General features: G+C 44.3%; 1 long non-coding RNA gene across 2 annotated transcripts; it reads left to right on the forward strand.

Annotated features, from left to right (window-relative positions):
- Nucleotides 1-67,415: 67,415 nt before the first annotated feature.
- On the forward strand, nucleotides 67,416-227,971 carry LOC142829067 (uncharacterized). 2 transcript variants are annotated; one of them, XR_012903276.1, is made up of 5 exons: nucleotides 67,416-67,950; nucleotides 83,381-83,503; nucleotides 209,003-209,112; nucleotides 221,454-221,589; nucleotides 227,839-227,971. It is a non-coding gene; the product is annotated as an uncharacterized LOC142829067 (long non-coding RNA). The 2 variants fall into 2 exon arrangements; XR_012903277.1 differs by lacking the exons at nucleotides 67,416-67,950; nucleotides 83,381-83,503 and adding an exon at nucleotides 194,448-194,787.
- Nucleotides 227,972-235,830: the final 7,859 nt, after the last annotated feature.

The following is a 235,830-nucleotide window of genomic DNA, read 5'->3' on the forward strand; positions in this document are numbered from 1 at the left end:
CTATTGTGCCTACCAGAGGTAAAAATTGCTATTGTTTTTAAACCGCTTCATAAGGGTAGGGTTATCTTTGGAGTGTGCAAAGTGAAAGCATATTGGTGCCAAAACACTAGAGTATTTTGTGTGTAAGCAAATGATTATGAAGAATGAAACCAATGAGGTGAGAGAATTACAAGACAACTTCCCATATACCCCAAAACGTATTAATCAAGCATTTTGTAGGTTCTATTTATCAATGAGAGACTGTCCAGAGTGATAGCTACAACCTAATATTAATTGAAAGATCGGACTTTTCCTAGAAAAGCTTCACTCTGGGTATTCTTCAAAAGGCCAATGTGACCCATTACACCTGTGTGCCAATTTTTTCTAGGCGGTCTCATAAAAATATTGGTATAGACTATTGGTGTTGCTATTCATCTTGTTCCAGGAATACTTCTGTTTGGGTATACTTCTGAAATCCTGCAGCAAAACAAAATTGTGCCATGCTACACCTGAGGCATTCCCTACTATATAAATGGCATTGTTCCATGATACTTGCGTGTGGTGACAAGACCAGATTACTTGGGATGAGGCACCTGGACAGAAAGGAAGAGGAAAAGCTTTTAATTTTTATTGACATTAAAACAAATTTTAAATATAAACCATAGAAAATTTTATGGTTTCCAAATTTTAAATGGCTGTCACTTCTAAACTCTGTCATCTGTATTGTCTCCTTGGATTTTAATCTTTCACATACATTTGTGGCACTTTGCAGAAGTTTGTTTGCTACCACAATTTCTTTAACATTGTGTCATAACACAGTATTTTTGGTAAAATTGCCAAGGGTAGACATGTTTTTAGTCTAAGTCAGTGACCTATCTGTATCATCAGGATCTTTTTACTGCATGACTTAATATGTAGCCTTTCATATATAGTTATAGAGATGCCTTGTATGCATTCCTTTTTGGGGTTTTCTGAAAGTAATTTCACTTTTGTGCTACCAACTTGGTTGCTTGTGGTTCTTTTAGCCATTTGCTGTCTGCTGTTTGTTTTGTTCTTCAACGTGCCAGCTAATTAATCCCCTTGAGTTCAAATTGTGCTTGAGTGAAAAGTTGATTGTAGCAAAATAACTTGATGTTGCCTTTTATTACATTAATGAACCTCATGTAATTTAGGGAAGAGTTTTTCACAGTAAAAGCTCATAGCTCAGTGGGCGCTGAGGCAGACTTATTTATATCTTTATGTGCATCCTGGAAGGGCAGCATAGAATCTCTGCAAACAATGGATAGCTTTCTCATTTACTCCCTTGATTGCTAATTGCCCATGGCATAAGAGTCCATGAGTGAGCTGCTTCAAGCTACCCAGAGTTAGAACTCATAATAAAATAGATGCTGGTTGTGATCTAATATACCTTTTTTGGGGGGGAGGGAGGGGACCTTATGTTCTGAGGTTTTTGGAAGGAAGGGGGTCTTGTTTCCACCGTTCAGTCACTTCTCAAAGGTGAATTGGCAGAAGTGAGGTGTAATTTGATTGTTTTTGGATATCCCTTAGCATTAAGAATAAATACAGAACACTTTTTAAACATCCATATGTTCTTGTTAAACTTCATTTGTATGTATTTGTTATTTTAGAGCACAGAATAAAGAAGCAGATAGTAAAATAGTTAAAGAATAAACCAGGATACTGTCTGAAGGGTTTTACTAATTTTGAAAATACCTTTTACAACTACCTCACTTGCATAGTTCCTATCTTTTTTTTAAGTTTCTTTTGCAGTAATGAGTCATTATCAAGTAAATTTAAAATCTCTTATTTTGTCCTTCCCTTGGGTCCTCTAAAAGGCATTTAGTGCAGCAGAGTATGTATGAGTATATGAATATTTGGTGAGTATGTATTGTCTTCCTAAATGGTAATAAATGTCAGGGCTTACAGCTCAGCTGTTTGTGGGAAAAGACATCTGTGTTGCAAACTCAGGCTATTTTCTTAGTGTCACTTCCTATATAAAATCATATATAGACCAGTCCTGGTACAGAGCTAGTCACAAATAGCATTGCAAGCAATTACCAGTGCCTGGCAGTATAGGATCAACTCTGCCCTAAAAATTGACTCTGCCTAACTAGATTAAAAACAGAGGAAATGCCCATATTGCAACAGCTCCCCCAAACCATCTATTTGAAAACTGACAATGTAACATTTTTCATATTTACAGTTTTGCAAGTTATTTTAACAATTCCGTCTGACTTCTGCCATAACAGTATAATAGGTTTTACAGTTAAGCTTTAGCTTAACACCTAAAGCAGGGATTCAAGTACTTTGTTATGTATGAAGAATATAGTGCATCTTCCCATAATTTTCATCTTTACTCCTTGAGTAAAGAACACATCTTTACAGAATTTTTCAGGTGAATTAGAGTAAAAGTTGATTTGGGTCATTTTAAGAAATTACCACTTAGTATTGGATATCTTTTCTCCAAAATGATCTTAGCAACAGAATAACAACGCCACTTCAAACTTCCCTTACAGTTAAAACTCATTGAAAGTTTCTGCATAGGCTGTATTTGGAAAGGATTTGTGTTGTGGGTTAGTGGCAATTACTTTCACATGAGTCTTCATAACTGCAAGTCCTACAGAGGCACAAGAGAAAAGAAAAAGATAGTATTTGATTTTTATTTTCTAAAAATCCATTTAGTTTAGTATGGGACCATAAGTGCAACACTATACTGCCTCGACCATGATCACGTTGTTTGGTGTCACTACAGAAAATAGTTAATAAGTGTCCTAACTGGATTTCCACCCCTTGAAAGACATCCCAAGCATGTTACATTTCAACTTGAACTCTGAATTTCATAGGTTTATAATGCATGATTTTGGAATAATTACAATATGCTTAGTGTGTATTATCCTAAATTATTTATAAAGACTCTCAATGTTAACTCTATTTTAAAGTAGGTTTTGTCTGGAAACATACAGTTAAAGGTATGGGGACACAGGTATTGGTGTGCAAAACTTTGTCAGCATGAATTTTGGATGGTTACATTACTTACACATTCTGAAGCCAAAAGGACATTATGTAGATCCCCTCCTACAAGTGCCAGTAAAATTTACTTTCATAATCACACTATACCATCAGATGTTCTTTATATACCATATTAGTAGGAGTTGATAATCTCCATTTCACAGCCTATGCAGGGCTGTGAGTTAGCACAGGTACAAAACATAAAGAACTCAATCTTGCCTCTACCATGCCCCAGGCAGGTATAATGTGGAGGAAATGTGTGCGTGCGTGGCTTTAAAATAGGCAGCTGTCTGACTCTGGTTGGTGGTGGAATGTTGGAATGAATCCTGGGGTAAGGCAGTAGGGGGAACAGAACAGGTGAGGCGTTCAAAAGACGCTTGTTAAATTAGTGTATTGCATGAACATAAGCTCCACAGATCTAATCTCCGATGCGTGGGTGTGTATATTTGTTTATATATGAGAGAGGTGGGCCCAACTCCAAATGTTTGGGTCTGTAGATCAACTTCTTTTGTTTAACCGAATTCAGAAATTTGGAATCCGGTTAAAGTGACTGTTGTGATTACTGAATGGCTCCAAATAGTGCACACATTAGGTCTGTGCTGAAGTGTTCTATTTATTCCTGTTACCCTCTCCTACTTCCCTTCACTCCCCTGCCTGCTTGTTTACATTGTCCACCAGGTATGTTTTACCATCATTGTCATATAGTGGTTGTGACCAGGACCACTGCTCACTCCAGGTTTGTAGAGCGCTTACTACAGCGGAGTTCCAAGTTGGTCAAGTCCTCTAGGTTCTGCTGCTGCTTGTCATGTCCTCCTGCTGCTTCTTGCCACATTTGTGCCCTTGTGATTGCCAGCCAGTCAATTTTAAGGCAATCAGATATAGTGCAGGGCTGATCTGCACTGGATATATGAGATCAACTGATGGGAGCTGAAGCACGTGGGCTAAAGGATCATTCTCCATGCATTTGCTGTATCTAAACCCTTACCTGTTTGGGTGGCAATGAGAGGAGACTAGCAGGTCCAGAAAACTTTGTTGTGTCTTCCAATTGACTCACCTAGATAAAGTCTTGGATCTGCACATTGTCTTATGAGCTCTATCTAACAACTTCCCAGCACGTATCAGGAGGAGAAATGCTGCAAGGATATACCATAAGCCTAGCTGCATTATTGATGTGGCTGGGCTTAAGGTATCCTATAATATATCAGCAAACAGTGTAAAATACAAGGTCCAGCTTCTTTGCGTGAGGGGATTTTGCCCACACGGCACAAGCATAGTCCGCAGAGGGGTAGCAAAATTCCAGTGCTGCTGTTCAGAGTGAATGGGTCTGCCATCCATTTAGATGCAACCAGTTTATTGAGACTGTCTCACATGCTTATCTTAGCTTTTGTTTTCTTTCTAGTGTGAGAACTAAAAAGTATGTCTGGTCTAACGTTGAGGTAGATGAGATTTATGGAGTGAGTAAATTTCACCCCCAAACTAGACTGATGATGAGTTGGCATTTGGGCTTTTTGGTTTTGAGATGGAATGCACTGACTTCTGTCTTTGCAGCCAACCCACTGCATACTCACCCAACATAGTACTTGTCTAGGATGTTAAGTACTTTCACCAGAGTACTCTGTAGTCTACCCAACCCCTTGTGTTGGGTGGTGACCCACGGGTCTTCTGTGTAGGTAAAGGTCCTTGTGGTGGGTAGCTTGGGTGCTCCTTTTATAGATATTAAATAATGTAGGTGCTAAGACTGTTCCTCCTGGGATAGAATTCTTCTGATCAGTTGGCTACAAAAGTTCACAAAGAATCTTCTTTACTTCCAGTATGGTCTGTATTGGCTTTGTGGTGGTTCTTTGTTACACTTAGTATCTTGGCAAGGAGTCCATGATGGTTGGCTCTATTGTTAGGCAGCTGAGAGATGATCAAAACCTGCTCCCATAATCAATCCTCTTTCATGTCCGTTTTTGATCTGTTGTATCAAGTTCAGAAGCTGTCAAACATGATTGATCTGGAGGAAAGCCTGTTCACTGATACAAACTTGTATCAGTGAACAGGTGTGATAGCTGCTGGAAGGTGATCTAATAGTAGTTACTCAATTTTAAAATATCATACAGGCATGAGGCCAAAAGACGTGTGATGAGATGATTCTTTTCAAGGCTTCAAGAGGGCCTCTACCTTGGCTTTTCAGATTTGGGGTATCCGGAGTTGGTTGAGAGAGGTTTTGAAGATTCTCAGGAGCCGCTGATAAAGGAGAGGCTGAAATTCTCAATATAGGTGCTACTGAATTATAAAGACTTTCAGATTAAGATTAGGGTTGTTAAAATGTGTGTATTCAGGTAAATGTGTAACTGCTGAAAAGTTCAGCAATTACAAGTTTACACGGGGAAGGGGGTGGCAGTTCCTTGGGAGTCAGCTTAAAAGCTGGCTTCCTGCATGCACTGTCTCCCTGTGCATAACACTCCCATGGAGCCACCTGCCCCTCCTCCCCCCGTACTGCTGCCTCTGATACAGAGGCAGCAGTGCAGGGGGGAGGGGCTGTGTGTAACCATGAAAGTTAACTGATGAGCCTTTTAACCTTTTTATATATGTACACTATCACATCCTTAATTCAGATCTGAAGCATAATAATGTTCAGATCTGGGCTAGGGCTCAGGTCCTTGTATAAAACAGTCACCTTACTGACTTTAACTGGGGTCTGTGATTATCCTGCTTTGTTCAGACTATTTTTAGACTATTTGAAATACTGTAAACGAAAAGAAGAAAATATTGGCATAAGGATGCTGTCCCGGGTACAACTGACGCAATGTCATTCCCTCTCTTCCTGCAGAGGTCCTGAGCACATACACCTCTTAAAGTGAATGGGAGCCATGGGTACTCCAGCCCCTCTGACATTCAAGTCTCAGCAGTCTCTTTCAAGTGGAGATGATGCTGTGTGAGAGTCATGCAAATACTGAACCTACCTTGAGTTTGCCCTATGGGGTTCTGAGACGTTGGGGCTCAAGAATGGTTTTCAGTGAGAGTTTTGACTGTCGCCCTTGCTGGGAATTCTTGTGAGCAGGTGCCATGTAGCATTTTGAAGCCAAGAAAGGCTGGCTTCCTCTTTTAATGAAGCATTGCTGCCATTTCCATCTGATGCTGAATGTTTCTATCAGTTATACAAGACTCTGCAAGATTGTAGGGATCTCTTCCGGGTTGCATTTATTTATGTACCTACCTGGATAGGTACATCTATTATGACTGGCCATTTGTTAAGGCAGAATAAGTGGAGGGGAGGGAATGAGCTCAGCCATGGTTTACCCCATTGTTCCTCTACCTTGCAGGAGTGAAATTCAGCAGACAAGTACCTAAGATCTCCTGCAGGCTACAGCAACTGGCTGGAGGCTCAGTGTGTCATTGTTTGCCTTGGGGAAATTTCTGCTCAAGTCCTGTGCTCCTAACAAAGCCTTGTGTGAGGGGGGAAATCCATCACCATGTCCAGGCTCTGACCTCCATTTTGGACAGTTTTACAAACAAAGGTTGCGGTGCAGTCAGTATTGAGAAGCAGGTAAGAGAACAGGAGAAATACAGACTGAGGCAGGGGTGATGGTTAAAAAGGGGTACCACCAAGTTACCGCAGGCTGGAGATGAGGGAGAAGTGAAGGGAAGCACTGGTTGGCCATGGGGGTAGGAGGGTAAATGCAGGGATCATGGTGTATGTACTTCTTGTCTGGCTTCTCCATTCTCAGTGGAAAAAGGAAAACAGCCCCAACTTCCATCCCTTGGAGGTCTCTGGATTGTGGGACTGGCTGAGGGCATTTCCAAGTTCATGTCAGATTTATTGCTCTCCATAACTTAAGTAACACACGCTACACGGGAAAGTTTTGAACCCTATTTCCAATCAGGAGAGAAAGAGAGCCAAAAAACTTGCATTGCTCACAGTCCCAATAAAATCAGATTGAGCCCTGTTTCAGAGAGAAAAGTGACCAACTTTGGAACTGCCGTTGGAACCATTTCCATGTGTAAATATGGATCACACACCAAGAAAACCTTTGGCTAAAAGGTTCTGTAGGGTCGGCATTTTGAAATTCTTTTAGCTCACTGCAATCCAAAGAGAAAGATAATGTGCAGGAACCATTCACCACCTCAAACACAAACATATGCTGGCCCCTCACCTGCCTTTTTTGGACAACCTTTTCTTTTGAAGTGCCAATTTTGACAAGTGCCTCATTATTTTACTTTAACAACATGCTCAGGAATGTAGGTGTGAACCAGGTTGTGGCAGTGTGATTTGAGGGTCAGATTAACTCTATAATCAGATACTCTTTTTGTGTAAAACACTGCTAGAAGTCAGCCTATCCACTCCTCACGATGCTAGGATAATATCGGGTTTAAACAGTCATCTATTGTTTAATTAACTAGCATGTAAAGAACCTCATGGGATTTCACTTTGGAAGGAAGGAAGCCCAGTAATTAGGGCCATAGTCTGAGACTGGAGATACCTGGGTTTAATTCCTGATTCTACCATAACTTCCTCTGTGACTTTGGACCAGCTGTTCAGTATCACTGTCTCTCAAACACGCATCTGTAAGATGAGGATCCTAGCACTGTCCCACTTCACAGGTGTGTTATGTGAGGGTAAATGATGATCAAATTGTGGGGTGGCCATATAAACACCTAAGAGATGTATAGAAAATGCTGAACTTCCAATTCCTACATCCTGCTGATTTTTTTTTTCAACTGTTTTCTTCAAAAGTACAGCTGCTATGCTGCTTAGTAGTTTGGCTTCATATTATTTTAAGCTACTGCATAAGCAGTCCTAATCAGTCTGTCTCCATTTTTCCTGCCTTGTAAATCAACTATAAAACAAGCAGTCATGCTATCATGTTTTCTAATATGAATGTGGTCACTACAGTGTTAGTAGTAGTGGCATATTTGCCTTATACGACTTTTAGCAGAACCTCCCCATTTGACTGAATATTCTTGCAAGTGTTTGTGTTTTACTTGCCAGTGTATTTTAAAGCAATAGGCTCAAGGAACAGCAAAATCCATACATCTGTCAGAAAAGTATCTGTGCACATCTCCCAGTGTTCAAGTGATGTGCCCTGCTCTCCTGGTCTGATCTGATTGAATTCAACCATTAACATACCTGCTCCTTAGTAATAAAAAATTGATGCCAAAAAGTTCTTTGAGACTCAATGCTAAATAACCTGTGTTCTCTTATGGCTTTTCAAAACCCAACAAGGGAGCTCTGCTGCTCTTTGGGCTTTTATACCAGAGTTTAGCTGGAGAGCACGCTGGGGCATGATATGCCTTGACGTGGATAAATACAGTTGATTTCAATGTGAATGACTATGGGGTTTGGTGAATGCTGCAGAAAAATATCTGAGGAACCATCTGTCTTAAGTTTTCTGAAGGCCCCTGTAACTATGTTGTTGAAGCCTTCTATGATGTTGCAGTCGTCCCATCAAGAATTGGAAGTAGTATGTGTCCTATAACTGGCCACTCATCGAGTTTGAATTAAAAATAAAAACAAGAAATAATGAGTCAGTGACCGCTGTCTGAATGAGCAGTAGGCAGAAAGAGAATGGTCTGTAAAATTCATATAGGGAATTTGAAAGTGGAAAAAATTAAACTGTATTACATGAATATATTGCACATAGTGGAAAGCTTGATCAGCTGCAGCTACTACTACAGTTGGATTTTATTCTGTTGCTGTATGATGGAGGTAATAAGGCTTGTGTAGTTATGAGCACTCAACCCAGGTCAGATGGATATTGGGTGGTCCAGCAGGCATGTGTTTTAGATGGAATGCATTACATGCTTGAATGGTGCACACCTCACACCAAAGAGGCAAGCTGATTACCAAAGTCAGAAATACTCTGTAGGATTCAAGCCACAGATTGTGAAAAAGGAGCTGGAAATGGCAAACTCACACGATCTGCCATCTGCAGGGTAACTTCTTTTAATTTTTATTTTTTATACAGTCTAAATATGGTGGAGATGGACAGTGCTGCAATTAAACACTTAAGTAGCTGAGAGCAAATTAAAAGCTGAGAATAAATCAGTGAGCTCTTCTTCCTTAAAGAACAGCTAAATACTGGGGGAGAAATGACAGAATAGACTGGAGGCTGCCTCATGTACACACTTTGATGTGTCTGCCTCTTTACTCTTGCTTGGATTGCCAATTTGCTTCTGAAGGAAGATATGAAGCCAGCCTCTTCCTTGAAAGAGGCCCGTTAAACAGCTGTAAAATGACAAACCTCCCCCATTTAGGCATTCCTAGCCTCAGTGCAGAAGATGACACCAGCTCAGCTGATTTGAGGGAGGTGTTCTGACAGCCTGCTGACATAACCTCCTAAGATTATCTGTACTGAAAGTAATCTCAAGTGTGGTGATATCGTTTAAAAAAGTGAGGAGGAGAATCTACTTTGCACCCTGTCACCATGGATAAAAGCCTTTTAATGAGTGACAGCCCAGGTTAGTGAGCTCCAAGATCCAACGCCTTCTAAGGACATCTGAGCATGAGAGGAGCAGCCAGATACAAACAACAGTTGGTGAAGCAGACACAGTATATGACCAACATTTTCAAGCTTGGGTGACTAAATTTAGGCACCTACAACTATCTTTAGGCACCTAAATTAGCAGCCTGATTGTGAACCCCTTCCATTGACTAAAATGAAATTCATGGGTGCCTTCCATTCTAAATGCCATGTCAATACTAAATGTAAGTATTTGGCTTGGAAAAATATTGGTTATTTTATGTGGTCTCTTGTGAGCTTTTACTATTGGATGTATGTTGCTAAACTTGGATTCCTGGGAAAACTCTTCTAAAACATGGAGAGTTTTGATTTTCTAGTGCTCTTCTTCAGGCTCATTGCTAGTCAGTTGGGATTGCTCCTTAGAACCAAGAATTGTTAACCTTGCTTACAAATAAACAAGATGTAGCTAGCAAAATGAGTTGAGCCTAAGTGCAGGGATTTATAGAATCTCAGGTCAAGCAGTTAGCCAAATCTCTCTGAGTGATGTCATTTAATGGTTTGTTCCTTCCACCAGCAAAACTATGGGAATTCTGGGTGCCTAAGGAATAAAAGATCTGGTCCACCAATGTAGCCATTCCTGGAGTAATCCTGTTGATTGTGACCTCCATGACATAAACCAATGCTGATTGGCCCACACTGAGACCTCAGTCCTGGAATATCGCCTTTAAAAGCAACACATACTGGGGAATGCCATAAAAAGATTATTTTCTCTTCCTGCTCCTTTTCAGTATGTGGAATCATGGTATGTAATTTATGGATGTAGGTAAGTGCTGGCAGCCCACTCCATACTTCTGCTATGTTATCATATCCTGTTGTTTCTTTTCAGTGCAAAATACCAGCAGACATTCAAGGTTATTTCCGTTTTGTAGTATACTGGGTTTGCAGCCTGATTACATCTACACCACTTAGAGATTTCCTGATGTGCTCTTGCTTTACTGTGCTTGCATCATGAGTTTCTCTATCGAGACAATACAGCATGAAGACTGCAAAGTATGGTTGAAATCACCCTGTGTTGTCTGACCAGGCTTTGACTTTGGTCCAGCTTAGTTTTGGATTTGCTCTCTTCTGGCTAATTCTTAAACTGAATTGCCCCAGACGGCTCCTCAGATGTTTAAATTCATGTAGCTGACAGACATTTGTAATTAAATGGAATCAAACTCTTTATCAAGAACAATATTTAAAAATGGTACCTGCTGTTTATAGGAACAAGGATACAAGGATTCTAAGGGTGCCTCTACAATGCAGGGCTTAACTCAAAATAAGCTACACAAATTGAGCTACATCTATTGCGTAGCTTATTTTGAAATAAGTGATTTCAAAATAGGGAGCATCTACACAGCACTAATTTCAAAATAGAGCACTCTTCCTCCAGGTTCCCTTACTCCTCCTACAATGAGGGTTACAGGAGTTGGAGTAAGAAGTCCTTCAGCTTGACAGTATTTTGACACTATTTCAAAATAACTGCTTGCTGTGTAGACGTGGACTAAGTTATTTTCGGAATAGTGCTAGTTATTTTGAAATAGTGTTGCAATAAAGACGTACCCTAGCCCACCATGTGCCCATGTGCTTTGGAAGTGTTACAAAACTCTCCTGTTTCAGGGTGTAAGCCAATCTATATCTAAAGTAGGATAGAAAGGAAGTTTTCCCTTGGGCTGGCTATTTCATATCTGTTTCTGCAGAATTTCTTGCATTTCTCTAAGAAGCATCTGGCTTAGATAGAGCTTGAATCTGGTTTGGACATAGGATACACAGTTCTGACTAGGTTTGACTGTTCTTAATTCTTTTTATATTCTGGATTATAAATGGTATGAATTGAAGCTTTGGATATCCTGTTCTTCTGTGTCTTAAGATGTATGAAATGGACTAGGAATCAAACTGTTCTCAATTCTGAATACTTTTTCTTCAACTGCATGTAATACCCACCATGGTCATTCTTACTATTAACTGAGTAAGACCAATGGTCCATCTATCTCAGTTGTCCTGCCTTCTGACTAGATGGCCAGTGGCCAGTACTAGGTGCTTGAGAAAGAATAAACAGCACAGGGAATTGAGTGATCCACGCATTTCCAGCTTCTGGCAGTCAGAGGCTTAGGAACACCTGAAAGTGTGGGGTTCTGTCCCTGACCATTTTAGCTGATAGCCATTGATGGACCTGTTCTACGTGAACTTACTTCTTTTTTTAATCCAATTATGCTTTTGGCCTCCCCAACGTCCCATTACAACGAGTGTTTGTTTTAAACTTGCTGCCTATTAATGTCATCAGGTGACCTCTAGTTCTTGTGTTATGTACAGAGGTAAATAATAAATCCTCATGAATTTTCTTCACTCACCTCATGGTATTATAGACCTCTATCATATCCCCCATTCATTGTCTCTTCTAAGATGAGCAATCCTTTTAATCTCCTCTCAGATGGGAGCTGTTCCATACCCTGAGTAATTTTGGTTGTCCACCTCTAAACCTTTTTAAATTCCAAGGTATCTTCTTTGAGGTGAGGTGTCAGAACTGCGTGCAGTGTTCAAGTTGTGGTGTACCATGGATTTACCTAGTGGTATTATGAATTTTTTTGTCTTATTCCTTTCCTAATGGTTCCTAACACAGTTAGCTTTTTTTTTTTAAAATTAACTTCTGCTGCATGTTGAATGGACATTTTCAGAGAACTAGCCATGATGATGTTGAGACTTTTCTTGAGTGGTAAGAGCTAATTTAGACCCCATCATTTTGTATGTTTTCCAAAGTGCATTACTTTTCATTTATCAACACTGAATTTCATCTGCAATTTTGTTGCCCACTCTCAAGTTTTGTGAGTTTCCTTTACAGCTCTTCACAGCTTGTTTTGGACTTAATTATCTTGAATAATTTCGTATCATCAGCAAATTTTGCCACCTCATCATTTATCCTTTTTCCAGATTATTTATGAACAGGACAGGTTCCAGTGCAGATCACTGTGGGACCATGCTCTTTACCTCACTCCACTGTGTAAAATTGACCATTTCCTCCTATCATTTTGTTTTCTAACTTCTAACCAGTTAGATCACTGAGAGGACCTTCCCTTGTATTCCAGGGCTGCTTCCTCTGCTTATGAGCATTAAGAAGCCTAATAGACTGGTGACTTCCATTTATAAAAGCCATGTTGAATCTTCCCCAACAAATCGTGTTCTTCTATGTGTCTGGTTAGTCTATTCTTTATTCTAGTTTCAACCAGTTTCTCAGAAATTGAGCTTACCAGTCTGTAACAGCCAGTGGGACAGGTAAGCTGGCTTTTAAGGGAACTGGCATTCAGCCTTTTTTGTAACTAGTTTACCGCTCAGAGCAGCGGTCGGGTGATAGAAGGAAGCGTGTGACTAGGATTCAGATTTGCCAGGTGGAAACCATGTGACTAGGTCCTCATCTGGGAGAGGACTAAGAACCTTGCACCTGGAGGGTCTAATTCTCTGAGACACCATTTTGGGCACAAGTGCCATCTTGAGCATCCAAACAACAATTAGGACTCCATTTTGGCTGCCCTTCTTCTCCCTCCTTTTCCTGCCCTTTTCTGTGCTTTGGTGGGAAACCCGGTGTCAGGGGACGTAAGTTTGTCCAGTGACAGCAGATATGTGATTCTAGTCTGCCCTGCAACAGCGCATTATTTAAGGCCTACCTTTGGCTTTGCCCGAGACTGCCCATCTGAGTGGCAGAGTACAGGAGTCATTCAGACAGGTACGCCAGGTCCACGCATTGTAGTCTAGGGTTGTGGGAGGTGACACACTCGCACACAAGGAGTTAACATTTACCTGTCACTTCTCTATGGTCGGGACTCACTTACACCCACAATGGTGCAGGGGAAGGGGTTTGCTAGGCCGAGCAGACCTAGCAGAAGGAGGATTGACACAACTGTTCTGATCCAGCTGTTCCAGACATCTAAGATAGAGTCTGGAATCCAGGCACTGCCGTGAGGGTCCCAAGCTGTGAGACACGGTACAGTCCCTGTAACGCTCCTCCAGGTTACCTGGGTTCTTACCTTTCATTTACTTGGATTCACAATCCAGCTACCTTTGTTCTATTTCCTGTAGTGGGGTCCTATTTCATTTTGTTCATAGTTATACTTAACCTTGTTAGTTTAACAGTAAACAAGGTTATTAATCTCAACTGTCTGTCTTAGTCTTTGGGGACGGCCTAATAGCTCCCGACGACAGATGAGGGATTGGGGACAGGCCTGAAAGCCAGTTCAGTTTAAGACCAATAGTTTTCTGGCTAACAGCACCATGGAGTAGAATGTGACAGGAAATATGCTATGCTTGAATGATCTGTTAACCTAGATTCTCAGGACAGGTGAGGTATAGTGAAAACACCTGCAATGTGGGGTTTGATTCACTTGGGGAGAAAAAAACATATCTGAGGCCAGTGAAGCCAGATTGAGTAAGCCCTGCTACAGACAGTAACCCAAAGGCATTCTCCACTGCTTCTCGCAATTATAACTAATCGATAAATATGTTTTAGACAGTGTGTGCATCTGTCTGTGAGTCTGTCCCTCCATCTGTGAGCGCATTTGTTCAAGAACTCCTCCTAAAAGGTAAGAGCTGGGACCCCCAAATTTCGTATGACATTTCCTCTTTTCCTAACTTAAAGCAAGGTCAGGGTTTGGCTGTGCCAGGATAATGGGATGTGCCTAGAATGGAGTTGTTTTCCATGACACAGAAAGGAAGGGGGATGGTAGGAGGGATAGTTATACTACAGAGTGACCACTGGGGATACTGAGCATGGGAGATGGCTACACTGCAGAGTAACCAAAGGAGGGTGGCCTCACCAGGAAAAGAATGGCCAGTAGAGCCAGGGTTCTCCATGTTGATGGCCACCTGTCCAAGTAAGTGCTCCCCTTCTCCCAAACCCCTTCCCCAGCACTTGGCTACAGCACTAGACAGGGGGCCTGTCGGCCAGCCCTGCTCACCCCTGGAGGAGCCCCCTTTTGGCTGGGCAATGATTTAAATGAATAAAAACAAAACCAAAAATTAATTCTTTTCTTCCTTTACATAAGTATTGAAGACTCTTGAGAGAGATGTTCAAACTTCGCCAGAGCCCTTATCTATCAGTGTACCAAACTGAAGGTGTGAAACGCCAGCCTACTACAGGGTGACAAGATAAACCTTCCCCCTGGGAAAATAAACTGACCTGCTGGAATTCCAGATAGGAGGGTCCAGATCCTTAAGTGATAAATCAGTGTTGCTCTGGTGCGGTCCGGGATGCCAGCCTGTTTTACCCTGTCTGAAATCCAGCCCTTTGACTGAGAACCTTGACACACATATTACTTTGAATTTTGACAGCAGGTTTTTCAAGATAGGACAGTAATCTTAAAGCCGCCGACTGAAATCCAAGTGAAGGGCTTGTATGTTTGCTATTTTTCTCTGCTGCTATTCAAATCTTAATGGAGGTTGAAGATTTGCCTCTGAACCCCAATGTTCTCTGAGAAAAATGAGAAAAATCAACGAGAAACATCTTCACTCTTTTTTTTTTCTTTCCTAACACTGCTAATTATTAGAGATGTGATTGGGAAGCCTAATCTACTTCTGTAAGAGCTTTCAACAGTAACTTTGGGTGCATTGTTGTATCTTCTGTACTATTTCCAGCTGCAGCGCATTTCCTTTCTCTAGAGAGACAGTGGTTCGGAGTAACACTCAGCAGTAGATAACAAGGTGGTGGAGAGTGAAGAAAGGAATGGTGTTTTCTACAGCTCACTCCCATGAATAGCCCTGGAAAAACAGCGACAGACGGAGATGCCAATACACATTGATAAAGAGGGTTGCCAGTTGATCCTGTTCTCCTGGACGTTGGTAAAACTCCCTTTGACTTCCATTTATTATTTTTCTACATGTGCATCTTGGAGACTTTTATGTCCAATGGGGCGAGCTCAGGAGGAGTAAAGAAAGTTAAAGCACACAATGCCTCGCCAAGGGCTGAAGCAAAATACAGGACTATGTAGCACTTTAAAGACTAACAAGATGGTTTATTAGATGCTTGTTAGTCTTTAAAGTGCTACATAGTCCTGTATTTTGCTTCAGCTACACCAGACTAATACAGCTACATTTCTATCACTATTCACCAAGGGCTGTCACTCAAGAAATAAATGTAAAGCCCCTTTCACATGGGAAGAGATGCTACAGCAAAGGAGTTAAAAACGATCTACTGGGCTGTGGTCCAGCACAAACCAGCTGGTAGCAAGACTGGATTTGGTAAAGACAAAGCATAGCCCCTGTCTCACCACTTAGATAGGGAGTTCCCAGATGGGTAGCATTGTGGCTGGAACACTGTTGCACTCAAGTAAGCCCTGCTGAAGTCCGTTGCGTGAATTCTTGGGGCTAGAGTCTGCCAGGTAGTTCAGAGTTGCCCTAAACAATGCTCGGAGAAACTGGCCCCTGGATGGCATAAAGTCACCCACCCTACAATATGAGCTGCACCCATAGGATGCTGGTCACAGCTGATGTCTGCTTGTTTATGTGCATAAATAGCCCCATTTCTGGTGCCATCTTAAAAACAAACAAATGCCAATAGACTATACGTAACTGTCTATTCAAAATCATCTATCTTCCACTGGTAATAGAGAAGGCTAAGTAGCCCCTAAACATGCTTCCATGTTTGCCTGTGTGTCCTTTCCAGGTGACAGAAGAATTAGAAATTGCATTTAAATAGCTCCGTGGTTTTGTATTGCCCCTCTGGATCACCTTGGAGTATATGACATCTAATGGTCCCAGTAATGTGGCTGGCTTATTGCCCTGTCACCTAGACTGTTTGTAAAGCACTGTGTGTAAATTAAGCAGAGAGAGAGGAAACATTTTGTTTTGGCGCCTCTAGGGAGGCCCAGGGAATAGTTCAATAGAAACAGAATAATAGACTTTGGGGGACAAAGTAACAATTCAGCTGAAAGTGCTTGGGGAAGTGTTGTTCCAGAAATGAGGACTGCGACACTGAGTAACAATGGCTTCAGTTTATGTTGAGCTTCACACGCTTTATGATCTGTTGCCAAGATCAACCCGGGAGAGAGGAACTGAAAAATAACACGAATAGTGTGGCAGCCGAGATACCCGGCAGCATATCCTGCTCCAAGTAAATATGCCTTGGAGTTAAGAGAGAAATATTGGCGCTATTGTGATGAAGCTGGATTTAAAAATAGAAGGAGGATTGTCGTTTTGGGGGAAGATAAGAACTGTGCTCCAGTTGTGCTGCTTTGCAATACAGATCTTGAAAGAAAATGCGTTGTGGGTTTGTAAGTTCATCTGAAAGCATTTTGCTCATCATTTCTAGCACGAGGGCTCTGGCTTTTCTCCATTTGCATTGTGATAATGCTGATCTGGTTACTCAGAGAGGTATAGATGGATTTTGTGTGTAGTGTTTTACATAAATGACTGCAGCACTCCACTAGCTTCTCTATTGATATATATTCAGGGGACGGCTAGCTAGGGCCCCAATCCTGCAAAAATGGGCACATGTTGCTTGGCATTATGCCCAGTGAGCAGTTCCAGTGACATGAGTGAAGCATGAGTGAAGTTCAGGGCATGCCCAGGTCCTGAGTAGGCTGGAAGCTGGGCAGTTTTCAAAGAGCTTGCCTAGTATTGAAGTCCAGGCAAATTGCCTCCGGAAATGCTTTGCCCAGGGAAGGTGAGCTGTTGGGATCTGATTTCAGCTAAGTTTACTATTAGCTCTGTTCTTGAGGGCTGTGGTTTTGATGCAGTGAGGTTCAGCAGTGTATCTGGTGGAGCCCACGTGTTTAATTCTGGTAATTGAATTAGCCCCATGGGCAGGTTTTGTGAATAAAGAGAAATGAATTACATACAAGAGTGATCTTGAGATGCAGACATCTTGCTGCACTGAGGGTCCAGGGTGGTCGCCGTCTCTCTGAGTCTGGGTCAGTTCACTCCAAGAGAATTTGGGAAAGGAGGGCTCTGGGGGGCGCTAATGAGGCTGTGAACTCCAGGAGCAGCTCAGAGTATTACTGGCATGCTCTGCACTGCAAAGTGCTAGCGCACTCTGCATACAGCAGCATGTTCAGGATGACAGGTGGGACCAGAGGGACATTTCAGAGCCTGAAAAAAAATTGCCGAGGGCTCCCAGGTCATTCTTAAGGAAGCGGTCTGGGATGTGCAGGAATTCCTGCAAATAAATGGGGACTTTTTCCTTGTAAGAGGAATATTTCCAAATTGGTATTAGCTATGAGAATTCAAAGTGACTTGGGAAATGCTGTTACAGGAGCTAGCAAGCCCTGAGATCAGGTGAATTAATATGTCAGGATATGTCTACACTACAAAGTTAGTTCGGACTAACGGATGTTAGTTCGAACTAACTTTCATAGGCGCTACACTAGCGCTCCGCTAGTTCGAATTTAATTCGAACTAACGGAGCGCTTAGTTCGAACTAGGAAAACCTCATTTTACGAGGATTAAGCCTAGTTTGAACTAGCTAGTTCGAATTAAGGGGTGTGTAGCCCCTTAATTCGAACTAGTGGGAGGCTAGTCCTCCCCAGGTTTCCCTGGTGGCCACTCTGGCCAACACCAGGGAAACTCGTCTGCCCGCCTCCCGGCCCCGGACCCCTTAAAGGGGCACGGGGTGGCTACGGTGCCAGTGCCAGGTGCAAGCCTGCCAGCACCCAGCCAGCAGACCCTGCACCTGGCACGGATCGAGCCACCCACCCGATGCCCCCCAGCCCTCCCCCTCTTCCCGGGACCAGGCTGGCAGCTCCCGGGAGCTTGCCCGGGACCACAAGAGGCGGGCACCCGCCTGGTCTAGTGCGGACATCGTGGACCTCGTCCACGATCTCCGCACTAGGCACAGGAAAGTGGCCGACTAGGGCAGGAGAGCTGCCAGCCTGGCCAACCAGGAGCAGGTGTGCATGAAAATCAAGGGGGTCCACTGAGACCCCCGACCCTGAGCCCTGAGCTTACAATGGCCGTCCTGGGTCAGACCAAAGGTCCATCTAGCCCAGTAGCCTGTCTGCCGACAGTGGCCAACCCTAGGAACCCTGGAGGGGATGTACCGAAGACAGTGACCAAGCCATTTTTCTCGTGCAATCCCTCTCCAGCCTTCCACGAACCTTGGGCAGGGACACCACTCCTACCCCCTGGATAATAGCACTCCATGGACCCAACCTCCATGACTTGATCTCACTTCCCTTTAAACTCTGTTCTAGTTCTAGCCTTCACAGCCTCCTGCAGCAAGGAGTTCCACAGGTTGACTCTTTGCTTTGTGAAGAACAACTTTCTGTTACTAGTTTGAAGCCTGCTACCCATTCCTTTCCTTTGGTATCCTCTAGTCCTTCTTTATGGGAACTAATGAAGAACTTTTCTGGATGCACCCTCTCCACCCAACTCCTGCTTTTAGAGACCTCTATCCTGTCCCCCCTCCGTCTCCTCTTTTCTAAGCTGAAAAGTTCCAGTCTCTTTAGCCTCTCTTCATATGGGACCTGTTCCAAACCCCTGATCATTTTAGTTGCCCTCCCCTCTCCCACTCTCTCTCTTCCCCTCTCCCACCTCCTTTTCCCAGTCTCCCCCAGTTTTGTTCAATAAAGACAGATTCCATTTTTGAACACAATTGTCCTTTATTTTGTAAATCAAGAAGAGGGGCTAGGGAAGGGTAAGTGGAAGGAGGTGAGGGAGGAATGGGGTACGTGCCCCCGATGGGGAGGACTGGGCTGGCTCTGCAGGCTTCTGGGGGTGGAAGCTCTCCTGCAGCCCCCCAATTGGCCCCTCTCCCCAGATGGCAGCCTGCGGCAAGTGCAGCCGGTCTGATGGCCGAGTGCTGTGATATGCCCAGTGTGGGTACTCCAGGCAATCCAAGCCAGGACTGCTTTGCAAGCGGGGCACCCCTGAGAACTGTCTGTCCGGGGTGGGGGTCAGGACCCTTTAAGCACAGCCCTTGGCTAGCCTGAGACAGCATCTCCACGCTCTAAGTCCTCATCTGATGCCCTGCCGGCACTGCTTCCGGTCATCCTTAACCCCGCTTCAGGGTCCACTTAATGTGGACATGCTAGTTTGAATTAGCAAAACGCTAATTCGAACTAGTTTTTTAGTCTGGATCCGTTAGTTCGAATTAGCTTAGTTCAAATTAACTAATTCGAACTAAGTTAGTTCGAATTAACATTGTAGTGTAGACGTACCCTCAGAAACAAGAGACCTTTGTTTAGCTTTTTCTTTAATGGGCTAATGCTTCCTGGGACATGTGGGGGAAGGAGCTTGTTTCATCATCTCCTCCTCCCTTCTGGATTGTCAAGCAGATATATTGGGGGAAGGGGAAGATGGACGGCAAGTGTGCTCTTCTACCTTGGAATTCTTTGTGGTTTGGCTTTGCATCATCCCAACACAGGGCAAGAGGTGAGCCTTGGGACCAGGCTCCAGAAGGGGCAGGGTCTTGAGCATAAGGGGCGGTGAAAAAGCCACGAGAGACTCTCTGTGCCATGGGGGTGAATTGAATTAATCCTCTCCCAAAAGGTATTGGGAAGACTCCACCTCTGATTCCAGCCACCGTCTCAAGACAAGCACCTAACTGTCTCAATAGGAGAAAGAGGAAAAACTTGATCTCATACAAGTACATGGCTGTTCCGGGAGCTTGTAAGCAGGACCCTGTTCCAAAGCCCTGCTTCTCTAGAAGATTAAATCAGCTAAAGGAAGTGGGCAAAGAACAAGCAACAGATTTTAGAAGAACCAACGAGCTTGTGTGAACACACGGCTTGACAGTGTACCCAGCTGCTGTGAGAGATGGAAACATTTGATAAAGGAGATGAAAACACAACATGGGGGCAGTGAAACAGCTCAGGGGCCTTGTACTGATACTGGACATGCTTGTTAGCATTCCAGGAAACTATTCTACCCGTGATACCAGGGGGAGGCCAGACAGGACATGTTTGACTCTCCCGTAGGAAAGAATGCTGTGAGATGGTGACATCCTGAGTCTTTTGCATGTCTCTGTGCCCAGGAGAAAGGACATAGACTTGGAAGGTGAGACGAGAGCAGACATGATTGATTAAATTTGCACCATTTAGAATGTCCTTGGGGGAGGATTTTGGACTGGAGCAAGACACTGCCCACGATGACAATTGGATTGTTTCATGGCTTTCAGCAAAGCAGTTACCTGTGGGCTTATGTCCGTCCCTAGTCAGCAAAGCACTTACATAGGCACATGCTGGGCTCTAAGCTTATGGGAGTTAAACACTTTTCAAAAGCTGTGCATGCGTCCAAGTGCTTTGCTGAGGACGGATGGAGGGCTGAATTAAAAGCTAAAGCATGGCAAAATAATACACACTGTAATTTCTCTTGGCTTCTGTGGGTAAACTCCAGAGCTAGACAGACTTTCTGCTCCCTTCCAGGTGCAAAGCCAGCTAGAGCCAGATTCATTTACAATAATTATAAAGTTGCTCACCCACCGTTCCGCATTGTGTGTGATGATGCTTTATCTAGAATTTGTGTCTGTTCTGTTTGTTACTGCGACTGTACTGGCAAAAGGGCATGGGAACTGTGCAAGATAGAGTGATTCTATACCAGTGATGACTGAGTTTGTTTTCTTTCAGGTTGTTCATAAAAATGCTAAATAGTGTAGGGCCAAAATCCAATCCCTGAGGGACCTCACTAGAAATCAGCATGTTTAATGGTGATTCATTTCCCCAGTTAAAATTACACGTTGAGACCTGTTAGCCAGATTTTATCCATGTACTGTGTGTCTTGTTAATTGTATGCAGTCCTAGGTTTTTAAATCAAAATGTCATGTGGTACCAAGTCAAATACCTTACAAAAGTCTAAAGACATTCCATCCACACTGTTACCTTTGCATTCTAAAGCTGTAGTCTCATAAAAACAAATCAAGTCAGTTTCCCAGGATCGATTTGTCCATAAACCCATCTTGATTGGCATTAATAACATTACTCTCCATTCATTCTCTATTACTCAAGTCCCATATCAGCCTCTCCCATTATCTTGCCCCTGCCCGATGTCAGCACAACTTCAGCTTTCTTCAAGGCTTCTGAAACTTCTCCAGTGTTCCAAGACTTATTGAAAATCAAAATGAGTGGTTCAGAGAACTCTTTAGCCTTCAGAGAGTCTGTCCAAGGGTTGTATTTTGCTCTGGGTTTCCCAGCTGGGGACTCTGACCCTAGTGGGAAGAGATTTGGGGAGGACTGGACAGGACCAGACCAAACTGTCAGTGGCAGCAGCAGCAGCAGCAGCAGCACAGAATTCGCTTTGCAGCATGGCCCGTGATAGGATGTCCTATGTTCCTTAAAGGAAAAGTCTGGGGCTCACAACAGTTTGGATCAAGGAGCCCATGCAATCAAGGAGCCCTGCCTTGCCCTGAGCTATAGAAACAAGAAGAGGAAGCTAGGTGAAGCTGGGAATAAGAAACAAAGCTGGCGTGTACTGATTGCAAGCCCTAGGCCTTTAGCATGATCTGGGCCCAGCGATGGGGTTGCCAGCAGTGTTCCCTGCAAGCTGAGGGCTTAGGAGAGATACTAATGCCTCCCAGCTGGTTAGGTTTTTTTTCTTTCTACTGGTGTTCGGCCCATTCACACACGCCTTGGTGCACATCAAAAATTTATTCTGCACATGAATGGAATAGAATAGAGCAGGCATGTCAAACCCGAAGCCTACTGAGAGCCACACAAATGAAAACTGATAGCTTTCAGGGCCACAGAGTTTGACTAAAAAAGAAAAAAAATGTAGGTGCTGGGCAGAAGGCACCAATACTGGACACCTGGCAACCCTAGAGCCTTTGACAGAACGTTGTAGTTATTTATTATTATAGATTATGTTTTAGTTATTGTATAATATTGCAATAATTTGATGTAACATTATTTGATCATATTAAATAGTTTTAAAATTAATTTTACATAATTTTTAATTTAAATATAAATTTAAGGTACTTTTAAATTTTGTATACGATACATAACTTGTTTTGTTGAATAAAAACAAGTATAGACCACGGTTAATCAAATAGAACAGGCTCCTGTGAGAATTACAGATACTTTGTACGTTTTTGAGATTTTGCATAGAGATAAAATTTTTCATGCAAAAAATTGACATTTATTGATATACAATTAATATATATATTGTGATTTTATTTGGGAATAAATAAATAAAAAACAAAATATTAATAAAGTAACTCCTTCCTCTCCCACAGAGCCAGGCACTCCCATACCCCCCTTGCAACCCAATTCTCCTCTGCTCCCCCGGAACCAGGCTCCCACAACCTAATGCCTTCCTCCTCCCCCAAAGCCAGCCCCCCCAACTGAATGCCTTTCCCCTCCCCGAGAGCCAGGCCCCTCCCAACCTAATGCCTCACCCAGAGCCAGGCACTCCCAGCTCCCCCCTGCACCTAATACCTGGGTCCCAGAGTCGACATTGCTGCCTGAGGCGCTAGGGCGGCGTAAGCACAGCAATCAGCTGTGCGTGCCCGCTGGAGCGCCCAGCACAGAGCACCCAGCCGGACGTGAGTGCACGCACGGAGCAGCCTGGCCCGCCATGAGCAGTAGCTGCGGCGCAGAGCGTCCCGGCTGGCTGTGAGCAGGCACTCGGCCATGTGTTCTGAGTGGCCAGCAGGTCGCACTTCATTCTTTTATAAAAATGTTCTGGCGGGCTGCAAAAAATTTAAATCGGGCCGTATGTGGCCCCCCAAATGCCGGTTTGACATGCCTGGATTAGAGGGACCATTGGTTGTCAAGTGTCTGGTTTTCGACTGGAACGCTCAGTTGAAAATGGACCTTGGCAGCTCCTGTCAGCACTGCTGAGGAAGCCATTCAAAGTCTGGTCAGGGGCACAGCGACGGTAAGGCAGTCCCCATGCTTGCTCTGGCTGCATGCCCTGGAAGTGGCTCCTATGTCCAGTTCTGAGGTGCAGGAGTGGGCAGGGGGCTACACACACTGCTCCCAGTCTGAGCGCTAACTCCACAGTGCCCATTGGCCAGGAACCACAGCCAATGGGAGCGGTTGGGGAAGCACCTGCGGGTGCTGGCAGTGTGCAGAATCCTCTGGTCCCTCCACCTCGGAACTGGACTTGCTGGTTGCTTCCAGGAGTCACGTGGAGTCAGGGCAGGCAGGGAGCTTGCCTTGGCCCTGCTGTTCCATGGACTGGGAGCCACCTGAGGTAAGTACCGCCTGGCTGCAGCCCTGGGCCCCTTTCCATCATCTCCCTCCCTCCCAGAACCTGCACCCCCTGCAATCTCCAACCTCTGCCCAGCCCTGAGCCTCTTCTGCACCCAAAACCCCACACCCCCAGCCCCATCCTAGAGCCTGCATCCCCAGCCATAGCCCTCACCCCCTTCCACACCCCATTCCCTATCAGGCACCCCCTCCCTCCCTCTGAACCCCTCATGCTTGGCCCCACCCTGGAGCCCACGTCTGTTCTCATATCCCTACCCCAGCCAGATGAAAGGGAGGGTGGGAGGGGGAAGTGAGCAATGGAGGTAGGTGATAGAGCGGGTGAGTGAGGACGGGGCCTCAGCAAAGGGGTGGGGCAAGGTTTTGGGGCAAAATAAAGTTGGCACCCCTACCAAGAAACTTGCTGCTTCTTATATAAGCTTGGTTGCGCTGTCTGGAGATTCTGAGGAAAGGGCCTTTTTTGAATTTGGGGAAGCAGCTGCTCGCCTGACCTGGTCCTGAGGAAAAGGGAGAAAACCTGTTTCCCCCGTGGAATATATAGAGGAAATTAGCTCTGCTAGCCAGGATGTGGGCAGAGGCCTTCTTAAAGGGGACATGTTCATTAGTTTGGTGTTGGCCTCCCCCTTCTCAGCTCCTGCACTGGGCCAGTTGTGATGGCACAAAGCCGACTGTGCGGTGTCCTGACAGTTAACTTTGGGGGTGAGGCATGGCCAAACCAGCAGTGACAGAGCTGCCATCACAAAGCTGGACAGGGAAGCCACACATCCGAGTGGGATCTGGTGCTGTGGACTCCTCTGAACTAGAGTGGGTAGGCTGAGAACCCATGGCGACCAGTGAGTCTGAGTGGAAAATCATAGGAGACATTTTAGACGGATGAATTGTTGTAGGACTAAGAGGTCTGGATCTCAACTAGGCAGAGAGTTCATACATTGGAACTAAGGGGTTAGTCACACTCCTGACACTTGGATGAGATTTTGCTCATTGTATTACATGTATTACATTTGATGGCTATGTTTCTCCTTTTCCCTAAAAAAACCCAACAACAACAAAAAACAAGTGTTTGTGGTTCCTTGTTCCTAACGGCTTCAGGGTGTCTAAGAGCAGAAAAGAACAACTTGCAAAGATGACCAGGGAGGTTATATTTTAATTTCCCCCAGAGCTAGAAGTAAGAATCCAGCTCGAGGTAGGAGCTGAAGCCATAGTAATTATTGTATAAAAGAATCTCTAGGCTCACAGAACCAGCATCTTTTGCTACCATTGGCACCTGGAGGAAGAGATACACATGATGATCTGGAGTAATATCTGATAAATACATATATAGTGGTTCTATTATTGGGTATATCTGCTATACCACATGGGTTCCAAAATGACCAATTCTCACTTCTGAGAATAAGACCAAAGTAGTAAATTATTTACTCCTGGATCCAATTTTGCAACCTATGTTGATGCTGAGTAGCACTTTCACCAGGGCTGTGTCTAGACTGCATCCCTTTTCCATAAAAGGGATGCAAATTAGACACATCGCAATTGCAAATGAAGTGGGGATTTAAATCCCCCTGCTTCATTTGCATAAACATGGCTGCCGCTTTTTACCGGCTCGGAGCTTTGCCGGAAAAAAGCGCCAGTCTAGACGGGGATCTTTCGGAAAATAAAGCCTTTTCTGAAAGATCCCTTATTCCTCTTTAAAAAAAGGAAAGATCCCCGTGTAGACTGGCGCTTTTTTCCGGCAAAGCTCCGAGCCAGAAAAAAGCGGCAGCTATGTTTATGCAAATGAAGCGGGGGGGATTTAAATCCCCGCTTCATTTGCAATTGCGATGTGTCTAATTTGCATCCCTTTTACGGAAAAGGGATGCAGTCTAGACACAGCCCAGCAGTCTATTGAAGTAGAGCCTGCATGCCAAGAGTTACACTTACCTGTTAGTGGCCATGTGGCCTATGTTTCCAAGCAAAACTAACCAACACCGCTAGAGTTTTGCATATAGTAAATGAGCAACAGATTAGGAATGATTTGTCTCAATCAGTTGGTGAAGAACTTCAAATGACTCTCAGACAATGCATAAACAAAAATGGAGATTACATTCATCAGATAAATTAAATGTCTTGGCATAAAATTATTCACCCAGTTGTAGTAAGTATTTTTTTACAGGGAATGAAGTATTGCATTTCGGCCTACAATTTAAGAATCATTTGTCCACAGATGATGGCCTCCAAAGGATGAGCATCAACCCATCTAAAAAGTAACAGACATCAGAGGAGGGATCCATTTTCCAAGTTTGAGAAGTCATTTTTTCCCTCTTCAATTTAAAACCTTTGCTCTCAGCTGGACTGCACTCATTTTCTGTTACATTGTTGTAAATCTTCTGTAGCTCATTCTCAAAAGGAGGAATATTTCAAATGCTTCTGATTTAATCAGGGCAGGTAGCAGTGTGACTACTCTCTTATCTTGCAAAGCAAAGCAATGAAACATCTACAAGGCACTCCATGGCTTGCAGACTTTAGAAACCTGCCTTAGCTTTTTTTTTTTTTAAATGAGTCAGTGATCCCAGACAGTGCCATGAGTCAGTAAATGTTCAGTCAATACACTAGGTGAAATTAATCAGCTCTTGTGTCTGCTCTGAATGTTTTACATCATGTTGTCTTGCAAACCCATTTCTCTAAAGTCTGCATGAAAAAAGAAATGGAATGCCTGATGACGGCAGCCTGGAGCGTCAACTTCAATTTCTAACACATTAGGCACCAAATTTTCCAGTGACCTCAAGACAGCCTCCAAAGTGAAACATTTACAGCCACACTTCCGGAGGCAAAGTACCAGGTGCGGCTATAACCCTGACCAAAAATGACACCCAAAGTAGCTTTCAAACATGAGGTCATACCAACTGTATGACTCTAATGGAGAGAACCCTACATAAAATGATTTAAAACATCTTTTACAAATGTCCTTCTTCAGTACAATTTATTAATGCACTTTTCCCTCAGTACAATGGAAGTACACTTGCTGACATGACTCTGTCAAGCTACCTCACTGGTTGCAACCAGTGTTTTCAGAGGACTATTGGTGGGTTGATTGGGGTTGGTTTTTTTTGTTTTTTTTTTTCAAGGTCCCTTCCTTGTCGGCTCTGGTCCCATAGTCATGTGGGCAGACTGCTACATGTGAACTGGGTCCCACTGGTGTAACAGGTGGTAAAGAGGCCCAGCAGTGAGCTTGCATGCAATGCGGAATTGGTATTCAATGGGAAGCAAAAGGCTCAGAGGCCAATCTGAGTCAACAGCAACACATATGGATTTGAAACCATTGGGCCACATATCTGTAAAAGAGGAGTGAGTGCACTTGAGACTATCAATATTTTGTTTAGACTCACCCATCAACTTTTTAAATGTTTTATATACACTTCTTAGTGCAGCCATCATACCTGTCTAAACGAAGAGGACCATTTTGTGGTTTCAAAATGTTAATGAGGTCTCTGGATGGAAACCACGATAGAAATGCAAAGTATTAGCATATTCCAGGCAATCAACAAACTTGAATGTTTATGGTGCAGACGGAAGAATGGGTCAAAAGTGGGGGATCCGTGATTTTGGATTTCAGTTCTGCTGATTACATGGAGCATTTTCTCCACCGCCCACTCCCTACTCTACTGGCTTTCTTATTGGGTTATGGTAACATCTCTTCAGTTGTTTTGTGGTTTTGCACATAGATTGTGCAATTTAGTGTTCCTTGCCTGCCGGGAACTCCAATTTGAGGAAATTTTCTGAAAATCCCTTATATACATGCGCGCGCTCTCTCTCTCTCTCTCTCTCTCTTTATATCAATCTATATTTTCTCTTACAGTATATTGCTTTTTGTCTGAACATTCTCTGATGGTTGCAATTTGGTGGGATAGTCTATTTTAGCGGTTGCAATAAGTACTTTGTTTTCTAGGGAAGTAAGGAAAAGTTTCGTTTGCCCAATTCATTTTCTACCTGCAGCTAGTCAAGAAAGGTCTGATACAGTTCTGGACTTTCTGCTTTGTGTTCTAAAAGGTAGAACATTGCAGGGAGCATCCATGATTTTTTAAAAAATCACTATTTCTAGAGAGTTGTTTACTTTATTCCCTTGTCTCACTCATTTTAGACCCAATTTTATCTCTCTCACACAAAGTAACTGAGATTGGCGACCTACTGTTATAAATGACTAAAGCTGCGTAAGAGTTAGACTTTCGATTTTATGCTTCTGTTTTGAAATTGGAAATAGAATCAAAATTTCCCTTTAAATGGAAATTTTGAAAGACTATCATTTCTGGTTGACTAGAATACTCAGTTTTGATGAACTTGAAACGGTTTATTCAGATTTCAACTCTTTACAATTTATATTTCATTATTTATAATATAAAATCATTTGAATTGGAAAAAATCAAAATATTCTGTACTCAAAAAGTCAAATTAGAATGGCTTGACTTTGTTGTTTTTGATATTTTCCTCTCAAAATGAATTTTCATCACAATTGACAGAGTCCCACACAAAAGTTTTAACTGAGACAAAATATCGTTTTCTGTTGCAGAAAAGAAATTAATGTGAATATTTCCAACCACCTCTGTAAATGACTTGTATCAGAAACACTGAATCCTTATGCTGAGATTGAAGACAAAATTATTTAAGCTATCAAACTGATACCAACTAATAAACTTAGTAAAACAAAGATGAACAGTTCCCGCCTTCTTAATCTCTCTTTGTATGGATGGTGTTCCATATCCCTAATTAATTTTATTGTCCTTCTCTGTATTTCTTCCAATTCTAATCTATATTTTGGGGATGGGATGACCAGAACCACATGCAGTATTCAAGGTGTAGGTGTACATGGAGTTAGTGTCATATTTTCTTACTTTCCTAATGGTTGCTAACTTTATTAGCTTTTTAGACTACCACTGTACATTGAACACATGTTTTTGGAAAAATACCCACAAAAACTGTGAGGTCTTTGAGCAGTAATTGCTAATTTAGACCATTATTTTGTAGGTGTATTTGGAATTTTGTTTTTCACTGTTCATTGCTTTTGCATTTAGCAACATCTGCCATTTTGTAGCTCAGGCATCCAATTTTGTGAAATCCTTTTGCAAGACTTCACAGTCTGCTTTGGACTGAACTTACTTGAGTAGTTTTGTCTGCAAACTTTACCACCTCAGTACTTACTCTCTTTTCCAGGTCATTTATAAATATGTTGAGTAGAAATGCTTCTAGTATAGTCCCTTCCAGAATCGTGCTATTTACTTCTCTATTGTGAAAACTAACCATTTAGTCCTAGCCTTTTCTTCCTAGTCATTTCTTCCTAGCCTTTGTTTCCTATCATAATCAGGTACTGATCCATTGAAGGACAGTTGCTCTTATCCCATGACAGCTTAGTTTACTTAAAAGCCATTGGTGAGGGACCCAGTCAAAGGCTTTCTGAAAGTCTAAGCATAACCTGTCCATATATTGCTGATCCCCTCAGATCATTCTAATAGGTTGGTGAGGCATGATTTCCCTTTACAAAAGCTGCATTGGCTCTTTCCCAACAAGTCATGTTCATGCGTGTATCTAATATTTCTGTTCTTTATTGTTGTTTCACACAATGGGTCTACTATTAAAGTTAGGTTTTGGTGGGTGCAGGCATATATGTATCCCTTTGGTTTGATAGTTAATATCCTTTAGCTTAGCTTCTTGGTTCTGGAGGCTGTGGATTGAATCTCTGTTGAAGGCCAAGGTGACCCTTATTGCATTTACAAAGTATTATGGAGCCAAATGAATAAAAGTCTGATCATAAAGTTACTCCTGCCAATATGATCCATGGTTGTGTGCTGACTGAGGCCATATGGCTCTTTTCACCAACTGCATTCATATGAACTCAGCAGAGGGCGAGAGACAGGAATTTGAAGGGCTTTTCAAATTTTTTGCTGCAGTTTGGCTTGCACACTCCGTAAGAGCATCTCCACCAGTGTTCCCTGTAAGCTGTGTGCTTGTGCAGCCATTCAGGAAAGATTCAAATGCCGCCCCTTTGATTAGCAGAGCACCCACATCTAGGTGTTGGTTCTACTGGCGGTGCACGTTTACACATGCCTTGGTGCACATAAAAGTTTATTCTGCACATGGATGGAAAATTGATCTCTGCTGGAGAATCTTAGTTGGATTTTGTTTTGAATGTAACGTAACCAAATGCAAGCAGCCTCCTAGGCAGTTTGCATGGTTTAGATGTCAGACACAGCCACGTGCAAGGTAATTTTCAGATAAGCTGCAAATCTGAAATTGCAGGAAAACCTGATGGGAAAATGGGAGGAAGGCTATGCTTTCCATAATCTTTTTTTTAAGACAGGTTATGGAGAAGGGAGAGTTTGACCATCACATGCAAAACATTTTATCTTGTTGAGAAAAAGCTCAGCTGAAACTAAGCTGAGACAGATGGAAAATCCTGCATTAATTTCCAAAGATATTGCACATATGGTAGCTAAATGCCATAAGCTCTGCTTTTGCTACAGGAAGTTCCCCTTCTATCTATGCAAATAGCTTTTCACTCACCCCACTATTCCGACATGACTTGGTTGTGATTACACAGCCCTGGAATTACTTCTCCTGAGTGAATAACTCTATACACAAGCTCACAGAAAAGGGAGTTGAAATGGAGTTCAGCTCTCTCAACCCAGTACATTTTAGTTAATGAGTCTAAGTATTAGAGATTCAGGGTCAACAGTCCATCAGTCGCTGGAGTGACATGGTCTCAGCTGTATAGAGGAGGTAATGCACTACATATCAAGCAAATTGGGTCCTTGCCTTTCCACACCTCATCAAAAGAAACAAACAAAACACAACACACATACACCCCCCCCCCCCCATCAAGAACAAACAGATTGTTTCCATCATTGAAGATTTGTATTGTGACTTGCTGCTGTATGAAAGGCAAAAAATTCTGCGTAAGGAACTGTACTTTCTTCGAATGTATATTAACTCGTGGACTATTGAGCTGTCTTTGCTGAAGTTCTTTTCAGTGGATAGGAGAGACAATGAGTCATTGGCCTTTCCCCAGAACAAGGCTCTTAATCCTTTTATTTACAATGTACTTAATTATACTGGACCACATCCTGAGAGCTGTCTGCGTTTGCTGCAGTATTTACACTTTGCATGGGGTACAGCCTGCTCATGTCTTGTCATCTCACAGCACCTGGGCTCCTTGTTGTTCATTATTTGTGTCCTGCTGCCGCCCATGTAATTGTGGCCCCGCCATGCAAGGTGATGCATAAACACATCGGCACAGTCTTTGCACGGAAGAGCTTACCATCAAAATAGAGCAGCAAAGACGTATTCTCCCCATTTGACAGCTAGAGAACTGAAGCACGGGGTATAATTTCAAAAGCAACTTGTGTTCTCTCTGAAAATCAGGATCCCAACCATTCATGTGCCTATAGGTTAAAACCAGCATCTTTCACTCTACTGGGAAGATACTGGAATCTAATGCAGACCCTGGAACATGGGTGCAATATACCGTATATACATAATCATAAGCTGATTTTTTTGGGGGGGAGGGTAAAAAATAACAGTAAAGAGTGGGGGTTGCTTTATGCCTGGGTCATTGCATTTTACCCATTTTTTTTTTTAACTGGGGGAGGAGGGGTTGGCCAACTTCAGTTTCCAATCCAGCAGGACAAAGCACAGTATGCTGGGACATTTTATGTACCCGAAGTGTCTCAGGCATGGAGTCCCTCGGCTCCCAGTGGCTGCTGTTCACCATTCTGGGTCAATAGCAGTGGCGGGAAGTGGTGGTCAGCATGTCCCTGGGCCCGTGCTGCTTCCCACAGCTCCCATTGGCTGGGACTGGCAAACAGCCAATGGGAGCTGAGAGTTTGCGTGCCTGCAGATGCTCCAGGTAAACAAAACATGCCAGCAGTTTATGCTGATTAGCTGGGACTAGAAGTTTGCAAACTACCAATACAAAGTCGGCTTATGAATGGGTCATTGCGATTTTTTACAAATGTTTTAAACTAATTGGGATCCGTTTATGAACAAATGGGCATATAATCGAGTATATACGGTAATCCTTTTGTGAAACGCCACTTAATAAGCAGGCCATGGCAGTGTGCGCTAGTTTCCATTTCTGAGCTCCAATCTGATCTCAGGGATATTTGTGATAAGGCCTGAAGCAAAGAGAAAATGGTGCACTCTTCCTGCCAGGCACACATGAGAAAATGTGTTCTGAGTCATAGCTTCCAGGAATGCATACTGAATGATTGGCTTGAATACACTCTGACATCCCTCCAAAGAAACAATATCACACTAACCCTTCTTCCCCCTACTTTCAACCTCAGGCAAATTTTTCTGGGGCTTGTGTCTGTTAGCATTTCTCTGGTCTTGAATGCCATACAGGGCTTGAGATCAAGTGCCAAAATATTGCTAGAAAGCAGGGCAACACATGAGTTCCAGTTTTGCAGACATAAGAGGTTCAGAGAGTTTGGGACCTCTTCAAATGAAAACTCAGACTTCTGAATGCATCACTCCACCTGATCTCAAAAGCTCCAGAGCAGTAGTACTCCATCGGGTACACAGTGGTCTTGCAGAGGGAACGTCAACGCATCTAGATATTTGCCTAGTTTTACAATAGGCTACATAAAAGCACTAGCAAAGTCAGTACAAACTAAAATTGTTTATTCTGCTCTATAGAGCTACCAAATGTAAGCACAATATTTATATTCCAATCTATTTATTTTATATGAGAAAGTAAGCAATTTTTTAGTAACAGTGGATTGTGACATGTGGTAGTCTGACTTTTTAAAGCAAGTACTTTTTAAGTGAGGTGAAATTTGGGGATACACAAGATGAAGCAGTCTCCTGAAAGGAGTACAGTAGTCTGGAAGGGCTGGAGCCAATGGCAGAGACCAATCCATTACTCCTTCAGAAATAAGTCATCAAATTCCCAAGAAAAAAAACTCATTAAGTTTTCCATCCTGGTTATTTTATTGCCATGTGCTAGTGTGGAAAAAAAAAGATGGGCGATCACTCCAAAGCAGCTCTGTGCTGGAGAGTCCGGGTAGTATGAAGACACTTGTAAAGTTTCTGATTTGTCACATTTTGCCACAGTGAGTTCTTTCTGTCACAGTAATGCTCCCAGAAGGAATACAAATGTCACCTAACTATAGCAAGAATGACAGTGGGGTCTTATATTGCCCTTCATGGCAGAGTGTAAAATGCAGCAAAATGAGAATAGGCATTGTACATTGACCAGTCAAGCACACCTACGCATTGGACGTAGGAGCAACCTAATGAACACCCTTGGTTTGTCGCCTCCTGGGACCGTGTACACTTGGCACAGTGTTAATCCTCAGCCCCAGCTGCTGCTCTTGTTCGTGTGCTCTCAGAACCTGATGCTCCTTCCCAGCTAACCACAATGGGAGGAAAGATTGGACTATGTGAGTGGCTGGTAGTATGGACCAACACTTCAGCTTGTGTAAATCAGCCTACTGGCACCGAAGCGGAGGAAATTACCCCAATGGAGACCAGGGCTGGGCCCAGCTCAAGTACTTTCTTGAACAGCATGCTGTGTTGCCCTGCCCTGCAAAGCCTGCACCTCTGAAAGCCTGCACCTCTCATGCTTACCAGTCTCTTGTGTTGAGGTGCTGCCATGCCACCCATCCCCGGAGTATTAAAGCTCCCCCTTCACAACAACTGACATTTGTTTTCTTCTCTTTCAGTGAAGAGAGTGCTGGGAAAACCCCCTCTCACCCGGCCCACGGCCACCTCCGACTGGCCAGCATTATGGCATTTGGTAGCATGATAAGATTCAATGCAGGTTTGAGTACAGTGCTTTCCTGTCCAGCATGCCTGCAAACCAGGGTCTGTTATCAAGCCTTTCTGCCTGGGGAATCTCGACTTATTTGTAGACTTTCATTTTCCTAGTTAGTCACATACTACACCCTGGGCCTGATTGTGAGCGGAGAGAAGCAAAGAGTACGGAGCTGGCAAGCTGGGGGCTAAGTCAGTGCTGAATAGAAGAGGAGCCATTTCTGGATTGGCTTGCGTGTGGGCAGGACAAAAAGAGCAGCACATTGCTAGTCAAGTGGGAGAGTTTAAGAAATGGCACCTGCTCCTGAAGAGGATGCTCGGAGTAGTAAGAAGGCTCCTGTGTGGCTTGCAGGCTACAGGCGGAAGGCGCCCGCTAAGAGTTTGTAGAGCAGGTCAAACGCCAAGCCAGGGGATGCCAGTAAGCAGCCAAACAGGTCCTCAGGGAGGCCCAGCCGTACTCCACGGAAACTGGGATTAAGGCTGTGGGACTGCTGGTGGGGATTGTTTGTTTCAATTAGCTTTGAACGGTGAGGCCTTGAAGGGGCTTTGGAGAGAGAGAGAAAACTGGCAGGCTGCTGTAAAGGCTCCTCTTACCTGAAGGCGGCACTCAGCTGATAGCCATGATACTACATGAAACCAAACGGGAGTTGCTGATCCCCCTCAACAAGAATGTAACACCAGCTTAGTCTCACTCACATAGTGGTAGTATGTGTCTGGTTTTCAAGCAGGTGTCTGGTTTTCAACTGGGAAACTCGGTCAAAAATAACCCTGGCTGTTTCGGACAGTACCATCCACTGGGCAAGTAAAATTCTGGTTGGTGGTGCAGGCAGGGCCCCAACCCAGCTCTGCATGGCTCCCAGGAAGCTGCACTATGATCCTCTAGCTCCTATATAGAGATGGCCACAGGGGCTCTGCACACTGCCTCTATCCCAAGTGCCAATGCCACAGCTCCCATTGGCCAGGCATTCTGGCCAATGGGATCTGTGGGGCGGTGCCTGTGGGTGAGGGCAGCTTCCAGAGCCAGCAAGACATGTCACTGCTTCCCAGGAACTGCCTGAGGAAAGCACAACCCAGAGCCCACATCCCTCACCTGCTTCTGCACCCCAACACCCTGCCCTGCCCCCTCCCACATCCTGAAGCCCTCATTTCTAGATCCACCCAGAGCCTGCTCCCTTAGCTGGAACCCTCAACCCCCCTGCACACACATACACTCCAATCCCTGCCCCAACCTGGTGAAAATGGTGAGCGATAGTGTGGGAGACCAAGCAATGGAAGGAGAGGGGATGGAATGAGTGGGGGATGGGGCCTTGGAGGAGAAGTGGCAGAGCAGAGGCGGGGGAGGATGTTTGGTTTTCTGCCATTAGAGAGATGGCAGCCCTAAGAGGTGGTGTGGGTGCTAGTAGGGACTTGTCTTTGCACACCAGCATAGCTGCTGCGGTGGTGCAAGCCTTAGAGTAAATGCACTGAGCTGGTAGGAACCGTGCCTTGAATCAGTGCAGCTCACCTGGGTTGCAAACTGGGGTGTGGTGTAGTGGCTAAACCACTGGAAAAGCTGCCATCAGTGCTCAAACCCGGAGTATCTCCCATCCCATGCATTGTGTAGTCTCTGGGGAAACAGTCAGCACTTTGCATCCCTAGCGAGCTGGTGCTATTTCATGCATGCAGCACTGTGCACAGGGCGGCGGGGAGGGGCTCGGCTAGTGGAGCACATTGTGGAAGGCAGGCTGAAGCACTGAATGTTTAGAGGAGATAAGTGTTCTTTCTCTGAGCAGGACATGATCGGGCAGGTTTCCTGATCCCTCGCCTACACAGGCCCCTTCTTGAGACAATACGCTTATCCAGGGAAGAAACGTACAGACAAGCAGGAGCAAATCACAGCTGCAAGCCCGCTTGTGTGACCTGAACAAACAGCATCACTATGTACAATCCACAGTACCCTAACACTGGTGCAGCCCTGGACAGGGAGTCATGAAAGGGGAGACTTCCCAAGGCAACAGCACAGCCAGGCACAATATCTGAACCACATAAAACAAGGAGGACAGCTAAAAGAATGGGCATCTTTTGATGTCATATTAATAAGGCTTAATAGGGAAAAGAGTATGTGAAAGAGAAGATGGTGCTTAAAAAGAGGTAGAAGTTAGCTAGCTTGGGGATTAGAGCCTACCCCTGCATTTGTGTATTGGGGCTATCTACCTATGTTCCACATACGCAAAAGTTAAGCCCCAGGCAAAATGCAAAGAGCTACAAAGAGATCTCCCAAAACTGGATGCCTGGGCAACAAAGTGGCAGATGAAATTCAGTGTTGGTAAGTGCAAAGCAATTCACATTGGAAAACATAATCCCAATTATAGATATAAAATGATGGGGTCTAAATTGTTACCACTCAAGAAAGATTTTGGAGTTGTGGGAAGTTCTCTGAAAATAGCCCTTTAATGTCCAGCAGCCGTCAAAAACAGAATGTTGGGAATCCTTAGGAAAGAGATTAATAATAAGACAGAAAATATCATATTGCCACTATATAACTCCATCGTACTCTCACATCTTGAATACTGCATGTAAGACGAGGTTGCCCTAATTAAAAAAAAGATACATTAGAATTGGAAAAGATTCAGAAAAGGGCAGCAAAAATGATTACAGGTATGGAACGGCTTCCGTATGAGGAGAAATTACTAAGCAATTACTAAGAGATTATTAAGATTGGGTCTTTTCATCTCGGAAAGGAAGTGACTAGAGGAGTTGGGGGAATGATAGAGGTCTATAAAATCATGATTATGTGGAAAAAGTAAATAAGGAAGTATTGTTTACTTCACATAACACAAGAATTAGGGGTCACCAAATGAAATGAATAGGCAACAGATTTAAAACAAACAAAAGGAAGTACTTCTTCACACAGAGCTTAGTCAACCTGTGGAACTTTTTGCCAGAGCGTGTTGTGAAGGCCAAAACTATAACTGTCTTTTTGGAAGCTGTTCTAAAAATGGAGAATTATTGAACTTGGTTATAAGATTGTGGTAAGGAAATGGATACTGGAGAGCTCATGTCTGGCGGTTTGGGTCAGGTTTCATTATCACTGTTTCCTTCTGATAGTATTTTATGAACTTGCTAATGAAGTCAAAGAATGACTTGGCTCACCCTTTTCTTGCATAGACACCAGGTCAGGAAAGAACTTAAGTATGCCATTTTATACAGGACAGTACTTATGCACGTTCATGGCTCTGTTCCCATTTTTAAAGCCAAATAGTATATTTGCCCTTCTCCAGTCCTCTGGGACCTCAACTATCTTTCCATGATTTTTTAAAGATCATTGCTAATGGTTCCAAGATTATGTCTGCGAGTTCCTTTAGTACACTAGGATGAATTTCATCAAGCGCTGCCAACCTGAATACATCTTACTTATCTAAATATTCTCTGAGGGTGCGTCAACACAGCACCCTAAACTTGAAATAAGATATGCAATTTACGCATCTGCACAATGCCAAATTTTGAAATAATGCGCTATTTCGAGACATCCCTTAACCCTCATGGAACAAGGGTTACAGGGATGCCGAAATAGCACGTCTGCTATTTCAAGATCTATCTTGAAATAGTGGGCATGTTCAAAAGATGCGAGGTAGCTATTTCAGGATACTTTCAGTATCCCAAAATAGCCCTGCTGTGTAGACATACCCTAACTTATTGTTTCCTTATTTTGGTGTATGTTCCTTCCCTCTTGTTAAAATTAAGCATGTTGAGAATCTGGTCACCGTTAACTTTTTAAATAAAAGCTGAAGCAAAGTAGACATTAAGCACCTTAGTCTCTTTAGTTATTAGCTCCTCTTCTCCACTAAGTAGAGGACTTACATTTTTTAAATCTTTTTTTTGCAGCTAATGTAATTAAAGAACATCATCTTGTTCCCTTTTATGTCCCTTGTTAGATGTAACACATTCTGTGCCTTAGCCTGTCTGATTTTGTCCCTATGGCTGCGTCTAGACTGGCATGATTTTGCGGAAATACTTTTAACGGAAAAGTTTTTCCGTTAAAAGTATTTCCACAAAAGATCGTCTAGATTGGCACGGATGCTTTTTCGCAAAAAGGGCTTTTGTGCAAAAGCATCCGTGCCCCAGTATAGACGTGCTTTTGCACAAGAAAGCTCCGATGGCCATTTTAGCCATCGGACTTTCTTGCGCAAAAAATTAAGGTGCTTGTCTACACTGGCCCTCTTGCGCAAGTATTCTTGTATACGAGGGCTTATCCCTGAGCGGGAGTGTCAATGTATTTGCGCAAGAAGCACTGAATTCTTACATTAGAACATCAGTGCTCTTGTGCAAATTCAAGCGGCCAGTGTAGACAGCTGGCAAGTTTTTGCGCAAAAGCAGCTGCTTTTGTGCAAAATCTTGCCAGTCTAGATGCACCCTATGTGTATATACTATTGTGTTGTATTCTTCCTTAGCAATTCATCCACATTTCCACATGTTATAGGATTTCCTTTGATATTCAGAACATTAAAGAGGTCCTGATGGAGCTCTTTCACTCTTCATGTCATCACAGAGAACCAGATTCTTATACTCTTACTTACCATGAGTGGTACCTTACTTCTCAGTTAATTCCATTCACTTAATTGGAGCCACTTGTAGAGTGGAATACCTATGCTTGTGTTGTGTTGGAATCTGACTCTACTCATAAGCCCTTTAAGAGAAATAGTGTATACGATGGTGTGCAAAATCATTTAAAAACCAACAAATGGGTGGGAGTGTGTGGAAGGGGACTGACTTACACCACAATGATATTTTAGTGTGTTTTCTTTTTTTAATGCTTGGGGGTGGGAGTAAGCAAGTTGCATCCAGTCTTATCATTTATAGCAAATGAAGGAGTTAGAATTAAATCCAGCCTTATAATTTTGCTAGTGTATGCTGTGTTGCATTGTGGAACATTGTATTTACATGACAAGACATAGCCTATTGCTCTTGCAGCCATGTCAATATACCATAGGTGGTGGTGTAGTTCAGATCATCATTCCAGTATTCCCGTGTAATTTTAAGGCATGTAATAGACATACAAGAAACTCCTGTGTTGATAAATGTGGGTACTTGATTTCTCCCCATGACTAAGATGAACACAAAAAGTGCAATCATAAATCAGGTGCTTCCAGCACCTAATTAGGCTTTGGGTTTTGTTTTGTTTTTTGGTTTTTGTTTGTTTGTTTGTTTGTTTTAATGTCTGTTCTTTGAAGAGCTTCAAGGGAGAAGCTATAATTGGGTAAAAAGTCATATGCCCAAGCTGACTTATGAAGCCTAGACTTACTTCATGAGGCATGGTTCTTATTGTTGCAGCTGGTCCTTTTTTTGGGAAAAAAAAACAGGCAAGAGATTTGAGGCTTCTGTGGCACAGAATTAACACAGAATTAGCTGAGCTCATGTAGTTCCTGAAGGCGGCTTTATATTAGCAGAGTAGGTGAGACTAAATGAAAGTGCTTGCATACTCCAAACAAGTCATGGCAACCCGGTTCCAAAACTGACAGCATGCTGGCTTAGAAATCAGGAGAGAGCTTGGTTCAAAGACCTGTCTTCCATCAGTTTCCTTTTTGACCTTGAGAAATATCATTGAAATCTCTCTGTGCCTCACTGACTCATCTGTAAAATGGGAACAGTAGCACTTCCTTACCTCAAAGTGGCATTGTGAAGCTAAATGCATTTAAGATTGTGTGGTGCTCAGATACTGTGGTAGAGAGAGCCATGTAAATACCTAAGTTAAACTCTAAGGGTGTGTCTAGACTACAGAGTTTTGTCGACAAAAAGGACTTTTGTCGACAAAACTATACCTGCGTCTACACTACCGCTGAGTTCTGTCGACATAACGTCGACAGAACTCAGGAGTTTTGTCAACGCTGGTAAACCTCATTTTACGAGGCATAACGCCTTCTGTCGACAGAGTTCTGTCGACAGAAGGTGTTATTGCATGTAAACTGTCCTTGCGTCTACACTGCCATGTCGACAAAGCAGCTTGCTTTTTCAACAGAACTGAATGTAGTGTAGACACTCTTTGTCGACAGAAGCTTTGTCGACAGTATCTGTCGACAAAACTTCTGTCGATAAAACCCTGTAGTCTAGACATACCCTAACACAGAAAACAGACTTTAGGTCAACCCAATAAGAAGTTGCTCAGAAATTCTGTGGAAAAAGAGCTGTTTTAGGGTAGGAAACCTCTCATCAGACCCTGCAATGACAGTGAAAACTTAATTCAAAACTTCTAACATTCTGCATGATGAGGAAATGCAGCATTAGCTGTACAGAAATTGCTTCCCTTGTACTGGGAAGCTCAGTTCCTTTGTATTTCATACTCTGTACTGTGTAGACCATTTTTTCCAGAGAAATCTGCTGTTGTGCTCCACTGTTTTGTTAATGGCCACTTACATCGGTGCTAGGGTCAAGCTGCTAGTTCAGCAAGAGAAAAAAAAATGTAACAGAGTCTCAGAGATGCTCCCATTCCTTCACAATATTCTGGTGAATGACTGTGCCCACAATGGGTAAATAACGAATATTTTAAATATCACAGAGACGAGGCAATGCTAACAACCCCTAACGACCTTGAAGAATAGGTTGGGAAGTTGTGGAAAGTGTACTGCAGAATAACAATTTGCTGCAAAGGCAGTGACTTACTTTTAATGCATAGAACCAAAAGGCAACATAGACCTCCCATTATAGATAGTGCAACATTGGGGTTAGACAGGGTAGGACAGTGTGACAGGGTGCATTAACCCCACACTGGAGCTGATAGAGTTACCTTGGCCCAGCTGGCTGAGAGGGCCCCACCCCCCGCAGCCCTTCTGGGCATGCTCCAGCAGGAGACAGACTATGAAGGCTTTTGGAGCAGCTCAGTCTGGACTGGCTGCTGAAGGGGAAGGAGGCACGAAGGGAGCTCCAGGGGAGGAAGTGCAGCTGGACCAAACAGTGGCAGCTGGGCTGAGAGCAGCTACAAGAGAAGCTGCGGGACTTGAGTGTGAGGATAGAGGGGACTTCTGACAAGATCTGGTAGGAAGCAGCCCAGGACGGAGAATTGTTTCCCGAGCTCTCAGCGTGTTGCGGCAGGATTCCTTGAACCACATCACGCCCCCTAGCCCTCAGCACCATCCAGAGCATATCACCCAAGGCTCTGGAGCCTTCCACGTGGGGCTCCAGTGGTGATTTAAAAGGCCTGGGGCTCTGGCCACCACCACACTAGTGCCAGTGGCGGTCAGGAGCTCTGGGCCCTTTTGAATCACTTGTCTCCAGGGCAGTTGTCCCCTTTGTTTCCAGGTGCTATGAATAATCCTGTTATGGGATTGTGTTTTTTCCCTTTGGAGACCATACCCCTCCTTTTGTAGTAGATCTGCCCATTGAAAATGATGTTTTCCTGATCTTAGTCTACTTTTTTCTTTTGCTTCATTTCAGCCTATTCCCCTTAATGACGCCCCTTTTACAATTTCATGAACAGTTCTTGAACCTCACTGATATTTACACCCTTTAAAGACTTTTAAGCAGGTATTGTATTTTTTTTCCGTGGACAGTTAGCCAAGGGGTTCATTGTTGCTGTGATAAATGGGAGGAGTACTACCCTTTTCTGGATATCCCAGCTATTCAGTTAACTAAATTGTCCGTAAGGGTTAAATCTAGAGGCTGGGTCCTTGAGAGTCTCCAGGAAGTGTTGGCAGGGAGCCAGAAGAGCCAATGAAAACAGAATGTAGTTTTTTAATTGAAAAGCAGGACCTTCTTGTTGTAGTCTTTTGAGTCCGGAACAAGGCACGGGATTTCCAGTAATATCCATGCCTAGGGAAAGACTAAACCTGGAACAACAGAGATGTAGAACAGGGAATGTTTAGTTAGACCCAGTCAGGTTATTTTCTTTAATTTAAGGTTTAGCTGAACTTCTCTGTGCTTAGCCCATGTACTCTCCCCTCTGTACACTGTTACATTTAACTGAATCCCAGGGAGGCAATTCTCTGTGATTTTTAATCTGCTTTTTTTTCAGTTGCTCTGTAACACTTAGCAACCAAGTATGCTTTACCAAGTACGTCTCCTTTTGTTTTGTTAATAAAATCACTTTTTTAAGACTATGATCTGATTCCTGTGTCCTAGAAGGCAGGAGGTTCTGTGTGCATGTGCCTGAGACAGAAAGGCCAGCTTTTAAGAAATTACAATCTGTTTTCAAGCTCTCTCCAGAGGGAAGGTTAAAGAGCTTGGGGGTGCCCCACAGGAAGAAATTCCCAAGTGCTTTTTCTTGGGTTTTCAAAGGGGGGTTGCATTTGGGTGGTGGTGTAGTATACCACCAGGGAATCTGTGATCTTGGGAAGCTTTTAAGCAGAAGCCTGTAGTGACAGGGTATTGTAAAATCTCTTGTGGGTCCCCACCTTCTGCACTCAAAGTACCAGAGTGGGGAACAGCTTTGACAGTTGCTCTTTCCAAGTGTCATTCCCTCCACTTCTTCATCTTAGCAACTTTGTTCTGAAAATTCTGTATAACTTTTAGTCTTCATGCTGGCTAGCAGCATTCTTGGTTAGATGTAGTATTCCCAGTTCCGTAGAGCTGTATTCCCAATGCCATATCACTTATCTGGTCCAGGACATTATGCCTCTGTGACTGTAGCCCATAACTGCATGGACAGTTTCACTTGGTTATCAAGCTAATATCTCAAGATGGGTCAGACTTTCAAATTTCCAGGGCATGTTTTTTTCCCCTCACATAAGAGACTTGGAAAGTTTGGGTGTGTGGTTTTGTTTTATCCCATTAGATAACAGCCAGCTTTGAAATCTAGCTCCAAGTTTGGATTCTGAATTCTTCTAAGTATGGGGACTGGAAATGATCCTCTCTTTGATTTGTTGCACACTCTGTTATCCCTAAGTCTAGTCTGACTTCTCTCATAGCATCAACCTCCCATCAAGCACCTGTTTTCCCAGCACTATCAGAAGGATTGCTGCTACAGTATGTAGCTGCTAATTAATATCCCTCTGCAGCTGGTCCCTAGAGTCATTGACAGCCTGACTCCACTCCATTGAAGTCAGTGGGCATCTTTCCCTTCATTTCGATGGGGGTTGGTTGCCCCAGCTCCTCTAACATTTTGGTGCATTACAATTGGTGCACTCTGTTTTCCTCCCTTGCTCTGCCTAGAAACCTTTGCCAACCATGATGCGATGTTGGTTTAAGCCCATCACTCAGTTAAAACAGTCTGCCCTAGTTTGCATCGTCTGTTTTCAGTGTTTCCAGTTTTACGGAGATGTTCTCTCTTCACCAGGCTGGTGAAATGTCATGCTGAAGCAGACTGCACCTTGGAATTCTACTCATGCATATGCGCTTGCACCACAACTGCCAATTTATCTCCAGTTTTAATAGAGGATAATATGATCGCTTTGCAGGGCACTGTTATAGTAATCCCACAAGTGAACAAGACTATATAATCCTCACATTCCATGCTAGGGAAGAAGCTCCATAGAGCTAAACATAAATGAGCAATGGTGGGTTATTTTAGGTTTGAAAGCTTGGAGGCAGGGTTTAAAGGCCAGCCTAATGGCATTTTTTTCATGAGCTGTCTTAAGTCCCCTTGTCTCTTGCTAGTATTGCATCAGACAGCAGTGACATAGTTTGGTGCAGTGTCTGTAACATCTTCTGCTCTCTCTGCATTTTAAGCCTTTGTATGTGGCTGAGCTAAGCAAACTGGAGACGTGAAGCAACTGCTGACTCTGATCTCAATTTCTTTTGATCCCAGGACTGCTGCAAACCATAAAACAGCCCCAGATATGGACGGAGTCAGATTGTATGCCTGCCTCCTGATGCTTCATGCTATTCCACTTTGCATGCATTCTCTCTCCCCCCGGGAACTGGGAGATGGGCTAGTAATGCAAGAGAAAGATTTCACTGCCAGGTAGCCCTTCCTTCTACTGTGGACAAGCTCAGCTTTAGTGTAAATTAGAGAAGCCTTAGGCCAGGTCTACACTACACAAGAAATATGACTTAAGATATACATCTCCAGCTATGAGAACTGTGTAGCTGGAGTCGACATACCAAAAGTCACATTTCTGCAGTGTTCCCACAGCAAGAGGTCAATGGGAGAAACTCTTCCCTTGACTTCCCTTCCTCCTCACAACCCTGTGGAGTTTCAGAGTCGACAGGGGCACCCTCCGCTGTCATTTAGTGGGTCCTTGCTAGAGCCCCTAAATTGAACCCTGGAAGATCAATCTCCAGGTAAGTGTAGACAAGCCCTCAGGCTGACGCACACAGCACTGCATCCTGGTTAGCAACTGAGCACAGCCAGAACACAGCTGGCTTAAGGCCCAGATGCCTTCCCCTGAAACCCTGTGCACAAGGGCAGGTGAGTGTGGAGCCGTTGTAGTAGCACCATACCCTTATGTTAGGGGGGACGGGACAGGTGTGTTCCATGAAATCTGTTTCTGCTCATTTACACCATGTTTCCATCATTGATAAAGCTGAATGTTTGTCACAACTGTGACAAAATCTGGGATTTGGGGGGTTGTTTCCCAAAATGTCAGAATCTTTGCCACCTCATTTCCGTGTGTGTGTGTGTGTGTGTGTGTGTCTGCGCTCGTGTTTGTGTTTAAAGATGAAGTGAAAGCTGTACAACTATGAGCTAGATCCTTGGCAAGTTGCATCATTGAAATTAGTTAAACGACCACAAACAAAGAGTCACTATGAATGGAGTGATGTTGGACTGGTGGGAGGTCTCAAGTGGAGTTCCCCAGGGATTTGTTCTGGGTCTGGTGTTATTAAATATCTTTATTAATGACCTGTATGTAAGTACAGGGCAGGGGCGGGCAATAAGTGGCCAATGGGCCGGACACAGTTTGATGCTTTGTTTATCTGAGCATCCACAAGTACATCTGCTTGCAGCTTACCTTGGCTACGGTTTGTCGTTCCTAGCCAATGGGAGTTGGAGGAAGCATTGTGGGCCAGGCCACCTCTTCCTGCAGCTCCCATTGGCTGGGAATGGCAAACTGTGGCCACTGGGAACTGTGAGCGGCCATGTCTGTGGATGCTCAGGCCAATAACATATGTGGCAGCCTGCTAGGGGCTAATCCTGGTGAACCATGTCTGGCCTGCAGGCTGCTTATTGCCCACTCCTGAGATAGGGCATACGTCACAAATTTGCTTATGGGGGGCAGTTGCCAAGATTTTGGAGGAAAAAGCTAAAATTCAGAGGAATCTTGATAAATTAGAGAACTGGGCTCGAGATGATCAAATGAAATTCAACAAAGACATATGTAAGGTGCTAGGCATTTGGTTTTACTTCCGTAAGTGTAAGGACAACATGGAGGATAACTGGCTTGGCCACAGCTCTGCGGAAAAGGATCTGGGAGCTGTGGTGGATCGCAGCCTCAGTGTGAGTCTATGATTCTAAGTTAATGTCCATACAGCGCCTGAGGATTTGGTCCTCTGTAGTTCAAGGAGGCAAACCATGCTTTATCACGGCTTGATATACTAGTCAGTGCTCTATGAAATGTTCTGGGCCAGATTCTTTGCTGCTGTAAATCAGCCTGGACTTGTAATCAGTGGCATAGCGGGGGGGAGTTGCCTCTGGGCAGTTGCCTCTGGGAGCCACACTAAGGGGCACCAATTTAGTCTCCTCCTCTCCCCCTGTCATCCTTCGGCTCGCCTGCTCCTCCTCCGCCCACCGTTGCCAGCTGGAGCCTCCTCCCCACCTCTCTGCCCCCAGCCCGACCCGCCTCCATCTCCACTAGCAGGTTAGTGTGTGTGGGGGCCTGGCCCCAAACTGAAGGGGGCGGAGGAGGACATGGTACAAGCTCCGCCCCCTCCTCCCAGGGTTGGGCTCAGCCGTGCGCCGGGTTCGGGGCCGCACAGCATGGCGGCAGCAGGGAGAGGGTGCAAATTTTTCCTTTGCCCCCAGGCGCATAACATGCCTCTGCTTCTAATACAGCTATGATGTACTACACCAGCTTGAAGGTCTAGTCCCTTATCTGTATTTTCTTCCACTCATTGTATATGCTTTTAAACTAGTAATTAGAGCTGTTTTCAAAACTTCACCGCCATTTAATATGTCAGCTTCATTTTTGGGTAACTTTTGCTAGCAATTATGTTTGAATGAAAGTGTAGTTTGTCAAAATTTTCCAACTGACTGCTACTAATTTAAAATATTGAGAGCCATGGTGCCACAGGGCAGGTACACCAGCCCCCTGTGGGGCAGGGTCTGAAGCCTATCAGCAGAGCTCTTTGGCGGCCATATAGTCCTCTGTCAAGGAGATGGCCTCAGCGAGTGTCAGTGCCGCTGAACCCATTCTTTCCCGCTCATAGGCAAGACCTGCACAAACTGCTCCAGGGCTACCAGTTTGGCTACCTACATTGCCATCCGCTGGTCCGGTTCTAGTCCCTGCCAACAATGGTATTGCTGGGCCACCTCTCTGGGCCTGGCTCCCAGTGGGTACCGTTCCTGTTGCGGCTGCCAGCAGTATGTCTCAGGGCTGACCCCAGCTTGATCTAATATGGCTGTCTTGACCCGGGGGTACTCCAGTGCCTTGTGGGGCTCCAGGGACCTGTAGGCTCTCTGGGCTGGGCACATCAGGTAAGGTGCTAGTAGCATGGCCACCTGCATCTTCCAGGCTGGGCATTGCCCTAGCTGGTGTCTGCTGGCTGGCCTCTGCGGCAGTGTCTGTCTGTTGTGCTTCCTCTGGACTGGGAGCTTCCCCGGCTGGTCTCTGCTGGTTGGCCTCTGCTGCAGCATCAGTCTGCTGCACCTTCTCCTCCCAGGCTCTGATGGCAGCTCTTTCCCCAGCGGTGGTCAGTCCTGACTGAGCAGCTCCACTGGCCTTTATACTAGTCCTCCAGTTGGAGCATGCCTAGCAGGGCTGTGGGGGAGGGGCTGCTTCAGCCAGGCAGGCTTGGTTACTCCTTACAGGCCCAGTGCAGGTTTTTCCGTTTTTAGAAAACCAAAAATTATCCCTTGCAAGTTCGCTATAGGTCTTGTAACAAGCAACCGGCCTGAATTGTCATTAAATCAGGAAGACAGCAGGTCTTTTCTGCTTATTTAGAAAGATGGCAGACTACATAGAACAGATATACTGGACTTTTTAAATAGAATGTAATGGGCTATCTCTGCAAATACTCGCTCTGTCCAGCATCTCTGAAAATCAGACCACTTACATGGATGCAGGAAGCCCCAGTCCTGCAAAGATTTCCACACATGCATAATGTTACATTCTGCCGATAAGCTCATAGAAGTCAAATAAACTACTCATAGGAGCAAAAAAAATTAAGTGTGCATCAGTCATAAGAATGATTATACTGGGTCAGACAAAAGGTCCATCTAGCCCAGTATTCTATCTTCCTCAGGTGCCCCAGAGGAAATGAACAGAACAAGTAATCATGAAGTGATCCATCCCCTGTCACTTATTCCCAGGTTCTGACAAACAGAGGCTAGGGACACCATTCCTACCCATTGATGGACCTATCCTCCATGAATTTATCTAGCTCTTTTTCAAACTCTGTTATAGTCTTGGTCTTCACAACATCCTCTGGCAAGGAGTTCCACAGGTTGATTGTGTGGTGTGTAAAGTACTTCCTTTAGTGTGTTTTAAACCTGCTACCTATTTTCATTTGGTGACAGTCCTACTCCTCCTAGTTCTTGGGTTATGGGAAGCATAAATAACTCTTCTATATTCACTTTTTCCATCCCAGTCATGATTTTATAGACCTCCATCATATCCCCCATTAGCTGTCTCCTTTCCAAGTTGAAAAGTCCAAGTATTAATTTCTCCTCATATGGCAGCAGTTCCATACCCTTAATCATTCTTATATGAATAGTGGTAACAGTGAATTTAGTCACCATCATTTTATACATGTAGTTGGCGTTACGTTTTCCAATATGCATTACTGTGCATTTTTCATCATTATGAGGTCCTATTGAAGCTCTTCACATTCTTCTTTGGACTTAACTACAGGCAGTCCCCGGGTTACATGGATCAGACTTACATCAGATCCCTACTTACAAACGGGGTGAGGCAACCCCGCACTAGCTGCTTCCCCCCAGCAGACCAGGGAGACGCGGAGCGGCTTTTCTCAGCAGACACCTCAGCTTGAGAATAAAGGACTGAGGGAAGTGAGGTGTGGGAGAATAAAACTGAGCTCTGGAGAAATGTTTGGCTAGAGTTTCCCCTATAATATGTACCAGTTCCGACTTACATACAAATTCAACTTAAGAACAAACCTACAGTTCTTATCTTGTACGTAACCCAGGGACTGCCTGTATCTTGAGCAGTTTTGTATCGTCTGCAAATTTTGCAGCCTCACTATTTACCCATTTGTCTAGATCATTTATGACTATGTTGAAAAGGATTGGTCCCAGTACGGACCCATGGAGGGCACAACTAGTTGTGTCTCTCCATTCTGAAAACTGACCATTTTTTTCCTTCCCTTTATTTCTTATCTTTTAACCAATTATCAGTCCATGAGTCCAATTATCAGTCCTTACGACAGCTTCTTTTCTTAAGAGCCTTTGGTGAGGGACGTTGTCCTTTTCTGGAAATCTAAGTATACGATGTCCATTGTCCACATACCTGTTGATCACCTCAGAGAATTCGAGTAGATTGGTGAGGCATGACTTCCCCTTATAAAAACCATGTTGACTGTTTCCCAACAATTATGTTCATTTATGTGTCTGACAATTCTGTTCTTTACTATAGATTGTACCAATTTGCCTGGTATTGAAGTAAGACTTACTGATCTGTAATTACTAGGATCACCTCTAGAGCCCTTTTAAAAGATTGCCGTCACATTAGCTCTTCACCAGTCATTTGGTACAGAAGCTGATTTAAAGGATAGGTTACAAACCACAGTTAGTAGTTCTGCAATTTCTCATTTCAGTTCTTGGGTGAATGCCATCTGGTCCCGGTGACTTATTACTGTTTAGTTTATCAGTTTGTTCCAAAACCTCCTCCACAAGCCTCTCAATTTAGGACAGTCCCTCAGATTTGTCACTTTAAAAAAGTCTTCACAAGATTATGGTCTAATTATGGATTTAAATACTTAACTCTAGCCATTAAGAATTTTATCTTGATCATCTGTTTTTAAAGTCATTTTCATTGTTTTTGATAAATACACCACTACATACTTTGGAAAAATTACTAGAGTGTGTTTGTTTTAGTAAAGCTTCAGGGGGTAGCCAAGTTAGTCTGTACAGGATAAACTTCAAAAACAACAAATGGTCTGGTAGCACTTTATAGCATCTACCTGTTTTGTTAGTCTATAAAGAGCTACCAGACCATTTGTTGTTTTTTATGTTTTAATAAAGTGATCCAGTTGAACTGCTGGTTCCTTCTTTCTTTATACAGCATTGCTTTTCTCCTCTTGAGTTACCCCATCCACCTCTTTCCTCCACATAGTTCATGCTCGTTTGCCATTGTTGCTCTTCTTTGGAAAATACTTCCCTAGTTATAATTCTCAAAAGCAGTGGAGGTAGGAAAACATAAACGAGAAAGATAGATCATTTCTCCATGATGATGCTGGCTTACTTTGCCTCAGAGGATTCTGCGAGCAGACGTAATTTTCCTTTCCTACTGTGATGATCTGGGTTACTATCCAAGAGCCGTCTGATACAAATTGGAATGATTTATACCATTTAATTCCTTTGGAAAGGACGACAAAAAGAGGAGGTGCTTTTTGGTCTGTTTCAGGCAAGGACTGAAAAAATCTATTTAGCATTCGAAAGGGACTTTGGCATAAAGGGTGTCTGCTCACAGTGTGGATACCTGTAGGGGTATGCAAATAGGATTGTGGGTATTTTGAACATCTCCCCAGGTTCAAAGGGACCTTTGAGGTGATCCATTGTAGGTAGTGAAAGGAGATACAGATTTGTTCACTGCGGAGTGAGCTGGGACACACAATGGAAGATGGCCCAGCAGACTCAATGCTCATTGTGTCCCTTAGAGAATCTTAGAAACTGAGGCTGCACCAGCCTTTTTTTTTCTCTCTAAAATGTCTCTGTACAGGCATGCAGCTCTGTGTGTAGTGGTGGGCGGGGGAGGTAACAGGTGGGAACAGTAGTGGAAAGCATTAATGAGCTGCCAGTATTTTAACCACCATGTCCAGTGACTAGGGCAGTAGAATGACAGACTGTAGCTCTGGGCGAATTTGGGCAGGCTTCCTCACTGACCTCTGGCTCTTTTTCCTCCTGTCGTTTATCTCTCTTGGCTGTTTAGGTAACCAGCTATTCAGGGCAAGGACTCTTTTTTGTGTGTGGATGTACCATCTCTTGCACAGTGGGACCCTGGTCACAGCTGGGAATTCTGGGCATTCCCATAATAAATATAAAAGGTTCTAGGTGATATGGAGGGACAGGAGACCCTCGGAGTTACAGATACCAAAGTTACAAACTGATCAGCCAATCACACACCTCATAAGAAACCAGAAGTACGCAGTCAGAGACCGAACAAAACAAAGCAAAAATGCAAATACAGCCTGGTGTGTTACATGTGCATTTCTTTAAAAATAATAATAATAAAGGGAAAGCAGTACTTATGTTCTGCAAAGTTAACTCCCAGAACTGTGTTAAGTCAATGTTCAGTTCTAAACTTTTGAAAGAACAGTCATCACATTTTGTTCAGTTACAAACATTACCGAGTTACGAACATCCACCCTTCCCGAGCTGTTCATAACTCTGAGATTCTACTGTACGAACACTGGAGGCTGCAAATATCTTAATGACAATACAGCTCCTCACCAGTGCATCCACAGGTTGAGCTGTAGAAGCAGTGGTGGGAAGTCCTAGGGGGAAAAGGCTAATGGAGACAAAGCCTCTGAGAGGACAGACGCCTGAATTCTAGAAAGTGAGTGCTTGGGTCATGGCACTGTAACTCCAAGGCTTTTCCTCTTCTCCTGATGCTGTTACATACACTTTGGATTTGACCAGCTTGTATTTCCTTTCACATGCTCCCCTTGAGATTTTTTTGATTCAGGCTGATGGAGCAATCTTGTGGGTCGTGGGGTTGGGAGATGAACTTCTGCTCTTTGGGGAGAGTGAACAAGGAGAAAATTTAGAGTTAGGCCCACCAATGGGGGTGGGGTGGGGGAAGGGACATCTGGCTTGGGGCCTGGCAATTCAAAAGGGTGTGGCCTCCTGGCCCTTTAAATAGCCACTGAAGGCCTGCATGGCACACTCCAGAGCCCCAGGTGGTGCATTCCGGATGGCACTGAAGATTGACGGGGAAGGGAGGGGTGAACCTAGCCGCAGTCCTCCCCCTTCTGCCCCTTCCACAATTGTGGCGCTGGGCTCTCACCCCCTCCAGGACCAGGTGCCCAGCTACTTAGAGTGAACCAGGTCTAGAAAGTAGGGCAAAGGTATCCAGGTGCCTAACTCCCATTTATTTCAGTGGGAATTAAATACTTCAATATCTCGCTACTTACATTTCCAAAGGCTGTAGCTGAAATGTATTGTGTTTCTGGCTTCTTTGTAGCACAGAATTTTTCTCGATTGCTTCAGGAATATTAGAAAAAAATCCCCATGCCGCCTTGTGAACAAAGAAGAAATAAATGTCTGGGCATCTTGATGAGCTACCACGAGTCACACTGAATAAAATGAAGAACTCTGAAGAGAAATTAATGAGTAATGTGCAGGGGACATGTCTGGCTTTTTATGTAGCTAGCTGGGAGAAGGTGATGGGGGAAAAAAAACCAATGTCATTTATTTTAGAAATAAAAAAGTGTTTTGAAAAGAAGTGAGATTGCAAATGCAGTTAGACAGTGACTTGCAGCTTAGAGTAAACTTTAACATCATCGGTAGCAGATCCTCAGAACAGTGACTTATGTTTCTCCCCGCCCCCAGTGCTGGCACCCATATTGGGATATGCCATGTTTGTAATCTTCTACTATACTGGGAGCCCTCCAAAGCAGAAGTGACATGGAAAGAATCCCAGAGTTTCCATCTGTTGAATTCCCAAATGACAGTAACTTGATGCTGAATACAGAGGATACACGCCATGTGATTACTGATGTCGCAGAACAAACTGCCTTAGCTCCTAGTCATGCATTATTAAGTGAGCTCAGAGAGCGAAATGGATGATTGCTGAAAGGGGACTCAGTGAATTTGAAAAGGGAAAATGTACAATTTGGTTGTGTTAAAAGCAGACTTCAGTATAACCTGTGAACAAGACGGGTTGACGGCAGGAATTGAAAGGACAGTAGAGCACCTTTCAAGGGCAAAGATACTACCAGTCAGGGTGAGTTCCTTAGGCCAACAAGAAAGACCTGTTACAATCCTGTGTAAGAGATACCCAGCAGATGGAAGAGGAAGAGATGTATGAGGGAATCAATAGTAAAATATAAAGTATAGAGAGTGTTTGCTTCAGCTGTAACTGGCACAAGTATCTGGGAAGAGGAATACTCTGTATTTGTGTGAGTTGCCACAGTGCCAAATCCTGTGAAGATTGTGAAACCGTATACTGTATGCAGAAGCATTGTGAAGCCCCAGGTTTGCCTGCCACCCAAGCAGAGGTGGAGGAAGCCCGTGGCTCATAAAAATCAGCTCCCAGGCCTGAATTAGCTCTCTGTGTTTCATAGCCCTCCCACTCCTTCCTGGAGTGAATGCAGATCTTACTGCGGAGCGAGGGTTGCCGTGACTCTGCAGGTTGTGCTGGGGAGGGGGAGGACAAAAAAGAGAGCACCCCCACACCCACACTCTCTCAAGCAAAACAACCTGCACAATTGTCTAGACTGTCGCATGGCAAATCATAGAACATGAAGTGTAACCTGTACTCTCACACACAGAAGCAGTGGGACTTAGCATTACCTCTGGTCCCCACTGACTTCTCCCAGCCCACCTTTATGGATGACCAGCCAATCACAATCCCAAGCCAGTCACAGAGGCACTAACATTGACCAATAGCAGTGACCTCACAAAGGAGAGTCATCCAGTGGGTGTGACCCCCATCCCTGTCCTCCAATCCAGAGGCTGCTTGGAGAATTGTCACCCTCATTAGTTTTTTTTGAGTGTGGATTGTAATTCAATGCATAGGTGGTCTTGCTGGTGCTTTCCCCTCCCATTTTTGCCTGCTTCACATCTCTGTGGCAGCCACTAGGACATATTTAATGAATTTCTAGCTGTTTTAATGCAATTTAGCAACTGCAAAACAGCAAGAGGGACTGACCCCATATGACCAGCTGGGTCTCTGAGGCTATGTCTACGCTGCAGCGTTATTTCAATAACTGACATTATTTTGAAATAACATAATGCACGTCTACACGGCAAACCTCTATTTTGAAATAATGTCGAGCTGGAGGACTTCTAATTCTGACTCCTGTAACCCTCATTTCATGAGGAGTAAGGGAAGTTGAAGGAAGAGTGCTCTTCCTCCCACTTCCTGCTGTGCAGACAGCTCCAAAAAGCCGAATTAAGCTATTTCGAATTCAGCCACGCAATTGACATAGCTGAAGTTACGTATTTAATTTGACTGTTGCCCTGCTGTGTAGACGTGCCCAGAGCAGTGAGTGTCTTGTGGCCCACCAGTGGCTACAGATCCTGGGCTGAATACCTCTGGCTTGGGAGGAGGGGAAAAGGCAATTGCTGGTATTTGCAGAGGCGGCATAAGCACAGAGTGACAGATATTACGAAATGATAAGCTTTGTGGGAGGTTTGGCAGATATGATTTACAATTACTTTGCCACTGTGTGCTAGCACCCTGGAATTCGGATATGAACAATGACCTCAATGATACATGCCTTGTGACATTATGAGCCATATTTTTGGCTAGTCCCAACCTGACCTCCCGAAGTGTCCCACACTTAACTTAGAAATGTGAGCGTATATAGCCAAAGAGCATTGGGGATGCAAATCAGGGAGCCAGGTGACCCTGCCCAAGGTGCTACACAAACAGTATTGTCTTGTTTCAGGCTGTGGTGTAAATACACTGGGCCAGATCCTGATCTAGTGTCAGTTAGCATCTCCCCATTTACACCCACGGAGGACCTGTGATAATAGCTTTTCCTAGAGCTTTTTTGTTCCTTCTCTGATCCTGGATGAAAGTGCAAGCAAAATAATGAACAAATATGATCCTCGGAGAAGGTTCTGTCTGGCTCAGCTAAAGCTCTGGGTCAGTTTTTATGTAGGGTTTCAATGTCTTATTATATGTTCCTCTCCCCCTTTTCTGTTGATAAATAGTTATAAAGAGTAATAGTTTCCAAATGTTGGAACTTTAGCATAATTCGAATGAATACATCTATTACCCTCCCCCCCCAACTTATCCTCTTTGGAGAAATGCAAACTTCCGATCTTGGCTTTCTTGTTGCAACATATTCTGGAAAAGATCACCTTAAGCAATTAGTTTTAATGAGCATTCAGATATCCGCATGGCTTCAGTATTTGTTTAGCGCTGGAGTACATATCTCTATTGAGGGAAAGCAAATTTAATGTGTAAATTTAAAAGACAGACTTTTTTTAAGGCTTTGTGCTCTTTTAGCTTCTGATCCTGCTCCCAGTGAAGTTGGTGGCAAAACTTTCATTGACTTCAGCAGGAGTAGAATCATCCTTCTAAACAGACACAGAACTGGTGAATGCAAGTGTGCATTTGTCATATGTTTTTGCTTCTCCTCTGTTTTCCTCTTCCCCTTTATCTCCTTTATCAAAGAAATGGAGCTGATCATACTGGGTGTTTACACAGGGAGTGTAATTGAAGCTGCAAAGTGAATTGTTTTTGGCAGAAGCATCTAGGTATTGCTTGTTGTTTCAGCTGACCTCTTCCATGTCTTCTCCACTGGACTCTCGAATGTCTGGAGGGTGACTGCGGTAAGTCTAATGCAAATTCTTCCTTGGGTTCAGTTTTTCTGTTGTAATTTTCTTTTGCCTCACCCGTGTGTCTGAGCTACTCACTTTTTCTTTTGTATAGGGTATGAATAAGCTAACGTTGGAGCACTCCTAGGTGCAAATTTACTTTGGAGATAATTTTAAACCCCAAAGGCATAGGGGCTGGAAATACAGGTACAAGCGATGCTGCAGCACCCCTGGCTTAAAGTGGTTTCCATTTTATCCAGAGTTTACAGTTTAATTTATGGTTCTCAGCATCCCTCGGCCCCACTATACACAATGTTCCAGCACCCTTGCCTATAGGCCAAATTCTACAACATTTACTCACTTTGAATGAGTAGCTCTTAGTCATCTGAGTAGTTTCCACAGGGATGCCATAAAGGGGTATTGCAGGAGCTCATTGGTTCTTTTGGTAGTACCTGCACCTCCGAGTCACCTTTTCATACCCATTCTGGGCTGCTAAGGTTCTTATACCATATACACCACCATTGATGTCATTGTGTCTTCACAAAGATCCAGTTCATGTTCTGAACAAGTCCTGCATGTGCTTCACCATAAACCCATCCTTTGAAAATATGGTTCTTGATGTCAAGAAAGGTATACAAATTATTCTGTGCATTGGCAGCACTAGTCTGGATGGCCTTTGTAAGGACCTGATCCAAAGCCTGCTGAGGTGAATGAGCATCTTTCCAGTGACTTCAGTGAGCTTTGGACTGGCTCCAAATCAGGCTGGACTATCTGGTGTGTGTGACATACCAAGTTCTCTGTTATATTTTTCTCATGGCTACAGCGCTAGAATGGAGAAGAGTCCGTTCAAAGATTGACAACCCCTCCTGAGACACATACTTTTTGAATATGCCATTTAAAAGAAATAAACAGGAGGGTGTGTAAAATATTTGAGCCCCGAGCATTTCCAATATATGTTCCAACAAGAGAGTATGTGTGGGCCGTATACAGTTATTTACTCTGATTAATAACAAAATATAGTAACTATAGCAACTGCCATATCTCGTGTCCCTCTAATATGCAGATCATCTTCGTAAAGAAAGAGACATACCCAAAATATTGGAGTAAGTTTTGTCTTTTTTATAAGAACAGGATGAAATAAACTACATAGGGCCAGATCCTCTTCTGGTGTAAATCCAGATAGCTCTATTTAAATGGGTGGTGCTCTCTTGAATTACAGTAGCTGGGAAACTGGGCTATATAATTTAATGATTTCATATAATGTCGCTTTTCATGACTTTCAGGACATATCTTCCACTCTCCCTTGTTGTGCTGGGGAGGGGGGAGGAGGTGCATTTTACATTTTGGAGGTGCTGCACATGCAAGCAAATACACACTCTGTTCCAGAATCATTTTTACTGTAACCAAAATCTCTTTAGAATGTGCTTTTATTCTGGTTGTTGAAATAGTTAGATTCCATTCTGTTCCATTTAGGATCAAATGATTTGCCCATCACTGTGGTATCTCAACTGTGAAAATAAGGTTCTGTGAACGTATCACTCTCTAGTAAGACTTTGCTTTGAAATGAATGGAGAAAGCTGGTCAGCCTCCATAGTATGTACCCGGTGTTACCAGAGACCAGACAATATAAGCAAAGTCCTCTCCAAATTCAGTGTTGATCTGTATAGTCCTTTATGAACTACACTCAGGCTTACAGTTAGTACATTCAGGTGGGGAAAAATGTGTTGGACAGATTCCATTGTAGTTACTACTCTACTTGCTGAGTTCTGGGTCAAGTGGCTCATCAGTTGCCCTAGTTCTCTGGAGATGTTGCTCCAGCTAATAGTTAAGGACTATTTGTAAAGAGAAGAACAGAGGCAGGCAGGAAAGGGTGAGGAGTCAAGTAGCCAATGTTCTGGCAAGGACAGATGACTGATTAGGGAGGAGCATCACATCTAGGGACAGAAGCTTCTTCTCTTAGCCCAGACTCATCCCAGATCCCTCACATAGTTGGCTCAACAGGTGCGTAGTGGCATTCTGTAGACTCATTATTATTGTGTACCAGAAGATTTAATCAGCATTGCCCGGCTAGCTTTTCCCTGGGGCTGGCCTGGATGGGGAGGGCATGGAGGCCGTCTGTTGGCTTCTCCATGGGGCCATCTGGAGTCATGTGATGGTATCCCAGAGCAGTTCTCTGGGGCGCTTGCTGGTCCCCGTGGTCATTCATTCATCTCACACCCTTCCCTTTCCGTTTGATGTGAACAATCCCATTCCAGGCACATCCCATTGTCCTGGCACAACCAAATACTGACCTTACTTTAAGTTATGATAAGAGGAAGCTACATACCAAATTTGGTGGTCCTAGCTCTGACCGTTTCGGAGGTGTTCTTGAACAAACAGACTTACAGACAGATGGACCAACACACAAATGCCCTAAAATATACAGCAGATTTACTTATGTGTATTACCAAAGCTCCTAGAAGCTCTAGACTTGGACCAGGATCCTTGTGTGGTAAGTGCTGTATAAACTCAATCATTCCCTTGTACAGATTTCCCACTGTACCCAGGAAAAACTCTCTTGTGCAAATGCATCCCATTTGGACCTATAGTTGAGATAACCCCAGTCTAATATCACTGAATATCATACACACGTCTCTGCCACGTTGCTCCTTTCCTTTGCCCTATATCCCCCTGAAGCGGGCTAGATTCCACCCCCTGGCTGGGTGATGCTATATAATTTCCTATCACTTGGGTTACTTCCTAGCCTCACTGTTAGTTTTCTACAGCAATGGGGTATTGATTTGCTTCGAGATGGCTATCTTCATCAAAAGGCTGAGTGATTCATAATTTATTGAATGGAAGCCTAAGATTTTTGCTGAGTACCACTGCTTATGCTACTTGGTTTAACAGTAGTCTGGTGCAGGCAAGGAGACTGTACATTTGTGATTGTTCTTTCTGGTACCTTTTTCGGGGGAAAAACATATGCAGGAAGAATTCCTCATGAGACATCAAGAGCTTTCCCTCTATTCTCTCCCTTCCCCCGCTCCAATGCCCTGCCTCTAAGGTGCATCATTACTAGCATCAGATTTCCTTATGTACAGACCATTAAGTACTTAAGGCTTTCTACGCACTTAGCCAAGAGTATTGCCAAAAAAAACCCTAGAATTTCTATGCTTTGAAGGCACAAAGTCTTCCATTTGTTTCTTAATTACAGGGTTGAAAACACAATTAAAGTGCAGCTATGTCCCTACACGCATGGAATGTAACACCACTTCAATTTGTCTCACATGAAAGACAACTTGTAAAAGCCATAGATGAGTAATAAAACTGTAAGGACACTAATGAAAAAGGAGAGAACCTCTTTTAAATAAAAAATAAAACATGTTCCGTAAATCATTGGTCTTTTTAGGATTACGTTCCTGCGGATAAAAGACCAAAATCTCTTTGTCAGGAAGTGACTTTGTCTGAGAACGTTACTTCCGGTAAATGTGGGTTTTGTGGTTGAGCCCATCTGCTCATAACCACAAAGAGGGTGGGGTCCTTAATATATTATATCCAGCCAGGATGTCAAATAATGCTGACTTGCACACAGTAAATCAGGTAAATCCAGTGTTAAGACCCACTAAGCCTGTTTCAGTTTAGGTTGCAGTAGTGGCAGATACTGGAAGCTTGCATGTTTTAAAGAATGATAAAACATTTAGCTGCAGCACCATATTATAGGTGATTTTATAGGGGCTGACTTGCACCATTGCAGGGAATGGTAATTTTTCCACTGACTCCTACGAAAGCATGACTGAGGTCATAATAACATATCCTACAGCTAGCTGCAGATCTATTCTAACTTACACTACTGCGGCACTTGGGGCAGGGACCAGGGCAGGGGACAAAGATGGCTTTGAGTCACATTTCTGCTTCCATATGCTGAGTCCATGTAGGAGCCAAACTGGATTGCAATCCATTTAGAGCAACTTTGGGGCTTCTCTTTATTTACTCTCTACTTCTTGTGGCCTCCTATGAGTGCAAGGAAGGGGAGGACAGCTGTTGTACAGTGTCTCTGCCCATGTGCCTCTCCCCTGATCCTTCCCCTGTTCTGTGGGCTGGGAGTAATGCCAATGTAGACCCATTTCACCAGAGCTGCACCAACTGGGGCACCTGCTTCTGCCCATTGAAGGTTTTTTTTAATGCTGCCAGAACAACATAAGAGTCTTAGCATGACAGAGACTCAGTCCTTGTGTATGCACATGAAGAGGTGTATTAGGAAAGAAACAAGCTTATACACCCAAAAAATGACTGACCGCAATCAAATAAAGATTTGGGCTTTTGTACATACAGTAGATAAATAGAGGCAATAATACAGTGCCTATAATAAATGCATTGTTCCTCTTGTTGTTACTTTAAAAGAAATGTACCCTCTGTTTCTTAGCGGAATCATCATCAAAGCATGCAAGAAGCATCGGGAAAGAGATGCCTTCTTCACACGGCACATATAATCTTCATTTTAACCTGTGATTATTTTCCACTGAAAGATCAAATTAGCTGCTTCAGATACATACCTAATTAAATGTTTTCTTTCACCCCCTCTTCCAGTGCCAAATTCCTGCATAATACAACAAGTTTTATCACCCAGCAGAACTATTTTTTTAGTCAGAACATGCCTGTCATTCCAAACAAATTAGATCAAAAGGGTGAGTTTAGCATATCTGCATGCTAATAAAACAAAATGGTTAACAATCATCACTGGGCTAAAAATGCTGTTTTGAACACTGCAGAGACCAATCCAGGGAGTGCTACCTCACTATGAAATGAAATGCAAATACGCGTTGCATTGCATACCAGTCACAGCCTATTGTGGGTTTATGAAGCTGAAGTTTAGTGACCTTGTAAAGGAAACATGTATGCTGTGCTTTTGCATTTTTAAGAAAACATAATAAGGCTTTTGTTTTCTATCGTTTTTTTTTCCCTGTGTGACATGTTACAGCTGGTTTTCAAGCCTCTGTTAATGTGCACTTTTTATTTCTGGACAGCTCTCTTGACAATTCTGCACTTTCTCTTTTTCCTTACCTGAGTGTCAGCAGATAGCTAACTTTGCTAATTTGTGTGTGTATGTGTATGCACATGCGGGTGTTTGCAGAATCATAGCTTTAGTGTTCATTGGACATCCGCATGATGAGAGCACAAACCAACTCAATGGTAATGCCTCCAGCACCATTCTAAAGCCCATTCTCAATGCTCTCTCCAGCACCATTAGGGTATGTCTACACTACAGCACTAATTCGAACTAACTTAATTTGAATTAGTTAATTCGAACTAAGCTAATTCGAACTAGTGCATCTAGACCTAAAAACTAGCATGTCCACATTGAGTGGACCCTGAACCAAGGTTAAGGCTGGCCGGAAGCAGTGCCGGCAGGGCATCAGATTAGGACTTAAGAGTGTGGAGCTGCTGTCTCAGGCTAGCCGTGGGCTGTGCTTAAAGGGACCCGACCCCAACCCCAGACAGACAGTTCTCAGGGGTTCCCCGCTCGCTTGTCTAACTCAATGAGGGACAGCAAAGCAGTCCTGGCTTGGAGTGTCCTGAATTCCCACACTCGGCACATCACAGCACTCGGCCATCAGCCCGGCTGCACTTGCCGCAGGCTGCCATCCGGGGGGTGAGGTGGTCAATTGGGGGGCTGCAGGAGAGCTTCCACCCCGAGGAGCCTGCAGAGCCACCCCAGTCCTCCCCATTGGGGGCTCGTACCCCATTCCTCCCTCACCTCCTTCCACTTACCCCTCCCTAGCCCCCCTTCCTGATGTACAAAATAAAGGACACGTGTGTTCAAAAATAGAAACTCTCTTTATTGAACAAAACTCGGGGAGACTGGGAAAAGGAGGTGGGAGAGGGGAAGAGAGAGGGTGGGAGAGGGGAGGAGGAAACCTGGGAGGAGGGAGCTGGAAGGGGGAAGCCAGGGGAAGAAGGAGGAGGGGAAGTATCAAACTATGGTACGCCATATCTTCAGTACTGTGTATAGATGTGATCTCCTCGCCCCAGAAAAGATATTTTGGCCTTGGAAAAGGTTCAGAAAAGGGCAACTAAAATGATCAAGGGTTTGGAACAGGTCCCATATGAAGAGAGGCTAAAGAGACTGGGACTTTTCAGCTTAGGAAAGAGGAGACTGGGGGGGGATATGATAGAGGTCTATAAAAGCACGAGTGATGTGGAGAGGGTGCATAAAGAAAAGTTCTTCATTAGTTCCCATAATAGAAGGACTAGAGGACACCAAATGAAATGAATGGGTAGCAGGCTTCAAACTAATAACAGAAAGTTCTTCTTCACAAAGCAAATAGTCAACCTGTGGAACTCCTTGCCGCAGGAGGCTGTGAAGGCTGGAACTATAACAGAGTTTAAAGAGAAGTTAGATAAATTCATGGAGGTTGGGTCCATGGAGTGCTATTAGCCAGGGGGTAGAAATGGTGTCTCTGGCCTCTGTTTGTGGAAGGCTGGAGATGGATGGCACAAGACAAATGGCTTGGTCATTGTCTCGGTCCATCCCCTCCAGGGTACCTAGTGTTGGCCGCTGTCGGCAGACAAGCTACTGGGCTAGATGGACCTTTGTTCTGACCCAGTACGGCCATTCTTATGTTCTAAGCTCAGGGCTCATGGTCGGGGGTCTCACTGGACTACCTTGATTTTCATGCAAACCTGCTCCTGGGTGGCCAGGCTGGCAGCTATCCTGCCCTAAACGGCCACTTTCCTGTGCCTAGTGCTGAGGTCGTGGATGAGGTCCACGATCTCCGCACCAGACCAGGCAGGCGCCCGCCTCTTGCGGCCCCGGGCAGGCTCCTGGGAGCCGCCAGCCTGGTCCCAGGAAGAGGCGGAGGGCTGGGTGGCAGCAGGTGGCTGGCTCGTGCCCTTCACCTCTTTGTTCCCTTCACTCCCTGGTCACCACACAAACACAGGGTAAGAAATAATTCCTGCCCTGGGGAGCTTATGACCTAAATAGACAAGACAGCCAACAGATGGTAGCACACAAGCAGAAGGGTGATTTGTACATAATGTGTATTTTAAATATCTTCCACTCCTGCTTGATGGTGCAAAAGAAATTAGTTTTTAACTATTATTTCTTAGCTGTGTTGCGATAGCACCTGGGAGCCCAGTCATCCAGTATGACTCCATCAGGGCTGGCCTTACCACGAGGCGAACTGAGGCGGCCGCCTCAGGTGCCAGACTGTGGGAGGGGCGCCACTTGGACCCAGAGGGTAGAAAATTGTGCCTGCTGCTGGTGCAGCGAGCGGGCATGGGGGCATCATTTGAGCTCCCCACCTCAGGTGCCAAAATGTTGTGGGCCAGCCCTGGACTCCATTGTGCTACGTGCAGTAGAAACACAGACCAAAAAATGGCCTCTGCCCTTAATGAGCTTACAGTTTCAGTGTGAGCTAACAGCTAGACACAGATGGGTGAAGAAAGAAGGAAATGAGACAAAATGTATACATTTTAAAATCGTAAACTATGTTTTCTTAGTCTGAGAGTGCAGTGTTCCATTCCTACCAAAGTAACTTAATACTTCTCCATTTTAATTAAGAGATGCACATGCTTCACCATGGGATGTGAGACTATGATCCAGATACTAGTGGAGTTAAAAATGGAAGAGCTATATAAGCATACGTTCTATAATAAACAAATGCTGGCAATTCAAAGGAGCTCATGTCCTATACAGGAGTTCCCAAATTAGATATTTTTGTTTAAATGACACTGCTGCCCTTACAGCTTTTTTCACCAGCTGTTCTATGGAGTAATATGTTCTATATTCGTTTGTTTACCTTGTCTGCTGTAGGAACGGTTCCCATGACTGTTTCTATTAGGGAGAAGAGAACACCTGCAAGAAGAGTTTGAACCTCATAATTTTCAATTCAGAAATTACTTGTTCTTAAGCATCAGTGTGACTCATGCAATGCTTTAAAAGGAAATTAAGAGCTGCTTGCAGGGAGTAGTACCGGGGACATCAGAAATTGGTATGATGTCCTTCAAAATTCCACCTCACATGAGTAATAACACTGAGTACTTTGAAACAAAGTAAGTGCTCCAGAGTTGTCTCCTTTTGTTAATCTTAGAAGCTGGGCATGAACCTTCCGATGTAAGCTGGCCAGCTAAGGTACTGACACAGGTTCTGCTCCTCAGACTGAGGACTGGAGCTTGGGGAGAGCTACAGGACATTACTGTGGGGTTTGGGATAGGCCTGGTTGGACAGCATATCCTAGAAAGGAGGACAGTGTAGGTGGCTTGGCCAGAGAACTGAGTTGCTAAGACATGCTAAGAGATCTGAAACAGGGTGCTTGTGAGAGACAGATGCCAAGCCCTTTACACTTTCCCTGCCTCTGAAATTCAACAGAGCTCCGATTTGAATGTCCAGTTCTGGTGCATCTCAAGTAAAGTGTTAGAAGCGAAACACCTGTTGTATTTGAGACAGGCACCTAGAAGGTAATTAAAGATTTCCACACCACATAGATCCTTATCTGGTTGGATCCAATAGTTTTAATGCCCTATGGGCTAACAAAGTAATACGTAGAGAGTGGATCCTGAAGGAAAATCTTGCTCATAGAATCTAAAGCTGGAAAAGACCTGCCTCGCCCTTCTACCAGCCAGTGTAGGATTGTTCATAAATATGTTTGCTAAAAGTATGTTTCTAGCCTAGCCCTGGTCATTTTCATCACTTCTCTAGTGTGACTATTCTGCAACCTACAAGATTGCACATATAGGAAACATTTTTAAACCATTTTTACTTTATCTCAATTCCATCTCCTAAGCAACTTTGCTCCTGGAGCACATGACAGGAGTTTAATGAAACCATCCTCCTCCTCTTTCTTCCCTTTGGGTTCCATCCTGTTCTTCAATAAGCAGGTATCATTTATGGTGTGTTGTTCAATTGGCTACTATCTTTGCACACTCACCTCCAAAAACCTCTTAGCACAAACTGTTCTAACTTAATTAGAAGGTTAATTAATTCATAGTAAGGCTCTTAAAATATAAGTGGCTTGTTTTACAGAGTTGCTGGACACCCAGAAAGAGATATGTGTCCCTAGCCTCTGTTTGTCAGAAGCTGGGTATGGGCGACAGGAGATGGATCATTAAATATTGACATAACATTAAATTTGATTCCAGTATTCTGGAACTTCCCCTGTGTTTCATAGCACACTGAAAATCAGCATTCATGGCTCAGCAAGCACCTCACCAACTCTTACAAAACTCTGAATGCAAGTTATCCAGCCATACTGATTTTAAACTGTCTGTCTTTGGTAGATGGTGTGTAGTAGCCTCCTGAGATACTAGTGGAACAGAAAGAGTATGTCATATGATTTCTCCCATATGCAGAACAGAAATATTTATTGAATACTTCTGCCTGTTCTGAATTTTAGCTAATAATGTTACTATTTCTATCTATGAATGGACCAATATCATTGTCAGGATTCCTTTTGTTTATAATACAATTTAAAAACTGCTTTTAGTCTGTTACTCTGCTGGCCTCAGATTTTTCATTTTATCCCTTTGCTTCCCTTATCAGTTTTCTACCGTTCTTTGCTTCTGATTTAAATTCATTATTATCAACATCTCTTTTCTTAAGGTTTTTATTTGTATAGATGCTTTCATTTCCTCTATAAAACAGATTGTGTTTTTAACCAATATGGCCTTCTTCCTCAGTTGTGGGATTTTGACTTCTTGGGTATCTAGTAGTGTTAGTTAAAAAATTCCCAATTGCCACTCGCATTTTTCTGTTTAAATTCTTCCTCTAAGCTTATCTGAGTTTTGTGAAACTGGCTCCTTTACTGGTTTGGACTTTATTCTGTTTGCACTTTAGAAATGTGATCAAGTGACCATTTGTACCTAAGTTACCATTAATTTTTAGTTCATAGAATTGTAAGTGGGAGGGATTATGAGAAGTCGCCAAGTTGAGCCCCCTGCACTGTGGCAGAACCAAATTAACCTAAACCATCCCTGAAAAATGTTTGTCCAACTTGTTTTTAAAAGCTTCCAATGATGGGAATTCCATATTCACCCTTGGAAGTCTATTCCAGAATTTAACTATCTTTATAAGTCTTTGAGGGGTAGCCATGTTAGTTGGTATGTGCAAAAATGAAGAGTCCTGTGGCACTAACAGATTTATTTGAGCATAGGCTTTTGTGAGTAATAATCACTTTGTCAGATGCATGAAGTGGAGATCATGAAAAGCTTATGCCCAAAAAAATCTGTTAGTCTTTAAGGCTATGTCTACACAGCAGTGTTATTTTGAAATAATGTCGAGCTGGAGGACTTCTTACTCCAACTCCTGTAACCCTCATTTCATGAGGAGTATGGGAAGTCAAAGGGAGAGTGTTGTCCCTTCGACTTCCTGCAGTATGGACAGCACCAAAAGTTGAGTTAAGCTACTTAAACTTCAGCTATGCAATTAATGTAGCTGAAGTTGTATATCTTAATTCGACCTTGTCCTGTAGTGTAGACATACCCTAAGGTACTACAGGACTATATTTACAGCTGTTTTTTCCCCTGTGTCTAACCTAAATCTCCCTTGATGCAGATGGACCTTAGTATTTCTTGTTCTACTTTCAGAGGACATGAAGAACAGTTGCTCCCCCTGCTTTTCACATATTTGAAGATGGTTATCAGGTACCTCATTAGTTGTCTCTTGTCAAGACTAAATGCTCAGGTTTTTTAACCTTTTTAACCTTTCCTCATAGGTCAGGAAAGATGGCCACATCTTTCCTAAACTGTGGTGCCCAGAATTGGACACAGTACTCCAGCTGGGGTCTCACCAGTGCTGAATAGAGTGGGATAGTTGTTTCCTGTGTCTTAGATGCAACACACCTGTTAATACATCCCAGGATTGTATTGGCCTTTTTTAAAGAGTCACATCACATTGACGCATATTCAGTTTCTGGTTTGCTATAACCCAAGTTTCTTTTCAGCACTACTATCATCTAAACAGTTAGTCCTTGTTTGGTAATTGTGCATTTTTTCCCTTCCTACTTTGCATTTGTCTTTATTGAATTTAGTCTACTCCATTATCCAAGTCATGAATAAAAATATTGATTAGTACCAGACTCATGACTGACCCCTTTGGGGCCTCACAATACACACTCCTCATTTGACAGCAAACTACTGATAACTATGCTTTTGAGTACAGTCTTTCCACCAGTTGTATAGCAACCTTACATTAATTCATGTACCCCACATTTCCATAGTTTGCTTGAATGTCACTTGGAACTGTGTCAAAACCTTGCTAAAATCAAGGTGTGTCATATCTACTTGTTCCCCCATCTCTGTTAGGCCAGTAATACTGTCAGAAGGAGATTAAATTGGTTTGGCATGATTTGTTCTTAACAAACCCATGCTGGCTAAGCTTTATAATCCTATTTTCCTCAAGGGTCTTACAAATTGATTATTGAATAATTTGTTCCGGGATCTTTCCACATGCTGAAATTATGCTAAGTGGTCTATAATTCCACAAGTCCTCTTTCTTCCCTTTTTTAAAAAGACTGGCAGGTTTACCAGGAGGTGCCCGGTAGTGCCAAAACAGTGCACTACTCCACTTTTCTGCATTTTATCTCTTTTCTGTAAGGTTTATTGAGAATCAAGCCTATTCTAGGTTCATCCTATTTTTCTGGCTCATCTTGGTTTAAGCAAAATGCAGGACAATGTAGCACTTTTGCTCAGTTATGTAAATTGTGAGGACTATGTTTTCTTTGGTGATTGTCTCTTTTCTCTTTGGTTCTATGAGAAGTGATCCCATTCCAGGGACATCCCATTTTCCTGACACAGCAAAACTCTTTAAGTCAAGGATGGGGAACCTCAGGCCTGGGGGCTGGGTGTGGCCCTGTCTTGCCTGGATCTGGCCCCTGAGGCTCAGGGCCCCCTTCCCCCGTGCATTGGGGAGCCTGTGCTAGCATTCCAGCCCCCTGCTGCCCCACCATAGGGCTGGAGCACACAAGATCTACTATGTTGCTCCTCCCCTCTCCCCTCCCCCCGACTCTGGTGTGCAAGGGGAACGTGGGAAGTGTTTTTCTCCTTCTCAGTCGGGTGCCACGTCAGTGAGGATTTTTTGTATATGGCCTCCGCTGGATTCTTCTGTAGTCAGTGGCCCCCGACCCAAAAATGGTTCCCCACCCTGGCTTAAGTTATGATAAGCTGTATACAGAATTTGGTGGTCTGGAGTTCTTGAACAGACAGACGGCTGGACAAAGTCTCTCTACTATATAGTAGATAAGTATTAGGTCCGCCCTTCTCCAATCTTCTGGGAACTTTCCCATCCTCCAGGAGTTCTCAAATACTATTGCTAATGACTCTGAAATTACACTGGTCCCAGTACAGATCCTTAGTAGACACCATTGTTTACTTTTCTCCGTTCTGAAAACTGGCCATTTATTCCTACCCTTTGTTTCCTGTCATTTAACCAGGTAGTGATCCATGAGAGGACATTCCCTCTTATCCTATGACAGCTTATTTTGCTTTAAAAGTGAGGACCCTCGTCAAAGACTTTCTGAAAGTCCAAGTACACTATATTCACTAGATCACCCGTGTCCCTCTCAGAGAATTCTAACAGGTTGGTGTAATATGATTTCCCATTACAAAAGCCATGCTGCCTCTTCCTCAATGTGCTGTGTTCATCTATGAGTCTGATCATTCTGTTCTTTACTACAGTTTCAACCAATGTGACTGGTACTAAAATTAAGCTTACTGGACTTCAGTTGCCAGGATCACCTCTGGACTGAAGCCTTTTTTTTTTTACAAATTGGTGTCAGAGTAGCTCTCCTCCAGTCATCTGGTACAGAAGCAGTTTTAAATTATAGATTACATACCACAGTTAATAGTTTTCCAGTTTCATATTTGAGTTCCTTCAGAACTTTAGGGTCCTGGTGACTTCTTACTGTATCAGTTTGTTCCAAAACCGTTTCTCAGATTTTTCAGGTACAATGAATGGCTCAGATGTGGGAATCTCCCTTACTTCCTATATAATGAACACCAATGGAAAGAATTTAGCTTCTCAAAGTCCCTATATTCCTTTGAGTGCTTCTTTTGTACCTGGATCACCCTGTGGCCTCACTGATTGTTTGGCAGGCTTCCTGCTTCTGAGGTGCTTACTTTTTTTGCAGTTAGTTTTTGAGTCTTTGGCTAGGTGCTTGTCAAATACTTTTTTGGCCTGCCTAATTATGCCTTTCTACTTGACTTGCTGGAGTGTGTTCATTTTTATTTTCCTTGTGATTTCAGAAGGGAGCATGAACTCTGGTTAATGAGCTGTGTGATACGCTCCCCACATTAGTCTGCAAGAGCTACAGTAAGCCAGATGGGCCAAATCAGCCAATTAGGCTGCAGGAAAGGTAGATTTAGGCTTAAGGCAGCTAATTAAGAACATGCTCACTTTTGCAGGAAGAGGCCTGGCCTGCATAAAGCCAGCTAGCATGGGAAAGGTTGTAGGGAAGTAGGCTGTCATTATTCCCTGAGTAGATGGAGTTGGAGGCTATGAAATCTGGGGCTGGGGGTTAGGGAGGAAGCTAGATATGTAGAAAGAAGCCCAGGGAAACAGTAGCAGAAGGGACTGTAGCAGCTTGTGATAGGATCCATAGGCTGGAACCTAGTGTAGCGGCTGGGCCTGGATTCCCCTACCAGGCACTGGGAAGTAGCAGGGGTATGAGGATGTCCCAGCCACCCATGGGCCTGGAAACACTTTGAATTTCCCCCTGAAAGACAGCATTTAGTGACCTGGCTGAAAGGCCAAGCCAGAGCAAAGAAGCTGCAAAGCAGAAGACTGAGACAAGTGGGAGAATTCAACACTGGAGGGAGAAAACAAGCTGGCAGAGCTGGCCATCCTGGGGAATAGCTGGAGGCACCACTTATGGTGAGTTGGACACTGTGACACTTTTGATTGTCACATATTTTTCCTCTCTGATCCTTTCTAAATAGGTTAAACCAGTGATTTTTAACATTCCAGTCCCGTGAATCGCTCCCCCAAGTTTCAATAATACCAACTACATTGAATGTATGCTTATAAATGAGGAACTCTAATTTATCTTGTTTGTTACTCAGGTTCTACTATTGGCGTATAGGAAAAGACTTTCTTCTCTTCTTATCCTCTGCTTCCTGGATTAATTGTTGTTCTTGGCATCTTGATTCTGTGCTAAATGAGAGCATGTCTCTTCCCTCTTTTAATCCTTCCCTTTTGTGTTTAACACCCTCCTGCCTACTTTACTGAGCCTGTTCCCAAGGAGACCGATTTCCCCTTTAATAAGGAGGTCACTCACACGGTTCAATCCCTTCTTTCCATAGAAGGTAGAGTCACCTTCCACAAAACCAAAACACTCCACCCCATGCCTACCCAGAGCTTCACTTCCAGAGTCTTCTGTCTTCCTTCGCTAGTGGGAGAGGATTGCTTAGACCTTCTTGTTCCTCAGTGTGCTTCTAAGTTCCCCAAAGTCCTCTACTATCTGCAACATTTACTGTGATGCAGCCATTAGTGTCAATGTGAGCCAGCACCAATGGAGTCCTTGCCTGTTCAATCTTAGTGACATTATAGATACATAACTTGATTATCCAAGGATCTTATAGATTCTGCTGGTAAATTCAGTTCAGGTTTTAAGTGCAGGTTTTTTCTGGTGAAAATCCCATTTATTTTTTTTAATTTCAGTTGTATTCCACTGCTCTGATTCACACTGCAAGTAGCCTTTGTGTTGTAAGATTTTGCTCCACAAGAGTAAAGGCAACAGAATGTAGCTCAAAATGTCATTGGTTTATAATAAGGGTCAATTATCCCGCAATCTAACTGATTCGTGTGTGTCTAACTTTCGAAGCAACAAGGCTGAAAATAATCTCAAAGCACAAGGGCTGTAGTTGCAGTGAAAAGATCAGAGAGGTCGTATATACGTAAGTTACGGGTAACTGTCCATCTTCAGCCTTTCACAGCCTGCCACCTCACTGGGGTTAAATTTAGCTGAGGCATCTGTGGTAACAGTCACTTTTTCAGTATTTAGGAAATGCTAGTGCTGTCTTCTGGTTGGCTGCCAGGTGCTACTGGGAAACATTTGCTGGGATTATTTTCGGCACTCCCACAACCCAAGTGCCCATCAATCACTTCTGTGGAACCAGTTCAATTCTGTCTGGGCTACATCAGCCTTACAAAGTCCTACTGCATGTCGGGGTGGGGGTAGTGGGGCAGGTGGGGAAGGAAGAATAGGAGAAGGCTCAAATGAGGCATTCAGATTTTTTTTAACTGTAAATCCAGCTAGAATTAGCAGAACTGAACTAGGGCCTACTCCGAAGCCCACTGAAGTCAGTGGCAAGACTCCCATTGTGGATCATGCCCTAAAAACACACTGGCAGACTGTGATCCTCCAGTACAGTAGTTAAGTCTAGCAAACCAACTAACCATATGTTTTCTGGACTCCATGTCGAAAATCTGCCGGTACTCTTTCATAATGCTTCCCAGAAAGAGGAAACCAAATGGATGAGCTAACCCTCTGCCTTTATCGTGTGTTCAGCATTATCTGATGCATGATAATTTTTAGCAGGAGGGTTATTGTTTCATTCAATATTGATTTCTTCTGGAAACGGTTCCAGCGTTGATTTTTATATTGGTCTCCCTTCTTATTTAAGAAGCAGAACACACTAAATAATAAATCAGCATTAAGTGAAGGGACAGAGGTTAGCAGACAGCAAAGTGCTTTCTGAACATCATCACTACTGTGGATTTGCAGTGTCTGTTAAGCTCTTTAATTTTTATGTACCAGACAATGGCATTTTTAATATGTAATTCAGCAACAGCTGCATTATGCCTCCCCTCCCCACCCCCGGCCTCCCTACAGGGCTGGAGCACACACAATCTACAAGCCTCCCACCCTGCTGCTAGGCTCTGGTGTGGGTCGGGAATGTGGGGCGTGTCTTTCTCCTTTTTGGTCAGGGGACAGGTCAGTGAGGGGTTTTGTTTTGTTTCTCATGTGTGTGCAGCCCCTGACTGATTTTTCTGTAGGTGGATGGCCCCCGACACAAAAAGGCTTCCCACCCCGAAACTGTACGGCAATGCAGCTTACCACTAAGCCTTGGCAGGGGCTCAGGGCTGCAACAGGGCAAGATCTTTTCCCCAAGCCCTGGAGCTGCTGTGGCTGGGGGAGGGGTGCCTCTCATTGCTCGCCCGAGCAGGGAGCCACCCAGGTAAGACCAATCCCCTGTCCCGCCTTGAGCCCCCAACCATTAGTTCTCTCCTGCACCCCAAAGCCCACATCTCCAGCCCAGAGCCCGTTACTCCTCCTGCGCACCAACCCAGAGTCCCTCCTCTCCTGTATCCCAAACTCTTTATCCTCATCCCCACTCCAGAGCCTGCACCCCAAGCCAGAGTCCTTGCCTTCCAACCCTCTGTCCTCATCCCAGACCCACCCTACAACCTGCATCCCCAGATGGATTGATCTAATTTGGAAATAGGTACTTTTCATTTTCTGGACTAAGGGATTTCTGTACAGGGAAATTAATATGGATTAAGGTCAAATGTGTATTTAGAGACACAGCTATTCCTGAATAACTCTATCTATAGATAAACCGACAGTGACAATCTGTTTTCTCATGTGCTAGCTGAGATATGTATCACTTTCCTTTAAGAATTGGTCTGAGCCCATCAAACTCTTTCATTCACCATATAGCGGAGTATGTTGTAGTTACTTCCAATCACTAGCTACTTGATCAGGAGTTAGATGAGTGTTTTGCCGTGAAAGATTCCAAATCCCATTACAAATTCACAATCTACCAACTCCCCTTTAATACAAAAGCATTTATCAATACCTCATGATCATTCCACCTTCTAAACTTAAAACAAAAAAAAAGAAAGCAACAAAGCTATTGTTATCTAAGTGAACTTGGAAGTTACTGTCTCTCATTTTGTGTTTGTACAGTGCCTTGTGCAGCAAGGTTTCTGGTTGGCCTGAAGGCAGTACCATTATAGAAGTTATGATAAAGGTGTTATGCTGGAATTTGGGAATAAAATACAACTGCCTAAGCTGGATGGATTTTAAACGGAGGCCCTGCAGCTCTTAGTGCTGTGAATTGCTTCCGTTGCTATCAGTGAGAGCTTTTGTTTCAGTAACATCAAAAGAATCACGTCTCTAGAGCCAGAAGAGTTTAACCGGCTTTATGAGCTAAGCTTGAGCTCATGGAACAAATCAGAGGTCTTAAATTCAGAGGTAAAGGCAAACAACCATCTTTAGGTACCCTGATCAGCCTAGGTATTGCTGCATATTTGGTGCGTACAAGGGCTTCACTGATCTCTGCAATATATTGATATGTGAGGATGGGATAGATGACTGTCAAGGTTTTAAATTCAAAATTTGATCTATCTACTAGTAATGTTAAAAATTAAACAATTAACTGGCATGCCTATTGGGTAACTGGTTAACCACAGGGCCTTGCCTGTGGGAAAAGTCCAGCCAGCAGGACTCTGGGACAGCCTATATACCCACACCCCTAGGGGGAAGTCCCCTAACCTGTCTGCTTTCTAGGGGGAAGTCTCCTAACCTGTCTCTGCTTCTGCTTCCAAGACTCCTGAGGGAAGGCTGTGCAGGTGGATTCAAAGCACTTTGCAAGCAGTAAGGTGAAAAGTGCTAGATGGCCACATCATTGGGGCCCAATCCTTTTGACTTTTATCTAGCAAGGAGGGGGGAAAGGCTGGTTCAGTGGTGAGGAGACTAGCTTGGGGGCTTGGAATACCTGAGATCTGCCACAGACTTCCTGGGTACCTTAGTCTCTCTGTACCTCAATCCCCTGTCCCTTTAAAAATGAGAGGAGGAGATAATAGTACATCCCCACCTTGGAGAGGTGGTGGGAGGGTGAATATTTGCATGGTGTTCAGATACTATGGCAATGGGAGCCATAGAAGTACCCAAAATAGGAAACTCCCATGGGTTGCCGTGGGAGACTTGGCCATGAAAGAAAGACTTGCTGCAGAAAATCCACAAATGGTCCCAGTTGAGGAGAAAAACGATATGAGGTTCCCCTCACTCAGTTCATAGATTCCAAGGCTAGAAGGGACCATTATGATCATTTCTTCTGACCTCCGGCATAACACAGGCCACAGAACAGACCCAAAACAATGCCTAGAGAAGATCCTGTAGGAAAAACCTCCAGTCTGGCTTTAAAAATTGTCAGCGATGGCGTTTCCACCATGATCTTTGTCAAAGTTTTCCAAAACGCCATAAAAAATGTTATGCCTTCTTCCCCGTCTGAATATGTCTAACTTCTGATTACAGCTGGTGGATTGGGTTATACCTTTCTCTGGTAGACTGAAGAGCCCATTGTCAAATATTTATTTCCCATGTAGATAATTAGACTGTGCCCAAGTCCTTCCTTATCCTTCCCTTTGTTAAGCTAAATAAATTGAGCTCCTTGAGCCTTTCACTTTCTAATCCTTTAATCGTTCTCATGGCTCTTCTTTGAACCTTCTTTGAACTCTCTCCAATTTATCAGCCTCCACAGTTTCCACTAGTGGGCCTATACTTCTGCCAGGGGCTTCCCAACCTACAGTCCTGTGCCCAGGCCAGTCTGAAAAAAGAGTCCCCAGCACAGAAAGGGCTCCAATAAAAAGTTAGTGCACTTTTCGTTTAATTGTTCAGGGTCGGAATGATTCATGTCCAGGGTGGGGGTGGATCTCCAAGCACACAGAAGATTCTGCTGTGGGGGATACACTGACATGAAGATGGCTCCCTACTCACAAAAACCCACGAGCACAGCTCCTACTTGTAGTTGGAAAAACATTAGTGCAGATTTTACCCAGAGTGGAATTTTGCAGGTAAATGCAACTTCCCTCAACATCGAGGTCAGTATTGAAATTGCTATGCTAGAACAGGACTTTGGCAGGAGTTTTGCTGTCTTCCCACGTGCATCCCTTTCTGCTGTGCAGTGCTGCATACATGCACCGTGCTTAGTAATAACAAACGGCTCAGTGGTATCTTTTTACTTAGGGAAAACTTCCCATTAACTTCAATGAGGGGTTTCTGGGTTTTTTTGCATGAGTAGGAATGCAAGATTTGGTCCCCACTAGGCGCTCTTGCTCTGCGTTCTGTAGAATTAATAAAGGAGGGTATGAATCCGAATTACTTTGGAGAGTGAGTTTTTTACTTGAGTTCAGAACGCTCTAACTTTAGGAAAAACTGTGTGTAACCTTGGTGACTGTACTGGATCCTATACATATGAGGGCTTAAATCAAGATTAGTTAAAATGTAATAAATCTAGGTAGGCAGACAGGGTCTGTCCTGACTATTAATAGTAGGAGTAGGGAGTCTCAGCAACTGCTTGTTGCTCAAAGGGCTTAAATGGATAAAATGAGACAGAAGGTACATTTTAATATGGAGTGTTACAGTGTTGTCATCCTTGCCATGAATATCACTGCACTAAATTTCGTATGCCGTCTGAATGAAGAGACGTTTATTTCCAGTCTCTCTTTTGCTGTTGCACATTTGGTTTGGAAAACACTGTTCAAAGAAAAGTCTTAGGCGTTGGCACTTGATTAAGTAACGCCCCACTGTGGTACATGGAAGAACCCATTGAATGGATAGCACACATGGAGCACGGTTCTCCGCTGGGGTCAACTGCTGTTCTACTCTTTTCAAAGGAAGGAAGATGTGGACACGGGTGTATTTGGCAGCCCACTGTTACCACATGTAATATCCAGATTAGTCACTGGGACAACAGGGCCCGTACCTAGGGGCCCTGGAAGAATGAGCATCCAAGTGCCCTGACCTGATTCACCTTCACCCAGTGTTCCTGCTCCACACATCCACGGCTCCTGCCGGGGAGCAGAGGACACCCTCATGCTCCAGCCCTGCTCCCAGGCAGGAGCACTGGGGGGACAGGGTGCAGAGGGGATTTCAGGTGGAAGGGATGGGGAAGGGGCCATACTTGCTCTGGATCAATGTCCTACACAACTAATCTATCTGCATATCAGCAGGCAGCTTAGTCTAGTGGGAGCCTGCCTGAGGGTCCCACTGAGCTGTTGGCCGGGAGACCCCTAAGGTAAGCATCTTCCAGCCAGAGTCTACACCTGGCACTCCCCACAACCCTCTGCACCCATGCCATCTCCAGGCCCTGCACCCTAATCCACTGTCCCTGGTTACAACCCCTTCCTGCCCTTGGTGACAACTGAAACCCCTGTACTCCCTCCTGCACCTTAGTCTCCTACCCCAGGTCACAATCTCCTCCCAGATCTTGCATTTCCTCCTACACCCCTCTCTCTGGTCAGAATCTTCTCCTGCACCCATAGACCCTCCTAGACCCTACACCTCCTCCATTATTATTATGGAAGAGTGCACCCCTTGACTACTTACAAATTCTTGGAGTGAACTCCCATCCAAAAATATTGCCCACCCCTGTGCTACAGCCTTCCACAGGATATAGCATCCTTCCTGAAAGCCCAGCCAGCTCTAACATGGTTCTGTCTCTCCATCACTCTTGCTCAGATGTGGTCAAGTCTGAGGCTTGAGGTTATCACTGTCCTCCGTACAGCTGAGTTGGGCCAATCTGATGTGGCTATTCAGGGGATGTTTATGGCTTTATTGTAGGCATGGCTGTATTAGAGCTGACGGTAATCTAGTCCTAAAAAGACTGCTGGGATCCAGAGCCTGGATCTCTGAACACCAGCACTTCGTGAACAGAGATCCAGAATCTAGAGATAGGGTGTTGCAAGACCTTCCCTCCCATGGTGAAACTCCTGAACGTACAACTCTATTGCAGCAGAAAGCCTATTGTATGCTTCTCACATTCTATTGTTTTGCTTCCAAGGAAACCAAAGTTCAGTGGTGGACTTTGGATCAGGAGGTTGTGCAAACCATTTGAATGATGCATTCCATCTCTGGATGTTTCCTGACTAGTACCAATCCCAGAAAGTGAGATGACCTCTGGGTTTACAGATGGTTAAAATATCTAGGGGGACAACCAGGTGTAAAGAGCCATTGTGGCCCATGTCTACTAAGAGCAGGGAAATAGAATACAATAGATAGCAATAGTAAGAATAACCGTAAAAAGTCTATTAGCAGAATAATCTTATTTTACCTAACAGTGCAGTATCATTTGACAAAAAATGTCTGAAAATGCTGATCAAAATGTTATGGACATTTCCATGGGGAGTTTTCCTCAGATCCAGGACGCATAAGTTTTTGAGAGACCAGAATAGCCAATAGTTGAATAGATAAGGCATAATTTTGAGAAATCTTTTTGTACTGTGTTTGATTGAACCTTGACACTTGTCATGAAACAATTCTTATTTTCTGGCCAGTTCTCCTGTATAAAGAAAATTTCAGTTTGATTGACTCTGTTCTTGTATTCTGAGCCATTGAAACTGGTATATAAAATATGTAAAGAAAGAAGATGACAGTGAAAAGAAGTAACAATGAGAAAGAAGCAGATAAAAAATCCCTTTCCTGTATTTTTAAGTGCTTCTAAAATTAGTCTGCTACTATCAAGGGGTATGTCTACACTACAGCACTAATTCGAACTAACTTAATTCGAATTAGTTCATTCGAACTAAGCTAATTCGAACTAGTGCATCTAGACCTAAAAACTAGTTAGAATTAGCATTTTGCTAATTCGAACTAGCATGTCCACATTGAGTGGACCCTGAACCGGGGTTAAGGATGGCCGGAAGAAGTGCCGGCAGGGCATCAGATTAGGACTTAGAGCATGGAGCTGCTGTCTCAGGCTAGCCGAGGGCTGTGCTTAAAGGGACCCGACCCCCACCCCAGACAGACAGTTCTCAGGGGTTCCCCGCTCGCTTGTCTAACTCGATGAGGGACAGCAAAGCAGTCCTGGCTTGGAGTGCCCTGAATGCCCACACTTGGCCCACATCAGCCCGGCTGCACTGGCCGCAGGCTGCCATCCGGGGGGTGAGGTGGTCAATCGGGGGGCTGCAGGAGAGCTTCCACCCCGAGGAGCCCGCAGAGCCACCCCAGTCCTCCCCATCGGGGGCTCGTACCCCATTCCTCCCTCAGCTCCTTCCACTTACCCCTCCCTAGCCCCCCTTCCTGATGTAAAAAATAAAGGGCACGTGTGTTCAAAAATAGAAACTCTCTTTATTTAACAAAACTGGGGGGGGGGGGGATTAACCTCTGGGGAGACTGGGAAAAGGAGGTGGGAGAGGGGAAGGGAGAGGGTGGGAGAGGGGAAGGGGAAACCTGGGAGGAGGGAGCTAGAAGGGGGAAGCCAGGGGAAGGAGGAGGAGGGGAAGTATCAAACTATGGTACGCCATATCTTCAGTACTGTGTACAGATGTGGTCTCCTTACCCCAGAAAAGATGTTTTGGCCTTGGAAAAGGTTCAGAAAAGGGCAACTAAAATGATCAGGGGTTTGGAACAGGTCCCATATGAAGAGAGGCTAAAGAGACTGGAACTTTTCAGCTTAGAAAAGAGGAGACTGAGGGGGGATATGAGAGAGGTCTATAAAATCATGAGTGGTGTGGAGAGGGTGCATAAAGAAGAGTTCTTCATTAGTTCCCATAATAGAAGGACTAGAGGACACCAAATGAAATGAATGGGTAGCAGGCTTCAAACTAATAACAGAAAGTTCTTCTTCACAAAGCAAATAGTCAACCTGTGGAACTCCTTGCCGCAGGAGGCTGTGAAGGCTAGAACTAGAACAGAGTTTAAAGAGAAGTTAGATAAAGTCATGGAGGTTGGGTCCATGGAGTGCTATTATCCAGGGGGTAGAAATGGTGTCCCTGGCCTCTGTTTGCGGAAGGCTGGAGATGGATGGCACGAGACAAATGGCTTGGTCATTGTCTTCGGTCCATCCCCTCCAGGGTACCTAGTGTGGGCCGCTGTTGGCAGACAGGCTACTGGGCTAGATGGACCTTTGGTCTGACCCAGTACGGCCGTTTTTATGTTTTTGTGTTCTAAGCTCAGGGCTCAGGGTTGGGGGTCTCACTGGACCACCTTGATTTTCATGCAAACCTACTCCTGGGTGGCCAGGCTAGCAGCTATCCTGCCCTAGATGGCCACTTTCCTGTGCCTAGTGCGGAGGTCGTGGATGAGGTCCACGATGTCCGCACTAGACCAGGCAGACGCCCGCCTCTTGCGGCCCCGGGCAGGCTCTTGGGAGCCGCCAGCCTGGTCCTGGGAAGAGATGGAGGGCTGAGTGGCAGCGGGTGGCTGGCTCATGCCATGCCAGGTGCAGGTTCTGCTGGCTGAGTGCTGACAGGCTTGCACCTGGCACGGGCACCGTAGCCAGACCGTGCCCCTTTAAGGGGTCCGGGGCCGGGAGGGGGGCATACGACTTTCCCTGGTGTTGGCCAGAGTGGCCACCAGGGCAAGCTGGGAAGGGCTAGCCTCCCACTAGTTCGAATTTAGTGGCTACACAGCCCTTAATTCGAACTACTTAATTCAAACTAGGCGTTAGTCCTCGTAGAATGAGGTTTACCTAGTTCGAATTAAGCGCTCCGCTAGTTCGAATTAAGTTCGAACTAGCGGTTTGTATGTGTAGCGCCTATCAAAGTTAATTAACTTTGTAGTGTAGACATACCGAAGGATATCATTTATTTAATAAAATGATGAGGACTGGTGAAAACAAAATAGTTTTGTCAAACATTTTACATTTGTTTGCATTCCAAAATGAGTTTTGAAAAACTTCAAATGAGAAAAATCAAATTTGAAATTGATATTTTGAAAGTTCATTTTCATCTTTTACTCTCCCTTTCTACTATTAAATGAACAAGTGAATCATACCAACAGATGAAATATCATTCTTGGTGCTTCTTCCCCTTTGCTTACCCCTTTTTTCCCCCTTCTCCTCTTTAAAGTACAGAGTTAAGTAGCAAAAGGGAGAATGAAATGCTATAATTCAGCTGCTCAGTAACTTTAAAATGGGAAAATTTGGGAAATAATGAAAAATTTCTAGTTGTTTCCAGGTTTCGGGGAAAGTGCTTGTTCCCAAAAGTTTTGGGGGTAAACAAATTCATCAGCTCTAGTAACATTATTGAAAGTCACTTGTCTAAAATGTATTTTGAATAGGTCATGAAATACAGATGATTTTTAGAATAACTTCTAAATAGTTAAGTGAGCTTGTTGTAGACTACAAAACGGATGTGTTCTATAATAAGACCGATATGCTATCACAAAGACTGTGTTAACTGCAATAACAACATGAGAACCTGACATATGTATCACAAACACATTTTATCTAGGAACCAGGAGTGGCTGTTATAATACCAATACAACCAAACCAGTTCAGATACTCAAGTCTTACTGTGAAGCTTTCCACAAGTAAGAGAAGAAAATTCCAATGCCCTTCACTTCAGTATAGTTCCACATGTGGGTGTTTTGGGGTTATCTTATATCTTTGTTTCACTATGAACTTAACACCCTCCTTTATTGTCTCTTTAATTTCCTGTATTTGTCTCAACCTAGAGATCAAATACATTCCACTAGCTGTTTTCCCTTTTCCTGACTTTTTTCTTCTCCAAAGTTTTCAAATATTCATATTTAGGTTCTCAGTTCAGAATCTTTTTTGCTTTCCTCTAAAAGTTGTTCCATGCTGATCCCCAAAATATGGACAGACATCAGTGGGGTCTGCACAGCATTGTAACAGTAGCTCTCAGATGGTAACTTGTCTCTAATCTCAGATTTTTATTTATTTATACAAAATATGAATGGGAGTGGATTTATTCTTCCAATTTCTTAATGAGCAATTTGTTTGTTCTGGTATAACTGAGGCTGGAAAAAGATCTGTATGCTACTGATTCACAATCCCTGTGGCGATATGAATGTGTAGACCCTGATCACAATTGCAGGATGGGAAGAAGAGAAAGTAAAGTGGTGATTTATCTATCTGCAACGGAATATTTATAAGAACTGTTTTTAGATGTAGCTGAAAAAGGTGACAAATGATTCTTTCTTTGAGACATAAGCCATAATTTACTTCCATATTGATTTACTTATAAATCACACATGCTTTCAGCCTTGTGTAGCTCTAATGCTGCAAATTATATGCAGTTTTAATTATTCCAGTATCATTTAATTATGCTGAAGTAATCCTTTCAGAGCAGAAACTAATATTTTAATTACAGTATAATTCAACTGCAGAAAATGGGGCGGCAGGGCGGGGGATATTTATCATCTGTTACTCAGTTTCAGCAGATGAACTGAGCCTGCAGGCTTTAAACCTTAAGAAAACATCCCTGTTTGATTTTTCATTCCTAGATTGCTTCTACCATCTAGGAGATGGATACCACTCTGTCAAATAACTCCTGGGTAATTTGACCTTCACTACAAGATTAATAAGACTTTTTTTTAGAGGCCAACCTGATGGAAAGAGCTGCAGTTAGCAGGTGGGCTTGTGGCAAAGAAAAGAAAGAGCAAGGATCAAATATAGCCTTGAACATGGCTGCTCAACAATGTATCAGATAACCACCAATTCCCTTAAAATCTGTCACTACGCAGCAGTTGTTATGCAAGGCTGAATATGAGGCTGTTTAGTCCAGGATCATAATTAGGCCAGGTGGGAAAACGCCTTTTAAGGAAGAGTGGGAACAGGAATGCCCTAGTCCCTAATATTAACACCAAGTCATCTACATGGGGAATAAAAGATACCTGATGGAGCAGATGACACAGCTGTAGTTTTGTCAACGGGAATTTTCATAGGAAGAACATAAAGTGTCAGGGTCCCATCTGTTGGTCTGTGAGCAGATCTGGGGCATCATTGTTCCAGTAACTATTTGCAGGGTTTCTGTTTTAAAATGTATTCTAGAGCTAAGCCTGAATCATACGTTCCCAAATTTTAGGAGAGGGGGGGTTTGAAATCTTGACCCAGATCGCAGATTTGCAGCTATTGCTGACTTCTATCCTGGTTCAAACTGGAAATCCCTCTGAGTGTGCTGTTTCATATGTTTGTGCATTTGCTTTGTAGGCTGAGACTTTTGGCACATTAGGGTTGTAGCCTCTGATATAGTATCTGAGTCTATACCGCAGCTGGAGGTATGAATGGCCACGCCATGTGGACAGGCCCTCACTAGCTGGATTTCCACCTGTGGTCTGTGGCCCCTCCTTGTCTAAGATTTCCAAAATGGTCCCCACTGCCTAAATTTTTTTAGGGATCTGCAAATTTAAAAAAAGGGGGGGGGAACTCCCGCTGTTCTAGCTCCCTCACTAAAAATAGAAGTGAGGCTGCCATGGGTCAGGCTACAGTCCTGGCTACACAAGCAACTATGAACTGGACTGATGTCTACCCTACAGCACCCTCATTGCTATTTATAGTGCATTAACTGGAGTACAGCAAGCATAGGTATGTCCTCATACGTTGGGAATCACACCCGCAGCTGGACAATAGACATTCTCTGGCCAAATTTAACCTATAGGGGGAAAAAACCACATACCTCTGAGTGGCACAGTTATACTGACCTAACCCACCAGGTAGACAGCACCGTGTCAATGGGATGGCTTCTCCCATCAACACAGCTACTGCCTCTGATTAATTACACTGAAAGGAGATGCTAGCCCATCAGCATGGGAGTGTCTTAAATGCTGGCGGTGCAGCTGCACATGAAGCTGGGCTCTCAAGGGAGGTGACAAACATACAAGTCCCCAATCATGTTTATTAAAATCAGCTGAAAATAACACCATGCAGTACTTAAAACTGCTGATCTACCAGTGTAAACATACTGAGGATTTTGTTTTTATCACCAATAAGGGACAAGACCTGCTCTGTCTGCAGTGGATTCAGGGCCAGCCACTATGGGCTGGAAATGCATATGCTAGGAACCCATGCGAGAGTTGATTGTATCCAGTGTGACTCAGAGCTGAGGGCTGGGGAGACACCTTCTGATGGTATTAAAGCGGGGATTGCGATGAGTGAGGAGTGTGCTCTTCATAGAGGTGTACAACTAGATCTGCAGCTGCCTTAGCAGACTCAGCCAGGGATGAAGAATTCCTACCCCTTTCAGAGGCCCCTGTATTCGGGCTAGTAGTGAAACCTTTTGAAAGCCTAGCTCATTAAGGCTACATACTTTTAGAAAAGTGAAAAATACAACCCATAAACACATGAGTAATTCCAGCCTCTTGTTTATCTAATCCGTTGTCTTGTATTGTACCTGTTGCCGTAGCGTCTGAGGTAATCCTCTCTTCACGCTGCACAGGTAGGCCAGGGAAATGGATATTTGAAAATACAGGTCCAGTGACAGCAGCCTTCTCCCTTATGTGCCATGACAACCAGCCCCCTTCGTTTCCCTTAACAAGACACAAGCTGATGCCACTTCAGGGGTTCATCCACTTCCAGGGCATTTCAGAGCCAGCCACTTCCACAGTCATTTGAAGGGAAAGTTAAGAGGGAAATCATTCACTCCTGAAGTCCAGCTCCAGTCAGGGAACAGATACCCAGCATCCAAATAGGGGTCCAGAAATTGAACTTTGAAAGTCAAATGGTGAGCCAGCCACAGCTTGATAGCGATTCTGCTGAAGAGTTATCTGAAATGATTCAGCAAATCTTGGATCATAAACCAGCGAAAAGATGAATAAATTATTTGATGCTAATTATTTGCTCAGGGATAAATATTTCCAAAGCTCCCAAATGACTGAGGCAGCAAAGTCCCATTTTCAAAACTGACCCGAAGCCTACAATCAATGGGATTTGGGTACCTGGACTGAGGTCCACATCCTCAAAAGGTATTTAGATGCCTAATTCCCATTGAGTTCGATGGCATTAGGTGCTTAGCTGTCATTGAGAATCTGGGCTGTAGATACCTGAATTACTTAGCCCTTTAGGAAAGTTTCACCCTTGATTTACTAAGACTCATAAATTGAATTACAGGTCAATATTTCACATTTAATTTTTTTTAGATCTTAAACACTTTTTATATTCTTCAGATCTCTTTAAGGGTGTGCAATACTTAGAATCCGGTCATTTATATTAGCTTGGCACCTACCAGCTTCAACTATGGTTGTAGCCTCATTGTGCTTAAGCCTGTATAAAGGTATATGAAGAAGCAAGTTGGTCCCGGTCCCAAAGAGCTGGCAATCTCAAGGGAACTAGACAAAGTGCAAGAGGAGAAGCCGAGCCAGAGAGAGAATGAAGAAATGTGCTCAAGATCACACAGACCAGTACCTGATACTGATTCTAGTTCATACTGTGAGACGTAGGAGCCCTCTATGCCACCTTGCAGAGGTCCTCCCATACAGTAAATACATCTGGCTTGACACACACATTGCCCCAACACATTGTTATAATCACATAAACCCCCACAGGATTTATGTAAGTTCTCCTATATAAACTGGAGATGCACCAATCCTGGAAACCATTGTGTGATGTATGTATGGGCTGTGCATAGTGAGTTGTTATGTGTGTGCTGGAAATACGTTCTTCAGATATGTTTGGGAGACACCTGCCCTAGACAAATTACCTGTCAGACTGGCTTGGTTACTGGCAGAGATCAATGTAAGTAAATGTACATATGAGGTAAACAAAGCAAACAAGCTAAATGAGCAGGGCGGGGGGCAAGACCATTCAGCAATTACACCAGGGGACAAAATCCACATTCCGGGAAGCCTTCCTGGCTCTTGAGGCAGAAACCATGGATGTTGAATAATACAAGGAGAGCAAAAAAGGCATTATGGGACATAAGGGGACAGCATCCTTTGAGCCCATGAAAGCTGGATCCTCTTGGCCTAAAAGGCAAGAGCTGACCAAACCTTGATGTAAGTGAGAAATTGCTTAGATTGAGATTGCAACTTCTTAACCTTACATTTTAGACACTTTAAAATGTTTTGTTTTTTATTTGTAACATACCTGTGTCATTGATTCTCTCTGGGTATGTCTACACTACCCCGCTAGTTCGAACTAGCGGGGTAATGTATGCATACCGCACTTGCTAATGAAGCCCGGGATTTGAATTTCCCGGGCTTCATTAGCATAAGCGGGGAGCCGCCATTTTTAAATCCCCGCTGCTTCGAACCCCGTGTAGCGCGGCTACACGGGGCTCGAACTAGGTAGTTCGGACTAGGGTCCTATTCCGAACTACCGTTACTCCTCGTGAAACGAGGTGTACCGGTAGTTCGGAATAGGCACCCTAGTCCGAACTACCTAGTTCGAGCCCCGTGTAGCCGCGCTACACGGGGTTCGAAGCAGCGGGGATTTAAAAATGGCGGCTCCCCGCTTATGCTAATGAAGCCCGGGAAATTCAAATCCCGGGCTTCATTAGCAAGTGCGGTATGCATACATTACCCTCCTAGTTCGAACTAGGAGGGTAGTGTAGACATACCCTCTTAGCGTTACTTAAATCTTTGCTCTTTATCAACAAATTCATTCTTGTTTATCCTCAGGTAGCCTAGCAGGCTGGTGTGTACGCTGTCTTTTTGAAGCGAGTGAGCTTTACTTCAGTGAGAAGGACTGGACGCTGCTGAGAGCCATCACTGGAGAACTGGGATTCGCTGATTACCTGCAAGGTAAGATTTGGCCTGGCACAGTCCTGAGAGGTTTGGTGCCAAGGCAGACAAGCTGGTTTGTCAGAAACAACCCATCTTAGCCACAACAAAACTCACTTGTGCTGAGGCAGAGCGGTAATGCAATGGCTCACAGTTTTGGGTGTCGGAAGCAAGATGTCACATTGTTTCCTGATAGAACCAGTTAACTGAAAAGTGTGTTATCACAGAATATTGCCAATGAAATTACAGAATATAGGTTATTTTTGGTAAATCTGATTTTATTTTCTCACTTCTTTCAGTTAGAAATATTATTATACTTCTATGAGATTTGAGATCCTTTTTTGTTGGCATGCTGATTGATTCGAATGCTACTTCACAATAAACAGCAGAAGTTAACTTGAAGTGCAGCACAAATGTGGATAATTTACACAGCTGCTGTTTGATGGAGAAACTATCATGTTATTACAGTGTGCACTAGTGGTTTGGAGGCAAAGTCGTTGACAAAAGTCAGCTTCTCTATATATCTCTATTTAATCCTTCTGCGGGAATGTTTGCTGAGCTTTAATAGGGAATTTCTTTATTTTAGGTGTTGAACAGTTAATTAAACACTGTGAGACCAGTTTAATAAATGAGATCAATTTTAATGTGGCATGTTTAATATAGGCATCTGCCCTCTTTTGAAACTGGAGCACATGTTGAAATTAAAAACATGTTTACTCAGTGGGCTGTGTGTGTTGGTACAGCAAGCCATAGATGAAGTGATATTTTGTTCAATCTTGTATTTTGTCCTATATAGAGAAGTGATCTATTTCAATATTTGTCTTACTGATGGTACAGTGGTGACTGAAGTTGTAAAGAATATTCTTTAGTGGTTAGAGTAGAGGATTAGGGGTAGTAATTCTGGCGCATTGCAACTCTAGGATTCTATTATTAATTCAGCCAGTGATTGGTTTTCAGAAATGCTGGGCACCTGCAGCTCCTAGTGAGTTCAGGTAAAGTAACTGGTGCTGAGCACTTCTGAAAAGCAGACTCTATACATCTCCATTTCCCCCCTCACATTTAACGAGGTTAATACTTCTCTGCTTGAAGGTGTTGTGAGGCTTAATCTGTGCATATTTTCAAAATGCTTTGAGTTTTGTAGATAGAAGGTTAAATGCAAAGTATTATTGCTCCCTAGAAACCACATTGATGGATACATTAGAAATACTATCCTTAGTCAGCTAAATTCTCAGAGCTGCCCTCTAAACATCTTTTCTATAAATGGAATAAGTCCTCAAACCATTCTCTAAGACTCCAAATTTTAGAACCCTAGGACAGGGTATTCAACTATGCTACTAAGAACAAAGACTATTGGGAATATCTTAATGCATTGAAAGTACCAGCAGGTGCCAGGAATTTAAATTAACAATCATAAACTTCTGCATCTGTGGCATTTAATGTCACTTAGACTAAAAATTATATGATTGGACAATTGACAGAAGCTGGAAAGACAAAAGGAAGGTGGCCACTTATCATTTAAGAGGAATGGCAAAGAAATCAAATGTACAATGATCAATGGTAATGACCAATGATAATGGACCAATGTCCATTACAAAGCACATAATTACTGTGTGAATTTATTATTTATCTAATGTGATGTGTGTGCAAGACTCTTCACAAGCAAATAAGATGGGGGGGAGGTCCCTACCTCAGTGAAGGCACCTGTGATGGGGTGTGCTTTCTACACTAGTCAGCAACAGCTGAATTATACCTGCAGGGCCCAAACAGATACTTAGGCTGCATATAGAGGCATTTTTGGGTGAAAGAACCTAATTAGACAGACGGTCACTTAAGAGGGACAAGTGGGGCTTCTTCAAAGGACAGAAAATGGGGGAAAAATAGAGACCTTGAAATTTTGGCCCTACAGGGACTGTTCACATAGGCAGAGAGAAATCCAGAACTGAGCAAACTGGAAGGAAGACCCGTAGGCTGCGACTGGTGTGATGACCTACAAATCTGAGGTAAGAGACAGGAAGAGCTAGGGGCCTGTAAAGAGCTCATAAGAATGGCGGAAAAGCCAAGAAGGAAAGCAAAGAATAATGCAGTGAAACGGGGGAAGGAAAATAATTAATGCAGAGATAAGTTTCCTAAAGAGGGAAGTGAAGCAACTGGCAACCTGAGGAGTAGGGAGGGCTAGGAGATATGGAAGTGACTCAAGGTGCATTGCATGGACTTTCTCTACTGTGTAGAGGGTCCCTGAGCTGGGATCCAGAGTAGAGGGATGCTTGAGTTCCCTTGTCAACCACTGCTGGTGTGGCACTGTGGGACGGGACATTGCTGGAGAGCAGGAACTTGAATATCCTCAGAAGTAGAAACCGCAATCGTGATCTAGCTGAAGGGTGAGTCACAAGGATGACGAGCTGTCATGAAGAGACAGCTGCAGCTCCTGAGAGTGAGGAGCTGAAGAGGAGAAACTGATGGGGTGTAATGGTTAGAAGGGGTGTTGGCCTGATCAAGATAGCACCACCTCTGCCTCCTGGCAGTTCTGGGGGGTGTCCAGGGGCGAGTAGAGCAACCCTATCACCATACCAGATTTGCTGGTCACCAGGGGCTGATGGGCCTCAAGCCCACCAGTAGTATCGCCACTGCTACAAGTTGGGGTGTGATTTGCTACCACTAGGGGAACCCTAACAGGACTGTAGCTGGCTGCAGGCAGCAAAGGGAGGAGAGAGAGAACTGAAAATACACGTTTTTGTGGCACTATTTGAATCACGTGCTCCTCTTGCCTTCGCTCCTACTTTTTCAAACCCACCAACCAGTATGGGGGGAACAGGGCGCTTAGCCTAGTAGTGGTGGTTCTGTTAGGAGTCGGCAGAGGTCAGAACTTGGACTGGTTTGCTGAGCATGGTGGGGTGTGTGTGTGTAGAAGTGTTATGAGCCTGGGAATGCAGGTCGGGGGAGACTTCAGAGCTGGCAGAGTGGATTGGAGCTGTGGAGGACGAATGAGTGGTGTTCCCAGCTGGATGAATAGTGTGGAGGGAGGGAGTTTGGAGGAGGTATGGTTAAGATGGAAGGAAATGCTAGGGATGGAGGCATTTCTGTTTGAGGAGAAATGGAATCAACTGAAGAGTAAAGATGTTGGTGGATTAGTGGTGTGCAGTGCACAATGGCTGAGGTAGATAAATAGCCTCTAACGTGAGGGAGGGGGACAGTGCATCAGAAGTGAAAGAGGGATTAAAACTATGTTTCCCCCTTCACACTCTTGTACTTAGCTCTCCCAGGTTTTTTTAGTCTGGAAGGGGTTTCAGAGGGAAGATGGTTCAGCTTCTTCACCAGCATCCTTTATACCCCAACAAAACACTCTCCTGTAATGCTCCTCCCTCCACTACCATGTCCTACCTGTTTGTTTTTAAAATATAAACATCTTGGAGGATGAGTAATATCGCTACCTGCAGAGTGGTCAGTTATCTTGGCCACAATGAAGACTGCCCTGAGCTTAATTACTGGACTGAACAGCTTAGTGAAGAAGAATCAGGAGGAAAGGTTTCAAGATTCTTTATTTTTTTTCAAACAATTCTGGGTGAATTATTTCAGCTGCTTACACAGTAGAGGCATTTTAACGTCTGTGCCTTATAAAGTCACTTGCAATAGGTTTTATTATCACTGATTGAAAAGCGATGGCACATGCATAATGCTGACTTTCTGGCTTCATGCTAATGTCGCTTAACTACAAGACACAAAACAAATAACACTCCAGTCAATATCGTTCTGGTGTGTGCCAATGGACTTGTCTGGCCTTGTGTGTTCTTATTTCAATTAAGCTCTGAAAACCCTAAGACAGTATTTCAAGATTCATGCCTTTGGTATTTACTCTTGGCTCCCATGTGAATATTCTTCTCCCATTGCATGTTTTTGGGGAAAGGGGAGGTGCGCACACTTCTGGGCACTGGGTGTGACAGGATCTTCCCTTCAGTGTCCCACAGAGCTGATTCTGCAACAGTTACTCACTGATAGTGCGTATGTGAGTGGTCCCCCTAAATGCCTAGGAACTACTCATGCGAGTAAGGGATGACTAATCACTGATTCTGAATCAGGCCTGTAGGGCACAGATTTAACTCATTTGAATGGACTCCAAGCAACACGGTCACTTATTGTTCACATTGCAACCCTGTCCTTTATGAAATCTGCCTGTGTGGAGGCCTCCGTTAGGAATACAGGTGTCTGGAAAGTAATGGCCACTGCATCTTTTATGTTCATCACAGCTCTCCTGACCCCTGCACTCTGGTTTGAGGTCAAAACTAAACTCTGGTAACTGGACATAAAATTGGGATTTGTGTAAACAAGATGTAGCAGTATTGAAATCAGTGGAGCTGCTGCCAGTTACCCAGGCTGGGACTCTTGACTTTCGGGGAAAGCACAATTAGCACTATATACTGGATTCCTGAAATAGCATTTTCAATGCAAATCTTATTTAACCTAGACCAATAAGAACTAGCTTTAGAGCTCACTGAGTGGTAAAAAGAAGGGACAAGTTGGAATAAAATGAGCAATGAAAAGAAACTGAAACAAAGGAAGGAAGGCTTGGTCTAGTCCATGCAATTAAGCACGTTTTGTTGGTCATGTTTTGACTACTGTAGTTTATAAATATGGCATCACTTCTGCCAATTATGCCTTCAGATGTGCCTGAATAACTCACATTTGGATAAGATTCTTGGTGGGTGTAGATGAGTGCAGTTTCATTCACTGCACCCACTTACAAGAGATTGCCCACTGACTAATGAAGCTTGCATGGGTGTACACGAAAGCAGAGTTGAGTTCAACAACTTGGATGAAATCCTGACTCCACTTAGGTCAATAGCAAATTGCAGCAACAATTTCATCCCAGATGTATGCCTGATTTATCTCTGAGATAAATCAGGCAGTTCCTGTGTGTATATATAATCAACATTACAAAATAGTGATTTTGGAGGAGGTGAGTTGTTCCTGGCAGACTATGGGCTAAATTACATAGGGGTTTGTAACAAGGAAGCATGTGTCTTCAGGGCCTAAAGATCCTGCATCAGTCAGCCCTGCCCAACTACATCTGTTGGGTGTGGGACTTGAAAGGAACTTGAGTGGTACCACTCCAGGCTGGAAGAGCTAAGATTGCCCGGCATGACAAAAGCCTGAGAGAGGTACTGAGAGGAGACCATAGAAGTTTAATCTTCTAAGTAGGGCTGAGAGCATCAGGAAGGAAAGAAACTTTGGAAGCTCTAGCATGAGTGTTTCAAAAAAGTGAGACTGGCTCCTTCAGGTAGAAAGAAGCTGACCCCAGCTCGGGGGGGCGGGGGACGGAGGGGCAGGAGGGAAGGAACTGAGGACTCAAGATGAGATACCCAACTGGGACTGCAGCATGCACAGCCAACGTGGGTAGGGACTAAATAAATTGGACCTCCAAAGGACAATGTCTTAATTAAAAGCTCAACATCACAGTCCAACAGTAAAGAGCCGTGAGCAGAAGGGCAAACTGAGGCAGAACATGGCAGCTTTTAAGCCAGCATGTGCTTTCATTTGTATCAGAGTAAAATGAACCAACTTCAGAGATGTTACTCCAGTGTTACAACTGAGAATAGAATCTCTCCCATTCTGTGCTGCATCTTCACTTCACAGAACAAAGATTTTTGTGTGTGTTTATTTTACTACTTTTGAACAAAGATTTTTAGCTTCACAAATATATAAATCTAGTAGCTTGAATAGGTTTTGAATATGCAGGATTACATAAGCTTATGAACACAATCACAACTATGAACATTTTATTGCGCCTTCCTTTTTATTCCTTAGTTCTTAAACTGCAGCATGTCACTTATTACTCAATATGCACCATTGCAGGGGAAATGCACGCACACACATTTACTGAGCACATTCGTATATGATGGACAAACCTCTTATCACTGTGCCTGTGAAAATTAGTAGTAGCTTTTTGCAGCTGAACATAATGGAGTTGCTCCAGATTTCAAATCAGAATTGAGCCCAGTATGTCTCTAAATAGCTGTTGCAGAAAAATGTTAAAATAAAGTTTAAACTCTTATTTTTAAAGTGTGACGACAGCATAGCCTGTCTGAGGGGTCTGGGATATCATTTGATTTATTTTTAATGTTTTAGTGAATGATTTAAATTGTTTCACATGCTGTGTTGTTTGTTTAGCTTTTCAATTGTTCTCTCTAGGAAAATGACTTCCATCTTTCTCTTAGTTGTTTGAAAAGTTGTGATCTATTTTTTTCCCCATTGTGCTTCCTCCCTTCACTAACAATGATGGAATTTGTAACATTCTTGCAGACAGAAAACAGATACAAGTTTTGTCTCATTTGTTCTTGTGTGTTCTTTTGTTTTAAAAAAAAAGCAGATTGTGTGGTCTGTTGCTGAGTGTTCCAACATTTCCATGTCAGCAGTTGATGTAATCATGAGGAAATGTGCATGGGGGCAATTTAAATACAGAATAATGACTGTATGTCACGTGTTTTGTTCATTTGTTTTTTTGTTTTTTTGTTTTTTTTTTGAGCAATGGCTGCATAAAATACTATCCAGAGAAGGAGAATCAACCGTATGAAACAAAATGTTCTTGACACTTTGACATAAGGCATTATGGACTCAATCCTTTATCTGCTCCATGAATAATACCAGCTCTTAGTGCTTTTCCCCAGATCTTAAAACATTCTGTAAAGTAAGTACCATTATTCCCATTGTATAGATGGGAAAACAGAGTCACTGATGAAACTGCAGAAACAAGACTAGAACCCAGATGTTCTGCATCAGTCTCTTGCTGTATATGCTAGTCACTCTCAGGTTGCTGATATGGGGATGGGGGCGGAGGGGTTGCAAAGAGGGGCACCTGCCCTGGGGACCAGTGCTTCAAAGGGGCCCTGGATTCCCAGCCACTGCTACTGTGGCAGTGGTGTCAGCCAGAGTCTCAGGACCTTTAAAATCATTGCCTTAGACAGTGTGGTCCAAGTGGTGCTGAGGGTGGCATGGTTCCCAGTGGCACTGAGGCCTGGCTGTCATAGCCCTGCCCCTTCTGCCTGAGGCCCGGCCCCTTCCAGGTGCGCAGATCCAGCCCCCTCCTTCATGGTACTCAGGATCCCAGCGAGTCTGATGGCTTCCCTAGGTACACTACTCTTTCACTTAATTCATGTGCATCGAACCTACATTCTAGGATCTGATCCTGCAGCCAATCTCAAAGGGGGGAGGGGTTCTCAAATACCTTTTAAAAAAAAACTTTAGAAGATGTAAAATAGATCATCTGTTCCTGGAAAATGGGAATCCCACTTCTGGGTAGAAAATGACATAGAAAGTCCTACATTTATTTCCCATGGCTCGTGTACTCTACTACCGGGGCAGAGGGGGGTGGGTAACAGCTTTGTGTGTGATTGGGGTTGGGGGCTGAGTTTGGCCCAGTCTGTTCCATTTAGATCTGGGTAAACCATGATCTGACAATAGGTAATTTCTTAGTGCAGGATTTTTTTTTTAAATAAGAAAATTCTCTAGGAACCAGCCCATTTTTATACATGCCAACCCTCTGTTGTAGCTGGAGGCATTCCAGACTCATTGTAAGAAGTTCCCGATTGTGTTTTAAAATGGGTTCAAAGGGGAGTTAGTTTTCTTTAACTGCACGTCCTAGTTACAAACAACATTACCGGATGATGTTTGCTACTTACAGTAGTTTGCAAAACACGGTGGCAGCTATTTATAGCCTCTCCCTGCACGCATGGAGATTGAATTTCAGGCAAGAACTGAGTGTCTCCAGCAGCAGTTAACCCCCCCTTGTGGAGGTGTTGTGTTTCACTGTCAGGGGAGAACATTAAAGAGTTAAATCGGTCAGTGAGCCCTCTGAAGGGGGGTTGCTTACCACTGTGACTGGAGAGAGGAAAGACATCCTTGCTCTCTTATAACAAGGAGGCAGGAAGACTAATGAGAAATCATGCTCATATTGGCTATTAATGGACCAGATTCTCAGCTGGTCCATATTGGCGCAGCTCCACTGAAGTCAAACTGTGCCAGTTTACCGCAGCTAAGGGGAGTATTTAGTTTAAATGTCACCATTTAACCAATAAACATCCAAATAAGTCACTGTGCTCCTTTGTAGGCAATAAGCCTCATCTTTAAATAGACCAAAAACCCATCCGTGGGCCTAGGTGGCAAGAGAGGAGGGATATGTTTCAGTTAGGAGACACTTATATGGATGTGTGTAAATGTAATGAGCTTTGCACAGATTGAAGGGGGACATCATATATCCCGATTGCATCACTAGGGCTATTGGCAACTATACCAGGTAGGACCACCAATTTGTCATCTCCAGCTCAGGTGTTGCCTCTTGCCTGCAGAGAAGTATGCTGCACTGCTGTAACCCATCTCTGTTCTCAAGGCCACCAGGTAAAGCAGAGCTGCCTTGATCTAGCTCAGCAGCTGGTTACGCTTAAGATTAATGTAGAAAAGTGCAAAAGGGGTAGGATCATTCAGGAACCCCCATGGTTCATCCAAAGGACCCAAAGTCTGATTCAGTCCTTTGAACTGACCACGTGAAATTCACGGCTCCCCTCTCTGAATCTTCCAAAGTGGCTTGGTGAATGTGACTAGTTTTGCTGGTTTTACCTAGCTAGGGTGAAGGGCCAGGTGGTGCCTTTCAGACTTATGCATGGAGGGGACCCTCTGTGTGTAGATTTACCACTGCCTCACTCCATGGGCCTAGCCATCTGTCAGTAGAGAGGGGATGGAGAGCGACTAAGGGTATGAAGGATGAGTTTCATCTCCTTTTTGCTGCACAGCAACAAGACGAGAGCCTCTGGCTTGAACAACTTACCCATGCAGCATCCTCTGTGCTGGAGAATTCCCTTAAAAGGAGACACTGCAGTAACTGGGCAACAGCTGGCTGCACAGCTTCAGTGGAGAGCAACACCTCTTGTGAGATTGCCGCTAGCTGAGGCCCAAATCTTGAGCTTGCAATGGTTCAGTGCTGTTGCTTCCAAGTCTGCTTGGCTGTTTGTTCTATCCTTTCATAGCCAACTGTGAACCAGGGTGGCCTGTAGTGATTTATGGAGGTAGGGTGTCTGTGGGAGTGCCTGCCAGTGGTGGTTGTGATGACAGACCTTCAGGTGGTGTGTTGGAGATGGAGATGTTCAGACTCCCACTGAGCACCAGTGGGAAGTAGGCACCTAATGGCCATTTGTGCACGTGAAAATCTTCCCCTGATGCCTCTGAGTACTGAGATCCACTAGTATGATACAGTGCAATATGGTGGCTGTGAATCTCACTAGTTCTCTCAAGTCCGTTCTTGTGAACAGGAGGTAGAGGAGGGGCTTTCTGGCATCTCCACTAGATGCGACGTCATGGCCACTCTTCCTCCTGTGCCTTCTCTAGACTCGGACAGTGCTGAGTAACTGGCAGGAATAAACTTGAATGGGCAACCATCTCATGAACCCTTATGTAACACTGGCAGGTGGAACTAAACCTGGGACCTCTGGAGCTTAGTGCATGAGCCTGTACAGCCTGAGCTAAAAGCCAGCTGGCTCTCAGCTACAGTCCTAGAGCAAACTCATTCTTTCTCTCTGAAAGTCGCCTAAGTGTCACTACACAGGACAGTGAGCCATACCCAACAGGTGTGTGTGTTATACTCATTTTAGTCACTGAGTATAAAATAGGGATGTGAATGACTAGTCGACTATCTGAAAGGAAATGCTTATTGGATATTTGACTGGCTAGTCAACCAGTCACTTCCCCTCCCCTTGCTGCCTCTATCAGAAAGAGGGGGAAATAGAAGGGGATATTTCAAAGTGGCAGCACTGGGTGGAGCTTGGGGTCAGACCCTGGGCTCCACGTGGTATTGCCGCTTTGAAACGCCATGTGCAGCCTCAGGCCAGCGAGGTTGTCCCAGGCTCCATGGGGTGCTGCTGCCTTGAAATGCTGGGGATCTGACACCGGGCTCCCCATGGCCTTTCAAAACTCCCCTTGGGCTACTGTTACACTTCTAAGGCGGAGGCACCCTATCAACTAATCAAATAGTTGATACAAAATGCACTGACTATTGGATTAGTCAGTTACTCGATATTTCACATCCCTAGTATAAAATCTCTTTTTGCATCAGATAAGAGGTATCTAAAGAACAAGTGAGTATTGGAGTGCGTAGTAGTAAATACAGTAGTGGACTGGTAGTTGCTTCAAAGAATGAAAACATTTGTACTTGTATCTCATGCAGCTAAAAGATCAGGCATGTGAACAGTAATGGTTGGTGTGGAGGGTAAGGTAGAGGTGGTGGTGGTGGACTGTGTCAACAGAAAAGGATGGGAGCAGCTTGTCAAAAAGACCATATTATAGAAATCTCTAAGGTCGCCATGTAGGCTTCAGACCCCAGTGTGCACATGCCATTTGGCAATCCAGACTGTGCCAGAAAGATGATGATTTATGACCACTGCTTCTGGTGCTAGCTCATGCAAAGGGGCAATGGCTACATTGCACCCTATCCTTACCCGAGGCACATCAGCAGAACTGAGCAAGTGGAAAAGGGAAGGCACATTCCAATATCCCCTGCTCCTCTATAAAGGCATTAACCCTTCTTACATTTGGAAACAATTTTGCCTTCCCGATGAAGAGCATGAGTGCTGAGTTTGTCTTAGAATGGATGATGCCTTTATTTGCCTTTATAAAAGTGATGGTGCGGGGGAGGAGGGTGGCACTTGAAGCTGCTGGAGTAACCACACCTAATGGCCTACTTATTTCTGCTCTCCTCTTCTAGTTCATTTCATTAGCATTGTGTCTATCCGTCACCCCTGTTTGCAATGTTCTATAACCCACAACATGCCAACTGGAGATGTGCCCATGTCACAGTTTTTGGAATAGGAAGGGGATCCACATCTGAACGGGATTAACTGGCTCTGGTATCTGTACTAAGCCACATTTTAAAATAAATAGTGTGCAGCAGGAAAAAGGAACTAAACCGCTGTACTCTGAAAAGTCTACTCTCGTTTAGGACTGGGCAAGAGCATGTGGACTGACCATTATTTCAAGACAAATACTGCAAAATGCCAACATATTGAATACTGTTGATGGCTTCTAGAAGGGCTGAACCTCCCCCCCCCCCCCCATAGCATATTTATTTTTAATGCAGGCCACATTAAAAGCTCAGCACAACAGACGTTAAACAATAAGTGATGAAATTAAGTTCCATGTCTGTTGAGAGGCTGATAACATTCATGGCTGCCCTGTTACTCCCTTTGGTGTGTGCATTTTAAAATAATCGTGTTTGAAACAGATGCCATGCAAGAGCATGACAATAATGTAGCCATTGAGTGAAACTGAGCTCTTTTGTGTTCTAAAAAAAAAGCCTATGTGATATGGATATATTGCTGTTTGTGGAAGAAACGGACAGAATAATTCCAGGCCCAAAATCCCTAACTAAGTGGAATTCTCCTTGATCACAGATATTGCACTATAAACCTTGACTGGAAGAGACCATTGAACTGGGAGTGATGGGTGTGGGAAGACTTTCTAAGGTGCAAATGGCCAGTAAGTGGCCAACTGGGGCTGGGGATATTTGTGCCTCCACAGATTTCTCCCTCGGTGAAATTACACTCTCCATTTCCCTTGCCAAAGTGTAGTCATTTGCTCTAGGAAAGCATATGCAAATATTACCATTCCCTTAGCAATATTTTCAGAAGCCCAGGTGCAGATGTTTGGCATCAAGCACAACACCTGAAGCAGTTTCTAGCACATAAATCTTGTCCCTAGTTGATCAATCTGCATTAGAATGTACCAAAGAACCTTTGCATATGCTAATGAGCTGCTCCTCCTCTTCCATCTTCATTAAGGGCTTCTCCCTTTTCTCAGATGATATTTTATTTTTAAAATGAATTTAATGCTAGGGAAGATGGTTGGTTGATGCACTGGAAACCAAAACCCTGCATACTGTCCTTTGCCCAGAGTCATTCCAGTACTGCCTCTGCCCATCACAGGTTCTGTCACCGCTACAGTCCCTAACTGAACGAGTAAGTAGGTAGTGGCAGTACTGCCCCATTTTTGGCGGATACTGAGCTTTGTGTGGAGGAGAGGGGGAACAATTCTGCTCTGACCTTGATCACTCTGGCATGAGGTGATAGACGCCCATATTTTCCTAGAATGCACTGATCTGGCCACGTTTAGGTGGTATGTTAAGTGCAAACCATGGTGCTGATAGCAGAAACATTGTTGCCTGGTCACATACTGAGCCATGTAGCATGTAAATGATTGAGATGAATGTGCTTCCAACCCATTGGTTACAAAACGAGGCTTACGAGTTGCAAGGATGGAACCCATAGAGGTTAGTTCAGTGTCTAGGACCTATTGGCATTAGGGTGACCAGAGAATAAATGTGGAAAAAAAATCAGGATGGGGTAACACATATTGGGACATTTGTTCACCAGTTGAAATCCTTAGTTTCTCCTTTAATAGCATTAACCTATTTTTTCCATCTTCTATCACAGGTTATGTATTCTAGACCTCGAATCATTTTTTGGTTCTTCTCTGGACTTTCTCCAATTTGTTCGCATATTTCCTGAAACATGGAGCCCAGAACTGGACGATACTCTCATTGAGAACAAAACAGCAGGGATTACAGCAGAATGATTTCTCATGTCTTGCTTACAACACTCCTGCTAGTATCCCAAAATGTGCTGTGTGTTTGGTTGGTTGGTTAGTTGGTGTGTATTTTGTAAGTGTCCCCCTCATTTCTCACAATGACTCCCAGATCTCTTTCTGCAGTGCTCCTTCCTAAGCATTCACTTACCACTTTGTAAGTGTGCAACTGATTTTTTTTCCTTCCCAAGTAGAGTACTTGAAATTCAGTAAGGAGAATTGCAATCCTGTGTAGTTCAGACCATATCTCCAGTTTGTTCAGGTCATTTTGATTTATAGTCCTATCCTCCAAAGCACTTGCAACCCTAGCGAGGTACCATCTGCAAACTTGATAAGGGTACTCTCTCTGCCATTATCTAAATCTCTGATGTAAGTCCATAATTTCAATAAACAAACAATGATACTTCTGCATCTGGCTTTACTGGCAGGAAAAGAAGACATCAAATTTGGAATCTGATAAAGCTCTGACATCTAAATCCTGGATCTGAAATGTTGCCAGTTCCGCTCTTTTAGACAACATTTACTATTCCTCTTAGGGTTCAATTGAAATTAAGATCTCTTGTGTAAAACCTGTCTCCTAGACACTGTAAAACCACCATATTTAATCATGAATACTTGGGAACATCTTTGGGTTTCTAAATGCTAACAGTAGCTCTTAAAAACCAATTCAATCACTCACCACTTTCTCCTGCCTGCCATGGAGTCACACACTGTATATACTTTTAAACTGTTTTACTGTATTCCAAATGCCTTTGGCTTCTTGTCGAAGCTGAAGGTAAAGTAAACACCGATCAATTGTGGATATTTATACATCTGTTTTATTTTGTTACCAATTAGGATGTACAACCTTCGGAGCAAGTTATTGTCCTAGGGCCCAGGTAATCTCTATCCAATTCCTTGTTCTGCCATAATGTTCCTGTGCGACTTTGGGCAGGTCATTTCCAGTGCCTCAGTTTCCCATCTGTGCAATGAGGGATATTCTTTTCTTCATTCCTTTTGTCTTGCTTATATAAGGTTGTAAGCTTTTGGAGGCAGGAAATGCCCCTCTGCCTCTCCACTGCCTAGCTCAATAGGACCCCAATCTTGGTTGAACTTCTAGGTGACATTGCAATAGCATTTGTTTATCAATATGAGTTCTGATCACTAAGTCAGCTCAACAAAGAATCTTTACCCCACCCTCCTTTGGTACCTAATAAAAATATGATGTGCACCTGTTCTGCTCATCTAAATATTTCCAGATACCTGATGCATATTTTTATGTACTGCAAAAAGCATTCCAGTGGCACGTAAATGGTAGAGGAGTTACAGTGAAAATTTGTCGTCATTATCCTTGTGAATTTTACAGGTAAAGCTTAGGCGAATGTTGAAAACACAGTTGGCAATAAGGGAAAAAACATTTCAACCAAAAGTGGACTCCGCTCAGTGGCTAAAATAGGCACTCTTCTGCTAAAGAGAGTGTGAAAGCTTTCGACTTGGTTCAGTGCACTCAGCTGCAGTACGGTGGAGTGAAATGTCTGGTCCCTTATTTAGAAACTTAGAAATGTACACCATGCCTTCACACTCATTGGCAGCAGTGCAAGTGACCCATTACAGGCCAACATGCCTGTCCTATAATAGCTCTGTATGAGAGCCCTATCATGTTGCTATCATATTATGTTAGTGATCTATTGTTTTTCGGGTTTTTTTTTTCTCTACTAACCTATTGGTTGTTGTCATTTAAAATTACTTCATGCAGAAGAATGTTGCAAGTGGACATCTACAATAGCGTGGGTGGGTGGTGTCCCAGGCTGAGGGTTAAGTTCCTGGTCCTGAAAGGTACTCTGAACAATTCCTCAGAGGTGCTAACTGCTATCAACATTCATTGACTTCAGTGGGTCCTGAGGGAACTTAATATGCCATAGGAGGCATTCAGTAACTAGCAAATTCAGTCCTTCATAGAAATAATATCACACCCCTCCAAACTAGTGTAGAGATCATTTGTGTCGCTCAAGGAATGGACTATGAAAGTCTACTCTGTAGGGAGGTTTTACCTGATTTTAAATTGTACCAGAAGTAATTTTATGAAATGAGTAAAATGTGGATTGGAACACAGACTTTATGCATAGGAGATTACCTAATTTTGCCTCGTGTACCATATGTGCATGCAACATTATAGAGAAAACTATCAGTTAAAACACATTACAATGCTTCTGAGAACCCTTGTGATTTAAACTGTTCACTTACCTAGATGTAGCCCCTGCAGCCTTCCCCAGAAGGGCCAGATCTGTCTTTTGAAGGACTGGCTCACATAAGTGTGGAATTTCATGACTATCGGTATGGCAAAAGTGACATGTGACTTATTTGGTATGTAGTCTGAAGCGCTATTCCATCCATCCAATTCCACCCTATGGTATCTTTACTGGAAGATTAGGCTGTTTGTTAGTTTCTTGCCTCTGTTTTATTTCAGTCGTATCGTGTTTGGTTTTTATGCATTTATTTGTATTACAGTAGCATTTCATGGTCCCAATAGTGTAAGATGCTATACAAACACAGACTCAAAGGAAAGTTCTGTTTTGGAAAGCTTAGTAGCCAACTGAGATGCAACGCAGTAACAAACAAGGGTGGAAGGAAGGACGAGGGATGTAGTGACAAGAACAAACATCCTGATATGCTAGGTGGGGTGCAACCAAACACTTGCAAGTTGGGTAGGCGTTTTTAATTAAAACCATGATAGAATTTAGGTAAACAAGTGTCTGAAGCCCCTTCTAGTCCTCTAGATAGTGATCAGCAGTCTCCGATAGGCATCCTGGGGAGAACATAATATTGGCTTTATGGAGTGTTCCATTCCAAAGGGATAACAGAATAATGAGTAATGCTGCTTGTGGAAGACACCCTCAACTGGTCAATGGAGAATGGCATAGTTGATGGTGCAACACAATAAAACACAGATGGATCAGAAGAGAGAGAATAACTTGTGATGGGGCCTTAACAGTAAGAACAAGAAGTATGCCACTGATGCTGTGGAGAAGGAGGGACTCAAAAGCAGCTGAGACTGTCAAAATAACAGGCCAGGACAATGATCTTAGCAGCAGATTTTCTGATGGGAATGAGGTAGATGTTAGGAAATCTAGAAAAAAGGAGGCTACAGTATTACAGGTAGGATGTAATGAGGGCCTGGGTGAGTGTTTTTTAACACCATGGGCTAGATCTTGGCCGATGGTGCCAAGAAAAAAATGGCAAGTTTGGGACAAATTTTAGAGAGAAATCTGGCAGAGAACTCCAGGTCATAGACTTAAGTGCCAGTGAAGACAGTAGTTTTGTGAGGCTATGCCTAGACTGCAGGCTTCTTTCAGAAGATTTCCAGAAGAGATCTTCCGAAAGAGAGTGTCTACACAGCAAAAGTGCATCAAAACGATCTGCTTTTTCAAAAGATAGCATCCATTCAGCGTGGACGCTATATCTCGCATTTAAGCTGTGATTACTACCGACGGAATGGCAACCAGGGCACCTGTGCTTTTTCCTCTTTCATCTTCTTTCGAAAACTCGCTCTTCCCTGGCCACACATGCCTTTTTCTGAAAGAGCTCTTTCGGAAAAGGCTTCTTCCTTGTAAAAAGAGGTTTACCAATGTCGTAAAAACCCCTCTGTTCTTTCTTTTTTTTTTTTTTTTTTTCATAAGAACACGATTGCAGTGTGGACATAAGTGAATTTTTTTTTTGGAAAAATGCCTGTTTTTTCCGAAAAAACCCCCAACCCTCTGCAGTGTAGACATACCCTGAATGGTGACGGAAAGCAGGTAATGGAGTGGTCGGGAAGAGAAGACACAAGATGAGCTATGGCAATGTCAAGTTTATGCTCTTGAGGGAGAATGTGGGGAGATACAAAAATGGCTGATGTGTGGAAAGCTTCTGTGACCCTCACAAATTTAATTTGAAATGAAACCCAAATATATGCGATGTGAATCTGTTTGCACAATTCTCATTCATCTAGATTTTAAAAAGTTTTTATAGGAAACTCACTTTCATCCTTGCTCATTAAGAAAGAAGCCAGTGGAAAGAATATTCCATACTGTGTTTTGCAACAGAATACTTTTATGAACTAGTTGGACAAACATCTGTCAGGGATGGTCTAAGGTTACTTGGGCCCACTTCAGTACAGATGGTTGGACTTTGACTTCTCAAGGTTGCTTCCTGCTCTACATTTCTATGACTTGCTGGTTAAACAGCCAGAGAGATAGTGTATTGACAATAAAGAAATTCAGTGCTCAAATTGGTAGACTCCATACCATGTGTGTAAAATTCAGCATATATGTGATGGACTTATATGAAATTATATTAAACACCATGGATAATCTATTTAAGCACATGAAATTATATGTTTAACTGGTTTAACCATACAAAGTGGAAACATGCATGTGATATATCTAAGGAATGTGTTGTCTAAGGATTAAAATGTCACCAGAAGTGATGTGGAAAAAGAATGTCTGATAACACTGACACAAGCAAAGCTGTGACTACTTAATGGCTTATCTTTGCTTAAGTGTCCTCTTACACACGCACACACCAATTCACAAATGTGAATATATAGAACTGAGATATGAAAGAAACTTGGTCTGAGTTCTTTTCAGCTTTTGGCCATTGCAGATAATGGACCAGGTTCTGTTCTCACTACACCCACTTATGTGCATAGATCTCCATGGGTGTGTAAAGACAAATCTTGCCTTATTATGATTAAATGTTGCCAACGCACCCAGTATTTTTTTTTTCGTATGGCTAAACATCCTGCACATCTATTTTCATTTTTAGCCTTGGTCAGAATATGGAATTCAGCCCCTGTCCTCTGCAACACATTTCTGATGTCCATCAATGCATGGTTAGGCAACAGTAAATGAAAGTTTAATAAGAAAACACGTGGTCTACCTGTATATAGCTCAGGGATGTCGGGCAAAATTTTTCTATCAGTCATGTGCATACAAATCTGTATCGTATGTGTCTTGCATATTCTGTTCTCATTGTGCTTGAAGAAGGCCCATTGATGTCAATGGGATTTGTGTTCACGATAGAATGAGTTCAGACTATGTAGTAGGTATCTGCAGTGTAAACCGGGTTGCCAACTCTCCCGACTGGACAGAACTGACACCACAGTCTAGGCAAGTCAGACACCCTAAGAGTGGAAAATGTGAAATTTTATTTTTCTGGGGAATGTACAAAGTGAAATTTTCATATGGAACTTACCACATGTGGTATGAAAATTTCACTTTATAAGAACTTCTTTTAGAACTATTCAGTTTTTTCAAAACAAAGTTTGTTTTATCCAACAAAAAATGTTGGGTGGGGGAGGGAGTGTTGGAGCAAACTAAAACCTAATACCAACAAAATTAAATTTTTATTAGAATCTAACCTGTTTTGAATCAAATCAATGACTTTGTCATTTTAGTTTATGAAACTTACATATACATATTTTAAATGGAAAGTTCATATTAAAAATCCATTTTTCTGGGGGGGGGGGAGGGCGGTATATTTGTTGGCTGAAATAATTTGCTATCTTCCACAAAGACCTTTTATCTGCAACATGGCTCAGAAGAGGAGTTTAGCCATAAATATAACCACTTGCCAACCATCAGGAGAAATAGTGGTACATAGTTATCAGTGGGAAAAGATGAAGAAAACATTACAAAATTGAATTGGCTTCAGGGAATTATTTGCATCTAACTGCACCAAGATAATGCAGAAGCCTTAGCTGATTGTAAAACCTGTGACCTATGCTATAGAAATGTCCCCAAAAGTTCAGTCCAGAAATAAATGTCTGGTCATTAACTAGTCCCCTACCTTTTGCTTTAAAGTGTGGTTACAGTGAATATTCCAAACCTATAGGAAACAATATTCTGATAATTGCTAATATTCTCAGATTTTGTAATTAAAAGTAGACTATTTGGCATGTTACATTAGGAGTTTTCTGATCAAAACTAATAACTTGTGCATCTCTACTGTTTATTACTTGAAAATCTCAGACCCCTGGACAGTCACTAAGGAAACAACCCTTGAAACTCTGCTGTGAAGTATTATTCCTATTTTGCAGATGGGAAACAGAGAGAGAGAAAAGAGAAATTACTTGCCCTAGGTCATGAAGGAAGCCTGGGAGAGAGTAAGGAAGAGAATACATGTCACTTTCTTCCTGGTCCTGTACTTTAATCAGACAGAAGATGTTCCACTTCTCCTTGAAAATAAAATATTTCCTGAGTTTTACATAGAAACTCATCTCTAGCTGATATATTTATTACTCAGTAGTCGTCATTTAAAAGCTACTGTGCTGATAATTGAATAAAACTGGTTATAAAATCCTACAAAAACATCAATATTGCGATTCACACACTTTAGGATATTCTTCAGGGAAATGAAATGCTAGGAGGTCCGTTAATATGAAAAGATAAACAGGTAAGATAGTGCTTCTAGGAATTACCTGGCCCCTGACTTTCTGGCAGAGATGAGCTTCATTCTTAAAAAGAGCATGGTCAATCCATGCATGTGCAACTAGGGAAGCCAACTTTCTCATTTGTGAAGAATTGGTCACTAAGTGCCAGAACCTCCCTTGCTTTGCCTCTTCCCCCAAGGTATTACCCTTTGCTCTGTCTCTTTCTCTCAAGGCCCTACCTCTCTATCCCTCTTCCTTCCTGCACCATCACACTCCTGGGGCCGGGGATGAGCTGCCAGTAGTGCTCTGTACCAAAGCTGATCCTGGGTGCTCTACTGCTTCTCCAGTCTTCAGCAGCAGCTGCTGCTGCTCTTCCACCTTACCCCCCGGGGGCAGAAGCCCATTACTGCAGGTAACCAGATTATATGCTCGTTCGCTTTTCGGTCACTTTCAGGTTGAAAACTGGATACCTGGCAACTTTGTGCAACCCATTCTCCCCAACTGCAAGGGCCATTCCAGACCCAGATCTCTTGACCCAGAGAGCACCTGGGAAACTTCCATGCTGGGGTTGTGGTGGTTGTAATTTTTTATCTGTATTGCCATAGCCCCAAAAGAGTCCACCACAATGGGTTCTGGTCCTTGACCAGGCACTGTACAGAAAGCACCTACCTTGGAGAGCATATAGTCCTCTGTGACCATGCTAAAACTGTGGGATTATATTCGAGGTTCTGACATCTTGATTTGACCCATTAGAGCCGACAATAAGTTGTGAGCTCCAACACCAGCTTGGCAAAATCTCAAAGAGCTCAGCCGGGGAATACAGCCTGAACACCACAATTGCCATTAATCCCATTCGTGGATACACTCAGCTACATGAAGCAAGTCTTTGGATGGGGCACCTGCTCTTTGAGGTCAGATTTAACCATCCTAATAACTCCCTCCTCCACCACTAGGAGATATTTCATCAGAGAAGGGTGCAGACAGTGGTGTGCTGTGAAGGAGGCTGGCACCAGCTATGCAAGAATTCTTTGTACACTGCTTAAACTTGCATGCCCGTGACTTCCTGTGTGATTACTGGAATTGTGGTCGGTAGGGGTGGCAGCACTCCCAGATGGTGCAGGCATAGATTGCTGAAAAGGTGCTCCTGCTTCTCAACAAAATCCTGCAGGCACAGTCTCCCATGTTTCCAGCTCATTGCTTTCTGCTCATCTCATGTTCCTTTACCTTTCGCCAGCATTGACTATTGATGAGACCATCCCTTGGCAATTCCTTCTGAGGCTGCTTTCCCATCCCCCCTTGCACCCAAGTACTGTACCATGGTTAACATTTGTAGTTATCATTCATGATTTTGGAGGCCCTAACTCCTGTCTTGCAAATGTGAAGCCAAAGACACTGGTCATCTGTGGGCAGAACCTAACCTGGGACCTCTGGAGCTTAGTGCATGAGCCTCTATCACGTGATCTAAAAACTACCTGTAGAGCAGATGCATTTTTCTCTCTAATTGGTCTCGGAGCCACTAGATGGGGGAGTGCACCCCACCCAGAACATGTGTGTGTGTATTACATAGAGACTGAAGGCTTCTGAAAGTGCTGAGTACCTCCCTACTAAAAAAATCAAACCTCTATAAGTTGTCTCAGGTGGGGCCTTCAAGCCTTTAATCAATTTATAAAATATTAGGCCACATGTCCAGTCATTTTTTAAAAGATGGAGACTGTGTGTTTGGTCTGAGTGTATTCTTGAACATTCTAATGGTATCTGCACTGCAGTTACTTTATAGCTAGTATTTCAATACTTGCCTGTCTATTTTAAAGGGTTAATTAGGACTTGAGATGTATGTATGTGGTGATGGATATTGAATTTCCAATCCCTCATTATAAAAACAAGCCCACAATTTTAATTCTGTGCTACTTGGCTTCCTGCTAAACGTTGAATTTAGGAAGACACAGAATTTGAAACACTTTCCTCTTGTTTGCAGAACACTCCGGACATGAAGTTACATGTCAATTTTTTAAATTGCCTAAAGAAGAAGGTGAACTTTCTGAACCTAAGGACAATTTTTAGGAAGTTGGGTTTTTTTTATATTAAAGTATATGTTGGCTTAGCATATTAGAAAAAGAACAGCACAACTATTGAAAGAAAGATGTGATTAGAAAAGGAACATGTCATTGGGGCTCACTCACCAATAGTAGAACCACCTGCTGAGGAGTACAAAAGACTAGAACAACCATGTAGGGACTTAAGAAATACGGAGCAAAGGAACATAAAGAGCGGTAAGAAAAGGTTCTATAAATGCATTAGATGCAAGAGAAGGACTAAGGAGAACGTAGGTTCTCCATTCAGGAGGGCAGGTAGATACATTAGAGGGCAGGGATAGGATCCGGAGTGACCACGCCAGATTAGAAGATTGGGACAAAAGAAATCTGATAAGGTTCAATGAGGACAAATGCAAAGTCCTGCACTTTGGATAGAAGAATCCCAAGCATTATTACAGGCTGGGGACAGACTGGCTAAGTAGAAGTTTGGCAGAAAAGGACCTGGGGATTACAGTAGATGAGAAGCTGGATATGAGTCAATAGTGTGCCCTTGTAGCCAAGAAGGCGAATGGAATATTAGGTTGCATTAGGAGGAGCATTGCCAGCAGATCTAGAGAAGTGATTATTCCCCTTTATTCCCCTTTATTCGGCACTGATGAGGCCACATCTCAAGTATTGTGTCCATTTCTGGGCTCCCCACTACAGAAAGTATGTGGACACATTGGAAGAGGGCAACCAAAGTGATTAGGGTGCTGTGTAGCCAGACGGAGACCCCCCCCCCCCATCACATCCATCTTGCTTGCCCCTCTGAGGTGCCTGGAGCACACAGGACACAGAGAGCAATAAAATCAGCATAGTCTGTGATGCCTTGACAGAGGCCCGGCTATGCTGGCTCATCTGACCCTGGATAAATGTAAACACAGATACAAGAGGGTGATCAAGCCAATAAGCTGACCTAGAGGCTGCGAGAACTGCCCTTGGCTGGCACCTATATTGATACGATCACACAGTCGTCCCTGGAAGAGGAATCTCCTGCTGAGAAAAGAATGCCCAGTATTCCTAATTTAGTTCTCTCTCTTACAAGTGTAAATTAAGTTCACAACTCCCTTGTAAGAACTGGCATCACAAAGACGAACCAGCACCATAGATAAGAAAGAGAATACATGACCCCACGGGTATAAAGATGGGTCCAGCAGCACACTCATGCTGAGCGTCAATCTACCATCTACCTGCTGGTCGGGTTAGGTGATTGCCTCCCGAGGTCCACGGGGATGCCCACCTCGTATTCGTCTTTCAGAGGAATTGAGGGACCTATCCTGGCCTGACCCGCTGGAATCGAGAGACGCAGAAGGGGGTAAAAATTGTACCTGTATGTGTCCTTTGGTTTTAGTGCATGCATAGGATAGAGCTCTTTAAAGATTAAGCTGTCACTTGGTACCATTATTTTTCCATCTTCCTTTTTCCTTTGTAACCATTTTAAGATCTGTATTTGCTAGCAGTTAAGAAGTAGAACAATAGCCATTGTAACCACATGCTTTATAAGCCTTTTAATAAACCTACGGCTACGTCTAGACTGGCATGATTTTCCGGAAATGCTTTTAATGGAAAAGTTTTCCGTTAAAAGCATTTTCAGAACAGAGAGTCTAGAATGGCACGGACGCTTTTCCGCAAAAGCACTTTTTGCGGAAAAGTGTCCGTGCCAATCTAGACGCACTTTTCCGCAAAAAAAGTCCCGATCGCCATTTTCGCGATTGGGGCTTTTTTGCGGAAAACAAAGCTGAGCTGTCTACACTGGCCCTTTTGCGCAAAAGTTGTGCGCAAAAGGACTTTTGCCCGAACGGGAGCAGCATAGTATTTCCACAAGAATACTGACAATCTTACATGAGATCATCAGTGCTTTTGCGGAAATTCAAGCGGCCAGTGTAGACAGCTGGCAAGTTTTTCCGGAAAAGTGGCTGATTCCGGAAAAACTGGCCAGTCTAGACACAGCCTAACTGTTTAAGCTATAAACTGACTCCTCCTGTTGCTGTAACAGAACCAGACACAATCAAAAGAACTCCAGCCGGTCGTAGGGGCAGACTCAGGCAGAGCTGGTACGTTTGGGTTCTGTTGCCTCCCCGGGACAGACTTTTGGGGCACCCGTCGGCCTTCCCTAGGCCGCCCACTGTGAAGGGACGTTGTGTCCTAGCAGCCAAAGACTCGGGTGTAATAAGTGCTCCCTGCAGACTTTTGCAGCGCCCATCGGCCTTCTCCAGGCTGCCTGCTGTGAAGGGACCCTGTCCTAGCAGTTGAAGATTCTGGTGTATAACACACACACACACACACACACCACGCATTGCCCCGACCTTCGACTGACATGCTGGAGCACATGACGTAGGAGGAGAGGCTGAGGAATTTGGGCTTATTTAGTTTGCATGTGACAGGGCGCCTGCCCTGCACTGGGCCTTTAAGCCCAAGGCTCAGGCCCCGAGCCTGAGGGAAGCTGGAAGACCAGCTGAGATGGTTAGGCTAATGAGCCCAGCTGCCAGCTATAAAAGGAGAGGCCCAGTTGCTGGAAGAGAGGGCAGGGCTGACTGCAGAGGCAGCAAGAGCTCCTGGGAGGGAGACAGCTGCAGGAGAGGGACTGGAGAGGGAAGCTCTCCCTCAGCAGTTGCCGGGGACTCCAGGAGAGGCCTGGAGGAAAGCAGAGGCGAGTTGGTGTCACCTGGAGACTACCTGTTGAGGGGACGCCGGCCTGGAGATCGCAGCCAGCTGGGCAAGGCCAGGTAGGAAGTGGCCCAGAGCAGGAGCAGGAGGCGCCCCTCTTTGCCCGAGAGCCTCGGTGGGTTTCGGCTAGCTAGCCCCACCGAGGGAGTGACCCTATACCCGGTTGCTCACAGGGCCCTGGGCCGGGACCCGGTGGAGTAGGGTGGGCCCGGGTCCCCCTACCGGGGGTGCCCAGCTATGACGAGAACCTGTTTGTGGACTCGGCCTGTTTAAAGTGCCAGTATAAACTGCGGTGAAGCCGATGATGAGCAACCCATACAGACTGTAGCTCGCCCTGAGATGGGCCATGTGAAGACAGTCAGGGGGCACTGAGGCTACTGGGGGGCGTGCGCCCCATGACATTGCAGAAGAGAAGAATGAGGGGGGATTTGATAGCAGCCTTCAGCTTCCTGAAGGGAGATTCCAAAAAGGATGGAGAGAGGCTGTTCCCAGTAATGATGGATGGCAGAACAAGGAGCAATGGTCCCAAGTTACAGTGGGGTAGGTCTAGGTTGGATATTAGGGAAAACAATTTCACTAGGAGGGTGGTGAAGCACTGGAATGGGTTACCTAGGGAGGTGGTGGAATCTCTATCCCTAGAGGTTTTTAAGTCTCGGCTTGATAAAGCCCTGGCTGGGTTGATTTAGTTGGGATTGGTCCTGCTTTGGGCAAGGGGCTGGACTCAATGACCTCCTGAGGTCTCTTCCAGTCTCTTCCAGCCCTAGGATTCTATGATTCTGGGGAGAAGGAAAATTGATAACCAATGAACATCAAGGCAGCTGAGTTTAATGATGATTTTGTTTATCTTCATTAAAATGGTTAATGGTGACCAGATACGCAACACAGTTAATATTAACATGAAAGAGCAGAATAAAAGCCAAAATAGGAAGAGAATAGTTTAAGGTATATTTAGATAAGTTAGATGTATTCGGGTGGTAAGGACCTAATGAAATTCATCCTTGGATACTTAAGGAAGTAGTTGAAACAATCTCAGAACCATTTGCCCAGAACCCAGAGGACTGAGAAAGGTACTATGTTTGCTCCCCCAGCATTTAAAAAGTTGGGCAAAGACAACTAAGGGAACTGGAGACCAGTCAGTCTAATTTCAATACATGGGAAAAAAACTGGAACAAATTATTAAAAAATCACTCTGTAAACACCCAGCGGATAATAGGATTATGAAGACAAGAACAAATCATGTCAGACCAACTTTGTTTTCTAATTTGAGAGGTTTACTGATATAGTAGATATGGGGAAAACTAGTAGATGTGATATATCTTGATTTTTAGTAAGGCTTTGACACAGCCCCATGTGACACTCTCATAAGCAAAGCAAGGAAATGTGCAACCACTTTAAAGAAATTTCATCTACTTCACAACTGGTTGAAGGACCGTACTTAAAGAGCAGTTATCAACAGTTCACTAGCAAGATATATTTAGTAGGGTCTTTCAGGAGTTAATCTGAGTCTGCTACTAATCAATATTTTCATTAATCACTAGGATAATGGAGGGGAGAAATAATGGGCTTGGTAGTGTGGGCGCTTGCCTTGTTATTTCGAAATAAGAGAAGTTATTCTATCATGAGTTTTTGTGGGTAAAACCCACTTAGGGTGTTACCCACGGAAGCTCGTGATCCACTATATTTATATTTTATTTCGAACAGGACCACTGACTAAATGGTGGCTCTAGGAAGCATAAGAAGCCTACCAGAAATCACTGACTGGGGTGAGTGGCTAGAACATTCACTGAGTTCAACGAAGGAAATGTTTGTTTGCATAATTTGTATGCACATAGGCATAGAGTAGCTGCATTTTGTTAGCTTTTCAATGAACACTGAATTGGTTGGGCAGTTAAAAAATAGTTATGTGTAGTTTCAGTCTCTTTCACAGAGCGGAAATAAAGAATTATTAAAATTTGTTCTTTTCTAACTAATGAGGGTGTCACAATAGTCCTTCACTCTCACCACTCTCATCCTCTCTTGTGTTTGATTCCTTGACCTCTCTTGCATTGTCTAAGGATCTCTGTACTGCTTGGATTCTCGGCTTGACAAAGCCCTGGCTGGGTTGATTTAGTTGGGATTGGTCCTGCTTTGGGCAGAGGGCTGGACTTGATGAACTCCTGAGGTCTTTTCCAGCCTTATGATTCTGAGTGGACAAGATGTTTCTAGGCATAAGCAAGAGATCCCTAGATGCTTAGCCCAAAAGGTTGACCAGAGCTAGCACATTATAGAACCCTGTATCAACGTATATCGCCTTTTGAAACCTAAGACTGTATCTTGTTTGTGTGTCAGTCTGCCTGCTTTAACCTTGTAAATAATTTAATTTAAATTAAATAATCTATTTAATAGATCTTCATGTCATTCTCCATAGGATTGGCTACATGTGTTTTCTTTGGTATGAAACCTAAAGCACAATTGACCTGGATTAGTTACTGGTCCTTTTGATTTAGGATGATTGTGAATATTGCTGTAAGTCTTGATATAAAGGAATCTCTTTCAGAGATATGCTCACCTGGCCCACTCAGGGCTGTCTGTGAAGGCTGAGAGAATGCCTAAGGAGTTTGCACTTGGTGAAGTTGCTTGATGAAATCTAAGTTTGGGCAACAAAAATTATTAGGAGTTTGGATCGGGTGCCATATGAAGAGATATGAAAAAGACTGGGACTTTTCAGCTTAGAAAAGAGGAGACTAAGGGGATATGAAAGAGGTCTATAAAATCATGAGAGGTATGGAAAAAGTGAATAAGGAAAAGTTGTTTACCTGTTTCCATAACATAACTAGGGGTCACCAAATGAAATTAATAGGTAGCAGGTTTAAAACAAACATAAGGAAGTTTTTCTTCATGCAGAGCACAGTCAACTTATGGAACTCCCTGCCAGAAGATATTGTGAAGATCAGGACTTGAATGTGATTTAAAAAAGAAATAGATAAACTCATGAAGGCTAGGTCTATCAATACTTATGAGCCAGGAGAGGCAGGGTTGGTATCTCTAGACTCTGTTTGTCAGAGGCTGAGTATCGATGACAGGAGATGGATCACTAGGGATAGGTCTAAACAGCAGGGGTAAAGTCAAATAACGCTACGCAACTTGAGCTACATCAATTGCGTAGCTTAAGTTGAAATAGCTTAATTCAGCTTTTGGCACAATCTACACAGCAGGAAGTCGAAGGAAGAACACTCTTCCTTCGACTTCTCTTACTCCTTGTAAAATGAAGGTTACTATGAGTCAGAGTAAAGAAGTGCTCCAGACCAACATTATGTCAAAATAATGGCTTGCAGAGTAAACACACGCTTTGTTATTTTAGAATGTCAGTTATTCTGAAATAACGCTGCTGCATAGACATAGCCTTAATGATTACCTATTCTGTTCCTTTCCTATGGGGCACCTGGTATTGGCCACTGTTGGAGGACAGGATACTGAGCTAGATGAACTTTTGTTCTTGCCCAGTATGGCCGTTCTTATGTTCCTATGTCCTTGCTGTGTGGTTAGACTTGTCATCATTGGGCATGAAGTGTTCTTATCTCACCAATTGGACTTTTTAATTTTATCTTTCAAACCTGACATTTCCACAGTGTGATCATTTTGACTTTGGATGTATCTTTTACCTAAGAACCCTTTTCCGGAGTTATGATCCAATAGTACATACAGAATGCAAAAACTATAAGTTACTTTTCCTGTCAATGCACTCCCATTCCCCTCCAAAAAGGATCTCAAAGCCTTAGACCAGGATAAAACAATGAGAAATGAATCTGCACTGTTTCCATATAAAAGAGAAAAAGTAAAATTTAGATTTCTGCGGCATTAAGCAACATCATTTGTATTTAGTTTCCTCCAAAAGGCAGTTAACTGATTGTTGCATTCTGATCTTTCAAAACTGGATATAGACGTAATTTTCCTCGATGCTACTGAAGTTTAATATAACAAATAATGCATGGTTTGGATCTGATTCACTAAAAATGTTACTGACATGTAACCTGATTTTCATGCAGATATTTTACAAGGGAGCCATTACTGCACTTTGTTGTCCATTGGTTACCATTCCATCTCCCCTCCTGCCCATTGTTTCCCAATTTAGGTATGTGGTGACATAGTCAGGAATTTGGAGGTGGAATTCAAGAATGTGCCTGCAAATAATCAATAGGTATTAAAATAGGACTTTCTTACTTGAATGCAAAGGCTAGCATAAACCTATCTTGGATCTTGCTTCTGTTAAAAGTTAAAATACTTTTATTTAAGATCCCCATCAAGTGTCAACTTATATTATGTTAACCTATGCCTACTGGAATTTTTCCAGGCTTGGCATGTCATGACCCAGGTGCAGTGTTGCTACACTGTAATACGTTCGGATGAAGAAAATTCGAGACATTGCAAAAAGTGGTGTCTAATACAACCCCCTCGCACCCACCAAAGTACAGATTTTTGATCCAAACAATAGCTATATACAATCCCCTTGATATATGAACACGCAGAATGGAGGAAGAATCAAAAGCTGCAAGCAAAATGCACAAAATCCAAAGTATTATCCAAAGCTACTGGGGCACTTTGAGTTCCAGTAGCTACAATATAGGTAACCATTACTTAAATTTCTGTAAGGGTTAGAAAAACTTCCTGTCAGGGTGATAGTGGAATCTCCATCATTGAGGATTTTTAAAGTTAAGTTAGACAAACACCTGTCAGGAATGGTCTAGATACAGTAATACTTAGTGCAGAGGACTGGGTTAGATGACCTCTCAAAGGCCTTTCCAGTCCTTTGATTCTACTTGTATACTAGACAACCTGAGCTCTCAGAGACCTTGGCAGTTGTGTGCATGGGGGGTGGGGAGGAAGGATAGTTTCACAAGGATGTACTGTTCTTGAACAACTTCTTCACAGGTACAAACATGATTTCCTGCATCATCAATACATACATCTCAACGAGGGCTTTCTTCTTGAACAGACATGTTTATTGTGGCTAATGCAGGGAAAATCCTAACTTGCATTTGTTTGAGGTCTACAGAATTAAGTGGTCTTTGTTTTGTTTTGTTTTGAATTCTATTATGGTGAACACCAAGATAAATTAGGTAAAAACATCAAATACTTCTGCTGGAAAGCTACATCACCACACTATTTTTATTTTTTTAATTCAGAACAATAATACCCAGTAACCAAAAAACAGCAAGAGAAGCATAGTAGCTTGTTCCCCAAGGCAGAAAGACACCTCTCACCCTACCTTGTTTGAGGCTGGTTTTTCCAGACTCTGCACACATATCTTGACAGAAGCCCCTAGCCTGCAAGCAGGACCAGAAATCTCCCTGTCTCTATCACTTGCACTTAAATCGTTTGCTTGAAATTCCAACACCATCCTCAAGCCACCACAAATTCCGTTTCAAAATGCCCAACTCAGATTCGGCGGGGGGGGGGGGGGGGGGGGAGAGAGAGAGAGAATAACTAGGATGGCAGAGATTTTTTCACACACCACTAACTTGCAAATTATGTGATCCGGTGAAAGAAAAGACATGTGCATCTTGCTGCGGTAAGGCTGTACAGATCCTGAAAACTTTTCACAGTGTTGTGTTGCCTTTTTGGAAACTTCTAGATAACAATTCAACAGATAATGATGGGGGTATCGAGTTGAGAGAGAGAGAGCGCAATTAATTCCATTGTTCTGGAGAATTCCTGTGGGAATTCTCATCGGATGTGAAGATCAACAGGAGGGGAAACACAGGGACTTCCAGTATTAAGAATCAACAAGCACAAAAACAGTAGTAATAACATGGACATCAGGGTTCTCACACTGGCTTGGAAAAATGGGACCCACTAAGTATTGGGGAAAGGGCAACGACAGAATGGCATACTGCCTCTCAAAGCTCTAGCTTTTGTCCTCAAGGAACTTTTCTGTAGAGTAGCACACACACAAATTGCCACATTTCCAAATATGTCAAATCCTGCTTGCATTGCTCATGACTAGTCTTACTGACATCAGTGGAACTTCTTAAGGGAGAATGGTGAGCAGGACTTGGCTGTGTGTTCCAGGCAGTGTTGTTAGGTCTGCCTATGGGTTGCCTGACATGTCCCATTATAAGACACTGCTCTCAGTGAGTTATAACTTTGCCAAACTGTTCGGACTGGGTGTTCATGCTGGGTGTCTGCGTCAAGCTGAATTGTTCTGGAATGTTTGCCTCCCCCACCTGCCTTTTTTTGAGAATTGGGCTAGGGAATATCTGATGGCATGGCCATGTTAAATTCTGGCCACTTCTTCTTTGAAAAACCCTGTGTTTTGGTTCAGATTCTTGAAATTTGGCAAAGGGAATGGCCTTTGTGACGAGGATGTGCCTTGTGCTGTCCCTCTGAAAATCCACTCTACATTTAGCCAAGCAATAAATGCTTGCAAAAAAAAAAAATCACTGTACATGGTGAGTAGATAAAATTTGCCATCTGCTAAATTCCTGGGGCAGGCACTGGGACTGAGAGCAGGAATCCCCTTCTATGTTCTGGGCCCAAACAGCATCGAGGAGGAAGCTGCCTGATTTGACTGTAGAGGGAGACAAGAGCCAGACCTTGAGAGAGTAGGTTGGAACAAGTGGGTCTAACAGATTGGGAGTGAGGGCCTGGAGTGGGGGAACTGAGAATGGCTGGGCAAGGAAACTCAGACTGAGTGTGCAGGAGGACTGTGAGTGAATCTAGAGCAGGCTGCAGGGGACAGGGAAGAAGGGTTAATGCTTGTGTGCTACACAAGCACACTCCCCTCCACTGCCTAGAATGGACCCAAGATTCCCAAGTTTTTCCATTCCTCTGCTATCAGCAGCTATCCAGGAAATCCACTGGCAAAGTGTCCCATCCCGCTTTCCTCCTAGAGGATGACAACCTACTGCTGCTATGAGTTACTCTGTTAGCTCAAGTGGAAGAGGTCTGGGTGGCAGATCTAAAAGTGCCAGCGTTCCTGACAATCTATGTGGGTGTCAATATGATGAAATGGAATGTCTGTTTTTCAGTTGCCATTTAAAAAAAAAACAACTAAGAAACTGCAGGTACTAAAAAATCCTCATGACAAGAATGTTATTAAAGCTACGAAGTCAAGCACTCAAAAATTAGTAAATGCCCGTATTAAGGTTTTTTGTATAACCTGAGGTCACATTCTCCCATTCCCCCTTGTGTTTACATGTATGCCATCAACTGCAGTGTTTTCAGCAGAACCTCCTTCAGTGCACGTGAGTGACCTGATCTGGAGATTGATCAGTGTAGTGTAGTAAAAGGAAACTGTTTTCTGTATGACCCCTGCTCTGTTTGTTGCAGAAGTAGGAAGGTCTGAACTGAATGAGGCATGGGATTGCACAGAGAGAGAGGAGGGTTTCCTGGTTAAAGCAGTTGACTGCTGGAGACCTGGAGTTTCTCTCTGCCACTGAGTTGCCATGTGAGCCTAGTCATGTCATTTAAACCAGGAGGTCACAGATTGTGCATGCCTTCTGTTGTGAGTTCCAAAACTGAGATCATGTGGTTGGATTTGAAAAAGTGCTGAGTCCTCACATCTGCTACTGAAGTCAGGGGCAGGGGAGTGCTTTAATGTGTAAAGTGCTGTTCAATGCTAAATATTCTAGAAAAGCTGGTCCCAGACATCTCAAAACTGGGTACTTAACATTTTAATGTATACCTTTGACCTTAATCTCTCTGTGCCTCATCACCCATCTGTAAAATACCACCCCCAAATGCCCTCCGATACTATAGTAATACACTCCTTATTTATGGACTGTGCTATGTTAATTATTCAGTCTTCAGTTTAGAGATTATATTGTGTAGTAACTAATCTAGTATTCTATGATTCTGTGGATTGGAAGGGATCTCGAGAGGTCATCGAGTCCAGTCCCCTGCCCGCATGGCAGGACCCAGTACTATCTAGACCATCCCTGATAGACATTTATCTAACCTACTCTTAAATATCTCCACAGATGGGGATTCCACAACCTCCCTGGGCAATTTATTCCAGTGTTTAACTACCCTGACAGTTAGGAACTTTTTCCTAATGTCCAACGTAAACCTCCCTTGCTGCAGTTTAAGCCCATTGCTTCTTGTTCTATCCTCAGAGGCCAAGATGAACAAGTTTTCTCCCTCCTCCTTATGACACTTTTAGATACCTGAAAACAGCTATCATGTCCCCCCTCAATATTCTCTTTTCTAAACTAAACAAACCCAATTCTTTCAGCCTTCCTTCATAGGTCACGTTCTCTAGACCTTTAATCATTCTTGTTGCTCTTCTCTGGACCCTCTCCAATTTCTCCACATCTTTCTTGAATTGTGGTGCCCAGAACTGGACACACTACTCCAACTGAGGCCTAACCAGCACAGAGTAGAGTGGAAGAATGACAAACGTGTTAATGCATCCCGGAATCATGTTTGCTTTTTTTTTTTTTTTTCAACAGCATCACACTGCTGACTCAAATTCAGCTTGTGGTCCTTTATAAAACCCCTTGATCCCTTTCTGCCGTACTCCTTCCTAGATAGTCGCTTCCCATTCTGTATGTGTGAAACTGATTGTTCCTTCCTAAGTGGAGCACTTTGCATTTGTCTTTATTAAACTTCATCCTGTTTACCTCAGACCATTTTTCCAATTTGTCCAGATCATTTTGAATAATGACCCTATCCTCCAGAGCAGTCGCAACACCTCCCAGCTTTGTATCATCTGCAAACTTAATAAGCGTACTTTTTATGCCAATATCTAAATCGTTGATGAAGATATTGAACAGAGCCAGTCCCAAAACAGACTCCTGAGGAACCCCACTTGTTTTACCTTTCCAGCAGGATTGTGAACCATTAATAACTACTCTCTGAGTCTGGTTAGCCAGCCAGTTATGCACCCACCTTATAGTAGCCCCATCTAAGTTGTATTTGCCTAATTTATTGATAAGAATATCATGCGAGACCGTATCAAATGCCTTACCTAAGTCTAGGTATACCACATCCACCGCTTCTCCCTTATCCACAACTAAGGCCTAGGGCCACATACTGACCAGTGAAGAGAAAATAAATTATTGCATAGCTGATCATTAAATGAGCACATGTGGGAAAAGTAGTCTGTGGTCATGTAATTAAAGGCTGTCTCATAGTGTAAATGCACATGAGAGCTGAATTAAGGTTCCACAAGCAACAAGCCTGAGCTCCAGGCCAAGCTCAAACGTCTACACAGAATTGTACTGCTCTGTAGCCCAAACCCGTGTCAACTCTCTCAGGCTGACTATGGGTGTTTAATTGCTTTGTAGACATGCCCTGAGTGATTCCTCCTCAGCCTGGGGCAGCACCTGGAACAGGATGTCTCCCCTCTCTCATACACACTAAGAAAAAGGAAACAGGAGAATGTGAGGGCGGCCACCAGTTACAAATCCCTGATTCTCTGCCCCTGCCCATGTTTGATAAAACTATGCCACCTGATAATGAAGGGATCATATTTCAGCTGCAGGTAGTGACAGTGCAGCATACTCCAGCCACTCCCTCACGCCAAGGATTGGAGGGAGGGAGGTCTGTGAATCAGCATTATCTCTACACCTGTGGGGACTTTCCTGACTGACATCAGGGGAATTTTTATCAAGGGAGCACTGGGTGGCTTCCATTTCCTTTGTGCTCCCTGAGTGGTGCTAAGGAAACAGAACAAGGCAGTGAATCTATCCTGAAGCACTGATGGGGGTCTGCCATGCGGGTGCAATCACTTCAAGAGTAGGTCTAAACCAGCACATCCCTGCTCCACGTTATAGCTTTTTAAGGACTAGCATCCTGGGGTCTACAGTCATGTGACTATAGATTATTGCAAGGCATGCTGGCAAAGACTCACAGACAATATAAAAAAAAATCTTTTCTAGGGACACTATATTTAGTAGGGGTGCTTTAGTAGGGGAGCTGGGGAGAAAGGCCTAGGAAATAACGGGGTCAAAAAGTCCCCTGGGAAGAATGAAATCAGTGAAGGAAAAACCATGGAACAACATAGTAATGGCATGAAAGCGCTGCCCTCAGCTAGGGATCTCAGGCTGAAGTTTCCAGAGAGCATGAGGAAAAGCCTTTTTCAATTCCCTGTATTAAGGAGAGAGTGATCAGAAAAGGTCGTGTGAGAGACTGTAGCACCCAAAGAGGGCTGAAAAACTTTGAATTTGTTTAGAACCTTGTTTGTCATGGAATGGACAAATCACCTTACCAGACCAAGGGTGACTGTCTGTGAGGGGACCATCCCCATATAGGAAAGGCAAGATGTTATATGGCTTCTTGATTTCATTGTTATGTTGGCCCTCGAGGTACAAAGATCGGGAGCTACTCTACTCAAAGACAGAGTTAGTGAGAATGATTTCAGGGGGAATTTAGGTGGCTAGAGTATAATAAATGTGCCCAAAATGCATTATTGCCTCCCTTCTCTTCTTGCTAAAAAGATCATTGAGACCTCTCATGACAAGAGGCTTGAAATAAAGCTAAGACTGCAAATAAAATCTGTTTGGGGACATTCAAACCCTCAACGGTGCTGCCTCTATCCATCAAGATTCATGCTTTTGTTTTATCAGCATTGAATGGCTCTGTCTCCCTTTCCTTTCAGTTTGTTGCTGAGGTTTCTAGCTCTTTTCTCTCTTCCTGTGCATGATGCAGGTTCTCCTTTCTCTCTAAGTGTCTTTGCTCCACACACAGCTTAGATTTGCTGCTCTGTGTCCATTCATGTTACTATAGTGGTGTTTACTTTGTAGCAAACATACTCTTCTGGCTTCCATTTCCTTGACAACACCTCCTTTCTGATCAATAGCATTGTTAAGTCTTACTCAGTGTTTGAGCTTTTTATTAGGCCAGATCGACATTACCGGAAAAAGTTGGCCTAGGATATGTAATTTCAACTACAAGAATAGTGTAGCTGGAGTCTATGTACTTCAGGCCGAATTTCTGCAGCATCCCCACTGTGGAGTTTCTGCTCCCTGCTTCCCTTACTCCTCGTGACCTGGTGGAGTAGCAGGGTTGATGGGAGGAGGGGTGCAATCAGTGGTTGATTTAGTGGGCTATTCCTAGACCTGCTAAATCAAACCCCAGGAGATCCATCTCCAGAGTGTCGACCTCGGAGTAAGTGAAGACAAGCCCTTAGGTTTTACTTCAGAGAGATCCTGTTAAGAAAAGCCTCTCAATTGACCTTAACATGCCCTTAAGCGAGAAATAATACATGGAATCTAAATCTGCTCTCTACATTGGCATGTTCCAAGGGCTTGAAACTTGATGCATGGTAACCAGACTAGAAATCCCCCAAAGAAAGTACTTCTTCAATTAGCCAGTCATAGAAATGGTTATATTCTTTAGAAGTGGATACAGGGATGGTACAATCAGAGGTCACTTGAACATCCTAGGAATATAACTGAACTAATGGTGCACATACATCAGTAGAATAAGGGATGTTAAAAGTAAAATCATCTCGATCTCATCCATGTATGTTTACCCCATGAAGCTAAAAGGACCAAACACATCCAGGTGTTTCTTCATTGCAAAGATCTTCTTTACCCAGCTACTAAATGGCAGCCCACGTTTCCCCAGTCTGAGTCATGCATGGTGCATAATTCAGGGGCAGAACTTGGTCTGTCCCATCCTGCATTTCTGTTAGGGACAACACTAGCTGGTTAGTTGCCAATAGAGTGACTCAGGGCCTGATTCCTCCCTGGGCTAGAGCCAAGGTGCCCTCGAGGATGGAGGAGACATGTCTCACACTTCCTTTGACCCAGGATTGAAGGTGAAGTGTTGAGGGTGCGGGGTTACTACTTTGGTCCCTGGTGCTATTTAGGGTAGCAATGAAGGTTTATCTCTCCACACCCTGTCCTGTGGGAATTACTCCAGTTAGACCTTGCAGCCTGTTGGGGCCAATATAGCCCATATTGATACCATTAGCATACTTCCTTCCAAATCTTGACTGTAACTTCCCAATGCCAAATGGCTTTAAAGCCACCATGTCCTGCAGGTTTTGATTTGTTAGAATATAACATTTTTTTGTTGAGTTTAGCTCTAAAACTTTTACATTTTTAAATTCTTATTAATTGCTAACAACTAACTACTGGCTACTTCCAGTCTCTTCATTCTGGCTCCACCGCTGCATGTTGTGAAGTTGGCAGTTCCTCCTGCAAGGAACTAGTTACACAAAATGTCTCCAGAGCTGAATTCACACTAGGCTTGGAGAAGCTTAGTAACCATATTCAGATGATATGTGAGCTGTATTGAAAGCAGGACTGTTTGCCCATACTGTCCCAGCCACATGCATAAATATGAGGCTTGTTATTTCATCTCTATCATCATGTACTGCACGGTCTAGCTTACAAGAATAACAGGTGTGTCCTCCTTCTAGTAAGCCACAGTAAAAGTAACTTGGATTGGAATCCCAAGTAATTTTAGTTTGACACAATGACAGCTTAAGTGCAAACAGTTCTCCAACCTCATTTTATCTCTCTGTGGATTTGTAGCTAAAATCTCTCTGCCTGGGTAAACTCTCAGAGGCTGCGATGTCAGTAGCTGAACACAGATTGCAGCTGTCCTCCAGAGGGGTTGTGCAATAAATGTGTGCCGTAAGGAACACAGATTTTCTTTCATAGTGGACGTTTACTTAATTTATGAGCCTGCTTATAACATTCCCGCTCGGTTGTTTTATTATGCTGTACTGTTTTGTTACACATGGGCAGCATTCCCTGAGCAAAGGCAGCAACTGGATATAGCATTGCTTCCAGTCCCCACAAAGTTCTGCTGCTCAGCAAGACCACTCCACCTCCAATCAGCACTTTTGTCAGAGAATTGTTGTTTCTGCTTCTTTCTAAATGGTCATAATTGAGTAAATGCAAAAAATATATATATATATCCAGACAGAGATGGTGCAGATTAGCTCTGGGTAAGGACAAGCAATTTGTGCCTTGAGAAGCATTCCAAACATGGGATATGCTTGATCAATACAATGTAATGCACAATGGAAAATTTAATCCCAACTACAACTTCAACGCAAGCTGCCCTGGTCTAGTGCCACTGGAAATCAAAAGGGAGGAACAGTGATAACTGCATTAACATGTCACAAATTCATTGTTGCATTTTTCTTGTTACTTTTTGTCACCATTTTCTAGTACCGCTTAAACTGGCAAGCAGGTAAAATTAAACCCAGAAGTGTGTCAAGATGGGGGGAAATAATGCACATTGGAAAATATAAGTCCAACTGTACATGTGAAATAATGGAATCTAAATTAGCTGTTACCACCCAGCAGAGAGATCTTGGAGCCATCATGGAGAGTTCTCTGAAATATCCACTCAATGGGCAGAGGCAGTCAAAAAAACTAATCAGAATGTTGGGAATCATTAAGAAATGGGATACATAAGACAGGAAAATATATTGCTTGTATCCATGGTACTCCCACGTATTGAATATAGGGTGCAGATCTGGTCACCCCATCTCAAAAAAGGTACAGAAAAGGTCAACAAAAATGATTAGGGGTATCTAACAGCTTCCATAGGAGGAGAGATTAATAAGACGGGGATTTCTCAGCTTGGAAAAGAAATGACTAAGGAGAGAGATGATAGAGGTCTATAAAATCATGACTGGTGTGGAGAAAGTAAATAAGGAAATGTTATTTACTCCTCATAATAAAAGAACTAGGGGTCACCAAATAACGATAATAGACAGCAGGTTTAAGGAAGTATTTCTTTGCACAACACATAGTCAGTCTGTGAAACTCTTTGCCAGAGAATGTTGTGAAGGCCAAAACTATAAAAGGGTTCCAAAAAGAATGATAAGTTCATGGAGTTCATGAAGTGGCTATTAGCCAGGATGGCAGGGGTGGTGTCCCTAGCCTTTGTTTGCCAGAAGTTGGGAATGGGCGACAAGAGAGGGATCATTGGATTGTCAGTTCTATTCAGTCCCTCTGAAGCATGTGGCACTGGCCCCAGTGAGAAAACAGATACTTGGCTAGATGGATCTTTGGTGTGACCCACTATGCCTGTTATATTCACATAGGATGCTTTTCTCTGACACGCCTATTATGTGTGATAGATTTCCAAGTTTAATTACATTGCTCCTCCTGAGTGCCACTCTAAAGTACAGGTTGAATCTCTCTAGTCCAGCACCCTTGGGACCTGACCAAGAGAATTTGCCAAACCGTGGGAGATAAATATTGTCTGGCAATATTATCAACATTTCTACCAGTTACTGGGCTCTTAGAAGACATTTAGGGGTAAATTAGGGTATGTCTACACTACAATGTTAGTTCGAACTAACCGACGTTAGTTCGAACTAACATTCATAGGCGCTACACTAGTGCTCCGCTAGTTCGAATTTAAATCGAACTAGCGGAGCGCTTAGTTCGAACTAGGTAAATCTCATTTTACGAGGATTAAGCCTAGTTCGAACTTACTACTTCGAATTAAGGGCTGTGTAGCCCCTTAATTCGAACTAGTGGGAGGCTAGTCCTCCCCAGGTTTCCCTGGTGGCCACTCTGGCCAACACCAGGGAAACTCTATGCCCCCCTCCCGGCCCCGGACCCCTTTAAGGGCCACGGGCTGGCTACGGTGCCCGTGCCAGGTGCAAGCCTGCCAGCACCCAGCCAGCAGACCCTGCACCTGGCACGGCACAGAGCCACCCACCCGATGTCCCCCAGCCCACCCCCTCTTCCCGGGACCAGGCTGGCGGCTCCCGGGAGCTTGCCCGGGACCGCAAGAGGCGGGCACCTTCCTGGGCTAGTGCAGACATCGTGGACCTCGTCCACGATCTCCGCACTAGGCACAGGAAAGTGGCCGACTAGGGCAGGAGAGCTGCCAGCCTGGCCACCCAGGAGCAGGTGTGCATGAAAATCAAGGGGGTCCACTGAGACCCCCGACCCTGAGCCCTGAGCTTACAATGGCCGTCCTGGGTCAGACCAAAGGTCCATCTAGCCCAGTAGCCTGTCTTCCGACAGCGGCCAACCCTAGGGACCCTGGAGGGGATGGACCGAAGACAGTGACCAAGCCATTTGTCTCGTGCCATCCCTCTCCAGCCTTCCACAAACTTTGGGCAGGGACACCACTCCTACCCCCTGGCTAAGACTACTCCATGGACCCAACCTCCATGACTTGATCTCACTTCCCTTTAAACTCTGTTCTAGTTGTAGCCTTCACAGCCTCCTGCAGCAAGGAGTTCCACAGGTTGACTCTTTGCTTTGTGAAGAACAACTTTCTCTTACTAGTTTGAAGCTTGCTACCCATTCCTTTCCTTTGGTGTCCTCTAGTCCTTCTTTATGGGAACTCATGAAGAACTTTTCTGTATGCACCCTCTCCACCTAACCCCTGCTCTATCCTGTCCCCGCTCCATCTCCTCTTTTCTAAGCTGAACAGTCCCAGTCTCTGTAGCCTCTCTTCATCTGGGACCTGTTCCCAACCCCTGATCATGTTAGTTGCCCTCCCCTCTTCCAGCCTTTCTCTTCCCCTCTCCCACCTCCTTTTCCCAGTCTCCCCCAGTTTTGTTCAATAAAGACAGAGTCAATGTTGGAAGAAATGTTATCTTTATTTTGTACATCAGGAAGGGGGGCGAGGGAAGGGTAAGTGGAAGGAGGTGAGGGAGGAATGGGGTACGAGCCCCCGATGGGGAGGACTGGGCTGGCTCTGCGGGCTTCTGGGGGTGGAAGCTCTCCTGCAGCCCCCCAATTGTCCCCTCTCCCCAGATGGCAGCCTGCGGCAAGTGCAGCCGGGCTGATGGCCGAGTGCTGTGATGTGCCCAGTGTGGGCACTCCGGGCAATCCAAGCCAGGACTGGTTTTCAAGTGGGGCACCCCTGAGAACTGTCTGTCCGGGGTGGGGGTCGGGTCCCTTTAAGCGCAGCCCTCGGCTAGCCTGAGACAGCATTTCTACGCTCTAAGTCCTCCTCTGATGCCCTGCCGGCACTGCTTCCGGCCATCCTTAAGCCCTGTTCAGGGTCCACTCAATGTGGACTTGCTAGTTCGAATTAGCAAAATGCTAATTCGAACTAGTTTTTAGTTCTAGACGCGTTAGTTCGAATTAGCTTCGTTCGAATTAACTAATTCGAACTAAGTTAGTTCGAACTAACTCTGTAGTGTAGACATACCCTTAGAACTAAATAACAGAATACAACACTGAAAGTCATGACTGGCAGCTGTAAACAAACTTTATGGGCCCACAGAAAACTTGGCCACACACATAACTAGACATCAGTCAAGAGAGTCCATCTCACTTCAGTGGGCTTTGAATGGTACTGTGGAGTTTTGAGCCACTGACCCATGTTGCATATGAGATGTAGAGCCATCCTGGGTTGTTCCAAGATGACTTTGCTTTAAACAGATACCACTCCTTCTGAGTGGCCTGGGGTATAGAAAGTCTTTCCCTTTGGTGAGTCCACCTTACCTGTGGCTGGCTATGGGATGGGGCAGAGTCAGCCTCGGCCACCTTTTCATCGCCCCTTTGTGAGGGTTCAAATCAGCAAAAACTCATGGCATGCCTAATTGTAACCATGTACTGATGGCCATTTGTATTCAGCAAAGCACTAACCTATGTGTTAAAATCCAATTGATTTTAATGGTATTTAGAAACATGCTTAACTTTAAGAACATACTTAAGTGATTCAATGAATCCGGGTCTTTGGCTGTGAAGTTTTTAATTCTATCTTGGTATATTATTACTAAGACACAAAACTGATGAAATGCAATAGATTTGTGCCGGGGCGTCAGTTACCAAGCAGTCTTTCAGATCCTCCTTTTTAACCTGAACAACCCTCTGGAAGTAGTTTTGACATGCATTCTAACAGACACATAATAAGATCTCCTGGTATCTTTTAACATCATCTAAAACTCATCCAATAACTATGGACGAATCCAGTTCTAATTACATAGAAGAGGTTAAGTGCCTGAAAAGAAACTAGCTTTTACATCCAATTATCTGGAGGGAGGGATTGGGATTTCATGGTTTTATCGCTCTCCAATAAATTGCTTCCAGAATTTAGACTTCACAAGTTTCTTAAGGGAAAAAATGTAGTAAATTGTTTAAAACCTATGGGTAGTTGATGTTGTCTGGATTCCATACTGTGTCATGTGACTTCAGAGACCCTGGGGCTCCCATGCTGACTCGAACAGCCCATGGCTCAGAAAAAGTGTCCTGTAGTTCCAATTACACTTACGCAGACAGCAATATGTTTGACCAGTCACACACTGTGTTCCTCTGGCCTAGTCAATCTAGTAGGTTTGTGTCTTAATTAGCACAGGGCTGAAGTCAAGAGAGTGGAGTTCTGTTACTGGCATGTGGTGTCCGTGTAGATGAGTCATTTGGGACCAAATCCTGCTCCTCTCCCTAAGGTCCTTATCTCTATGGGTATGTCTACACTTGCCCCCTACTTCGAAGTAGGGAGGCAAATGAAGCATACCGAAGTTGCAAATCAAGCCCGGGATTTAAATATCCTGCGCTTGATTTGCATGTTCCCGGCCGGTCGCCATTTTAGAAATTCACTAGCCCGGAGTAACTGCCCACGTCTACACACGGCAATGAAACGGGAGTCCGATTTAAAGCCCCTAATTCGAATTAGCTGGTAAACCTCATTGCAGGAGGAATACCAGCTAATTCGAGTTAGGGCTTTAAATTGGACTCCCGTTACACTGCCGTGTATAGGCGTGGGCAGTTACTCCGGGCTAGTGAATTCCTAAAATGGTGACCGGCCGGAAACATGCAAATCAAGCGCGGGATATTTAAATTCCGGGCTTCATTTGCAACTTCGGCATGCTTCATTTGCCTCCCTACTTCGAAGTAGGGGGCAAGTGTAGACATACCCTATGTTCTTAGTAGCTGGCGTATGAATACAGGCAGTCCCCAAGTTGGATCCGCAGTTACGTAAGTCGGATCCGCAGTTACAAACGGGGTTTGCTCCGCGTCTCCCTGGTCTGATGGAGACCAGCAGACCAGGGAGACAGGGAGCAAAGCCTCTGAGGACGCCGGCAGCAGGACAGCCGCGGCACGTCTGGGCTGTCCCGCTGCCCCCGTGCTCCGCAGCTTTGCTCCAGACGCCTGTGGTACAGCAGCTGGGGCGCTGCTGGTTGGTCCCGTAGCGCCGCTCTGGGCGCTACTGGACCAACCCGGCAGCACCCCAGCTTCTCTGCCCCAGGCGTCCTGATTCAGCCGCTGTTGGTCAGTTTCAGCAGCGGCTGAATCAGGACGCCTGGGGCAGAGCAGCTGGGGTGCTGCTGGGTTGGTCCAGTAGCGCCGAGGAGCGGCGCTACTGGAGCAACCCAGCAGCACCCCAGCTGCTCTGCCCCAGGCGTCCCCAAGTCAGCCGCTGCTGAAACTGACCAGCGCTGACTACAGGAAGCCCGAGGCAGAGTTGCTCTGCCCCGGGCTTCCTGGAATCAGCCGCTGATCAATTTCAGCAGCAGCTGACTTGGGGACGCCTGGGGTTCTTAAGTTGAATCTGTATGTAAGAACTGGCGTCCAGATTCAGCTTGTTGAAACTGATCAGCAGCTGATTCCAGGAAGCCCGGGGCAGAGCAACTCTGCCTCGGGCTTCCTGTAGTCAGCCGCTGGTCAGTTTCAGCAGCGGCTGAATTTGGATGCCAGTTCCGACTTACATACAGATTCAACTTAAGAACAAACCTACAGTCCCTATCTTGTACGTAACCCGGGGACTGCCTGTATTTAGATAGAATTTGTGCCATTCCATGGTGGGCAGAGAGTATGCACCCTGAGAGCACCACAAAGCACCATTCAATGGGTGCTCTCTGCATACATGTGGGGAAAATGGAGATGGGCTGATGGATGTGCTACCTAATAGGCCTGCAGTTGATGGAGGAACGCAGCAGCTGCCAGTGGTGTTGAAGCACTAAACTACTGTAGAAGGAACAGCTCTATTAGCATTTACAGCATGGAAATGGGAAGGATTCTGCATTCCCAATTGCACCAATACCATGCCCAGGTTATGTATCTGTCTTGTTGTGTGGCAGTGGGCTTGGCCTTTAAATTTTCTTGTGCTTCCATTACTCCAGCTGAAAAAATGGAGATCATTGAACTGAAATCCTCTGCTGGGAGGGGTCATACAATTGTAAAAAGCTTGTGCAGGCTTCACAATGGCTCCCAGCTATCCTTTATTTTAGTGGGAGTTAAGCACTTATGTACCTTTGTAAATGCCACTGTTAGGGTACATCTACACAGCAGGGCTAAAATTGGAATAGCTACACAGCTTAAGCTACGTCAATTGAGTAGCTTAAGTCGATATAGCTAATTGCAGCTTTTGGCGCTGTCTACACAGCAGGAAGTCGAAGGAAGAACACTCTTCCTTTGACTTTCCTTACTCCTCATGAAATTAGGGTTACAGAAGTTGGAGTACGAAGTTCTCCAGCTCAACGTTATTTTGAAATAAAGACTGGCATATTGTTATTTCAGAAGAACGCCAGTTATTCCGAAATAACACTGTTGTGTAGACATAGCCTTAGTTATCAGTGTCCTTGTTAATATTCAGCTTGATTGTGAAGTGAAGTCACATAATCCTGTGTTTGTGGCATCACTGTTGCTATGGAAAAGCGTATTCTTAGCTGTTAAATATTCAGCATGAAAACTTTATTGACCAAGGACACGCTGGGCTGGGAAAGAGGAAAAACTTCTGGTTTAGAAAGTCTGACAATGATGGCAAGAAAATCTGCCAGTGACAGCATTCACCTTTGCATTTTGTCTCTCCAAGTGTGAAAGAAATGGCATATTGGAATTAAATAGTATGGCTTGCAACTGAGTGAAATTTTTTTACCAAAATTTTTTTTGGTAGAAAATGTAGATTCAGATCAACTGAAACATTTGACAAATTTACTGAAATGTCTTCACCAAAAAATACTTAAAACAAAAATGTTTAGATTTTTTTCTGACATTTTCAGAACAATAAGTTTTGGTTCAACATGACTTCTTTTAAATTTCTTTTTTAAAAAATTGAAGAGATTTAAAACACACAACCTTTTGTTCAACATGAAATGAATTTTTCAACTCTTGAGACCTGCCAGTGAACCAAAAAATTAGTTATTTGCATGGGTATAGTACATATTTCCCTAGAAATTCCAGTATTGTTTACATGATATTCAGATCTATAGTAATTCCATAAGCTGGGCAAATTTCCTGCAGTCATAAGTATGTAGCATTCTGGTATTCTCACAATGCCTTACACAGAGGTAAATCCCCTCCCTACTTCTACTCAATGTTTAAATTTATAGATCCAAGGATTTCATTTGCCCGAATTGCTACAACACCACACTAGGTGTTTGTGTTCAGTTGCTTGTCTACTGTGAACGCTACATTCTTTTCAGAGTCACTGCTTTCCCGGGTATTGTTCCCCAATCTGTAGGTATTGAGTGCATGCCTTGTTTGTTTTACAGTGGCTGGCAGACTGTTCTGCAGCTATATTTGAATCATCAACTTATTCCAAAAGCTCTAATCCTAATGATAAATATGGTTTATAGCTTGAAAGAAAACTACAGTGATGTGAGGTATCACTGGGTTGTTATTCAAAACTTTGTATCCATAAATGCAGATATCCTCCATTGACATGTATATATGATACAGTGTAAGATAGGGATCTATTAATGCAAGTTATGTATCTCTTATGAAACCTTGTTGTATTAAATCACATACTGAAAATGAGTCATCAATCATCATGTGATTCTTAGCCATGCCCTCTAAACAAGTTTCTGGAGCAATTACTTTGAGCTCAGTGTGTCACAAAGCTCATTTACAGTTTAATTCTTTGAATTTGAGTTGATGAAGGAGAAAACATGGTTTGTCTTTATTTCTGCTGCTCTTGTCTGAAGTATTTTTGTGGCCAGGAAATGCTTAATGCTCTTATATTTCAGTTTGTTGATGCTTCACTAAAGAGAGGCAAGTCAAACTAAAAGCTTATTTTCTCAAATCTCTGTTCTCCGTAACCAGCTTACAAAAGGTACAGTAAGAGTCCAGTAAGGGACTGGAACTGAATTTGGCAAACTAGTACTATCCCTTTTCACCACCCCCTTCTTCGCTTCCTTCATCTCATTATTTTTCTTAACCTACTGAGTCAAAGCTGTTATGCTTACTGGTGATATTTTGCATTTACATAACACTTCCTGTGTGGGAAATCTGAGTCCAGTTTCAAACATGAGCAGGTATTGACATATTTCAACTTGTTACTGTTATTGGAGCTAGACCCTTTTCTTCAATAGGGGTGACAAAAAGAGGTGTGAACTCAAACTAGCTAACTTAAGGTGTCTTTACTGGGCCTTTGCCTCTAGTGAATTCAGGCAGTTTGTAAATTTCATGTAAGTTAGCCTTTAATTCGACCTGCTAAGTAAGATTGGTCGTGTTCTGGGTAGGCTATCCTGTTTAACAAATGGGCAGTTGCATCTGCACTAAACTGAGAATGGGATAACTTAGTTTATATTCCAATCTAGTTTAATGTGAAAAGATTAAAGGTTTTAATTTGGGTTTAGTGGAAATTGGTATTGAAATACCTTACTCTGTTTAACTCTAACAATCCACTCTATGGTTATATGCTGTAGACAATTAAGTCTGCATTAGTTGTTAATGAAAATGTTACTGTATCTTTAAAAGTGTCTGGTTTACAAATGGAAAGGCAGCATGCAGGAGTGGTCTTAGTCGCTTTGCCCTGGACAAGCTGGAAAAAAGCTTTTCAGTATCATTTCATCCGAGTGGTGGTACAACACCTTCCCCTCTCCTCCCCTAGTTGCTCAATCCATGCAGAAGAGCAAAAATAGACTGGCCAGCAGTGTTCCCTGTAAGCTAGGCACTTGTGCAGCACTCAGGAGAGATCCCAAAGCTTCCGTGCCAATTAGCAGGGCGCCCTCAGCTAGGTTTGTGTTTCTCCTGGTGGTGCACATTCACACGTGCCATGGTGCACATAGAAAACATATGGATTGAAATGATTAAAGGGAACCTTGCTGGCCAACCACAGCAGGGTACTAAAAAATAGCTAAGCAGCTGCAGAATGGTCTAATGCCCCTTAGACATTGAAGCCCAGAGCTACTGCTCTGCTTGCCTGTCCCTAGAACTAGCTGGGATGACAAGCCTAGCCTGAGGTCTGAAAATCCAGCTGTTATTTCCACACCTCTGCCAGTATCACAATTCTGCAACCAGCACGCAATCCACAGTTTTGTTGCTGAAGCAGGAAAGAATTCCATTTGCTCTTTGTAGCATATTGAAGACTGTTAATTGCAAGTTGTCACTTTACATTCTCTGGGGTTTCCCCGATCTTGCTTCCAAGCTAGGCCTTCTGAAGGGAAGTGTATGATCTAGACAGATAGCCCAGAGTAAGTTGTGTTGGCTTGTACCTCTGTTTTAGGGAGCAGCCTGCTCTATGTTTTTATTTTTCCATTCTTCACTGTCTTTCACCAGAGTATCTCGGCACATACCAGCAAGAGACTCTGTATCAAAAATGTGTATTGTTAAAACTCCTGGGAAAGCTGCAGGAATAGAGAGGCCGGGGATTCCCCCCTCAAGGCATGAAAAATTTTTTACCTGAAATAACTGGTGAATTTCTAGCAGTCTCATTTGGGGGTGAAATTTCTGGTACCTCTGAGTAAAGTGGGGCAGCTGGCTAAACTGGCTGAGCTTGTGTGCTCTTCTGCTCATCTTGATGGCATTTTTCCTTGGCACCAGACACTTCTTTTAAAATGCTGCATCCAATCAATGCAAAATCTTCAGGGAATGTTCTAGGGATCGATGCACAGGAACTCAGTGATTTCTGATGGGAAATTATGTCATCCAAAGGGATCCCCCGCAGACTCAGTCCCTTTGTTTTGCAGACCCACAGCTTAAGGCCCCTCTGCAGCTTTCCATAGCTGAAAGGACTGGCTGATGATTCCCATTAATGCCTTAAAATGAGCATGACCATATCCCTGCAAAATGCAGGACAATGTAGCACTTTAAAGACTAACAAGATGGTTTATTAGATGATGAGCTTTCGTGGGCCAGACCCACTTCCTCAGATCAAATATCCCTGCCTCATACTCAACCTCGCAATAGAGTTTAGCATCTCGACACCCTGAACATAGGCGGTGGGGTAATGAAGGCAGGACAAGGGAAGGCAATGCCTTCCTATAGAAATATGGTGGCCATGCCCACCCACGCTCAACCCCCTCCTACCTGCATGCACACTGCTCTCTTGGGAGCCTTCTGAGGCTGTAGCCACCCTTTTTTGGGGGTGAAATAGCTGCTGCAGTGTAAAGCATGTGGGTTACATTTGCTAATGCATATTGTTACAGTAATGAAACTACCAGGTTGGGGTATTAAAACTGCTCCTATACATGGGGCCTGTGTCTACACTGGGCCACTTATTCCGGAAAAGCAGCTGCTTTTCCGGAATAAGCTGCGAGCTGTCTACACTGGCCCCTTGAATTTCCGGAAAAGCACTGACGATCTACTGTAAGAAAGCTGCTTTTCCGGAAAAACCATGCTGCTTCCTCTTGGGCAAAAGTCCTTTTTCCAGAAAACTGTTCCGGAAAAGGGCCAGTGTAGACAGCCCAGTAGTCTTTTCCACAAAAAAGCCCCGATCGCGAAAATGACGATCGGGGCTTTTTTCCGGAAAAGCGCGTCTACATTGGCCACGGACGCTTTTCCGGAAAAAGGGCTTTTCCGGAAAAGCATCCTGCCAATGTAGACGCTCTTTTTCCGGAAATACTTATAACGGAAAACTGTTCCGTTTTAAGCATTTCCAGAAAAAGGTGCCAGTGTAGATGTAGCCGGGGACTCTACTTTCATCCCAATTGCTATATAGCAGAGGATGGGAGTGATATTTGTACCCATTCTGGCTGCTCCAGAGCTGGTTCTCAACTCTCACATGGCTGTTTCTGCTCAGGCTGTAATGTTATCATCATTCATGTTTCTATATTTTAAAAAACAGGAATGACCTAGTGGTTCTTGGTTTTCCTAGTCCTCGCTGTCTCCCTTGGTGCACTCCTCCAGTCTGATTCCTTTCCCAGAAGTGCTTCTCCACTCCTGGGTGACAACTTCTATTTAAGTGTCTTTGAACATTTTCTTATATTCTCTCTACCCTTTTTTCCCAGAACATGAATCCTCTGCAAGCAAGCCCAGGTTTTTTCTCTTTTACGAAGTCATTTCTTGGCTATCTCTGCTGTGATTACATCAGTAGCATGTTTTCTAAGCCTTTTCCTTCCTCGCGCTTTTCTTAGGCCGCTCTCCCTTCTCCCCTCCCCCCTCCTACGCAGGAAAAAATCAGCGCTAACTCTGCCTCCAACCTTGAAATGCCGACTTCCTCTCTAAAGAGTAGTAGCAACAGCTTCCTGTGACCGCTGCTGTCCCAGACACTGTGGCTCCATGGCACGCCCTCCACGTGCACAAAAACACACTCCACAAGGGCTTTGCTTTTTTTTTCAAGAACTCGGTTTGACCGTAGCAGCAGCGATATTAAGGAAACACCTGTAGAGTCTGATTCATTCCATTATTGATAGCCTGGAAGCTCTGTCTGACTTTGTCTATAAAAGATTAAACTTTTCATTTTCTCCGTGTTTGTCCTTTTTACGTAAGCCAGCTATGACTGACATTTATCAGATCACTCTTTAAAAAAAATCCAAATACCCCAGCATTCTCTTCAAACTGATTTGCCATCTGTATTTACATTTTGTTTTATACACATTCCCCAGTCCTCAACTGAAATGCAGCCACTTCTGGTGTGGAAGGCAGAAGTAGTTTAACTAAGCACAACAATATTAGGAGTTGCGTGAAGAATAGTTTATCCACATGAGGCGGTTCTTTTTTTTTTTTTTGTTTGATTTGTTTTCTTCAGGTGAGCAAAAGGGAAAACATTCCACTGGAATCTGCACACATTGGCACTTGCAAAAAGTGCCCCGGGATATCAAAAATGGTCAGAGCCAGGCCCTGTTCTGAAAGTTAAAAATGTCTTATTGATCCTTCTGTCAATGACTGGAATCCTGTTCATTCACTTCCCACTTATTCATTTTCCCAGGTGCTTTGACTCAGCCTCACAGATTGTTTGTGTAATGGAGGGTGGAATTCCTCTGTTAGCAGCTCCTGTTGGAGCTTGCTTGAAGGTGGGCTGTTTGGCATCTGTGCCTGCAAGGGAAAGGCTTAAGCGACTGCACGCTCTGGGAAGGGTACTAGAAAAAACAGAACTCTTTTTTCCACCAATAGACCAGCCACATGATTGCCACCTACGGTGTAAGTGCTAACACAAACCAGGCTCTTCCTTCACAGTGTCCTAAGCCTATCCTATAACTGTACCTGGCCTACCCTACAACTGATAAATAGGTACTAATATTCTTGGTAAGGCTTAAATTCTCAGAGTATTTCCCAGAGCCCCTGTGCCCTACCCAACATGCCATACAAACACCATGGGGTTTGGAAATAGTCATCAGAGCTCCATTCTGGCTAGCTCTGGCTGAATTTAAGTCCTGATTCTTGGGATAAACAAGGCCTTTGACAGTAGCCACTTTGCTGCAAGCTATATTTTATCAAATCTTCTGAGCTAAGCAGAGTTGGAACTAGTTGGCACTTGAAGGAGACAGAACCAAAGAAAACCCAGAAGATACAGGGAAAAAAACCCTCTGCAGCATGGTATTTGATTCCAGCTGCACAGTGCCCCCTATCAAAGGAGATGCTAAAACTAATTCCCTGTGGTCACTACAAATACCATGGCACTTTTATCAATAGGAGTATGAGCACGGATGAACTAGCCAAATTGTGCTGAACTTAATGTTCTTCTGTAGCTTCAATTTTGTTGTTGTTTTGCTTTTTTAAATTTCCCTTCCTAAAGCATGGTTGTATAATAGTGCTGGCTCAATTGCTGTGCTTCATCCTGTGCTTCATCTCGGAAGCAGCTGTATTTCACAGCTGGGCCAGTGACCCATGTACTTTACACACGCAGTTCGTAAAAGGTTTGGGGGCCCTGCAGAATGAAAGGAACTATAAGGAGCTGGGTCAAATTTAGTGACGTTGTCTGGAAATTTGACAGAGCAACGTGCAGAACTTGACTAACAGCCGTTACCGATAGCCAGCTCATTCTCGTTTTGCTTAAGAAATCATAACTGACCGTATGAATGCAGTGTGAAAAATACAGACCAACTCCTTCACCTCTGAGCACTATTCTGGGCCCACTTTCAGAGACATCCGGCCATACAGCTTCTGTTACAGATTTACTGCCATCTAGGGCAGGCCTGAGCAAGATGTGGCCCAGAGGCCAGATCCAGCCCGCCTAACACTTTGATCCGGCCCGTGGTCTGCATCTGGCTGCTTTCTATTTATATCCTGCTGCCCGTGCCACCGAATTTCTAGGCGAAGGCTCAGGCAGCGAGATCCTATTTAAATGGCTCATGGCTCCCAGTTGCAACACCACCCTGGAAGGGGCCCGTCACGGGGTCACGCGCCCTGCGCCCCTTGAGAGGGAAGGGGGCTATGACCTAGCGACCTAGCCTGTGCTGCCCCCCGTCTGGGGGGATCAGTCTGGCCCAGCGGCCTAGTCTGTACTGCCCCCTCCTGTCTGAAGGTAGGGGGTAGAGGGACCCAGGCCCTCCTTCTCCACTGGGCCCCAGCCCAGGGCCCTAATAGTGGTGGGTGACTCCCCCCACTGGCTCAGCAGGGAGTTGTCCCCGAAGCATGCCAAGTTCTCCAGGTTACCTCCTGCCCTGGGCTGCTTCCTGCCCCCACCTGCTGGCTGGCCCCATTCCCACCTGGGCTGGCAAATGCACCAGTGGCTGCGCTTACCCCGGTGACGGCGGTGGCTGGTGCTGTAGCAGTAGGCGCCGCAGCTGTGGCGGTTGCTCCTGACAGGCATGGTGGCTGGGAGGGTGGCTGCAGCGGCCCTGGCGGTGGCTGTGGCTGCCGCCGCTCCGGCTCAGACAGCGGCTCCGGTGGTGACTGAGGGTCCGGCTGGTGTGGCCGCTCTGGCTGATCCTGCAGGTTTGGTTACTCCTCAGCTCTGGCAGGAGCTCCTTCCCCTTCAGTGGTCAGCGGGACTGGGAGCTGGGAGTCCTTTGCTGTGTGTTTAATTCAAAGCCTCCATCCCCAGACAACTCTGGGGGGAGGCTAGTCCCCAGTCCCACCCCTTCCACCCTAGGCCCGGCCCCTTCTGGGGTGGAGCTAGCCTACCAAAATTCATTAAGTGGCCCCTCTGCGAAAATTATTGCTCACCCCAGTGGAGGGGTTTTCAGAGTGTAGCTTGCTCACCAGCACTGAGCACTGGATCACAAATCTAGTTTCCTGCCTGTAAGGTGGCACGACAGGGTGACAGTGGCACATGCCCTGGTTGGTTGGGTGAAGGTTAACACTCTCTGCTTGGAGAGAGACGCTACCACAGCTGTCAGCGCTTCTTATGGGAATGAAGAGCCAGCCATGAGGAGAATGTGTCTGTACTCAGCTGGAGTCAATTGCTGCATCCCAACCCAACACACTACTAGAAGAATGAGGTCTTGAGTCTCTCCCCTGCTAAATTCGACTGATCTATTTGCTAAGGATGATCATGCCAAGGTAGTGCTCTGTGATTTTGATTCAGGGAAACCCTAGGTACGAGGACCTTGCTTAAATCTGACAAGTAATGGCTGTTTGGAGCCCTTTATTTTGACCTTGGGAGAGGAGGAAGGAGACAGAAAGCAATGAGATAGCATTAGAAGCTTTAGAACTGGAAGTGGAGGGGAGACAGGGAGGAGGTGGTAACGTTCCTGACCTTGAAACGTCATCTACTTCCCCCACCTTTCTGCTTTCTCTCACATCTCTGGGCTGTTCTCTCCAACCAGAGGGATATGTAAGAGCTGTGTGTCACTGGCAGAACAGGTGCCAGTTCATGCCTCGGTCCCCAGAAGGTACATAGTTGGAATCTGTCTGGTTCACTTGAGGATTAAAATTGATCAGATAAGTGCTTGAATTCTAAGAAAGTGTTTGACTCTGTTGCAGTGCTTGTGAGTTGCTGCCTGCTTTAATCTCACTGGTAGTATCTTTGCTCCATATTGCAATATAATATTTGAATGGTGGCACTGGGAGTCTTGGTGACTGAATCACCATTCAGGGGATAGGTGTTAATTTTGTGTTAAAAGTGGCTCTTCTACAGAAATTGTTATGCCATGTCCATATCAGACAGGTGACGGGTGGATTTTACAACTGGAAACTTCCAACTTCTGAATTGAGGAATTGTCAGTAAGAGGACTAGAGGCTCTTACTGTTCTCTCAGTGCCAAAAAGATGAATTGTGCAAGTGGACTCCTCTCATCAGCTGAGTTTGCAGCTCAGCACATGTGGCAAGAGGCAGATGAAACCCCCCAAACTAAGGGAACTAAGGATCTCTATACTGCTTGGATTCTGAGTGGACAAGATGTTTCTAGGCATAAGCAAGAGCCCCCCCCCCCCCCCCTCAGATGCTTAGCCGAAAAGGTCAAACAGAGCTAGCACATTATAGAAACCTTTATCACCTTTTGAAACCTAAGACTGTAACCTTTCCTTTTCCTATTAAATAGATCTTCATATCATTCACTATAGGATTGGCTACAAGTCTTTTCTTTGGTATGAGACCTAAAGTACTATTGACCTGAGTTAGTGACTGGTCCTTTTGGCTTCAGAGTAATGTGGATATTGCTGTGGTTCTTGGTATAAGGGAGCCTCTTTCAGAGATCCAAGACTGTCTGTGGCTCTGTGAAGGCTGAGAAAGTGTCTGAGGAGTTTGCACGTGGTGAAGTTGGTTGATGAAATCTAAGTTCAGAAGTGATAATCTTCTTGAGTTTTGTGCCCTGATTTTTAAGTCTATCCTGAGGCTGGTACTTGCTTTCTGGCATCATCGTTGGAGTGTGAGAAGCTGTTCTGTTTATTGACCTGCCTGTCTGACCCCACACTGCTCCCTCCATGTGATATCACAAGACTTAGCAGTCTTCTGTTGGCTGCTCACCAGATTGTGGTGAGGGAGCCCAGACACCAAATGCCATGTATTTTAGCTTCCAGAATCTGAAGGGAGTGCAGTTACTACCCCTGGCTTGGGATGTCCAGGCACGCTTTCAGGGTGCAGACCTTTGGTCTGGCACCCACTCATGAAAGTTTTAGACCAAACTGCCCAATTCATGGAACCAATGATGGGCCATAACTTTAAACACCCCCTCTCCCAGAACTCCACCCTCAGATGTGAGCTTTCTGGGTTACCTCTTCAAAAGGCACATAAGCAGTAGCACAAAACATATTCTTGCTCTGCCCAAAACCTACGAAGGTCTATGCAATAATAATAGTACCCTACACACACTTCCTTACCTTAGTTTCCTTGACTCTGGAGCAGTCACGCCACTGGAGTAAGAAGCCTTTTGATGCTATCCAGCCTCCTCCTGCTACAGTGTAGGGCTTGTGTTCTGAAACATGGAGCCTTCTCCCCTAGCTTGCCTACTCTGATCTTAGCCAATCCCTCCCTTTTCCCTCTCCTTCCATAATGTCCTGTTTGTCTCCTCACTATCTTCCGTGTGTTCTCTTTTAGCCTCCCGCATAGTTCTCTGTTCTCCTCCCTTCCCCTTTCTCTTCAGACAAGAGGAGGAAGTATCTTCTCCCATCTCAAGTACCCATGCTCCCAAGGTGTTTCACCGTGAATAGACTGACACTGAGTTCCAGTGACCCACTGTTGCCTTGCCCCAGTTTTGCTAGCAATGGTGGATTCAACAGATAGGCTGGCTGGCCTTCCACGGTACAGCAATGTTCATAACTTAATAACTATCAGTCAAAATCCTTAAGTTCTACCCAGGCCCCCCAAATCATGGCAGTTATGAAGAAACTTGGGAGGCTTTTGGGCTGCTAAAGCCTGTTGTGTGACAGTGAGAAGTGTGAAGTCTGTGGGATGTAGGCAGGGAGGGGGAGGCGAGGAATCATGAGGACCTAGGAAGATGCTGACGCGGTGTTAGTGGAATGTCAGGGACAGGTGCTGGGGAGATAATAAGGAAGGGAGTCAGGACTTTAAAGGGGGTTGTGTGAAAACAAAGCAAACCTCAGTGGATGTACATTTGAGTTGAAATGTTATGAAATGCATAAGCACAAGTCCCACTGACTTTCAAATGGGTCCCAAGCAGGGCTGGATTAAGGCATGGGCTAGCCAGGCAGCTGCCTGAGGTGCCAACCTATGGGGAGCGCCTAATGGCAGCTGTAGGGGGCGCACAGCGCCCTTTATAGCTGCCATCAGGCGCCACGCGCCCAGCTCCTGGATCGCGGGCTGCAGCAGCTCCTAGCAGCCACCCTGCAGCGGCCGCCCAAGGCATGGGCTGCGTTAACCCCCGCAGTGCTAGCCAGCAGCACCCTTCCCACCATGGGGCCCTGCATGGCCAGGCTCGGCCCGCCCCAGGCTGCGCACCAGCAGTGGTAGCCAGGCTGGGCTGGACCAGGCACGTGCATCCTGCCGCCGCCAGCTCCGTGCACCCTCCCCCATGTGCTGGACGAGGGTGGGGCCGAGCATGCACCCTCCCCCAACCTGGGGCGCAATTAAATTGTCTGCCCAGGGCGCCAGAATGGCTTGGTCTGGCCCTGGTCCTAAGTCCCTACACACTCTTAACATCTTTGATCATCTCAGAACTTCTACCAGTGTCCATACTCACCATGGCACAAGTCAGAAGAGAAGCCTCTAAAACATTCTCCATAGCTCCAGTGAGCGTATCATTACAATCTACAAACCTGTACTCCTCTTGAGTCAATTTCCTAGCACCTTTCCTACCCCTATTTTGCACACTGACTCTCTCTAGTATTTTTCTCTATGTAAAGGGGGAAGGTGACCCTAACTTGGTCCAAGCAGCGCTTTTCTCTTCCAGTTCTCTTGAGGCTGGTGGGTGGTCCTAGATTTTAAATCATCACACCTTGAGTATCAAAAGTATGGCACTTGCTGTACCCTGAGCTTTGGGCTGCTTGGAGAGGGAAGTGTTCTTTGCAAGGCACAGGAAGAAATCCCTTTGAAGAACTTTCCAGTGCAATGCATCACTCTCCTGGGAGCACAGATGAGGTTTTTCTAAAAATGTGATTGATTAAATGAGACAAAGTTTACTATTGCAGTGAAGAGCTGGCAAAAGGAAAAACTCAGTAGGAAAATGGGCTCTACAGATAGATCATTTTATCTTGTATCACTGTCATCTGAGCTGATTCTATAGCTCCGGAATGCTGATCACCAGCACATGGAACTCTTAAACATCATTTTGCACAACAATTCAGTATCTTCTATATATCTGAGAGAGTTTGTGCGTCTGTCTGTCCATGGGTCTGTTTGTTCATTCCACTAACTCCTCCTAAACAGTAAGACCTAGGGTCACCAAACTTGGTAGACGGCATCCTCTTATCGTAACTTAAAGCAAGGTCAGGGTTTGGTTGTGCCAGGACAGTGGGGTGTGCATGGAATGTGATTGTTTCTCATCAAACGGAAAGGGAGAACTGATATAACAGGGAAAGTTATACTCCAGAATGACCAGAGGGGGTAGCAAGGAAGCAAGCCGAGGAGTAGTCACTGTCTGGGCAGCACTGCCCCTCACGCCACTCCAGCCGGCCCAGGGGAGAGGTCCCTGCCACCCTGACAGCCCTGGAGAGCCACTAGCCAGGAGCATGGCCCCTGCTGCCCTTGCTTGACCCAGGGCAGTAGTCACCAGCCAGGCAGTGCAGCCCCTGCTACTCCAGCTTGCCCCAAGGAGCAGCTGATGGTGGGGCAGCGCAGCACCTGAATGGTAGGTTTATATTCTGGATGGGGGGAAAGATGCAAGTACACTTAAAATAAAATAGAAGCTTTACACAGTAGGATCTTAATGATAAATATCCTGTCCAAGATGGAGTAAAATGTTATGTGGATTCCAGATAGAAGCAGATGTACTTTTTATGTCCATAGGACACTAAGCCATCTTGTCTTTCCAGGTCAAATCATTCAGTCTCTGAAGTCACCACTGTCAAAAGTCTGAATTTTATTTCACTCTAAAAATCCTGTTCCTTCTGCCCCCACAATCCCCCCAGCAATAACTCCTCATACTGTCTTGTTACCAGAATGCATCAATGATATATTATTTTAGGAACCCAGAGGGGAAAAATCCATGGGAGAGCAAGGGAAGCTTCCACAGAGTGATTATGGAACGTTGGGAACATGCTAGTGCGTCAATGCAGGAGGGAGATAGCCATCTACCTTCTGCAATACAGATGACATTTGCAAGAATCAATCTGTTCTGATAGTTTATTGTAGTCTCCTTTTATGCATCTGTGTAACTTGTGTGACTAGTAATGAATTCTATGTCAAGAGGCTCCTCTGTGGAGTTTTCCTTATTTGGAGCTATAGTACGGTATTTGGGAAAAAAACCACCCAGCATCACTTAGTCATCAAGCTTGTCCTAAAGCCAGTTTTTGTCCAGCTCTTGAAGGCAAGTTTAAGGCCAATTGTTAGCATCAATGCTGTTTTTTAGTTTGTTTAAAACCAATAGGATCCACTACTGATGATCATTATTAATTCTATCCCTAGGAGTCCCAATGTGGGCACCAAAAACATGGTGGTCCCCAAATTATTGGTTTCTTTTAGAAATTGTGAGCCTCTTTGACCTCATTTTTGTTCAAAGGTAAAACATGGAAGATGTTGCAGTTGATTTGGCTGCGCTGAAATCACTTTCTATAGCCTGAAACCTCAAAGTCTGTGCTTAATTTCCTTGTGCAACACTCAGTGTGTTGGATAAGAAGATGAAACAATGGGGGGGGGGGCGAAACCTATAGTCTGCTCTGGCAGGCAATGGGGCTATGATTTGGGTGGGTAGCAGAAGCAGAGATAGGAAGAACAATCAGAGAATCTGTGTGATTTTTGTTTCTTGATTTATAAACTGTAATTAGGACTTTTTTTTCTTTTTCGCATGCCTGGACTCCCAACTGCTGTGCGCACCCACCCACAGCCTGTGTGCAACATTTTTATTATATACATAGCCCCAGGCATTGTGGAAGCAGGGCCAAGCATACTTTAGTAAAACTAGAAGAAATATCAGACGGGTCTGGACTGCACTGTGGGCAGAACATATTTGGCAGGACTCTGAAGGAAGCAATACAGTCCAGAGACATTCCCTGATCCTATCTGAACAGAGATTGAACTTGCAAAACGAGTCCTAGCTTGCGAGTTGCAAGTCAGTGGTGTTTAAAGGCTGCCTTGGCATCCAACTCCAATATTTTTTTCTCTTGTTTATCCTATTAAATAAATGCAGCATGCTATGGAGTTAGTGTAACAGCCCTAAGGGCCAGTGAGGGAGATGTCAGTCTGACAATTGCAGTACTTCTGAGTGTTAGTTAGCAACTATTCTGCTGAGGTCTCTTTTATGTTCAGCCACTTTTCTCTCCCTTTTTTCTCACTTCACATTCTAGCTCAAAAGTAGACCTGTTTTAAACAATGCAAAGAGGTGTTAATGAGCATTGACTTGAGTTGAGTTGCTATTCAATTCAAGAATCCCTCGTTGATTGCTATGGAGGAACATCAGTGAGAAAGGGTTTTTCTTCACGCAGGCATTTGGAGAATGATTGGTTGTGTGTACATGGGCATATGAAGGAAACAAAGGTCTATTCTTTTCTTTCAGAGAACCACCCTATAAGAGAATCTTTTGTGGTTCCCCAAGACTTCATGACCTGATTCTCAACACTTCTTCTGTTGGCTGCCGTTTGGGGCACCACATACCACCTACCGATAATATCCAAAAACAACTAGTGACAATCATTGGCTATGAAAACTGAAAACAGCTTTCTAATTGTTATGACCATTAATGCTGGGCTTTTTAGAAGTAGGGGGTAGAGTTCTGGCCAATGCTGAGTGCTTTTTGAAAATCCCTCTCCCCACAACACTAAGTATATTACTGTAATTGAAAAACTTTCTCATGAGCTGTCCCTGTCTAGGAACACTGGAAATCAAAAGAAAAAATTGTCATAACTGAACTAAGGAATCACAAAAGCACTGTACCATTTATCTTGTTAATTTCTGTCTCCATCTTCTAGCATCACCTACCGTGTCGGGCAGGTGAAATCAAATCCAGAAGTTTGTAGAGATGGGGCACAATACTGTATATTGGAAAACGTAATCCCAACTATACATATAAAATGACGTGGTCTAAATTATCTTTCTTGTGTGATAACAGCTATGTTGGAGTAGTTGTGGGTAGTTCTCTGAAAATATCCTCTTAATGTTCAGCGGAAGTTTTCAAAAAAAGCTAACAGAATGTTTGGAATTGTTAGGAAAGGGATCGATAATAAGACAGTATGCCCACATCTTGAATACTGTGTAAAGATGTGGTTGTCCCGTCTCTAAAAATAACTGGAGTAGGTGGCACCCACAAAAGCTCATGATTTTATCTGTATTTTTGTTAGTCCCTAAGGTGCTACAGCACCATTCATTGTTTTTTAAGGTTTTTTTTTAATACATAACAAAATTCATATGAGAGATTAATAAAACTGGGACTTTTCACCTTAGAAAAGAGACAACTAAGGGGGGGATATGATAGAGCTCTACAAAATTGTGACTGTTATGCAGGAACGGCCTGAGGCCAGCTGCAGCAGCTGGCGCCCCAGGCGGAAGGCGCGATCGGCGCCCCCGCCTGCACGGCCGTCAATGGCTGTGACGTAATCATTGGGCACCCGGGCGCCCCATGACATCATCATCAGGTGCCCCGGGCCAGCGGTGCCGTAGGCGACGGCCTAGTCTGCCTAGGCTCACGGGCCGCCCCTGCTCTTATGGAGAAAATGAATAAGGAAGTGTTTATTCCCTCTCGTAACACAAGAACTAGGGGTTACAAAATTAAATTAATAGACAGCGTGTTTAAATAAAAAGAAATATGTCTTCACACAATGCACAGTCAACCTGTGGAACTCTTTGCCCGAGGATTTTGTGAATGCCAAGAGTCTAATGGGTTCTTGAAGGATAGGTCCATCAATGGCTATTAGCCAGGATGGAAAGGAATTGAAAACTGTGCTCGGAAGTGTCCCTAGCCTCTGTTTGCCAGAAGCTAGGAATGGGTGATATAGGATGGATCACTTGATGGTAATTAACCTCATCTAATCATTCCCGTTGAAGTATCTGACATTGGCCATTATCAAAAGACAAGATACTAGGCTAGATGAACCATTGGTCTGTCCTAGTATAGCCATTCATATGTAGAGGGCACATATTGTAATGTCTATAATTTCTGAATACCAAAATGAATGACTTTCAGCCCCTTTTACTTGGGTCACATGACCTCCGACTCCATATTTTCATTTTTGCACTGCCACCAAGGTGGGCAAACCTTGCTTGACATAACTTTAGATCAGGGTTTCCCAACCTAAGGGTCGGGACCCAAATATCGGTCGCCATTACGTTTCAAAAGGGTCACCAAGTGTCTCCCCTCCTTCCCCCCCGTTTTTGAATTGCCTTGGGTCACCCAATCTTCCTGAATTGTCAAAATGGCTCCCCATCTGAGAAAAGTTGGGAACCGCTGCTTTAGATGGACAGACGATAGCACCTTTTTCAGGCCCATCCTAAACACACTTGGGCTCACTTCCAAATGTTCTGCTATTCATACCTCCTGTTCCCTATGTTACACTAACAATAAAGATATTTTATAAAGCAAACTTCAGAGAATGGAAGATGTAGGAGTTTCTCATTACTCAACTTTAGATACTGAAGACAGAATAAAAGCTGGGAATGCCCTCATATAACTACTCTTATCATGAAACTATTTCACTCCTCTTCCCTGTACAACGTGACGCCTCCCTTCATACCCCTTTTCTCACACCTGATCCTTGCTTTCATTTTGTAATTTCACTCATCGCTCTTTAGCATGTCAGCACTACCCGCTATCAGCACAATACACATTCTTTTAACAAACAACACTCTGCCCCCTCTCCAGGGCTTAGGATGAATTATTTCAGAGATACCATTCAAGGATCTTAAATATATTGGCTCTGGAGCTATTTTTATTTGTAAGTGCTCTACACAGCCCTTTGATGTTGCAGTGTGGGTCCATGATTCAAAAAACAAAAAGTAAGAACATTTTTAAAAGGAGTGGAATATCGCTGCACTTCATTTGCATTATTAATTAGCAGCCGTTTTTGCACAAGAGGCTTTTGTGCAAAAGGGAGCCGTGTAGACGGCTTCTTTTTGCACACAAAAAACCCTCTTACGCAAGAGCCGTTCTTCCTGAAAAAATGAGGAAGAACAGCTCTTGCGCAAAAACAGCTCCTCATTAATTATGCAAATGAAGTGCAGCGATATTCTACTCCGTGCTTCATTTGCATAAGCTTTTGCGGAAGCAAGCTGCAGTATAGACGTAGCCACTGTGGCCAAGGTGAATAGGAGGAGCGGAGCTGCAGTTTAGTCAGAGGAGAGCAGCATGCCGTCCTCTGAACAATGAATTTGGGCTCCTGTATTTTCAAGGAGTGTGGCTTGCTGGAGGGGAGAGCCATTCAGTGCAATATGTTCTTTTATGTCATTTCCGTGGAGCCCTGTTGTTCTCAGAGCAACACTAATGCAACCTGGGGCTTCTCTCTCTGGGGCCATGTCTACACTGGGAAACTATTTTGAAATTACTAAATTCAATTTAAGAACTCCCGATTTAACAAATTTGCACTAGTGTCTCCTCGCTACTGGGAAGCCTCGAAATTAGTCCGAGACAGGTTCTATTAATGTGGATGTGCTACCTCGGACTTAGAGCACCAGGAAACACTCTAGGAAGTTGTGGTAGGCCTCCCAGAGGCCAATAAGTTTGAATTAGTGACTCTGGAGCATCCTCTCTGTTGTTTCAAAATTGCTATTTCAGAATTAGCATTACTTTCCGTGAAAAGCAGGAGTACAGAGTTTGAATTCCGTGGCTCTTTATTTCAAAATAACGGGCTTGGTAGTGTGGGCACACTAGTTATAAAATTTGACCTTATTTCAGAATAAGGTCCTAGTATAAGCCAGGGCTGGGAGAAGGAAGCTGTGAATAATTATGGGCTGAAAGACTGATAGCAGGATGGCCAAGAAGCCAACTGTAATGGAAGAAATGGTAAAAGTCAAGATGGTACAGTGTCTCCCACCTACTGGGGTTTTGGCAATGAATTTCTGTGAATCCTTAGTCTCTAAGGGTACGTCTACACTAGCTCGTTAATTCGAGCTAGATAGGCAAATCGGGCAACCGTAGTTGCAAATGAAGCCCGGGATTTAAATATCCCGGGTTTTATTTGCATGTTCCCGTCCGGCTGCCATTTTTAAATCCCCCTTAGTTCGAACAAGCTGCCCGCGGCTACATGCGGCAGTTTAAAGTTAATCCAGACTAAGTCCTTAGTTCGGATTAACCATTACTCCTCGTGGAATGAGGTGTAACAGTTAATCCTAACTAAGAAATTCATTCAGATTATCTTTAAACTGTCCCGTGTAGCCGCAGGCAGTTCATTCGAACTACGCTCTTGCGCAAATTCAGGCAGCCAGTATAGACAGCTAGTCTAGATGCACCCATTGTGAAAACTGCACTAAATATCTTTTTCTTGCTATTTCTACCAATGGGTTTTACCCTTTTTTAGCATCACTCTGGGCATAGCTATTTGACCTATTGGTAAATACATCATTGGCTACAACTACTTGAAGGACATAATCTGCTTGATGTTTTGTTTTTAGCAGAGGGAGTGTATCATGATATAAGAAAGGAAAGGACGCTTGGAGACACGTGCGGTGAAAAGGAAGAAAAAGTAAAAGGAAAGCAAAGTCAGGCTATGAATTGTAAATAGTGCAGAGTATGCAGAGTCAGAGCAGTAAATAGCTCGTTAATTATCTTAAATTGGGAGGAGTTGTAGAAGCTACTGAGCACAGAGAAATAACCCAATGGTACCTAGAGAGATTAGTAATATGGCCAGAAAATAACATAACTGGGAAAATGCAAGCTGTATAGCTGAAGAAAAATTGAAAGTACACTGGATGGCAGAATGCTTAAAAAGAGTGAGGGCAAATGACTTTACAATATAGTTTGGTTGGGGAAAAAGCCAGTGCAACTATCCACTGCATAAAAACAGAGGCATCACCTTAAGAAGATTGGGTCAACTACAGCTGGACTATTTTATTAACTTCTCGGCACTAGGTTGCCATATAATAATTGATGAGTTGCAGCAATTGAAGAACAGCAGACATGATTAGGGTGCTGGGTCAGGCTATGAGCTATTTAAACAGAGCTTGCGTAAGGAGTGACAAAGTGGGGGGTGGGGAGCAGAAACCTACAAGTATCTGAAGGGTGAACAGGGTCAAAGATCCTACATTTAGAGAGCTATTGAATGGGATGAGATTGAGAGAGGGAAAATTCCCTGCCAGTGTGCTACATTAGAAGTAGAACAATAATTGTGCAAGCAGAAGGAGGAAGAGGAACCTATTGCTTGGGACACTTAGAAAAGACCAGTTATCTCCTGTACATTTGCTACTCTATTTCTGACTTCATACGTTCCGTAACTCTATGATTTGAAAGGGAATTTAAAACTATATTCTTTCTGTCAGGGCCATATCAAGTGGAATAATTTACTGAGCAGAGAGATGTAGAATGTACTGAAGAACTCCATGCCTACTTCACTCCTGTTTCCCTTAAAAGGAATTTGTTTAATGAACAATCAAATATAAGGGAAGCAGCTGAACAGTCAGAGGAGAGAAAGTAGCAAAGTCATTAAAGACCCAACAAAGAAATATCAGGAGGTGAATGCATTTAAGTCAGCGCACAGGGCCAGATGGTATATACCCAAGGGTATTAAAGGAATTAGCCACAAAACTCTTAGAACCATTATTTTCAATTGCTCCTGGAGAACAGGGGAGGCCCCTTGTGACTGGTACAGGGAAAATGTACTGATTTTTCCAAAGGGAAATTGCAGACCAATTAGCTTACCATCAGTTCCAGGTGAAATTCTGCATCTAATAATCAGAGTCTATTAATGAGCATTCTATGCACTATACTGGGGACGTGTTATACTATGTAGAAGTCAGATTGCATTTTTTTAAAGTTGCATCTAAGTAATAGATTCTCGCTCTAGCTAAACCCAGGAGTCATGCAGTGGATTTTAAATAACTTGATTTTGAAAAAGCATTGAATTCAGTTTTCTATAACATGATTTTCTCATGGAGTTTCATCCTCCTCTATTGAAGTCAATGTGACTCTTTCCATTGATGGCCTAGCAGCTAACAGGAGCTCAATTGGGCCCAAAGAGGAACAAGTATGATGCAGGATGGGCACAACAGGACACTAATGAAATAAATTAAAATCTGACCTTACAATAGAAAACAAAGTGTGACTGTACATACTGCCATGTTCACCCCCTCCTTGCAGACCCCATGCTGGGTCAGACACATATTCATTAGCAGCAGTGTAGGAGAAGGGTAGAAAATGCATTAATCAAATCCAAAGCTATTGCCCATTTGGGGTCGGGATAACTAAGAAGAGGCAGCAGTCTAAGGGAATCTGTATAAATGAGCCAATGATGGGCAGAGGGGAATAACATGAAATGGAACGAAGATAACTGCAGAGTAGACCTCATGGGCTTACACATGAATGCAAAATGGGAAGCTTGAGGCTGTGGATAGCAGTAATGCAGAGAGGGGACCGGAGTGATGAAAAATTAAAAATGAGTATTCATGCAAAAACACCTACATCAAAAGAGTCTGTGTAGGCATTTTAATATAATTTTGAACAGCGCACAGTAAGGAGGGTAGAAAATAGCAGTTAGCACTCTAGATTAACTAGGATAAACAGGATCATGGAGGGCATGACCCATTCAGTAAGAAAAGAATAGGGGGAATAAACATGTATTGCTGGAAAACTGGAGCAGACCAGGGATAGGTTGGTGATGTTTAGATGGCCTGCCCATAAAGGAATGTTGGTTAGCAAGAGAAAATCTGGTCCCATTAGTTATCAATGAGAGGCCTGCACATAGGGGCCGAGTCTAGTCACTGGGTAAGAGGATACAAATCCATCAACTTGACTGGGGCTATGCTTGAAATGGCTGAGAAGATTTTAGCTGCCTTCACAGTCCAAAAGAACTGTGTTTAAAACCTGTTGCTGAGCCAGTTTATAACCATGTGGTCAGGGAACCAACCAGATATGGTTAATGAATAGGCGGTAGGTTTAAAACAAACATTAGTAAATGCTTCACACAACACAGTCAGCCTGTGGCACTAGTTAGAAGGGATGTAGTGAAGGTTTAAAAAAGAAAAGAAAAGCTGGAATCAAAAAAGAATGAGAAGCTCCTATAGGATAGGTCTATCAATGGCTACTAGCCAAGATCAGGGATGCAACTCCTTGCTTTGAGAGTCCCCACACCTCAGACTGCCAGATGCTGGGAGTGGATGACAGGATGGATCACTTGATGATTGCTCTGCTGTGTTCTGTCCCTCTGAAGCATCCGGCCCTGGCTACTACCAAAGACAGGATATTGGGCTGAATGGACCATTAGTCTGGCCCATTATAGCTGTTCTCATGTTCAGCTGGCTGAACCTGTGTTTGGACTGTTTACACCATTTTTCAGTATGGTTCTTGTGGCCAGTGGAGAGGAAAATGGAAGTAAGATCAATTGAGTTTGAATGTCAAGAAAGCAATCGCTGGTAAGATGGTGAGAGACAGGCGCCAGCTTTAGAAAGAAGATGAGATTGCAGCTGCATGGGGTGAGATTACATCGTTTAGATCCAGCCCTGAGCTGGAAGTTTCAATTGATTCTGTCTTCTCCATGAACTGGACTAGTAACAGCCATCTAGGCTCACTGACTGCCAACTTTGGGGCAGAATGCAATGCCTGATTACTATCTACTGAGCCCCAAATGGCTATGGCCCACTCACCAGCCTGCCTCCCCATTTCTGACTTGTCTTCAACAGGAACATGTGAACAAATTGTCCCCAGCATGGAGGACGTTCAGGAGCCAGAGGCAGGATGTTCCCGGAGTGTGCCTTCTGCTCACGAATTCATACCCAACACCATCCTGAGCCTGATCATGTTCAGAAAATTACATTCTGTGTATCTCTTTGTCCAAGCGATCTTGCTAACTGGAGTCTCTGAACATTCCTCTTACTGGCAAGGTTTTCTTCATCTCTCTGGCTTCACTACAAGATTTTTGCGCAAAACCAGCTGTTTTTGTGCAAAAACCTGTGGAATGTCCTCACCTCAAATGCACTTTTGTGCAAGTAAATCAACAGTTAAATGGCAGAAGAGAGGGTTTTTGCTGGTGTAGGTAAACCTCCTTTTACGAGGCATAACTCCTTTTTGCGCTACAGCTATTGCGCAAAAAGGCAAGTGTGGACGCTTCAGATCTCTCTACCTTCAGGGCCCCCCTTATCCATCCTATGTTGCAAGGGTGTCATGTTGGTGCTTAAACCCTTGATCTCTGGCTCCCAAAGCAGGTACATTATCCACTGAGCCCCCACCTTTCCTACATTCTGGGTCCTCCTTATCTGTCCTGTGTCCCAAGGATGCCAGGGCAGGGCTTGCACAAGAAACCCCTATGGGAAAAAGCGCAGGTCTAGAGAGTGTGATGCACTGCTTTGGCTTCAACCTGGCTAATAGACACTTGGGCAAGAGTGTCCATGCAGTGTGGATGCTGTCTTGCACAAAAACACATCACTTTTGTGATGTGCTTTGAGGTGTGGATGTGCTCTTGAGCAAGAAGCATGTAGTGTAGATGTGGCCTGTGTGTTTTGAATTTTAACATAAGCCATGTAAAACATCCATGTGTTTGCGATGCATGAGTGCATTCTAATAATGCTTCAGTGATGAGTGCTTATAGAAGTAGTCATGGAAGCTTTGGTTGGGGTGGAGAAAAGAGGAGAAATGTTATATCTAGCATTTCACTCTTGTGGGCTGCTGGTTGGACAGAGATCAAGATTATAGCTGGAGGCACAGATATCTGTGGGTTGCTAAGCTTCCTATTTTGCTGTTGTAGTGGGCTGAGCCTATCAAAATATTTGGGACCCACTCACCTCTGCTTAACGGCCCAACTTCAGAAGTGTCTATTGGCCAGGTTGAAGCCAAAGCAGTGCATCACACTCTGTAGACATTGGCAACCAATTAACACCAAGGACAGCATTACAAATGTTGCTAAAGGGAAATGCTGTGGTAACAGGAATGCAGATATGATGAAAATCACTTTCTAGGAGTGATTCAAAAGATACTGTACAGGGATAATGAACTTAGTATACAAACTGGCATTTATGTAATTGCTGATCTGTTTTCTGAAATGCTTGTAAATTTTATTTGGATTCTTTTTGGTTTATGAGAAATTATCTGGGTCCCAAACTAACCATTTAATTTTGAAAAAAATCAAAATGTTAAAATTTCTAATTTCCATGTTACACTCAAGTTTAGTTTGCAAAATCAGAGGATGGATGGCCTAGTTGTTAAGGATTTGGGACTCTGGAGAGCTGAGTTCAACTCCTGATTTTACCACAGATCGCCTGTGTGACTTTGGTCAAATTTTATAATCCTTCTGCATCACTTCCCAAGCCATTATATAGAGACAGTTTCTCCGCTTGTTGTCTGCCTAGAAGCTCTGTGAGGCAAACACTTTCTCGGGGCTTGTCTCCCCTTACTGGGAGTTCAGCATTGCAGAGATTGATCTTCAGGGGTTTGATTTAGCAGGTCTAGTAGTGACCTGCAAAACTGATTGCTAATTGCACCCCCATTGACTGTGGTACTCCACCAGGTCATGAGGAGTAAGGGAGGTTCACAGGAGAGTTTCTCCTACTGACCTCCTGCAGTGGGGATGCCATGGAAATTCGACCTAAGGAAATTCGACATAGCCGGAGATGTGTATCTTAGGTTAACCTTCTCCCTTAGTGTAGACCTGGCCTTATTAGATGCATGTCTAGCACAACAGGGCCCCAATCTCAGCAGGCGTCTCTTAGTACTGCTGAAATACAAAAAATTGACAATATCAGTTGCAATCTGAGATCAGTCCCAATTTGTTCCCCTGTGTAGTGGGGTTGACTCACTGGTGTGGCACCTCCCGCTGGCCTCACTGAGAATTAGATCAGTTCTCAGTAGGGAACTTTTTGCCAGTTTCTCACCCATTGTTACTCTGTGCTCTCTCCACACTGTGCTTTGGACTCATGTTGCTCCCAGGACCATGGTGTCCTCTCCAGGACACTGCTCTCCAGCAGAGCCCACTCCTCAGTTTCTCACCCCTTCAGGGGGTTATCAGCAATCTGCAGTCTCACCTGCCACTGTGGTCAAAGGTAGCCCCAAAGTCTAGCCCCTTGCCTCAGGGGCAAGGCACAGTCTGTATAGGCCACTCTCCCTAGTGGCAAGATGTGGTGAAAGGGGAACTCACTGCTCTGTCTGTCCGTCTTGTCTTCCCCTCCTTCTCTCTCCCTTAACTGCCTCCTGGTCCCTGAGCCATTTCTCCTGTGACCCTTGCACCCTCCTGTTCCTTATACCAAGGCCTAGCAAGTATCAGTCTCGAGCCTCTCTCACTCCCCTGAGCCTGCCCAGCACTGCTCCTTCTAAGGTGCTTCCTCTTGGGAACCAATCCTGCGTCATCCCTGGTCAGGACCCAAATGCCCTCCCTTCTGCTGAGCAGCTCCTTATAACCAGGGTTGCTCCAGCAAGCCACTCTCACATTGGCTCCCTCTAAGCCTTTTTGTGATTGGCCAGAGCTCTACGCAGGCTACCTTCAGCCTGCTTTAACCCCTTCCAGCCAGAGTGGGCAGCTGCCTCACTACTCCCTCTTACTACTAAGCAAGATTTGCTGCAGACTGTGGTACTTGTGTATCAAGCCTTGGCAATGCATCTGTCTCTCTTCTCAGGATGGGGAATGGAAAGATTCACAGATGGGTGAACCAACTCTCCCACTCCCTGCATGGGGAAAGACATTTAAGTTTGCCAGAGACCATTATAACTGATGCTAGCTAATACTCACTACAGATATAACATGAATGTGGGAGAGTATATTTGATCATATGTTTGTAAACAAATTCCTATAAAAATCCACTTTAATTCCTAGTGCAATAAATGTAGAACATTTAATGTGTAGGCTTAGGTGGGTTATTTTCCAAATTGCAGTCAAAATATCTAAAAGTGCCACATTCAGCTGAGCTGTTATCCACTTTGTCTAATTTCAGATTTATCATCTCCTTTCCTGACTTTCATTGTCTGTTTCTCTTGAGGAAATCAGATCACTATGGTATAAAGTAGGTAATTCCACTGTCTATAATGCATTTGATTAGTCTCTTTAATTTTAACTTCTGAATCTGCCTGAGGCTGGCAGCACAAAATCACATTCTTCTTTGTTTCTTGCCACAACAGCAATGATAATCACACTCCATTGTCTTGGGTGGAGTTGGCTGAGCAATGGTTTCTGCAGGAAAGGTCAAACTACCATCTGCTTTCACCTCTCTTGAGTGAGTTAATTGTGAAGTAAGCAATGCTCCAGCCTCCGAAACATCACCTCGGGTTCTGGTTCCCTGCATCCCTCTGTCCCACTCCAGGACAAAGCCCAGAGACAACACGTGTTGCTCTGGTGGACGACCAACCTTCTCCTCTCCATGAATAAGGGAAGTGCATGCACTCTCCTCCTCTAAGGCAGTTGATATCATTGACACCCAAATTCTCCAAGAACCTATGGAATACATTAAAATGTCCTGAAATCACTCAGGTCCTTCCATTCAGACCAATTCCAGGATATTATTCACAATTTTAAAGGCCATAAGGATTGCCAACATCACATGCAAGTGTTTTTTTTCTGGGTCAGGACCCTTGTGTTCAGCATCTTGTAGGACTGAGCCCTAAACATCTCCAGTTGTTAACTCTTCAGCATAATCCTCTCCCCAACTAAGTAAGGAAAGCAAGGGTGGTGGGTTTTTTTCTAGTAAGGAGGAAATGAAAGGGAAGATCTCAGTCCTTTGTAAACAAAGGAGTCATTCTCAATGATACTGATGACATGTCCATTTAGATTTGATTGTTTTAGGTGGCTTTGTTTCTATTAGTGTTCATAGAGCAGTGTTTCTCAAAGTGCTCCCCAGACCCACTCTGAGAGAGCTGTTAATGGGCTGCTGCGGTTTGTTTACTTGCCGGCTCTGCAGCCATGGAGCCTTGTGGTTCCCATTGGCTCCAGTTCACCGTCTGCAGCCAAGGGGAGCTGCAGGAAGCAGCAGCCCAGCCTGTGCCACTTCCTGTCTTTGGTCTTCCTCTTGCTTCTAATATATTTATAGAATGTCTTCTTGTTTCCCTTTATGACTGTAGCTAGTTTGAGCTCATTTTGGGCCTTTACCTTTCTAATCTTGCCCCTGCATTCCTGTATTGTTTGCTTATATTCATCCTTTGTAATTTGTCTTAGTTCCCACTTTTTATATGACTCCTTTTTTATTTTTAGATCATGCAAGATCTCCTGGTTAAGCCAAGGAGGTCTTTTGCCATATCTTCTATCTTTCCTAATCAGTGGAATAGCTTGCTTTTGGGCCCTTAATAATGTCCCTTTGAAAAATTTCCAACTCTCTTCAGTTGTTTTTCTCCTTAGTCTCGCTTCCCATGAGACCTTACCTACCAGCTCTCTGAGCTTACCAAAATCTGCCTTTCTGAAATCCATTGTCTCTATTTTTCTGTTCTCCTTTCTGTCATTTCTTAGAATCATGAACTCTATAATTTCATGATCACTTTCACCCAAGTTGCCTTCCACTTTCAAATTCTCAACCAATTCCTCCCTATTTTTTAAAATCAGAACTAGAACAGCTTCCCCCCAGTAGCTTTTTCAACCATCTGAAATAAAAAGTTGTCTTCAATGCAGTCCAAGAACTTATTGGATAGTCTTTGTCCCACTGTGTTAGTTTCCCAACATATGTCTGGATAGTTGAAGTCCCCCATCACCACCAAATCCTGCACTTTGGATGGTTGTGTTAGTTGTTTAAAAAAAGTCTCATTCACCTCTTCCACTTGGGTAGGTGGCCTGTAGTAGACCCCTAGCATGACATCACCCTTGTTTTTTACCCCTTTTAGCCTAACCCAGAGACTCTCAACACATCTGTCACCTACCTCCATCTCCACCTCAGTCCAAGTGTGTACATTTTTAATATATAAGACAACACCTCCTCCCTTTTTTCCCTGCCCATCCTTCCTGAGTAAGCTGTACCCTTCTATACCAATATGCTAATTATGTGTATTATCCCACCAAGTCTCTGTGATACCACCAATGTCATAGTTGTGTTTATTTATTAGTACTTCAAGTTCTTCCTGCTAATTACCCATACTTCTTGCATTTGTATATAGGCATCTAAGATACTGATTTGATCTTACCTCCCAGTTCTGCCTCGTCCCTCTTTTTTCTCTGTTATTATAGCCCATATTCCCTCCCATTTCCGACCCATCTCCCAGGTCTCCATTTTCTCCACTTGCCTGTGGGCTTTGGTCACCTGCCCCCGTCAAACCTAATAATCAGGAAGTCCAATGCATAACTGGAGTTGCAGCTAGCAAAGGATGTGAAGGATAATAAGAAGGGTTTCTACAGGTATGTTAGCAACTTGAAGAAGGTCAGGGAAAGTGTGGGACCCTTACTGAATGGGGAAGGCAACCTAGTAAGAGATGATGTGCAAAAAAGCTGAAGTATTCAGTGCTTTTTGTTTGTTTTCCCTCAGTCATCACAGATAAGGTCAGCTCCCACACTCTTGCACTGGGCAGCACAATTTGGGGAGGAGGTGACCAGCCCTCAGTAGTGAAAGAACAGGTTACGGACTATTTAGAAAATCTTAACATGCATAAGTCCATGGGACTGGATCTAATGCGTCTGAGGGTGCCGAGGGAGTTGGCAGATGTGATTGCAGACCTATTGGCCATTATCTGTGAAAACTTTTGGTGATTGGGAGAGGTCCCAGAGGATTGGAAAAAGACAACTGTAGGACCCATCTTTAAAAAGGGGAAGAAGGAGAATCCAGGGAGCTTCAGACCAGTCAACCTCACCTCAATCCCTGGAAAAATCAAGGAGCAAGTCCTCAAGGAATTCATTTTGAAATACTTGGAGGAGAGGAAGGTGATCAGGAACAGTCAACATGGATTCACCAAAGACAAGTCATGCCTAACCAACCTAATTCCCTTTTATGATGAGATAACTGGCTCTGAGAATATGGGAAAAGTGGTGGATGTCATATATCTTGACTTCAGCAAAGCTTTCAATACGGTGCCAGCACATTGTTGCCAGCACATTAAAGAACTATGGCTTGGATGAATGGACCATAAGGTCAATAGAAAGCTGGCTAGATTGTCTGGTTCAATGAGTAAGTGATCCATGGCTCAATGTCTAGTTGGCAGATGGTATCAAGTGCCCTGGAAATTCTTCCATTTTGACTGTTCCTGATCACTCTCCTCTCCTTCAAGTGTTTCAAAATGGATTCCTTGAGGACATGCTCCTTGATTTTTTCCAAGGCCTGAGGTCAGGCTGACTCCCATTGTTCTCCTGTGTAAATGTACAGCTACAGGATGGAGTTTGTCACATGGGCAAGTCACCTGTCCATGCATGACTCGGTTGTTTACAGGTGGATGGCATTGCTCCTGTACTGGCCTGCACATTCACAGAAAAGTTCATCAGATGTGGATTGGCACCACCAAAGGCCCATTGTCAGTTAAGTACTTCTATTCACTTGACTAATAGTCCTTTCACTCTAGACTGGCCAAGCCTCCTGTTGATGTCTCTCAGAAGTAAAAATTTGAAAAACAAGTACATAGCCATTACTTATTAACTTTATAGACATCTCACTTGTACAAGATTTGTGGGAAACTTATAACTGGTTGCAACAATGATTAGTATTTTCATATCACAATCCAGTCACATCACGGGGGTTCCAAAGAGGATAGAGCTAGGTGAGTCTCCATGGTGGCAGATAACAGAACAAGACACAATGGTCTCAAATTGCAATGGGAGAGGTCGAGGTTGGATGTAACAAAAATGATTTCACTAAGAGGATGGTGAAGTACTGGATTGGGTTGTCTAAGGAGGTGGTGGAATCTCCATCATTAGAGGTTTTTAAAGTCAGGCTTGCCTAAGTCTTGGCTGGGGTGATGCAGTTGGGATTGATCCTGCTTGGAGCGGAGGGAAAGAGGGATTGGTGGACTAAATGACCAACCTAATCTTCTATGATTCTATGAAATTGATTTAATTATATTAAAAAATAAAGTAGCTCTGCACATATGTTCTCCAATATAAACTTGTTAATTAGATGAATAATTAGTTCCAGTTATTTTTACTTTATTTGTAATGCAGTGGTGCTTAGGAGATCTAGTTGTGCTAGGTGCCATGCAAACAGAGTACAAAAAGACAGCCCTTTCTCCAAACGGCTTTGGATTGAATTATTTATTATAATTGTACTCTAATAATTAGGCAATTATTCTAAATGGATTGTCATTATGAATATTTTAGAAAAGGTTTCTTTGGTTCTAAAAAGAAAACAGCTGGCATGAGAGAGGTCTGAAGATGTGCTTATTTGTTTGAGGATGTCTGTGAAAGTTCTCTAGCTATGACAAAGGTAAACGGGAAAGGTAAAAGTGAGCCAGAAAGAGATTGGGAGAGGGAATTTGAGAGCTGGGGCTAACTGGAAACATGACTTTCTCAGGAAGCAGCATAAGGATTAATTAGATCCTACGGGTAATGAATGAGATAGTAGGGTTTAGCATTTGCCCAGACTGTGGCACACAGTGAAGCATAGAGAAAAGCAGCATTCATTAGTTTTAAAAAAAATTACTCCTTTTCATTAGCATTCACTCCTTTAAGCTATTTTCACAGCTTAGGCAATTTGATATGAATATTGGCATCTCACTTTTTATTGTTTGCCTGCCTGTGTGTTGTGGAATACCTTTGGCAGCCTGCTGTTATATTTTTGCATCTGATGAGTTTTCTTAACATTTTTAACCTTTATAAAACACTTCACCACATTATCCTAGGGATCTTGCATAAAAGTGCCATGAGGCGCAGAAGCTGCAAAGTGCATTTGTAAAGGTGATGGTGTGACAAACACTCCTATAGATTTACCAAACATATCTATATTTCCTTCCAGAAAACAGTACATTTGTAAACATGCATGTTTTCGTCCTGTGTTCTTAGTGCTTTTCTGGTTGAGAGTCACTCTCAGCCACTTTTAAGTCGATGACTATAAAGTTCCTTGGGAGAATGGTCTCATGATGAAGGCACCAGACTGGGACACGGGAGATCTGTCTCAATTCCTGGCTCTCCAAAGGCTGTGTGACCATGAACATGTTAATCAACCTCTCTCTGCTCCAGTTCCCCATCTGTAAATAGAGAAAACAAAAATTTCCTCTCTACGACTCTTTGTTTGGGCTGTTACACTGTAATCAGTCCAGGGCAATGGCTCTTTCTTTTTAGGTGCATGTGCGCCACCCACTACAATAAGGTTTTGCTCTCTGTTGGGGATCTTAGGATCTACTGCAATAAAAAACTATTAGGAATAGAAATAGCAGTAAAAATAGCATAAGTTAGCATAGCTCTGTTAATTTCAAGGAAGCAATGTGGCTTTATACCATTTGAGAATGAAACTTAAATTTACTTTGAAAACTGTTAATATCTTTTTAATACCTTGTCATTTGCCTGAAAACTCTGACATCTATGTATCAGGTTGTATCGTCCTTTCTGTTACCCTGAGATTATGGCTGTAAATTCTACTCACCCACACCTGTACTGCTTCTCTGGGGCAGCTTTAAAGTGAATGTCCTTTACAAAGTCACATTGGAATCTGGGAGGGAGTTTCTCCAAGGCTGGTAGAGTACAATCTGGTTTAATACTTACAGAGCGGTTTACAGCTTCTGAAAGTTGTGACTTTTACCTAGGTGTTGGAGATAATGTAGTTATTATCTGTAAATACACAATCCAATAATTTTTTTTCCGTTTGTTTGTGGGCTGATTCAGACTTCTGCAAATGTGTTTGTGTAAATCTTCAAATTGTGAGATTACACTTCTGCATATTGGTAACTGTTCACTTAGGTCAGTAGTTCTCACACAGTGGCTTAGGACCCCAAAGTGGGTCGTGACCCCATTTTAATGGGGTCACCATGCCTGATGTTCAACTTGCTGGGGGCGGGGGCTGACACCCTGGCAGCAGGGCTAAGGTTATAGTCCCACTACCTGGAGCTGAAGCCCTTGAGCTTCAGTTTTGATTCCCCTGCCCAGAGTAGTGGGGCTTGGGCATGGCTAGAGCCGCCTTGCCTATAGGATGAATTGGGACAGCTGTCCCAGGCCCTGTGCTTTTGGGAACCCCATTGTGGCTGCTTCAACCATCCTATGGAGGGGAGGGACCCAAGGGATTCCGGGGGCCTAGTGCAGCAGCAGGCCAGGAGAGAGTGGCAAGGTGGCCAGAGTGAGTCGAGGGGAGGTGAATCCTTATTGCCACTCACCGCATGGGCGGCAGGAGACAAGCTGTGTCTAGACTACACCTCTCTGTCGACAGAGATGTAGATTAGGCACGTTGAAATTGCTAATGAAGCAGGGATTTAAATATTCCGTGATTTATTAGCATAAACATGGATCCGTCCCTCCCCCCTCTCCCCTCCCCCGGGGTCATGTAGTAATTTTTTTTGTGAGAAGGGGGTTGTGATACAGTGTAGTTTGAGAATCCCTGAGGGTATGTCTACACTACAAAGTTAATTCGAACTAACAGACGTTAGTTCGAATTAACTTTGATAGGCGCTACACTAGCGCTCCGCTAGTTCCAACTTAATTCGAACTAGCGGAGTGCTTAGTTCTAACTAGGTAAACCTCATTTCACGAGGACTAACGCCTAGTTCGAACTTACTAGTTCAAACTAAGGGCTGTGTAGCCCTTTAGTTCGAACTAGTGGGAGGCTAGCCCTTCCCAGCTTGCCCTGCTGGCCACTCTGGCCAACACCAGGCAAACTCTACTGCCCCCCTCCCGGCCCCGGAGCCCTTAAAGGGCCACGGGCTGGCTACAGTGTTTGTGCCAGTTGCAAGGCTGCCAGCACCCAGCCAACTGACCCTGCACCTGACACCCCATGATGCAGCCACCCGATGCCCCCCAGCCCTCCACTGCTCCCCAGGACCAGCCTGGTGGCTCCCAGGAGCCTGCCCGGGGACGCAAGAGGAGGGCACCCGCGTGGTCTAGTGCGGAGATCGTGGACCTCATCCAGGTTTCGGGGGAAGCCTCCAATGTCCATGATCTCCACACTAGCCACAGGAACGCGGCCGTCTACGGCTGCATGGCTGCCAGCCTGGCCGCCAGAGGCCACCACCACAGCAGGAAGCAGGTCCGCTGCAAGATTAAGGACCTGCGGCAGTCCTACTCCCGGGCCTGCCTGCCAGGGGCCGACCCGGAGGCCTGCCCCCACTTTCTGGCTCTGGATCGCATCCTCGGGGCTCATGCCATCCCTGCCCCCCGGGTGGTGATTGACCCCGGGGCAGAGGGACCACTCCCTGACACGGGAGAGAAGGAGGAGGACACCGAGAGCCAGGAGCCTGGCGGCAGCCTGCTCAGGATCCAGGACCCCCAAGGCACCCCACTGAGCTGCTCGCCTGTGTCGTCCGAGGCCGGGGAGGCCTCCACCTGTGAGTACCATCATGCTCCCCTTATGTGTACGGGGGGTTGGGGGGAGAGGGAGCCCAGGGACCGTGCGCCTGGGCCTTGCCCACCAAGGAGCAGCAGCTGGGTGTCATGCAGGGGCCCTGGCCTTGCAGAGGGGGGCTGGGTTTCACCCACCTGGGCCCCAGGGAGAATTGACCGCTGCTCTTGTTTCACCACAGCTGCAGCACCTGGGCCTGCAGGGCGCACCACCCCGCCTGCAGCAGCCGCCCACGCCCGGGCCAGCAGGAGAGCCAGGAACCAGGAGGACTACCAGCGGCGGCACCTCCGCTTCCTGGATCACCAGCTCCGCACCCAGGACCACTGGGTCCAGGAGTACCTTAGGCTGCACCAGTGGAGCTTGGAGGCGCTGGAGGAGCAGGGCCTGCCCTCAGAGGCCACCTCCAGAGCCTCCTCAACCGGTTCCCGCTTCCTCCTGCTCCTGCTCCCCCTGCTCCTCCTGCTTCCTCCGCAGCCACCGTCCCTCCTGCCCCAACCTCCACACCCATTCCCCCCCCGAGGCCCCCGCACCTGCAGTGCTGCAAGACGGGAGAGGCATACTGACCCCCACCCCTGAGCTTTCCATTCCCTTCCTCCCTTCCCTCCCCTTCCAGCTCCCTCCTCCCAGGTTTCCCCCTCCCCTCTCCCACCCTCACTCCTCCGTCCCCCCACCCCACTTATGTTAAATAAAAAGATGTTGTTTGCCAAAACAGGTGTCTTTATTTGACATTAGGAAGGGTGGTTAGGAAGGGGAAAGGGGAAGGGGGGGAGGGTGGAAGAAGGCCCCAGTGGGGCATGCAGGGAGAGTTCAGTCCTTCTCCTCCTCCACCAGGAAGCTCTCCCGCAGGGCTTCCTGGATCCGGACGGCCCCCCAGTGGGCTTCCCGGACAGCGGCGGTGCGGGGCTGAGCGTAGTGGCCAGCCATGCGGTCAGTCTCAGCCATCCAAGCTGGCAGGAAAGCCTCCCCCTTTCTCTCACACAAATTGTGCAGCACAGAACATGCTGCCACTACAGGAGGTATATTGTGCTCAGCGAGGTCCAGACGGGTGAGGAGGCATCGAAAGCGGGCTTTCAGTCGCCCGAAGGCCCCCTCCACCACGATGCGGGCCCTGGTGAGCCTGGCATTGAAGGCCTAGTGGGAGGGATTGAGGTGCCCCGTGTAGGGCTTCATCAGCCACGACTGTAGGGAGTAGGCGGCATCCCCCACCAGGCAGACGGCCATGTCCACGTCCCCGACCCTGATGTGGCGGTCGGGGAAGGAGGTCCCGTCGTGCAGCCGCTGGCACACGGAGGAGTTGCGGTACACCCAGGCTCCGTGTGCCTTGCTGGACCAGCCCACATTAATGTACGTGAACTGTCCCCGGTGGTCACACACGGCCTGCAGGATCACGAAGTACCCCTTGCGGTTGACGTACCGGGAGGCCTGGTGTTCCGGGGCATGGATGGGGATGTGCATCCCGTCGATGGCCCCCCCGCAGTTGGGGAAGCCCAGGGCGCCGAAGCCCCGGATGACAGTGTCCGGGTCGGCGAGGCGGACGACCCTGCGGAGCAGCACCCGGTTGATGGCCCTGACCACCTGTGGAGAGACACAGCAAAGCACGAATCAGTGGGGCGCCTGGGTGGCTGGGAGCATTCGTGCCCTGGCAGTGTCCTGTGCCCCACTCCCGGAAGCAACCCCCCTGGGCGGCGTGTAGTATGGCCGGGAGAGACCGGTGCGGGGCACTTTCGCCTCCTCCCTCCCCCCCCCTTTTTCCCTGGGGCGGCCCATCCCCTCCTTGAAGCCCCCTTCATCCCCCAATCCAGTGGCCGATGAGTACCGTACCTGCATGAGCACTGCTCCGATGGTGGATCTCCCTGAGCCGAACTGGTTCCCGACGGATCAGTAGCTGTCCGGCGTGGAGAGTTTCCAGAGGGCGATGGCCACACGCTTCTGGAGGGGGATGGCGGGCCTCATGCGAGTGTCCCTTCTGCGCAGGGCAGGGGCGAGCCACTCGCAGAGCTCCAGGAAGGTGTCCCTCCTCATCCTGAAATTCTGGGTCCACTGTCGGTCTTCCCAGCACTCCAGGACGATGCGGTCTCACCAGTCGCTGCTGGTGTCCAGACGCCAGATGCAGCGGGGCACGCCAGCGTCCGGGCGCCGCCGCGGCTCCTCCACGGCCCCCAGGGCAGCCAGGCGGAGAGGCAGGGGGCTGACGTGCACCAGGTGGTGCCAGGCAGCCTCCAGCCATTGCTGGCAGGCTTGCAGCAGCAAATCCAGAAAGTGCACCAGAAGGTGCAGGGCGAGCTGTGGCTCCATGTTGCCACCTGCGGCGGCGTCCCCGAAGGGAAGCACCGACACATACGGGCACAGAGACCAACGCTTTGCTGTCCCTCAGCGAGGCTGGCAAGCAAGTGGAAAAGCTGAGAACCGGCTGTCCAGGGGGGTCCCTTTAAGCACGAGCATCAGATAGCCTCAGACAGCAGCCACACAACGCAACTACTGACCTGATGCAAAATGCTAATTCGAACTAGTTTTTAGTTCTAGACGCATTAGTTCGAATTAGCTTAGTTCGAATTAACTAATTCAAACTAATTTAGTTTTAATTAGCACTGTAGTGTAGACATACCCTGACTTAGGCTATATCTACAGTACAGACTTTATCGTAGCATTTACTATATCCCTGCAGCTGTGCCACTGTAAGGTCTCCCTGTATCCGCTCTAAGCGGATGGACAAGAGGTGTCCTGTGGGCCTAATTAAACCACCCCCAACAAGCAGCTGCTGGAGATATTCCCCCACCAACATAGAGCTGTCCACACTTGCGCTTTTCCAGGTGAAACTTCTGTCAATCTAGGGGGTATTTTTTTCACATCCCTCACAAACAAAAGTGCGAGAATGGACAAAGCCTATTATCTGCCAGCAGGCCCACTGACAAAGGGGTGCAAAGGGGCAGTTGTCCCAGGGCCCAGCGATTCAAGGGGATCTGGGGGTCCCAGACACTAACACTGCTGCTCTGGCTGTGGCAGTGGCTTTAGTTCTGGGCTTTTTAAATCTCCACCCAGAGTACCATGCCATGCACACACTCCAAATGGCTCTGGGGTGTGTGTGGGGGGGAACTGTGCTCCAAGCAGTATGGTGGGCTTTCTGCTTCCAGCCCTGCCCCTTGCACCAAAGGCTCTGCCCTTTCCAGAATGCGGAACCAGGTTTCCCCTACCCACCTTGCCCAAGGGCCTGAGGAGGCTGTTGTCACCCCTGTCTGCCATTCACTATTCATGGTGTGCCATTGGCCATAGGGTATTTCTGCTTCTACGGATAACGCATAAAACTCTTAATGACCGGTCTGATCTAAACTTTCCAAATTTAGACACTCTGACAAAATTCAATTTTTCAGAGGGAGGTGGGGAGGACCCTTACATTTTTTCACCATCTCTAATTTCTAGAACAGATTTTCAAACAAATATTTGTCATTGCAGTTGGTGAAACTTCTCCAGTTGATAAATGTTTTCATGAATAAACCAGCAGACATCTGGATCCTTGAAGGAAAGTGATATAAGGCAAATTCAAATTTGGCTTACAACTGATTATACCTGTAATCCTAAACCCCAAAAAGCTTACTCTCACTCTTCAGAATGTTTTTCCTTTACTGTTGTCGTTTGTTACAAGTCAAGTCCATGAAAAGAACTTTGAGACAGACCCTCACTGGTTGAAACTGGCATAGTTCCAGTGAAGCCAATAGCAGGCCATACCACTAGTTGGGATATGCCCTTTTATGTTTACAAGAATGTTAAAATTGTTCCTCTTCGCGTTTCACTCACAGTAATCGGACCGATTTTCAGGAGGTGTCTGTTGTTTTTTCAAAAGCTGTTCCAGCTTTGTAAGTAAATTAACTGTAATTAATTCTAATGAGCTGCTCGTTATGAGGTTGCTTAACCTAAATGATTTTGTGTTGTTCTAGCTATTAGCAACCCGAAGTTAAATGGACTTAATTGGTTTTGTTGTGCCTATGTTGACTTAACTATCCGACAAGTAAATAGTGCTGTATAGATTTTCTCAGGATGAATTTGGGATATTCTTTTAAGGCTGTAAATGAAAGAAGCAAACACTCTCACAATTCACTTTCTATTTGCCTTATTAGACTTTCCTCAGATACTGGAGAGTGTATTTTTCCCAGTGTGAGGTGCCCACAAAGCTGGTTTGCCAGGGTGATAATTGGTATCCTGCCGTGCTAATCCAGCTTGCTGCTTTCAAAGCATCTCCCTAGGTGTTTGCCTCATGTAGTGAATTGATATGGGCACCTATTAAAAAAAAAACCCCCGAAAAGAAACCTGAATGGGAGGGGGAGGAACTGTTGCCAGGGCTTTTCACACATAGCTTCTGTTGCTATAGTAATCACTCTGTCTGTACATGTTCAAAGCAACAGCTTCATTCAGAGTTTTGCATTCAAGCAATTTAGATTGTTCTATTGGAGGGGGGGGGGGGGAATTTCCCAGAACTGTGTGTGTGAGAGAGGTCCCTCCTTTGAGGGTCTCACAGACTTGGTGTGTTCGTACAGCACCCAGCACAGTTCCATCTTTATCTGACTAGGAGCCTCCAGGCAATACAAATTTAATAATAATAGGTTAGGGAGGGAGGGAGAAGATTAGTCAATTACATAGACTGAGAGACTTGTGGGCTGTGAGGAAATGTCTCATACCCCAAACTCTCTACATTACAACACGCTCCGATGCTACCAGAGTGGGAGAACGTGTTTATTTTTGTTATTCACATGCACATCCTTGGCACACTAGGCAATTCCAGCTCAAAGTGCTTATAAGCTAAACAAGATGGCCATGAGAAGGCAGAAGGGCAAGCCATTTGGAATTCATATTCATTTAGGGAAGAAGAGGGGAACCTAATGCCTGGGGGCCAGATGCAGCCCCTGGCTTGCCTGGATCCGGCCTTCTGAGGCTCAGGGGGAGCCTGTGCTAGTGCTTCAGCCCCGTCGCCACACCACAAAAAGGCTAGAGCACACACAATCTACTAGACTGGACTCCCCTAGGCTCTAGAGTGCAAGGGGAATGTGTGGCGTGTCTTACATCTTCTCACTTGGGGGCCACATCAGTAAAGGTTTGTTTGGGTTTTTTTTCCTTCTCACTTGTGTGTGGGGCCCCTGGCTGATTTTTCTGTGGGCCAGCAGCCCTTGACCCAAAAAAGATTCCTCATGCCTGCTCTAGGGCCTGTTCCTATTGAATCAAGCCATGCAGTCTGTGGAATTGGGTTCATTGAGCTTGTTGCACACTGACCCTGTTTCAGCAAAGCACTGAAGCATGTCCTCAGGATCATCCTTACCCATTGGCAGATACGCAGTTATGTAGGACACCTGAATATTTGGGGCACTGCTGGGTGTTAATGTCCACCCACCTGCATCTTCCTATCCCTTCAGTTGTGCTGCATCCTATGTTACATCCCTATCTAATAGTTAAAGGAGAGAGACACAGTGTAAATAAGTAATCATTTATCCCAACCTAAGTGCTACCAGGCTAGGATTTAAGAAAAGAAGAAAAATCCATAGTTACCTCTTTTTGTAACATGATTACAGGAAGACTCTATGCTTCCTTAGTGAAAGGTTTCTGCAGCCAAATGCCCTGAAGGGTTGGACTTTAAGCTTTTTCCAGCTAACAAGACATGTCCTGCTTAAAAAATATGCTCACCACTGTACTATCTGGCAAGTGCTAAAATGCAACTTCCAAGGACTCTGGTGTTTTTCTAAATTCAGCTGGATCAACTCTTCATAAGAGAGGAGTTTCTTGGCATAGGTCAGAGAAAAATATGAAAAATCCTTTTGAATGTTTGCCTTACAACTGGCATCTACTTAGAGCTGATATTGGGGAAATTCTAGCCACCAGTTGCAAAGGGGTTAATGTAACTACAACCATTTGAATTAGGCAATACATATCTGAGTTTAAATCATGCTTCAAATTTGGACTTAACTCATTGGAAGTGTTTGGGGTTTCAATCCACACTTCCTTTCTCTTGACACTGCCTCCACCAGTCTTTTGAATGCTTTCTAATTGCTTGTAAAAATAAATAAATGAAAAGAATTGTGTGAACTGAGCATTTGAGGTTTCCAGCTAGTAGGACCATGGACATTCTTTGATTCAAACCACAACATTATTCAAAGTCTGAACTGCAGTTCTTCCTTACAATGTTTGTTGGGGCCCATTAATTGCTCCTAGACATCTTTTGCTATTTTTCATTTTCTCTCCCGGGAGCCACAGTATTTTCAAGCTTTATCCTTTGAATTTGAGAATGGCTCATTGACACAGGTACCACCATATTCTCCTGTGCCCCGATGAACAGAATCTATCCCAGAGAATCCGGAGAGTAGGACATAGTCAACTACAGACAACAAAAGAAAATCCCATTCACAGTAAGCTCTCGATGATGCGGAGAACTGACCATTCTGTCAGGTGTTTACTAGTTTTGTTCATCTTCAATGTTTCTGGAGTAATTTGAATCTTTCACAGGTTCAGTAGAAAATCTGTTTCCTATAGTTTAATTGTGTGATGAACACTTCCCTGCCCCCCCATCCTATATGAAATGGACTTATGGATATGAATGCACATAACTCAGAAGTGTTATGGACAAATTGTTTCATGTAGCCCATCAATCTTCATGTCATAATCCGCTGGATATTCTTATCTGATTGTGGTGTATGTATCATTCTTGTGGGTGAAATTAGACCAATGGAGTGTGGAGTGCTTTATAGTTTTTAAATGTGTGAATGAAAACCAGCCCAGGTGTTACCCTCAATGTCTTGATGACCAACTGTTAAAAAATCTCTGCCCTTAAGTCTTAGCAGTAGAATAGTGATAGAAATGTAGCCGTGTTAGTCTGGGGTAGCTGAAGCAAAATACAGGACAATGTAGCACTTTAAAGACTAACAAGATGGTTTATTAGATGATGAGCTTTCGTGGACCAGACCCACTTCCTCAGATCAAAAAAAAAAAAAAAGATCTGAGGAAGTGGGTCTGGCCCACGAAAGCTCATCATCTAATAAACCATCTTGTTAGTCTTTAAAGTGCTACATTGTCTTAGCAGTAGTTAGTCTGGGGAAGTCACATGTCCGCCCCAACTGGCCAGGTGACTTCCTATGCAAAAAAGGAATCTTTTAAAAACAATAGGAAAGTAGGAGTCTTTGGCTGGCACACCCAAGGGATGGAACCAGAGATGCCAGGGAAAAGGAGACTTCCCTGGTTTGGAAAGCTGAGCTGGGGGAGAAACAGTTTTAGGATGAATTTGTAGTAAGTTTGTAATAAGTTTGTTCTGAAGATTTAGAACAAGATTTAGATTTAGAAGTAGCTAAGCGTTTTCTGAGGGTTTTTTGTTTGTAACCTACTTTGCTCTGCCTCTTCTCACTTATTACCTCTTAAATCCTACTGCTTGTACTTAATAAAATCACTTTTACTTACTATCAAGCCCAGTGTAAATAATTATTACCTGGGGAAGCAATCAATGTGTATTATTAAAGGGGGCTTACCTAAATAATTCCTTTGGGGTTCTGATCCCAGGAAACTGGGCCTTAAACTGCATTCTCCTTGGACCTGAAGAGGTTCAGTGTCTGTACTGCTTCTTGGGGGGGCAGTGATCTCAGCTTGGTGCCTTGGCTGTGGTTGACCAGGGAGCTGGCCCAGCAGGAATGAGTGGTAAGAAGCTCCAGAGAGCAGGAAGGAGAGTGGCAGTGGCCTTGTCAGCCCTCCAGGAGGCATCCCCAAGGGGTCTTCTGTGACCGTACCCCATCACAAATTGTTCCAATAAAATATTAAAAATATATTTTAGTGTTTTTCTACATGCCTGCCCACTGCAGAATGAAGAGTTTTATTTAAATAGAACTGTGAAATGCGATTTTTTTTGAGGGGGCGGGGGAAAATCTCATTTTTCTACAGAGTTTTCTTAAACGGGAAGCCTGCTGATAAAGAAATGTAGATAATGTCTGTGCTGTGAGGTTGTTTGCCTTGGAAAAGACAGTAACATTCCGAGGCTGAAATGGGATGGAAAACTACAAATACATCATACCGCATCTTGTCATAGATGTATGACTAGAAAGGACCTCAGTGGGTCATCTAGTCCAATCTTCTGCACTGAGGCAGGACTCAATGTTATCTAGCTCATCCTTGAGTGGTGTTTGTCTAACCTGTTCTTTAAAACGCCCCATGATCAACAGTCCACAACCTCCTTAGGTAACTTCTTCCCATGAATAATTCCTCTCACATTTAAGATGTTTTTAAACCTTAAGTTTGCAGATGATACCAAGCTGGGAGGGGTTGCGACTGCTCTGGAGGATAGGGTCATAATTAAAAATGATCTGGACAAATTGGAGAAATGGTCTGAGTTAAACAGGATGAAGTTTAATAAAGACAAATGCAAAGTGCTCCACTTAGGAAGGAACAATCAGTTTCACACATACAGAATGGGAAGCGACTGTCTAGGAAGGAGTACGGCAGAAAGGGATCTAGGGGTTATGGTGGACCACAAGCTGAATATGAGTCAACAGTGTGACACTGTTGCAAAAAAAGCAAACATGATTGTGGGATGCATTAACAGGTGTGTTGTGAGCAAGACACGAGAAGTAATTCTTCTGCTCTACTTTGCGCTGGTTAGGCCTCAGTTGGAGTATTGTGTCCAGTTCTGGGCACCGCATTTCAAGAAAGATGTGGAGAAATTGGAGAGGGTCCAGAGAAGAGCAACAAGAATGATTAAAGGTCTAGAGAACATGACCTATGAAGGAAGGCTAAAAGAATTGGGTTTGTTTAGTTTAGAAAAGAGAATATTGAGGGGGGACATGATAGCTGTTTTCAGGTATCTAAAAGTGTCATAAGGAGGAGGGAGAAAACTTGTTCATCTTGGCCTCTGAGGATAGAACAAGAAGCAATGGGCTTAAACTGCAGCAAGGGAGGTTTAGGTTGGACATTAGGAAAAAGTTCCTAACTGTCAGGGTAGTTAAACACTGGAATAAATTGCCCAGGGAGGTTGTGGAATCCCCATCTGTGGAGATATTTAAGAGTAGGTTAGATAACTGTCTATCAGGGATGGTCCAGACAGTATTTGGTCCTGCCATGGGGGCAGGGGACTGGACTCAATGACCTCTCGAGGTCCTTTCCACTCCTAGTATTCTATATTCTATTATTCTATATCTCCCTTGCTGCAATGTAAGCCATTACTTCTTGTCCTATGCTCAGTGTATAAGAACAATTTATCATTCTCCTCTATAGAACAATTATTTGTGTACTTGAAGACTGCTATCATGTCTCCCTTTAGGCTTCTCTTCTGCAGACTAAAGAAACCTAGTTTTTCATTCCTTCCTCATAGGTCATGTTTTCCAGAACTTTAATACTTTTTGTTGCTCTCCTCTGGGCTTTCTCCTGGTTTTGTCCACATATCTCCTGAAATATGATACTCAGAACTGAATACAGTACTCCTGTTGAGGTCTTATCTGTGCTGACTAGAGTAGATTAATTACTTTTGGACTCTGGCTTACGTCAGTCTTCCTAATACATCCCAGAATAATGTTTGCTTTTTTTTTTCTCATTTAGTTTGTGATCCACTATGGAACTCATGTCTCTTTCTGCTGTTCTCCTTTTTAGACCATCATTTCCCATCTATATTTCTGCAATTGATTATTCCTTCCTAAGTATACTACTATGCATTTGTCCTCACTGAATTTCATTCTGTATACTTCAGACCACTTCTCCAGTTTGTCAACGTCATTTTGAATTCTAATCCTGTCCTTCAGAATGCTTCCTGTTTTGTCACCGTCCACACTCTTCATATGTGTACTCTCTTTGCTATTTTTCCAAATCATTTATTAAGATACTGACTAGAATCAGGCCCAGGACAAATCCCCATGGGACTCCACTCAGCATGTCCTTGAAGCTTGACTGAACCATTAATAGGTATTGTCTGAGTATGCTTTTTCCAAACTGTTGTGCACCCGCCTCATAGTAAATTATTCTAGTCTATGAGTAGGTCACAAGAGAGAGTAACAAAAGCCTTACTTAAGGTGAGCTATGTCACACCTATGGTTCTCCCGTCTACAAAACTTTTTACCTTGTCAACGAAGGCTACTGGATTAGTTTTACATAATTTATTCTTCACAAATCCGTGTTGGCCTTTTTACTAATCACCTTATTTTCTAGGTGCTAACAAGCTGAGTTTGATTATTTGCTCCATTATTTTTCCAGGTATCAAAGTTAAGCTGACTTGTCTATAATTCCCTGGGTTGTCCTTATTGGTATTCTACTTGCCCTTTTCTAGTCCTCTAGGATCTCTCCTGTCCTCCACAAGTTCTCAAAGACAATTGCTAACGATTCAGAGATCTCTGAAGCCTGTTCTGTAAGTCTATTAGGGTTTATTTCTCAGTTCCTGTCAACTTCTATATTGTTTCCCTACTTTAGTCTCAAACCCTATGGATGTTCACTGTTAGTTTTCCAGTCATTGCTACCTTTTTGGTGACAATTGGAACAAAAATGCTATTTAACACTTTAGCCACTGTCATATCTTCTGTTGTCGTTCTCTTCTCACTGAGCAATGGGCCTATCCTGCCCTTGGCCCTTCTCTTGCTTCTAGTGTATTTGTAAATTGTTTTCTTGTTACCCTTTATGCCCCCAGTGTGCTTAATCTCATTTTGCTCCTTCGCTTTTCTAATTTTGTCCCTGTATGTTAGTGCCATTATGGGCTTTTTAATATTCTTCCTTTGTAATGTCACTTCGTTTCCATTTTTTGCATGACCCTTTTTTAAGTTTCAGATCATCCCATTAAAGCCAGGGTAGTCTCATACCATGCTTCCTATCTTTCCTGCACGTGGGATAAGTTTCTCTTGAGCCCTTACCATCTCTTTTGAACTCTCTTTTTTCTCCTTAGACCAACTTCCCATGGGATCTTACCTACCAATACGCTGAGCTTGCTGACTTCTGCCATCTTTGTAACTTCTGCCTTAGGGAAACCATTGCCTTTCTTGTGTTGCTTTCCATCCAACCGTCCCTTAGTATCCTGAACTATCATTTCATGATCATTTTCACCCAAGTTGCCTCCCACCTATAAATCAAGCTGAAGCCCTCCTGGTGAAATCACCTATGCAACAATGCATTCACCTCCGGCATATATCTGTCTCTGCCTGGGCCCTGACCCTTGACTGGATTTATAAGAAGACTACTGCACTCCCAATTCCTTCATCATCAGTCCCAGAGTCCTGTAGTCACTTCTGATCTGCTCTCACCATGCTCCAGGCCCAGGACGCTGGAGTTGCGTGCTGCCCACCCTCTCCATGCTGCAAGGCCGGGGAGGCTGGAGAGCCTGCCCACCCGCTCTCGTCTCCTCCCTGTGGTAGTGGTGGTGGCGCAGAGAGCTGGTTTGGCTCCTGTGGGGGGCAGGGCCTCAGCAGAAGGGGCTGGGCTGTGTGTGGGGTTAGGGTCTTGCCTCTCCCAGCCTTACTTTCATGGACCTTCCATGCCTCCATCCCCCTTAGAAGAGAGTTGCTGACCAGCACCACCCTTCAGAGAATGGAGCTTCTCCTCCTCCACCTTTTGGGTGAGAGAACCTCATCCCTTTATGATGCTCGGGCAACCATTTTGTTCTGTTTTGTTTTAATCTGTATGTCCAATCGATGGAGAGAATGACTGCAGCACTGCCTCTTGCCAGAAATAATCAGCAGCCAGGTTCCTCCCTGTGAAGGAGCCATTTCCTCCTCCCTTTGTGGTGCTATGCAGTCCTCTCTCCAGCTAGACCGCTGGCTCAAACTTGGAGGTGTCAACATGCATATTTTCAATGAATTCCTCACCTGCATGGATGCTCCTCAATCTAGTCTCCTCCCCCTGTAGCTCTCCCACCTGCTTCCCCAGAGATTTTACCCATAGGCGCTTCTAACACTGTCTGGTCTCTCCAGTCTGCCTTTCTGTAATGGGAAATGCAGGCTACAATATCTGCAAATCCATTCTAGGACCTAGATTGAGGCATCTGTGGTCCGATTCTCTGTCTTCACGCAAGTGTGTGAGGAGAAGCATGCTAAGGCACTGGTGTGAGACCCAGACACTATGTGTGGGTTCACTCCCTGCCCTGCCAGGCTTCCTGTGTGGCCTCAGACAAAGGTTTTTTAAATCAATAAGGTGAGAAGGGGCAATTATGATCATGTAGTCTGGCCTCCTGCATAACATTGGCCACAGACCTTCCCTGAAATAATTCCAGTTTGAAGTGGAGTATAACCTCTTAGAAAAACATTCATTCTTGATTTTGAAAATTGCCAGGGATGGCGAATCCACCATAGCCCTTGGGAAATTGTTCCAATGGTTGTGTAACACCAACAGACCTCAGTCGTCTGTGGGAAGAATCGAACCTCTGGAGCGTAGTGCATGAGCTTCTACCACAGGAGCTAAAAGCCAGCTGCCTGGTAGCAAAGACTGTAGAGCAAACTCCTTATTCCCTCTGTAAGTGGACTTGGTGCCAATAAATGGGACAGTGCACCACACCCAGAAGGTGTGTTGGCTACAGTCGGTTACCTTCACTGTCAAAATATAGTCTCTCTATTTCTAGTGTAAATTTGTGTCGCTCCAGTGCTGGAAGTGGTTCTGTCTGTAAAAATGGAATAATAGCACCTTCCTACCACCCAGGGATGTTGTGCAAATGCTTCTCCGTCACAATGGATCCACACAAGAAATGCCTAGTGAATGAATTGGAGGCCTTTCTGTGTGTTCTGTGGGGATGTATCATGCTCCCTTTATTTTTCTTTAACAAAACAACCCCTACTCCAAATAAACAACTGCCCTTCAACAACAAACAGCTTTCCAGTAGACAGTCTGAAACATTCCCAACCATTACCCAGTGCAAATGATTGTCAGAGAAATTCCATATGAACCTCAAACTGACTGAGCTGAGCAGGGAATGAATTTCCTGGCTTTTCATTTGGAAAGCATCTATGTTGCTTGGCAAACTTATTCTATGGCAAAAGGAATTTTTTTCAGATCCATAAAAATGCCATGGTACGTGACCTAACTGAACTGGAATTAGGGTGGAGGTATTTGTCATTCCTGTACATTTTCCTCATCTGGACAAGTACAAGTGGAGGCTAGAGGATAAAAAGATTGAGACCAATTAGCATTTGAGTGAGTATGATGAAAACAAGTATCCTTACAAGCATTTCACAATATATTCCATTAGTATTGCAATCAGAGACTGTGTGGTACCCATTTCTGCTCTTCATTAAAATCTCTTTGTGCACTTAAGAGGGGACTGCCTTGCTTTCAAAGCTTTCATGTAGGTGCACTGATAGCACCAGTTAAACTCGGCATGGTGACCTTTTCCTACAGTTGTTCTCTGGATAGTTATCCCATTCAGGGCTACCATGCTGCTTGCTCTGCCTTTCACAGTGTTATTTCATATGGAATACCCAAGTCTAGAGTTGACAGACCCAGGAATCAAATTGCATGGGCCAAATTCACAAATGCACTCAGATTCCAAGGAATGGGCTTGGAAGTTCCTTATCTGAATAATAAATAGCTTTTAACAAGAGAAATTTCATTTCTTCCAAAAAAAAAAAAAAAAAACCCCCACCGTTCAGATTTGTGCAAGTAGCCAGTGACTGGGGACACCTTAACAATCAAGTGCCTAATCTGAGACGTTCTGAAGGAGCCTAATTCATCCGAAAGCACTGAACACCCACTCTCTGAAAATCAGGCCCCTTTCAGGGGTCTCCAGTAGGCAGCAGGAATCACTTTTGGCAATCTTAGCCCAGGTTTCTTTCCAGTCTGCCATTGCTCTTGCAGCCTGGAGCTAAAAATGTGGAGCTGCCCATTTCAGAGCATCAATCCCAGGGCCAAATTCAACCCCAGCCTACATCCTCTCTCATCTCAATGATTTCATCAGTGGGGCAACTGAAGTGTAGCAGCTGGGCTCGGAGAGTGTAAATGGGATTGGCATCACAAATCTAACCGTTTTATTTCCACCCCTTGTCAACCGTGTTAGAGACTCTAATGCAACTTCAGCTTTAAAAATAAGTATCACTTAGTTCCCTGCTCCCTGCACTCATGGGGGTGGCTGTGCCCCTGTGGAGATTCAGCCAGAGAGAAGCCAAGCAGCAGTACCACCAATGAGGGGGGCAACTTCAGACTGTGGTTGAGGCTCTGTAGGGTGCCTTTTGAATCAGCAAAGCTCCCTAGAACCTTGTATGGGGATAGGCTATTATCATGCACTCTATGGTATGCAGGGGCTGGCTATGGGATCCATAGGAAAATAGGGGTTGTAAGCAGTGTTCCCTGTAAGATAAGCATTTGGGTGCCCATCCAGAAAAGATTTAAATACTGCCCAGCTGATTAGCAGAACACCCAGAACCGGCAGCCTGCGGTGCACATCCACACATGCGTTGGTGTACATAACAAAATTTATTCTGCATATGAATGGAAAAAAATGAGTGAATATTGGTTGCAAGTAACATACTTTACTGCTCCCTGTACTACTTACCTTTATGCTTGCTGCATTTGAACAGCTGCAAGTTTAAACAGCTTTCGCCACAGCTGTTTTCTTGTTACAGCCATGACTTGGGTATTCCAAAGGTACCAATGTAGAATGACATTGACATTAGTAAAATGGAACCAAAGAAGCTAGAGGCCCTATTGTCACTGGGTCCCACCACCTAAACTGACCTACATCCAAAATAACTGTTTGCAAAAGGAATGTGTTTCGAGGTGTTGCAGCTTCCCAACAACTCACACACAGTGATTCCGTAGCACTGTATGAGAACTCTTCCCACTGTTTGGGCATGTCTACACAGCAGGGCTAAAGCCAAAATAAGCTACATAACTTGAGCTACGTCAATTGTGTAGCTTATGTCGAAATAGTTTATTTCAGCTTTTGGCGCTGTCTACACAGCAGGAAGTCGAAGGAAGAATACTCTTCCTTGGACTTCCCTTATTACTCATAAAATGAGGGTTACAGGAGTCCAAGGAAGAAGTCCTCCAGCTGGACATTATTTTGACATTATATCGAAATAACACTGCTGTGTAGACATACTTCCTGTATCCCGAAATAGCTATTCCGCGTCTTAAGAGCAAACCTGTTACAGGCAGTCCCCGGGTTACGTACAAGATAGGGACTGTAGGTTTGTTCTTAAGTTGAATCTGTATGTAAGTCGGAACTGGCGTCCAGATTCAGCCGCTGCTGAAACTGACCAGCGGCTGACTACAGGAAGCCCGAGGCAGAGTTGCTCTGCCCTGGGCTTCCTGGAATCAGCCGCTGATCAGTTTCAACAGGCTGAATCTAGATGCCAGTTCCGACTTACATACAGATTCAACTTAAGAACCCCAAGCATCCCCAAGTCAGCTGCTGCTGAAACTGATCAGCGGCTGATTCCAGGAAGCCCGGGGCAGAGCAACTCTGCCTCGGGCTTCCTGTAGTCAGCGCTGGTCAGTTTCAGCAGCGGCTGACTTGGGGACGTCTGGGGCATGGCAGCTGGGGTGCTGCTGGGTTGCTCCAGTAGCGCCGCTCCTCGGCGCTACTGGACCAACCCAGCAGCACCCCAGCTGCTCTACCACAGGCGCCTGGAGAAAAGCCTGGTCTGCTGGGGGGGGGGGAAGGGGGCACGCACTAGCTGCGCCCCCCCCCCCCCCCCCAGCAGACCAGGGAGACGCGGGCGGCGGACCGAGACGCACCGCGGTCCCGCCGCCCGGGTCCTCCGCAGCTTTTCTCCGCATCTCCCTGGTCTGCTGGAGCAGACCAGCAGACCAGGAAGATGCGGAGCAAAGCCGCGGAGCACGCGGGCAGCGGGACAGCCCAGACGCACCGTGTCTGTCCCGCTGCCGGCGTCCTCCGAGGCTTTGCTCCCCGTCTCCCTGGTCTGCTGGAGGGAGCAAAGGGGGGCTCCATCTCCTGCACCTGCAGACCAGGGAGACGCGGAGCAGCTTTTCTCGCCCTGGAGGACGCGGGCGGCAGGACCGCGGCGCATCTGGGCATCCCGCCGCTCCCATCCTCCGGGGCAAGAAAAACCCTGTTTGTAAGTCGGATCCGCGTAACTCAGGGACTGCCTGTATAGCGAAATATAACAGGCTCACTATTCTGATGTCCCTGTAAACCTCATTGCATGAGGGTTAAGTGACATTTTGGAATAGCGCCCTATTTTACAAATTGTGTAGCTTATTTAGAGGTAAGGGTGGTATATAGAGACACCCTTTGTGTCCCATATTGTGATGTTAGGATTTGAAAGTCTCTGGGTGCTTTTGTCAAATAAAAATATTACTGAGCCAGAGCCTCTGCTATCATAAATATCTGCAGCTCCACTGAAATTCACTGGTATCGATATAATGATATAGGACAGTACGTCTAATGACAAAAATCATGCTAGGATGGAGCTGTTCATGGTGTTTTGCTATATGTTTATAGATCAAGCTGAGTAAATAATTCATAACTCATCATCTACCCCATGAACAAGGCCACTATTCCTGCTTATAAACTGTTCATGAACCATATACAGTTCTCACTGATTTTTATTTCCTGTGGTTTGCTGTGTAGTATAATTTCTGGTGTGGTGCTTCTTTGTGAGCAGATTATTTCTGGTATTTAGCCTTTGAAACTTGAGAAGCGTTAGCTGCTTTTGACTGAATGTGTAGGTCATGTAGAATTGTTCCTGTCTTCTGACTGGATGAGTAGAACAACTGGAATTATGTTTCAGCTCCAGATGCTCTCATTCATGAGTTTGGTGGCGTTGACTTTCTGCAAATGTTCGCAAATATCTACTTAAAGTTCGCTGTGTCTACAAACTTTCCTGTTCATAGAATCATAGAGAGAATCATAGAGACCTCAGGAGATCATCAAGTCCAGCCCCCTGCCCAAGGCAGGACCAATCCCAACTAAATCAACCCAGCCAGGGCTTTGTCAAGCTGAGATTTAAAAACCTCTAGGGATGGAGATTCCACCGTCTGTTGGTGAACTCACTCCTAAGGACAATATTTGCAGAAAGTGAACACCCCAAAAGGGGCTTGCGCACAGTCAAAGCAAAATTATTATAGTTTTCTTGACTTCCTAATTTAAATTCCAGCCAATAGTTACTAACTTATCTTCAGGTATGTGCCCATCTGTAATTATAACTTTCCTACCAATGTGATACAAGTAATGAAGGTGGCAGAGGAAATCCTGACCTTCACTGTTTTAGTGTCAGTGATGTCATTTTTATGTCCTTCGTATCCTGTGCCTCAAGCTGGTGTCTAGAGGTAAAGCTGTGACTGGCGGTTTTGGTCAGACGACCAGACATGACGTGCAAGAGGTCAGTTCGTTTTGTGTCTGTCAGCAAGGAAGAGATTTATTTGCTGTAGGTACATCCGGCTTTGACTTCTCTGCAATGCTCTTTTGTTTATGCAAAATGCTAGCTGGGGACATAAGGGTCAAGATCAACATTCCAAATAGGAAGTCAATGCTCATAAATAGCAGTTCTGTGAGTTCAGCAGATGAAAGTCCCTCTGTGTTCCATCTCAAACCCTCCTTATGGGAGGAAAACAGAAGGAAAAAAAATGCATTTTCACTGTAGGCATTTTGATGCTTTTACATGGACTCTCCAGCCCTGGCAGGGTTATGTCCATGTAGAAGCACGCTTGATAGCCTGGGTTGACGTATTTTGTCTAGCATGGCTCAGGCTCTAAAAATAGCAGTGTGGACTGCACTGCAAAGTCACAGTTGGGGAATGAAGCTCAGACCCTGAAGCCTAGGAAAGGGGGTGGGCTTCCAAGCCACAGCTTGCAAGTGCTGCTCACACAACTATTTTTAGAATGCTGGCCCAGCCCTGGTGTATTGAATGGGTCTGGGAGCTGGGCAGACCTACATACAGTCATGCAATTCAATGAATTCACCATACATTTGTGGGAAGACCTCGGGTATCATAGAATCCTAGAACAGGAAGGGATTTTGAGAGGTCATCAAGTCCAGTCCCCTGCCCTCATGGCAGGACCTTACTGTCTAGACCATTCCTGATAGACATTTATGTAACCTATTCTTAAATATCTCCAGAGATGGAGATTCCACAACCTCCCTGGGTAATTTATTCCAGTGTTTAACTACCCTGACAGTTAGGAAGTTTTTCCTAATGTCCAACCTAAACCTCTCTTGCTGCAATTTAAGCCCACTGCTTCTTGCCCTATCATCAGAGGCCAAGGAGAACAATTTTTTTCCCTCCTTCATGTAACACTCTTTTAGATACTTGAAAACTGCTATCATGTCCCCTCTCAGTCTTCTAAACTAAACACACTCAATTCTTTCAGTCGTCCCTCACAGGTCATGTTTTCTAGACCTTTAATCATTTTTGTTGCTCTTCTCTTCATGTATCAATATGAATTGCCTCATACCTGAAATCAAAACTCCAAATCTTATAGAACAGGTTGTCAACCCTTAGCGAATAATTTTGGCTAATGACAACGTAACAGCTCGGTATATCAAAGCTATTTGTTATTTCTACTATTGTAATGTATAGTGGCTCCAGTGAGGGGCCAGCCCCCCATTGCATCATGTGCTGTCCACGTACACAACAAAAGAGAATCACTGCCCAAAAGAGCTGGCAAACAAAGTATAATCTATTGCAGTGGCATTCTTATCTTGATCTGTAGCCACTTTTTATACCATTGAGAACTGCTGCTATATGACGAGATGGGTCATGTCTTCTGATTCTTTGTCATGTCTTCTGTTTCTTTAACAAGTGACTTCTAATGGTTGGTTCCTTTAATCCTGGGCACTTGATTTTGTTCATAACAAATACCGGGCGGCGGGGAGGAAAGTGAGTGATAGATGTGTCAGAAAACACATCCTCTCCAATTCCCCTGTAAACACTGACATTTCTGCCCAAACATTTTGTACTGTGTTTGCTAATGCTGTTAATTTCATTCTGCTGCCACCTACAGTACCAGCAACTGGTACTGCGTTAGGATTATTAAGAGCCAGGAACCAGTAGTTGAAAACACACCAACCCATAGATTTAAACTTGTATATGCCATTGTGGCCCCAGCTCAATGAACAAGAAATCCCTGTAGCTGGGACAATTATGTTTGTTGCCTGCTCCCAGAATGTTCTTGAGCAAGTTACTGTAGGAGATGGTGTCCTGGCACTTGGCTTAGCTAGCCACATGATAATATCAAGGATTGCATCATCACAAATGTAAGGAAACAAATGTTCTTATCTCCAACCTCTTGGTTGAGGAACAATGTCTAAAAGCTAGGGCTGCCAAGCAATTAGAAAAATTAATTGTGATTAATTGCACTGTTAAACAATAATAGAATAACATGTATTTTTAATATTTTTTTGTTTTCTACATTTTCACATATATTGATTTTGCTTGCAACACAGAATAAAAAGTATACAGTGCTCACTTTATATTTTTATTACAAATATTTGCACTGTAAAGAACAAAAATGTATTTTTAGTTTATCTCATACAAGTCCTGTAGTGCAATTTCTTATGAAAGTTGAACTTACAAATGTAGAATTATGTACAAAAAAAACCTGCATTCAAAAATAAAACAATGTAAAACTTTAGAGCTTACAAGTCCACTCAGTCCTACTTCTTGTTCAGCCAATCACTCAGACAGACAAGTTTGGTTACAGTTTGCATGAGGTAATGCTACCTGCTCCTTGTTTACAATGTCCATGTAGAAGTGAGAACAGGCGTTCATGTGGCACTGTTGTAGTTGACAGTGCAAGATCTTTATGTGCCAGATGCACTAAAGGTTCATATGTTCTTTAATGCTTCAACTATCATTCCAGAGGACAAGCATCTATGCTTGTGATGGGTTCAGCTTGATAATGATCCAAAGCAGTGCCAATTAATGCACGTTCATTTTCATCATCTTAATGAGATGCCACGGCAAAGGTTAATTTCTTTTTTGATTGTTTGGATTTTGTAGTTTCTGCATTGCTCTTAATACGTCTGACAGTATGCTCCATACCTTGTCCCTCTTAGATTTTGGATGACTCTTCAGATTCTTAAATCGTGGTCGAATGCTGCAGCTATTTTCAGAAATCTCACATTGGTACCTTCTTTGTGTTTTGTCAAATCTGTTGTGAAAGCGTTCTTAACATGAACATGTGTTGGGTCATCTGAGATTGCTGTCTCATGAAATCTGTGGCAGAATGTGGGTAAAAGAGAACAGGAGAGACACAATTCTCCCTTTAGGAGTTTAGTCACAAATGTAATTAATGCATAAAGAGTGTAATTGCCATGGAATCATGTCCACTGGAATGATGGCTGAAGCTCAAAGAAATATATGAATTTTTAGAATATCTGGCAGTAAATACATTGCAATGCAGGCTACAAAAGTCCCACATGAACACGTATTCTCGTTTTCTGATGACACTGTAAAGAAGAAGCAGGCAGAAGTACCTCCCATCAGTGCAAACTTGTTTGTCTTAGTATTTGGCAGAACAAGAAGTAGGAATAAGTAGACTTGTTGGCACTAAAGTTTTACACTCTTTTGTTTTTGAGTACAGTTATGTAACCCACTTTAACGGTAAAGAGATTGTAATTTAATACTTGTATGAGGTGAATTGAAAAATACTATTCCTTTTATTATTTTTACAGTGCGTATATTTATAACAAAATAATATAAAGTGAGCACTGTATGCTTTGTAGTCTGTGTTAATTGAAATCAGTATTGAAAACAATTCACAATTATTTAATAAATGTCAATTGGTATTCTATTGTTTAGTAGTGCAATTAATCCCAATTAATTTTTCATTGTGATTAGTTTTTTAGTTAATTGCATAAGTTAACAATAATTAATCAACAGACCTACTAAAAGCTAAACATTTCTAGGTCATCCAGAGATGGATTTCTCTCTGCACCACAATTTTGTGCTTAGAATGCAGGTTTGCAATTCTTCATCCCTAGATGCTGACTCTCTTCATACAACTTGTCTACACTAGATATTTTGGAGGAAATCTATCCATCTTTCACTGTTCCTAAATTAGCTCCATTAGTGGGAGCAGTAGTATGCACAAGGGATTGGAGTTCTTTGGCATTTCTGCCATTGCCACTTATATCCCCTCTCAGGAGGGCTACATCATAGTGGTGAAAACATCCGTGTTCTGTCTGTCTATACCAGGTTCACCGTCATCATTACTGCTATCACACAGTGGAGCCATGCAGACAGCAGTGAAATACTGGGAGCGATCGCAAAACAGGCTGCTGTCAACAGGCATAGTATTTGAAAGGAGTAACAAAGAGAAATGTAGAGTCCAAATTCAGGAAACTGAAGATCTAGGGTCAAATTAATGTCTGCTCAAATGATGCGTCTTCTGTGTCTTTTGTGGCTGCACAGAACAATAATTCTTTCCTCAGTAATTCTGTAGTGGGGGATGAGGATGGGGATCAGGGGTACGGAATGGATCTGACAGGAATATGCAACAATTAGATGCAATAAAATGTTGTCATAGTGAGCACCATGGAAATGCCTACAAATAAGAGCATAAATGATAGGAAGGAAATAAGTCCAGTTAGAGTTTCCACAGAGCAGAGAAAACTGTGAGGTGCTTAATCAGAGGGACTCGGACGTTGTATTTATTTCTAGAGCAACAATGCTACATAGTAATGTAGAGACACTATCCCTGATCTGGAACATTTTGTACTCTTTTGGGCCCAAACCGTCAAACACTAACACGAGGAAATGATGTCATAGTCCAATGGGAAGGAACATGGGAAACCTGGGTTCTGTTTCCTGTTTTGCTGCTGACTTGGGTGCATGACCTCAGGGCAGCCCCTTTGCCTCTGTTTTCTTTCTGTAACTGGGGCAAATGATATCCTTTGCTTTTTAAAGTGCTTTGAGGTCTATGGATTAGAGTGGAGAATCCCAGTAGGGTTACCAACTTTGGTCGGATGAATTCCTGGAGACTCCAGGACAATCTGGGAGGATTAACAACCCTAAATCCAAAGTCTCTCCATTCACTTCAACAGGTGGTAGAACAGGACCCATGAGAGCTAAGTGCAATCAATTACACATATAAGCAGCTTCAGTGAGTATGATATTATGCATATGATGTACTTTTTCCAGGATGTGTGTGACACAGATTTTTAGGCCTGGTCCTGCAAATAATCAGATCGCTAAACACCAAGGGTATTTGCAGCTGCAGAACCTTTGATTTAATAAATTCTGATGGCAATTTATAAACTGCATCTGGTACCGTAAGGCGAGAGATGGATGTTCCCTGGCAGAAGCGGTCTGGGTATGTATTAATTTAGAAAAGACCTGACCTCAGTGCTGCTTTGGCCTCTGTATGAAACTCTCTCTTGGCTGACTCCTTTTGAAGTTAAAAATAATGTTATATTTCTACGTGTGTCGCAAGTGACTGAAGATGGAAAATCTGGATGCAAACAGCATGAACAGGCATGGAGAGGGAAACCGGTGCAGAAATCCTAGGACTGCTGTGCATTATTTTGATGTTTGGATAAAGCTGTCCAAGGTCCTTTCCCCAAGGGAACAAGGCCGGAAATGCTGTAGTATGATCGTCTTCCTCTTCCCATGTTTGTTCACATAGGATCACAAGAAACAAAGGCCAGTGCCTCACCGAATGTTACTGGACATTGTTAATACTATTTACGATTTGCCTAGGATCCCAATGTGTTAGGTGCCACACAGAGGTAGAATAAAAAAGCTATTCCCTGCCCCAAAGAGCTTACAGTGTAAGTCTAAAGCAAGGGACACCAGATGGATGCAGATAGACAGAGGTGTACAAGGAAACAATGAGACTGTATTGGTCAGCATGATATGCAGCAGGCTTAACTCACCAGCAACCTCAGCTTTGTCGAGCTTTTTGCAGGCATCACAGCAAAGAAGAGGTTTAAGCAGGAATCTGAAGGCTGGTGTTTATGGGGATGGTCTCCCTCGCATGGGGAGCAGCATAGGAGAAAGCACAACGGTGCCTGTTTGAGCATATAAGAAGTGGGTTGTGGAGCCTGGCAGCATGGGCTGATCAGAGGTGAGCTCCAACAGTATGATGTGAATAGGCAAATGAACAAAGCTCAGTACCGGGTCGGGGTGCTATTGCTGGTCCTTTGGAACAAGTAGGGAAGCAAAAACGATAAAATTCGCACATGGAACAGACTCATCTGAGATCAAAGAGGCCCCGTTTTGGCCAACAGGGTAGAGCTAAACACATGTGATGTGTGTACATCTGCCTGACTCTCTCCTGAATAAAAGGGCAGCCTTTTGACCTAGCAACACACTTTATTTAAAAACAAAACAAAATACCTACCCATGCTCTGCCCTACCTCTAGCTCCTGGGATCAGCTATCTGGTATAGTTTTCACACAACTAATGGCAAAAGTAAGCTTGCCAAAATAGATCTGATAAAGAGGTCACCCACATTGCTCTCAACATGTTTCTGCAGCTTGTTGGATGCTTTTTTTTTAATTTTAAGGAAGGTGAGCAATATATAATACCACTTATACCTGGATTTGATCATGTAAATGTGGTTCCAAATATTTCACTGCCATGTAGCTTGATCTGCTTTGGTTTTAGTGCTCTTCCCCTTGACTGTATATGTTTTCAGAAGGGGTAGATGGTGGGTTTCCGGAGGTCTTTGTATGGTATTTTCAAAGAGACAGCTGGTGTTGGGAGAAAAGGGATCACATTGTTTGTTCTGCATATTTTGCACGGTCAAGGACATTTTCCAACTTTTTGGGAAGGATTCTTTAAGTCTTTTTCTTCAGGATTATTTGTTTGGTTTCCATGGGTGTGAGCAGGTGGTTCCTCAGGTTGCTTCTTCACATGCACCAGAAGAAGTTGACACACGTTACAGTGGATTAAAACTTAACACTGTCCTTGGGGCTGCTTTTATTTCCAAAAAGTAGAACTCACCCTTGTGAAAGGCCAATACAGAATCTATGGACCACTTAAGTCTGTCAAAGTTCCATTTTGTGCTGGCACTTTGTTAATTTCATTCAAAAGAAACTCCAAATGAAACACTTTTGAGCCTTGAGTCTTCTCCCAAAATTTGGTTGCTCCCAGAGTTCCTCTCTGATAACTTCTCAGCCCACACCTTCTGTCCTCCTTCTAAAATGGCTGCTTCCACCTCACTTATATCAAGGTAAGGTAATAACCAACCTGTTGCAGTGAGTTAGCAAAATGCACTTATAATTCCCCAGTAGTATGGTTACTTGCTAACTGGGCATGGCTTCTAGCCAAACGCTGCCAGCCTGCCATAAAGGGCTGTTTGGCTTTCTTTTGAGAACATGTGATTGATGTGACATTAATGTCACCTAGAGCCTGCCTGTGACTTCCTATGACTACAGAGGCCAGTAGGAAAAACTGCTCTCAGACCAAGAGGAGTTGCCAATTCCTGCAGTAGAGGAAGCATCAATGTTGAGCTGCTGCCCTCTGCTGATACACAAAACTAATCAAGTCAGATAATCAGGGTGTACATCCATTTCCTTCAAAGCTGCTGTGAGCAGTGAGATTTTCACAGGCTGCTTAACTGAAGAATTGCCCGTCTCCCAGCTTGCATAATCTAATTGCTAAAAAGTTTATCCTAGGCTTCTGCTCCTGACTAAAGCAAACATGTTTGTTCACAATGCCCTGCATTCCTTTTGTCAAGTTATGTGGCATACAAAGAGGTAACGGCAGTTCATTGAGGAAAAAGGTAATAAATTTAATAACTACTCATCTCTTGTAATGGTTTGTTGCCCTGAAATGAGCCAAGGTGAATAAGGTGTTGGTGTAAGGTATTGCATTGACAGCCCTAGAGAATGAAACTCCTTATTCATCTATAGAGTGAGGACCGGGCTTAACTGGGACTTAGATGTTACCTAGGCCTTATTGTAACTCACCTCCTTCGGAGTGGATTTTATTCTTCTGGGGGAAATACTTACACATGAACTGTTTATAAGCAAGGGGAGGGCGGTGAAATTTTACTAATCTGTCACTAGCCGGGAATATAACTTTGGCTCTCTGGACTAGTGACAAAAAGCTGCTCAGATGGGTCTGGTGAGTCAGAATCTGGTAAGAACAGCTGGCAATTGAAACTTCCAGTATAATGAGCAGGTCAAGAAGGAAAATGATTGGACAGCCATGATAAACATGCTAATTTGTGACAAGGAAGTTGTGGTCCAGTAGATGGCAGCCCAGCTCCTGAGCAAGCTCCGGGTCTCCGGAAGGGGCAGGGCTTTGGGAAGAGGGGGTGGGGCTGGGGTGAGGCAGCCCTTAGGTCTGCCGCGGTGAGGTGCTCCAGTCACAATTTAAACGCCGGGGCTCCAGCTGCTACAGGAGCAGTGGGTGGGAGCTCTAGGCCCTTTTGTATTGTCAGGCTCAGGGCAATTGCTTCCTTTCCCCCCCACATCACAGGCCTAATCTCTGGACACATGGTGAGGTTAAATGACAGGAGGACAAAGTATTTCTGATGGAACTGGATGGGCTAGATTGTGAGGTTTATGTTTTTACCCTAAGACATAGCTGTACTGCTTCAGAAGCACAATATGGTCTTCACTTTCCCTGGAGACAAGTTCTATAATTAGTGTAGGTTATTTTCCCCCTCCCTGACACCTTCTCACTGTTCTGGCAAGCATATAGCCAGAGGGGCCAAAACGAAGGCTCCTTCAATTCCTTGCCTACTCCTTGCTCACCTGCATGGCCTTATGCAAGGGGTTGGATTAGATGACTTCTCGAGGGCCCTTCCAGTCCTATAATTCTATGCCCATGCCTCATGAAAGCTGTTCTCCCTTCATGGGGTACCTATATTACAGGTGAGTATGAGGGTCGCACATAGCACAGGACACAACTGTGCCTAAAGGGACCATTTCCAATATTTCCAGTTCGAGGCTAAAGATCTACAGCTCTTCATGAACCCCAGTTTTCTACCTGCCCTCACTCATAACTGAGAGATTTGGGCATTAGGGAATACAGAACCAGACACTTGTATACCAGCATACAAGCAAGATTGGAAGATATAGTCAGTGGTGACATAAACATGAAACAGCCATATTGGGTCAGACCAATAGTCCTTCTGCCTCAGTAGCTTGTCTTCAGACAGTGACCAATACCAGATGCGTTGGAGGGAATGAGCAGATCAGGGTAATTATCAAATGACCCATCCCCAGTTGTCCACTCCCAGCTTCTGGCAGTCAAAGATTGAGGGACACTGAAAACGGGGACTTGTGTCTCTGACCATCTTAGCTATAAGCTATTGATGGAATTTGTCTAACTTCTTTTAAAATCCAGTTATAATTGTGGCCTTCACAACATCCCATGGCAACAAGCTCCATGGGCTCTTTGTGCATTGTGTGAAGAAGTACTTTCTTATGTTTGTTTTAAATCTGCTGCCTATTCATTTCATTGCGGGTGAGCCCCTATTTCTTGTGTTGTGTGAAAGGGTGAATAGTGCTTCCCTCTACACTTTCTCCACACTATACATTATTTTATAGACCTCTGTCATATCCCACGTTAACTGCCTCTTTTCTAAGCTGAATAGTCTTCGTCTTGTTAGTTTCTCCTTACATGGAAGCTGGCCCATACTTCCATTTTTTGTTACCATTCTCTGTATGTTTTCCAGTTCTTATATCTTTTTCAAGATGGGGCAATCAGAACCAGTAGTCAAGGTGTGGGCATACTATGGACTTGTTTGGTAGAATTTTGATATTTTCTTGTTGTCTATTCTTTTCCTAAAGGTTCCTAACATTGTTAGCTTTTTTATTATTATTATTTATTGTTTCTACTAGATCAAGTAGATGTTTTCAGAGAACTATCCATGATGCCTCCAAGAACTCTTTCTTGAATAGTAACAGCAAAGTTAGACTCCATCATTTTGTATTCATCGTTTCTATGTATGATGCATAGTAAGCAGGGGTGAACACACCTCTGTTTTGGATAGTAGGGAATTTAGGTAACTGAGGCTGCTCTGTATTCAGGTGTTCATCTATTGCTGCCAACTGTCATATAATTCAAAAGCTGCAAATCTCATGCAGAACTGAGCACTTCAATAGACCTGTGATCTATCAGCCTTCAGTGACTTGTTTACGCCTCGCTCTCAGGCACACAATTAAACACCTCAGGAAGGTCAAACTGCAAGTCCAGACTTGCTCTGGCTAACACCCGCTGCTATAAAACCTGGATCTTTGGCTAATAAACTAAGACACTCTGTACCTGCGCATTAATTGGCTGCAGAGATTGGATCTCTCATCTGAAATGCAGACACTATTTTTCACTTGGATTGCTCTTTGGCCAATTAGCAAGTTTCCTAATGGGATGTCAAGTTATGTTCTGTTTTGTTTGTACAGAACTTCAATATCAAAATGCTGGCTCTGGAATCAGGTGAAACTGGGCACCCTCCCATTTCCAGAACTTTCTCTTTTTTTTTTTTTTTTTTTGTCTTTTTTTGTTTGGTTGGTTTTTTTGAGGCAGGGGACAACAAAGTAAGTCTGTCTCCTCCCACTCTGAATCGAACACATCAGGACAGACTTCCCCCCATGGTGAAAAAGAGATCAGTTCACAAGTTGGGGTAGAGAAAGGCTTTACCTTTTGGGGAAGGGGCAGACTTTTGTTGAGGGCAAACTTCCCTGGAGCAAGTTTGCATTAGGATCACTTCCAGTCAGGTTGACGTCACCCTCTTCTGGTAACATCTCAATGGAAGGGCATATTCGGTTTGGCCTCTGCTAGAGTTTCATGCATGCAAACCTGAGGAAGGGAACCCCCTGATGTTACCCACACACATTTCTCTATCCCTTCCACACTGTAGGGAAACACACCTTTACCCAGTTCCTAGGGCTCAAGGTGCAACCCTGTTAATTTACACACCCACCCTTACCCAATTCTTAGGGCTCAGGGTGCATCTTTCTGCAGGTTTTGCAGAATCTTTAGCCACTGAAAGAGCCTCAAACAGTAATATCCTTATCCTCTATTTATTGACAATTCCCAAACAAGTAGAATACACATGCTAAGCACACAGTGTCATGCTCACCAATCCGGGTACAGGCAGACTTCCCCTGTTGGCCAGGCAATATGTGTCTCTCTGGTCTTAGGCTGTCTCTCGCAGGAGAGTTCTTCTTTTCCAGGTCTTCCCCCTTCTCTTGGTGTTGCTGGTATTCTTCCAGCCTTTTCTTCCTTCCTTCTGCTTCTGTTACTTCCGATCTTCTTCCTCATGGTCTCCCTCTTGGACCCCAGTTTATATAATGAAACCTGAGTCCTACTTAGCTATACCGTAACCAATTATTTTAGTATAATTTTACTAACCAATCATAGCAACATTACCTAACCAATCATACCCCGCCACCTTAATTGATTTACATCTAGCAAAATTAATTATACAGCAGACAGAAACAGTTACAAGCCAGACAGAGATCACACAATCAATCAATAGGGAAGTGTAATGACAATGATCATAGAATGAGGATTCCACAACATTCTCTATTGATAAGAAGTTTCTTGCCAGACAGAATGGTGTTACTTAAGTTTTCTTTACCCATCTGGAGATCTGTTTCTTTATTTGGTGACAGTGGGGGAGCTATCAGGACAAAGTTCCTTCCTCACAGCTTTTTTTAATACAATTTAGATGGAATGTGAGTATGTAACACCAGACCTTACAGCTAATGGCTGCTGCTCTTCAGTCTGGCTGCAGAAGAAGGCTTTGGTTCAGGTTTAGAATAGGCCTTCCAACATGGCTACAGAAAAAACCATATTGTTACACTGATAGGAACCAGAGGTGCGGGAACTAGAGGTGTGGAGGGTAATGCAGCACCCCCAGGTTCTCAGCCCAGTGCCCAGGGTCCAGGCAGCTCCCCCACATGCTGTGGGCTCTGCTGCTGGCTCCATGCTTCTAGCAAACGTGTTGTAGTGACGCTAGTACATCTTGTGAGGGATGTGGGCATGGCTAGATATGAAATAGGGCAGAACCACGGTTCTGGGTCCTTCATGGAGGCTGCTGTAAATTATGCCAGGAACCCACAGTCTGAGGATCAGTGAAGGGCTCAGTCCTACATTGAGAACAATTCCACTGGAATGAAGAACCTAAATTTATCTTAGATAGTGGATCTTGCAGTCAATGGAAAGACTCCCAGAACTCTCAATGGGTTTTGTACTCAGTCCAGTCTGTGGAAATGGTACCTAAAAGAGGAGCATCCAAACCTACAACTTGCAATTATTGGACACCTGCAAGTGTGGCAAGATCATCTACAGAAACACATTTATATACAAATGTGTTTCCTGGTTCAGATTACTGTTGCTGGACTTGCCCACTTAATGATGAAAGCAAGGCATGTAAAGCAGGGCATCTTTTGGCAGAGGAAAGAGTAGCTTTCATTTGAAATGCCCAAGAACAAGGAAATTGTTACTCTAGAGAAACTGGCTACTTACCCTTCTCTTAAACTTATTCCTCCTCTACGGACAAGGTGTGAGGTGTGCTCTTTAAACAGGAGTAGGAATGAATTCTCTTCTCCGTTCTGAAAGTCAGCTCCTTCCTTGTATTAATGAGTTGTGAGTTTCTCCATCCCTTGATGATGACTTGAGAAGTGGCTTGAAAATCTCATTTAATTTATGTGATGAGAACCCATTGGACGCATCATGTTGCATATTAGAGGCTGATGACTGGAAGAAATTAAATAAGGTTTTGTCTCATTGCTTCCTTATTGTTAATTGCATGATAGACAATTAATTTCAATGAAGCTGATAGTGTTACCAGATTCTTAATTTATCAAACTGGTGTCCTGTTACTTTGCCATATTGTTTTGAGATGGTGATTGGTTGTATCTATCCCTGATCCCTATGCTTTATTTTTAGTTAATTTCTTCTGCACTCTTCCCTATCTCAACCTGGCACAAAGACCTCACACATACACACTCATACGCACACACACACACACAGGCAGAGACAGAGAGACAGAGAGACAGAGAGAGAACTGGCTCTGCTACTCTTTCTCTGTGTATGCGCCACAAACAGCATTAGCACAGGGAACAGATGGGGGACATGCTGAAGCAAGAGAAGGGATATGGCCAAGCATACCCTGCTACTGCAAGGTCCATGGGCCTGTAGCAACCAGCTTGAAAGTTACAGCTTCCCTAATTGGTGGCAGTCAATCCCCAGCAATACCAGGATCAGGGAGGGGGCAATTCCCCCCTCCCCGCCAAACATTACATCAGCATAGGGATGACTTGCACTTTGTAGACATGAAGACTTAAAAAACACACACACATGTTTAAATGGAGAGCCATCTGGAATCAGTAGTGTCCTCGTAGAAGAATAGTTCCCTCCCTCCATTTTGCTCAAAGTGAATATAGTTTTGTGTGGGTGTTTATTTAAATATTGTTGAGCAAAGTGAAAAAAGGAGGCCAGTTTCAACTAGTCTGCAGTTTCCTTATTTGCAAGACTCCTTACCCTCATGCGTTGCTTTAGGTAATCGTTGACTCTAACCCATCTGCAAATTATGCAAAACATTTCTAGCAATGAAAAAAATGGCAAAATGTCTAAAAGGTACCACATTTGTCAGCAACTTGTAATGGCCTTTTGTGCCTCATAGTGCAGAATAAGAGTCAGGCTCATGATTTCCAGAAAAGGGTTCCCCCAATTTCTGAGAGAACTCACAATCAGTGTTATGTAATGACATGCTGCTGGGCTGAGACTGTTCCTAAAGGGTTCGGTGCAGAAATGAAATCCTAAGGTAAAGCACATCGTGAGTGGGCATAAAAGCAGCAGGAAACTGGAGGAACATCCTGAAGAAATAGTAGTCCCAGAAAAAACATGAAGTTAAGAGATGGATGGAACACTTGGATCAGAAGAGACAAATAAAGGTGGAAAACTAGAGTGCTCCATAAAGCAAAACATGTGGTTACACTTCTCTCACTTCACTTGTAAGAATATTTATTGAATGACCATGCTGCTTATTTAATGTTGATTGTTTCAATACCTGGCAAAGTGGGTCATAAAAACACAGAAAGAGTGATAAAAACATTACAATTGTCTCCAGTAGGTTCCATTACTGAAAATGTCTGAAATGGTTTTACATGCATAGTTCTGTGAATTTGTCCATCCACTTTCCTTTAGTTATTTAGTTATGGTTAATATGCCTGAGCAGACTCAAACCACAGTGAAACAAGGAAATATAGGGCATGAAGACACAGGGAAAGGTCTCTTTCTAGAACTTGGCTTTAAAACAAAAAGATCTTCCAATCACCCCACAGTCCAATCTTTATGAAGAAATTGGAAAGTACTGAAGATGAACCACTGTATGGTGCATTGAGATTCAGGAGTACATTTTAAAGGTGCTCTGTGTGAGGCTTCTTTAGCTAAATGACATTTGAAAAATTGTTTAATTGGTCTATCGTGGTATCGCTCAGATGTTGCAAAATCTCAACATGAAGTTGAGTCAGCACCCAATAGCCAGAACTTTGAATGCACTTCCATTTTGATATGTGTTAAGGATTTTAATGATTTATTCCTTGTGATAAAAACAGGGAACGGCTCTGATTGGTAGAATCTTTCAAAATAGAAGAAAGTTAGGGACAACCAATTGTAAATGGATCTTCTTAGTCTCCACAATTGCTACTTGTTATAGTATTTCTTACCATGAATAGATCTAGTATTAAGCACTGTATGCAGTAGTTAGCCTTTGTATTTTTAGATCCTGGGGTGTTAGTGCTCAAAAGTCTATGATCTCCCTGCTCATTTCTGCTACTTTCTGCTCTAATATCAGGCCAGAAATTCCCAGGAGATCAACTTTTCTCAGTGTTTTGTCCCCTGTGCTTCTGGTCTTAGATGGAGCCCAGCCCAGAAAAACAAGGCATGGGTACGTGAAAAGTTGTAGAAAGAAACATAATCAGACTTATTCATATATCAGAATTGGTTGTCTCAGGTTAAGATTGAGTTTAGAGTCATGACTGAGGTCAGTCTGTAGTTTATCCAAACCAGTTCAGCCATCTCTTTTACCAATTCTTTTGTTCAGTCCCTTTCTCTCTTGGTCCCATTCCAAAATTAGCAGAAATGCTGGTTAAAAAGCTAATTGAATGCATGTTATGGATCTGTAACATCAACTCTGCTCCTTTGACTATCTTCTCCCTTCCTTATCACATACGTAGACAGCATACAAGCACCACAGAGGGATGGAATCATAGAATATTTGATCTAGACAGGACCTCGAGAGGTCATCAAGTCCAGTTTCCTGCCCTCAAGGCAGGATCAAGCACCATCTAGATCATCCCTGATAGATGTCTATCCAACCAGCTCTTAAATATCTCCAGTGTTTGAAATTCCACACCCTCCCTAGGCCATTTATTCCAGTGTTTAACCACCCAGAAAGTTAGGAAGATAGGAATGGACCCAAAGTCAGCATGACTTTTCAGTAAGGGTATGTCTACACTTGCACCCTAGTTCAAACAAGGGATGCAAATGTAGGCATTCGAAATAGTCAATGAAGCTGGGATTTAAATATCCCGCGCTTCATTAGCATGATCTTGCTGGCGCGTTACTTCAATCAACAGCTGTTTCGAAAGTGAAAGTGCACGCCGGGACGCATTAGTTCGAACCAAACCCCTTGGTTCAAACTAACGTTACTCCTCAAAGAATGAGATATTTGAGACTATTTTGAATGCCTACATTTGAATCCCTAGTTCAAACTAGGGTGCAAGTGTAGACATACCCTAAGATACATTGTCTAGAGCAGTGGTCCCCAACGCGGTGACCACGGGTACCATGGCACCCGCCGAGAGATCGGGGCTGGCCCTGCTCTGGGCGTGCGGCACGTGTGCGGCCCTGCCCCCAGGCGCCCGGCAGCCCCAAAAGGTTGGGAACCACTGGTCTAAAGAAGAGAAAGCCCAACCAGCGTGGAGGACATGTGTTTTGTGCACATGCTCTGAGATCCATAGGGGTGGAACAGCAGGTTCCCATGGACCCTGGATTTCATGCAAGTAAAAGCTATTTCTCCTGCTTTCTCATCATGGTTGCTGGCCCCTCCCCCTATATATTTACGTATATACATAATACGTAAAAATACAAATACTATTATGTATTTCTTATTTTATTGTTTTGTTTGTCTTAAGGTTTATATTGCCATCTATCCCTGCAGTATCTGAATGCCTTCCATGTAAAATTAGTAGCAGTAGGGAAGTCCCTAGCAAACTTCATGGAGTCTCTATCATATCTCCCTTTGATTATGTATATAGCTCAACAGGCTTTCCTTGTGTTAGGCACTGTACAATCACAATGGGGAGTCAGCACCTCCCCTGAGGAGTTTACAGTCTAAAAAGTCACAAAGCTGAAGGGAACTGACATACTCAATACCACCACAAAAGCACCCTTCTTTTACCCTCATCTCTCTCTCTTCCACCTGAAAGGCAGAAGTGAGAAATTACATGTTCATTTTCCATTGTATTCCCTAAACAAACACCAAAAACGTGATTGATTTTCCACCCCAGCATTGTCACTTTTGTACAGAACCAGCTCTCCGTGTCCAGGGAAGCTCTGTCCTGACATGATCGCAGAGTAGCTGATTAAGCTTTCAGAAATGTTTTGCAAGGGAGCAGAGTTTACCCCTTGAACAACAACCCTACAACATCATGCAACATTTTATCTTTTCATACGGCAAATGGCAATTTTTAATGGCAGAAGATATGAAGGCAAAAAATGTCTCCCTATTCTCTCTCTCTTTTTCTCTCTCACTCACACATACATACCACTTGCAAAACAGGCAAAAAGCCAAACTCTGATGATTTTTACTTTCTTCGTGTGTGTTTCTTGCACAGCCCCAGAGGAAAAGGAGCTCTTAATCTTAACATCCTGTCCACTTCTGCATACTTTTGAATGCTCGTGTTTAAAAGCTATCTATTTATACATGGGAACAAAGCACATTCCAGTAACCCCTTGTGGAATAACACTGCATGCTGACTGCTAAGCCATAGAAAGGTGAATCAAATATGTGACAGAGGCTTTTTATAGGAATTGAATACCCGCTGTACCCTTTTAAAATTCCCTTTGCTATCACGTCTTTGGAAATATGAAAGGAAAAGCTTTCAACAACCTCATTCCATCAGACTCTAATCTTGATTGTGTTGAGAGTGATAGGGTGTCAGGGAGCTATATCAGTGGAACTAAAGATAAGAAAGCTGTGCATACCATGAACAATTATATCGCTGGAATTATTTTCATGGGCAGATGTAGCAACAATAACAGGGCAGCAATAGCAGTGTGATTCGCTAATTTACCTGCCTGGTATTCTTCCAAAAAGATCAAGTTGCATTTCATTACAGGAAATTAAAGAGAGAAAATTCCTAAGGATGTGAACTGGAATTGAGAACAATCCCTCTGATCTAAAAATCACCCATCTGACAATACAATACAGTGTGCGACTCAGGAGGAGGAGGCTAATTCAAATGATGCTTTTGTGTGTCTCTCAAGTGGGCTGTGGCTGAACATTGGATGTCAAAGCATTCTCTCTAAAGCAAAGAACAGAAGTATCCTATAGCTATGACTTGGATGTTCTAGATATATCTCCTCTTAGAAAATCGTTAGGACAAAAGATTGGTGCCCAAAGTGTAATTCTCCACTTTGCTTTGATATTCTCCCAGCAGCCTTTGTGTTCCCATGAAAGGATATAATGATGGGCCTCTCTTATTCATATTTGGCATATCAGTTTCAAAACTAAGTGAACTGCACTTTTAGTCTTGACAGTAGCTCCTTCCGTTGGACTGCACTGTGAAAACCATTTGCTGGATTCAGAGCTAGTCTGCAACTGCAACTCTATCTACTACTCATCTAGTAGGGTGTTTGCTTTCTAAATAAGTAGGCAATCCGCCCATATCACAGAACACCTTTGTGTTGGGGCATATGCTGACTCTCAGCATTTTATAGGCTTGATAAGGCCTAAAGTCTCTGTGCAAAGCCACATAATGTCACGTTGCGCCCAACAAATACTCACTGCTTTGAACCTTCCATATGTAGGTGTTAGCCCGAAACAGATCTATGATTTTACTGGCCAGAAGATGGGCTGTCTGTAGTATCCTACCCCCTCCACATCTATCATTGGTGTTTAGTGTAGTTGAGACACAGGCAGGTTAGATAAAACAACAAGATCTTTATTGGATAACACAAATAGGCAAGCTAGGACTCCCTGCAACATAACAATAGTGGCTCGGATGATAGCACAGATATTACCATAGGACAGGGCTACTCAATATGCGGCCCGTGGGCCACATGCAGACTACAGGCCACAAGTAGCCTGCAGGCCGTTTGTTTGCAGCCCACAGTACGGTTTGGGTTTACACAGGGCTCAACACGTGGGAGCCAAACCAAAAAAGTAGTTAATATAATGGTCTTCTATTGATATGCGCTTCAGTAGTTAAATTCCTGGACTGTCATTTCTCATTAAAAGTGCTGTCATATGGGTGGAAATTGGGTAAATATTGGATTTCATTAATAGCAGCAGAACAGACTTAAATGGGGCCTGTGTGTTGTGTAGTTTTGCCTTAATCTTTGTATTCATGCCTGTCAGTGTGAAAGAAGCTATTTCCATATATTGCATGTATATGCAACCACACTTAATGTAATGAGGCTTCTCCAGCAGCAAATACAGATGCTGAAATTCTTTGTGCACCGACAGGCTCAACCATAAAGAGTTTGCTTCCCTTGGCAGTCCATGGAGAGCTCCATTTTAGCATTTCTCTACAGCAGGGGTTCTTAACCTTTTTACCTTCATTCCTCCCCTGAAAGCAAACTTCATGTTCACATCCCCCTGGGAGCCATTTTGTGCACACCCTAGCCCCACCCCCTCACCTGACAGGAAGCTAAGGGGAGTGGCTAGGACTATAAGAACTCTGCCAGGGAGCTCAGTCGGGGCCCAGCGTCTGCGGGAAACAGAGGCCTGCCCAGAGCTCCTGGCTGACGAGGCTGAGACCTGGCCCAGGCCTCCCACAGCCGCCTTCCCTCAGGCCAGCGAAGGCTTCCCTGCCTGGGCCGCCGAGGCCTGGCCAAGCCGGCCAGCAGGGCTACCCTCTGATCTAGAGGAACCCAAGGCTCTACTGGTGTCTGGTGATTCGGAAGAACAGCCTGAGCTGAAGGCCCGGCTCGAACCCCAAGGACTGCCTGAACCCTGGGACCCGGTGAATCAGCTAGATGCTGGATGCAGCCGTCCGAGCTAATTCCCAAGTCTGACGGCTGGTGCCGCTGTGGGGTGAGTGAACCCCGTTACAATGCCTAAATGAATAATATGAGCTTTTTACTTTGAACCTTTTCCTAACAAATTTATGTAATATTTGAAGATGAAAGTCGGCAATGCTTGCGTACTATTATTGTAGTGTGTCGTCACATAGGCCTGATTGATTCTCACTGCTATTGTAGTGTGCCGAACTCTATAAGTTAATAAGAAATTAATGTTTATAATTGTAATTCATAATATTAATTATGAAGAAATCTAAACTTTAGAATTTTATCCAGTGAGAAGGCAATTGGGATAAATTTTCTGGGAGGCACCTCACACCTCCCCTGAGGAGGAACACCTCACTGGTTAAGAACCCCTGCTCTACAGCCTCCCCCACCGTTCCACGTAGCAGTGAGGGGCCACATTCTTACTACTTCATGCCAGGGGACAGAAAGGACAAACACAGTCTACATATACTGAAATAGACATGGATGTTCTTGCCCCTTGTGCAGTTCTGTTAATTCATAGCAGAGTATCTTTCAGAAGTTGTTTTACACTGTACTTTGTTTTTATGCACCGGCTTTGGTATAGAGTAAAAAAAAAACTTTTTTTATGACTTCACAACAAAGGCAGCGGAATGTTTAGCGCAACTTCTTGCTGTTGTATAGGACAACAGAATTCATAGGATCAGTAACAAACACAATGTGGTTATAAAGGTTACAGCAAGCACTGCAAAATTAATAGATGCTTTAGCACACAAGATTGTATTTATACATGTAACACCAAGTGCCACAAAATTCTTCACAGACCCCAAAACTTGAAGGCCAGACAAAGTACTGACCACTACACCATGTTACTGTGGGTGACTGTCAGTGCTCTTTTCAAAGCTTCTCTTGGATGTGTACCTCTGTGTTGTACTCTTTTCAGAGCCCTTATTTCAGGCTGCTTAACTCAGCTCCACAGCCTGGCACCGATTTTCCTGTTTGCCTCACAGATATTATGCAGAATACAGCAGGCAGATATAAACATTGGGATATTTTTCTGGTTGACCTCCAATCTGGGGAGTAAACAATGCCCCTTTGTCTACCAAAACCACATTCACTCTCTTGCACCTACTGATCTTGTAGCTGAATCTTTCTTTTGTGCTGTCAAGGTAGCTATTGTACAGCTTCATGAGTCAGGGAAGTAAAGGGCAGGCAGAGTTCCCCAGGATCACTATAGGCCTTTCAGTATTGCCTACCCACAGTGCACTGCACTGTACATTGCCACAAGCACTCCTGGTAAGCATGCAAAGCATCAACCTGAAGACCCAGGTGTGCATGCAGAAGAGCAATGCACTAGCCATGGCAGCCTTATGCCAATGTAACTTGCATCAAGCAAAGTTTGAGGTAAAGTGGCGGCCTCCAGGTGAGTTTTTGTGATGTGCCTCATCAAGCCACCTTTAGTGCCTTCCCCATCCTGGGCTCTTCTGTGGGCTGAAGTTCCCCCTTTCCACTTTAACTTACATAAGCCTGGACTCTCTATAGCCAGACTCTGCACAGAATTTCTGCAGTGTGACCATCCTGCCTTGGTATTACCCTCAAGGAGGCAGATCTATGTCTGTCTTCTGCAGTGCCTGCACTGGGCAATCCACCCCCACCTAGATAATAGGCTTTCAGCTGCTCTAGCTTTTTCATTTGGTATACTGGGGGTGGTAGGTGAGGGTCTCACACTCGGTTCATACTGACAGAAGTTCTTATCTTTACCGTGGTTTCTGTAGAATGACAATATCCGTATATAATTCAATTTAATGTCTTAGCTGCACCTTTTTCTGTATCTCGTTGTAATGAGGTTATGATACCCACGAGTTGTTTCAGAAAGCCTTGCCAAGAGAGAAAGTAGTCCAACTTAACCCAGTTTACTGGGTTTCCATAACAACATGACTCAGCTATTTATATAGTTACAGAATATTATTTGCTTTTCATCCTTTTTAGAAATTTTTGTTGCCATATCAACCTAAACCTTCCTGAATAGACTATAGTTTTCCACCATTCAGTTTCCTCCATTGCTCCAAAATTAACTTTCCTCTGAATTAATTAAATTTGCCCCTGTACAAAAGGCTGGCATGAGGCCCAGATGTTACTTAGGGCCCATTAAAGCCCTACTTTGAGTGGGCATTAAGTGGTACATAGGCCTTGTGCACACAGGTGAAATCCACAGACTATGACACAAACAAGAGTCAAGATACCTTGGACAAAAGGCTGTGAAAATATCAACAGATTATTCACCTGCTTTTGGAAGGTGGACTTATCAAAAGGAGTTGGCTGGTACTTAAACTCCAAATCTTTGTCTTATGAGTCAGGATGGGGAGTTAGTGGTGTTGGGGAGGGGAGAGCAGAGCTGGGGCACAGTAGGGAAACGTAGCAGAGGGAGAGAGGGAGAACTTCCCCTGAAGAAATGACTCTGCTCCGAACAGCAGGCAAAGGGCTCTGTGTCTGTGCACGCTCTTCTGGTATTCCTAATGCACAACACAGGTTTCTCTTCATCTTGAGAAGAAGTCACCATGGCTTGGTTAAGACGACTCAATGTCCTAAGCTCATTACAACAAAGGGCATTCTGATGGCTTCACCTCTGGGATGTAGCAAGCTCCCACTAAATAGGGTTGACAACCATCCCTTATTTCAAGGGTTGGCCCTTCTTTTTGAATCTTTATACAACAAGATTGGGAGTTGCTGAGTGTTGCACAAAGCAGCGAGAAATACCTGTGTTGAACACAGGTGAGTACAGCTTATTATTAATAATCATGATAATATCTGGAGAAGGGGTGGAGGGCAGGGTGCTAAGAAAACAGCCCCTTTATTTTTAAATACAATATTGGCAAGCCTACTGCTGAATTCCAGTGGTGGGGCTTCTCCCTTCTTAGTCAGAGTCCGTCGTATGGGATGTGGAAAACAAAGTCCTTTCCCATAAGGAGCAGCAAGAGTTCCACTCTTCCCTCTGGAGAGGGAAGGGCAGCAGTGGGGTGGTGAAGAGTAGGCATCTCCACACTTATCCCATCAATATGTAATGAATGGTGCTCCAAGCACACTGCACTCTTCCCCTCCTACTCCCCCCTTGAGCCTCTCTTGAAGAGGTGTGGTGGGCTCCACAGAGCAGTGAATCTTGGAGTCAATACCCCATTGAGAGGCACAGCACAGTTCCTCTGAACTCTTGTTTCTGGCTCTCTGCAGATTTAAGCAGGTTTCACTGCATCAGTTACACTCAGCTCAGGTTTTTGGACTTTTCTTTGTAAGCACAAGGGTTTTATTTTGGATGAAAGCCAAAATACTGATGTAATCACATAAAAGTTGAGACCTTAGACATGAGCCTACCTTGCCTATGAATTATTCCACCATTGGCTGTTGGAGTGGCTTGTTAATAACTAAAATCATCTTAAAGGGGAACAAAATTGAAGTTATAGGAGAAAAAGTTTGTGAAATTAAAGTAATTTTGGAAACCACAAAAAATTACAAGTGAAGTTGCAAAAAGGCCACTTTCTCTGACATTGATATGCATTTCGATTTTGTTTCTTCCCATGCTGCCCTGATTTAAAGCCACTGAAGTTAAAGGGAATTTTTGCATTTTGAAAGTGCATTTTGCACTCACTTAAAAAAAATGATTTTCTTTCTGTTGGGCAGGAGCAGAATTTGAAGCCTGGCAGGTCAGGAGAAATTGGTGACATAGAACTTGGGTGTTTTCTTCATGTGACTTGTTTATTTGCACTGTCCATGCCAGTCCTTGAACAGAGACTATCATCAACAATGTGCAGGCAATCCCCTTAGGCAGTAACTGTCCCACACATTTACTTTAGTTAAAGAGATTAAAACAAGGAGCAAAACTCTCCTGTGTGAAACCCCTCCTTCCAAAGAGAAGCTACGAAACCATACTAACAACACCCCAACCTTTCTTCAAAGACTGAATCCAGCTTGTATGTCAAATATAAGTTTATAACCTGTAACAGCACCATCTTGTGACTCTCACCATAATCTCACTCTGTCTCTCACACTCACACATGTCAAAACGAGCTCCTTGCTCCCCACCGCTTGTTCTTGGAATGAAATTGGTCTTAAACTCCAGTATCTGCCTTCCTGCCAGCATGCCAAAATAACCCTCAGTTTACGTTCATATAGAAGTGATATTTTAATGAGTTGGGCTTTCTGTCTGTTTTAATGCTGTGCCACACTCTCTTGTTTGGGTCCAAGCTCTCATAAGCCAGACAGCTTCTCCCTCTTTGATGGTAAAGCATTTTCACTACTCAATGACCATCCTTTCTTCACCTGCCCTTGTCCCAGCTTGGCTCAGTTCCCACGCTGACTACAAACACCTCTCTTCTGACCGTTCTTGCTTTCCCCCCCTCCTGTCACCCTTTTTCTGTTCCAGTTCAGATCCCTGCAGCTCAGACATCTGACTCCTCCAGCCTTCCTTTCTCTTCCATGACTCAAGGCAGTGGCATAGCAAGAGAGGGGCAAGGGAAGTTGCCCAGTGGCACCAATTTAGTCCCCTTCTGCTCCTCATAATCCCTCAGCTCACCTGCTCCTCCTCTGTCTGCTGCCGGCAGCTGAAGCCTCCTCCCCACCTCTCTTCCCCCAGCCTGACCCTCCTCCATCTCCACTGGCAGGTTAGTGTGTGCAGGAGCCCGACCCCAAACTGGAGGGGGCTGGGGAAGATGTGGTATAAGCTCTGCCACTCCTCCCAGGTTCGGGCTCAGCTGGGTGCCAGCTTTGGGTCCCATCATGCAGCAGCGGCAGGGGGTGCAAATTTTTCCTTTGCTCCTGGGGCATAACACCCTCGCTACGCCTCTGACTCAAAGAGCTCCTAGGTATAGCTAAATAGGTTCAACCTGTGTTCCTTGTAAAAGCTGAGCACTTGGGTGGCTGCCCAGGAGACATTCAAATGCTGCCCAACTAATTAGCAGAGCGCCCTCAATGCCCACAGCAGTCAGGATGTGTTTCTACTAGTGGTGCATGTGCACACATGCCTCAGTGCATATAACATTTATTCCACACATGGATGGAAAAAATTAGAGAGAACACTGGTCTCAACCTATTTCTAATAGTGAATTCTCTTTCTCTTGCTTACAGTGTGACACCGGTGCCATTCATTGGCTCTCTTCCCCAACCTGCAGACAATCCCCAGTGGGAGAAGAGTTTTTAATCTCCGTATTGAATGGCATCCAGGCTTCATCTGTGCCTTTCCAAATAATCCAGGACTTCCTAAAGAAGTACTGACTACTGTCCCTGGGCAGAAATTGCATCACCCTTTGTTCCACTTAGAGCTGTCCTTTTTTTTTTACTAGCTTCCACTATCGGTGACCTCAGAAAAGCCGAGACTATGGGCCACTTTTTACCATAAATCACAAAATGGCACCTTTTAAAACAGTAACAGGAGTGGCTGCCCCTGCACCTAACTTTTTTTCCTCCACCACTAAAAAAAACAAAACAAAAAAACACATTGAACATTGAGCTGTGGCTTGGTACAGCATAATGTGATCCATTCCATTTATTTTATAGCACTTTATTGCCTTCCTCAGTTGTCTCACAATGCAGACTTCAGGCAGAGTGGAGCCATGTTACTTAGCAACTTGCAATACACACGATAAAATTAACCCAAACAGTTTTGTTTATTAACTGCTTAATAAGGAACAAACAAAACAGCAACCAGAGAATTTCAAGGCAAGAAGACTTTCCATTTTTGTCATGTTACGAACACTACAAAGAACAATGCTAACTTATCTTGTGGCGATCTAGGGATTTTCTAGCTTTTTTTAGAAGGCCCTCTTTTGCAGCTACAATGTCTTTTCCCCACCCACCCTCCTGAAGTTTTGTGTAGTTCCATGTAACAATTTTCTTCTGTATTTTGTGCATATCTGGAATCGAGATGGCTACTACTTCCCCTAACAAATGCAGTTTTTCTAGAATAATGTCGTTAGCAGTGTGACAGGCTATTTGTATCTTTGTAATTGAGCTCAATGGAGCTCCAGAAACTGAGATGAAGTGCGACTGCACAACACAGAGCTGGATTCAGATGTCAAGTTCCTGAAGCTACACTGTTTGGACCAGAGATTGCGGCAGAGGTGAAATAAGGGGGTGCGTCCTGGTGCACAGCTCTAGCAGGAACATGCTGAGCTGCAGGGAGCCATTTAAAGAGCTGGCAGGGACCTGGATTGCAATAGGACAGTATCTGTAAGAAATTTAAATTCCTTTCACCTCTGGATTGCAGTATGGGCCCATCTCTATTCAAGAGCTAAAATGCACTAACAGAAAAAGAAGCCCCCCTAGAAGATTTAAATTGTGGACAGTAGAACCTGTAACCCCTGCACCTACTGGGTGTGGTTCACTGTCCCGTGTAGTGGCACTTAGACCACTTACAGAACGAATGACTTTGTTCTACGCTTTAGCTGAAAACCAGCTGACTTTTACCTCAAGTGGTAGAGGCTCATGCACTAAGCTCCAGAGATTCCAGGGTCAGTTCCACCTGTTGGTGGTACGTACACACCTGTACAGCCCACAGTTTGCAACAGAAAAATAAAAAGGGGTCCATTTACTAGCACTATCTCTGTATAGGTGAATGCTAAAGGGCCTTGTAATTCTGGAGATGTGGGTTCTAGTCCTATCTTGTACAAATTGTTGGGGGGCAGGAGTTTTTAAAGCTCAGCACCCCAATTCACACTGCCCTTGAAAGCATGGCCCTTAGTATTGTTGTGCCTCAGTTCCCCATCCATAAAATATGAATAATAGAGCCCTGCTGGGGGGGGGGGGTTGAGGAGAAGTGTAACTCGTGCATGGGGGGCTCTAGGTACTGTAGCAACACAAGCCATGTAGGTACCTCCAGAAATAGCCTGAGATGTCTAGTGTGCAATAGATTGGATGATTTATATCAGTTCTCTAATATTAAATGACAGACGTTTACTTTCTGGAACTCCTTTTGACTGGAGCATGGTAGTTTTAGAAATGTGGGTAACATTGCAGAGGTTAGCAAAAGGAAGGGAACACATTGCCTCACTCTTTCAAGAAGCCTTGATGAAAGGTTTCTGCCAAGAATTCCAGCCTTAGGAGTGACTCCTGTGAGATTATTTCCAGATATGAAACCCTTTTCCTGCTGTTACGCTGAGCCCTCCCTGGCCAGCACTTCGTGGTGACTGCTGATAATGAAAGAGCAAAGGCCTCCCTCCCAGACATTCACTGGAACAGCTGATCGCGGCAGCCTTTTCCGGCTTTTATGGAGAAGAATGAGTTACTTGTGTGTTTGTGTGAGAAAATATTTAGACGCAAGATATGGCAGCCATAGGTTTTTATGGAAGCAGAATGCAGATCCTTATCAGAGTTCGTTTATTTCACATGAAATGACAAAATAATTCCTTGGAAACTTATTCTTGACAGTCCCAAAGACCAGCATGCATGCTATTGAATGTAGATTAAGGTGAGGCTGCACCAGGCACGTACGGAAGGGGTCATGTTCTGTTCCATGCCAGACAGACTCAGAGTTGGAAAGAATGAAAGGGAGACATAAGCAGGTCAAAAGGAGAAGGCAAGAGAACTGAAGCCCTGATTCCACAACTGGATCAATGTGGGTTGACTCCCTCTGATCGGGCTCTGCATAGATTCAGTTGTAGGAATCCCGTGTGAAATTGTCCGAAGTTGCTCTGTCTTAATATAAACTTTTATCTGTGTCAAAAAACAACCTAAAGCAAAAACATAGAATCCTCACTTAGAACAGGACAAGACTTATTATCTGTAACCAATGCATCCTCCTGCCATGGCAAGATTTTTTCCTTCGTACATTTTCTAGCACTTTGACCTAACGGTGGGGTTTCCCTTGAGAGGCTGTTCAGCAGGTGAGTAAATCTCTCTGCTGGGCAGTTTTACATAATAGGAAGCCTAAATGTCCCTTCCTAACTGTCATCTCATCACACCCTAAAGAGCCCCTTTTTGCTTTATTCTCCAAGTACTTGGAGATTTATCCTGGCTTAGTCTTTGCCCAGCCAAGTTGGCTATAGGTCTTACTCTGAGTTGTCCGATGGATGGTATGGTCCCCAGGTACACATTAGAGCACCTTTGGAGCTCTTGGAAGGGTATGTCTGCAGTGGAGCTATAGGGCTAGTGTCTAGCTTGGGAATAAACAGATATGCAAGCTTAGATAGCGTTAGTGCACTAAAAACAGCAGTGCAACAGCAGTGAGACAGCCTCGCCACCCAGAGTACAATGACCTTAGCTACCGCCTTGGGCCTCTAGTCCATTCCACCACCTGTGCTGCCATAGCTACACTGATTTTTAGCTTGCTCAAAGCAAGTGTGTGTATATCTACCCAACCCAGAAAGTACAGCTCTGGCTCCACTGGAGATGCATCTTGAGCTACACTGTCTAACACTGCCCTCCTGGACCATTCTTCTGCCCCAACCACACCAGCAGCAGTAGAAAAAGCAGAGTAGGATAGGGTAGACCTGGGTTCATTTCCTGACTCAGCCACAGACCACCTGTGCAACAGTAGGTAAGTCACATAATCCATCTTGTCAAGTATCAGGGGGTAGTCATGTTAGTCTGGATCTGCAAAAGCGACAAGGAGTCCTGTGGCACCTTGGGGTATGTCTACACTAGCTCATTAATTCGAGCTAGGTAGGCAAATGAGGCGACCGGAATTGCAAATGAAGCCTGGGATTTAAATATCCCGGGCTTTATTTGCATGTTCCCGTCTGGTCACCATTTTGAAATTTCACTATGCTGAACTCACTGCCGCGCGGCTACACGCAGCAGTGAGTTCGGGCTAGTGAAATTTCAAAATGGCGACCAGATGGGAACATGCAAATAAAGCCCTGGATATTTAAATCCTGGGCTTCATTTGCAACTCCGGTTGCCTCATTTGTCTACCTAGCTCGAATTAACGAGCTAAGGTAGACATACCCTTATAGACTAAGAGATGTATTGGAGCATAAGCTTTCGTGGACAAAGACCCACTTCTAATATATTATCCATCTTGTGGCTCAGCTCCTCTTTGATAAACTAAGAAAAAAAACCTTTGTTACTAAAGAATGTGTTGCAAGAGAAAAAAAATCCACTAGGACTTGTGAAGCACTTCGATGTGGTAGTGATTAGGGCTAAAGAGTGAGGAGTGAAGCACCAGCTCTGTGCCACTGGAGAATCCCTGGGGTGGGAGGCAGTTACACTGATGTGGGGGCTACTTTGGAGCTGTGTTGAGGCTCAAAGAAGCCACTCCCCAGTGGAGGAGCTAGGGGATGGATAAGGAGTTTTTAGCAAAGAAACAGGGTTTCAAAGCACTTTGGCGTACACATGCAACTGCAATGCTCCCTTGGCTGGGATATCAACTCTTCGGCCTGTGGACCGCAGCCAGAAATGTGACCCGCCCCTTTGAGCTCTGGCTGGCCTGGCTCTGGTAGCACAGCCAACTGCTCAGGTAGCCAGGTGTGGGCCAGCCAGTGCAGCAGCTGTGTGACATAGATATACCAAGTTTTAATGATCATGGGACAATTTCAGTGGAGTAACTTGCACCTACTTCCAGCCTCCTCCGCATGGAAATGACCAACTTAGCCTTCCTTAGACACCCACCCACTTGTCGAATTGTAATCTGAACCCTGGTACACAACACCTCTGAAATTAACTTCCAGGAAATGACAGCAGTTCCTATAGGGTCCAATTGTGTTTAAAAAATGCTTTCTTTTCTTTTGTCATTGGTTCATGCACACTCTGCCTCTTTTCTCCACAAGAGAATTATTGAAAAGCTGATATGGGCAAACCTGATTTCAAGACTTTTATCAGTGCAGGCTTTTTTCTCTCGTGGTCCCCTGAGGTACTCATGTAACTCCATGGGCTGCAGCAAGGTTGCATGGGTCAAAACCAGGCCATGGTTTGAACATTATCTTTGGCAATTTAAGGTCTGCTTATAAAAACCAGGCCCCCCTATTGAAAGTTCAAGCCAGGCTGCTCAAAGTGTCCTTTGGTTGCTTGGCTTAGGCTCCTTTAGCTAGAGACTTCCTGTAAGACAAGTAAAAGAAGCTACTCAATGGTATGTGTTGATGTTCGAGCCATGTTGTTCCCTCTTGCCCTCTGTGCATCCCAGAAAGTTTTAAAAATAAAAACATCCCAAAGCATTAAAAAAAATCTGCCTTGGAGCTGAGTCAACTCTCTTGCCTTTTCCAATACTTTTCTCTTAGTTTTATTGTCCTAGTGTGATGGCATTGGGGTTTTCCCGTTTCCTGCACCCCCGTAATGTCACGGACAGACTCCACCAGCCAGTAGAATAGAGGGTGTTTATTGCTTCTCCAGGATACAGCACAGATGTAATCTGGTTCCAGGGCAGGCCTAGGATGCCTCAGCCCCCCTTGAGATGGGGGAGACTGGGCCCCTAAATTCCAGCCCCTTTCCCTAGGGGCTGTCTCCTCCATGCTCCCAGACAGAAACTAACTCTCTTCCAGCCCTGCCCCCGCAGCCAGTGCCGGCTTTCCACCTTCCTTTGTTTCTCTCCCTGAGGGGTAGCTGGTCAGACAGGTTTGGAGCCCCCTTTGCATAATGACTCATCTCCTGCCCTGCTGGGCCGTGCTACAGACAGCAGCCAGTGGAGGTCACCCACAGCCCACTGCCCAGCATAGAAACCAGCAAGGTACCCCCCACTACGTCACACCTAGTCACACCTCCATTTCATGATCCCTGACACGCCCGCCCGCTCGCCTGCCCGCCTGCACGCATGCCAGAAAAGGAAATTAATTACATGAGGGGAGAGACTGGGAATATTAGACTTTTATCTTGAAAACCAACCCATCACCATCAGCTCCCATGCATGGAAGTGTTGGAAATCTGTCAACCCAAAATCAAGATATTCTGGGGATAGGCAGGAGGGATACAGTCTATCATCTGTATTCTTTCCAAACTTCAACTTTCAGCTTTATAAAATTTATAAGTTGATAATAGGCAATTGATTAGGATTATAATACTTAAAGATGGATCATTCACTTCAGGGAGGAAATCCACAGTGTTGTGAGTCGCAAAGTTCCTTCATCCTCAAAATTTATTGGTTTCAGCCATCATGACCAAATGGGTTACTGGGTTAAGAATCCTGGCCATGAATGTCTTTCCATTGATAGAAACAAAAAGTTACAGGACTCCTCACATTGTCATGACTGTTGCAAACAAAGGATGAACAAGCCAACGCAATATAGATGAGGTTCTGAAACTCCAGCAGATCCTCTGAGAACTTGTAGCTTTGAGAGGCAAAATTTAATTAAGCAGCAATGCGTTATGCTTTTGATATGAGATGGAAATGTTGCTTCAGGCACAAACACGGAAAAAGTGGCTTTTGAATGATTTTTAATTAGACTTCAATAGTGCCTGGAGGGCACATATTTCATTAAAAAACCCTAACTCTATATGATGAAAAACTGAAATTAGATTTTAACATATGCAAATAGCTGGTTCAAAGGCTCTGAACTTGATAAATAAGGAGGGGAGAGGTTATATTCTTGACCTTTCAAGGTTGATTTTTCTTCCATTGATACATTGACCAGTTGTTTGGGTTATTTTTCTTTGCAATAGACATTTAACACTAATGCAGCTGCAGAAGCACATCACACTGAACAGCCACACAAGGTATGGATAGGAAGGATTAGATCCTCAGCTGGTGTAAACTGGTACAACTCCATTGTCTTTACGTGTACTATCTCAGAGCTGACTTGTTTACAATATTTCCAAATTAAGGATCAGATTCTGATACCACTGCTCATGCCAAGAGCCATCTTGCTCCCCAAGATGTCCCGTTGACTTCAGTAGGCTATCTCAGGGTATGTCTACACTACCCCGCTAGTTCGAACTAGCGGGGTAATGTATGCATACCGAACATGCAAATGAAGCCCGGGATTTGAATTTCCCGGGCTTTATTTGCATAAGCCGGCCGGCGCCATTTTTAAATGCCGGCTTGTTCGAACCCCGTGCCGCGCGGCTACACGCGGCACGGGCTAGCTAGTTCGAACTATCTAGCCCGTGCCACGAGGCGTACAGATAGTTCGGAATGGCTAGCTAGTTCGAACTATCTAGTCTGTGCCGCGTGTAGCCGCGCGGCACGGGGTTCGAACAAGCCGGCATTTAAAAATGGCGCCGGCCGGCTTATGCAAATAAAGCCCGGGAAATTCAAATCCCGGGCTTCATTTGCACGTTCGGTATGCATACATTACCCCGCTAGTTCGAACTAGCGGGGTAGTGTAGACATACCCTGTGGGAGTAAAGTACTATTCAACACAAGTAACAGAATAAGAATCTAGCCATAAAGCTGTTAAATTGGCTCAAAGGATTCTGGTGCCAGGACATTTCTAATCTGGGTGGCTCCATAGATATCTGGACCTCAGAGCCCTATTGTGTCTGCAGTGTGTTTGAAAGACACTTTGAAGTCCTCTCCTGATGGATTCTGGAAATTCCACTGAACAAGATCAGGGTTCCAATGGTTGCTGGTGGTGGAAATTTCCCTGATTAGCTGACCGCCTACAAAATATTCTAGCTCTTCTTGAGCAAGTGCAAGTAAATAGCTCCTGTCACTGAGTGGTGTGGCATGTAATATTTATATCCTATAACTGCTGGGATACCTCTGCCTCAATACAATCAACTTTCAACAATAGCCCCACAAATTAAGAGTGTTCCCAATGGATCTTTTGTAACAAGGCTATTCACTTCCCCCACCACTGAAATGTACCCACCTCTAGGGCTCCACATAGCAGCTTTGCAGGTTTAAAGCCTAGACCTGCTTCTCAGACCTTAAAACCACCTGTTCACCACAAGACTTTCTTGAAAGACCAGTGCACCGGGAAATGACCTGCACCAGCCTGATGGTACCAGAACAAATTGCACAGCCCCTGCCTGAGACAGTCTTTCTGGTGCTGCATTTGTTGAGGATTAGGTCTCTGACCTCTTACCTATTTCATCCCTATTAAATTATTTAGGACTGTTCCATAAGGGGCATGACAGAGAAATGTGATATTTGTGGTTTAGGTTGTGGGACAGGGCTTCTAATTTAAAACTAAAAATTGGTGAAGAAATACCACAAGGTTGGCATTCTTTTCTATTGAGCATACAGAGCTGCCTGGTAGGTTTATGTTACATCTCATTAAGTGTGCTCCCTGTGCTGTGTTGAGTGGCCATACTGCAGAGAGAAACACTTGTTAATGCAGTTTACAATGTTGAAACCATAAAACAGCCATTCATATGACCCATGAGTAGGTTAATAATTTATCCCTGGAATTCCCAAAGGTAGAGGAAGCTATGGAGGAGTAAGGGAATAGGCTGGATGAGAGAGCCTTCATAGCTTAGGAGAAGGGCAATCTCTCACGGCTTGGAATAGGAATGTGTCTTCTACATTTAATTTAACCTTGACAAGGTTTTGGACCGGTTCTGAGCAAGGGGTGATTTGTATTCAATAAGAACAGTTTCATCTACTCCTCAAGCACAATTGTTCGAATCGTAGTCAAGACTGATATTGAGAGAAGTGACCCAAAGTCACTACCTCCTCACAATTGTGCAGTGCTCTATGTAAAGTGATTTCAATCCAATTTTAAACTGTCATGTATCCTCCTCATAACTGGCTCTGAAAAGGGAAGGAGATGGGAAACATCTCTTTCACTGGAGGTTTTCAAAAGAGGCCAGGTAGCCATCTATCTGCGATGGGTTAGACACAGCAAATGCTGTATCATGGTGGAGGTTAGGCTACAAGACCCTTGCAGACCCTGTTAACCCTACTATGGTTCTATGACTCTAAGATGAGAAGAGATGTGTGAGCTCTTATTTCCCATTCTGGAAATACCTTATAGCTCTTAATAATGAAATAGTAGGGTGCTAGAGAAATTGTTCAAAAAACCTGAAATCCTAGCCCCATTGAAGTCAATGGAAGGTTTTCCATTGACTTTAGTGGGGCCAGGATGTCACCAATAGTATTTAATAAAGACAGAAGAACAAATCATTTGAAATTTTATAGGAAATAATCTATGGGGGGGGGTCACAAAACTTGTCTTTGTCTACTACGTACTGTAGGATTTTTTCACTGGAATGAAACCACCAAACCTTGGGTTCGGATTTTGTTTGGAGAATCAGTTGCACAAAGCCACTTCTGACTTTTTTTCTGGAATTGGTTCTGCCATCCCTGGATTAAGTCAGTTTGGATTAAAAATCAAAATTTCTGCTAGTGGCTGTGTTTTAATTGTAAAGAGCCTAAATTCTCTCTGCTTATTCCTTGTATTTTCCAGGTACAGCAGGAAGGCTTCCTGCAGCTCTTGTGTACCAGAGAAAGTGACATTGAAAGGAGCAGCATTTGCAAGCCTAGGAGAGCTGGATTATCAAGCCAATCCCTCTAGGGGTATGTCTACACTACAGAGTTTTTTCTTTTTCCGAAAAAACTTCAATTACGTCCACACTGCAATCGTGTTCTTTCAGAAAAAAATTGAAAGAACAGAGTGGTTTTTCTGACATTGGTAACCCTCTTTCTACAAGCCTGAACACCTTTTCCAAAAGGGCTCTTTTGGAAAAAAGGCATGTGTGGATGGGGAAGAGGGAGTTCTTTCGATAGAAGTAGAGGAAAAAGCACAGTTGCCATGGTGTTCACTCCGCCCACAGCTTACATGCGTCCACATTCAGTGTGGACGCTATCTGTCTTTGGCAGTGTGGACGTTCTCTTTCGGAAGATCTTTTCAGAAGATTTTTTCAGAAGATCTCTTCTGGAAAAGCTTCTTCTGAAAGAAGCCTGACGTCTAGACATAGCCTGGGTGGAGAAGGAAGAGAAAATGGGCCAGGGCCAGTTCTGTTTGAGGAAGGGAGAGCAAGCAGGATGGACTGCTAGATGGAAAGTCTTGATGTGGATCCAAATCTTTTGCTGTGTACCTGAGCCTCTCAGTGCTAGTGTGTGCACTGTCCACAATTCCTACCTTTTGATTATCAGGCAAATCTGAGCACAGTATGGAAAACATTTGTGCACTTAGATTATTTCTTGATGGAATGAGAAGAGCTCATTTCTGACTATTACCACGGGTCGCCTGTATGTAGATATATGTCTGGACAGTTTCTGAAGTAGGTGTCCTTTCCTGATAGACATAACAGTTCTTGGAGAGTCATTTTATTTGGTAATTTATTGACTAAGGGATGCTCAAACCAGTCATGGTGTCTGCGTCTTTTTTTAATGAGGTGCTGTTGTTTTTTCACTCTCATTTTCTGGATGGGTTAATTGAGATGCAAGAAGGTCAGATGCCTTTGGCCTAAAGTCCACAGAGCTTTCCAAGTCAGAGTTCTATTTTTTAAACATTAGGCCAAAAGAGACTGAATTGAAGTCAATGAGAAGGCACATGTGCTTAAAGTTAGGCATGTGTTTAAGTACATTGCTGACCTAGTGCCTATTTGAGAGCCTCATTCTTCTCCTTAATATGCTGTTTTAACAATGCAACTCCACTGACTTCAGCCCACGGTCAAACTGTCAGACGCACTGCATATTAAATAAGCTTTGGATGGGTACAAAAAGTTAATCAATAACCACTGTGAGATTTTCTACACTCCCTTTTCCCTTTCCTTCATGAAATAAAAGAAACCTGAGTTGGCTTTTTTAATGGCTCTCAAGACTACAGCTAGCAAAGTAAATATCAGGACTATTGATGTAAAATCCTATTTAATTAATTAACCAGTTAAACGTTAAAGACAGAATCTCATTCATATCCACACTATAATAATCCACCTAACAACAAGAAGGGCCTGATTCTGGTGTCATTTAAATGGGTGTGTGAGTAATAATAGAGTGTTTACATTACAGTAGCACCTGGGGGGGGGTGAAGCTGTCATGGATCAGGGCGCCTTTGTGCTAGATGCTGTAGAAACAGTAAAGCTGTAGTCACAGCAGAGTGTAAAGCCAAAAAAGGGCTGCTTTAAATCAATAGGGTGATGCTGATGTAAATGAGAACTGAATCAGGAATCAGTGGATTTGGTTTTGTCTCTTCTTTCTCTTAATTTTAACAAACACGAGACTATGAAGCTACAAGAGGTGGGAGGGTACATTTCAAAGACCGATTTATGAGCACAATACCATGGACATGACTTAATGAGAGCATCTCCTGTACTTAGAATGGTTACCACAGGGAGAGATTTATGACATCTGTAGCACATTAAATTTTAACTTTTAATGGTATAAAACCAAGGTCATACAACAGATAGAGGCAACAGCATTAAGCATAGCAAAGGGGCCCTGACTGGCAGTGTTTGCAGAGCAGAGAAACGCTGCAGGCTAAAAGAAAAAGCACAGGATTTGCCTGCCACCCGCTGGTGAAACATGGTATGAGGCCTTTGTTTCACCTCCATAAGATCAGTGTGTGGCTATACACATCCCTGGAGTGGTAGGAATGGATTAAAGTATAAAGATCCAGTGGGCCCGTAACTGTATAGCAGGGGTGGAGAACCTCAGGCCTGTGGGTCAGATGCGGCCCCCAGCTTACCTGGATCCGGCCCCCACGGCTCAGGGATCCCCCCCACATTGGGGAGCCCATGCTGGTACTCCATCCCCCCTGCCACCTACTCACAGAGCTAGAGCATGCAAAATCTACTAGCCTGGGTCCCTCCGGTGTGAGAGGGGAATGCGGGGAGGGTCTTTCTCTCTCAGTCAGGGGCTTCTCACTTTGCTTTGCACTTGTGTGCGGCCCCCAACTGCTTTGTCTGTGGGTCAGTGGCCCCCGACCTGAAAAAAGGTTGCCCACCCCTGTATAGAGCCACTGCAGAAAGGCCCATCGTGGGCATGGGGGCAAAGAAGGGCACTGGAGAAGCTGGAACAATGTCTTCATGAAACTAAATCACGTGTCCAACACATTTTCTGTACCCATGTGAAAAAAATGTATGGGCCAGATCCTCAGCTGGTGTAAATTGGCATAGGTGGTAGCTCAGCTGAGTGGCTGTCTCACTATGGGTGTGTCTAGTGAGAGTTTTATCAGAAAAACAGCTGTTTTTTCAACAAAACCTGAGTTAAGTTCACACTGCAATTGCTTTCTTCTGAAAGTGAATTGAAAGAACAAAGGGGGGTTTCCAGCATTGGGAATCCTCTTTCTACAAGGAAGAAGCCTTTTTCCAAAAGATCACTTTCGGGAAAAGGCGTGTGTGGACGGGGAATTATTTCAAGAGAAGAGGAAAAACCACAGGTGCCCGGGTGGCCACTCCGTCCATAGCAATCACAGCTTACATGCGAGATAGCATCTATTCAGTATGTACGCTCTCTTTCAAAAAAGCAGATCTTTTTCTATACACTTTTGTGTGTGGACACACTCTTTCAGAAGAAGTTTTTTTGGAAGATCTCTACCAAAAAAAGGGTTCTTCTGAAAGAAGCCTGCAGTCCAGACATAGCCTATGAGTCTATTGGCTTTTTTCTTTCCTTCTTCCTCTCCTTGCCTCTTTTCTATAGCTTAACCCTTTCTGCCAACTGTCTCTGTCTCTCTCCTTCCCTCCCATTCACTCCTTTCTCATCTAGATCTCATCAGTTCAGGTTAAAGGCACCAAAAAGCTGGTACCCGCTCACAGCTGGTTGGTTGACTCCATCCATGTTCTAGTGGTCAGCAAATATTGGTATTTGTAGGCTGGGAAGTAAATGGCCCTGGAGAGAAATGAGCTCTCATTTTGAGTCTAAGCTTAATCCTGGGACTACGCTGAGGTAGTGTAAGTGAGCCTGTAGCCTGTGTGTGGGTACTGAGCACTATGGGAGAGTTTCTGTCAGAGGCATGAGTAAATTCAGGAGCTCAGCTCCTGGCATTTTGCGCTGCAATTTTCAAAAGTGCCTAAGGCAGTTAGATGCTCAAGTCCCTTAGGCTCCTCTGGAAAGCTCAGTCTAAATTCACTGATAATCACACTGGCTAATCTCTATGAGCTAGTTATTCTAGTGTAGCCCAGAGGCTGAGACCACTGACAAGGGAGCATGAAGTCAACTCTACAGCCGCAGTTGAGAGCCTGCTGTTATGTGATAGAGGCTCATGCATTAAGCTCCAGAGGTCCCAGGTTTAATTCTGCCTGTTGGCATTACACTTAGGGCCGGCCCGAGCCATTTTGGCACCCCAGGCGTGCGGCGCCGCCCCCGGGACGTGCGGCCCCGCCTCCGGGCACATGACGCATGCGCGGGCCCGCCCCCGGGGCACGTAGGCAGATGCATAGTGCATGCGCTGCTCAGTCAGCCCAGCCACTGCTGATGGCGCACAGTCCAGGGCCACCCGGGGCGGGCTGCGCCTGGCCGTGCAGGGCTCTGCGGCTGTGGGGGGAAGGGCGCTGCTGGCCGGTGCTGCAGGGGTTAACACGGCTCCCACTCTGGGTGGCTGCTGCAGCCCACTGGGAGCCGGGCGCCCCCATAGGTTAGTCCGGCCCTGGTTACACTAGGAAGAGTCCAGGCTTAGACACATTTGCATTAAGGCCAGGGTGATAGTAAACTAGCCTGACTTGCTTAGTTCCTTATCCAAGTGAGCATGAAATGTCTGTGATGCTGCAAAAAGAACCCATCATCCCAAATGTCACTGTTCTGAAAATGTTATGCATAAGGAGCACTGTAAATAATAGATTGCCATATGGAATGCTAGGGATTGCTCTTTTTCTTTGGCAATTTTGGAATGATTTATAGCTGTAGCAGGAGCAATTAAACAATCCAGCGGTCTCTAAAAAGACATACCTTCTTGGATGGAAGTGGTAGTGGATTCCTCAGCTGGGTCATAGAAACATGACAGAAGGACTCAATAATAGCATATTAGAACTGAAAGGGATCTCCGGAGGTCATCAAGTCCAGTTCCCTGCCCTCACAGCAAGACTAAGCACCATCTAGATCTTCCCTGATAGATGTCTGTCTAACCTGCTCTTAAGTATCTCCAGGGATAAGGATTCTACAGTCTCCCTAAGCAATTTATTTCAGGGCTTAACCACCCTGACAGGAAATTTTTTCCTAATGTCCAATCTAAATCTCCTTTGCTACACTTTAAGCCCATTGTCTCTTGCCCTGTCATCAGAGGTTAAGGAGAATAGTTTTTCTTCCTCCTCCTTGTAACACCCTTTTAAGTACTTAAAAGCTGCTATCATGTCCCCTCTCCATCTTCTCTTTTCCTCTTTTCCAAACTAAACAAACCCAATTCTTTCAGTCTTCCTTCAGAGGTCATGTTTTTTAGATTTTTAATCTGTCCATGAGGGTGAACAAGGGGAACTTGGCCAAACCTAAGAATACAGAAGTGTCCTGCCTTAAAAACTCCAGAAGCACTGATTGGCTTCACTAGGAGGAGGGCCCTCTGGTAATGCAGACACTCTCAGTCTTGGGCATGTTGCTTTTTAATACGAGAACCTCTAAACAGCTTTTACCAGCAATGTGGGAAGGCTGTTCAGCCTCTGCTGGCCAGGCATGCCTGAATCGGCCTCTTCTGGAAACTCTGGGCTAACTCGCTATCCCCGGGAGTAACTTCTGTATAGTTTGGAGGACAAGTGACCCAGAAAAAATCCAATTTCCGACAGCATAAGATTCAATGGCTTTTTTTTTGTTCTCTCCCTCACCCCTATCCCTTTCAGATCCATAAATTGCCATTGTCTTTCTGTATCCCCTACGGTTCCTCTGTGTGGAAAGGTGTGGGATGCTTCCATCAAGTTAGAACAAGAAGAGCTCTGCATGGGCAACATTCATTTGAAGATATTTATCAAGGAAGTCAGCCTCACATAACACACACAAAATGTAAATGAGAACAGCTGAGAGAGAGAGAGGGAGAGGAAGAAGTCTGTTCACTTCTGCTGCAGGGTCTCTTTAATAAATAACCAAGTACAAATTACAAGCTAATTCTGATTCAGCAGTGACTACCTCTGCTGTGATGCTTCTACCGCAGCACATGGGCTCTTCTCCATGGGCTTCCTAGGCAAAGTTAAGCTTTTTAGTTTTCATGTTCCCTCCCCCGTGAGCATAACAATGAAAGCAAATTTCTCATAATGAGGAGAACACCCTCCTAAACCTGAGAGAGAGACAGCAGCACAGACCTGTCAGGGAGCCTTTTGTTGACAACACGAGGGAGCCATTTTCTCCCAGCCAGTCACAGAGAGGGCCTATATGGGGGCAGGCAGCCAGGCTAGCAGTGTACACAGGAATTGATCAGGAATGCATTAGTGCCCATCGATTTTGCTAATAGCAGTGTAAGAGCTGAAGATGTTTTCCCTTGTGACAGCACACAAAAACAATAAAAAATTATGCCATACAGAGATCCTCTGATAGGATGTATAAAGGAACAAAAAAGGAAAATACCACAGAGAAGAGATTGATCCATGAGGCTGTAAAAAATGGGCAGGAGCCTACAACAAGCATTTTTCTAGGAGAATTATTTTGATAAGGTAAGGACCTTCTAATGATTAATATTTTCCATGAAGCAGGGCTGACAGTCTCATCGGGCCCCTAGACAAGGCTAGGGGAGGCCTGCTTCATGCCCCCAGAAAGGGTGGGGCCCCAGGCAGAACAGGCAGGGCTGGGGTTCAGAAGCCCTCAGCACCACCTGGAGAGTGTGGTGCTTCCCCCAGGCAAACCTCAGTATGACCAAGAGTATGCCACATAGGGCTCTAGCAGCATTTTAAAGGGCCTGGGGCAGTGGTGGCCAGGAGCTCTGGACTCTTTTGTATCACTTGGCCCCAGGGCAGTTCCCCCCCGTCTACCTCCACCCTCCATTGGTGGGACTGATTCCATAAATTAACCTGTTTCTCTAGTGTTGGCTGCCCTTGTGAAGCAGCTGCTGTGTTATTACAGACAATGAATAACCTTTGATTCGATTTTCATCCAGAAGATTGATGGTGATGGGATGCCTACCATAGTGAATGCTAGTGGAATTGGGGTAGGTTTAAAAGTTAAAAGAAAAAAAGGAACCAGTTAAAAATTACTTAGGAAAGTTAGATGTCTTCAAGTCACCAGGGCCTGATGAAATGCATCCTGGAATACTCAAGGTGCTGATAGAGGAGGTATCTGAACCGTTAACCATCATCTCTGAAAAATCACGGAAGTCAGAAGAGATTTCAAAAAACTGGAAAAGGGCAAATATAGTGCCCTTCTATAAACAGGGAAATAAGAACAACCAAGGAAATTACAGAGCAGTCAATTTAATTTCTGTGCCAGGGAAGATAATGGAGTAAGTAATTAAGGAATTCATCTACAAACATCTGGAAGATAACAAGGTACTAGGTAACAGCCAGCATGGATTTGTAAAGAACAAATCACGTCAAGCCAATCTGATAGCTTTCTTTAATATCAAGATTTGTGGATAAGGGAGAAGAGATGGACAGGGCATGCCTAGATTTTAGTACGCCATTTTACAAGGTCTTGTGTGACCACCATATCAATAAATTAGGGAAACACAACCTAGATGGGACTACTATAAGGGCTACTATAAGGTTGGTGCATAGTTGGCTGGATAACCATTCTCAGAAGTATCCTGAAATAGCCTTGCAGTCTAGACATACCCATTGTGTCCCGTTCTGGGCACCACATTTCAGGAAAGATTAGGAGAAATTGGAGAAGATCCAGAGAAGACCAACAAGAATGATTTAAGATCTAATAAACATGAGCTTTGAGGAAAGACTGAAGGAATTGGGCTTGTTTAGTTTGGGAAAGAGAAGACTAAGATGGTACAGGATAGCAGTTTTCAAGCATCTAAAATGTCACAAGGAGGGAGAAAAATTGTTCTCCTTGGTCTCTGATGAAAAGGCAAGAAGCAATGGGCTTAAATTGCAGCAAGGGATGTTTAAGTTGGACATTAGGAAAAAAACTTCCTGCCTGTCAGGGTGGTTAAACACTGGAATAAATTGCCTAGATGGAATCTCCATCACTGGAGATATTTAAGCACAGGTTGCCTAGACATCTATAAAGGATGATTTAGAAAGTACCTGGTCCTGCCGTGAGGGCAGGGGACTGGACTCGATGACCTCTCAAGATCCCTTCCAGTTCTAGTGTTCTATGATTCTATGAAATTGCACAACGATCTGGAGACCAACCCAGCTGGGCATGTGCTAATCCTAATGAACTGAAGAGCATGAGAGCCAGGGAGATAGATCAGGAATGTCCAGACTGTGACCAGCCCATCAGGCCACAGTGGGGAAATGAGAAACACTTCCTATTGTGAGGTTGCACAACACCCCTCTGCCCCCTGGGGCTCTGTTGGGATATAACTATTCAGGCCTGCCTGCAAAGGCCTATACTTTAAGCATTTAGGTGTATTCTTCCTGTTTTCCTTATAACACAGGTATAAAAGCAAAATCACAGTCTATCTGTATATGATCATCTCAGACTTTGTTCTTAAGATAAGGCTTTTGGCTAAGCAGCAGGGGCATCCATAAACGGGGAAACATACAATCATGTTCTGACACATCCCAAACCACTCACACTGAAACAAGATAATCTGGGGCTGTTAGGTGATCCAGTCTATCTCCTCCAAATAAAAGGAAGGGCCTAGAAGATTTAAAATGTTGAATGTCCAGAACCAAAATAAATGAGGGAAGAAGAGAGGGAGGAGAAACGGAAAACATGGGATGGGGGGGGGGGGGGGGGGGGAGGCAAAAAGAGGCAGAGGTTAGATAAGTATCAAAGAGAAAGCCAAGTATGTATGTAACAGGAAAAACTGGAAAACAACAGATAGTCTATTAGCACCTAAAAACTAGAAAGTTAAAAGAGGCAGATAAGAACCATTAGTTAGCAATTAGAGAGGAAGGGACCTAAAACCAGATTCTACACAGACATAAAGAACCATTGGCACCTTCATTGGTAGGTTGATAATGTCCCAACCATCCAGTATCTTGATTTTAAACTATTAGCATAAGCAGGGCTTGCCCAGCTTCGGCGAGTCCCACTCGCCAGCTGCGCTGTCTTGCGTTCTGCACATGTGCAGATCGTTCTGTGCATGTGCAGATCGCCGGGACACGGCTCTTCTGGGTTGTAATCTACTCTCCATGGGCGAGTGGATTCCAAAGACTGTCGAGCCCTGAGCATAAGAATGAAACTTGTGAATTAATTGTAATTTCCAATCCTTCTCTGTGTATTTGGCTTGTGGAGTTGGTCTGTAACAAAACAGCAACTTGGAGATCCCTTAGGGTATGTCTACACTTGCACCCTCTTGTGAGAGAGGAATGCAAATGAAGAGATTCAAAATTGGAAATGAAACGGGGATTTAAATATCCCATGCTTCATTTGCATATTCATGTTATGGCACTATTTCGAAATAAAAGACACTGTTAAGACGTTATTTCGAGACAAATGCTTTTATCCATTGGCAGGGTGCTAGCAATGTGGCCATAACATGTCAACAATGGGAGGCAGAAAACTGGTTTGACCAGTTTTCACTTTTGGTAACTTTTGCATGTTAACAACACTTTTGTCGCCAAACCTTCCCAGTGTAGACATAGCCAAAGCTATAATCTCCTTGGTGGCTTGGCAGGCTGGATCTGCCACATGGAGGGTTTTTTGCCCAAGCCTGATCTAAGTGCTATAATTGCCTGGGGAGGCATCTGGCTTTTCAAATGATGTAGCACTGCATTCCATTCCTGGGGGGAAGGGGGAGAGATGTGTTCATATTTTGGCGCATTTTGTCTTTAGCTAGGAGCAAATTGAGTTTGTTTCCTGCTTATCGTGTCACAAGGCTCGTGGAAACATGGAACCATGGACTTTTGGCAGCATAGCTCCCTGAAAGATGCACACCTACGCAGCTACACACAAACAATTCTCCACCCGCCCACCTCCTTTGCAGAGCCATGCAGCAGCATTCACCTTCCTGATGGAAGGGGAGCGGCGCGGTAGGTGGCTGCTCTGGCGAGTGGCGCCAGCTGAGGTGATGTGAGGGGACTGCTGGGAGGGCCGGCTGAGGCAGCATGGTGGGTGGCCGGGTCCTACTCCAGCGAGAGGGCCGGGGCTGGGGCCTGCTCTGGCGGTCAGGGCCTACAGTGGCCGTGTGGCATGGCATGGCAGCGGGGTAGGAGGTGGGGCCTGCTCCAGTGGGGGAGCCAGAGCCTGCTCTGGCAGGAGGGCTGGGACATGCTACATGGCTGGTAGCCAGGGCTTGCTCCAGCACGGGACCACGGCTTGCTCTGGCGGGGGGACTAGGACTTGCCATGTGGAGGGTGGCCATGCCTGCTCCGGCAAAGGGAGGCAGGGCCTGCCACAGCTGCAGGATAGGGCCAAGGCCAGCTTCGGCGGACGAGGCCAAGGTCACTCAGCAGCTGGCTATTCTGGCTGCTCCGATGGCCGGGGCCAGGGCCAGCTGCTCTGGCAGCCAGGCCTGAATAACAAATCATTGATGTACTGTAATGCCGAAAAAGGACCCACCCTGGCAGCCTCCATCACGGGAACTGTGAAAATGTAAATGTTGTTATAGTCCCCTTAAAATGCATCAGGCCTCCTGTCTTGAAAGTTTACTATGAAGAACTTGAACTACAGGCAGTCCCCGACTTACACGGATCTGACTTACGTCGGATCCACACTTATGAACGGGGCTTTTCTCGCCCCGGAGCTCACGGGCGGCAGGTTGCCGCCCGTGTCCTCTGGGGCGAGAAAAGCTTCTCCCGGTCTCCCTGGTCTGCTGGGGGGGGGTCCAGCAAAGCCGCTGAACCCCTCCCCCCCCCCCAGCAGACCAGGGGGACAGGAGCAAAGCCGCCCAGGCGGTGGGGGTCCCGCTGCCTGGGCGGCTTTGCTCCCGGGCAAACAAGCAAAGCCGCCCAGGCGGCGGCTTTGCTCAGGTGTCCCTGGTCTGCTGGGGGGGTCCAGCGGCTTTGCTGGACCCCCCCAGCAGACCAGGGAGACAGGAGCAAAGCTGCACAGGCGGCATCCCGCTGCCTGTGCGGCTTTATTCGGGGGCAAGCTAGGAAGAATAACTAAACACACATGATCCCCAGTAATTCCTTGTTTCAATTTGCTACAGAAGTTTAATTTTTAGGGCATTCAGTCTTCTTATTTATTTTAAATTAAAGACTCGCAACTACAAACATTAAGAATAAAACATATTACTTCTTTCACTAAAGAAAGAAGTGATGATTTATTTTATCAGTTATTGATTTTGCACTCCATATTCTTTTCCTCCATACCTATCCCATAGATAGATTTAAAATATTTATTTTGCCCTCTTTGGCTTCCTCTTTCGCATGCCCCATGCCCATCATGGTTGTGTGGAAATACAAAACCTGATGTAAGAGTTTGGGGTATGTTACATTTCCTTTCTGTCACATGGCACTATGTATGGATTAAATGAATTCCGACAGTAATCACAAGACTGGAAGGGAGTCTGAGATCATCTAATCCAGCCAGAGGAAGGTCTGGGACAGAGCTATAAACAGAGGAAGTTGGCTATGTAAAATTTTGCAGTATTAATTTTATTTTTATTTGGCTTCATATTGAATAAACTCTTAAAGTCATGCATCTTGTTAAATATCCCTTGTTTTAGTATTCTTTTCCCATAACATTTGAAAATCTATCTATATAGGTGCACAAGACAAAACTCACTCCATTCATGGATGAAAGAACTTAGAGGGAACACAGGTTGGCAGGTGAACTTTCACAGAGAAAAACTGCTATTTGGGAGACAATTTTCTCATCTAGTAAATGGCAAAATGTAGCAAGGTTCCCTTATCAAATATAACTTTCATGGCAGACTCAACTTTGGGACAAATTCATGAATTACTGCAGGCCAAAAATCGGAAGTGTTTCATCAACAAACACAGTTGCTTTTTCTATTATGTTTCTTATAAAACCCTCAAAACTATAGAATCCAAACACCAGATAGTCATTCTCTAAGCAATTTGACTAATCTCTGTTTTCAAGTGGTTTGGTCTCTTTCTCCCTCTCTCTCCAAAGGGGAGAATTGTGCAGATAATGTAGTGGTTTCTTTCAATAGGGTTTTGGTTTTGCATCTGAGGGTATGTGTACACTATCGAGTTTTGTTGGAAAAAAGGTCATTTTTCTGACAAAACCCAAGTTCTGTCCACACTGTAATCACATTCTTTCAAAAGTAAATCCAAAGAACAGAGGAGTTTTTCTGGCATTGGTACTCTATGAGGAAGAAGCCGTTTTCCGAAAGAGCTCTTTAGGAAAAAGGTGTGTGTAGACAGGAAGAAGGGTTTTTTTTTCAAAAGAGGAAATAACACAGGTGCCCTGGTGGACACTCCATCCATACTAATCACAACTTTATAGTTCCTGTCTTCTGCTAGCTCTGAAAGCTGCAGGCACCCTGGACAAGCCTTGTGGCACCCTGACCACGCAGCTCTCCCTGCCACAGGCCTTGCCACCCATGGCAGAGCCACAAGCCCCTTGCAATGCCCCTAGACCTTGCAGGGAGCAGCCCCAGGGGTTCCAGGACCCACCCAGGGGGACTAAGAGGCAGCCACCCTCCTGGTCTGGAGTGGAGATCCTGTCCCTCCTCGAGTTGTGAGGCGAGAAGGAGACATTGCAGGATCTCCACTCCAAGCACCACAACGCTGAGGCCTTTGAGCACATGGCTGAGTCCCTGGCAGAGCATGGACACCCACCCTGGACTTTGGAACAGGTCTGGAGTAAGGTAAAGGAGATCTGTCAGGGCCAGAGAGCACAGCTCGTGCTCAGGGCAGGACTCCACACCTGCCCCTATTACCAGGAGCTCCACCAGATCCTGGGCGGGGAGAGAAATGTGTTCCTCACCCATCATGGTGGACTTCAGCCTTGAGAGCCCCATCGTCACCCAGCCACAGGTCACAGCGGAGGATAAGGAGGACCAGGGCCAGCAGGAGGAGATGGACACCATCACCCTGTCCCTGGAGCCAGTGCCTGTCAGCCAGGACATCTCCCAGGCCTCGTATGATGCCAGGGAGGGATTTTCAGGTGAGTGCTCTCAGTTTGTCACACTCACAGGGCGGGGGAGGTGGGTGCAAATGGGGGTGGGGGGGGCGAGCATCACTCGGGCTGGACATCATGCTGCAGTCCGTGCACATGGAACCATGTGTGGCATTAGTGGCAGACTCAGCAGGCAGCCTCTGAGCACGACTGGGATGCTGCTGCCAGGATCAGAGAAGGCCACACATGTCCAGTCCTGGGTGGGCAGGGCTGGCTGCCAGCATTTGCCACAGGTTAGCAAGGCTAGCCACAAGGGTGCAGGCATGACCCCAGACACCCCGAGGAGTGCCACACATAGCACACGGGAATGCCTGCATGTGTGAGGCACCACTTGCTCCCACGAGCAGCGCTGCGAGCCGCAGGTGTGTGTGTGGACACCAGGGAGGGCCCGGCTGCTCCCGGCTCCTCTGTCGCCCATGGGACCCCACTGTGGCTGAACACTTCCTTTGCCTGCTTGTCCGGGGGCCTCATGCTGAGAGTTTCATATGAGGGAAGTCCAACCTGTATTCAGAAACTCCAGAGTCTGAACAAAAGAGAAAGGGCAGGGGAGCGGTAAAAGCTCGTGGTTTTGGTAAAAGCCATTTCTGTTTCCCAATGAAGCACTCAAGCCAATCAAACAGGAACTAAAAGAGGACATTTTCACTTTGACTATAGTTTGCATTAGCTCCCTATGGTATGGATGTAAAAAATCTTCCTTTTGAATCATGAAACGAGTTGATTTTCATCAGGGTTTTTGGAAAGGCTCAGCTGAGTCTAAAGGAAATATTTATTAATGATGATAGTTGTGTGAATTTTTTTTCTTTTTGGTTCACTGGCTATTGTGAATTTTTTTGAAAATATTTTCCTCTCAGTATTTTTGCTTTCATTTAATCATTTAAACTTTTTTTTATGATTAATACAACTGAAGGAAATTTTAAAATGACATCAAAATTATTTGATATAATTTTGAAATTTTCTGAATTTTTGGGGTGGAGAGATTAATCTGAACAAATTGTCAAAATAAACATTAATTTGTTAAATGCTTTGGTTTTGCTGAATTTCCTTTTCTTTCCCCCCCCCCCCCCCAAGGGAAAAAATGTTTGGTCTAGAAAATTTTGCTCCACTGTCATGGGGAATAATTACCAAGGTTGCAATACCCTGAATAAGCACTAGATGTCCTGCTACGAAAGATACATGATTTCTTATAAGTTTAACATACTTCTAACACAATAGTGCTTAGATCTTGTGCAGGGGGTCAGACTAGATGATCATAATGGTCCCTTCTGACCTTAAAGTCTATGAGATCTTAGTTGTTTAGGAGCCAAATTAGTGATCAGCATTTCCTAAAATGAGCCACAGTAGTGTAAATTGTTTCATTTCCTATAGTACTATATATTCCTGTTTAAATAGTATGACAGAGGAAATATTTAGTGTATATATAAAATATTATTCTCATGGCAAAATGACTGACCAAATATTACAAAACTTAAAAACAACAAGCACTTTAAAGACTAACAAAACATATAGATGGTATCATGAACTTTCGTGGGCACAGCCCACTTTTTCAGATGACTGGCCAAGTATTATTTTATAGGAACAGCCGTATTGGGTCAGACCAAAGATCCATCTAGTCCAATACCCTGTCTTCCGACAGTGGCCAATGCCAGGTGCTTCAGAGGGAACAAATAAAAACAGGTAATTGTCACGTGATCCATCCTCTGCCATCCATTCTCAATATTATCAACTAAAATAGTAGAAACATCCTGACTGGTTAATAACTTTGGTTTAAAAAAAAATCACACAACTTAATATCGTATGCCGCAAAGAATCACAGGAGACACATTCAAGAGCCACTTGCAGCTTACAAGCCGCAGTCTGAGTTTCACTATTCTGACACCTATTATGATGCTGGGTTAGGGGAGAGATTTCTAATTTCTACAGAATTAGAAATTACTACTTAACTGTCCCTTTTAGTGAATAGTTAAGGGCTCGTTCTAATCTTTTCACCAAAATAATCCATTTGGGTATGTCTACACTACAAAGTTAATTCGAACTAACGTCCATTAGTTCGAATTAACTTTGATAGGCGCTACACTAGCGCTCCGCTAGTTTGAACTAGGTAAACCTCATTGTACGAGGATTAAGCCTAGTTCGAACTTACTCGTTCAAATTAAGGGCTGTGTAGCTCCTTAATTCGAACTAGTGGGAGGCTAGCCCTCCCCAGCTTTCCCTGGTGGCCACTCTGGCCAACACCAGGGAAACTCTATTGCCCCCCTCCCGGCCCTGGACCCCTTAAAGGGGCACGGGCTGGCTACGGTGCCCGTGCCAGGTGCAAGCCTGCCAGCACCCAGCCAGCAGACCCTGCACCTGGCACGGCTCGAGCCAGCCACCCGATGCCCCCCAGCCCTCCCCCTCTTCCCGGGACCAGGCTGGCGGCTCCCGGGAGCTTGCCCAGGACCACAAGAGGTGGGCACCCGCCTGGTCCAGTGCAGACATCGTGGACCTCGTCCACGACCTCCGCACTAGGCACAGGAAAGCGGCCGTCTAGGGCACCAGAGCTGCCAGCCTGGCCACCCAGGAGCAGGTGTGCATGAAAATCAAGGTGGTCCACTGAGACCCGAGCCCTGAGCTTAGAAAAGCCGTACTGGGTCAGACCAAAGGTCCATCTAGCCCAGTAGCCTGTCTGCCGACAGCGGCCAACCCTAGGGATCCTGGAGGGGATGGACCAAAGACAGTGACCAAGCCATTTGTCTTGTGCCATCCCTCTCCAGCCTTCCACAAACTTTGGGCAGGGACACCACTCCTACCCCCTGGGTAATAGCACTCCATGGACCCAACCTCCATGAATTGATCTTACTTCTCTATAAACTCTGTTCTAGTTCTAGCCTTCACAGCCTCCTGCAGCAAGGACTTCCACAGGTTGACTATTTGCTTTGTGAAGAACAACTTTGTTACTAGTTTGAACCCTGCTACCCATTCCTTTCCTTTGGTGTCCTCTAGTCCTTCTATTATGGGAACTAATGAAGAACTTTTCTGTATGCACCCTCTCCACCCCACTCTTGCTTTTATATCCCCCCTCCATCTCCTCTTTTCTAAGCTGAAAAGTCCCAGTCTCTTTAGCCTCTCTTCATATGGGACCTCTTCCAAACCCCTCATCATTGTAGTTTCCCTCCCCTCTCCCACCCTCTCTCTTCCCCTCTCCCACCTCCTTTTCCCAGTCTCCCCCAGTTTTGTTCAATAAAGAGAAATTCTATTTTTGAACACAATTGTCCTTTATTTTGTACATCAGGAAGGGGGGCTAGGGAAGGGTAAGTGGAAGGAGGTGAGGGAGGAATGGGGTACGAGCCCCCAATGGGGAGGACTGGGCTGGCTCTACGGGCTTCTGAGGGTGGAAGCTCTCCTGCAGCCCCCCCAATTGCCCCCTCTCCCCAGATGACAGCCTGTGGCAAGTGCAGCTGGGCTGATGGCCGAGAGCTGTGATGTGCCCACTGTGGGTACTCTGGGCAATCCAAGCCAGGACTGCTTTGCAAGTGGGGCACCCCTGAGAACTGTCTGTCCGGGGTGGGGTTCAGGTCCCTTTAAGCACAGCCCTTGGCTAGCCTGAGACAGCAGCTCCATGCTCTAAGTCTTCATCTGATGCCCTGCCAGCACTGCTTCCAGCCATCCTTAACCCCGGTTCAGGGTCCACTCTGTGTGGACATGCTAGTTCGAATTAGCAAAACGCTAATTCGAACTAGTTTTTTAGTCTGGATGCGTTAGTTTGAATTAGTTAATTCGAACTAAGCTAATTCGAACTAAGTTAGTTCCAATTAATGCTGTAGTGTAGACATATCATTTCTTCCTAAATTTGCAATGGTAAAATACTCAGAATGTCTATCCCACTTAATACCTTTGCAGATTTTTCCCACTGAAGCAGCAGATATGAAATAGAACCATTAACCTTGATCAGGATTTTGACTGGGGCCACTGGCCTATCTAATAACTCTCCTCTTGCCCTCCTCCCCACGGTCTCCTGTCTCTTCAGATTGCTGACTGCTCATGCTAAGGGCCTTACCAAATTCATGGCCATAAACAACATAATACAGCCCATGAAATCTGGTCTCTCCCTATGAAAGCTGGTCTTTTATATGCTCTTATCTTATACTATACAGATTTCATGGTGGTAACCAGCATGTCCCAAATTGGAGGTCCTGACCCAAAAGGGAGTTGCTGGGGGGTCACGAGGTTATTTTAGGGGGTTGTAGTATTGCCACCCTTACTTGTGAGCTGCCCTTAGAGCTGGGCAGCTGGAGAGCAGTGGCTGCTGACTGAGGGCCAAGCTCTGAAGACAGAAGCACAGAGGAAGGGGTGGCGATACCATCCCATGCCATCTTTACTTCTGCACCGCTGCTGGCAGCTGTTCTACCTTTAAAGGTGGGCTCCTGGTCAGTGGCTACTGCTCTCTAGTTGTGCAGCTCTGAAGGAAGTGCCACCAGCAGCAGCTGTGCACAGGTAATGGTAGCAGTACTGCGACCCCCCCCCCCCCCACACACACACACACACAAAACTCCTTTTTGGGTCAGGACTCCTACAATTACAGTACTGTGGAATTTCAGCTGTACATGGTTAAATCATGACAATTGCTATTTTAAAAATCATTTGACTGTGAAATTGACCAAAATGGACTATGAGTTTGGAAGGCCCTACTCAAGCTGCATAAGCCCCTTCTCCTTAGCCTCTGACTCTGCCCTTGCTGCACCACCAAAGCTGCCCTGACTCAGTACATTCAGGAATTACCTTATTTGTCCACAGTATTTCTCTATTTTTCTTCTTAATGCATCTGCTACTTCCAAACCACTTGAGCCTTTTCTCCTTAGCTCTTTCTGCTAAGTTGGCCTTTGCAACTCTCTAGTCTCCCGTTTCTCTTCTTACAACTGTCCCTTTGGCACATCTTGTAGCAGTGCCATCAATTCCACATGTTGGCAACCCTTAAGGTTGCATCCTCAGTCTCTTCCTTGGCAGATTTATCTGTATTCCTGATTTCAACTGTCAATCTGTGAGGATGAGTCTGATGTTGCAAGATCTGAATGGACTCTTCTCTGACAGCTAGTTGGAGAGTGGCAAAATTTCAGGAGTAAACTGTATTTACATAACTACATCTTTACATTTACACCTACTCTGCCTAGGTGTCTAGCAGGCAGGATCTGTGCAGCTCCAAGAGATCAACTTTGGCTGGTGCTGAGTTACAAATCATTTTAGCCAGGGATGCAACTAGCTGTTCGGGGGGAGGGGGGCATGCAAAATATGTCTTTGGGCCCTTCTCTCCTCTCATGGCTCAACTCAAGTATTGCTGCTTAGCTAACAATTATTTTACCCCATCTTCTCAGTATATTAAAGAGAAATTAAAATAGTTTGCATAGTTTTAATTGCACCTACCATTTCATTTAACAAACAAAAACAGTGACATTATGCAAGTAAAAAATCAGAACTTTCCAAGGTATGAATATAATAAAATATTCCATAATCTAAATTTGAGAGCAATCACCTGCATTGCTTAATATCACATACAATAATCCACTAATTATTCAACATGGAGATTTGTTGACACACACATTATACTGTAAACAGCAGCATTAGAATCCATGCAGTTAGTCTCATGCATCTTGCTTTTATGCCAGCTCATGTGTCCAAGATTTCCTCAAAGGGGGTAGATCATGCAAGCTTGTGCTCATTTGAACTAACCACATGGTTTGTTAAACACTCTTAGTCCATTGTAGACTGCAGGTAATTTATCAGTTTCATCTTTCGGAATGATCTTTCAGCAGACGCCATCATAACTGGCAAGGTTAAATACACTCTTACAGTGACAGCCACATTTGGAAAAACTGACTGAAGGTTGCATTTCAGTATGAGATTCAGTTTCTCTAGAGCAGATCTACAGTCTTTCAGAAGACACTTGGCTGGATAGATTTCTTGAATCATATCATCTGAAACATCCAATTATGAGGCAGCATACTGTGTCTCAAACTCCTCCAAATCCTCCTTTGACATACTATCCATTTCTATAAGAAAACAATATTTTTCTGAGATCTGTCTCAGGTTCTGAAATCTGTCCTCAAGACTGCTGTTTACTGCGGCAACCATGACACAGAACATACTGTGCTTAAAGTTTCAGTTCAGAGGTCAGGTTAAGTTGTGGGACAGAGGTTTGCATGTGGTCAGTGTTTTCAGGGTCCAGTTCATTGTGAAATGCTTTACATTTACTGTTGTGTGTTTCAGGAAAAGCAGTGGAAGTGCCAAGTTCCGTCACAAGTGTATGAGCAGAAGATACAGCTTTCTCAATTCCATCTTCGATAGTTTGATAAGGCGGCATTCAAGTTGCCAATCAGCGGAACAGCAGTGTCTAGCATGATGTCCTCTGACTGTACTACAACACTAAACTGTGATTTCTGTCAACAGATCATGCCAGATCAACGGAGAAGTTAAAAAAAAATCCATACACTATATTTCGTTTGGGAGTGCATTAACCTCAGAGCAAATTCTGCTGTCTTTTGTTGTGAGCTCTAACTTTTCTAAAGCCTTAACATCACCAAGCAGATATCACAGAGCGTTTATGAATCTAATTGAGCTTCCCACCTTCTCTCGTTCAATGGCTTTAACGTAATGTTAACAAATTCTTTTAAAATCTCCCACCCTCTGACTGAGGAGGAAAAGATTGTGTGCTGGCTTTGTACAGTACCAAAGAAATTCATGCACACTCTGAGGAAACAGCATCACAGAACAAGAAGTTCAAACTATGGCTGGCACATGGTAAAAATAAGGCTTTGGGATTTTTATCAGGCATTATTGCCTGGATGTCACGGTGAATTCCTCGCATGTTTGAGCCATTGTGATAACTTTGGCCATGACAGTTTGCCAAATCAATCCCTAGCTCATCTAGAGTGTTTATCAGTGTTTCTGCTAGCCCTTTCCCCATTGCATCACTAGCACTCATGAATCCAAGAAACGAGTTCACTGCTTTCCTCTTTGTTGTCATCAATATTTATTTGTAACTGTAGTGAACAGGGATGGCCGCTCACTGACCCAGAGAAGGAAGAACCCCTCTCTGATCCTGAGTGGGCTGAGACAGAGCCTGCTCCTTTAAGTCAGAGGCCTAAGGGTGGGGCAGGAAGTATAAAAGCTCAGCCTAGACGCTCAGTAGAGGGGCTGCTGCTGGAGGGAGCAGAGGCCTTTGCCAAACTCTCCCACTTAAGCCCTGAAGACCTGGCTGAAGTGGACAACTGGCCTGGTCTGCCCAGTCCCAGCTCCGAAGAGATTGTCTGGATCTTGTCCCCACATATAGAGCACCCAGAGCCTGTGGACCTGCCACTGACAAGGAGTCAGGTAATGGTGGAGGGGGAGTTTGGAAGTGGCCCAGGGAAAGCAGATGTTGGTCAGGTGGACCTAATAACTCTCTAACTAGGGTTTGGGCCCCCTCCCCGCGCCCTGGTCTTAGAGAGGCTGCCGAACTATTAAGGATAGGCCTGAGCACCAATCGAGTCCAGGACTAAGTAAGACCGCTTACAGTAACATTCTTATTGATGCCTGCTCCTGCTTTAAAATGTTGTGAGTGCAGTCTAGTTCTGCTGCATAGTAGTTAGCTGCTTTGACCAGTTCACAAATTTTGTAAACCAACAAAATCTGATGGACATCAGAAATTTATTTTGTGTACAACACCAACTCAAATATGATGGCATACCATTCATCACCTTAATTTTTGGAGATGTTCTGCTGTCACATTATTATACTGCCTTAAGAGTTCCAATAGTCCAATACAATTTCCATTCCTTGAATTCCCCAATTCTGCATTTTTACTTCTCAATGCTAAACAACAATATGCCAGGAACAAAATGCAATCCAACACTCTGGTTAGTATTGCTCTCCCCCTTTCTCCACTTCAATAGCATTTTGCAGTTGGCTATCCATACATTTTCCCAGTCGTAGACATCTCAGTTTCTTTCCTGGTGAGATATACCTGTATGTGACTGTTCTCAGCTTTTGGTTCTGGACATACAAACACTCGGGTCATCTGAAGAAGTGGGCTGTGCCCACGAAAGCTCATGATACCATCTACATGTTTTGTTAGTCTATAAAGTGCTACCAGACGTTTTGTTTAACTTAAAAAACAACAAATGGTCTGATGTTAGTCTAGAAAGTGCTATCAGACCATTTGTTGTTTTTTAAGTTTAACAAAAGGTCTGGTAGCACTTTATAGACTAACAAAACATGTAGATGGTATCTGAGTTTTCACGGGCACAGCCCACTTCTTCAGATGACCAGAGTTTTGAGTTTAGGATGTGCAGACCCAAAATAAATAGGGGAGAAGGAAGAGGGGGGGGAAGGAAAAAAAGGAAGAGGGTGGGAAACACACTTTTTTCCTTCCCCCCCCCCCCTCCCCCTTCCTTCTCCTCTATTAATTTTGGGTCTGCAAATCCTAAACTCAAAACTCTGGTCATCTGAAGAAGTGGGCTGTGCCCACGAAAGCTCAGATACCATCTACATGTTTTGTTAGTCTAGAAAGTGCTATCAGACCATTTGCTGTTTAAGTTTATCCTGTACACACTAACTTGGCTACCCTCTGAAAATACTATTTGTGTTTTTCTCCGTTGTGTTATTGAAGTACAGTTGAAGTTGCCAGTTATTATATCCCTTAACTAAATGGCTGCCACATGTTCACACACAGCCCATGCAGCATACCCAAAAAGCAAAATACTTTATTAGTTTTCTGTGAATACACAAGCCAGTCACGTTTAACTTGAGTCTTGTTCCCTATTCCCTAGCTGTCTGAAACAGGACACTTTGCAAAAAAATGTTGATTGCCCTTTTCTATCATAGGAAATGGTCTAGTGGGACATTTTACAGTCCCTCCCCCCATCATCAAGAGGCAAAAAGTGTCACTAATACTGCACAGCAGAGGTGGTCATTCTGTCACTGTCATATTTTTAACTCTACTCACATTGATGTCAGACTCATTACTTAGTCCTTCTGCTAGCTCCTTAGTTTCCTGGCTAGAAATCAGATCCTTGATGCTAACATTAGCACCCTCGGCTTCCCTCACTTCACTGGTGGCGGCTGAATCCACAACTGGGATTCTCTCTCTCTCTCTCTGGGCCTCGTCATGAGCTGAATCCACCATACTACTAACCAACCTTGCTAATAATTGCTGCAGTGTTGTAGGTGCTGTCACCACCGCAAGCAATATTTTGTTTGAGAGGAACGTGTTAACCAGTCAGTCACTTTCATTTTTCTCTGACCCTCTATTTTACTATTTTTAGATTTGCATTTTTGTGCTTGTCGGGGCCAGGCCCCCACAATGGTCATGGGGGGGCCCAAAGGCAGGGTCGACATCCCTTCTCACAAATAAACTTCCCCTTTTTAGCATAAACACAGCCCTGCAGGCCTACTCCCAAACACAGTTGTCTCTTTTGGGAAGGCTCTCTGGCCTGGAGGCCTAAGCCCCTGGTGAGTCTTTCCCAGCTGTTAGGAGATGAGCGCTGTAAGGTGGGGCGGTAGGGGGACCCAGGCCCTCCTGCTCCACCACGTCCCAACCTAGGGCCCTGTTGGCAGTGGACACTTTCGCTGCCAGCTCAGTGGGGCTTCCCGCTTCAATGCACTGAGCTCCCAAGAGGGACAGTCCTCGGCCCTGGGTTACTTCCCACCCTCACTAATATCGTCTCCTTCTCAGGGCGTTGCTCAATGGAAGAAGGGCAGGACTTCCTCCGCCCGCAGAGTCTTAGGCCCCTCCTTCCCCCCCTTCAGTATGGGGCACATCCACCCCATCACAGGGCTCCACACAAGTTTTTCCTCAGCACATTCATGGTTGAGAGCTCACTTTATACTCGGGAGCAACACACAGCAATGTGCGTGTGACGCGAGAAAAACAGATCTTGGTATGCGCAGTGCTTCAATAATATTGGGTGTTAGGCCAAAGAAAGCACTGTTTCATGTTTGTACTTTCAAACACATTACATTTTTACTTGTAATTTCTTTTATATTGGGCATGGCTATTTTTAACGACCAGAATAATTTTCATGGAAGGTTTTGCCTGTGAATCTGTTGATTTGGGCAGGAGTGAAAGTAACTTTAAGTTTCTTGTAAGTACTATTGTATCACACCCCTCTGGGAGGAGCACTCAGGGTATGAAGTTGGGGTGGGTGTGATGTGACAGTACCTGTAAGAAATTTAAGTGTGGGGTGCAGTGGGGGGAGGCTCAGGGCAGAGGAATGTGGATAGTGCAGGAATCAGGGCAGAGGGCTGAGGGAGTGGAGGACTCAGGTCAGGGAGGTCTGGGACAGATCAGGAATAAGGGAAGGGCTTGGGGGCAGGGATGGGCAGAGGGGATGTGTGGGGGGGTGCAGGGGCTGTGGGTTGGGGGGGTCAGGGCAGGGAGGCTTGTGGGGTTCAAGAATAAGAGCAGGGGGTTGAAGATGGGAGGCTTAGGGCAGGGAGATGTAGGGGTACAAGAATCAGGGCAGGGGTTGGGGAGCAGGGAAGGGAGCTGAGGGTATAGGGGCTCAGAGCAGGGGCTGCAGGAATCAGGGCAGGGGGTGGAGGGTCAGGACAGGGAGCTGAGTGTATGTGGGGACCCAGGGCAGCAGGGTTTGAGGAGTTCATTAATCAGGGCAGGGCACTTGGGCAGCCCCAGCACACACACACAGCCCCTTTCACCTGCCTGATGACCTGCCTCTTAGCAAAGCAGCCTGTTGGAGAGTCCCAGGAGCCCATCTGGAAAAGACCTACAGAGGTCACAGCAGAGAAGCATGTGGCAGATGTTGACCATGGCTGGTGAGGCAGGAAGCAGAGCAGGAATGGCTAGCAAGATGGCCACCAGAGAGGAAGGGTGGCCAGCCCCAGCAAGTGCCCATATTGTGGAGCAAGCAAGGCATAGTCTTCCCCAGTGGGAGGTGAACTTGCACAGATGCACCTCTGAACCCTGGGTCCTCACCAAGACCAGCCACTGAGAGTGGGATATGGTGAGGGAGCAAGGAGGGCACAGTAAATCCACTTTTGGTTGGAGAACCCAAGAACATGAGACAGAAGGCTCTGCTGGTCGCACTGTGGGGTGGGTGTACTGCTTGCAGGTTTATGTTTATGAAACCTGCTTGTGGCGTTTTCCCTAATTAATGTCAGGGGACTTCTTTCATTAAAAGTTTCTTTGCTACACTCAGGCTCTGTGCTTGCTAGTGGGGAAGTGTTGCCTCTCAGAGGTGGCCAGGGTGGTGTGTAATTTTCCCAGTTACTGATGGGGGTGTGAGCCAGTTTTGTGTTGTATTGTTGAAAAGGAACCCCTACCCTAAATATAGAACCCAGCACTGGCTGCTGCCTACTCAAAAGAGTCATATAAAAAGTGGAAACTAGATCATATTGCAAAGGAGGAATATAAACAATCACCACTGGTATGCAGGGGTAAGATTAGAAAGGCAAAAGCACAAAACAAGTTCAATCTAGGTAGACATAAAGAGTGACAAGAAAACATTCTACAAATATTTTAGAAGCAAGAGGAAGACCAAGAACAGGGTAGGCCCATTGCTCAGTGAACAGGAAGAAACAATAACAAGGAACTAGGAAATGGCAGAGGGGCTTAACTTCTTTGTTTCAGTTTTCACCAAGAAGTTTGATGGTGACAGGATGCCTGCCATAGTGAATGCTAGTGGAAATGGGGTAGGTTTAGAAGTTAAAAAAACCAAGTTAAAAATTACTTAGAAAAGTTAGATGTCTTCAAGTCACCAGGGCCTCATGAAATGCATCCTAGAATACTAGAGGTGCTGATAGAGGAGGTATCGGAGGTGTTAGCTATCATCCTTGAAAAGTCATGGAAGTCGTAAGAGATTCCTGAAGAGTGAAAAAGGGGCAAATATAGTGCCCATCCATAAAAAGGGAAATAAGAACAACCCAGGAAACTAGGCAGTGTCCAGACTCAGGGGTTTTTTCGGGAAAAGTAGCCTTTTCCCGAAAAAACTTCCCCTGCGTCCAGACTCAAGCCGCGTTTTCGAAATTATTTCGAAAGAACGCGGCTTTTCTTTCGATGGTGGTAAACCTCAATTTACGAGGAAGAACGCCTTCTTTCGAAAGTTCCTCTTTCGAAAGAAGGCGTTCTTCAATGTAAAGAGGCTGTCTTCGAAAGAGAGCATCCAGACTCGCTGGGTGCTCTCTTTCGAAAAAGCGGATTTCTCTTTCGAAAGATCCGCCTGCAGTCTAGACGCGATCTTTTGAAAGAGGCTCTTTCGAAAGATGCTTTCGAAAGAGCCTCTTTCGAAAGAAGCCTGCAGTCTAGACATAGCCCTACAGACCGGTCAGGGAACTTTTGTGCCAGGGAAGATAATAGAGCAAGTAATAAAGAACAAATCATATCACCACTCAAAGTGTCCTTTGATAGGATAACAAGCTTTGTGCATAAGGGAGAAGCGGTGGACATGGTATACCTAGATCGGTGTTTCTTAAACTTTTTAAGACCAAGGAACACCAAGCAATTAATTTTTTTTTATAAGGAACACCAAAGATTTTTTGATTAAAAAAAGGTTGCCTGCTCCTTAAAGGGCAGCCATTTTGAACTCTGTTGTTCTCCACAGCACACCTCCAACTGCCTCATGGCGCACCGGTGTGCTGTGGAACACAGTTTAAGAAACACTGACCTGGATATTAGTAAAGCATTTGATATGGTCTCGTATGACCTTATCAACCAACCTAGATGGAACTACTGTAAGGTGGGTGCATAACTGGGTGGATAACCATTCGCAGAGAGTAGTTATTAACTGTTCACAATCATGCTGGAAGGGCATAACAAGTGGGCTTCTGCAGGGGTCTGTTTTGGGATCAGTTCTGTTCACTATCTATATCAATGAGTTAGATATTGGCATACAGAGTACACTTAAGTTTGCAGATGACACCAAGCTGGATAGGGGTACAAGTGCTTTGGAGCAGTGTTTCTCAACCCGTGGTATGAGTACCCTTAGGGGTATTCAGGAGAAGTGGGGGGGGGTACGTCAACACAGCTGAAATTTGGAGAAAACTGAATTTGTTAAGTTTTACAGCATGTTATTATTTTTGTACTTTTTACACCCAAAATTTTCATCACCCTCCCAGCTATGATTAAGTTGTTTAAACAAATGTGTAGCACTGGTAGAAAAAAAAGTGTGCGTCTGAAAACTAAAGATACTGGGGTTACTTAGATTTTTTTCAAGGGGATACTTTATTTAAAAAAGGTTGAGAAACACTGCTTTGGAGGATACAGTCATAATTCAAGATGATCTGGACAAACTAGATAAATGATCTGAAGTAAACAGGATGAAGCTTAATAAAGACAAACACAAAGTACTCCACTTAGGAAGGAAAAATCCGTTTCACACAGAATGGGAAGCAACTATCTAGGAAGGAGTATTGCAGAAACAGATCTAGGGATCATAGTAGACCACAAGCTAAATATGAGTCAACATGTGACACTGTTCCAAAAAAAGCAAACATGATTCTGGGATGCATTAACAGAAGTATTGTGAGCAAGACACATGAAGTCATTCTTCCACTGTACTCTGCACTGGAGTATTATGTTCAGTTCTAGGTACCACATTTCAAGAAAGATGTGGAGAAATTGGAGAAGGTCCAGAAAAGAGCAACAAATTATTAAAAAACACGAGCTAGGAGGGAAGACTGAAAGAATTGGGCTCATATAGTTTGGAAAAGAGAAGATTAAGAGGGAACATGATAGCAGTTTTCAAGTATCTAAAAGGGTGTTACAAAGAGGAGGGAGAAAAATTGTTCTCCTTGACGTCTGATGATAGGACAAGAAGCAATGGGCTTAAATTGCAGCAAGGGAAGTTTAAGTTGGACATTAGGGGAAAACTTCCTGCCTGTCAGCGTGGTTAGACACTAGAATAAATTGCCTAGGGAGGTTGTGGAATCTCCATCACTGGAGATATTTAAGAGCAGGTTGGATAGACATATGGCAGGGATGATGTAGATGATGCTTGGTCCTGACATGAGGGCAGGGGACTGGACTTGATGACCTGTTGAGGTCCTTCCAATTCTAGTATTCTATGATTCTATGTCTCCACCTGGCAGAAGGGTTACAGTCTACCTGACTGGCTTGACTATTGCTTCCCAGTCCAGATGCACATCTATCCTCCAAGATATCACATGCACTCTCACCTCAAATATGGTCTTTTGTAAACCATAACTGACCCTTCCTCACCCTATCCTTCAAATGCCTTTACTGACAGTCTGTCTCGTACTGCCATA

This window comes from Pelodiscus sinensis, chromosome 4, assembly GCF_049634645.1.
Source record: "Pelodiscus sinensis isolate JC-2024 chromosome 4, ASM4963464v1, whole genome shotgun sequence".
Lineage (NCBI taxonomy): Eukaryota > Metazoa > Chordata > Testudines > Trionychidae > Pelodiscus > Pelodiscus sinensis.